This window comes from Psittacula echo, assembly GCF_963264785.1.
Source record: "Psittacula echo genome assembly, chromosome: 9".
Classification (NCBI taxonomy): domain Eukaryota; kingdom Metazoa; phylum Chordata; class Aves; order Psittaciformes; family Psittacidae; genus Psittacula; species Psittacula echo.
This window is the reverse complement of record NC_137745.1, coordinates 8494348-8782705: the sequence shown is the minus strand read 5'-3', so window position 1 is coordinate 8782705 and position 288358 is coordinate 8494348. Positions and strand designations below refer to the sequence as shown.

The following is a 288358-nucleotide window of genomic DNA, read 5'->3' as shown; positions in this document are numbered from 1 at the left end:
CTAAAAACCAGCTAACTTCTCCTTTTCATTTGTCTGGCTTATACTAAAATATATCCAGGAGTGTAAAGTAAGACTTTCTGATGACAAGAAACAAAGATTGAAGAACTATCTTTTCAAGAGTCAAAAGGATCACTGAATCATGTCTCAGTGATGCAATCACAACTAAATACAACAACCAAACTGAAATCCTGTCTAGTCTGACTGGTTTTATTGGCATCTGATCCTGCAGCCAGCTGCTAGAGCACTGGGCTTCCCCACCCCCCCCCCACCCCTTCTGTTCTGTTTAATGATGTTGCAGAATGAGCAACTGGCTTCAGAACTGATTTGACATATGGCACAGTTGGAAGAAATATTTTCTGTGGATTGAGAAGGTTTAGGGCAATGTTATTCCAGAGCTGATGTCCTCATGGTTTCCAGTTTCTGAGCCCTGGAGGGTCTGGCCTGTCTCTGCCCTACTAGTGAGATTTTCATTTGTTCCTTAGCTGGGTGCAGCTGGTTTAACAAACTAAAGTATACTTTAGTATACTGGATATTCTTGTAGGTGGCAGAGCCAAATGTCCTAAGACATTCTTCCCACTGATGTCACCGAGGCCAGACCTGTGGTTAGAAAGGAGATGGCCATCTCTGGTTAGAAAAAATATTATTTGGCAAGGCACCGTTCCATACTAAACTAACAAGTGTTTGTAGTAACAGCAAATGCACTATCCTTGGTTCTTAGATCTACCAGCGCTTCTTTGTACATTGCATGAGTGACACTCCTTGTGAGATGTAATAACAGGTTTTCAAGTTAAAAATTTACTGGTATTTTTAAGTATATAAAGCATAAATTAACACATAAAATGAAAAGCTGAATGATTTTTATCCCTGAGAACAACTGCTCAGAACGTTTCTTTGTTTTGTCAGATTGGAAAGGCGTCAAATTGTTTTATTCATTATTTCTCCCCATAGGATACTTTCCAACTTAGTGCGTGTTTTGCATTGTATAGTTTGGAATCTTTTCAGACTGGAAAGTGCAGACAAAAAATCTCCCAATTTGTTTTGACAGTGTCTTGCGTATTTTACACACTGGCTCAATGCTAATAATGATGGTCTTTAATATGATTCACTTTGTGGAGCTACAATTTATATAAAAACCTGTGCAAGGACTAAACTGTGCAGATAATAAAATCATGTCTAGACACAAGTGTAGCAGGATTCACTCCTGGAGATGCTCAGAATATCTAAGTAAGATCTTTCATGAATAGTTTAAGTAGATATGGTCCTCTGTCGGGATTGGGGCAATAGGCTGGCTAACCTTTTTCAGTCCCTCAATCTTCTGTAATTCTCTAATTCACTGCTTTAAGTTTATTTCCAAATAGGGAAGGATTGTTCTTATGAGAAAAGCCTAGTAACGCTGCAGCTTACTTGATCAGAAAAGCTTGAAGATGAAGAGAAATAGTGCCAGGGGTCTACTGCCAGAGGTTTCCTTCAAGTTTCAGCCAGACCTGGGTTGGGCTTAGCATGGAGAGGGATCAATGGGACACCAAGACTGAGCTGGACTTACTGGCATAGATATCTAACACCAGCTTTACCTCTCAAGGTCAGCCCACACAAAGTGCATGTATACAGTGACACTATAGAGGAATAAGCTATAAAACCATGAAATGTACAGCCAGCTGAGGAGATGTCAGGTTCATTATTGCTTTGACAGACTCATGGGACCAAAGCACAGATGCAGCCTAAATAACAGCTGATAAAATAAGTGCTGACTGCTAACAAGGGCTCCCAAAGTGCAGAACTGCTAGTACTCCAAGGAGACCATTCCTTGGGTAGGAGCTGTTCCTACTTGCTGACTTCCAAGCTAAGAATAAGCTAAACCACTCCTAAATAGTGGATAACCCTGCTAATCCAAAAGCTGTGTGTGCTATCCTCATGAAGCCGTGTGATTTTCACTGGAGCTATGCAGTCCCTAGAATGAATGAGCATACATTACGAAGTGTTGAAAAAGCTGAAGATAACATCCTGTACAACAGCAGTCTTGGCGAGCTGTAACCATCAAAGCTGGGAAATCCCGTGCTCCCGTGGGCAGAAAGTGGATTAGGAAGAGGGAAAATTGCGGCAGGATTTTGTGATCGGTAAGGAAAAAGGAGTGGGTATGCTGAATGCTCACCACCATCTTTTGCACCTGAAGGTAGATGGGAGGAAGCCTGGCCAGATGGCCATGGTGTATGCTGAGAGTTTCCCTGCACATTTTGTTCTTCCTTCCTTCCTTGGAGGAACTGGTTGAGTTTGTAAAATAGAATTCATTATGTTAAGACATGGCTTCACTGTTGTCAGCAGTTCATAGGTATAGGTTTTACCAGCAGTGAAAGTGCTGTGTACCTTGCTAACTAATTTGATGGAATGAGCTTTGCAAAAACAGATTAAGCTATTTTCTGTTCATTCAAGGAAGGGATAATTAGCTGGGAACAGAACAGATTGGGACAAGTCACAAATAGTGCACTATCAGGCACTGCCTTTGATGTGTTACTCCGAGGTCTGCAGTCACAAATTAGGAAGTTCTATTTGCAGTAGTTGGGGCTTCATACACATTGTGCTCAGAGATGCATTTTTCCTTGATTTCCTCTTCAAATACCTTTTCTGGTGCAGAGATTTCCAAGCTACTCTGAGCTCAGAGAAACTGTGGTATCTCCAAAAGGAGTTCATAGAGGAAAAGGCAACTTTCCCAGTCTCCAGGAACACAGGATTTGCCTTCACTGAGTTTGAAGTTAAAAGAGGGCTCTCCTTTGTGCCTTGTGGAGCTGCTTACTCAGAAACAAAATTGATCATTTAATCCTCTGTTTGTTGAGGCTTGTCTCTGTTCCATATATTAAATATCCCTTCTACATGGCTATGAGGGGCTGTGTGGCTAGTGAATGTCTAATGAAAACAGAAAATGTAACTGCACTTAAATACACGTGGTTACCGTACCTGTGAATGGTGGGCTTCACCTGGGAGTCCTGGGAGATCTCTGAACCAGAGAGATGTATTGATCTGCTGGTGTGTTTTAGTCCATCCTCCCTCCAAGTCCTCAATCAGTGGGGTTAGGAAACCCTCCTTTTCTGTCCTTTCCCCTCTCCTACTCTATGTGGGGTAGTCTCTGCTATTTACGGGGTGGCTGAGCTTCAGAGGCTGTGGCTGAAATGAGTTTTGTGTTTGTGCCCAGAAGGGCTGGATGGTGCCCCCCTTCTCTTGCTCAGTAAATACCAGTGTTTGCTCTTCAGATTTGCTGTGGGTGCTGATGAGGAACTGTTTTCAGAAGAAAGGTATGTCTGTAGGTATGTCCTAAGGTAAAGGCCGTGATGACGAATGTAATGAGTCCAATATAGGAGTGGCAAAATAGTAAAATTCATTTTATATTATGAGAGGTAGAAAGGAGAAAAGTGAAGGAGAGACTCTGGGACTGCTTTATCCTATTGCTTTGGAAACTGTGAAGGAAACCCCTTTCCATGCCAGGATGGAGGAACAACTCTGTTAAGTTTGAGTCTGCCAGGTCTGGAAGACAGCTCCTCTGTTATCGCATCTCTTGCAAGTAAATCGGATGTTTTGGTTCCCTGGTGAGGGCCCTGGAGGGAAATGAAGCTGCTGGAAATTTCAAGGAAAACACAGCGAGGCTGTCACAGGGTGGAAGTCCCAACAGCCTTTCTGAGAACACTGAAATAAATGATTCAAAAGAAAATTTCAGAGCAAATCAAAGGCAGGGGACTTCAGGAGAAGATGGAGGACAATTCTGGTAATGCTTTGTCAGTGTAGCGTATGGAAAACGACCCCTGGGACCAGTGTTGGAGAGGCTTGGGTATGAGCTACACCCATCCATAAGGCTCAGCTCAAATGTGGGCATTTCTCGGTCAATGCTGGATGTGTTGTGACAGTGGCAGGTAGGTCAGCCAGGAGGATAAGCATCATGTTTCCTCCAGAAGAATACTCACCCCTGCATAATGTGGGTGCCCCAAGCACAGGTCACACCTTAGTTGTGAAGACTCCCCAAAATGTTCATTTAGTTTGAAATAGAGGATGATTTCTGTGCAAATACCTGGGCTTTTCTAAACGTTAAATCCAGCAATTTCAGCCTTTGGAAGATAAAAATATCCCCTCTAGCAGAGGTGTGATAGTTCTTCATGGAATTTGTCATTTCACGTTATTGATGGAAAACAAAGAGGCAGATTGCATTGAAACCATGGGGAGCTGCTGACGAAAGCGATTTGTGCTGCAGAGAAGTGGGCTGTATCTGAGGGAAATGAGAGAGATGGAGGTTGGCGCAGCGGGTACAAGGTATACAGTAGCTGCAGGTTTTCTCTTGATTAGTTGTACCTGTTTGCTGCTGGAAGGAGCTGTGCGGCAGCTGTTAGTTTGCGTTATCTTCCATGTATGGAGTCCAGCCCTCAATGTCTCAGCTGTCTGCTGGGGAACACAGACAGCTGCCCTCTGTATATGGGGGTGTTCGCATCTACCATACCTCCCCGTGCTATGCCTTGCTTGTTCATGCTCAAGACAGGAATTCTTTGGGTGGCCAAACCGCTGAATGGGGTCTATGGCAGTAGCTTGACTTTGTATCATTTCCCATTCTTTTTGCCTCATTACAATGACAAAAATTGTATTAGAAGCTGAACAGCTCATAAATTGCGAGAGTTATAGCTGTAGGCTGTTCACAAAGAGGGAATTGGGAATAGGTAGGGTTTGAAATTTGCATATGCACCACACCCACTGCTATTTAATTTGCATTTGATTTGCATACATTATGGTTAAATAATACCCATGCAGTACTTTTAAGGGGTAAAGATTGTATCAGCTTGTCTATGATTTATATAATTTTTGCTTTAAGTGTGATTTTATGGAGTAATTTGGAGAGCATGCAGTATGAACTTAAATTTAATTTCACAAAAGTGATCAAATAACACTTATCACCCATAAATATCCAGCTCTCTGAAAATACATGTTGTTTTCATAAAGATGCTAGATTAACAACACTGCAGGCTGAGGTCTGCTGTTTATCAAGTGAAAAATCATGATGCAATACAATTGCAAACTTCCTCACAAGTTGCAATTGTAATTTCATCTGCCATGAACTAAGTGGGTACTCAGGGCAGTCTGCACAGTGGTACGTGACTCCTCCTCCTTTAGGGACTGAGTTTGAATAGTGATTTAAAGTATGTTCCTGCCTTGTTTGCTTTACATTGATGATCTTTCCAGGCTGAATGCAGGAGCACAGTGACGGTGTCTGCCTATCCCAGAATGGCAAATGCCTATAATGTAATTATTAGACAACTGTGGCTAGAATCCCATGTGGGAAGAGAGAGAACAAAGTTATTTCAAGATGCTTTTCATATTGGTTTATTTTTTAATACAAACTTGTCATGAATTCAAATGTAGAATGTAAACCCCCCCAACAGTGTTCACTTTGTGCCTGTCCCCATGGCTCAGAAATTGCAACAGCCTATTTAAACTTTTTTTTCCCCTTTTAGTTTTGTAACTGTTCTTTAGCACAAAAACAATTCTGCAAAAGTATTTCTGCATCTTTATGATGCACAGAGCACTGAAGCAGAGAGGTGCTGTGCTCATGTTGTTGTATTTCCCTTGACAGAGAGGACTTGGAAATTCTACTAAGGCCTACCCAAGAAAAGCTTTCTTCCTCATGAATGTAGGCCTACATGCTTCTCTGCATTTTTAGTCCCTTAAACATCTTGTAGCTCTAATTACATCTTTGGTTATGCATTAAAACCTTTGGAGTACCATGTAATGCTGTCTCCTCCTCCTCTGCACGCACTCAGAAATCCCACACTGTAACCACCCTTTCTCTAATGAAAAGAAGCAAATGCAGCTTTTCCCTAGCAGCCCAGCAATAACTCTCTTCTGAGACAAAGAATATTTCTATATGGCAAAGCAGAGATCTTTCCATGTCTTTTCACTGATAGAGGCCTACAACTGTGCAATGCTCTCAGCTCCTGCTGCCCACAGACATAAGCCTCGGCCCATCACTACCCATAGGCTACCTGCAAGGTTGAAGCTTGCCTTGAATGATCACTCAGCTAACAAATAACAACATGTCACTCTGGAAATCTGAGCTTAAATTGGTTCGAGTCAGTAAGAAATGCTCTTGGTTTCTCTCTAACCTCCCTGCACCAGCAATAACTCAGCTCTGAACGTGCAGCCTGTTATTGCTGTAAGCTTTTGATACATGGATGCGAAACCCTCTCTTAACCTGGCAGAGCCTTTGCCAGTATGATGGACATCAAGAAAGTCTACTCTATTTTGATCAGTGTACTTGGGGGCATATCCGTAATCAGTCATATTTGTCAGTGCCTGAGTGCCTCAGGAACCAGTAGGTGATGTCTCACACCAGTAGGGTTTTGTCTCTAACCCAGACACTTGAACAAACATTGTCTGGAAGGGAGACTGGAGATGTGATGTTGCACAGGTTGCAGACACTGTAATTAGCAAAATGGGCCAAATGTGGGTTTACGTACTTGAGATCCAAAAGAGTTTCTTAGAACTTTATATGGGTTTTGTTGCTTTGCAGCATTCCAAAGGAATTTCTGCCAAAGTCCTGTTAATTTGCCTGCCGGTATACTGCCTTTTGAGAGTCTTTCCGCTTTGCTGCTTTGTTTCTGTGTTCATGTGTTGCATCAAAACTAGTGCACTTGCTGCTTCTTTTTGTCCAAGTTGCTCAGATGGCCTTCAGCTCATCTTTGCAAATTACACATGGGTGTCAGTCTTCTCTTGGCTCTTATTTCCTTTTTATTGAGGGGGAAATAGGTATGTATGTTCATGTAAGCTCTGAACAAAGCCTTTAAGTCTATCTTCTAGTGATCTGGGTTTGCTCTTGAATGGCTTTCTTTAAATTCAAGACCGGAATTATCACAAGTATGGAAAAATGCAAGTGTGGGTTTGCCTCGTGGACTTCTGACCACGATCCCTTAACAAAACCTTAGTGACTTAGGAGCCCAAGAGCACTGTTGATGATCTGAGCCCTTGGAAACAATTATGTGGAACGTGTTATCCTGTGAGAGGACTGAAAGAGGATGGTGGGATTGTTTTTCCCCTCTCATAGCCCTGGTCTGGCAGGTATAAAATGTCACTTGCTGGCTGTGGCATTTTTGAGCTTGCTCAGGTGTTGTTCCAACCTTAAAATCCCCTTCTTTACCTGCAAGTCCTTGGTGTCATCAGCTGCTGTCTAGTGCCCTGATGTGCTTGTGAGCCCACAGCAATGAGGTTCAGTTGCTTTCTGCCTCCATCTGTTTTTTCACATGGCTGAGGCTGCAGCTGTATATGCACAGGAGCGTGTGTGAGGCTTAGAAAGCAATCGGAATGAAAGCCAGTCACTTGGTGTTTGCAAAGCAACAGGAGCATGCCACAAACTTGTACCCTTCCAAAGTCTGAATAAGATAGAGCAAGGCACCAGGTCAAGCAAAAGACATGTGCAGCAGAAGGGAAAGTGGGAAAGAAATCCATAAATATTCAATGAAGGAAGTGGGAAAACACATTCTGATTACAACACTGGCTCTAATGTATGCAAATGTGATAGTTTCCTACCCTACTAAGGAATCATGTATTACATACATTACATGATGTACTACTGTGTAGCAACATAGTTTATGACTCCTATGAGAAGAAAATCATAATTCACAGCCATTAACAAAAATAATAGTGCTTTCACCCAGAGGAGCTTTCCTTAGAAAGCCTGTACAGATTCTATCTAACCTAATTTAAGCAATGTCATGAGTTGGAACAGATCGCTAGCAAGTCTGTCATGCTTGTCATAACATGGCACTTGAATACAAGACATCCTTTCCCAGGAGAAATTCCTGTGAAGGAACTGTATTATTTAATGGAGTTTAAGATTCCGTATAAGTTTTGCAGCTTGTTTATTTGAAAATTGTTCCAGTAAAAAGCAATCGTTAGCCAGGTTTCATTTAAGGAGAAATGAGTTTCCAGGTAGTGATGATAGGCTGCTGTTCCTCAAAGTTATAATTAACTGGGGGGTGCAAAGAGGAAGCTGCTGCACATGAGCACGTATCACATGCCTTGCATCTGGCGTGTGTTTTCTTAGGGACAAGGGTTTCTGGAGCCTGTGAATGGATACCAGCATTTACACAGAGACATTTCTCCATGACAGCCACCTATCTCTGTCACACCTTCCATCATTCCTCCTCCATTTTATGCTAGCAGCTAATTATCTTCCCACTTGTAGTGTGTAACAAGGCAGAAATGCTGATAAGAAAATGAGAATCTATGGTATCACCCCCAAAAATACACTATGTCAAATGGCACCTTGATGAGTATTTTTGTTTAAACCCTTGAATGGTCACAGGCTCAGGCCTGCGACTGCTCCATTTATTTCTGATTTAAAGCAGTAACAATGACTGTTACGAGATGTAGAAGTTCACATTAGTTACCATGGCAGGAGCCCGAGTGCTGCTCCCATTGCCAGGCATTTCCACACACCATTTGTGCACTTATTTCTGGAGAGCCCTGCACGGGTGACAAGGGAGGCAGATTGCGGGTGCTCTGCACGGCACCACACTCGCTTCATTAGGAGCACGTGTGGGCTGTCCTCATTTATTGTGGCTGCTCAGGATCCTTCTGTTTGCAGAAACTTTGGCAGCTTGTCACAGCATGTCAGGATCTGCTCATCTCCCTGGATAGCAGAGTTTGTGCATAATGCAGTAAATAGAGATGGGGAGAATTGTGTTACTTACATTGAGCAGATTTCAGAATACGTGATAGAGGAGTTAAACTAATGCCTTTCTGTCAGCCTCTCGAAGCATTTAATCATCTTTTTTGTGTTTTCCTTCTTCACTCCCCTCATTTTCATTTGTTTATTTGTTTGAGTTCTTCTGGTTTACATCTCTGTTAAAAATTAGTAGATATTTTTCCTTTCAGATCTAATAGGAGATGTTGGGAAATACTTGAAAAAGAACTATAATGGGAGGGACAGTGAGAAAGGTGTTTAAGGAAATGGATGAGTGTGTGTCTGTGGAAAAAGTATCTTCTACTCTCCCTTGTCCCCTGCCTATTTGCAGACTTCTATGACCAGACCACATGGTGGCCTTTGGAATCTCTGGTGGCTAGTGCTGAAGAAGTGTTCAAAGCAAAGCGTGCCCTGCCCTGTGGCAATGAGTAGGGCTGATCAAACCCCACTGAAGTCAATGGAAAGGCTTTCACTAAAGGCAGTGGCCTTTGGCTCAGATGCTAAAAAGCATTATCTTCACTCTCTGGCTGATCCTTTTGATGCCAGTTCTCTCATCAAACTGTATGACAGGAAAGAGAAAAATCCAGTCCCTGCTGGTTAAAATAACAGCTAAACACAGAACTTCGACAGATCTGCTATAGAGAAATCAGATTTTCAGTACACAGCATAAACACAACTGCTCAAAACTCCCCCAATCTTCAAAGCATCCTATGCACCCCAAATTTTCAGCTTTTTTGCGACTTTTTCATGATCAGGATCAGTAGTAAGAGCTGAAGGGGGTTGCCTCACATCTTCCCTTGATAATATGGCAGAGTGCTGGGGAGCACCCCTGTGGGCATGGGGCTTTCTCTTGGGGACCATGGGTGTGTGTGGGCAAGTGCCATGGCTGGGAATAAGGCTCTGGGGACGGAGGCTATAAGATGGGGCAGTGGAGGGAAGTGCTGGGGTATCAATGTGAGTCTTAAGATGAGAGAGTGGGAGACTGAGAACCAGATGAGGGGCAGAGAAGCTGAGTCCATAGCCTGAAAGGAAGAAATATTTAATCAATATTCAAAGAAAACAACCATGAGTAATCAGAGTTGATCCTATTTCTAGTTCTGGCAACTTGATACTGAAGGAAAATGTAGCAGAGAGAATACAAATCCTGACTTTTGTTCCTATTTTTCCTTCCTATTCTTAAGTCTCTGTTCACAGGTTCAGTTGCTGGTAATGAGGAGCCAGCAGTCAGATGGCAGATGCAGGGGCACAAACCCCAGCTACAAATTTTAAGCAGCTTCTAACTTAAACATGAAGGCAGAGCTAAGCAAATCCCTCTTGATTCAATCAAATACCTCCTTCCAGCCAGCAGGAGTAACAGGCTTTGGGTGTTAGATGGCCTTTCTGAGCGGATTAATAACTTGCTTTATATTATCAGCTGAGTTTCATCTAGAAATAAATCCTGTCTGATCTCTGTGAACATGACACAAGACTATTCCAGCAAATGTGGAGGCTGAGGTTTTTGCATTGCAATAAAGTGGTGAGCAGGAATATGAAGGCAGCCTGGGAGACGGGTTGTGGTAAGTGGCTTTGTACTGGAGCAGGGCTTTGGGAACATGGAATGGCTGCGAAGGTGCCCTCTGCTCTGGATCCGGGCTTCAAGAACTCATGATATACCCTAGGGCAAATTGGCGTGTGGCCATAAATTATTGCCCAAACTGAGTGTTGGTACATCCAAGGTGTGTTTACCATGGAAAGAAGTAAATCATCCGCGGTTGTCCCATCATATGTGTCTTATCTTCAATTAAGAGACTTCACATGCTTATAGCCCTGGTTGGTGAAGCCAAAGGGTAGAGGGGAGGTCCTGCACTTGGCTGGTTTGGTTTTTGGCTCTGGGATGGGCAGCACCATGGTGAGAGGAGTGGGAAGCTGGGGTGAGACAGGACTGCAGGAAGAAATGTGGGAGAGGATTTCATCTCAGAGGGAAGCAGCTGCATCCTGCTGCTCTCTCAGGCTCCCGCCACAAGGCTCAATTTCCAGGATTCCTCCCATGGGAAATTCTGCACTGTGTTTTAATTAGCAATAGAAAGACATTTAAAGAAGCTTGAGGGTTCTTACCCCTTACCCATGCTTTACTCATCCACTATATGTACCTTAACCTTTTGTTCTTTGCATTTGAAGTTTCTGTTCTTCCCTCCCCTCCTGTTTTGAAACAAAGAAATCTAGAGCAAAATTGTACATTATTTGGTTAAAGAAATGCACTTGGGTTTTCAGCTCATTTTTATATCAACTTTTCTCTATGCTTGTACAGCAGTGGCACCTGGTTCTAGGTTTTAAGACTTTGGTGATTCATTTAGAGCCTGCAAAGAGGGCAGGCCACGTCCATGCTGACACTATGGCTTTCCATGGGATTTTGAAAGGCAGTTTTGGCCATTGCATCGGCAGCAGGACTTGATGTGCTAAGCCTGTACCAGACCAATAAGAAAAGGTTTTCTTTTCAGGTACTGACAGGACCACGAGGTGAGTGACAGCCCTTAGCCTGCAAAACAGGCTTTCTCTTTATTTTTTATCCCTCATCCCCAAATCAATATGAGAGAAAAATATATAAAAACACTTTCCTTTTTCCTGAATCAAGAAAATATGGATTTTTCTTCACTGAAGCACTTTTCCCAGTCATTGCAGCAAGTTGCTCTCTGATTTGGAAGTGCTTTCACAGACATCAGTTAAGTTAAATGTCAGAGGCTTTTGATCTGATCTGTGCCCTCCAAAGGATACCTGTGTTTATTTTTAACCTCTTGCCTCGTTTCCCTTTGTCTTCTTGCAGCTGCTCTGTCAAGCCCTCCAGCAGAAATGGGTTGAAAACTCTGTCTTTTGGTCTATTACCCAATCTTGCTTGATGGTGTTATTGAGTGTCAGGACTGTTGCTGTCATTACCTCTGAACACACCCATTCAAAGCTATTTGTTATGCTGAAGATGTACTGACCCAGTGTCATCCATCAGCCCCTTGCAGCAGGAGCTGAGAAAAGGCAGGAGAAGGAACGCTGCTCAACAGAAGGTGGAAAATGAGGTGGCTATGGTAATGCGAGACTGTGAGAAGGGAGTCGGAAAGGGAGGAAGATGGGCAAGAAAACAATGGGAATGAAACATAAATGAGTGGCCCAGCTTCAGTGGCACTGGTCACAGTGAGAATAGGGAGTAACCTGTTCAGGTCACTATAGACATCCAACTGGCCTTGGCCAGGGTGTGCTTCTGCACCAAGGAAACAACAGAGTTTGGGGAAAATTAGCAAATCAAGCTCAGTAAGCTTTTCCCATAATTGTGATCCTCAGGTTAGCAAAACCTCAAGCATTCCTCGATTTAGGAATCTGATTAGGATTACACAACAGGATTTACTTTCTTTTTAATTTCCTTTTATTTTTTTTCCTTTTTTTTTTTTTTTTTTATTTCTTTCCAGCTGGAAAAATATTATTTTCTGTCCAAACAGAATGGGTGATTTCCTTGTCAGTCTTTAAATTGGCCTCTTTGGGAATGTTCTCTGAGATGATGTCTATATTACCAAATAGAGTCAACTTTTGCCTTGCCGAAAAGGAGAAGAAAAATGATGGTTAATAAGATAAAACCTCTGCTCAAAAGATATTATGACAAAATCCTACAGCTAGAGAGCTTTCAGACTCTGCCTTTCCATAAGGGTCTCAACTATGTGTTCTTCAGGACTCTCAAACCAGGTTAAACCCCTAGGGAGATTCATATATATGGGTGAGTGTGCATGTGTATATATATGTATATATCTATACATATATAAACCCTCACATGAACCTGTAAAAAAATCTGTAAGGATCTCTCTATTGACTTCAAAGACATTTAAATCCATGTTAGTAATACAACTGTATATTTGTAGTTGATTTGAGGATTTAGGGAAAATCTCTCTGAACAATTTATGAAAGCTTTTTGAAATTACAACATTACTCCAGGTAGTTCTATTAAATTACAAACCCTGCTCTGATTGCAGTCCTAGTCTGCCTGTGCTGCAGTCTTTTTATTTCTGTCTTGGACTGAAAGTCCCAGACATAGCAATGCAGGATTAATAATGGATCACACTGCTCCTGGAGCAAGACTTGTTTACTGCCCAGAGCAGCCAGGGGTTGGGAAGCGACAGGTCATTTTGAGGGGAGGGAGTTAAAAGGTCGTGTAGTGTGGCTGTCACTTCCAGGGGAGACGGAAGGTAACTCAGAGTCTTGAGGACCATTTCTAAGAGTAGGAAAGTGATGAGTCAGTCGTGGTGGAGGGGGAAGAGCCAGGAGGTTCAATAGCGATATATTTTTAATGGCTCAACACGTGGAAAGTATTTGCATTACTTCCTGCTAATGCAGAGGTTTTGGAGCATTCACAGGTAAATTCCCACGAGCAATAGAAGTTAAGCAAAAAGTGAGGATGATTTCTGGGAAAAAACATGTTTACTGCTAGTAACCTGCTTACCCAAAACGACATGTAGAAATGCCAGATGTCCTTTGTTTGAAAGACCTTTGTGACTTTGGTGAAGTCAGACGACAAAAGAATCTCCCATGATCCCAGTTTGTTGTTGTAAATACATCTGAGATTAAGGTTCTGTAAGAAAACAGCCAAATGAACAATAGGTACATTTCCAGTATTTGCAGTTCAATGAGTATCAGTGTAGTGACATTTATGAATAATTTGAAATAGGAAATAGGGCACTGTGTGGGCTTGTACCTTGTATTATTCAGGCCAGTGTGGCTTTTGTCACTGTCATTTCTGGGCTGGGGCAGCTGCAATCTATTCAAGACCTGTGCCTTGTGACTGCGCCTTATTTGAAATGAAATGCAGCTTACGAAGCTGAAACGTCCCGTATGCATCTGACCCTCATCAAACTAGCTGAAATACATGATGAATTTTCAAGCTGGGGAGAAGGTAAGGAAAAAAGGTTCATTAACTCATATTTTGATCTGCTCTAAATTATACTGTACAAGGGAGAAAGAATAAAGGAAATTAGTAGAACTACTCTACTTGATGGTACATGTGGGGAGATCTGTAGATAAAGTGTCTATTTCTGAGATACGAATATTTAATAATCACTTTTCTGAGTACAGGATGGACATTATTAGTGGGTAGGAAAGTGTATGATGGTGCAATGGAAGGAGAGAGAGGTCAAATTGTATAGAGTGCATTTGAACTCCTTGGCTGTATGATAGTGGTTGTAAGAGGCAACGAGGCCCATCCCAGAGAAGAAGCAGCTCAGTCTCACAGACAGCATCTTTGGAGCAGCTGGTGTTGGCCACTGACATAACGTTGAGGATCAGAACCAGAATAGGTAACAGAAGCAAAGACTGACTCCAGTGAAAAACAAGCTTGAGGGAAAAGTGTACATTTGTAGTATCAATAGCTCTAAATTCATGGTATTACACTGGTGCAACACTTTGACATTCAAGGAGCATTGACGTGTGGTGAGGCAGAAACTAGGAATTTGAATGGAATGGTCACAGCAAGTCAGGGTCTTTAAAAAAATGTGTTTCCTTGCTTATTTTGCCCAGGTTCAACTAAAGCTTAGGGATATTTAGCTGTGTAGCAGCATGGTGGAGATAACAGGTAATTGAACAGCATCTGGAAACCTGGAGCCAATCATATCCTGCGGCAAGTCCATGGTACGCAGGGAGTGGCATCTCACGGTCCCGTGGCTGGGCTGGGGCAGATACCTGGTGCTGCAGCAGCAGCATAGAAATGAACCCTCACTGTGTTTGTGTAAGACTGAAGCTCTGTGCATGTTCCTTCTGTAAATCACCGTTTTTTTTTCGTTGGTGAACATATTCATAAGAGCTCTCTGATATTAATGGCTTTGCTTGAGCATCTGTAAAATGAGCTCCACAGAATGAAAACCTTGTAAGTCAACACAGGAAATCATTAGACTCACAGGGCTGCAGAGCACAGTCTGCATCACCATTGCCCTGGTACGCAGTTTGGCAGGAAGAAGGTTTCCTTGTTTGACTTTCTGAGCTTAGTTTTAAATAGATTTGATAAAATAGAGTAGGCTCCTGAGCCTTTTGTAATCTCACCATATTAGATATTGAAGTATTGCTGAATCCTGTTACGTAATTGGAGGCAAAATAAAACAAACCAAGAAAAACCCCAACTCCAAAAGAAAAATACACCCCTTCAGAGATTTCTGCTTATAGTGAGTGGTACAGAGAGACAGGACTGTTTTTTTCTGGGGGAAAGTCTTCTCTCTGAATGACTAATGTATGTGTTAATCACAGCCATATAGGCTACACATTGCCCCCAAATCACTAAATCAGGTTTTGTTTCCTCTGAAGGATTTTTCCATTCTACTGAGCTCTTAATTTTTTTTTCTGTTATCTGATTTATGCCTTTCAACCTGAGCCCTATCAACGTCAGCATTTAGCACTGTATTATTTACTTTGGTTTGCCTGCAATTTGCAAATAATATACTGTACTTTTATATAGTTAATTTGTTCATTCCAGTTTATAATGCATCCATGAACGTTCTGAATTTTGAGCTGAAAATATGATAAGTGGGTTATATTACGCAGTGAAGGAGTTGTTATATGAAAACACTTCCATATCATCAATTATGTACTAGCTTAATACAGAATGATATTAATACATGAATCAATGAAGGAGGTTGTATAATATGATTCTCATGAGAACATGAAGCTGATGTTTATTAAAGATGTAAGTTCCACATTAAGAAGGACTACTTTGTTATATTCATTTATTTGATAAGCAGCTCGGCTGCCCTGAATAGAACAATTTCACTGTATATTCACAAGGAGCTCATGTGTTTCTTGTATTTCTCACAAAGTTTAGAAATTTGATTAGCAACATATATGCCATAAACCCCAAATACTGGTTTATGGTCCACAGTATTGCTTCCTTTGGGCAAAGAGAAACTTGACAGCTTTGGAAATGACTCCTCAGACTGCAACCCCCTTGTGTGCAAGCTGGGCTGCCCCAGAGGTGCAGGTGGGGTAGACTTGGGTGAGATCCAGAGTGGAATCCCACCCCTCGGCTGAAGCTTTTGGTGCTTCTACACAGCATGGTCCAAACAGCCTCAGAGCTGGTTTTGCCAGGTTGTTCTTCAGTTTATATCACTGGATCCCAAACTGTAAATGTTCCACCACGCTCCACCTGCAAAATACGTTTCAGAGCAGGCTGCAGACCCAAGCCGAAAGCTGCTAGAGTTAAAATCAGTAGAGAGGGTGTATCTGAAGGTAAAAGTGTTCCCGAAGGTGTGCGGCATGGGTTGAGTGTTCAGGATCAGCTACAATATTGTGTGTTGAGGTGGATGGATCTCCTTACCTGTCAGCATAAAATAAAAAGGACTGGAATTCAATTGAATAGGAATAGTTCAGCTGGAAAGGACCTACAATGATCATTTGGTCCAACTGCAAGAAATATAAAAACCAGCAAACCTGGAGAGCAGGGAATGAGCTTTGCTCTGACCTCAGTGATCACAGTGTCTCTCCTGTTGGGTGGGTATTACAGAATACTGGATAGTAGTACAGGTCAAAACATTTTTTAAGATTGGAGGAAAATGGGGTCTTAATTTACTTATTTATACAAAGTTAATGCCTCTATTACACTGAGGCATAGGCTTTCCGTTAAAAACATGGGATGGGCAGGCATTGGGGTCTGAGCTTCTCTAAGAATGAACAGTAGTCAAGAGCTAACTCCGCCAGTAGCCCCCATGGTTCCCATTCATTTCAGTTCTACTAATATTTGGAACCAGAATTAACATGCCTTGAGATGAATCGGAGCCATTGTACCACATTTGTTCTCATTAGATACAAATAAAAAGTTGTGTTTTTTTGAGTACTATATTTGATGAGTGTTTATTATTGTTTTTAACAAACATTTAGATGCTTTGGTGATTTTCAGGCTGGAGCAACCACCTTGCTCAGGGTCCATGTCTGCAGTTGACAAACGCCTTTGTTTCCCTTGTCGTTGCAAAGTGCTACAGGCACCTGAATACTGAGAAGAACCATGGATATTTTCAAAAGAAACCCAGCACTGCTGGGGAAGCTCAGAGAAGAAGTTCTGTAAGGGCACAGAGTGAAATGCTGCACAGAGCCACAGCAAGAAAGCAAAACTTTGGAAAGCACAACATTGGAAGAAGTAGAGAGAGCCTCAAGTAAACAGCAAAAATTTTGTAGCAAAGATTCAATTCAAAGGAGTCATTTTCTGAACAGCAGTGGGATAATACGAAGATAATAGAACCTAAAACAGGGTAAGAAAAAGATTTAAGATTTGAATGATGAGAGGGAAAGTGTGTCTGTGTGTGAGAGAAAGAAGAATGGCGATCAATATTCAGAACTGCACCCAGTTTGTTGAGAAAAGTAATGGGGGACTTACAGGAAAACATAAGCAGGATAATAGAAGCATGGAAGAGCTGATCAAAGAGCCCATGGGAATCAAAGGGAATCTCTCCCATGTCAGGCATTTGGTAAGAGGGACCCTGCAGAGAGCTCCCAGGCTTGCAGTCTGGCAGTTTGGTTGCTTGATATGGCACAGAAATTAAATGATAATCCCATTAAAAAAAATATATTCTTGTTCTTCTCAGGAACCTTGGCTGTAGTTGCTGTGGGACAGTTGAAATGGAAGTCACTCTGAAGCTGTTTTACAAAGGTACAAAGTAAGAAATATGGGTGCATAATATGTTGCCATAAATATGAATATATTTATATATAACATAGATATTGCCAGCATCCAGCCCCTAAAATTAAGGACCACTACTTAATGGCTTAACTACTTAAGGCTGGAGTGGACATAACAGCTCAGGAGAATGTGTCCTGCTCCTCCACTGGTGGCCCAGAGAAAATCGGTTGGCAGCTGGGTACATTGGAGTATGTCTAACAACAGCGCTGAGCTGCCCGGCACCATTTCCCACCCGTGCTGAAGCTGGACCAGGGACTGGTCTCAGCAGTGTCACCAGAGCAAAAGTTACCAGAAATACCATCCTCCACGCAGTCCTTGAAGCAGGCATGAAGAGCGGCCAAACTGGTAGGAAATCTCAGTTCTTTGTGCAACTTTATGTCCAATTTCTCATCCCCAGCATGCCACAGTGTGATGGATAAGCATCCAAACCAGAGAAAAACCTGAAACAAGGGAGCACTCTTATCACTAATGAAGATGCATCGTCACTGGGCTTGGTTCAAAGACCATTAAAGTTTCCAAGTGGTTCCAATGGGAACTAGAACAACCCTTTTCCTAAAGAAATAGAGGCATATATTAAACCTTAATTGGGAAGAGTCTCCATAAGGATTTTCCCTCTGAGGAAAAGGAGGGTTTTTTCAGATATAATTGTTTTGGAGGAAGTAATTATTCCATGGATGCTTCCCACAGTGAATTACGGCTCTTTTTATTATTTTTCCCTGAAAATGAAAGAGCTTTAACAGTCTTATCAAGGACTGATGGCATTACCTGGCAAGCAGGGGCCGTTTCAACATATATACGCAGCAGTAAGAAGAATTTTTGTACAGTTTGGCTGAATATTTCTCTATTATTCTTTACCCTGCAGCACAACACAGTTTGCAGCAATTGATTGACTTAGCTGGGCAGTGAGATAAAAACCTACAAATAAGACCGGTTGGAAGCCGTTCTTCTGCTGTGATTAGATGTAAACCAGCCACAGCCAGAGCCATGTTTTGCCTGGGGTCAGATCAACAGAACACAGATTCTGGGGGTTTTACATGTTAATTTTTAGTCAATTTCGGGAGGGCTGGAAATCATTGCCCTGAAAAACCCTTCAAGTGATGGAGTGTGAGTGTCAGTATGAGCATCAGTGGGAGCTACAGAATAATCGCTTTTTCCTCCCTATCAGAATGATGTTGAGGAGAGATGATATGCAGGAGGGAGAGGCTGTCTAAGATAGAAAAGAAAAAGGGACATAAATCTGGGATGGGACAGAAAGAACGAGGTGAAACATAGCAGGGAGGACGATAGATCCCCAGAAAGAGCTATCATCTGCAAATTGCTCAGTGGTCAGGTCCTGCTTGCTGTTTCAAGCAATGTATGTGAAATCCTAAAGATCCCTCCCCACCTTTTGCTGGGCATAGCTGTTGTTGAGAGATTGCAGAATAAGGAATCAGGCAAGGCTGGTCATCCCTTAGCCCTCCCAGAATAATAATCCAGCCCTCCTGGAAGAGTTACTGCAAGACGTGGCAGAGGTAAAAGACATTTGAAACGACAAATAACTTAAAATCATTTTGTAACTAATTTGCAGCAAAGTTTTCTTTCCTCATGTCCCTCTTTTCTGCCCCAACCTCCCTATTCGTCTTATCAAATCTTGCCAGAGATATTTGCATTGAATAGGGAGCTGCGTTGAGGAACTGTGGTTTCAGTGCTGTAATGAAGCAGCTTACCACAATGAATTTTAAAGGTTATTTTGGCTGCCTTAAGAAATGCTGATTTATGACTTGAACACGTCATGGTTTTCTGCAATTAGCAGGACATCATCTAGGAGTTTTAAAGCATCTTAGGCAGAAACAAACAATTGCCTCTTTTCAAGTAGTTTTTCTAATATATTTTCTTTCATTCAACCAGCAAGTTGCTCTCCATTAATAAAATGGCTTCTGCACAAGCCTCATCCTGAGACCTAGGGAAATTCAGTTGTGTTACATGCTGATACAGCATTTGCAAAAATAATGGTGTCAAATGTTATGTTACTATAGGTATGAGTAGCTATCTCTATCACATGGCATTATTAGACACAGTGGCAGACAGTGAGATTGGGCTGAATGTCACACAATTCATTCAGCAAAATACTTTTCATCTCAAGGCATTCAGACCTGCCAGATTTCTTTTAATGAAACCCTGATTTTTTTAAATACAAAAATGCTTACCAAAAATAGAATTTCAATAATGAATCCGATTACATATTCAAGCAGATATCAATTGAAATTGTCATTGTGAACAATATTTTTTCTTGATTTTTTAGCAAGATGTTAAATTTTTAATTAGTTATTTCTGTGAACAAAAAAAAAGGGGGGTTTTCTTTGGAAAATAACTTTGCAAGTTTGAATTGCATGCAAAACCTAAATCATTATAAAGAAAACATGAGATTTTTGTGATCTAAAGGACATAGAATCATAGAATGGTTTGGATTGGGAAAGACCTTAAGATCATCTGGCTCCAATCACCCTGCCATGGGCAGGGACATCTCTCACACTAGACCTCCACAATGTTACATGTCTTTGTACTAACATTCTTTTTTTCTGTGGAAAGAATATTTCTATCTCTATTTTTTTGTTTTTCTTGAAGGGTGAAGAGTTGATGGTTTAGTATAAACTGCTAATTTAATGTTTTGGTGCCTGTTTTATCTTTGGGTATACGTGGTTTACAGAGAACCATATATAGAGACAGAAAACATACATCCAAGACAGGTGATTTTGGGGCTGCATTTGTGGCAAATTAGCCTCCAGCCCAGAAGAATTTGCCGGGTGAGTCATGGGAAATACAATGTGGGTGTTACAGAGATCTCCTCAACAAAATTGAGATAATTTCCCACAAAACACTGCATCTTGTGTGTTGTGAGAGCCATGAGTCCCCTGTGCAACACAGAGAAACATAGCCTGGCTAGGCATGCTAGCCTTTGCAGGAGACATGAAACTTCACCTTCTGTGAACAAGTGAGGATAGGTGTTGCACCAATTTACAGTATTTTGTTTCTGAAAAGAGATTGAAACTTTAGTCTCAAAAATTCAGTTTTTCAAGATGTCTTCCATTCGGGCATGGGAAAGAGGGAAAAAGCTTGTTATGTTCCAAAGGACAGAAATTCTAAATAAAAATAGCTGCCATAAAAAGAGAAAATCAAGGCTACAGCAACCACTTGATACATTTTGAGCAAGCTGCACATCAGCATCATCCAGATTTGAATTAGGTTCTGCTCTTGTTACAGGCAGCTTTTCCTGAATTTCCCATTAAAACACTTCCATTAATGCTTTGTGTTTGTGTTACTAGGAGATGCCACCGGACAAGGAGGAAGACATAGAATGAAAGACTAAGCAATGAGGAGGATGTTTGCCTCAATTGTGACATTTGGAAAACGGTGGGTATGGAGGAAGCAGGTCAGCTGTGCAAGGCTAATATGAGCAGTAAGTCATTTACTTGTGTTCCATCCTGATGTCAATTATTGCAGATATATAAAAAAGAATATGCTTACTGGCCCCTTGAAGTTATGGAATGGAAATACTGCCCATTTTTGCGCTTGATATACATTATCCTTAGCTTTCCTTTCTGGAGTCATGGCCATTTATTGCAGGAATCATTCATAGTTATTACAATAGCATTTTTCCTTGCCACATCCTGATTGGCTAAGGTACATTTTGGTTTACTCTTAATGTACACTGCCTCAGTGAATGACTTCATAAGGTAGGAATAGATGAAAGTCCAGCATTAAACTAGTAACTGCATTCAAAAGCATTTGGTTTATCAGACTCCTGCTGTGTCTGTTATGTGTGATTTTGATGAAGGCAAGTGCAGTAATATAACATGTGGAACATGCAAGCCTTAATGATGGCTCTGGCTCAGTACTCACCATATTTACAGCAGCAAAAAAAAACCCATTTTAAAAGCAAAATACGACCTCAGGAAATACAAGGTTTATATTCCTGCCAATTCCTACTGCAGTTTCCCAGGGAGGTGTTAAACCCATTATCGGTCATCATGGACGAAATCAGCACTTCCACCTTTCAATGCCGTTTGAATGAAGATACGTAGTGAATGACAGGCTTGAAGTAAAAAATAGGTACTTTGCACTTCTGTCCACATGTACATGGAGCCCACTGGGATGAAAGTCTCAGCCTAAGCTCCACATACTATCAATCATGCAGGATTGCTCCATAAAGCTGATTTTCCTTTGCTTCTTTGAAAGCCTCCTGTAATTGAGGCTTCTACTCTTTTCTTCTATAGTCTGTAGTGCATATAGAGCAAGACAAATTATGATGTTGAGAAATTATGACTTTCTAAAATTTCCAACAATTTAGTGATAGAAATAAAGCAAGGAAATGTCAGAATCATTTATGGTTAAATCAGCAGGGTCTGACAGCATTTCTTTTATATATGGATTTTATCATTTCACCATTTTATAATTGCATTGGTTAGAAAACTTGGTGCAGGATACCTCATCATTCTGTTGTTTTCATGGAAGTAGGACATCGTACAGCAGATTGTGGTCTGCTCCCCTCTGCCAGAGAGACTCCACTACTACATCTTATTTCTATACCCTCAGCTGCCTGGGGCATGTGCAGCTTCAAGACAGGTAAGTAAGTGTTGGGACTAAAAAGGTTGGACAGTAGCTAGCACAACAGTCAGGCAGGGATGCGATGCTGTGAAGCTCATGTGTGGGCTTTGCAGCAGACTTCAATGAGCCCAAGCAATGACTGTCAAAGTGCTTTTCTGAGGGAAATCAAAGCCTGGCAGAAGTGTTGGTTGATAACACCACTCTGTTGCTCTTTGAGGTAGGCAAGAAACCTCCTGTTACCACCTGACATATAGATGCAGCGAAGTGCACTTACACTTGTACTTGAAAGACTGCAAGCCAGACTGATAAAAAGAAGTCCTAGCATCAGAGAATTAAGCCCTGAGGCACAAAGGCCAGATCTGTACTTGAAAAAGCTCCTTTGTGTTGCTTTGCTGGCAAACCCTCCTAGAAGGAACGAGGCCTATATAATGCCACACAGAGTAGAGAAAGAGTTTTTATGTAGGGATACCAAGCTTCGTATGTCAGGACTTGTGCGGATAATACTTGGTTCCCGAAAGATATTAGGGTCACTTGCTGTGGAGGTAAGTGGCTTAGCAGAGACTGGCATGAGGAAAATGAACTCCTGCCAGGCTGGGTAGCTGGGCTGAGACCTCATTGCCATTCATGAAGATGCACTGAAGGACCCTCTCAACAGCAACCTGTGGCACAAGGCCATCTGCTCTATGAGGTGTTTGTTCTTACTCCTACACTATTTTTTATATTCTTCCCAGGAATGTGAGTGTTCTGGGTCAAATATTTTCCTGCTTCCTTCTGCTCTTTGTTCTTTTGTGTCTATTCCAAATGGCTGTGCTTCAATCCTTTCCTGCTAGCTAAGATTCAAAACTATCCTGGTGGCTACGAACCAGTGACCTTCTTGGGCATTAAGTCTGCTTAACCACATGGTTGTACCTCCTCTTTCTCCTGGCACAGCTGGAGTGCCAGACAGTCCTTCAGAGCAGCTGCCCCGAAGGGTAGGTTTCCTGAGGAAAAGGAGGTGACTAAGGATATTTCCTTTTGAGTATCTGTGCAAGTTCCTGTCTGCTTTTCAGAACCACAATTCAGCAAAAACAAAGGAGCAACCAAACCGGTTGACAAACCAGTCAGAGTGTGCGGCTGTGCATTTTCTGCAGAGCTCAGAGATTCTGGGTTTGTGCCTGCGGAGTCACCAGATTTTAAAAATGGTAATTTCTGAGACCAATCTAAAAGGCTAATTGTTGCTGTTACTGATCTGCTTTAAAAACCATGATTAAAACCAAAGAGAACAGTCACAATTCCTGCCAGCTGTGGGAAGCTTTACGGCTGCCTTGTCCCAATTACAGGGTTTTTTGTACTGAGCACACTGTATTAGCATAGCTGCAGCTCCCTTCTAAGAACAGTAATCATGAGAAACATTTAATGGCAGGCTTTAGACCATGTTTTTCTTTCTTTTTCTGTATAGTGCTAAAAGTGAGGGATTCTGCTGCCCCTAAACCATTTTTTCCCCCCAGTTTAATAGCAGGTTTGGAGAAAGGGAGTCAAGGTTCAAGTTTATGTAGTCAGTATGTGTATTCCTTTTTCCAAACAGAGGTAGCTGTCCCACCGTTTAGATGGCAGGTTTTGTTTGTGCATCATGCTCTGCTTTTACGGGGGGGCAGAAGGAGCAGAAAGGAGAACTTGCCTAGGAAATGCCCAGAAAAACCCTCCAGCCTTCCACTCTCCTGAGGTCCCGTCCAGGACACTAAGAAGGAGAAAACAACTGTGAGCAAATGTAGTTCGTAACTGTCAGGTTCCAATGTAGCAACACAAGGGTTCAATGGGCGCCCGGCCCCTGGCCCTTGACAGCAACCCACAGTGAACACAAGGCAGACAGCCCCACATGGAGCCCGCCTATAGTTATATTGGTGTGCTCTGCCCACCTGCAGATAGAGGGCACCCCTTTCTAAGAATCATGACTGATAAATTAAGATTTGAGATCCCTGAGTTTGGAGAAAACACAAATGAGGCATGGTAAGGGTAACCTGAACTCATGTCGTTTTGTTAGTTACAATCCTGAGGGTAATTATCTAACGTATGGAGAAAGAGAGAAATGAAGGGGGGAGGGAGGGAAGTTACAAGTAGGAATAGTGACCACAGTGGATTCTGCGGCGTCCCATGGATCTGTTGACAGTCCTCAGCAGTCAGTGATGGGTGCACACACGGGTTCTTCAGTGGCACTCTTTTATAGTTGCAATCTTGCTGGGTCATTCCGGTTGAGCCATCTTATGCTAATCACTGTCTCGGTGACATCACTGTTGCTGGGCATGGCTGGGATCTTCGTGCCCCTGACCCTGCTGCTGCTTGCCGGGTACTTGCAGTGAGCGCCACGCGCATCCCATCAGAATCCACTGCGCGGGAACAGGAGCAGGAGGAGGACGAGGTGGGGGGAAAGGGACATTGGTGGCTGACATTGAGGTGTCCTTAGCCCGCTAATACACAGTCTCTGCGGCCACGACAGCCCTTGTTTGGTCGGCCATTTTGAACAGAATATAAAACTTGAAATGGCAGCAGGTTTTCTGAGACATCACAAAAAACGGCGGAGCTGAGTCCCAGAACAACACCTAGGGTTGATTAGATCACAGCAAGAGAAAGGTTGGACTACACCAGACTGTCTGCTCTCTGTCTGGAGTTTGTCTTCAAAAGCCAGTGACTCAAGAAACTGCCTTCAAAAACCAGCCAACAAATCTCACAGTAGCCCAGGCTCTCCATTAGAAAAATGTTGAATACCTGCACTGTTGTCACGGGCAAAGGAGTCTCCTAGGAACAACATGTTGCCATAACACTGTCTAGTTCAGTTGTATTCTTCCTGGGATTTGATCCAAAGCCCACTGAGGTCAATCAGAACCTCCCACTGAATTTATAATGGCTTAAGCTCAGTTTAGTTGGACCTACTAATCCAATTTCCACAGCCAGTGCTACTGTCTGTGAAGACTCAGTGCTGATACATAAAATCTAGTTTGCTGCCATCGTTATGATTCCTGCTGGTCTCAGCTCCCTCTGAAGCAAATATGTTCACATATCTGCAGTCACAGAAACTTGGACACAAGTCTTGCAAGGTAAGCTAATTTGGGCCTTGTCCATTATGAATGGAAGACCTCCAAGAACAGCCTAGGATATGGGTAAAATCAACCATAAAAATTCAATAAAGCATCACTCTTTTGCTCAGTGCTGCTTTGAGAGATGTCATCTCTATAAAGATACATGAAAATAAGTCATTAGAGATCATTGAACACATCTTCCAAAACAAGGACCATTACTAACCAGTTTTGTTACTGATTTTCTCAGTTCTTTGAATAGAGAGAACTGAAAGGTCTTTAAATAATTGATAGTGTAGTACTTCACAGCTAGTAGGGGTATTGTACCAACCCATGGGCAGATGCAACCTTTTCTCCAAACACTTTACAAGAATAGACATACCTGTGCTGGCAGCCAAGAGTGTATGACGTGTTGATGAGTTTTTCAAATTAATTCCTGGTTTAGACATAGTTTTATCTTCTGATCTGACTATTATTATGCTCAGGAGCCAACCAGCTGGATGCACAGCTCTGTGGCTCAATAGCTAATGTTTTCTCACTTAAAATTCCCTTCCTGCAAGGGTTTAAGGTGTAAGCTTGATCCTTTCATTGTTCATGAAGAGTGAAAACACATGAGGACTCAGGGAGATGGAAAAGAAATTTATTTAGAAACTAACTTATTTAGGCTAATGTTAAAGAAAAAAATGATTCACCTACAATGTCAGGCTAGATGCGAGATGGAGAACACAAGTGTTTATTTCTTGCATTCCAAACCAGCTGTGCAGAGCCACAGCGATGGTGTATCCCATAGCATACTGTAGGGATCCTTGGAAATGAAAAGATCTTTATGACTGGAAATCAATATCATTCACAATAAAGGATATCACTTTCACAGCAAAATGGACATTGAACTGTGTAGTGTCCTTTAAGTTATTGTTGAAGTTACTTGTGTTTCAAGATTTTCTAAGTTTCTTTTATTTTCCAAGAAACTGGAGATGAAACAGCCACTATAAATCCAGTAAATCCGAAAGTGCCAGATGTATAACAGCAAGTAGTTCATCAACTTCTGTTTATCTGGAATTTCTTAAAACTTGTCAGATACAATGATGATCAGTACCAACTTCCTACCAAACAGGTCAATAGAGGCTTCAGTCTCTGATTCAGAAGCCAGATGAGTTATCCATGAAACATCCATTAGGACACAGACCTCAGGTGTGGAATAAGACAATGAACAATTACAGAGACTTTCTGGAGTAAAAGTGATTTAAGCCATGATCACCTGCTTGCTCAGAAATAACTGATAAAATCAGTGGTGTGATTTCTTGTGATGTCCTGCCTGCTTCATGTCAGGAAGATGCAGCCTTTCAATGTCTGATTAAATGTTTTTGACACTGTAGCACTGTGCTAACAGAGAACTGTTTTAGCAAGACTGTTGTGCCATTTGGTTTCAAGATATGAGTGAAATGCTGACCCCTGAATGGTGCTGAGAAGGATGCTATTCATGGCATGGAAAGGAAATTTCTTTCTGGAGGGAATCTGCATGCAATTCTACTTGGCCGCGCAGAAAGTAATAGGTGGTCCTCAAGAGTAGTTGTACTATGAGCTGCTGAGACAGGAAGTTTATAGTAGAGTGGGATAAGATAATACCGTAGTCTGAAATCATATTTGTTTATTGATTCATTTATCATGTTGTTAAAATGTAATAATTAGAATCCATGCATTACAAAAGAAAAGAAAAAAGACAATAATTAAAGCCCATACACAAATGGGAGTTAATTCTCCAAAACCATTTCCTGTGGAGATATTTGAGGGTTTCAGAAAAGTAACACTGTTTCCTTATGAAAACCCCTGTTCTGCAATGGATCTTTGCAAAATAATCTAATTATAGTTAACACTCTTATGTTCTTTGGTGCTTTGAATAGAGCTGGTGATAATATTACGGTTATTCCAAAGCAAATAACTATGTGGTTCAATCTGACATTTCATATGGATAAAATCGCAAACATTTTATTAAAAACAACGGATAAGGGAAATTATTCATTTTCTAGGTAACATAACAAGAGAAGAAAAACCACCATTGTTTTCTCAACAACAGGAGAAACATGCCTTGCCAGACACTGTTCTATAAACACATTTAATGAAAACACTGTGTTCATTGTCTCATGAACTCTAGGTGAAAGCAGGTGAAATCTTTCTCCTTCCTGAAATCTTCTCATATACCTTCCAAAATAAATTAGTATCTGAAGGGTAAGACATTCTGCTCACTTGAAGGCTTATAACCATGCCTGAAAAAGAAAGATTAAACATGAGAAAATGGCATAAAGTCTGAGAATGTGCATTTAAATCTTTGGTTCCATTTCAAAGAGACAGACCTCATTTTTATTTTTATTTTTATTTTGTTTAATACAGCCCTACTGGAAGCCAATGAAGTTGGAAGTACATTCGCTTTGTTTCATTTCTGGTATAATTAGTCACATATTGTTGAATGCTGATGTTAGATGGCACAATACCCACCATTAGCCTCTATATAGAAATGAAAATGTAATCGAAATTTGCTGCTGTCTCTGCTGGTTTTGTTGAATCTGTTTTAACAGCAATCCTGTTGCAAAGTTCTTAGATCGGGGAAGTTAAGTAACCTGATGTAAGTGTAACTCATGTTCACGTTGGCGTGGCTACACAGCCAGTTTTTCTGGTACTTTGAGTTACAAACTAACATCTTTTGGTAGCTATGGTACGAGGTATGTGTGAGGGAGCTGGACTAGGGGTTCTTGAATGCACGGGAAGCTCTCAGCAATCCCCTTTCTCCCCTGCAGGACATCATGGAGGTGTTATTAAGGTAGATGGGAAAGCCTATTGAGAGCATCCTCTGCAGCCCTTGCTGGTCCACACCTGCACAGGCACTATAGCCACAACACAGCGGCCTCATGCATGGTTCATGCACTGTTCATCATGGCTATGCTCCTCCGGGGCCACCTCTGCTGCAATAGCCCCTTTTTCAATTGCAATCCTACCCACCCAGCTATGGCAAAGCAATTCTGTTTGCACCAGAAGGATCTGCAAAGGGGCTTCTTGGAGGTGTTTGCACAGAGCTGAGGCTCCCGCACTGTGAAAGGCATAATAGAGTAAACCCAGACTTTGCTGAAACTGTTTGAGTGGAAGCAAGCCTGTCTGCTATTTGACTAGATGACTGACACTTTATATCTCCCCCTGAGAAAGCAAATATTTTTGCTGTCAAAATGTCTGTAATACAATTCATTCTCACTCTTTCCTTGGTGTAACAGCAAAAGCTTCTATGATTTTAATCAGTGCTGGATTTTGTGCTCCCGCTAGTATTAGAAATCCAAGAACATACAACGCTGTACTCCGGAGACAAGTGGAGCTATTCTTTTTTAAGGTCACAGCAAATGTAATAATGCCAACAGCTCATAGGGCTCTTCATTAGGCTGTGTAACTTTCCAATGCATCAATCACTTAGTGGAGGGTATTTACTTACTTTCTTTAACAGGGAGGCTGGGTTTTTTTTTTATTACTGGTAACCTAGTTTTAATTTTCCTTTACGCTACAGACATGTCTGACCCAGTTGCTGTTGGGAATCTAGTGATGCAAAACACAGAGGCAGTGGTTGGATGAAACTACTCCAAGTAGGTAAGGTCAGACTGGTGCTCAGAGCACTGCGCATCTCCCAGTTCCTTCTCACCATCACAGGGCTCAGGACCAGAGTGAATGATACTTGAATAGCTGGAATTTGAATTTGAATATGTCTTCTCCCCTCTGTGCAGGTCAGCCCTATACTAAGCCTCAGCTGCAATTCCATGACTCTCTGAAACTTTGGAAAGAAGATTTTGGTCTGTTGTAAACGCTGTTATGATATTGAGGTCAGCTAGATACCTGACACTGTAACACAGGAGTAGATAAAGTAACATAAATTGCCACTTACTTGGTCCTATCTTACAACAAAAAAAATCTTGGTACTGAAAATGCCAGGCTGCATCTGCTATGAGCTCTGAAGGACGTAACTGAGGCCTCAGGTTTTGCTCCCCATGGCTGTCTCATGCTTGGTGGACAGAGGTTCAGGCTCTTCCCATGGGCTGGATAAAACTTCTGGGGGAAATCAGCAGAAAGTTGGTTAAACAGGTGAGCAGGAGCCCATTAGCTGTTGGTGAGGATGAGCCCTGGGTTTTGTTGCTCCAGGCTCTGCTTTCTTCTGAGCTGTTCCGTGTTTGATTGCTTCTCTGGCCCCAAAATACCCATTCGTGCAGGAGCTCCTCTCCCCATCTCCTGGCCAAGAGCACAGGATGCTCGCTCAGCCATGCTCCATCTGGGGCTTCCCAGCACAGACTCTCTGCCCACCTTCCAGGTGTATTTGCATGCAGCAGTTTACATTAGACACTTTAGTGTTATTTAATCAGAAATTCAGGCTCAGGGGTTTGTTTTGGGTTTGTTTGCCCTTGTTTTCTTAGTATTAGTAGCTAGCTCCTGGGAGCTTGCTGCAGACAGCCGCACTGACAGCTCTGAGCTTTGGAGTGGTGCTGGTGCTCTTTGAGGCTCCCTGCTCATTCTTTCCTTAATTGAAGGTTGGGGTGAGGATAAGGCTTGGCTTACACCCCTTGTGAGACCTCATAGGCAGAGAGCTGTGCATAATAAGAAGGCAAAAAGAGCAGACCCCTGCCTGAGGTTTGGCTTTTTTTCCCCAACCCTTCCTTGGGAAGCAGGGAAGATGTTAAGGTGCTCTACAAGCAGCAGGAGGGGAGACCTAGCTGCTTCCCAGTGTTTATGTATTTTTTATAGTGCTTCCCAGGGATTATATATTAATACATCAGGCTTCATCAGCTTCAGAAAAACACACACACAGAGCAACAGAGGGGCTGGGAAGAACATCGGGTCTCAACAGCTCCGTGATCTATGGCAGCACACACATGTCCCTGCTTGCACACATGGGACCAGGGAGAAAGAAAAAAGGAAACTAAAACCCTCAGCTGCATGTGGCAGCAGCAAGAACCACCACATCTTGAGGAGGAAAGGAGCATCCCTTCCTACTGCAAATTGTAGTGCCATACACGTGGAGAACAGGTAGGAGCAATGCAAGTGGAAGCAGATGGAGAAAGGCAGTTATTGTGGATTAATGGATAGCTGGCAATTATACGAATACTCTCAAGCAGAGGCAAAGAAAGTGTAATTTGATTTTATTTAGCCTTCACTGGCCAAGTTAAGTTTATTTATAAACTAAGAGTAAGCACACAAATGTTTACACCGTTGGGCCAATTTTAGTCCTTTGTAGGTGTGTTCACACAGAGATTTTAATGCAGTTTCAAGAGCCTATTTCTGCTTTCTAGTGGTGAATGTGGCTGTCTCACAGGAGACTCACCATCTCTAGCTCCTGTCAGCTGCAGCCCCTGTGAGCAACATCCCAGTGTGTAAGCCCCATCCCCAGCCTCTCCACTACCTGAAAGTGAGCACTTGGAAGGCAGATGAGAATTGTTTATTTACTAACCAGAGGAAAAGAGAGCAAACAGCCTGTTAATGTTCAAAAGAAGTTAACTGATGTGCTGGAGGAAATCCCTATCAAAGGTGGAAACACATAGCCCTATTCCTGGCTTAAAAGACCACCTCTTCTCTTTCAGCAGTGCCTTGTGATGCTCACATGTCTGCCCAGTCAAGTTTCTGTGGGGAAGCTCACCCTGCCTGTCTGCCTGTCCTTTCTTGTTATACCACATTAGTGCCAGTTCTCAGCTGTGGCACAACATTATTTAAATCTATGAACACCCAAGCATCAGACCTTGGCTACCGATACTCCCAATGGTTATGGGTGAGCAAAGTAAACTAGCTGGCGGGCAGGTTTTGTTGTATTGAGTGTATCAGAGGTGATGTATATGGGGAGAGAGCAGGGACTTCTTGCAGTAGATAGCTTTTCTTGCTGTGAGACTCTTGGTAGACACTGCTTTCAAGAATGCAGGAGCAACTGACGGAAGGTTTGGCACTCTGATGGTGTATTTTTAAGTTGCTGCTTCTCTATTATGGATTTGTTTTACCCACTCTGGTGCCAGCTCCCCAGTCTTTCAGTTCTACAAATGTGGCTGACAGTCTTTCCACTTTAATAAAGGAAACAGCAGCAATACTCCTTGGATGGAGCTGTAGTGTACCATCCTGATTGTTTTTGTGGCCTGCCTCTGCACTTGCTCCAGCAGACTCCTGTCTTGTACTGAGGGCTGTAGAGCTGGACATAGTACCCCAGAAGAGGTCTCATGAAAATGGAGCAGAGGGGCACCTTCGACCTGCTTTACACTCTCCTTTTGATGTAGCCTAGGATGTGGTTGGCTTTCTGGACTGCAAGTTTGCACTGTCCACTCATGTCCAGCTTTACATGCATCAGTACCCCCAAGTCCTTCTCCTTGGGGGTACTCTCAATTCCTTCATCTCCAAGCTTGTATTGGTACAGCGGTTGCCCCATCCCAGGTGCAGGACCTAGTACTTGACCTTGTTGAGCCTTATGGGCCCACTTCTTGAGGTTGCCCAGGTCCCTCTGGATGGCATCCTACCCCTCAGTGTGTCAACCGCACCATTCAGCTTAATGTCATCTGCAGACTTGTGCAGGCTGATAACAAAAGGAGATGCGTTTTGTGTAGATCCACTCTGCAGAGCTCTGCTTAATACAATAGCATTTGTGGATATGTGGCTGGGATGGGGAGCTCCTCCTGTATGGCGTGTATTGTCTTACAAGTGTGGCAGGCATCCACCCAGCAGCTGGGTAAGCAAAGAGAAGAGCAATTTTCTGAATGCCTTATGCTGAGTGGATGCAGGGCTACAATACAGCACAAGTACTCCATCTACCTGAAGTGCAGACCCACTGCTGTCAATAGATTAGCCTTAATGCCCTTGGAAGTTTTAATTCAGATAAGTAACCATGTTTTTGGCCGTAAATGTGAAGCATCTCTCTGTGGTGGAAATTTTCTTTTCTGGGAGATTATGTCTGTGGATGCCAGAAGGTACTTGGCAATAAGTGCCCTCTGCATTTGGCTCCCTACACAGTCTCAATAATCCACTCACTGCCTGAAGATGGTTTTCAGCTGAAAAATTCAGATCTCCATCTTAAAACACTTTGCTGTCCTGGCACTCTCAATTCCAGAAGTTGTTGTTCTGCTCAGTATTTCTACAATTTGGGAATTTGGTTTGGGACCAACTGTTAAGAAATTAAATAGTTTAGCATTTTTCTCTTTTTTCATTTGGTAATTTTTGCACTAAATGCCCATCAGGGAATATGGAGATAATCAGCTTGAAGAAAACCCTGAGAAGCCTGCCTGCACCTCTCCAAATAGGTCACCCAACAGGCAGCATCCCTGAAAGTTGTATGAGGTGCCTCTGAGATAGCCTACCAGATTATTTATGGTGTTATAATTCAATTGAGAGGTGGCAGGGGATCAATGAGGGTGGCTGTGAGATTCTCATGTGCTAGATATTTTTGGAACCTACAGAGGAAGAAATGAGTATTTAGGATTGAATAATTACAAGGGTTAGGATTTAATAGGGAATTTATACTGCAGTCTGTGGATATTGGTCTAGTTGAGTAACTTCATATGGAGGCATAGTAATGAAAGCAGTCATCAAACAGGTAGCTAAGATGCTGCTTATAAATAATCAGTAAATGATCTATTAGAAAAGAGAGCTGATATGCTTGAACAGTGTTTTATGACCATCCTTAAATTATGGAGATAAGATGCTCTAGAAGGTGGGTCTGCCTTATAGCCAGTGGCCCATAAAGTCAGTAAAGCACAAAAAGGTTATGGGTTAAAGCCAGATGCATTCCTTTCTGCAACAGACTGAGAGCAAATTTTCTTTGAGTCATTTAAAGGAAATGGGAAAAAAATACGTAGCTGAGAGAATAATGTGTGCTTTAATGTAAGGGACTGAAATGCTTGCAAAGCACTTTCCTAGGGAAAGAGCATTAACTCTTGGGTTCAGAACTGTCCTGCTAGAGGTGCAGATGAAACATGACTGAGCTGAAGAAATGAGCAGTATGTTGCTTTGGTTCAGCTACAGCAGCAAAACAGTGAAACACGTGTAATATTAGTCCTCTTACACGCTGGGCAAGTTTCAGACACCTCTTTCAGAAGCTTTCTGACACCTCTTTCAGAAGCTTTACTAGTCCTTCAAACTTTCATCTCAGTGCAAGCCCCCTTAAAGTAATAATGAACATTCCTCATTTGCTTAAACCATGAGGTTTCACTAATCAGCTCTTTCTAACTGGTTTGTGAGACCTCTGCCTGCCTTTACTTATAAGCAGTCAAAAACCTACAGCTCATTAAAAGGCTACTGTCTTATCCTCCCCTCTACCAGTTCTAAGCAAATAGAAGTCATTTCCATCTGTTAATCTATCTGCTTGATGAGAGCGGGATAGCATGGATGGAACTTCTCTGTGTGTGTCTGCGATGGGATTTCTGTATGTGGCTGCAGAGGACACTGTTACTGACCTTATCAGATGCTCTTGAATTGCATCACGACTCATCAAACTCTCACATCACTCACTCAGTCCCACAGAAGAGTGGTTTTAGTCTGAATTACATGCAGAGCATGTAATTCCATGAGCAGAGCCCTCTTCAAAGTGCTGTTTGGGAAGCCCAGTTACATGCTCAGCAGCCAGCGGTGTGCTGCGTCTCTGATAAATCAGCAGTGCCTCCGTTTGCCTTCCCTTCAGAAGATGCTGGCAACATCTGTTTCCTATTTAAATTAAAGGGTATTACTTTGATAAAAGGTCAAACGCAATCCTGGAGGTGGGAGGATGTCTTACTGTCCTGCCAGCCCTTTGCAGTTGTAGTACCTGTTATTTTCTGTGTGAGAAATCCACATTTCTAAGCCTTGCCAGCTGTCAGTGGTGAACAGCAAATTTAATTTATCTCTTGGAAAGCTGTGAGCACATACGCTTTGGAGTGGAAAGTGGTATTTAGTGGTTGAAGTCCTGCACTGAGATGCAGTTAATCTGGGTTCAGTCCCTGCCTTTATCACAGGTGTCCTGCAGTCAGGGTACTATTCAGAACCAGGATGCAACCCCAAGGGTTATATACTGCAGAAGTATTTAGGACACTTCACTTCTGTCCTCATTTAGGTACCATATAGCTTCAAAGCCCAGTGTTTTCTACATCAGGTTGCAGAACAGGGATGGGAGACCACCTGCTCATTCTCCTGTTGGGACACCAGGGAGTTAAGACAGAAAATCAGTGAAGTCAGGAAAAGGGAATAAGCAAGATGAAGTCTGAGTCTTCAGCCTAGGGAGGACCTCACTTCCAGGCTCTTTTCTCAGATCCTGGGGAATTTATGTTTTTCGTGAAAATATACAGGGAAATTTCAATGCTTCCTGTAAAGCCTCCTGAGTTTACAAAGTCAGCATTCTGTGTGATTCTGCCTATTCTCCTGCATTCCTCATTGCATCACAGCTCAGCTTGAGCAAGAAGATGGAGAACAACAGCAGCACCTCAGGAAACCAGCATACGTTTAACCTGTGACAATGGGGCAGCCTTGGGACGTGCTTCGTAGGGGAGACCTAACCATGTCGGAGCTACAGCACAAGGCAGGTGTATCTCTTGTTCCTCAGACTGGGCAGGTAAGTGCCAGAAACTCCTGAGATGTGATGAGTGTTGGGCACCTCTGAAACATTGTGGTGCTAATTGGACAGTAAGGTTCTGTTGGCATGGTCTAGACATATCTCAGAGAGAAGGCCCCAAAATATATGACTTGGGCTCTGAAAATAACCCTTATTTTTAATTAAAGCAGTTATATCATCCAACAGTCATGCCTGGAAACCACAGAGCTGATAGACAGTGACAGAACTGAATGGTAATTTATGAAGAGACCTTGTGAGATAGCAAGGATCCTTAAAATGGAAAGTTGTGCTTCATTAGTGATACAATACAGCAGCTTTATTAGAAACTATCCATGAACTAGCTGTTCTCTGGACAATCAAATCATGCCACTGTCTACTCACACCTCTTTTATCAGGCTGAAATACTTCAGCACATAACTAAATAATATAATAAATATAATGAAAAAATAACCCTGACACGTTCATTTGTCTATCTTGTCACCTGTGATCTATATTTTGGAGGATATCCTGAGATGAATGGCTGAAAGAAGACCCTGATTGTGTTATGAAAAGCACAGGCTGTCCTTTTAAGCAAGATGATAGATTTATCTGAAGGCCAAGTATCCCTCAAGTATCAATTCTTATCTGGTTTTAGGAACAATAAGAGCTGCTTCTGGCTTCTTCATAGTGCCTTTATGATAAAGAAAATATATTCAGATTTAAGGCTATCCAACATCATTATGTATATACAGAGGTGTGTATACACACACTGGCATGTTCCAGTCCCTGATGCACTGCCACAGCATAGGCAGCTATAGGTAGTCTTTACACAGCTGTAGGTTGCCTATGGACAGCCGAAGGCTGCCTGCAGACCAGCACATTAGAGCTGTTCTGCTTTTGAGAGCCTAATGTACTTACTACATGTAGCAGCAGCTCCAAGTCTGCTCTAAACTTGGGCAAAGCAAGCAAATCTCACACTTGGGCAGGCAACACCTGTTTTTGTACAGTTTGGTATTAAAAAAGGCATTGGGCCTAGGTGAGAACTGTGAAGGTGAAAATCTGACTTAGTATTATATTGAACAGAAAGCAAAGAACCCAAATGTATATCTGGACCCAAATCTCCAAAGTTCTACCAGCATATCTGAAGTTCTCTAGTGCTGATAACTTCTGTGTCTAAAGAAGAAACTAGAAGAAGAACAGCAGTTTCCTGGTATAAACAAGAAAATTTTGGTTGTTTAGTACTTACCATGGCAGCGGCATATATCTCTGCCATGCTTCATCTAAACACGCACCAAGAGAAGTCACTCCTGTTCCTCATTTCCTCCCTCTGACTATCTCTGGTCACTATTAATCATTAGGCAATTACATTCTTAAAGATAAATCACCACAAGTTTCTCTTCTGTAAACAGAGAAACAGCTTTTCTTTGTAAAGATTGATTTAGTTGCCCTGCAATTTCCTGTTTAATTAAACAGGATCAGTCTGACAAATGTGGGTTTTTAAGCACTTTGTTTCTAGCTTGATTTCCTTCTTCTAGGAGTATACAAAGGCTGGACTTGTTTTTATGGCATTGAGAGGGTAGCTAGATTAATACCAGTCACTTTGCCCTTGGGTATTGATTAGTATTAATCAGCTACTTCAGATAATTTCATATAAGGGAACTGCCAAAGTGATTCTTAGTCATCCTTTATGGCATTCAACTGGAACAAAATGAATGTCAGACCTCATTTTGAGCCAGAAGATGTGTTTTGTCCAGAGACAGGGCATCTTTGCTCTCTTTTCTCCTCAGCTGCTTTGAGCCCTGCTCAAAGAAATAGAAACTTTATTGGTCCATATCACAGATCTGTGTGTTGAGGAAGTAAAATATATGCTCCAGGGCTGCATCTTCTTCAGAAAGTTAAAGGATCTCCTGAGATGGGGCATGTGCTGAGAAATCTGCATGCACAAACCTGGGGATTATCCTTATATGGATTTGGGGCTTGTAGCTTAAAACTAATATATCCCCAGATACAACAACAAATCAAGGGTCTGAGCTGGGAGCCCTCCATTTGGAGGGAAGAAGGATGAGAAGGACATTGCTATATGGGGTACTGAATCATGAGGATGGGAGATGCAGCTGTTAGCCAGGTCCTTCAACATTCAGGCTAGGGTACCTGGTCAATGAGGATGATTTTTAGAAGAAATTTCTTTGCATATAGGGCAGTGAGGTGCTGACACATGCTCCTGAGGGAGCTGAGGAGATGAATGGCACCAGCAGGTCCAGAAAGAGATCGGCCACAATGACGAGCCACACGAAGGTAACAGGGACAGGAGGAGGAAGAGGCTGGGGCAGTCAGATGAACAATGCAACAGAACTGCTATTACCTGGGGGAACTGCACAGTGGGTGGAGAAGCAGCAGCAGCACTGGGTAGGAAGCTGTGGGAGAGCATGTGCCATTGTGACAGTGCTGTATTCCTGGTGCCCACTGCTGTGCTAAAAAGGAGGTGTGCCCTTCTATGTCAATTATTGTCTTATCTCAAAGCAGTCATCAAGATGAAGTTATATGGCCTGGGAAAATAGTAGACTGTCACATTTTTATTGGCTTTCAGATAAATGTTCCCTGACACCGGAGCCATCTGTAGATTCAGTCCTGCCACTCCTTTTATTCATGCCTCTGTTTAAATGATTTCTTGAAAAGAAGAAATCTGAAGCATCGTTTATTCCCTTTCAACCTCTTCCTTTGCATCCACCTGGGAATATCACAGAACACCCAATAAACAATTAACATTCAACCTTCTTGTATATTTAGCACCATTATGACACCAACAAGACAAAGGTGTAACATTCCTGATGCTTTTTCCTGAAATGGTAACAAGAGCAGGGATTTTTCTGGGAGATATTTTCTTAAATTTTCCTTCTGGGCTTTAAAAATGACACTACTCGTCTATTGTGACCTGAGATAACCCTACCTTGTGTTGAAAGCTGCTTGTCTTTTGTTATTAGCTCTGTTCCAGAGTTTAGAGTTTAAAATGTCCTACTGGTTCATATTAATCCCATTTGACATTTGGGCTGTGGTTGTAAGGTGTGCCAGAATAATTCCTTATGTACAGGTTTACATGGAACAAAGGGTGTTTTAGGCTTTGGCAGAAAACGGTGATGTAGATGTAGGCTGTGCTCTTCCAGATGCTTTTTGCCCCTTTGAAATGCAAAAGCCAAAATGTGCATGAACGTTCTGCAAACTCATGGTCTCATGTGCAATGTGAATAACAGTGATAGGATGGGTATTGGGGCTGACAGACACATCTATAGCATCACTGCCTTCTAGATGCAGCTCTTCTCTGCGGAACATTATAGTCCCACCAGCTTTTAGCGCCTTCCTGCAAGGACCTCAGGTCTACCAACATATGCATATACTCCCTAATCTGTGGAGATAATCTTTGGCAGGGAGGTGGTTATAACCTCCAGGTACGGAAACATCATCTCCTGGCACAGTGGGATATGGAGGATGTCTGACCACAGAGTAACACTGACAAAAATGACTCTTATCTTCCCAGGGGTTCAATCTCTCTGCATGGGAGCAAAGGTGAAGAGGTGACACAGCAGGAGCTATCAGGCTGTGCAGGAATTTAGCAGGCTGTGGCGAGCTGGCCTTCAACACTGTGGCAGCTAGAGCTGAAAGGGAGCGTCACCCGTCTCTTTGAGGCTTTCCTTGCTGCTTACCCTGCTGAAACATCTCCCTCAGGCTAAGTGGTTCATGGCTCTCGGCTCGTTGCTGTTAGAAGACATTTATGTTTCACAGCAGATGGAGTGCTGCACAACTTGTTCCTTTTTTTTTTAACTAAGGTAGATCAGCAGGCAGTGGTTCAGGCTTGGGTTGAGATTTCAGCATTATCCTACATTTCTTTACAGCAATTGAAAGTGAAAAAAAAGAGTTAGGGGAGAAATATTTTCATTCTCACAAGATTTGTTAGGTTTGTAATATATTTGGGACATATATTGTGAAGGCAAAAATACGATATCACAAGTGCCTTTAGAAAACCATTAAAATCCAAAATAATGAGTGAACTCTACAAAGCCTGAAAATGCGCTGACTTTAAGCTAAGCTGCATAGAATCTGACCTTGGCACAAATGATGGTATTTCTCCTCCTCCTTTCTGACCTGTGCCTTTTCAGACGATTTGTAGATTTAATTTACAATGCATTTCCATATACAGAAGAAAAGTGCGACAACTTTATCTGTCCGTGGAGTCCCAGCAGTCTCAGCTTACCAGATGTTCCTTACTCATTTAAACAGTGCATTGAGCTTTGCTTAGTGTGATAATTTTGAACTGCAGAGTATGGGGACACATAATGAAGAGTTAGAGGTAGCGGCTGTAAGGGTAAAATGTTTCAAGGTAAAAAAACCTATTGCCATGTGTCCAGCTGCATTACCATCACTGTGGGTATTAATTGTTGTGCAAATGCCTACAGGTCACTCTGAGCATAAATTATGCTTTAATTTCTTTTCTTAAGGCCAGAAACCTGATCAATAACCTTCATTTGAAAATAGGATCTCACTGCAGGGAAGTCTTTATTTTGACTCAAAGCCTTCTGATTACCAGATCGGTTTTACTGCAGCAGCGAGTGTAACTGGCTCTGTGGTGAGAAGGTTTGTCACCCACTGCATCAACCTATATCAGTGCCGGTGGGAAGCGCTGCCCTGACCATCAGCATTACCTCTGTGCACCAAGCTGCCAGACTTATTGCTGGGTTACAAAATATAGCTTGCAGATGAGGGAGTGTGTGAAGAACAGTTTATGCGGACAAGCCTTCCTATCCCTTTGGGCAGCAACAACTGACCTGGTTCTCCAGGAACTGACTCCTTTTCATAGCATTCTGGCTCTTACTCTATTTCTATACAGCCCTGGCTCCCCACAGCAGTCCAGGCAAGGCCAGGCATCACCCTAGAAGCAGCTTAAATGCAGCACTGTTGCCAGGAGCTTGGTAAGGGACTTTGTTGAGTGCCAGATCTGGAGCAGGGAGTTGTTGTACCTACATGTTGAAAAGCAATCCTTGATAAGGACTCACCCCCTTTCCACATCAGAGAGCCTGAGGGTGGTCACAGCCCCTCAATTTCATCAGTGAGTGGCTGTGCGGTCCTTAGTTGGGGTTAAACCATGACAATGCTCTACCTTGCTTCAAAACAGACCATATGGGCAAGCTTAGAGTCAGGCAATGGATGGAAGGAGAGTTTTCAAAGGTAAGAGCATTGACAATCCCTGCCCAGCTTCTTGAAAAAGTAGAAGCTCAGTAAAAAAAAATGAAATTTCATCTTCACCCAGTTCACAGGCCAAAAAATCACCCTTTTCACCAGCTGAAAGAAAAACCGAGAGATCATGTTTGCTGAAGAAGCTGAAATCTGAGAATCCACCCAGTTATAGGAGTATTTTTCCCTTAAGGAAACATGTGGTATCTTTATTGGCATTCAAGTTTCTTGGAGTTTAAAACACGTTCACCTCTTCTCTGATAACTTGCTGAAATAGTAGAAATATCTCAATCTTACTCAACTCTGCAGTAAATTAGTTTTGCTATATATTTACAGCAAGGTCAATTTTTTCTCCCTGAATTTTGTTGCATATAATTCATTTGAATGGGGTGGCTTCTGTGTCATCTTTAATCTTCTAAATGCATCTTATGTCCAAATTATAAATCCTAGAAAGGAATGACCTATAATGAATTCTTAACCACAGCTTTATGGCAGAACAAATACACTTCTCTAATATGCAAACTGTTAAATGTTTTCTTATCATACTAAAAGTGTGAATTAAATTATAATATGATGAAAAAGCAGCAGTTTGCAGTAATTCCAAATGTGGCAAATCTTCAGTAGTGCATAAAATTATTCAGTGAACTGTGGAAAACATCAGAGCAATTCTAGCCTTAAAGCTTTTCTTCCAACAACCAAAAAGTGCCAAAAACAAGCAAGCATAGCTAAGCATTTCATCTTGGAAGCAGCTTATTGAATTAATAAGACAAGTCAATTAATGTAATGCTCTGTTGCTTCAGGATAAAACATGAAAAGGAAAAATACAGAGCTGTTTACTGTAGTGAGATCAAGCAACCATGAAGTCGGTAAAGCTGAAGTTGCTCAGTTCTCTAAATCCTAAGGAAATTATCAACATGGCCATTGTATATGTTCACTTTATGCGTAAATAATCCATGAGATGCGGAACTTCTGCTGTCCGGACACTGGGTTTAGTATCAATTTACTCCTGTTATGAGTCTATTTTGTGTCTGTACTGCATAAACTTGAAACTGAATAGTCACTATCGTTCATACTGGTGGACGCTGGGTTATGTTTGAAGGGCTCACCTGTGTCCCAGGGCAGGTAAGGGAAGTTCTCACGGAGATGTGCTGGGTATTTCACATGGGTACTGTTCTACACTTAGTCTAAACTGTACCTTGTAAAGCAGTGAAGAAAATCGTGATCTGCAGTTAGAAACTATTTCAGCAGAGCAGCCTGTGGTTAAATCATGGCAAGGTTTTGATAAATTGAATGTTAAGGTTAGTAATCTTTGCTTTCTGGTCAGTTCTTCAGTTTTCATTTATCTTAATGCTAGGCTTATAAGTGTTCAGAAATCCAGATTCTAGGTGTCTGTGAAAAAGTGTCTGAGAAGGATGGAGCCAATTAATGATGAACAACTGGTTTTCCTATCTAATAGACCTTATCTTCTGAGAAATCTTTGGGTTTGATTTGAAAATTAATAATAATCCTGATCAAGAACTTTACCTATTGTGAACTCCCATTTTTCTTCTACCCAAACCACTGCCCTTAATTGTAAGGAACTAATTAGATCAGTTTAAATAGGGCAGCTGTGTGTTAATGAAGAGAACAGAAAGAAACTGGCTGCTGGTAGAGATGAGTGCCTCAATTATTCAGGCATAAGATGACCTTCATGTCTCACAACAGTTTTTTGAGAATAATTCTCTAGAAGGTATTCATGTCAAATTCTGTTGGGAGTGTAAGGGCAGCACTTGAAAGGGAAACTAGAGGCAGCAATACATTGACGAGGTCTACTCACTTAATGCATTGTGGTTGGCTTTTGGGGCTCCTTTGCAAGCATCAAGGTTTTGAATGGTATAGCTACAGGAGGTGCTTCAAGGTGGAATCACTGTAGTCTCCAGGTGTGTGGAGTATATTAAGGGAGGAGTGCATAGACTAGCAATCAATTACAATTATATGCCCAAAAATTTTTCAAGTTTTAGGCTGCTCTTCCTTATTTTGCCCCCAGATCTTGAATATCACTGACTGTAAGAAATCCTGTTATCCTTCTTTTGCAGCTTTATTCTGTGACAGAGAAAGGGATGTATTGTGATCCTGTCAGAAGTACTTTTTGTAGGTTGCTGCTAGATGCACAGCTGAGATGGTATTGTTGAGAAGAGTTTTCTGAAGCAGAGGAAGGACAGAGAGATCATTGTCTTCAGCTGGTAGCACTTCCTAACTGTTTCTGTGCCTGACATCACTGTCTATGAGATACTAGTAGGGTTTTAGGGACCTGATGCCAGATTTGTAAAAACTCTGGTCCACTTTATGTGAGACAGCGTATATGCTCTACAAGTCTAGATAGTAGAGTCTTTCAGAAAAGAAATGGAACTGAAAGAGCACTGGGGAAAAAAGTGCCCAGAAAAGAACCTAACGTGTCTGTGCTTGGATCCCATATTGTGTATTTAACAGCCATTTGGTCTGTTCTTCATTCTCTGTTTCAAGTCTGATCAAATCAATAGCGATAAATTGTCCTCTTGCAGAGGCATAAACTAATGGCAAGCCCCCAATAGTCTGTGTGCTGATTTCTTGGTTCTGGTCAAGGTATAAAAGACTGTAGAAGCAACAAACAGAACAGGTTCAGTGAAGGTGAGGAGCTGACAATTAACTCCTCTGCTGCAAATCAAGTATCAGTAGCATATGCTTTATATACTAGGGCACACCTGAGAGAGACCCTGTGGCCCTGAGCTGTGGATTGCTGTTGTGGGCAGTGAAATATGAGGAGCTGCTGGCATAGCAGCCGTAGTGAGGTTGGGATCTCACCTTCCAAAGTACATAGGAAAAAGGACAAGAAAGATCATCACATAAATCACAGCTGTTTGTGGGGACAGCTCCCTGAATTGGGTTTTGACAGCCTAGCTGCTTTTCTCTGTCTGTGGGGCAGTAGTGGTGAATAGAGATGGATGAAAATAATTAAGTGGTGTGAAAAAGAGGGTATGAGATGAAATGAAAGTGAAATGAAATGGGAAATGAAGAGGAATGGCAGGTGTGAGGAAGAAATTGCATATTCCCCTGAGCAATACTTAGGTTATAGGCAGTTTGCTTTAAGTTTGGGTGGGTCCCTAGCCCTCATTTCTAACAGAATCAAGGACAGCCATCTGAAAAAGCAAGCAAACGAGAGACAATGGGAAGTGGGTTAGTAACTTGATGCTCAGACATATATACTGTTTCTGGTCATACAAATTTGACCATATTGCCTCTTGGTGAGAAGACAAAAATAATCTAACAATCAGTCTTGGATTAAAAAATGTCATACCCAAGCCTGTCATGTGAGAAAGATCTCTGAACATTTCTGAGCTACACTCAGGAATTAAAGGTACTTGCCAAGCAACAGCAAAAGGTTTTATCAAAGATCTCCAAGCATTCCCACAGATGAATATTTGTCAAAAAACAAAGTGATTTTTTTAATTTCCCATTTACTTAGTTACCCTGTGTAGCATTCTCTGCTTTGGCAGCATAGTATCCTGTTAACTTGAGGGCAAGTAATTTGCCCTTCTTGTTGGCTGGTTCAGGCACTTCCTGTTGAGGAGTCCATGCTTTCTCTGTTCAGAGTCAACTTTTACATGAAAATCATTCTATCTGATGGGCATCTCTGAGAAATCATGACCTCCAAAAGAAGGAGTGTTGGCTACATTTGTTTCTCAGTCCATCCCAGTTAAGCACAGCCATTTCTGTGCTTTTATTCCATCTCTCTTCTGATCTGAAAGGCTCAAAGCAACTTATACTTAAGGAGCCATGAAACCAGACTAGGGCAGGACTGTGTCACTGTGTCCCTGTGGGAGCAGATGTTGGAGTAAGTGTAGTGGTGGTCTTAAATGCATTTGTGGTTTGAAAATCCCAGCTGAAGGGAGGTAAGCAAGCTCTGAGCAGTTAGTTCTTGCAGACGATTGTCCACACTTGACTGCAGGCACCCTGATTCTGCTCTCTGTGACTTGATCTAAAAGCTGGGGTCTGCTGTCAGTGAGATTTTACTGATGTGAACTATAGATGAACCACCTGCAACGATGACCTAAAATCCAGGAGTCCTCAGTTCTATTGCTGGCTCTGCTGCAGTTCTTTAGGATAACCTTAGACAGGTCTCAAGTCTTATGAGTCTTCGTTTCCTACCTGCAAAGCAGAAGAGTCAGTTTGTTTTCCTCAGAGTGGCATAGTTTTATAAAGTATAAATATTTGTGAAGTTAAGTGGTTTGACTGTGCGAGCATTTCAGAGAAGAAACCATAAATATGTGTCAGGCCTATGATCTGAATTCAAACCAGTGAACTAGAAAAACTGTTGACAGCCTTAAACCAGCTGCCCTGTACGCACATCTCCTTCTGTCTACCTGAAAGATTATTTGTGGAATGTGTTTCTATTTTTCTCTGACAAAAAATATAGAATACCAAGCAAAGAAGCATGACCCATTTCTTTGTCAGGCAAGCTCTAAACCCTGCTTACTGGGATGCAACTGAGGTATTGATAAAAGAGAAGCTCATTTTACACCACAATATGCATCCTGCCACTGAAGGAAAAACAAAGACTGCCACCTTCAGATGAAATGGATGTGCTTTCCAAGCCAAGGTATGTTTATCTCCACAACTTCTCTATGATCTGTAATTGTATTTAGACCATACAGCAGAATAGAAAAGTGGCAAATGAGGAGAGTTAGGAACATAACTGATAATTTTTTGATTTGAAAATAGAATCCACCACTGAAAGTATCTGCAGACTCTGTTGTCAATCAGTAGGTCTCATAAGAGCATCACTCATCAGTTACTGTATCACCTTCAGAGTCCTTTCTCTGTGTAACCTGCAAAGTTTAAGTACACATCATGCTGTTCATAATTGTTGGCCATAGGAGTGGACTTACTCCATGCATCTTTTTTCCTCAGATACAGCATGTAGCAATGTTAAGTCATACCACACTGAGCTCTTTATTACTGGAGATTTTTCGACAGAAGCACATAATCTAGATTTTCTGAATCAATAGGCAGATGGTAGCTATTTTTTTCTTTTTCAGTATTTTTTCCAACTTGTACATTTCAGATTTACATAACTTGCTTTTTCACACATTTGAAGAAGAAACATTGACAGAAATCTAAATTTATCTTGGATGCATTTACAACTACTTTTTTCCCTGGCATGTCTCTGTCTAGACTTCTGCCAAAAAGCAGGAACTTTAACCTTTCTCTTCTATAGATGTAAATACTTTTAAACATTGTGCAGAGTGGCATGACTGTCACTTTCTCAGGAGGATGTGGACCCTCATTCACTCCACTACTGAAATACATTGCGTTTCCATTGCCCAAGGTAAGCTGCTCTGCCATCTTTGTGCTACACGCTGTGTTACTGTGCATCTCGCCAAAATACATAACCATTGTGACTTCAGACTGGTTGGGTTTTTTTACTATTGTTTTCAATTTGGTTCACTGGAACAATGAAGATTAGCTGCATCCGGCTCTCCATTTGACTTCACGTTTTATTAGTCATTATTTTTGCAAAGGCCTTAATTCCCCTCTAAAACATTTTAATTAAAACAGCAATTTCTCAGTGCCACACTTCATGAGCAGATTTTGCAGCAACTTCAAAGGGACGCAGATGTTTACTGAATTTGGTGTGGTGATATTTGAGGCTGCCTACTGGCAACAAAAAATCCATAAACATCTCTAAGAAACTTTGCTGTGGTAATGACAACATTTCCTTCTTATGTTTTAGCAAGTCTAATATTTCCCAGTTTCAACAGGCATATTTCATAGACACAGGCATAAGCATTGTTATCTACTCACAGATATACCATGTCAGATATGCTGCTATGGGGTAAGTACCTCTCAGTGATGATAACTTGGGCTTTGCAAAGGGCACAAAAGGCCATGGGTTAGTTTGCTGTGTGGGGTTACCAGTAGGCTTGGAATAAGGAAACCAAAGTTAAATTTCTGCTCAATTTTCCATACCTTCCAATATGATTTTGAGTGGCCATTTACCTTTGTGTGCCTCAGTTCCTGCTGTTAAATGGATGATAACATACATATCCTGGCTTTTAACCAACTTATTGCCTGGTGGCAGAGTCTATCTCCCAGTGCACCAAGGGCTTCCTAGGTCTAGAGGGTTTTTTTAAAGTGCTGTTGTAGTAAAATGAAGAATTGCTAAGGATTTATTCTGGAGGAGTTTCTCCTTACTTGTGGTAGGTGAGCCTGGAGCTGGTCTGAGATCTCATTTTGGGATCACATCTATGTGAGGATAGCCAGGCAGGCAGTGGTCCTCTCCTCATTGAGATGATGGGACCAAGGACACATGGCTATGAAAGACCTTATCTAAAACATAGACTAGGGTCCAGGTATCTTCTGTGGTTTAGCCAAGTGGCTGTGGCCAGAAAATACATGTTCTTCTTGCTGTGCCACAGGTGAGGCTGGTCTCAATGTGCTAGGACATATAACATGCTCCTATTTAGTCTTTCTGTGCACAGAAGAAAACCAAGTTTCTTCCCTGACCACTTTTCACTCTCATGTCTTTTTGAAGGGGAAATAATAGAGGTACTTGGAAATAGCATATCCTTTTCCAGTGTGAGCATCAGCCAAGGAGCAGCACGGAAAGCTGGCTTGGAGTATGGCGTGACACATCATGTATCTGCTTTAATATACAGTGTAATTACAGTGACAAATTTCTGCTTCTTGAAGCATAAGGGACTGAAGTGGTCGCCCTGAAGGAGAAAGAAAGTTAGCGTGAGAATTTTGACAAACTCTAGCTTGGGAAATGCAGCACTTCCTCTGCACTGGATTAAAAGTGATCAGCATGGCCAAAGGGGTCCTGTGAGAGGGAAGGTAAGCAGGCTGAAATGGAATTGGAAACATTAAAGAAATTAAACTGTACTGGATAGAACAAGTTTTACAGTTCCTTATTCCTTTTTGATTCAGAAGCATTAGGCATACTGAAAAGTAGATTGTGCAGACTTATGCGTGACAGCAGGGTACTTTTCCACACGAATAAACCCCCTGAAATTAATTGGACTGCTCACAAAAGTGACTGGGAATATGAACTTGGCTTGCACATGTCAGCCCTCAGATGTGATCTTTCTTCAGTGATGCAAGAGCTAGGCTGAATGGTGAACAGGAACAGTTTAGCTGGAAATGTGAATGCAAACCGCTTGCAGTGAGTAGATCAATGTCTCTGTGGATGCATCCTTGCTGAAGAGCATCTCCACTCAGCTGATTCACCTTAGCAAGAAACAGATTAAAATTAATCTGAAAGAAACTATTCCTGAAATTAAGACATGGCTCAGACACAGTTTGCTTACTGCAAACTGTTGTGCATTTGCTGTGCCATGGAATTGCCCATATGCATGCTTTAGCTGGTGGCAGATGCTCTCAATGAGAATTAGCCTGACCTGCAAGAGGGGAAGCTGTGGGATAAAAACACACAAACAGGCATGTGTGTACACATGCCTGAGAGTTCGAGGTGTCCACATTTGCTTAACCTGAAATGCTTGTTCACCAATTGCAAATGGGCTCGTAAAAAAACAAACCATGTGTAAAAGCCCTCTCCCATGTTGGTCTGGAAAGAAATAGCTTTGTTGTTGTTTCAAAGAATTAGTGAGCCAACAACACAAAGCTTTAGAGTTGGTTACTGGTTTTTTACTGTAGTCTCTATGAGCTATACAAAGTCTGAAGACATTGTACGTACAGTACACCTTTAATAAGAAGGGAGCTCACAGTCTACCAAACTCTGCCAAATAAACCTTTAATACATACTGTACTTCACTCAGTAGCTGTCCATCTCTTCTTCATGGAGTATCTAACAGCTCTAAAAATATTTTCTTGAAAGAGGATAGAATTATCATTGTTATATATCAATCAAGTATGGTTAATGAAGCAAAGCCAGCATGCTAGTATTGCACAAGGGGAAAAGCCTCCAGAACACAAAGTGGAACAACAAATGCCCTCAACATTCTGCCAAAGGGAACAGGAAGCTCTGGATGCCACATCGGTAGGATTCGTGTAGCTCTTAGGCATCCTTGTACCGCAGCAGGTTTGCTTTGCCTCTTCACTGCCACATTTCTCTCTGAAACACGTAGGGATCTTCCAGACCATTACAAAAAAGAAGAAAAAAATTTACAGCAGCTGCAGCAAAGTGTGGTACTATTCAATTTCTTGAAGAGTGAGGCTTTTATTTCAAAATATCATATATTAATATATATATATTTCTATATATATACTTTAACTGGTATAAAGTAAATTGTAGATCCAAACTTAGACTGTTGTTTGTACTTCGCAATCTTGGAAACTTTACCAAAGGAACCATTTTCTTCATTTTTATTTTCAGCTGTCAAAAATCAGGGGCATTATTTCCACCGAATACTTGCTTTCACACAGTAAAGCCACTGTTGTTGTCTGGTAAACAGTCAAAGTGCAAAAAAGAAATCCATTTGGCTTGTAAATGCTGAGATGGTTTTAAACTTTCAATACTTTGTCCTCATAAATCAGTAGGGCTTTCACTGTCTCCTTGCAGATGGCGCTCTGTTAGGTCCTTGGGTGGATCTGCAGTAAGAAAGCGCAAAAGCATCAGTATATAAAATATGTTATGAGAGGAAAGACAGACCCAGACTTCATGGTATTTTGTCCTGTTCATGATATAGCTGAGTTTAAATTGCAATATTTGGGGGAGAAGGGTCTTTTCTCTTGGGGCTGCAGGGATTTAAGGATGTGCAAGAGACAGACCCTGAGTGAGCTCCTGCCTGTGCCTTGAGAGATGCTGGATGTGCATTGATCACCTTGGCTGGTGGTGTATGACAGCTTTGGGTGTGGGGCCATGCTCATTCTAGCCTTCCACCCTCCCCTTCTCAGAGTGATGCTAGTAGCTTCTGCTAAGCAAAGACATGTAGATGGATCCACCTTTCATTTGGATCCACACCAACCCTCTTAGCCAAAGAAAAGTAGGATAGGGAATGACTAGCTATACAACAGACCGGAAAGTCTGACTGACTTCATCTACTCACCTTGGGTGAGATAACACAGCCTGCAACAGACCATAAAACCATCGCTGTTTACGACTAACACCACAATTGATCTGAGCAAGCACACTAATGGCTTGAAGAGGAAACACCACCGCCCAGACAGTTTTTAAGGATGCTGAAATAAGAACAACTGACCAGAAGCAAAAATAGCTCTCCCGAGGAGAGGCTTTTGTTTCTTTCCTGCACTGATACACAAGATGAATAGCACAAGGGGTCCAACTCTTTGCTAGATGACTAGATCAGCAATGAAACTCAAATTGACTTGAATACGAGCAGGCTCAGGCATTAAATCAGGGCTAGAAATTATTAGCTAAGCAGTGGGTGATATGTTGAAATGTAGTCTTGTAGCAAGAGATATTTGCTATCATCTTGTGCTCTACTGCGTAGAACTGACATATTTCTTAATTACAGAGACTGTTATCACAAAAATAGAGGGGTTTCTTCAGCATTCTAAATTAAAAAGACCTGGAAATCATTTGACCTATTAACATAGTTGGATAGCTTAAAAAACAGAAAATAAGACTCTGGGTTTATTTATCATTTCCTTTGTTACCCCAGTTTCCATGTTCTGCTCTCCTGGTTTGCAACTGATGAGTGACCCTGATGCATTTACTCTCTCAGGGATGAATATGTCCGTTTCTTGTTTGTACACTGCCTCAGGTGTTGGTGTGGTTGGTGTAGGAGTATGGAATGACAAGGGACCACAGGGTCATGGACACCACAGCTACTATTTGCTGCAGCCTGGGATGAACAATGGCTGCTAAGAAACGTGATGCTCAGGTCCCTCGGGGCACCCTAAAATGGTCTGCATTTCTATGATGGCAAAATGTGTGGTGAAACAAGTGTTACTCTGGGAACTGGAGGTGTGGGTGGGCTGTAATGGAGGGCACAGGCTGTGAAACTGGAGAGATGCTTTGATCTGACCTGCTCTGCCAGTCCCCAGGTGCTCAATGCTTTAATAGTATCAGCAGAAAAACAGCTTGTTGAAGTATTTAGAGGTGTTATTAGTACAGATTACATAAAAAGGGATTTTTTGCAGACACCAATCCAACATCAAGAGCTCGTGAGTAACTCCCTCGGTTAAATGGGAAGTAGCAAAACATGGGATGCATGAAGAGCCATGTTTTCACAGTTTTCAGCAGCTCTGGTTCTTACAGGCATTTAAGTACCCTTGTGGGCACTGTCTCCAAGCATGCAGACTGAGACCATGCTCGCATTTCCCCTGGTACCAGTTGCTGAAATGCAGTGATATTATCTCCAGCCAGGTCCTGGTGCAGCTCCAAGAGCCCCACACTTTGAAGGAAAGCATTGAAACTTATGTTCTTTAAGAAAAAAGGAAAAAAAGAAAAAAGAAGAAACATTGAAACAGCTCCAAAAATTGAATTACAAAATGATTTCTTTCCAGTGTTTGTCACCTGCTATGACCATCAATAGAAAACAATCAATTTACAGAGGCTCTGAGCTTTTTATCTTCGGCTTTAACAACTTCATTAGTGAGGTATGTTAAAAGACTAAACACACAAAGAAGTGTATAAAAAGGCGGATATGCTGGCAAAAAGCCTTTACTGGATCTGTTGTCCATGTTCTTCTGATACTAATCAGTATTCATCACATCTGAGAACCAGCCATGAAGTAACACACTACATTGTAAAATTACATATATTGTGAATATTCATACATTCTCATATATATATGCATACCAAAATGCTTATATGTGATTTACTGTGGGTCTTGGAGAATATACAAATAGGTATTTTAATCCTGAGAGTCATAAACATGAATGTTTTCCCTGTCAGGACAAGAGCAGCTGCCTAATGTCCATGTATTTTGTGTGAGGAAAAGCCTTCATTAAAACAGTTTACAGCCCATGGTGACTTGCTCTAGCTTTTTGGCTAATCACCAGAGATATATCTAGGATGCTGATTAATTTGTCTTGTTTCTTCTGCTTTCTTAACTTCCTTAAGTACATAAATTAGACACACATGGCCCAATCTTGCAATCTGGATTGGGGTCAATACAGATTATAGCGTAATCCGTTTCTCTGATGCCATCTGAAATGACAAAACAAAGAAAAAAAAAATGCCTGTTTCAGGATCTGATTGCTTCTATGATTTTATATTTATGTTGCCAGATTTGACGCAGCAGTTTGGATTCTAGCAAAGTTTCAGGGATTATGAAGTAGATTTTTTGCTTGGAAAACGCAAGAGACGGTTCCTAAGCACATCATGTCACGTTGCCTTTGTCAGTTGAGTTCTGTAATGATATTTTAAAGCAACAAAGCAAAATTCTACTGGAAGCAGCACCATAAGGTACTCCCCTCACAAGCTAATTAAAATAACTCCTGTGGGTAAATGAAGAAATATTTTTTTCAGTTATGAGCACTCTCTCTGTAAGTATTTAATTTAAATGAAATACAATGATGCATACTGAATAGATTGGACCATACATCTGCATATTAATGAAGCTGCTACATTTCTAGCAATTGCTTCTAGATGTAGGCTATCGCCTAAAACTAGTTTATATGATGAGGGTTGGGGGAATTGAGAGCAGGACAATTTCACAGGAAAAAAGCAAGTGCAATTCCTAAATTATATAATTTGCAGACAGACTGCAGCAGTACTGAATTATTGTAATTTACCAAAAGTAGAACACACTTCATGTTGCTTATTGCTTCTTTAATGTCACTTTCTTCCATTTTAATTCTCCAATTCAGTGAGAAAGATGTTGCCTCAGTGAAAAGGACATACAGTAAGATTGTGGGGGGTTTTGGTTTTGTTTTCTGATTGCACTGCAAGGCATGTACTTTAGGGCACAGTCTTGTAGTGATGCTTCACTGTGGACAGATCAGTTGTGAGCATAGAGTGGTTTGCAGCCACAAAGACACTGCAAGGAAGAAACTGAGTCAAGGAATCACAGTGCCCTCCATGCTTTCTCCTTTTCTCTGGGAGATGACAAAGAGGTAACATGCATCCTGTTTTCAGAGGCCACTTACTGTCCTACAAATAAAACCTCCTAAATTAGTATGTATCCTACTAATTAAATGTGGTGGTAAGATCGCCCATGCCAGAAGGCACTGCTCAAGAAACTAGGGCTGCAATACAAATCATTCATCCCAGGTTATATCATACAGTGGGAAAGAAAAGAATTCAGATGGCATGGGGATTAGTTGAGGTAAAATCTACTCTTATAACGAAAGGCCTAGAAGACATGAAAAATTGCTCAAGTTAGGACTGTAAAAAAAGGAAGAAGTCAGGAAATCATGACACTGAGCTTCACATTCATGTGAATCAGTAGCTGGTTATGAATATGTAGAACTTTTTAAAGAGGGAAAAATTTCTTGACTTTTCTTTTTTTTTTTTTAATTTAGCAGTTATTTTCCACATCACTGAAAAACAAAATTTATTAATTCTTAAAACATATTTTTAGTTGACCACTGTGTAATTCTCCTAGAAAAAAAATTAATTGTGGCATGAAAATAATGTAATGTGTGGAATACAGTAGGTATAGATAGCAGTTGTACAAAATGGTTGTGAAATAATTGCACAATGCAAGAAAAAAATCTGGAATCCATTTTTCAAACATACTTTTTTTCCCAGAAGTAATCTCATAGTGGGAGAAGTGTAGCCAGCTCATTCACGCTGTTTTTGCAGCTGTATCTCTGCATTTTCCTACCAATGTACGGTGAAAGTTGGCATCACCGCTTGGCCTGTTTTACCTGAATCTTCAGTATCTCAAAGGTATGTTCTAACAGGTGCATGGGGCTAGAGCTGCTTTGAAGACCTGTAGACAGTGAGTTGAGTGCTCAGCACTTTTTTTCGTTTGATGCTACAAAGCACCTGTACAGCTGCTGTTGCAGATGTGGCCTAGAACAGCCAAGGAATGGATGTAGGATCCAGCAGATCCCTTTGATCTAATATTCTTCCATTTAGCCATCAGAAAGGTACTCAGAAATGTGATCTAGATGTGACAATATCGGTAAGAAAGTGACCTGGCGATTCAGCAGCTCCAACCTGCTGGTTATCAAGCCTGGACCCAGCTGACCAGCCTGAATCCACCTGAACTTCCACTAAATAATAAGTGTTGGATGACTGGGGAGGTATGCAGTGACCTTTAAGACTTTTTCAGCAGACATGATGATGAAAAGATATGGACGAGCAATCATTAGTGACTCTCTTTCCTATTGAGACGTCCTGGGTATAGACAGAAAGGTGACTTACTCTGGTGGTCTTGATTTTATTGCCAGTCGCACACATCCATCCAGAATTATCAGGCAACGTCTTACATTCCTCTCCTTCTAGGCAGGGCTCCATCTCACACCACCATTTCCCAATCACTATGGAAGCTAGAAGAGAAAATACAATGTTCACAACTCTGTTATAATGAAAAATCTAATTAAATAATATCTCAAGGGTCCAACACTGCATTTTAGAAGCAGAGCGTCCCTTCTAAACCCTTCAATTGAAATTTAGTTGCAAGGTTTCCGCATTTAATTACTTGTTTTGCCTCTTTTATTCTCTAAGACAGTGCATTGCTTCCCATAGCTTCCGTATACATGAGATCCCATCTACTCTCATGCTGTGACTGCAAGGAATGCTGTGATGGCAGCAATATTCCTTCAGACCAAAGGACCATCCATCTTAACAGCCCATCTTCATGAGTGTCCAATCTGGCCTTTTTGGACACATACAAGAACAAGGCAAGTTGAAAGAGATTTTCCTTAGAATATTCTCCAGGTCTTCAGGACTTGTGGGTCAGGGTACTCCGGAATAAACAGTGTCTGCTTTGTTTTCAATACCTATAGCTGTCTTTTTGCTGGATTTTTGGAACCCATGTAGACTTTTAGCTTTCAGTGTCCCATGGCAGGGAGTGCCGCAAACAAGCAACAGGAGGTAAGGTAATGATGAAGAGCAGCAGCTCAGTTTGTTGAAACACGATTATGAATTTTATAGAATCCATATTATCTCTAGCAGTAACTTTTAATTTCCAAATATTTAACATTGTAAATGATGACAGTGTTTGGATCTTGTTGTTTGAATTTAGTTCTCACATATGTTTACAACCTTGAGTGTACTTTAATGAAGTTTCTTGCTTGGGAATTGGTATCTGTCTATATCTTTAACTGGATCTTAATGACATTTTTTGTCTGGGGATTTTGATCAACTTTAGCTAACCTTGCAAACTGTAACTAGTTGGTGCATAAGTGGCTCTGTCTGCGGTTTGTTTTCTCTGGCAAGAATTAATTTCATGTTTGCACTCATGAAGCCTAACTATCAAAGCTTCTTGCACAATCACTCAAATAGAGATGCTTTACCCATTCATATCATCCCAGAGTTGCTTTAAGGTCATAAAATATCTTTGAAATAGTAGACTACCTTGTATCACACCAGTCAGCTCTGGAAAATGCCCTGTTGTGCATGCACTGATTTCAGGACATATCGGAGTTTATAATTACATTCTTGATTTATTTTTTACCTGGTTCTTTATGCTCACAAAATCCCAAGTAGACACCTAAAAACATATCTGCAGCTGCTATTAATGACCTTCCTGTTATTTCACAGCTACACAAAGCTATCAGTCCCTTTAATCTCTGACATATGACCAACCCACACTGAAAAATAAATGCATCAAACCCACAGATGCTCCTAGACTAAAAAATGCGTCATCGCTATTCCATTTCAACATGCAAGAGGAGGCTCTGCATGGACCAGAATGCAGGAGACTATAGAAGAGACAGACCCAGCAAGGGACAAAAGAGTGTCTATAACACTTGAACTGCATTCTTGTTCTCAGGCTAGGAGAGGTGGGCAATAGGTGACCATGGCTGCAAAGTTATGTATCATCAGCATTATCTACACAGTTATACCCATCATACTATTTCAACAGACCTGTTGTTGTCCCACCTAAGCAGCTGATGTTGTTGCTCTGATCTTAATTTATTGGGAAATGATCCTCTTTTGGCTTGGCTCTGAGAAGAAAACTATCTTTCACAGGACTGTTCCAATTCAGCGTTTTGTTTTCCAGTGAGGACTATGAAAAAATGAATCACTGACAACACAGTCAACCCTCAAACATTTTGGATTCTTCTGACAGCCTCATGTAACTTCTTAATGCTCTCCTGACTTTCTGATCCATCTTCATTTGCTGCAAACTAACAACAAGCACACATACAGATGCAAGGTATGTGATACTATAAATGTGTATTTCCAAATGGGAGACTTAAGTATACACGCTTACACCCAAGCTAAGACAAATGCCATATTCTTTAGGTAAGAATGTAATAGAAATATTTTAGATTGCTTAAATGATCACAAAGGCATGCCATGTAACCAGAAAGGAAGTTGTTTTTTAAGTAAAGCTGGTAGTAAACTCTGGGAAATGCTTAATATAGAGTGGGAAGTCTTGTAAAGGTCAATTATACATTCATTAATTTTCACTTTCATTTCCTCTAAAGCGCAATTAGGACTTCCTTTGGAAAGGTGAGATATTTGTTCATCAGATAAGCTGAACAAACCTGCCAATTGTTGAGGTGCATGGGTGATCTGAGTGGCATATGGTCAAGATATTTGCTGGGCCATGCTGGAGTGCATCCAAGTATAGCAAATAAAAATATATATAGTGCAAAATAAACCAGAATGAGAAGCAATATTTCTGGCCAGCAAATTAACTCTAATGGGATGCTACTGCAATTCAGGAATCCAAATGAGTATATTTCAAAACAGGCCTTTACTTGGTATATGATTATACAAGCAGACTTGCTGAATAATTGTCTCAGCAGGGATATGGTTTTCACCCAATGAGTTTACTTTAAACACCAGGAGAAACACCTTGTGTTTGAAAGATTCTTTAGTCTTGAAGAAGAGGTGAGTAGGTTGGAGCAAGTGAGCTAAGATTTGAATAGACTATACTAGACTAGTTCAGTTGGAGGAGCCCTATACCAATCATCTAGCTCTCTGTGTTGTATTTGCTATTTCTTCTCACAATTTATACCTATTTTTTATCATGTAATATAACATTTCTCCATATGTACAACACACAACAAAAAACTCTTTACACCTGTGCTTGCAAGGCAGTTTAATGTTGCTATTCACATGTCCTTTTCAGAAGGGTATCATTAATGCTGCTAACAATGGAGAAAGAGATATCTCTCTTTGATATGCATGAAAAGGCATGAGGGCTGAATCTGTGCTCTAGTAATAGATTGTGCAGTGGGCAAACTGAAAAGCTGTATCTGCTAAATACTGGCCTTCACAGCAATCATCAGAGCAGAGCATCTTCAGAATGCATGAGAAGAATCCTGTGATATGGAATCAAAAGCAACAACGTAATTTTTTACTAGTAGCAGTGCTGTATCATTAAATAACCATGGAGAAGGATCCTATGGTGCTTGGTACTAAAACCCACACAACTGAATGCCCCTGCCTAGGGAGTTTACAATGTAAAACAGCAGTGTGAGATGAATACAGACTGAGAGGAGGCATGGGGAAGCAATGCTGTTTGTAGCAATTAAAATGATATAACTACTTATTGATGCTGTTAAATATAGCCCACGTATTTGGATATTGACCTCAAAAAATAATCAAATGCTAAGTCATTGCTGAACCTTAATATCAACTGATTCATGTGACAATGTGCAGGTTTTAGTATATATATATATTATTTTTATATCACAGTGCAGTTACAATCACAAGATGGTATACCCAAGGTCCACCAATGAGTACTCTTATCTGTCCCTACCCAGTATAGCTGGGCTGGAGAAAGGGCTCCTTTTATAAAGGGGGAAATTAAGGCTATTTGCAGCTTAAAGGCTCCTATTTGTCTCTAATATGTAAACTGGCAAAATCCTTTGTAAGTCTGAAGCACTACGAAGCTCATTGCCATGTAGTCCTCAGCACCACACTGTGGCAGGGGCGTCCAGAGCTCAATGGAAATTATTTCCTTTGAGTCTTGTGTTTATATATTCTCTCTTCTATTAAGAGGCTTTTAATCTTTCGGACCAGTTGTCCTTCTTGGGTACTGCTGATCCTTTGAGGTCTACTTGATTTCAAAGCTTTACACCTCCAGCTCTGGTTCAAAGAAGCAAAAAAAAAAGCTTTAGAATGAATCAGTTTGCTGTGTTTGAGATTAGGTACACCTGTATGGGGAGGGGCGGGGGCAGGGAAAGCTTGCCTAGGGAATACAGCGCAGCTTTTCTACGTGTAGGTCATGTTGCTCTGAGATGCAGTGAAGTGGTCGTGTGAGACAGAGAATAGTTAGAGTTAAGACGCTTCCCCTCAGGTGATTTGCATTCAAGATCTTCCAGATCCTGATAAACCTGAGCTTCTCCGTGACCCGAAGTGCTAATTCTGGATGAGAATTACAGACTTCTGTTAGCCACCAGGCTTCACAGACTGTGAGTGCTCACATCATGCTGAATTAGACACCTGTAGCATTCTGGAGTGATTTTGTGTTCTTACTGTCTGGGAAATACAGGGAGCATGGAGTTTATTCATGCAACGCTGCTTTGACTGAGACAGATATCCTTAGACACGGGGGAAGAAAAGGATATGATAGAAAAGAGCCTTGAATACTCCTGCTTCGTTTTGTGGTGTTTTTTTACTCCCCAGTTCCTGCTAGTGTGAATAAGGGATTGCTTATATCTGAGTTCTTTTCAAGAAAATGTTTCATTTATAAGAATATAAAACTCTAAGCATATAACTAATGGATCTGAGGAGAAAAGCAAAGTTCCTCAGAAAATTTTTGTTGTTTTTTTTTCCAGTCCAATTCACGTTGTTGTTTTCTTTTTTAAACTTTGTTTGCAAACTTATAGAAAATTTTTGATCAAAATATCTAGCTTTTCATGTATTTAGTCTGCATGGATTAACAGACAAAAAAGCATTTGGTTGAAATGGCATTTGCTAATCATGTTTACCAGAGAAATAAAATATAGGTAAGAGATCTGAGGATCAGACTGCATGTAAGGAAAGAGTAAGAGAATAGCTTATATTTACTAGTGTTTATACAACTGTGTTTCATTTTAAAATGCATTGTTGCCAAACATAATGCCCAAAGTCTTCGGTGCTTTCAGGGAACTTCCAGCTTAGACTGAATTCACTGGGCTTCAGCCTGGAAAGTTCATAAGAACCTTTCTAGGTTGTGTAAGGATAGTGACTGAGTTTTGGCTCGTTCTTGTCCATCACCTGGAGCACAAAGGTTTGATGCATGAAGAGAGCTTGCTGGAGGCACTTTCCCCTTCAATTTCAGTAACTATTCTATTATGGAACAGTAAAAGTGCACTGAATGCTTTCAAATATCTATACCTAAACTGAGGTCAAATCAACATGGAAGCATTAACCTCACCCTCTTGAATCAAGCAATATTTGGAAAACCACAATCCATTTGATTAAAATTTCCTTACTTGTTGAAACTCCCAGCTTGTTATGTTTCACATTTCTCAGTCTTCACGTTTTTGCATTAAACTGAAGCTCCTCAGCAGTACAAAGTGGTGACTAACTGCCTTCTTACGGGTGATTAAAAGGACACAGGCAGAGGGTGGTCTGGGAGATAATGTGTGCACACAGCCCTGAGACTCGCAGGCACTTGCTTGTGTCATGTTTGCTACTCCAGTGTGTACAAAAGAAAGCAAAGACTTCTTTGCAAGTAGAATTCTCTTTTAACTTTTCTGTATTTGTATTTAGGAAATGGCTTTAACAGTATGACAAGCTACATATAAACTTTGCATAAACACAAAGACTATATTTAACAGTGTAACAATGCAACAATACTCACAGAGTAATATATAACTTTAATTCATGTTTATGGAAGACTCTGAAATCTGAAAATAGAGCAAAGTATCATCGTGCATTTTTCAATAGTTTAGAGGGAACATGCTATGTATTAAAATGTTCCAAGATTGCTTCTGTATTCGCCATTATAAAGCCACACCAGCTGTCCCTTTTTGCCTGTGATAAAGTGTACACATTTTGTTTTCATAGAAATAGAATACAAAGGAATAGAGCTATTAGATTGTGCTTCCTCCTGATCACAGGTATCATGTTACTCCAAGGAATAAGAAGCAGAGTTCTTTTTCAAAACCAGTATGACACTCATGGCAGGATGGGAAACTTGTTTACTGTAAGTATAAAGCGTTCCATTTTAATCTAGTCTCCACCACAGAAGATTGATATAAATAAAATTTAAATAGAGAACACATTTCACAGATGCCAGCAGTGAAAAAGATTTTGTCAGCTTAATGAAAAGATATCAATTTTCTCTACATTATTCAATAAATTGTGAGTAATTTTCTAAATGGATTAGATTAAAGGAAAGTTCAAACTCTCCGTGAAAGACTCTTGCACTGATGGAGACTTTTGGCAATGGCAATAGCACAGAGGTAGGTAAAATCTTTCAGGTCACTTTGTTGGGGTTTTTTATGTTGGTTTTTTTTTTTTTTTTTTTTTTTTCCTATAAAAAAGGTATAAACTGGAATAGCAGAATCTGTGACCCTGTGCTCACCTATTCTTTATAAAACAAAATCTCAGAGAATCGAATGGGACATCTGATTTCTCTTACTTTATTGGGATGTCATGGGGTGCGGAATGAATTACAGGTGTGAGAACACACTTTCTAGGAGGATAAGAAAAACGCAGTGAAAGAAAGTGCTATATGAAGGATATTTCATAAACAGACATAGATACTCTTTACTCTGGGAGTTGTAAAGCAGAAGTCTGGTAAGTTAAGGAATACAAACCTGAAACAAAAGATTTCAGGTTGAATGATGCTGCCTAGGAGAAATACGGGATGTTTCCTACAGAGAGTCCATCAAACTATCTGCTTTAATTCAATCTTAATCAATTTTAGAAGCATCAATCTAATGCTCACAAAGTGTAATACTTTGCTGACTTTGATAACAAACCTCTCATAACTTGAGGAAAACTGACATTTCTCCAGTTTAAAATGCAAGCACAGTGCAATCCGTCTGACAAATTGTCTCATATCTCCTAATTTTTTCAGATACAGTCTTGCTGAGTTAATTTAATACTTTTTAATTGTAGTAAACATTAAAAAGAGATCATTATACTTTTTTTTTTTCTGTTGGTACTCTCTGTTCTTTGCAGTATTCTCCAGGTATTTAACCAATGTTTTATTAATTCACTGGCAGAAAATTCAGAATGAATTGAAGGATTTTCTATATTTTTCCATCCAGAATCCTTGGTTTTTTTTCATTGCAACATATTCAGCAGCTAGAGTAGGTTATTTTTAAGAGTGTAACATCTATTAACAACCCTATGGGCTGCACTCAAATATACCAATAAGATATGAAAGGGCAGATTAGATGCAAAGAATCCATGAGCAATTTCCACTTGAGATCTGCATAAACCAGCAAAAAGAGTGCTAATTCAACAGCATGAGAAGACTCATTAGTGAAAAACCACTTCCATTGCCACTCTCTAACAGTTAGCATACTGTTAGCTAAATTGGAAAAAATGGCATAAGCATGTTGTATACTTCCCCCATAACAATATGATTAATAAGAGATGGTGTTGGCTAATCACCTGAAAATCAGAAACTCCTGAGGCTTGTTTTAAACCCAGCTCTTTTTCTGACTTTCTCTATTACTACCGGTAAATCATCTCCTTGCTATACCACTTTTCCATTTGTAATTTTATTTACTTAAGAGGATGAGTTGTATTTGCCTTGTTTCCTTGTGTGTTTGCCTCTCACCTGTTGAGCTCCAACATTGTACTGCAGCAGTTTGTGACTGACCTTTTTTTCTGCATATGTGTAACTAGTAGAGTGGTGCTTGGGCTGAGCCTGGGTTTCAATAAGAAATAATAACACTATAGTTATATGACATCTGTATTCTGCCAGAAGTTTTTTAAGCATATGCCTGATTTTCACCTGAATAGAGATGGTCTGTTAAAAAGGGGATTTCATATGAAATGTTGTTCAGGCTGGGAGGATTGAAAGCTGAAGCTTTGTCATTTTTCCATGTCCTTCTCTTTGCACCTTTGGAAACAAATGTTGCTTAGACATATGGCTGAGAGGCAGCCATAACTGAAGTAGGACCACAATTTCTCATGGGTGGCACCTTCATAGCGAGTGAACGTGCATCTTCACTTCCATGAGTACATTAAAAATGACAGTACTCAAGTCCTCTGAGTACTTATAAAGTGTGCACAGCTGTTCAGAGGTAAAAAACCCTCATTTTTGTTAGCTAGGTACACAGATAAAAACAGCCAGATTCTAAGAACTGTAGAATTGCATAATTATTTTGGAGTTGGGTAGATCTTGGAGATCTCAGCAGCACTAAGTACAGGCCAGTGAAAAGCAATCCACATTGTTCTTGAGACATACAGTTCAATTTGTGAGATCTTTTAAAAGTCTCAGGTTTTAAGGTAATAAAAAAAATGAAGCCAATGGATTGTAGCCCTCCTTCCCAGAGATGTCAGCAAATCCCAGGTCAGTTGAATTGCGTTTGGTAGCTGGCTCTCAGCCCCTGCTCTCCTTTGCTAATACTGTACTGAAAAGGCGTTGTTGGCTTTTCTAATTATTTCACATTCCACTGAGCTCAGACATGACCAGTGCTTAACATTTTTCCTCTGACAGCTATGGATCATAGTTGATATTATAACTGAACCTTCATTGTATTATCTGTGCGGAAACTTGATTTCTACAATGAAAAGTAGTGCAAGCCTCAATAGTACAGGTTTTTGCAGATATCTGTAGCAGAGAGGAAGGACATGAAATGATAAAATAAATCATGTCTGATAAACTTGTCTTCCCAAAAGCACATAGTGTATTCTGTGACCTTCTAGAGTGCTAGGACATAGCTTTACATTTTTTTCTTGGCAATTCTTGAATTCATGTACAGCAACACACATCTAAAGCAAACGTCAAGATACCCACCTTTATATGTAGTTTTATGTGTATGTAATTATTGTTGTTTAACATAACCTCACTGCAAAGACAGTGGGTCATTGGAGAGCGACCTGCTGACACTGAGTGCTAATGAGACTAATGAAAACATGAAATGCTTACATTCAGGGAGCTGAAAGGAATACAGGTGACAGAGGGTCCCCTCCTAGCCTGTATGGGGAAAATTGATCTTTTGTAGGTTAGGGAGACTCATTGCTGCATATTTATTACTGAAGTTTGGAACTGAATCCATCCCTTGTTGCAGAACAAAACTGAAAGTAGGCTGATAAAATATTTGTGCAGTGTAGCAGTGTTATTTACACCCTATTTGAACTGCTTCTAGATAGTCTAGTGAAAGCTTAATCTTATTGTTATATATTTAATGAAATGCCAAAGAACTGCGGCATAATTATACATTTTTGCAAAGACAATAGGAAGTGGCTTATAAATATTCACACACGTTTCAGACCAGAGTTAAGGACTGGTGTGCCATCAAAGAAGCAAAATGTCTCCATGCAATATTAATTTTTCATTAATAATATATCATTAATTAAGTAAATGGATGAGTTGAAATACAGAGAGAAAAGCCAGGCCTTAAGATAAAGATACAGGAGGTAGAGAAGTGTGCGGGTGGCCTTGCAACGCCATTCCTCTGGTGGCTGCAGGGACCTGAAGTCATATATATATGTCTATGTGTGTATATATATACACACACATATATATGTAAATTGTTGTATGTAAATGTATATACATGTACATATAAATACATATATATACACATATACATGTACATGTATATATGTATATACATATACATTTTACATGTATATGTAAAATATATGTGTGTGTGTGTATAAATATATATAAATTATGACCTGCTGTGGTCTTGATGCTGTTGTGAACATGTTTGCTCACACAACCAAGGATTTCTGGGAAATTACTGTGTTGAACCAAAGATATAACTATTATGCCATAGTCCCTCATGTTGGTGGAAGAAACACCCAAGAGGAGCAATTATTGCCCGCTTTTGCATTATAAACCCATGATCTGTGTTTAGATTCTGATCCAGCAGTTACTGAAGAAACAGGAAAAATAATCCTCATTAGTTTTTGCAGGCTTCAGACCAAATCTGATGCCTCTAAAAGTTGCATTTGCTCAAACGTGAATCCCCTGAGCTGCAGGGGACTGGGTTTAGTGAGGTGGAAAGGAAAAGCTGCAAGATGGGCTCTGAAGGGTGAAAGTCTATGACAAGACTTTGAATGAATGAAGTGCCAGAATCATAGCTTAGCAGCAAAGCACTCTATGAAAGAACACTGAAAATGAATAAATTATAGAACTCTACTGCATTTATAAGGCATAACAAATCATGCATAATATATTGGATAGCCATCAATTATGAAATTAAATTCTATTGTACAGCTTGGGTATAAATAGTGTAGTATTTGTCTCTTGTTGTTTCCAGTCTACAAGGAAGATTCCAGTAAATAAATATATAAAGCAAATTCTTCCACTGAATCTACAGAAATTAATAACACATAATGCAATTATGTGTTATCAGTCAATGAAATACACATTTCACTTTGTACATGGTTTTTTTCAGGAGAAAATGATTGTTGTTTGGTTGGTTTTAAACGCAAGCTATTATATTGTCACTGTTTTCCTCTGTGAAAAATATTAACATCCACCATCACTTGTCTTTGGCCTGTTTAGCAGCGGTAAAGCTAACTTGTCCACAGCTGGTGATTAAAGGACTTGTAATACATTCTTGGTATGTTCTCTTTCCCCTGAAACGTTCTGCTGTGTCCTCCAACCTAAAGAAATCTGCACAAATCTATTACCAATCTATTACACACATGCAGAAGAACAACAGCCTTCATTAGTTGTTTGTTGGCATGTGTCTCGTTGATTTTCAGAGCAATGTGTCTCGAAGCCCTGATGAGCGTAATTCATGGATGATCCAGGATACTCTGGGAAAGGATGGGAATAGCCTTTTGCCATTGTCTGTACCCACCAACAATTTTCAGACCATATCAACTACAGAAATTTGTTTAGGGCAGACTAGTTTGCAGCTGGTGGACTGTTATTTAAACCCCCTCCAACCAACAAGCTTGCACTGCAAACTAAAGGAGGTTTTATTGTCATAGAATCATAGAATAGTTAGGGTTGGAAAAGACCTTGAGATCATCTAGTTCCAACCCCTCTGCCATGGGCAGGGACACCCCACACTAAACCATGTCACCCAAGGCCTCATCCAACCTGGCCTTGAACACCACCAAGGGTGGAGCATCCACCACCTCCGTGGGCAACCCATTCCAGTGCCTCACCACCCTCACAGTAAAGAATTTCTTCCTTATATCCAATCTAAACTTCCCCTGTTTAAGTTTTAACCCATTACCGCTTGTCCTGTCACTACAGTCCCTGATGAATAGTCCCTCCCCAGCATCCCTGTAGGCCCCCTTCAGATACTGGAAGGCTGCTATGAAGTCTCCACGCAGCCTTCTCTTCTCCAGGCTGAACAGCCCTAACTTTCTCAGCCTGTCTCCATACGGGAGGTGCTCCACTCCCCTGATCATCCTCGTGGCCCTCCTCTGGACTTGTTCCAACAGTTCCATGTCCTTTTTATGTTGAGGACACCAGAACTGCACACAATACTCCAAGTGAGGTCTCACGAGAGCAGAGTAGAGGGGCAGGATCACCTTCAACCTGCTGGTCACGCTCCTCTTGATGCAGCCCAGGATACGGTTGCTTTCTGGGCTGCGAGCACACACTGCCGCCAGCTCATGTTCATTTTCTCATCAACCAACACTCCCAAGTCCTTCTCTGCAGGGCTGCTCTGAATCTCTTCTCTGCCCAACCTGTAGCTGTGCCTGGGATTGCTCCAACCCAGGTGTAGGACCTTGCACTTGGCATGGTTAAACTTCATAAGGCTGGCATCAGCCCACCTCACAAGCGTGTCAAGGTCCCTCCGGATGGCATCCCTTCCCTCTGGCGTATCAACCGAACCACACAGCTTGGCGTCATCGGCGAACTTGTTGAAGGTGCACTCAATCCCGCTGTCCATGTCACTGACAAAGATGTTGAACAAGACCGGTCCCAACACCGATCCCTGAGGGATGTTTGTCCTAATGTTGGTGCTATGAAGTCGCACATGGTGTGCCACTTTATGAACAGTTGTACCAATTGGCAGAGTTTGCAAACGTTTTTAGGAGGTAGTTTAGTTAACTTGCATTTATCTGCACTGTGAAAAGACAGTGTGCTCCAAATTCTCTTCTATGAATAGAGTATTTCTGTTGCATAAATAATACACCTATAGAGCACTTAAATCTCCACAGACTAGCTCTCAGAATTTATCTCACAAGGGCACAGTTTAAAATCTGTGTGGAAGAAGCAGTTTTCAAAGGTTAAATGAGCCAACTGCCACTCCACGAGGTAATTACTGATTTATTAAAAGTGTTGTATTCATTCAAATCTCTTTGTTCTGTGCTGTAAGACAAGTCTAATTTTGTTTTAAAGATTAAAGGAACATTTGTTTTTGTAAACAAATCCCTTGCTATTACAAATTACATCATGCATAATCTTGACATGATAGATTTGGAGATATTTCAGTGTAACAATGCCAGTGCAATCGAACAAGAACTGTGAGACTGAACAAAAATTGATGAATCGAGCACACAATACTTTGTATCTCATATCATAGCTTAATTACTGCTTCAATATGCATGGAATAAGAGAAGTAACTCAATTATAAAAGCTTATCAGCAAGACTTAAAAACGTGAAATTCATGAGTGGATATTAAACTGACCTTAACTGACAAGCTTTTCTTTGAAATTATGTTTTCCTTCAGTGCTCAGAATGCTTATTTACTCTGAAACATTTTACAGAGCTGAGAAGTCTGTTAATGGGTACTTGAAATTTCATGGCCATATTGGTATTGGCACAGCTCATGTCTTTTTGCCTCCATTCAATTTAACCCTGAGTTGTATTATTTTAAGAGATGAAAATTCACTGCCATTTACAGCGGTTTCTTCCCCCCTTTTTACCTTGGAGGAGTCCCTGGATTGCGCTTCTAGGTAAGTCTTTGCTACGAATAATTTATACAATGACCTTACTCTGTTGTCCTTAGAGTGAATAATCCTGAATTTATGCAAGGATCATTATTTGCTATGTAATGCAGAGGACGTGCTCTTGAGAAATAACCAGATGGGAAGAGCTGCGAGTCTTAGATTCCAGATACTCCAGGAATCTCGTGCACACTCTGCTCAGATGATTCTTAGCTATGAAGCCGTAAGCTCTATTCTCATCACAACAAATAGGAGTTTAACATTTTATTTTTCACAAACATCTGTCTTTGTTCTACTTGATCTCATTAATGCTCATACAAAATGAATGTAAATGGAGCCTAAGCATGCTCAGCACACGTTCTTCTACAAATCTGAGCATGAATTAGCTTAAAATGCTTTGCAGAGTATGTTCAGCTCTGTCAGTTGCAAAGTGTATGCAAGCAGAAACCCTCTGAAGATGAATAGCTAAACAAAGGTACTGAGAATTGCTAAAGTTACTAGCAAACTGAAGCAGAAGTTGTTTTAGAAGAATTCTGTAATATTCTTATATTAATATATATTAATATAATTATGTTAATTATATATATTATATAATATAATATATAATAATATAATAATAAAAATAATAATAATAAATATATAATATATGTTATATATATGTTAATTATAATTATGTTTTTAAAGCATTTTAAAACAACAAAAGACTGAAAGGGCAACTAAGATGATTAAGGGAGTGGAGCATCTCCCTTATGAGGAAAGGCTGAGGGAGCTGGGTCTCTATAGCTTGGAGAAGAGGAGGCTGAGGTGTGACCTTATTAGTGTATATAAATATATAAAGGGGGAGTGTCAGGAGGATGGAGCCAGGCTCTTCTCGGTGACAACCAATGGTAAGACGAGGGGTATTGGTCTCAAACTGGAAAACAAGAGGTTCCACTTAAACTTGAGAAGAAACTTCTTCTCAGTGAGGGTGACAGAACACTGAACAGGCTGCCCAGGGGGGTTGTGCAGTCTCCTTCTCTGGAGACATTCAAAACCTGCCTGGACACATTCCTGTGTAACCTGATCTAGGTGTTCCTGCTCCGGCAGGGGGATTGGACTAGATGATCTTTTGAGGTCCCTTCCAATCTCTAACATACTGTGATACTGTGAAATAGCTGGGTTTTCTTTCTAAATAGTCACCTCCACAAATACTTGATAGTTAAAAGTAAATCATACAGGGAAGAAAACTAGCTAGTGAATTGCCTAATTCTGGACTTTAAGTTGCAGTCCTCAGGCTAGTAAGATTTCTGTTTTTCTGCTTTAGCAAGGATCACCAATGGAAGAGATGATGGATGAAGAGAAGCAGTTGGGAAAACTGTAAAGGCTGGATTTGTGGAGCTAATCTGAACTGTCATTACTCTTATAGGTGAGTCCATCTTTACTAGTGCTTCTTTTTTATCAGCCATCACAAGTTCACAGTTTGAGGCTTTGCATTTGATCTATTTTGCGTGACCATGAACTGACTTTAACAAGTTCTGAAGAAATTCATGTATCCACAGCAAGAGGCTCCTTGAACACAGGACAGTTAAGAAAGAAGTACATAGTGAAGGGGATCATCACTGGACATCTCTTTCTATTTAATCAGTTTAATTATCCATTACCTAAATTCTGCAGACACACTTCAGTCCTGATTGGTACCTGTCATTTATAGTGTTCAATGTCTTTGACAGGCAGACATGACCATGTGCATTGGGACTCAAAAGATGGAAATGTCTGCAAAGTGAATCTTTACCTTAGCAACCAGCACTGCAAAACTAAGAACTCCAAAGCAGAAACTTCCTCCCATAGGGAAAAGAATTTCCAGGAATGTTTATCCAGATAAGTTTTTGCTATCCTGCTTCTGATATTTTTTATTTAATTTTGGGTTTTGCCTATCTTCACATATAAGAAATTCCCTTGCATTATTGAGCTTGATCTGCCATAGAGCTGTAGGATTGATGTTCTTGCCAGTACCACTTACAGTATCTGACTTCTCACTTAATCAATCGATCTGGGTGAGTGATTCCTTCTTTCACTTGCTCCAGGAGTCTTCTCAGTACCTCTCTCCCCTTCTGCTTATTAATTCAGTTTCCACGACTGTAATCTCAAAGCCAAACTGATGGCTCCTCTCATAAGACACTAATCATGGGTAACTGAATGCCCACGTACTTGGTTGCGTGTCACATTAAGTACTAACCCTCTAAGACAGAAATGTAGTTATTTCACTTTAAACTTTAGGTGCTGATTTTTATTATATCTGCTTCCCAGGTATAATGCTCTGTCCCTTGTGATAACAGGCTTTGTTACAGAAGGTAGTCTTCAGAGTTTTGTAATTTAACTTGAGGTAGAAAATGATAACTTATTATGAGTGCCTTTTGCATAGGCTTCCTCAAATATTTATAAACTCATTTAAATAATTAATACAGGAGTTTTAATAAACTGTTTATATCCACAAAAAGAATGTAATTTGCAGGAAGGACTGTTCAGGTGCTAGGAAACACGGATAGACCACATGAATTAAAAATAATGGCTTGGATCTAAAGTTTACATGACCTTTTTACAAGTTGTCTAAGGTTGCTTTCCTAGGGCGAAAAAGTGCTTCTGTTGAGCTGGTTAAGCTATGCACTGTATAGGCTATTTTAGGAAGGAAAAAAAACACAACCTTCTATAAAGTTAGAAGTGGCCGGAGATGTCAAGGGCTCAAAAGAAGATCCAGGAAACGATAGGGTGGCTGTGTGCTATTCCAGGAAAGTTAAAACAGGTTTTCATACATTTGGACAAGTTTGCATTTATCATTTAGAGCAGGTTATTATTTAATCAAGCATAAGCTACCTAAAACAGCCTGTGACTATCCTAATATGGCTAATAACAATAAAATCCTATTAAGAAAGCAATTACTTCACAGGATCCAGCCAGCTAGGGCTTTCCCAGGATGCCTGGGCAGCAATGATTTCCTTCCTCTGCCTCTGAAGCCAAGCTGAACACATACCTCTCATAGGACACTTGAAGGATGTCAGATTCAGGCTACTGCAGGTCGAAGGGCAGTTGTTCTCTATTTCAGTTTCCTCCCATATATTCCTCTCTATCAGACTGAGGGGTATTTAGCTTGTGCTGAGGTGATGAGCCACCTAACTGAGCTGAGCATGCACCAAGGCATAGTAGGGCTGTACAGGCTGCAGGGCAAAATCTGCCTGCTAGTGCTGGGCAGGCTCGCTCTCATCCTCAGAAACCAGCCTGGACCTCACACTTCACTTTTGCCCTTCATCCATATAGCACTGAAAATGTATTGCTTCTGACTTCCTCTAGTTAATAAGTAATTTCTATGGCTCAAGGCTTGCCTCTCAATATGTGTGTGGCAAAGGTTGCCTTTCACCCCACTATCATTTATCCTCTTCAATGTTAACTAAATCTCCTATGAACCACCTAAGCACAAAAAGATGCAGGCAGCTTTTTCTGAAACAGAAGCTATTGCAGGTCTGTGAGCTCCTGCATGAGTACTGGATCTCCCTTATTCTGAATGCTGTCCCTTTGAGACATCAACTACTTTCACTGCTTTAGGCAGTGTGAACTCAAAGTCATATCATAAAGCCAAACTTTTCCCAAAGAAATAACAGGTGGAAAGGAGACAGATATTTCCCCCTCTTTTTTTTTCCTTACCTCATCTATATAAACACAGCACATTAGAAAGGTGATCAGAGATATTTCAAATACCAAACAAAACCATGCTTTTCATGTAACTTCTTCTGCCATCTTAAAACTCAGGGGTATTATATTCTGCAAACAGCTCCTCTTTGCATAAACCACTAGCAGTCTCCCGCTCCAACCCTGCGGAGAGCTTTAGCAACTAAACCAAGGTGGATAACAGGGAAGGAGAAGAAAGTATGCAAATTTAACTGAGCACACTATAATTACTAATTCATAGCAGAACAGATCACAGTATTTCACGCTTATCCCGTGTAATTCAGTCACAGCAGTATTCATTTTACTATTTATTTTAATAGAATAATTACCTTTATAAAGAAGAAAGAAACTACCTTTAGAGAGTCAGATTCTCAGGTGGGGAAGATATGGTGATTTATGCTAGTCTGATAAATTTTGTAATCTTTCTTTTTATTTCCTTTGAAAAGGAATTGAGTAATTGACTAGTGGCCAGACTGGCAGAGATAATCTATGCTAAATGAGGCAAAATAAAAAGAAATGGTGAAGCAAAGAAATGCAAACACTTGATAGTAAAATTTACACATCTGCATTTGAGTAGTTTATGCATGACTTGCAGATACACACACACACACACACGAGACTAAACAGTCAGTTCTCAGTCCATTCCAATGCTGTCTGGCAGCACAAATTGCTGAATCCATAATGTTATGTGTCCAGATTCAACTCTGCAAAATGGCAAGGAGCTTGGGATTCCAGTAACATCCTTCTTGAGTATTAGCAGAGAGGTTTTAGAAGATGAGCTGTACAAATGACCTACAAAATAAGGAACCGACAGCTATATCATTATCCCAAGAGCACAGAGAGATATGCAAACCACTTAAAAATTTTGCTTTTGGCCACCGGAAACTTCTGATGGAAATACTTCATAATCTGCAGCTGTTAGAGTTCATATATTTTTGAGAATAACCTTAGATCATATACCCCTGCTACTTGCTGCCCTCACAGACATCCTGCCTTTTTTCCAGTTTTCCCTGGCATTTTCCTTTCCTTGTCCTTTTCCTTCATTTTTGTGTCCAGGCTTGCAGGAGTAGATCTGCCTTTTGCTGGTGAGGCAGAGGTAGACCTGACCACCAGTTGCTGCTGAGCAGCTTCTGCTTCTTTTCTTAACCACCTTCAGCTGATGTAATTTAGATACTTAAAGGCGTTACATTATATTGAAATGAATTGCTTTGAGAATTATGACTGAGATTAATTGAATTTATGCCCCATCCAGGAGTATTTGCCCTCTTGTTGTGATTAAGATAATACGTTGCTTGAAACAGAAGTTGAAATGCCTCAAAAAAAAAAAAAAAAAAAGAAAAAGAATTTCAAGATAATTGTTTCCTTTCTCTCTGCCAAGGTTTCATATTCAACTATTTTGTTTCAGGGTTCTGTTTAAATTGAAACTAGTACAGCATTATATGCAAAGAGAAACCAATCTCAGAGGGGGAAAAAAGAAGAACCAAATATAGATTAAAAAGCTGCCTCTCCAAAGATTTTGAAATATGAGAAGCCTGGCTCTGCATGTAAGATTAATGACAGCTAAGCGTGTGCTGAATAGTTCAGCTCAAATCTGGGGGAAGTTTTACCCTAAGTATCTGTTGTTTCAAATGTTGAAACCCTAATATCATCCAGCCATACAGGTGCACATGGCTTCCTTATTCTCCCAGACTGCACAATGAAGTGAAACAACAAAGAGAAACAATGTGTATGCTTATAATCAACCCACGTCACTTCATGACAAAAAGGTAATTTCCCTCTCTGGATTTCTTTTTTCATTATTTTTATACGCTGTAATACATCAGCTTTGTTCGCTTCTTATTAAGAAATGTAGATATGGCACTGGTGACAGAGTCTTGTCTCACACTGCAGCTCATGAATGGAGCTATTCTCGTACTTTAAATTGTAAGTATTTTTTTGAAGAAAAGACAAAATGAATATTCAGTCACTGTGCACTCAGGGGCTCAATTCATGGCCAGGGAGCATTCAAGACTTCAATTTTATATTGGAAGCTCATGGGGAGACTTTCCAGCTCTGCCTCACAGGAAGCACCAGTCCTGGCCAGGGAAATGCAGAATGTCTTCCGCAAAGAAGTGGTTTTAGTGGCAGATGTGCTTCAAGATTTTGTATTTTAACATTACTGAATTATTCAGTGTCAGCATTTGTTCATTAAAAAGCAGAAATAGTCAAACTAGGGCAGCTTTTGACCTCCAAAGGCTTTTGTAGTAACAGGGAGGATCATGCTGCAGCGAAGTTGGTGCATCATCACACCATAGCAAGTTCCTGTGTCTTTTTTAACACCTCCACTGCAAGGATCTCAAAGCAGTTTCCAAGCCCTACCTTGGCACAGTAAAACCCCACCAAGGTGGAACGGAAGGTACCTTCTTGTCCCTGGGTCACTATGGATTGCACAAGCTGCTCTGAAGGACGTGGGCAGAAATGGTAAAAATAGCCATTATCCTTCAGTGGAAACACTGGGTTGTATTTGTATTCTTTGTCTGAGAGAGAAGTTTGTGGCAAATTCCCTTCCACTTTCTGTGGGCACTCAAACAAAAAGGCACTCACGAATTCTTTAGGAATGGCTGTAACATTTTATATAGCTATAAAAATAAGGTTTTTCAAATAAAAAGTCTGACCCGAGAGAGCTCTCAGTGTATACATGTACATTTATTATTACTGTTTGGAAGGAAATTCTTCAAAAGTTAACGAGTTATGTAAACTTATTTAAGTAATTGCATTTGCTATTACTTTCAAATGGAATGACTCTGAGAAAACAAATGGTACAGCTGTTAGTGCTTTTTGTTTTAAATTGTAATTTTTAATTTAGAAAACCACTGAGGGCAAGTAATTTAGGTGTCCATATGCAGAATGAGGACTCACTGGAAGCCCTCAGCCTTTGAAAGTGAGATCCTAAATGCTAGTTTGTGCTATAGTGGAAGAGAGAGAGGGGAGCAGGCTATGCCTGCAACTTCATTAGTGCAGCTATGTGTGAGTTCTGAGTCTCTCTGCAACAGTCTGCAACACCCCCCCAAATCATTACTCAGCATGATTGCAGCATAGCATGCTGCATTACATTTTTGTTCTGCAAGGACAGAGTAACAAACTGGACTATCAGAAAGGGCCACAGATCTATCTTTGTCATTTTAAAGAAAACTAGAATTGTAAGGAGTCAACCATGCCGTATGCAAAAGAGGGTCTAAATGTACTGCAATAAGATTGAAGAGTTGACATTTAAATTGCAAGGCTGAAATTTTTATGCATTTTTACATGCATGCATGTTATGGTTCTGTGGGTAGCTGAAAGATAGGAATGAGGAAGTGAAGAATAACCTTCTGATGATGGTTTGCAAAGGCAAAAGAGAAATTGTTACTTATAGGGATGTTGAGCGTATCTTTATCAAATTCACTTGCTTATCATTCACGACAAAGATCTGGAAATCTGATTTTACTGCAACATGGAAGATGTGTGCATATAAATGGCAGCATTTCACTCTCGCATTTTATATCCAGTGATGCAGCACAAAGAAATTTCCACTTGCAGCATGTTATATAGTTTTCCTGCAGCCATAAGTTGTTACTTCTGCTGGCCAGGAAACTGATAGTAAAGCTTCCTTTCAGCGGCCCTTCAGCTGAAGCAGGCCATCTTATATCTGCCAGCACCAAGGTTTTGAGAAACTCCACCAAGGTGCCACTGAAACACTCCTTAAACTGAAGGACAAGACGGAGTTGAAAACAGTTTATGCATACAGCCAACACATTTGTTTTGAGCACTTATGCAAAGAATATTATCTTTATCTGAAAGTCCCAGAACTATCTTGAAAAGCCTCCAATGAGCTGGGGTTGGGTTTTTTTGTTTGTTTGGTTGATTTTTTCCTTAATTTTGGGGGGAATGGGGGTTTGTTGTTATGTGGTGGGGTTTTTTGGGTCATAAATAGAGTTACCTTCTAGTATAATTTCTTCTACCATATCCAGCATATACTATATTCTAGCATGAACAAAATAAGCCTGCCTTACAGTATGCCTTGTCTGATTATTTCTCAGGAAAGTGAGTTGTAAGCAATGGACGATTTTCTAGGGGTAAAACTAGTGCAAATGCACTTCTGGATTTAGAGATCATGAGAAAACCCTCACAGCTCCAATCCTGATCCTTCCACAAACACAGCAGAGTGCAGACAGAACAGCAACAATTGCAGTCCCCAGCCTAACACCAATGTGAATCTTCACCATAGATGGACTTCTGCCAAGGCTCTAAGCTATAAAACATAAAGTACTCTAAGAAAAGCTCACTGCCCTGATTCAACTAGAAGGTGATGACTGCAAATATACCTTACAATGTGCATGACAAATAAGGATAGAATTGAACATTAAATTCACCAGCATTTCATAATACAAGTCTTCTTCCTAACCAGAAATGCAATCTGTTATCTCAATAATTTTGATTCTGTCTCTTTCTATCTTCTTCGTTTTAATGGTGACTGGATCTGATTGAGAATTAGTTTGCTCCATTTAATCCTAATTCATGTGTGTCTTGGAGTTCCTACCTTGTCTGCCTTTCCTACTGTGCATACCTATAATGCAATAATTTATAGCTCACAAGGTTTTTATGATGACAGCAAGTCAGACAACAAGCTTCAACTGAGCCAAACTATACTCATGATCAACCTTAACATAAATGTTGACTTACTATCCACATCTCACCCCAAAACAGTTGGGGATCCACCACTGCATGGGGATCTCATGTAGAATTTTGGAGTGGACCTGGGATGCTGCATGGTGTGGGTGGCTACTTCCCTTTCAAGGCACTCAGAAAAAGCCAGAGAAGGCTCAAGAGAGGGTTGGCCACAACATCAAAATGTCATCTAAGCTGCTTCTCTTTGCTGCCCTTTCAGGGAACTGTGTCAAATGCTTAAAGCATCTCCTTCAGAGGTTTCTTATGAGGCAACTCAAGGTGAAACTTTACCCTAGTGCACAGCAAATCTTTGGTTGCATAATGAGCAATCTATTTGTACCTCTCTTCTTCAGCTGGACTGAACTGTTTCTGTAGATTTTTTTCATGGCAGTGGTGGCAGAAAAGGACTAACATGTGATTTAGCTTTTTATTTGATCATGAAAGAACAAATACAGATAAGTGTTAGTCTAGAAACAATGCACAAGGGATATCACAGACAGATTAATCTGGCGTCTTGAAGACAGCATAATTAATCTGGATGAAAAGGGGATTCTCCTCAGTGACATAGAGAAAAATCTTCTTTTATCTTTTTCTTGGCAGAAGTGTGAGACACAAGCAGAAGCTCTTCTCCATGGGAAATGGTGAATGCTATTATAATTGCCAAAACTACCCTGGCCAGAATACTCAATTAGTCTCATGTACAATTTCCTTTTTGGCCATAGGTTTCCGTGGGCACCTGGGCTTTCTGATTCAGTTCCCTAATATATCATAGGTACAACACCAACTCTTCTGTCACCTCAAAATATAAGGTGCAGTGGTGCAGTTGGCACAGGTAGAATGATCAGAACAGGAGGATTTCAGCCTCTCCTGCGAGCTGGGACTGCAAAGCCTTGCACAATTCATGCTGGTAACACAGATGAACAAGTCTTCTCTCTATAAAGGTAAAATCCAGGCTAATGATGGTCACAGGATGTCACTATATGTGGAACAGCTTCACTGCTGTCAAACCCTGCCCTCTAGCCTTCCCTTGGAAAATATATTATTGTAAGCACTGTTAATTCCTTGTAACTGTCAAGAGGCTTTATTTTTTCTTCTCCCGTGTGATGAATTCGCTGTTAACCAAAATAATGTGACAAAGAATAACTGTCAAAGAGGTAAATTCATATTCAGCTCTTTTGATGATGGCAGTTTCTGAATTTGCATAGACAGCAAGCAATGTTTTCTTCAAATAAACTGGACCTGAATAAAATCAAGTGTGCTCACAGTAAAATACCTGTAATCCACATTTCTTAATGGAGAGAATTGTGGACAGATGAAGGTCAAGACTTCAGAGCAAGACTCACTGAATGTGTTAACTCAATTTTGAGGTGGGTAACTTGCCACTCCCTGAAGATATTTGGTTTTCAGAGGGAGCATAGGTCAGATGTCTTAGAAAATTAGACTTCTATGAAGGTCTGTCCATTTGGTGCTTCATTATGCACCACTTCATAAAATCTCAAGTAGACTCTTCTCTAACTGCTGTTTCTGCTGTAAAGATGTGCAAAAGGGGCTATAGTCATTTCTCATCAAGAGCTTGAATCAACACTCCTGGAAAACTCCCATTAGCTTGAATGTAAATTGCCTTATGCCAATATAAAGCTATAAATATGGAATAGCACCACTGGCACAGAACTGACACTATTGTGAAATATGAGATATGATTACCTTGGCCTGTTTTACTCTATGTGCTGTTTCAGTAATACAGCTTCCAAGGCCCACCAAAATTTGCAATAATACTCTGATTTACATCAGATGTCTGTCCTCTCTTCCATGGCTTTTTAATGTCCCTGTGATTCCACAGGACACTGATACTGGTTATAAAGCTTTAGCAGAGGCCCACCTGAAATATGGTGTTTTCTTTGCAGCATTTTATTAGCAGAAGACTAGGTAAATAGAAAGGGTGTTCAAAGAGGTGTAAAAATAATAACAGCACTGAGATATTGATTTATAAGGAACTGGTTTTAGATTACAGCAGGATAAGCAATACTTAAATTCAACAGCAAGTAAAGATATTACCATAGAGGGAAACATGAGACACAAGAAGTAACAAACTGAACAGTAGGCTAGAGAACAGAACAAGATGTGTCATCGGCACAGGAAGTACTAGAAGAGACTTCATCAGCTTGACACCAGACCTTGGTGAAGGCAATTGATTAGTATTTTGCAGGAAGGGAAAATAAGAAAGATGAGCAACTTGCCCCAGAAAGCTAGCAGAAGAACCAAGAAGAAAAGTCAAGACCAAGGCTATGGTCTTTACTTGGAAAAGGATATTATATTAAAAGATACTGGCCTGAGAATACCACTCGGAAGACGCTCTGTGTGTGCATTGCTAGAGACAGGAATACAGGCTGGAGAGATTCTGGAGGGAAAGGGATCTTTTGCTGCAACACCAGTGTAAGTTCAATGACCAAAGGGGCAGCTAAACCAGAACAGCTTGCGTCACTAAATTACATTTCTTTCTGGAAGGGATGAAGATTAATCAAGGCAAAACTAAAAGTGAGTCTGATAAAATGCTTAAGTGACCACACTTGAACTGCACATTATTTGCATCAACTAGAGGACGAAACAGTAGTTTTCCATTATGCCGCAGGAAATAGGAGCTTGCTAAATAACTCTTTTAACTTTCCTCTGGCACCTATTGATTATATCCAATAGAAATTAAGAGTAGAAGGCAATTAAGTTCAAAATTTAATGGTGTTCTGCTCCTGTTAATTTACTGCTTGACCTGATCAATATGTTACACTGGATAACAATCTATTCCAGCAAGGCTTGGTTCCTCCAGTGTCCCTCTCACTAAAATTGTGATAATGACACACAACTAAATTTTAAGTAAATAATACATAAAATTAATAAAATACTATCTAAAATAATTAAAAATTGGATTATTCACTGTAGTGGTGAAAACAACAGCTTAGAACTAAATTGACTTTTACAACACAGAGTTTAGACTGTGCCAAAATATTAGATAAGCTACAACCTCAGCCTTAAGGAAGCCTCTGGAAATCAAAATCTCAAGCAAGTTTTAAACATCTCACATACACAGCAGTACAAAAAAACCACCCTTATTTTACATGACAAAATTGAAGCAGGAAACTAAAGATCAATGGTAGTGAAAGAAACAATATTATGCTGTAGTCATTCTTTTCTGTACATAATAGTTAAGGTCTCTAAGTGAATAAATACCATATAGGCTTTATGTATAACAAGCTCTATCAAAACCTAGATGACATTCTGGGTTGATTTGAATTAGGGTGCAGATTGTTTCAGTCCTCTTCCCAAAACCTTGTAAGCACTTTTTAAATAACTAAGCCAATCTCCGAAAGAAAACAGGGATGTTGTGGCATCTGCCACTGCTTTTTGTCCTCAAAGATGGCACATGATGATATGCACAGAGATAGGGTTAGGGGCAGGTAAGCCTTCATCTGCCATCAACCTGCCTCCCAGTGGCTGCCTGTTCCCACAGTGCCATGAAACACTGAGTGGTCTTAAGGACCACAGGGATGCTCCCACAGTCCTGCCTTGCAAACATAACCCTTGAAGAGGACAAACCAAGTGCAAATAGCAACCAAAGTCCAGCATGTGTTAAGCAACAAAGCATTTCTCCTGAGAGGTATCTCCTTCCAGGAGCAGAATCTCCAAGTGGTTCTCCCTCTCCATGTGTGTCTATGTGCACACATGGATGCTTATGTAACTGGCTGAATTTCATCACTTCTTTTGCCAAAATTCAACATGTCAGCATAAAGTGAAAACAAAATATGATGAGGTTTTCTGAAAATATCCTCTCCACTGATGGGCTGTATCCCCACCAGCATTCACTGTGAAGCCAGCACACCATTAATCACTATGAAACATTTTCATTTATTTTGACACCAAAGAGAAATTGGAAGGAAGAGTATTTTTGGATGGGAATGGAAAACAGGCTGCAGCAATATCTCCTTTTACGTTATGGTTTCCCCAGACTGAGAGTAGAACAGGAGCTGTGGGTCTGCTCTCTCTGCATCCCATGCTGTATATTTTTATCGCATCCTTTACAGACACAGTAACAGCAATCTGAATAGTCTACATTTTTAATCTATTCAGTTACTGCATATTCTTTGAGGTTTCTAAGAAACAAAAAACATTCCAAATGTTTGAGGTTATTTACTGTATTCAGCATCACCTAACACAGCAAGTCTGTTCCCATTCTGCAGTGTAACCTCTCTTCACTCCTGTGCTGCCCACAGCCCACGTTTTCTTTTTTCCACTACACAAAGCCTGTGTTCTTGCTCTTGCTGGATGCCTGCCTTGTTTTGCAGCATAAACTAGTAGATTGTGGGGTTTTTTTGTTAGACTTCGGAGTGCAAGTATAGCCCCCCTGGACTCTGCAAAACTCCTGGCAACGACCTCTCAACTACAGTGTTGTTTTCTTGGTGAAAAAACAAGCAAAACCCATACTGTAATAATTCCAGGTACCTGTCCTTTTTAGCTGAAAAAATGTGGTAGGAAGCAGAGGCATCTACATTCTTTAACATATCGCAGTATGCCACAAAGTGAGCAAACACAAAGGCAGACATAACCAAAACTCGTTGTACAAGCAGGACACCACGCTGTCGTAGCTGATTTGTATTCTACAGAAGGCTACATTTAGCAAGCCCTACTATTTCAGGAAAAGCTAGCAGAACAAGCACACCATCCATACCCTGAGCACAGGGATACTGCAGTAATCCTTGCCCATAATTCTGCTCAGAACATGCAGATTCAGCAGAGTCAGGAAGGGCTGTGGCCAGCCCTTTCGCTTCTTCTGAGGTCTGCCAGCACTGCTTATGTATCTGGATAACACATTTCCTCCAGGTCCATGATTATTAGACAGTCATACTTAGAAAGAGAAAGTAAAAAATAAGAACACCAGAATAAAAATGCAGAAAAATGCAGCAAAATACAATTACTACTTCCTAAAATGGCACAGGTATCCACCAAAAAAAACAGAGCTGGCACTCACAGTGGTGGTGAAGCTGCAGTGTAACAGGTCATTAAGATCCAGGTGGTCCTTGCAGGATTCCTACTAATGATGCACTGTTGAAATTGAAAGAGCACATTTATAGCTTTGCATTTTTAGCAGCAGTCAGTAATAGAGACCAGTGTGTTATATTTGCTTCTATGTAAAGCAGAGCCTAGCAAATGCTTCACAGTTAGCAATTTATTTGATTTAGGAATGTATTTTGTGTCCATGAACAATCTGTTAGCTGAGTGTATTGATTACACTTTGGTTATTTTAGGAGTATTTGGTGAAAAAACTTTAAAAGGGGACAGTTTGCTCTCCAACTACTGTGTTAATATTTCAGGCACACACTACTAAGAATTTATTAGTTGGGTTGAAATCATTCAGTCTAAACCACAGCCAATTTATTCCTGTAACACTGCTTCCTCACAGGTCACCATCTGTATGGGCTAGACCTGGAGATTGTTTATAAACATGAATTGCTATTGCTATTTCTACTGGTTTAATAGTAATCCAATAATAAATTATTCTAATCCCTTATTTCTTTTCAAATGCCAGACTATTTTTCTTTGCAAATATAGACAGGAAAGGGAAAAAAACCCTAATTAAAGAAAGTTAAATCAGCAGGGAAGAAGTTCTTTACAGGGCTTAATACATAAAAGCATTCACAGGCAGGTTTTTTCCTATGCCAAATATGTTTATTTTAACAGTTATTCTGTAATACTTTTGGCATTTTTGCCCCAGACTTCTGTATTCCATCATACTTAGAGTTTTTCACACCGCCTCTACTGACCTTTACAGGACTGGCTTCCTCTCCTCTGAAAACCAGGGTGGGGGGAACCCTTCACACTCAGTTCAGGCTGTTCCTCGTGCAAATGGTAGAGCAACCTCACAATTTGCCTTCTGTGCTCAGCCAAAACAGCCTGAAGGTGCAAATTGCCCACAGCTGCTCCCCACCAGCAGCCTCTAAGGACATAGTCCCATCAAACTGAGGCTCTCATGCCTCATCAGAGCTACTGATTTTGGAGAGTGGTACAGAGCAGTAGGAGTCTGCCAACACTAACTTCTAAAGGTTAATACTTACAACTACATTTTGGATGATATTTTCCAAGCTGCCTAGAGGGAATGGATGCCCAGTGCCCATTAATTTTAATAGGAACTGGGCAGGCACAGTCCTTATGAGGCTCTGACTATTTCAGCCTATTACTGTCGGTGACATAAGGTTTGATATTGCAGGAGGCTGATTACCTGCTGGGAGGACTGAAGCTAATGCAGCTCCTATATTTTGGCTTGAAAATTGAATATGCAAAATGCATGAAGAGTGTGGCTATGCTTACCATAAATAATGAGTTTAAATGGAAGTGGTTCACATGGAAAGGGTTTAACCCAAAGCTTGTTACAAATGAGTGTTCCTGATTATTCCTGATTTATACTGATTCAATACAGCATGCACTTCCAGGAGTTTTCACTAAAGGCCTTTGCATAAAGTTTGCTACATTCATAAGCATAAGCCTTTAGCCTGGTTTGTCAATTTGTTCCTTTTATTAGGAAACTGTATCAGTTTTCAAAAGGTTTTCAGTGCCAGCAAACAGTAACTGTAAAACACGATCTGGGTGGTATATGTAATCACATTTGAAAGTTAGGAGTTTCAAAACCTCCCCCATTCATTTTATTTACCAAACCTGACTACACACAATACAACTAGACCATGTCCACTGTAATTACAGATCATTTCTGATCATAGTTCCCATCCTGCCATGTGTTAATGAGCAAACTCAGCTGGGAAATTTGCAAACTCAAAGTGATACCTTATGCTAGAATCCCCACTTGTGGGCACCAGGGGTCGTTTGAAGAATGGAAGCCAGGTAGCAAGGCTATAATATGCTTAATTTGTGTTTGCAAATGCTGGGTTTTTTTGCAATGACCACACAGAATTGTTTCAGAGGAGCAGCAGAAATAGTCCAGCACTGCCATCTCTGACAAACAGAATAGATTAAAAAAATCTAAGTCAATACATATAATGGAGAATTAATTGGTTCCACTGCTAAAACTGATTCATCAGCATGTTATTGCAAATAAAAAGGATATCAATGTGAGCCAGCCAAACAATAAAAAATTACTGTATCAAAGTCAAACTGTAACTAAAGACTTCAAAATGGGATGAAACTTTTCCATGTATCTGCTTGGCAACTTTATCCCCCCTTCTTATATTAATTAAGTCACAACACTGACAAATCATTTTTGTTTTCAAAAATTGCCTTTCAAAAACTATCATACAACTCCCCCAGACTTCACCCTTTATTTGGTAAGAAATGTAATGGCTTGCAAACAATGTGATTTGGTTTTATAAGATTTATTTTTCCAGGTTGAATGAATTCATGCTATGTTAAAGGCAATTCATTGTGGTGGGTTGACTCTGGCTGGATTGCAGGTGCCCACTGAACCTGCTTGATCACTCCACTCCTCAGCAGGAAGGGGGAGAGAAAATATCACCCTTTGCTTTGCTGCCCTACATCTCTCTTGGTAGAGGCTGCCTAATCTAAGCAGCCAAAGTCTTTCTACACATCTTATCCCATAACTTAATTCACCTTCTTTCTTGAAGCTGAGTGGACAGAACTGTACATCCATCCCAGGAAGGGTCCATTCACTGTGCTAGAGAGAAGCATTATGCTTCTCCAGCTCTGCCACAGATTCCTTGCCTGATTCCCTGCCTCACATTCACGAATTCATCACAGTACAAAGACAAGCAAGAGAAATGAACAGCACCAGTGCAACAATGAGGCCCAGCCTTTGCTGCTCAGCTGAATCCCAGAGGAAACACAACCTGTCAAAAACTATATGGATTTTCTTTACTGTTTCATTCCTGTGCTCTGTGGTTCAAAGCAGCGATCACCCTCCTGTCCCCGGATAATGATCTCACAAATGTGAGACAAATGTTCATTACGCGAATGCGCTTTGGTTTCCTTTATTTAACAGGGACTACAGGCTCTTGTTTTTACGTATGTTCATCCAGTTAGCAATTTTCAAGACGAACAAAGGAAATTTCCAAAGGAAATAGAGTTCATTTGGTATTTGCATAACTGTATTACATACAACAGCATTTGATGGCATTCCGTGGAGGGGTCTGAAGAAAAAGGAACGGGCATTTTGTAATAATAAAACCTATACAGAGATATGTCTTCTACTCTCATTTGAGTTAATGGGAGATTTGCCATTGTCCTCAGGACAGTGTCATTTGCTTCTCAGTTTCATTCCTGAGTGATGGTTTGTGCTGATGTTTTCACCTTGCTGTTTGTGAGTCCTGGGCACATTAGGAAGACAAAAAAATATGTACTGACCATGCACTTGCATCTTGAAAACTCTGCTGTATGCTTGCTGCCTAGGAATTGTAATCAAAAGGAAATGATAACACAAGACCACATATTAAAAGCAATCTATCTGCCTGTAGAATAGGTACTAATGACACAGGGCACGGCTCCTTTCCATACCTCTGCCTTTTGCATGATAGTTTCAAAAGAGAAAGGCAGCAATTTCTTACATATTATTGAATTTTGCCAACCTACATCAGCACTTGTGCTTGCTTAACCTTGAACAGTTATTGTAGTAAACTGAATGGTCTACGAAAACAACTCCCAAAGAGGAATAATGCTTTGAGACTGCTTTCTAACACCTACATACAGAGACCTGTTCCAAAACCTGCAGGCTATGTACGTGCTGAACAGCACCCTCCCTCAGCACAAAGTCTAAGATTTGAAATAAATCCCTTGCTTGCAATGTACTTACTTGATTCCTAAAAGTAAGGCAATTCTGTAGTGTTAATGCTTGAAAATCACCCCAAAACAGACTACGGGCTGAGAAACTACTGAGGGGTTTGGGTCCTAGGGCTGCCTGGTTGTATTATGAGGGGAGGAACTGGAAATGTGCCTGTGGTCAATTTTATGGATAATCAATTCTCTGAAATCAATTAAACACTTGTTGACTTTGTCCGCCTCTAGTTGCAGTTGCCAGATTAATTCTTGTGGTTCAACACAGTGGACAATCCCAGTGCTAAATCAGTGACTCTTTTCTTGAACTCACTGCAACAGTAAAATGATTAATGATATGTATTCTTCTTACAAAAATTTGGTTGCTGCCTCTTTAAAGTTTCAGTGTATAATAACTTCAGGTTCTTGTCTCCTAATTTAGAAAGAGCACACAATATAACAGCATTTCTCATTTTTACTTAATCATCCACTTCTTTCTTATTCAAGTCCTAATTCTACAAACCACATTCAAGCTCTGTGAACTAGCTCCATGTTTATAGATAGAAGCTAGCTTTGAAAGAGAAGAAAAAAAGACCTAATGCTCTGCAATAATCTGATCACGTATTTTCTGTACTGTATTAAAGACACCTGTAGACAAGCAGCATTTCACAGCCCTGGTGCACTGAAAACACAGTATCTGATGCAGAAAAGATGTATGACATGATCTTACGCAGAATTACCTGTTTAGTAATATGGTCTTTCTGGCAAAGACAGATTATGATCTGAATTACTGCAAAGATTTGGTATAAGAGGATACAGCACAGATGCTAACTCGACCTTAATGTTTCTCTAAGCTCCTCTTGGCCACCGATGAGCTGAATGCTGGTCCCATATATTCCCTGAAGACTGTGAACAAGGATTAATAGCCAGTTGCCATTCTGTTTGTTCTCCTAAACTCAACTAATCATGCCATCATTTGGCAGAAACTAGCAGGTCTCGCTGGATTTCAAGAGCCAGTTTATACCGGCTGAAAATCCATCTCAGGGTGTCAAACCACTCTCTGAATGTGTTTTGCATGCTGCACTTGGACCACATACGAACGTGCAACAAAGCACAGATAAATCAAGTGGTTTTTTAAATGTATGCTGTAATGGTTTAAACCTGTTACTCCTGAGTTGCCACAATATCCTGCAACAGCTGGTAACATCACTCCATACAGATGTAGTAAACGGTAGCAAAGCTCTTTGGCTTGCTGCCTTGCTGCAGACACAGACCAGACTCCATATCTTGTGGTAGGTGTGGTGGATACGATTACAACAAGTGTCTTACACAAAAGCACCTCCTAGATATCCAGATCTTACTCTGCTGAGCTACTTCTTTGTTACTCCCCAAGCAAAGCTTTTTGGCTCTGACACACAACTACTCACTCCAGCCCTGTGATCTCTTCTTGGACAGGCTTCTTCCATCTAGTTCCTGACATTTGGAGATCTCTCCCTCAGCACTTCTGGATGCTGGCTGGTTGAGTGAGTATCCCTGAAGCTTTTTTTGCCTCTACATCCACCATCTGTGTATTTGCAGATAGGTCGCAGAGGGCTGCTGCCCCTCCTCAGGCCTCCTCTGGGCTCATTGAGGTAGATCAGTGTGTGCAAAAGCTATGAAAACCCCTTCTCTGAGTTGTCCTCCATGCTTGCCAATCCTTACGCTACCTGAACTCATAGGGCTCACCTGCGTGGTCCTGCCTGTGGCTGTTCCCACCCAGCTTGTGCTTCTTTTTCCCTGCAGTGCCTGGCACACCGCTGTGGTCAGCTGCCCTCCGTGCCAGCTCTCTGTGCCCCCAAACCCCCTTACCAGGCTCTTTCCAGTGCTGTGATTAACACTTCAAGATACGTATAAGAGGAGAAAACTCCTACTGTTTTTCCATTTAGCCTGTAGTGAGCTTATTGCAAGTATTTGAGAGAAAGGTTACTTTCCTCTGTACGGAGGTGAAGTAATTATATGTTCCTGTATGTCTTCACACTGCTATGCAGCCATGCCGTTCTCTAATTCCACCATAAGGCTGCGGCTTGTACACCTTGGTTGGCTGCGAGGGCTCTGTTCGCTTTGTGTCAGCACTGAAACCTGTCAGCTGGAGCCTGGAAAAATGACCACCCCTCACGCAGATGGAGACAGTGCCTTGACTGATGGCTTTTTTCCCCTCTTAAGTAGAAAAAGAAAATGTTTTTCTTGTGGAAATTGGGATTTAAGTGAGCTCTCTGTACTTCATCAGGGGTGGATTAGTCAGCTGTTCTATGGGCTTGATATTAAAAAGGGTGGTTGCTTTGCTACGCAGGAAACCGCAATGTCGATTGGAAAAGAAAGAAATGTAAGAGATAGGTAGGGAGACAAATTATAGCTGAGATGAAGATGTACTCACATAAGCCCACAGTCAGACGATCTCATTAGCTGCACCATCTTCACACCAAAAAGACATGATCATCCATCTACTTCCCCCTAATGCCTGGTGGATGTTTGCATGCAGCACAAACAATGCAGCCCTCTCTGAGAGAAGGGAAGCGCCTGGCTCAGCAGCCCTTGCTGCAGACTTTGGCTCAGGTTGGCTTGAATTTGACCCTTGAATATCTCTCCCCTGTGAACCTTAATCACTGGAAACATATATACATACATATCTGAACTGCACTGCATTGATGTACGACCCATGGCAGGATGACTCTGCAGCATGTGCACAGCTATATATATATATGTATACACACACATACATATGCTTGTACACATACTTGTTCAGGGAGAAACATGGACTGTTTGCTCTCCTCAGGTTGCTCCTGGGTTCAGGAGGTGCTACTGTGCTCCAGCACAAAAGCTCACCCACCATCAGCAGGGTCAAGCACACACCTCCCCTCTGCTCCATTCAGCTTCTGCCCTGCAGATTAGAAGGCAAACTGGTAATGAGAGCTGCTGTGCCTTGGTAAATGAACTAATTACTCTGCCTCATCACTGCCAGTTTTGCTTTTGCTCCCCTGAAGCCAGCACCTCTCAGGGTCTGGCTGTAATTTCAGGGTGGCTGCAAGGGCATTTCATGGTTTTGCACAAAAGCAAAGTCTTAAAATACTCCACTATACAGTTGGCTTCTCTCTATATATATCCTCTTTTTAATAGTGCATGTGATATACTGAATTTCTTTTTGAGCTTATCAAATAGGTGTCAGTGGGGAACAGAAACATTTTTCTTCCTCCTTACAAATGAAGTAATCTGAATTCACCAAGTCAAAAAAAATACAAGTCTCCTGCTCCGTTCCATTGGTGCTGCAGAAGGACAGGACTATAGATTTTCCCAGGAGTGTGGAATAATTCACCAAGCCTGCTCGTTATTCATATAGACAGTGCATTAATAGTATGGGACCCTGAGATTTCTTCTTATCTAGGCCGAAACACAGCTAGAGGGATGAAGAGCTGACTCCTTGGATTTCAAAATGTATTTTTCCCTCTTTCTTCAAGAAATAACAATTGATTTGAAGTATTTTCAGAGTGTGAAAAAAAAAAGGCTTTCTAGTGATACCACCTAATGTACACATTAGATAAATAGAAAACTATTGGCTTGTGACTGTGAACCGTTTTCACTTGATGTAAGTGCTGATAGATACAGGATTATATCTAACAAAGCATTTACTAAGGACCTGACCCAAAGTCAATAGGAATCTTTCATTTGACTCTGCAGCACTTGAATTCCGCACTCACTCCAGGGAGAGCCAGGAAGTTTCTGTATTTACCATGCCCATCTCTTAGCCAGTACGAGCTGGGGTAGCACAGGAGGGTGCCTGGGCTGAGCACCAGCTCAGGGTCTCATGGGGGGATATGCTACACGTCTGTACTGCAGGAACAAGGCACTCAAATAATGAATGCTCACTGTACAGCAGACATCCATAATTTAAAAAATAAAAGAAATTAGCTCATGTCAACACCGTGGCTGCACTTAATGTCTGCCCAAGGACTGACATACCTGATATGACGTTTGCGTTTGCAGGTCCTGGGTGAAAGAAAGAAGGCCAAGTGCCAGCAAAGGGAGCATGTGTTGATGAATGTTGTCCTCTCTGCTCCCACTATTGCACATGGAAAAATAAGGATGTGTAGTACCAACCATCCAGTAGCACGAGTGGAGAGTTGTGAGGTGCTGGCACAGAGAGGCATTAGATGTCACAGTGCTCCCAATGGTTAATTAAGACTTGTATTTAATTTCTTAATGCTGCCCTGATGAGGTCTGATGCAAATTCACAGGGTCACATGGTGGCTAGTGATGGATAATCCTCAAACTAATAGAAATCTGAAGTATGTACATGCATGTTAATATTTCATATATTATAGGACAAAAGGGTTGTCAAGCATTGGCACAGGCTGCCCTAGAGGTATTTAAAAGATGTGTAGGTGTGGTACTTAGGGACATGGTTTAGTGGTGTACTTGGTAGTGCGGGGTTAACAGTTGGACTTGATGATCCTGAAAGTCTTTTCCAACCTGAATGATGCTGTGATTCTATGATTTGAAATTTGACGTTATCCAAAGCTGATCTGGGAGAATGGGAAATACTGGATGATGCTGTGATTCTATGATTTGAAATTTGACGTTATCCAAAGCTGATCTGGGAGAATGGGAAATACTGGATTAATTTCATTTTGCTGTTCTGTATCAGTAAGATGAAGTAATGAATAAGATTAACAATAGAAGAAATCTTTGTCCCACTTAATGTAAAAGTGCTACTGGGAATGGGGAAAAATTCTAAAAAAGACAAATATCTATTTAAAAAAGAGAACTATATGAGGGGATTTTGTTTGTTTGTTTAGTGAATTCTCTTATTTTTACATGGAATAACAGAAAATTAACTTAAGAAAAAACAACTAAAGTTTTGGAGCCACCAACTGATTTTCTAAAGGATGTGGGCTTGACACCTGAGAGAACAATTGTCATGCACACACTGACCCTACCAGGAAGATGCAAGAAGCATTGCTGTAAAGAAACAGAGGACACTAGTGGGAACATGTCTCTTAGGTAACCGCAATACCAAAAGAAGAAAGCAGTTATGGAAGGAATAGAACCTCAACCCACAGGATAAATTGTACTAGTCATGCAATAGCTAGCAAGGGGACAAATCCCAGCTATTTGTGCTGACACCGGAGTGCCCTCATAGACCCACAGAGCTTATTGCAGGAGGAGGAAAATTCATGGGCTTCTGAAACGAGGAAGACAAGCTGTTTGTAAGCACAATGGAGAGGGAAGGTGTGAATTCAGAAGTATGGCTGAGAAACCCTTGCAGAAATAGCCTGTATGTCACACAAAACCGCCTGCAGTAACAGGAAAATGAGAGAGAGCAGGTTCATCAAAGCATAAAGCTAGAGGGGTCTGCACACTAGTCTGAGCTGCAAATTCAAGCCCTTTGCTGATCCGGACTGTCTCTGAAGTGTGTGGGCAGGGTATTAGATCAGGAGTTGAAGTGGTACCTTCAGACAGCCAGTGTACATGCTGTGTTCAACAGCATCACTGTGGGGTAGGTAACACTGAGCTGTGCTCAGAGCCCTCTGTGCTCTGGAGGCAGAGGGCTCCCTAGACATGCTTAACACTGCTTTCTCCCCAAAAAAAAGTGGTGGTGGTGGTGGGGGAAAGCTACTGTAGCACAAATCCATTTGGACTTGCTCTGGGGACGTATTTGAACAAATGGAGAAAATAATAACAGCCGTGACAGAAAGCTGAACAGACTGATGCTCATGGTATGTGCTACTGCCAAGTGGCACACAAGACAAATTGTAGGAAGGAAAGGGACCATTCAAAACCATCCTTCAAAAAAAAAAAAAAAAAAACCACAACAAAAGACCTTGAAATAATGAAGGGAATCATGAAAGTAAATGCACAACACAAGAGGCAAAGAAACAGAAACTGGCATCTCTGTTTCATGATAAGATTTGGCTTTTGTTTGCTTTCATTGTTGCTCCTACATAATTCATTGGTGATTGAGGCAGGTTGTAGGACAGTGTCTACTGAATGAGCAGCAAGGAATAATTTATAACTTCTGAGGCTGCCACAGCTTGGCTTCACTATACTTTTGCAAGTTTGTTGGACTTGGCAGGAAGTGATGCTTGGGTATACATGGCAACTTCCCGCACTTCATAGTTTTATAGTACAAACCCACATACTCAGCTCATTCAGGAGGAGGGCTGCATACATTAGTCCTATGTGCTATGGTGTCCTATGGTGTGCTACCCATGATGAGATCTCACAGCAAGAGAACAAAAGGACCATTTATCACTCTTGATACTTATTAAAAAGGTTAAGCTGACTCCTACGTATAATTGTATTCTCTATTAAACAGAAAACAAAGCCAGCTCTCCACACAGTGCCACCCACACAGGCCAGCTGTGTCCTGGAGCAATAGGAGTGGAAGCCAATGCAACCCCTCCTCTGTGACATGAACTCAAACTGTAAAAGCACCAGCCCTGATGAAGTATTTTCCTGATGAAATTAGACTGACAAACACCAAAAGTTTGATTCTGATTCCATTAAGTCTCAGTTTGGCAAATGGTATAAACAGGGAAAGCCTGAGGTTCAGCTTGTTTTATACATATCACTAAGCAGCCATCGTCCATATGTAGAGATGGCTCAAGGTAATAACCACAGATGGGAGTCAAACTGCTAACATGGGATCTCCCACTCATTATAGTTTCTCAAAGATGATCAGCCTGTTCAGGTGGGAGTATACTGGTGTACCTGAACAACCAAGGATTTTTAATTAATGAACCCAAGCAAGATTTCTCAGTGACAGATTATGGCTTGAAATCATATACAGAGTAAAACTCAATGTGAGATTGCTTAATCCCTTCAATATGGTAGGTAAAGGAGGTAAAATGTTGTATATGGCAATTTGAAGTGCCCCTGTGTGCAAAAGAAACAGCAAATCCCAAATCTTTGTGTGAGTTCAAATCCTGGCGCTAATGGGACACCCATGGGAAGTTCTGGGAGTTTGCTTGTTTGCTTTAGCAAGAACAGAACTACTAAATAGGTCAAAGTTTTGACTTAAAACAGGTCAGTATGTCAAAGTCACAAAGCAAAGTCTGGGATAAAACAAAAGCAGAAGAAAATGCCCCTTCTATTAATTTTTATGAACTGCATATTGGGCTTTTGAACCGTTCACCAGGCATCTACAAAAGAAGCTATGGGCCGACTACAACAACTAAACTTGAAAGGAGAAGACATTCCTTTGTAGTTCACATTTGTTGTCTTTGAAGTCACTGTGAATCTTACCAATGACTTCAATGAGACTAGCTTTATATTAGTCATTGTTTTATCCCTATTCCTTTCAAAATTCCACCCAATAACATTTCTTTTCATTGTAATCCTGACAGAGCAATTAGGCTCCAGTCCACACCTGCACCCCAACTTTTTTCTTCACACAGAATACTTTGAGCTCCTCTTCTCTGAACAGAATTATGAGATCTGAATTAACGGTGTCTCTCTGCTCTATCCAGCCTCTGTTTTTCATGACCTGCTGAAGAACATTAAATTCTTCAAGGCTTGTAGAGTTGAGCTTTGGTTAAGACCAGCTGCAGGTTTCACCTACAGCTTTATGAGGGTGCTTAATAGAAAAAGAAAAGCTTATTTTTATCAGGGTAATCAGGCAATATCAGAATGACAATGTGGATTAAAGCACAATCATTTCCAGATGCATGCATAGCATGTTTTTAGTCCCAAGCTCAGAAGACGCACTGCATTCTCAGTGTAACAAGCTATGAAATACCGCATGATTCATAGAAATAAAGCAATTTTGTATATATAAAAATGCTTTTTTTGAAATAATAAAGCATTTTCATTCTATCTGTAATATGTAAACGAGATGCAGACACACCATAAACACTCGCTGAGAAAACATCCCTCCAAGGCACCCCAATCTCTCATCTTTCTAGTGTTGAAATGTGCAAGCTTCAGAGCTTTGTTTACACAATCCCCAAGTCCACAACACCCACCCATAATCCTACCCCACACTGGGCTACAACCAGACCATCCACTGCTCCCTTGCTAGTGCCTTTTCAGCATGTGATTGAGGAAAGGTACCCAGAAGAAACAAATTTCCCAAGGTTTGCTTGTAGAGCTGCTCCCTTTCACTCACTTGTGGGGAAGCTGAATGTCAAGAGACAGCCTTGAAGAGAAAAGCTTGGCTGCTTCCAAAACCTCCAGCTACACCACCATTCCCCTGGAAGGATGAGGAGAGCCCAAGGCAGACCCCACCTCGGCTCTAGCCAGAACAAAACCTGGCTCTTTTGAGCCCTTTTGGGCAGTGAGGTGATATAAACAACAGCACCAGACATTTACTATAAAGGACAGTGAGGAATTTTTGTGAGATCCTCATTTCACACAGCTGCTGCATAGAGGGATTCTGCAACACAGAGCAGCTTGTTTGGGAAGGGTAACTAATGGGATTAGTATCATCTACTTCCAGTCTTCTTTATGCGATTTATATTTTGTTAAGCACTTCGAAGCTGCGGCTCTCTCCCTGACTGCTGCATGGTTTTACTTCACAACAGTGGCAGGGGAGCCCCGAAGAGGAATACACCCTGTGGAGCTAGACCTGATATGAAACCCAGACACAGTAACACAGTGGTTTTCCTTCAGCAAAAAAAAACAATTGTCATGACAAGAAAACAGCACCAGTGATTTCAAAAGACAAAGATTATTTTTTTTCCTAGCTTTCTGTTGTATTTGTTACAGGACAAGATCACAGGATTTATTTATTTATCTTTGTTTTGCCACTGAGTTTTCAAATAGCTGGTTAAATCAAAGTGAATGGCTGTTGTCCTTTGAAATATTTATGAATCAGAACTATTGTGGCACCGGGGGTGGTCCTGTGAAGTGATGCAAGGGGTAATTTTGTCCAGTTACTTATTAAGGTCTTGATCCTGCCACAGATCTGCTATACTTACCTAAGTGCCTGTACTGAATGCTATAGTCTCACTTTTGAGTAAATCTTAACATGACCCATGTGTACAGAACCATGCACTGAAGTAGCAGACAAGGTGGTGTAAATGCATACTTATGTATCAGGACTTTTCCATTACGTTAAACAGAGAGCACAACAAAGTTCCTAAGCATAAGCTATAAACTTAAAGCTATTTACTGGATGGTACACAAACAGAGACATATATACAGGAGGAGCTACTTGCCATCAACACAGGAAGGTCTGTTTCTTGTAGTCCCAGCCACTTTCCCAGGTAGACAGGAGCATTTTACTGTTTGTGATCTTTCCTCAATTCGATTCTTATTACAGCATCTGTGTGCTGCTATAACTTCACACGTTCCTCCTTCTGGCAAAAAAAGAAAGAAATAAAAACAGAAGAAAAAGAAGAAGAGAATATTGACACTCTGGTTAGGAAGAGCAGCAGTGGCTAATCAAAGCACCCAGGCATGCTGCTGTCTGCGCCTCTGCACGGCTTCTATACAGGTGGGATTACAACGTTATTTTTCCCACTATGTTTGCTCCTGCATAAGCCAGGTGCTACTATACTGCAGTTTTAATAGGAAATGTAGATAAATGTCTCTCTACAGTAGCTATAGTTTGCCTGTCTCATATTAGAATCTTCTCTGGCATCAGCAGAATTTTTGGCCCAAAAATGACTGTGTTAAGGTTTGGGCCTGAGCAAACGTAAGCAACATATTGCAGAAAATGTGCAACTGTTGGCTGATATTACGCTTGTAATATTGGAGGCCTCTTCCCCCAAATATTCTATTGTACAAGGACAGGGGCTAAGGAATCCATGTAAAAATGAGATTTTACTCCAAATATTTGATTTTATGCCAGTACTCAGCCCTTAGGGAATAACAATCAGCCTCTCTGAATTACAGAATGGTCCAACAACACTTCCCTTTGCTACCTCACTCACTAAATTGGCAGTTTTAAGGCAGAAAACATTCCCATTGTGTGCAAGATCACCAGGCTTAATTTGCATGTATTTTCTCTTTATGAACATTTGCAATAGCTTGGTTACATGGAGAACACAAAGGAGCGATAGACAGATAGACAGTGGCTTAGGGTTTATGAATACTTGATGTTTGTGGCATATGCTATGCACAGAACAAAGTGTCAAGTGTATTATTTCCATTCACCTTAGCAGTGCAGGGCAAGGAGATAAGAAGCCACATTAGGCTAATGCACTGCCCAAGTAATTTCCCAGTTCCTCAGTTCAGATTGTATTTAGCTCATAATCACCAAGTATTTATAGTGGTAGTCTGTTCCCCACAGATATTTGGCTACTCTATGAAGCTGCAGTATAAATTCGGCAGGATTTGTTTAAACTTAGTGCAAAACGTCATGCATAGCCTACTGAAGAACACGATGTGTAAGAAGGTTTTCTTTATACCACTATGAAATGTTAACTGTACATTGCTTTTACTATAGCATAAAAACCTTTATTCCTGTCTTTGGCTTTCACTCTTTTTGCAACTACTTTGAGAACTCTTGAATACTTCCATAACCCTGTATCCAGGTTGGAGAATAAGCAGTGTGGAGGTGCTGATAAACATCTGGCTGTGAACAAGGGATGTTGAAAAGGTCTGGAAGTCCAGTGGCATCTCCCTGCTCAGAAGCGAGTCCTGTTACCTGGTGATTCTGCAAATGTGACATTTCTTGGTGAAGCACTGGGCTGGATGGACAGGGAGGAATCCCCCTTGACTCTGTGCAGCTAAGGTCATGTGGTGGTGTGCCATTAAGTTGTACCCACACTATTAAGCGGTACAACTACCAATAAACAGGAACACCATAAAGTGTGGAAATGATTTAGAATATTAAACTTTCAAACCACTCACCTTCCAGGGTGAGTCAGTAGATGAAAGCCTGTGAACTTCCATTAGGGTAAATGAGCTTAGGTGGTGTGGTCATGGGGTTAAGCACTGACGAGTTTGCAAGCATGAGACAAGACCAACTCTGCAGCAAATATTTAACTCGTCTGGAGAGAAATGCTGCTTCATGTATTAGTTATTCGGTGCGTTTGGCCTGCTGACACGGGCCTTTTGAAAGCCAATGGGTGACAGAGAAGAGAGATCCCAACAATTCAGAAAGCCATCATCTGACAAACGGTCTTTTAAGTGTCTCTTAGGAGTAAGAGGAATTGTAATAATCAACTCAGCCCTGAATGGTTGTATTTTTCTGTGAAGTAATTCCTCAGAAAAAATCCCTGTTCCCCCATCCAAATCATATTGAAAGCAAGGAAAATGGCCTCACTGGTTTAATTCATCTTACGGTCATGCCCTAAGAGAAGAAAGATTTGTGATTTTATTGATTGTAACCTCAACAATAAAGATAATGTATGCAGTAATAAGCAATTCTAATTTTAGACTACATAGACTGTGGTAAATATCTGTGAATAAGCTATATGCTTAATTTTCTCTATTAATTTGTTGTATGAGTACTAATAACCACATCAGCTAGTCTTGCTTATTCGGTTAACTATGCAAAATAAGGGGTTATGGTGAATGAGCTTTTTAACACCTTTAATTGTTACATGGAAGCTCAAGGTGCTGCAGCAATAAAGAATTTAACCCAAAGTGTGTAGTTGCTTAAGAGTGGAAAAACAATGAAACTATAAAAGCAATGAAAAAAACACTTCTTTTACCACTAGACAGTTAAGTACGTTAATTGGAACTTTCATCTGCATGAGCTATAACTGTAATCCACATAATAATAACACTAAGAAAAAGACCCTTCCCAGTGTTGACACAGAAGAAAAAAAAATACATTCCACATAGAGAAAGTTCTGAATGTTACACACAGAGTTTTCCTGGAAAATGTGATATGTATGATCAGACTTTTCATTAGCCTATGAGTGACTACTGGATAGCATTGCATGGAATGTGTTTTGCTGGTACCTATTGTACCAGCCATGCATATACACGTTAGACTTATTAAAAGCCACATACAAAATGGGAATAGATGGAGGTATCCAGACAAATTCAAATGGAAACGGTGAGACTAGGAAAAACAAAATAATTGAAAAATCATGCTCTTGATTATGCTATCCACAGAAATATAACTATATAAGAAATATACTGGTGGGTGGGGTGGTGTTTCCAATTTAAATTTCTATTTCAGCTGTACAAATGAGGAAACAAGTTAGAGCAGGGAGGGGAACGTGAATCAATCTTCAGTTTCCACTGAATAGAGATTCAACGTGTTTGGATATATATGTGAAGTACCTTTTTATTCCGTGGTTTTCAGTTATTTCCCATAATTTGGTGGGAGGATGGGGGGGGGGGGGGGGGGCACCAGGAAATGCTGCAACACCAACATCTGAGGGCTTCTGCTCCTGAGCCAGTGATTTTTTTCTCAGTGATTCTTCTAGGTTATGGGAAGACCCGGTGAGATGTTACAGTGCTGGGAGCCCTGAAAAACTATGAATTATTGACCTAACAGGCTGTGAGTGCAGCAAAAGTTTGAATCATTGTCACCAAACCCAGAAATATCTTTTTTTGATGTTTATGGTCTATTGAGATAAGGTAGCTTCTGGCTTTGTTTCCACAATAACAGCCTCACCTAACTCATTCAAGTCAAAAAGGGATTTGCCATTAATCTTAAAAGCAGAAGAAAGGGCTCTAAAATCCTCCAAGCAAGTGTCTTCTGAATGTTTTGTTGACAGTTACATTTCATGGAGTGGCTTCTTTAGCCGCTTGGCAAGAAAAACAGCTTATATTTTCCTAATTCCCTGCTGCCCCCAAAAAATCCAAACAAGATTGGAAATGGAATAGGAACTTGCAAATCAGGAAAAGCTTTGCTCTTTCTACAAGGAGCTTCAGAGATGAATGGAAATGCCCCAATATGGCTTATATCCTCTTCACATCAAACATTACCAGGACTTGATAAGAACAGCTGATCCTTCCTGAGCGCTCAGTTCACAGGATACCCTCAGCTTTGCATGAAGCAAATGTGATGCCTGCCAAAGCAAGAGCTGGCTGCTGGGAAGGATGCTGGGCTGTTGAAGATGGAAACTATCTGTGGCATTCCAATTTTGCTCATGTCCTCTAGCCTTCCAGAAGTCTCTGTTCTGCATAGTCTTAAAATATGAAACTGCAGAAATAATACCTCATTCTCGCTGTAAAACGGGAACAACTGTTACTCCTCCAAATGGTTTAATTCTACTTGAAGGAGACTAAACTCCTGAAATCATGTTCGTGTTTGTCTCTGTTACAAAGCCACCTTGAGCTTACATACTGCAGAGTGACGTATTTTATCATTAGTATGAGACTACAGTGGGTGGCTGTGATTTAAAATATCTAATCACCTACAGGGTCTGAGTGTGTGCCAGGCAGAAGCCAAAAAGCCATCTTCTAGTAATCTCTTTTTTTTATATCTCTAGCTGAGAGGTAATAATAAAAGCATATTTTGCACTTCAAAATTATAACTCGCTTCTGTATTCTAGCCAAGCCTGAACTTATCAGTAAACAAACATAAAAAAGGCAAACAACAGTGCTGATTTGTGTTATACATTGTCAAAGTCATTAACTATGACTCAGGTAGCAAAACTTATACGTTCTCTCTTTGACAGTGATGACAATTTAATAGTATTTGACTCTGCTGAGTTACATGGAGCATCCTGCAGCAATGAGAGAGGTTGTTTATCAAAATGATAAACATGTTTTCGTTTCCTCCTTGGCTGCATGTATGTGATCAGAAGTCTAAGGCCATCAAGAATTCACTTACTCTGGCCACCAGACAGACATTAAGCTATTCAGGACCATCTGTGCCTGAAATGAGTTCCACTTAATGGACCTTCCTAGGGCAGGTCAGTTATAATGAATGCATGTGTGCATGAATGCATGAGCGAAGTACTGCTTAGGTGAGACTTCTTGGGTTGTTCGGCAGAGGCACAGACGGCTGATAGATAAGATATGCCTTTCTTTTGGGGGTCATACACCCAGTGATTTTAGAATTCAGATTCTCTGTTAGATTTTGTTTCTATCTCATTGTCAATGCACTATGCAACCTCATCCAGTTGAAGGTTGTTGTAAGAACTTGTTATTATTTCTTGCAAAAAATAGCGAAACCCAAACAACTTCACAAGATTTGTTGGTCAGGTTCTGCCCTCTGTTACACCATAAGCAATGCACCACAGGAACACAAGCAAAGGAAATTGTATGGACCAATTTTATCACCATTTACAGGCAGCTCATTAGGACTATTTCTAGTTTTGATGGCTCTGTTTATTGAGCTTATGGCTCAGTTTTATACATTACTAGAGAGTCAATGTTTCACTGCTGTTATCCTGTTTAGGGTCACATACCCATATGTTATTCTGATAAGTGCGTAAGTATATGCAGCTGTTGCTAGACTTAGGATATCAGAGAAAACTTTAAACAGAATTGAAGTTTTTTAGACTTCAAGCAAATATTTAACAACATGAGAGTAAACATTCTTCACACATGAAAACTTTCCGAAATCCTGCTTACAGAAACAAATGGGTGAAAAAATTTGCATCCTTGCCACCTCATGTCTCTATACAAACATCCTAGAGAAAGAAAAGGCAACCCTGTGACAGCCATTTTTACATTTACTAAGAAGACTTCAGATTTGGGGGCTGCAGTTTGAAGAGTTTGCAGTTTGAATAAGCTTTGGAAACTTCCCAGGTGTAATTAATACATTCATAAGCTTTAATCAAAATGTTTATGCCAGCTAATGTGCCAGAACTCGAGACTACACTGCGCTCAGGGGGAAATACTATACTTCACTTTAAGAAATAATATGCTACTACTATGTGGGCTGAGAGCCCACAGAACTCTTTCCTGGTGGGTGGTGCAACATTCCTGTTCAGTTCAGGCCCCAGTTCCTATACTGTTGATACAACGACACTATTTTGAATAAGACCAACAATGTTATTGTCTTGGTTTGTGTTGGCTCATTACACATGGTCAGAATCTGGAGAAGAACTTTTCAACAAAGCAGATTAGACACACCTGGAAATTAATATCATAGTAGTCCAAAGTTTTGATAGATTTTGGAGTCAGAATTCATAAGCTAAGAGCGGCAACGTGCATTTAGCACAGGCATCTCTGGTTATTCATGATGCTATAAGCTAATTTTCTAAGAGCTGTTTCAACACAAAAGGCCATTTTCTTGAAGTTAAACTTTTCTACAAAAACAGATAACCAAAGAATTTCTAGAGGAAAATAATAATAAGATTTCTGTTCAGCAGAATGTTAATATTTCATTTGAATATTAACTCTCTTTTCTTTTTCATTTGTATTTTATTTTCCATTCAGTATAATAGGGGAAGCAGGGATATGCAAAGCTCTAATTAGCACATGGATTTGTAGTCTTTTACAGTTTCCTACTAATGGTCTCTGCCATCAGCCACAGGAGGCTTTTTATCTGAGAGATTTACAGGTTCTTACGCTTACACCCAGCATAGACTCTGATCCTCGAGAACTGGTTTATTCACAGAAATTAAAAAAAAAAAAATGTATTATTTTCATAAAGGAGAAATGGTCCGGATTCTACTCTTGAATTCACAAAGAAAACCCAGAGCACACCAATGTATGAAATGTGGGTGGATCTAGGGCAGGCTTGTGGATTTCTATATCAAACCAATATACACACTAGAGAATAGGTCTTTCTGCTAAAAAGCCTTGCAAATTGATCTCCTGAGAAATTTGCACAGGACCTTATTCTTATGCATATTTAAAGAAAAAAAGGAAAATCTCTTAAAGATGAATCAAAGAAAATTGGTACCCAGAAAAACAAGGCAGCCTTCTAGCTACTGCCTCTGGCACATTGCATCTCAAATGGCAGTGCAATAACCAGCATTGGCTGAGGTATTCAAGAGGACAACAGGGCAAGAGTGGCTGGAGAGGAATGCTGATGAGGAATTTGCTTCTAGCTGTTACTGAAGCAGAGTTATGGGTAGTTTTAATTATGATTTTGCATGCACATGTACAGTGTACACATACACAAAAATGACACAGTTTATGAGAAAATCCCACCTACTGCGTGTGTATGCAGTCCCTGACAAGATAGCAGTAAAAGCAGACAGGCAGAGCTGCCTGCACATACCAAGAGGCAGTCAAGAATCCAATGTGCTTTTAGTGGGAATCTTCAGTCCTTTAATGAGATTTCTTTTACTTCAAATGAGATCAACTTATAGCAACTTTAAAAAATGGAGGTTTGAAATTAGAAGTTTTGGTGGGATTTACAGCTCTGGAATACCATTGAGAGATATATATGAAGAGGCAGGACTTTAACATTCCATGAAGAGAAGAAAGGTTATTTTGGGGAAATAAGTTCCATATCACAAAGTAATAGGCATTATGACTCTAAATTTCATTGACTTTCAGTGAGAAATGACACTCCTAAAGGTCTATATCACTTGTAAATGGGATTTCTTGGTCTAAATTATGTAGTCCTGGTAAGCCTGAACATAAAATATGGAAGTATCTTTTAAGAAATCTTGCTCTTAGTCACTTGGGTGGTTTGGAAAATTTAATATTTGATATGTCAGAGAGGATAAAAAAAAAAAGAAAAAACAGCTTGGGCAAAATAGATGTAATATGCCTGCATTCAAGCACTGCTCCTCCTATAACTGCAGGCAGCAGTATAAGATGCAGATTAAAAAGACTTGCTATGCTATTCTGATCATTGCTTTACAGTTGCACAATTCTGCCATAGAACAAATTTTCTAGGTATCAAAGCTGTGAAGAAATGAGCATTGCTGCTGCTGAACAGAAACGAACATTTCCAATATTGGCATCTCTAGTTCTTTGCTAGAATGCAGTGAAAATCCGAAGTGGAAGCAGGCCTCAAAATATCCTAAAATTTGAGTGATCTACAGAATATTGTTCTTGGGGCCTCAAAATATTGTTCTAAATGCTGCCAGAAAAAGGCATCCAAAGAATGGATGTTAAGTTAAATGAATCTCACAAAAGAAAGATAGGATAAATCTCTTTTCAGATGGAATAATTAGGCTGATAAGAAATACGATTTAGGCAGAGCTGATGAAGAGAAATGAATATAGAATTGTGCACTAGAATTAGTTACTAAGAAAGGATTTAGAAATTATTCTATGTCAACCATGCAAGTGCTGTTTAGTCCTGTCAGTCTCGCTCTTGGCCAACAGGCTTTTCCCAAACACCTTGATGTTTCTGGATCTCTAAAACTGCGTATGCTTTTCATTAAATGCCTTTATCTTCACCCTACTCTCCAAATTAGGAAACTATATTACTTTTCTCATCAACTGCAAGAGATACCCAAGATTGCTTATTGCACCTATAATAAATACATCCTTTATTGTTTCGTATGATATATGAAAATCTCACACTAAGGATTTCTGTTAAATATTCATAAATTAATCTACTGATTACAAAGATGATGAGCAATATGCAACTTTAGAATGCAGGCTTTAAGTCAAGATAAAATGATGCAAGGATCTTAAACTCTTGTGGAAAAACACAATGATGTTGTTCTATACAATCTGTCTTTTGATATGATTGCTGCAGATAAATTCATCCCCAGATAGTTTTATCCACTAAGGTGATTAGCCTATGGAGAGTCTATGATGTGTTTACTGAGCAGAGTAACATAGTTTATGGTAATGCTCTTGTCATGCTTTATAAATGTGTGAGGTGGTTTTTATGAAGTAGTTAGATAAGGGGTGGTGAAAGTAATGGGATCCATAAAGAATGTACAATGATGAAGAGCTAGGATTGCAGAGACACGATAGACAGACTGATACAGAGAATTATAACCAGTGCAGAAGCTGCGTTAATCTTCCAAAGAATGGCAATAAATAAAATAACAAGGGGGAAAGGGACTGAGGGGATTTGGTCAATGTGTAAAACTGAGATGTTAGGGTAGGATCAAAGTGAAGACCATAGGTTACAGCATATGGAAAGAACATGTCACTGTACAGGTGCTGGATGCCATGAGCAGCAGCAGTAAATTCTATCCTGTGCTGCAGCTAGCAACGTCAAGCAATCATTTCTCTGTCATTTTCCCATGGACAAGTGTGCACATTATCCCACCCCATATATTTCTAGAGTTATTCACACTGTGACCACCAGCAGCTGGTCCTGCATTTGAGCAGAAAATTATAGCTTTGCCAGGAACTGACTGTACAGAATGACAGAGGATGGACCTGAAGGAACTGAAGCAATCAACTGTTTTTGCATGAAAAAGCGTTTTACACTGCATACATTATCTGTAGCAGAAGAACCTGGTAGTTTCCAGCCTAAGGAATTTATAGCATTCATTACTGAACCTTATTTAGCTTCAAGCACAGTCAAACACTTCAGTAAATGTTCTGGACTGGATATGAGAATGGCAATATCTTAATTTTCAGACTACTACACCATGGTTATAAATCAATGAGTTAAAAAATTCTCTCTTAAAATAATCTATTTCGTCCAGACCTAAGAATGATTAAGCTGTTTTCCTACTGGTCAGGATCAAAATATGCCTGAGGAAGAGGCGTGGAAGCAGAGGACGGCATGGGATTCAAATCTTGCTGTTCTCAAAATTTAACTCTTCACTGTGGCCATTTCAATGGGACACTTTAGTGGAGGGTCATTACTTCCTCCTCACCAAAATTTTAAGGCAGAGGACAGTAGCAATACTTTATTTCATATTAAATTGTTTTCTTCTTTTTGTTTTGGTAACATTCATCTCAAAAAAAACCCAAGTCTGATTGGTTTTCTCCCTTTCCAAACTACTTCAAACATTCCCCAAAACTCCTTTCCCTTACACTTTCCCACAGTCATTATCTTGAGCTACCAATTTTGCCATGAGTCCCCATGTTTTGATGTCTTTCTCCTCCCTGTTTGTGTTGATGAGCAGTATTTTACTCCCTGTCACCTGGATTTGCTCTGTCTTTCCGCTCCAGCTCTCAGTATACAATTCTAACTCTGATTTATTCTAGTTCCACCCCCAGTACCCTTTTTGTTACTGAATTGAATGTTTCTCTCTCCTCCCTTGAAGCTCCTGGTGAACAACACAATGCAATACTACCTCCTAATAATTGATCATCTGTCTCCTGTTCAAATTTGTACTGTTTCTTTGAATACATGTACAATTCAGTTCACCCTGTTCCTTTATAACATGAATAAAAATGGCTCTATACTTGAGTGGAAATACATGAAGTCTACTGAGTAAATTATTTCCTACTCTGAAAGCAACATGTGACACATACAGCATTGGCTTGAAATTCATATTAATTTATTTTTTAATAAACAGTAGCAGCATGCAGGGAGCTCTGCGGTTAACAGAACCAAAAAGGCCAGGCAGAAAACGCATTTGTTTTTCTCTCTCCTGTTTACCCTTGGTAATGATCAGTATTCACCCAAACAGTATCTCTGACAATTTGGAATCAGCTTTTTTAATTAAAAGCTGCTTTTTAAACAGATTTTTTATTTATTTTTTTTTTTACTAGAACATCTTCGGTGAAACACATTGACACTTCATTGGCAAGCAGCAAAAAATTTAAATTCAAGATAAAATCTCTATGCCTCAGGGGGTGTATAATTCCTATAACTCACTACTTTTAGCTAATGATTTCCAGTTTCCTTCCAATGTAGTACTACAGCCAAGAAACTTTGTGCCTTACATCCTCATCAAAAAGGGCCAAGTATCTTGGAAACTGAAGTTTTCAAGACAGAAGGCATTAGGAAATTATATGAACTCTGTCTCTTATGATCACATTTTACATAAAAAAATCCAGACAAGCAATAAATAAAACCCTAAAATCTTTCAGTCCAAAATAAACCAAGTGATATATTTCAAGGCAATCATACAAAGAGAAAAAAGATATATGCATGTGTCCTTATGCATGTACTGCAAGTTCCCAAGGAAACACAGCTAGTCTGACATGCTGCAGGTGCTGTGCTAATTGCAGCACTGCATGCTAATGGTTCTCGTACCCTCGATTCTTCTTCGACTTGTCTTGATGCATGTTCAGCCTTGACCATTTTCAAGCTAATTGGAAAAACACCATTTCATTCAACCTCAACTGTTTTGCTTCAGACAACTCAGGTTCGCTGACATCCCATGGGGTTCATGTGCATCCATCTTCTCTGCCTAACCTGTAGCAATCCCAGGCACATCTACAGGTTGGGCAGAGAAGAGATTCAGAGCAGCCCTGCAGAGAAGGACTTGGGGGTGTTGGTTGATGAGAAAATGAACATGAGCTGGCAGCAGTGTGTGCTCGCAGCCCAGAAAGCCAACCGTATCCTGGGCTGCATCAAAAGGAGCCTGACCAGCAGGTTGAAGGTGATCCTGCCCCTCTACTCTGCTCTCGTGAGACCTCACTTGGAGTATTGTGTGCAGTTCTGGTGTCCTCAACATAAAAAGGACATGGAACTGTTGGAACAAGTCCAGAGGAGGCCACGAGGATGATCAGGGGCCTGGAGCACCTCCCCTATGAAGACAGGCTGAGAAAGTTGGGGCTGCTCAGCCTGGAGAAGAGAAGGCTGTGTGGAGACCTCATAGCAGCCTTCCAGTGTCTGAAGGGGGCCTACAAGGATGCTGGGAATGGACTATTCATCAGGGACTGTAGTGACAGGACAAGCGGTAATGGGTTAAAACTTCAACAGGGGAAGTTTAGATTGGATCTAAGGAAGAAATTCTTTACTGTGAGGGTGGTGAGGCACTGGAATAGGTTGCCCAGGGAGGTTTTGAATGCTCCATCCTTGGCGGTGTTCAAGGCCAGGTTGGATGAAGCCTTGGGTGCCATGGTTTAGTGTGGGGTGTCCCTGCCCATAGCAGAGGGGTTGGAACTAGATGATCTCAAGGTCCTTTCCAACCCTAACTATTCTATGATTCTATGATCCAGGGTGTGCAGCTCCAGGTGAACCCCAGCAGAGAAACTATCATAATGCTCTGAACCGTCAGTTCAGCTTCCTGAATTTTCAGTTTTGAAAGTTTTGGATAATGCCAAATATAAACTGGGTTCTCATTACAAATAAAAAAAAAAAAAAAAAAAAAAAGAAGAGAGATGCCTGCAAACTAGAAATAGGGCATCTCTGCCAACTTGTTTTAATAGCGTTGGAAATTAGAAGCAGAAAAGGTCATCTTGCCCAATCCTTTTCCAGTATCAAAATGTTTCCCTCTGCACACTCACGAGCATCTTCTCAATTTATTTTCACATTATTTAAGCAATTGGGCTTCTACTGATGCAACAGAGGATTTTTCGAAGATACCATTCTAGCATTTAATGTGATCTACTATTGGGCTGAATGGCAAAAAAAAGTCCTGTGATTTTTTTGCTCAGTTTTCCTCATTAACCCTAATTGCAATGCTATGACCAACTGAACACAGCTATTCCCTATTCTATATTTACAGATGTCAGAATGTTTTAGGTGGTCATCACATCTCCCATCATCATTATCACCACTTAGACAAGCTGTGCATTTGCTGCTTCTCTTCATCTTTCTTTGTAAGCCTGCCTCCATCACCTTAATTATGTCTACAGCTCTTCTCTGCATCATTGACATAGCTGGTACTGATGTTTTTAAAATTCCACTTTATAGCAATAACATTATTATTAACAGTGATAAAATTCTGCTTTTAAGATGATGAGTGTCATTATCTCCATTTAAGAGAGGAAATCTGCCCAATTTTCCCAACCCAGCATTTACCTCTAGTCTGCTCTTCAGTACTGTTAGCTAAGACACAGACAACCAACACAAGTTCATCAAGTTTCAAGAATATTTGAGCATCACTTTCTTTACACAGGCATTTATCCATCACTGCTTAGGCACATAAGCACTATGGAAATAGACAGGGAATGAAAAACAGTGGATAGATAGAAGCAGAGACAGATGCTATGTATTAGAAAATCTAGCCAACAGTCTGAGAGTGGAAGAGGAATGCCATATCTAATTGAAACAGTGCTTTGTGCTTTGGAGCAGTGTTCTCAACAAGGAAGGAGACTATTACCTTCTACACTTGGAGAAAATGCCATCGCTTTCCTATTTTTTTCCATCTCCACTATAGCAGCTAGCAATTTTCCAGCATTAATACTTGAATAGTTCTTTTCCCCAGATATATTAGTTCACATTTTTCTAGTTCCACTCATAGTATATCCTGGGCCTGCAATTTTTTTCTGATCCTTTTTACTATGAGTTTTTGACTTTAATGATATTTGTCATATCACATAGTTTAATACCACTGGAAAATGGGCAGAGACCCTGTTTTTTATGAGCCACGATCTGGATAGAGCAGTCCCCAAATATTTATTCTAAAACTTGAAAGATTAAAGTGACTTTTTGCTTGACAGAAAACTGAACTGGCACTTGCATTACTTCTATGGCCCAAAAAGGAGAAAGGGGAACAGATTCTTAAGCCCAACCTGCTAAGATATCCAGCACTGCAAAGACGTCAGTATGCCTTTTTTTCCAAAGGTACTCTTCTCCTTACTGCTAGCAAGCTGCACACTAACAAAGAGGAATTTAAACCCTGCAGCCAGGAAACTACTGACTTTCCACTGAACAAACAACAGTGTAATATCAGAAATACCTTTAAGGCAGGCTTGGTTGACAAACAGGTGTTCTTTCTGTAAGACAGTTTTCTTATTGATCTGTGCTAACATCTTGCAGAAGTGAACAATCTCATTGCCATGTCAAAGGCTAACCATCTGTGAACAAGTAATGCAGCCAGAAAATCCATGTTGCTACAATAATAGCTTTAGGACGTGGCTCTTATTTCAATCACTAGAAAAAGAAATCCAGAGAAAACATCTAAAACATTCTTTTTCTGATAAATCAGTGTTTCTAGAAAAATACTTTTGCTTACGCAAATTTCATTTAAATAAATTGCAATAATTTACACACTTTATCAAGCAGGTAAGTTACTGAAATAATTGGAAAGTTCACTTATTCCGTTTCCTGCTTTGATATTGCAATCACCTTTTCACAGTCTCATGCACCATAGCCCTTCTCTTATTCAGAAAGTATAATTATCTGTGGGACAAATCACCTCTTTAAATATCTGAATATGTATGTTAGTACTTTTAGGATCGGACACTTCACATCAATAAACAATATTCAGCCATACTAGAACCAGAATTTTAAAGGCCATTTCAAAGGACTGATATTCAAGCACAGAATCATACTGAGAGGCACACTAGTGACTCAACTGGGCTGGAACAGAAATATAACGGCAGGACTTTCTCAGACCAGGAGAGGGTCTTTTTAGAAATTTTCTAGCTCAGTGAGATAGCACTAGGTCCTGAATAACTGTCATTAGAGGATGCTGAGGCTGCTGGGAACAAGGTTTGAATGAGGGATTTAATAATCTGTCTGCTCCCTTAAAAATACGAACCGCGATCTTCCCTATATCAAGTTGATGAGTTATTATTATTATTGTTGTAATCTGCCTTTGAGAAATTACTGGACATTGATCAGTCTATAACCAAGTGTTACATTTATAGTTTTAACATTGAAAAATCTAAGGTTCTGGCTAGATCTGGAAGGCTTAAACTTTGTCCTCTCACTTACTGGTTATGCTTGGGGAACACCCTCACAGAGTACCACCAGCGTGGCATGCAGAAACTGTGGTTCCCATCTTCCTGATGGTAACCTGCAAGGAGCAAAGATGAGCTCCTGGTTTCTTCTACCCAGGCAAGAATGCTTGAGAAGACACTTCATTGGCACAGTGGAATACCAAGAGGTCCGGCATAACTAGCAACTAGTTAAGCGAAAACTTCAGTACCTTCATAGTTACTGCTAAGATAATGGTGTCAGTGCAGCAGGCATTGGAGCAGAAAGCACATTGGCCTGTAACATTTGAACTCCTGGTCCTGAGCTACAGCACAGCCAGAGTCAGGAAGGGAATCCTTAACCCCAAGACTTTTCAGCTCAGTGCACAGCACAAGAGAAAGCTGGGCTGGGAAGAGGCACAGTGGGATGCAGCTGCCTCAAATGTCTTATTCTCCTTTCCTGCTTTGTTCCTTCATGTTGTCATTGCAGCAAGCAAAAGCCTATCATCCCCTGCCAAAGTAGGCAAGTTACCTGTGAGGTCTATTAAATTGGTGCATAAATATTCCACTGCTTGCTGCTTTCCAAACAGATCAGATCTCCTGAGCATTTGTGGTCTTCACCCCACTATCACTATTTTGTTGAGTTGTTTCAGCTGAAAATTTGCATGATCTTGAAGCATTGATTCCAATCCTTTTTAAACTAGGTTGGATAAAGAAAGTATTGTAGAGACAGATAATAGAAAAAACTACTGCAGAACGCTACAATAAAAAATACAGCACTGTTAATAATTCAACAAGCTCATCGTTCTCTCTTCTTGGTCTCTTTCAACCCAAGACCTCAAAAACAACCAATCGGCACTTCTTGACGCATATTTGCATACTTGTTTACTTTTCAAAGTAATTAGCTCTTAAAGTATTACCAGGAAGCTGAACAAATGTACCATACAGCTCCAAAAACAATACAAGAGAAACTGTTTGCATCTGAATGAATTTACTTCGCTGGTACCACGGATGTATCAGCTGAGTGAACACTTAATGTTGAACATTAATTATACAAACAAAAGAAATGGCACAAAGCTGTTGTCTCTGTTAGTTTTCTTCCAAGATCAATCCTTGTTTATGTTAGAGGTTTTGTGTCCTAAATGAATTACTGTGACGGCTTCAAAAGGGGTGATATTTAAGATGATTGAAAATATGCCCCGATCAATGCCCTAGACAAACAAACTCTTAGCTGTTGATGCTCACTCACTGACCCTCACTCGCTAAGAAATTCTTTTTATCATGCTGTGAATTTCATCAGATGGTCATCAGCATGATGGACTGATGATAGCTTTGCTCCCTTCTGGCCAGTTATCTAACATATGGCTTTCCAGTCAACTGCTTTTGGTTTTATGATTTTTTTTCTGATCCTTGAGAGAGAGGGCATCAGAACATTGTGACAAAGAAAAGAGTAAAACTGCACCGAAACTTCTTGAAGAAATACAGGTTTGAAGTGAATGTTTAAGCTAAACTCCTCAGATACTTTTGGCTGTTGATTAAAAAAAATAAAAGAAAAAAAGAAGGGGGAGAGGGAGAGGAAAATAAAGTCATTTTGGCAAAAGATGATGGCAATCAAGATGATGCAAATGTCAATAGCAAGAGATGAAATAAAATATTCTGTTTCAGCCAAAGTCCCTTGGGTAAGAATGAAAGAAAAGAAAACTTAAGAAAACTCCATGCACTTCACAACTAGCAGACACCATCTCATAGAATAGAATCATAGAATAGTTACGATTGGAAAGGACCTTAAGATCATCTAGTTCCAACCCCTCTGACATAGGCAGGGACACCTCACACTAAACCATGTCACCCAAGGCCTCATCCAACCTGGCCTTTGAGCACTCACAACCTCCCTGGGAAACCCATTCCAGTGCCTCACCACCCTCTCAGTAAGGAATTTCTTCCTTATATCCAATCTAAACTTCCCCTGTTTAAGTTTTAACCCATTACCCCTTGTCCTGTCACTACAGTCCCTGATGGACTACCTCACCCCCCCACCCAGCAGTGTGCCAGCCCTTCCGAGTAACTCTCAGTTACCTCCTGGGCATGACATGCTGTGGTATGGAATACCTCTTTAGCTAGTTTGGGTCAAGTCTCCTGTCCCTGCTTCCTCCCGGCTTCCCCTCTTCCCTGGCAGAGCATGAGACTCACAAAGTCCTTGGTCAGACCAAACATCAGTGTTATCAGCTTTGTTCCCAGGCCGAAAGTCAAAAACATAGCCCTGCACCAGCTAGTAAGAAGGAGAAAAAATGACTGCTATTGCTAAACCAGGACACCAAGTTCACTACTAAATGGCCCTTAAATGTGTAAAAACACGGAACATGAGTAGTGACAAACTAGATCGGAACAATTGTCTATCATTTGTTCTGTACTCATTCTGAGAGATGAAACACAAAAGGCTTCAAATGAACACTGAAGAAGCCCCTAAATGAGACAATTACAATATAGCTTGCTTACATACGTTCTGGGGAATAAGAGCTCGTACCACTTTGGAAGCATTTTTAATCTTAGGCAAATTGATTTTCATGATGTTCAAATCATCCAGAAAAATATCCACATTATTCTATGTCCCTTGTACTACTAAGTCAATTTTTGCCTATATAAAGTTATTTCCTTGTCTCTCAAACCTATTACGTGGCTCCTCTTTGAGTTTTCACTGGTGCTTTGGATTTGATCACAGAAGGGGGGGGTGTGGGGTGTGGGGTGGGAATCCATAGTGACGTTCAAGAACCTAGTATTCAATCCAGTGTTCCCCATCCCATTTTTACCTTTGTATGCTGGAGCAAACATTTCAGAAGGCACCAGTCTGGCCACACCTACTTCACTTTGACACTGTTTTTACCAATAACCAATGTTTCCATAATAAATCATCCTCTACAGTTTTAACAGATAGGTGAATTTTCCATCACCACTACAAGAGCAGGAGGGAGCCCCAAGTGACTCCCCCCTGGGACTACTCTAGCTCTGCTTTCTAATAATGCTTGGCCTCTTTCTCTATTTTCCTCCTACTCTCTTGGGCTTGAACTCCTGTTATGCTATTGTGCAGTCTCTGCTATCCCCTAGAAACAGCTCACCATGCGATCCCCTGAGTGCTCTTGTCTCTCCACAGTTTGCATCTTGACAACACCTTCCCTACTTCTTCACTTGCATGATTCTTCACAGATCCATTATTCATTTTTCAGAGCACAATGCTGTTACCAAATCACACACTGGATCATGTTAACTATAGTGCAGAGTGAGCAGATGTGCTGCTCAGGAGATGAATCAGGTCTTTGAATAGAGTAGTTAAGATTTAATTAGAGTCCAGTACTGTGAGGGACATCCACAAGGACTACCTGTAACCCAGAGATGATTCTTTAAAGTGGAACTTTCAATGCCCCTCTCCCTCCATTGTATATAAAGGAAGGCTAAAATCAGCCTTTATGATTTTCCTTCAGTGTACACATTCTTTGTTTTATTTTTTCTGCTTTTATTAACATTGGAAATCCATTCATCTAGTTTTCTTAGTCCCTGTGAAACTCTGTTGTGTTCTTCTTCACCCAAGATTATCAATTGTGTCAGTCTTTCTAAGTCAGTCTTTCCATGTGCTTCATGAGAAACTATTTTTTTTGCCTTACTTTTCCAAACTTGCCAAATTGTTGCCCAAACGTTTGGTAAATCTAATTTCAGGTAAACATATCTCTTAGTGCTAATTGATTAACATTAAAAGTCAGATACAACTGTAACAAATATTTCTGTGCGCATCTGGAAATACTTGAAAGTAGTATTAGCACATTAAATGCATTACTGAAGATAATTCCATTATTAGCACACACAAACCCCCTACATGTACACACACTGTCACATGAGCATTATTTAACTTCATTTGTCTTGGCTACCCAAATATAAGGAGACTTTAAGTCTAGTCTATACGCAGTATGAAAGAATTTCATAATAAAGCAGGGACCACAAACTGCATACACTTTTTAGCAGTGGTTGTACATGTCAGCCTGTAAAAATTCTGGATGCACAGGGCTGGCAATTGTGCACATCAGCATCCACTCTGGTCTGCAAGCAGCAGTGCTGAGCATGCCTGTTTGTGGTCTCTGTGTGCAGATATAAAGGGTTTTCCATGTTTTACTCATAGGGCCTATTGCAGAAAATCTGTGTTCATTAAGAAAGAGCAGTACATTTTTCTATATTTTTTTCAGAGCATTAAAATATGTTCTGCAATATATTTTTAGCTCAGTTCATTAAATACATGCACAAACATGCCCACATATCTATAATTCCACCAGGCTACTCTTCTAGTTTTGCTAAGCAATATTAAACACTGTGCACTGCATATTTTGTGTTTTACTATTCCTGCCATGAGCTTCGCAAACTTAATTGCCAGAGTGACAATATTTCAGAGTTGTGAATTGAGGACATTGTTGGAAGTCAATGTATTACATCTGCAGTGGTGGAAGGCAGACACTTGCTATCAGGGGGTTTGTGTGGAAGCGTTAGAAAGTCAATTCTGCTGAATACCATCCATGCCTACAAGGTACTGTATGTCATTAAGGGATATGTCAAGCTTTTTCTACCACACTGCTAGATTCTTGAAGCCAATTGTCAAAGAGCAATTGGAGAAAAGGCAAACTGCTATCACCCTTGTATATGGTTTTCAAAATATACTTTAGACCATGGGTAAGAGATGTCAATTCCCTTTCCTAAATACGATAACATATTAATGCCTTATGCTTAAGCCTTTTCACAAACTACCTCCTGTCCACTTTGATTTTTCCTTTGATTGCAGCAAATCAAATTACATCAGTTTAACAGAATAGCAACACTGATAAAAGTCTGTAACACTCAACTCAGCTCCAACTTCTCAGTCTCAAACTAGGTGTTGCATATGGAATGAAGGGGTATTTCTTCGTTCCTATGCCTACTATTATCAAATTAATTATTGGGTGTCTAAACATAATTCACAGGTAAAACAGAATGGGAAAGCTGTCTCTTGGATAACACAGTAGAATCAATAGCTATAATTAATGAATCGGATGGTAATAACATACAGAAGAAGTGGAAGAGAAAAAGAAAAAAAGCTGAAGGTATGATTCAGTAGCATTAGGAATTTGAAGAAAACAAACATTTCTATCTCTGGCTCAGCTCTCACTCACTTTGAATTTCCTCAGCTATTTTGAGCATATGTAGCAAAATCCACCGAAGTACCTTTCTAAGATGCTTCTCAGGAATTAATGTAGCTGAAAAGAAATCTAACTCATCAAGACAGCTCACAGTCCCTGTATGCCACACAAAATCTCAAGGCAAAATCCTGGTCCCAGTGAAGAAATTGGAAAATGTGGACAAGACTTCACTCTATCTGCTTAATTATTTAAACTGAAAACTGCCTTACTTATGGAACGAGGACTGCACAAAATTCATCTGCATTCAATGCAAGAGGGTAAAGTCGAATTTGAAAGTTCGTTTTTGTGGAATTGTTCCTTTCTCCCCTGTTCTGAGCTGTAAATGACTCAATTACTAGAACATCATCAAAAAGTCTTTAAACTTTATCCATCACACTGCCAGGAATCCAGGTCTTTCTTTAGTTAATTTTGCCATACAGAAATATCTTCCCATATGTGTTAACCTCCAAGATTGGGTGAGTTTCTTGTTCTAATTTTCTAGCAAAATAGTTCAAGGAAGAGAAAGGATGAAATAAAACATTCAAAGAGCATGCAACACCAGATCATCGTGTCTGGCTGCTGAGGCTGGATGGATCCAGCAAAAAAAACCCTACTCTAATAAGGCAGTGTTGCATGGCTTTCCTAAGAAGATTCATAGGCATCAGGTATAAAATGTTGAAATCACTTGATCCTGCATGATGTATTTACACATTTGGACAAAATTATACAATCATAATTCCAAAAGCTTTTTGAGTGAATAACCGTGAAACCTTCTCATTAAATCCCTAACATCTAACATATTGTTATTTCTACTGAAAATTAGCTACTGAATTACTGGAGAGCTCCATCACATCTCTAAAGGCTACAAGCCAGGATCATTGCTAGGGAAGAGCATTTTTAGTAGTGTGTGCCCCATAATAACTGAACACTAACTGCTTTATGAACAACTGTATCACCTCTTCCCAGTGATCTACTGTGGCCATCATAGTGCCAAGAAACTCCCTGCTATATGCTTAAATTTATTGTATTTTCTTAAAGGAGTGGTTGGTTGGCTGGCTGGAGAGAGTTTTCTACCTGGATGAGTCAATAAAGTAACAGTGCATCGATTCATTTGAGAAAGGTTATAGCCACAGCAAGACTGACTGGAAGCTGCTTGGCAGATAGTTTTATTTTGGAGAGAAAACAGAGTTTCAGAAAGGACTTGACTTTGGATTCCTGCACCTAGCTTGTACGGTCAAGATTTTCTCTTTTACTACAACAGTTGGTTAAATGTTGGCAAAATATTAAATTAAAAAAAAAAAGAGTTGGCAAAATGTTAAAAAAGTTAATATTTTTTCAGTTGGTTTCACTGCTTTCTAGCTCAAGCAAATGACTTTCAAAGCTCATTTAGAACATGACCAAAAAATAGTCTTTATTATAATGAAGTAATAGTTATATATTAACTTAGACATACAAGAACCTTGATTACAGTTTCTATAAGGCTCACCCTGTTTATTATTTTGAGTCCAGTTAAAAAGCCCTGTCTCATTAAGGTGACTGATGCACTGTATTGCCTGGAAGGTTCCCTGTAAACTGCAAATCTCCCTGCAGGACCTTCTGCTGCCTGGGGCTGGGACCCTCTTTAGCTCTCAGTGTTTCTCAGCATGGGCAAGCTACTTCGCTGCTGAGAGGGTCCACCGATTCTCTAGCCCCATAAACTCCCTTCTGAGTAGCTTCTGAAATGGTCCAGGGAAGCATGAAGATGTTTAACGGCAACATGCAAACAATTAATACAATCCTATCCCCAGGAACTTAATGAGATTATTCTGTAATTTCGTTAATGAGATATTTGAGCTTCATCAACACCGTTTGCATGTTGTCAGTCACTGGAGAGCCTATTCACAAAATAAAATCAGAATGAGCCTTTTTGTATGTGTTGGAGTTTTACTCTGTTTTGTGGGTTTTTTTGCAGGTGAAGTACAACATTTAGTCATCATTCTTCCCATCACAGGTGGCAATCCCATTTTCTTAGTGACTATGCCTCTTATTATCTATCTGCTGCTTTCTTGCTGTTCCTCTAGTTCTTTTTAATCTTTGCACTATCCTACAATTGTTCCTGACAACAGAGCCTTTGTCCCTTAAAAAGCCAGATAATGCAGAAAGTAGCTGCTAAAAATGCAAAATAAAATACTTAACTACCTAACCATTTGAGAAATACCAGCTCTGCTGAAGCTGAGGAAACTCATTTCAAGTCACCAAACAGCAATTATTATTATGACTTTCATGCAACAGTAGGCTGTATTATGTTTGTTCAAAAGACCAGGCAATAGAAGGTAACAAAAGGGTCATCAGTTAATGCTAAATGATAGTATCTATTTTCACATATAAAATCAGAGACTGAGTGCAACTTCACTCCTACAATCTTCTTTAAAACAAAGCAAATAAAGGAGAATGAGAGAAATTTTATGCATTGACTTTGAAGCAGGGCATATGCTCTACTTAACTGGAGATCATAATGCCATTTAAGGATGTATTTGCACATGCTCAGAGTGGATATCTCTAAAATCTGTGTGCATATGTATAAACACAAACTCATTTTTAAACATATATATGCATAAAGGTTCAGCTAGCTTAGAATTTAAAATTCAATTGTATTTTTCTCAGGAGTCCCTGACTATCTTGAAAGATATATGCAGTTAGCAGATAGCTTGAGATACATTCACACAGCTGCTCTGCTTTTACCTGCTGTTATTATCAGGAAACAAGAAGAAACTGAGTGATGTCTTCTACTTTTAACCTAAAAACACTGCAGGCACTAGTGTGTGCTTTAAACCATCTCTGCCTGAATAGCTTTCTTAATGTCATCTGGCATATTCTGACATTTGCTACCTATTTGCAAGTTAGGTAAAAAATTGAATATACAGATCATTTTCTAAAACAAAGTATCACATTTTGGTGATAATCCTGACCCTATGAATGCTAATTTCACATACATCCAGACAGAAATGGTCTATTATGTTAATTAACTATATCAGAGTTAAAACCTCATTGGATTATTTTTCCGTTCTCTACTGTTTGAAAATACCAAAATCAGAATCCTGAAATGGATCCACAACTAATGTGGATCATCATAGCTATTATTGCTTGCTATATTTACTTGATATAGCTTCAATAATTTTCAATCTGATCCATGAAGCTAACATTGCCATAAACTAGATGCAGTATCTCCTGCAAAATTATTCCCTTTTCTAACACAATTTGGTGTTTCTGTTCTTTATTGGTGTCTTTAAGGTCTTTGTTTTAGCATGTCAATATATATAGAAAACTCATTTTGCTTATTTGGCTGTCATGTATTATCTACATGACATTATCAACACTGTCAAGCATCTGCTGCCTGGCAGTCACATTCAGTGCATTAGATCATGCAAAGCTTTTAACTGCAAGCGGATCATTGAGCTTATGTGTAAACACTTGTATTGTAAACATGCAAATAAGGAAGCTTTCTTTCTGTATTATAACAGAGAAGGGGTCATACTTTTTTCTGTGCAACTGTTTAAAATCTAGCATGAATTCTTCTCGTTTTCCTGGTTTGGACTGCTATGGAAAATTCTGACTGAGCACACATTAATGGCTTTGGCACAGGTTGCAACTTCTCTTTTCTCAGTCTGTTGCACAGTCCTGAGTCATGATTGCTTATTCTTGGACTTCAATTCCCACGTTCCTTTGTTTAATCAAAACCCAACTGTATCACATCTACAGATTAGTTGTGAGAGTTATATGGAGCAAATAATGTTTTTCAAAGATATTTTGGATACAGAAAACAACAAATGATAGTGATGTAAAGATTCTATCTACTTCAACGTTTCAGTCTAATCTTTGATCTTGCAGCTCCATGTATACACCATTATACAATTATCACCCATGTACTCCTGAATTCTCATGTATTTATTCTAGCTCTCACTTTTTCAGTCAGACAAATACTTATTTGCACATGTTCCTTCTGTAGATGCAGCAACCACTTTGTGCAACTGTGGTAAGCAATCTTCGGTACCATTTCATTTTATGTTTATGAATGATCAATAGTAGAGAAACTATATCCATCTCCTGCCTGCATGTCTGTGGCTAATGCACAGGCACACACACCTCATAGCCTTACAGACCTCATCACATACAATTACAAAGCATATTCCCTAGTATTACAATAAATATACAAAGCAATCCATATTCATGTTGTTATGATATCAGGCAGGATAAGACAAAACACTGCAGCTCCACTAAGGTGATGAAGTCAAAGAGACTTCTACTCAGTAAGAACTGAATAAATTACATTAGAAATTTGATATCATTAAGAGGTCCTTTCTGTAAGTTACAAGTAAGTTGCATTGTATTACCCACTGTTTTCAATTGCAGAATATTTTAGATTGTTATATTACACTGCATGCTGTTTAGAAGCTCTTATTCAGCAGCTATTACTGGTTTCGGATGGAAGCAATTGGACTGAGACCATGTGAAAATCTTTGAGGGGTTATTAAGGAGATAAAGAATACAAGGGGTTATTGGAAAAAATGAATCTGATGTCTTTGCTTATCCCACAGGCAAATGCTTATTTTTATTCCTGTTTCCAGAGGCAGAGCTCCAAAAATGTAGGAACTACTAGGAGTAAGCTATTACTTATCATAGTCTTTGCATATATTAGAATAGCAAAATCAGAGTGGTGCCAAAGAATGTCCTTACACATCCATGTGGAGAGGTAGACAGATGCATATACATAAGGCATACTACTACTTAAACTCTTCAGTTAGCTGGAAAAATCATCCTTCAACCCTAAACTGCCCCTGAAATTTGGGTATGTGGGATTTCAGATGAATATTTTATACTACATCTTCAAGGCCTTTCACTACAAGAAGTAAAATAATTGTTATTAAATTCTCAGGAGATTACAAGGCATCTCCAGAACACAGTGCAGAGGAGAGATTGGGCCTTTGTGGTGCACAACTTAGCACTGGGGAAGTAGATTTTGCTTTTTGAAGGATATTTGCCTCCAGCATAATACCAATAATGGAAATAATATCAGATCATATAAAGCTGAAGCTTTTATTCTCTATAGAACTAAGGAATGATGAGAGAAGTACTCTGGGAATTTTACCCTTTAGATTAAATATTTGAGTCTGAGACAATCAGTTTCAGTTCCAAAATTACCTTGCTATCTCAAGCATAGGAAGAATGAAAGACACTTTCTGTATTACAATTAAGACATGGAAAATACTATTTTCAACAAGATTTTATGCTTAAAGCAAGAAAAGATTTCTTTTTTTTTCTAATAGTGCTTAGCCTTGATGTCAGCTTTTCCAGCACCAGCTAAACTTCAGTCTGTGTGTTCAAGGAATGATCTGGTCCCCCCTTGCCCACTTCAAAAGAGAACCTCACCATTACACTGAGAAGCCACTCGGGAGACCTGGTCCTGCCTGCACTTGATCGCTATTCACAGCACGCTGCCAGCCTTTGTGAGGCAGCTTCAGTCCATCAGCACAAACATTGCTCCTTTAAACTGACAACTCTCCTGTCTGCAGTGGCAACCATCCCTATTTCCAGGATAAGCCACTGCAGCAAACACATAGCAAGGGGGCAGTTACAACCTTTGGGGCACATTGCAGGGACAAACACATCTCTCCAACATACGTTTAGTGCTATAGCGTAACATGATGTAATAATATCCTTGAGAAGTGTATGGTACCTGTTTATTTATGGACAAAAGAGCTTACAAACTTTTCCTGTACTGAAATTTTCCTGACTTAATGAAAATGAGAGTTTTATCAGAAGTTTCTACAGACATAACTATGTTCAGAGCCAACATTTTCCCTTTTCTTCTCCTCTAAGTTTCTCCATGCACAACCAGTAAATTTGGCAATGGAGATGACACGCTGTATTTTTCCAAGTTATCTATCATCCCTTCTGCATTAGAACTAAATAAAGCTCCTGAATTTGCTTTTCTGCAGCAGCACGCATGCACTGTACTGGTCATACAACAGTCACATCTGAGTTTCTGCTTTGTTTGCTTACAGAAGCAGCTCCTTAAACTTAACACCAATCAAAACCCAGGCTGGCACCTGACAACTCACAACCATCTCTCTATATGGGGTGGGCTTGGAAGGACCCAAAGGGTCCAAAGATTTCCTCACCCTCTTGTAAAGCATCAGGTTGGCCACTGGCATCCTGAGCAGCTCTGGCAGCCAGCAGGCACAAAGAGGATGTGTCCCTCCATGTCACCTGGGGAACCACCGTGCGGCCTCCAGAAGTGTTTAGGAGCTCTCAGGTCAGCGGATTAGCACCTTTGATAAGAGACATTTTATTCTATTGTGTTTGAAGCTCAACATAATTACAGAGTAAAATCTTTCTCTTTGAGTTTTCCCACAGTGTTTCAGGCTGGTGGGCAGATGAACTGCAGATGTCCTAAACGGTTCACCAAAGGTTTGCTCCCAGAAAACTATACAAATAAACACAAGCCACATACAGTTTCTTTCTTTGTTCCAGCAGTGTTACTTCTGTAAGTCAGAATTTTCTCCACCTTGTAAATTTGATCTGTAAAGCTTTTATGAAGTTTCTGAAGAGTTTCCATTGACTAAAATAAATGGATTACAGATGCAGAGATGATCATGACAGAGGGATTACAAATGTTTGCAGAACTAATACTATTTATTCTCAGGGACACTTTACAAAGTAGACAAAGTAGCATGAGACTACTGTGTGTGTGCATGTGTATTCAGAGGAGTACATGAGATATATTTTCTTCTCTATAAAGAACGTATTAGATGCTAGTTGTAAAGAAGTGACATGATCTCTGTATATGTAAATATTTTTTATATATATAAAAAGACTGGCATTTTGAGCGAAAGTGGACTAGGACAGAGGGGATTTGCCAGGTTGAAAGGGCAGAACACAGTTAATTTCTCCAGTTCATTGACTTCTACCTCAGTAAACATGCTTATTCAACAGAGTTTATGAGGCTCAGCACTGAAACAGCTGGGTGAAATCCTGTGACCTATGTTACACAAGAGAATAGAATATATAATTCTAGTGACACTTTTTGACCTTAAAAATCCTTGAATCAATGGAATAACTCGGTAAAAAAGGGAAAAGTTTCACACATCTTTGAAAGGCTGAGTCCATGAACCTTGAAAAGATTAAGCCCAAGTATTCCCTATTTTAATTTATTTTCTTTTTTCCATTGTTCAGATGTTAGACATCCATATATATAAAAGATAAAGTTTATAATTTGATTTAGTTATATCTCCATGTAATTCACTGGAGTCAATATATAATACAAGAAAAAAACTTTAAAATACCATTAACTCTGCTCATTAAAATGATAAAGCATTAAAATGATAATGCTTATTATGAAAAAGGGAAAGGTGTATGACATTTTTGGCAATAATTGAGAAAAGATTTCCACAGTCACATCTGAGTTACACATACGAAATGTTGGTGTTGGCACATATTAGTGCTGAAGAGTGACTGTTTCATAGCTCAGTTCCAAGTACGATGGACTGAGATTCTCTTGGCCAGAAACAGGTCAACAAAAATATTCCAGTGGCTTTCAGAGCTACAAAGGGATGATATGGGCTTGTGAGATGGCAGGCACACTACACATGCAGCTACCCAAGCTGCTTTCTGCAGGGTTACAAGGTAAAATCCATGACTATGAAGAAACTATAGAAAAATAAAAAAGAACTTAATTTGTATGAATTATTATTCTACAGAAGAACCATTTGCCTCACACCAGATGTATGGGTGGGCTTGGTGATGAAAGAGAAAAGGTTGCAAATAGAAAGAGTAGAGAAATACAGCAATAAAATATGTATCACCAGGGGATGACTCTTTCTTTTTTATGCTGAGGCTCAAGGTGTGGAGCTTTCTGCAAAGGCTGTGCAATGGGAAAAAAATTCCAAATTCCGAGAAAGAGAACCTTAAATCCAGTGGGACCTGAAGAGAGACTAATACAGCTTGACAGAAAACGTCTAAGTGATTAGAGGACTAACCAAAAGCTCTTTAGAGGCATCATGATCTTTGTTAAGAAGGCCAAAGACTTGCACTTCTTTTCTACTACTAGTTGATTGGAACTATGTAAATATAGTAAAATGCAACCTTGATTTATATATGGACCTCAAGTCCTGATAAATAAACAAATGGAACCAATCTTAGTACAGCTAGTGGAAATAAATTAAGCTTTCTGACTTTAAGGTTAGCTTTATTTACCTAACAGAAAGCAAGCTGCAGGTAACAATTTCACTACTACTAGATTTCAGCATATGGTTAAATGAGTTTTCAGAACTGGTTACAGTCTAAATTGTATTTTTGGCAACTAGCCGCATATCAAGCTGCAAAATCTGATCCAGATCTGCATTTTGAGGTGCTTTGAGAGAGTTTTAAGAGATCTCTGATTTGGTGTTCTGCCATTTTTCTAGAATCAGCTAATTACCAAGAACTATACTGCTGTCAGTGCTGGTGAGCAACGTATACACACAGATTCAAAAATTTTGTATGAAGAGTAACACAGTTCTAGAACAGGACAAGTACTGATGGACTGAAGGTGAAACAGGCCCCCAGAATATTTCAGCATTTTCCACATCCCCCTGAGTTTGCTTTCCATACACATTTGTTACTCAGGGATTTACTCGCACAATTTTGAGCTCTTGGTACCTTAAAAAACTGTGCCCTATTATCCTATGTTTTCTTAACTCTTTTCCAGGTGCTGTATGACAGAGGCAACTGTTCAATACAACATGAAGTCTGTTTTTCTGGACCACCTTCCTCCTATTTACTCCCACATATGCGCTGCTGAAGATGCAGTTAAAAGAAAAGGGAGACAGGAGTAACAGTGCTTTGATTTTCCTAATATTTATCTATATTTCTAAATCGGATGAAAAGCAGGAAAATTATTAAGGATTTCTTTTTGTTTTGCAAATATTTTCCTTCTAGTTTTAGGACCAGTTTTTTCTCAAAGACATGCCACAGGCAAAAAAACCCAAACCAAACAAAACAGAAAGTTGAATGCTTTTCCTGAGTACAAACTGTGCAGGTAACTTACAGAAGATTACAAGTTAATAAAAAAATTGAGGTTAGTAATGCTGTTGAAATTCATAGGTATCTAAATTAGCCTCTGTGGGGGCAATTCTTGCTTATGCAGAATTAAACTAGTTCTATGACAGTGGGAAGTGCTGCATTTAGCAAGCAAATGGAGTACATATGCATAATATATGAAGACAGTAGAAATTCCCCATCTCATTTTGCATGTGAACAGTTTGACCAAAATCTTCAGTACAAGTATAAAAAGAAAGAAAGAAAAAAGGAAGTCACAAGCAATGCCTGTTAGCTCTGATCCCACCTACCAGATAAAGGGAGATGCTACGGGCAGATATAAAATAGCAGGTCCTTGACAAGCCCAAGGAAGCCAGTAGCTCTCCACGCACAAGACCTTTGCAGCTATGCTAAAGAGATCCACTTTCTCTGTGAAAAGCTGTCAAGTTTTGGAAGCAAAGATCAAACAGCCAAAAAGACAAGCTTCAGGAAATCATGTCAACCATGTTAGCAGCCCTTGATTTATCTAAATGGGGAAAGCTCTGTAAAATTAAGATATACTGTATGTTAACACATAATGGCATTTGGGTCTGATATATGTTTGATGGGTGTTTGTCTGGGTAACGATAATTGTAGCTTAATGTTGAGCCAATTATTCATGAAGACACCAGGGGACTCACATTAACAACTAGTTAGGTTCCAAGTTTTCAAGTGAAAGAGAATGATGAATTTCAGCTGTTTGTCTACAAATATTTAGCAATTATACAGATATGAAGACATTCAATAACACTCAGTAGCCATGGCAACCTGTTTTCGCTTTATTTGAAATTGAAATTCAAAGAGCTATTTGACTGGAGTAAAGTATGCCATTTTTTATGCTTTACTGATTTAGGAACAAGATTTTAAACTTTTGTCCTATGTTGTGAATATCTCATTATGAGAACGTACTGTTGCCTGCTTTTCTATTTTCAATTCTCTATTTATACAAGTCATTGACGTTTTTACTCACTATCTCAGTTTTACTTCAGATCCAATGGAAATGTACTAATGACCTGGGCCCTTCCACTTGTCAGCCCTTAGCTTTTCTCCACATACCGACACTTATTTTCTCTTCTTTTTCATCATCCACATACAATGAATTACATTAAACTTTAAGCCGTAAAGAACATAGCAACTGATAAATCTGTACTGCTCAGTTGAAATTCTGTTCTTGTTTTCAGCTATAACAAAATGCAGCTAATTTCAAGCTGCTTTATACTGCTTTTTATTTCAAAGTCACAGAGACAATGTGAGACACAGCTTCTTGATGCAGATAACACCTCCTTGCATTAGGGCTGTTGGCAGCCAAGGCAGTAAATGGGTACCACATCAGCCAGATCAGAAAGCTACCTGGCACCAGCTACCATGAACTTACATGCCAACCCACTAAAGAAACTGGTTTAATTCTACAGGTTGACACACCAAATGCTGGTAAAAACCTGCACTGACCCACAATAGAGGTGCTTGATTTTAAACTTTCAAGTACCCCATGCCTAAATGGGAATAGGAACCCAGCCTCTGAGGACAAAGGAATACATACACCTGAATCTGTCAGCTGTCAGCAGTCATTAACAATCGAATATTGTAACAACTGGGTCTTGTGAAAAAATACAGGGTGCTTTAAATTCAGCTGGAACAAACACTGCTTCAGAATTATTCTGAACCCTAAGAATCCTTGATCAGTATTGTATTGGTATTTCCAGGCTTGAAACAATTCACCTTAGATAAACCTGTTCATACTTACGTTGCTTTATTTCTACAAAGCAAACAACTGTCTAGATAAAAGCTGAGTGTTTTCTTCTGTCTTGCTCTCAAGCATCAGTGGAGGGCTGCAGCTGCTGAAGAGGGGCTGCTGTGGACTGATAAAGGAGGTGGAACAGAGGACATGCATTCACAGTCTGTCTCTTGTGCGTTTCCTACCTGGTTTTGGGCTAGGAACGATTTTTTACTTCTGTGTCAGATCTATAGGGCTTTCAGGATGGTTGTGCCTTTCTTTTTAGGAGAGGTGCACCTTTCCTGGGGGATCATCCAGGTACCTCCCAGAATGTGCCTGGTTTCCCATCTTTCTCCTTTGCTCTGCCCACCACACACCATTACTGTCTTGAATGCTCTGCAGTTTCAGTGTGGGATATTTGAACAAAACTAAAAGCACAGTGTATAAGAGCAGTCAAAGTAAAATAAACAGTTACCTTTAGTACCCTTATGTTCCCTGAAACCACCAAGCTTCAAAGGTGGATATAGGCCAACAGTGACTTTTCTGCATACAAGAAAAATTGAAACAGCTATGCAAGCAGTAGCTGCATAAACTTGCAAGGCAATAAGCCAGACAGTTTTGCTAAGATCATTTCCAGGCAATGGTCCGTTCCCAGTGGAGATTTTTATTGATCAGTAGTTATTTTTGCTTGCAATCAGCCATACACTTTGAAAAACCCCACATCTCTTTAACGGAACATCACCTTAAAGTGTATCAAAACTAGAGGACCTTTTGATTACAGTGTACATCCACTCATTAAATTTATTTCCTCTATCTGCCTTTTGTTTGCTTTTTAGTATTCTCTTTCTCCACTGCTTAGAATCAATAACAGCTCTGCCACTGTCAAACACAGCAGCATGAAGATGCAGGAGCTGCTGCAGATTAGAAAGGATCAGTCCCACACCATCCTGCTGAAGTTGGTGCAGAACGAGAGCTCTGCCAGTGGATACTACTGTGGATGAGGGTTAGAGAATTGGGCTTTCTGCTGACTCTGTCTTCTGACATGCTTGGAGCAAGCTGAAAGTCTGCATACTGTTAGCAAAGGTGGAGTTTATGTTTTAGGAAAAGCCACACACTTGGGGGTTGGAACTAGATGATCTTAAGGTCCTTTCGAACCCTAACTATTCTATGATTCTAATGACATTTGCATCCATTCCTTTTTGGCTGTTGTGTTCAATTATAAGGGTGATACTCTCTATGTGAAACAAATATGCATTTGTCTTTAACCACCATTAAATGTAGATCTTTATGAATGCAGGTTACTATAGTTACACTAGCATTGTGGGTAATTCTTTCATTATAACTGCTGCATGTTTGTGTATAAACAGCTGAGCTGCATTTTTCTACTTTAATCTAAGAAGCCACAGGAAATGCTTTGATTTAAAATTTGCTGATCAAGCCTGCAACATTAAAAATGTGAGATCAGGGTGAAAGTGAAATCAGCACAATTCACTGCATTATTATTTTAAAACTTAAGGAAAAAGGTACTTCAGAAAGCTCAAAAAATGTTACAATGAGTGGGTCCACAGTCCATTATGATTAAATATGTGCTTAACCATTCCACAGATACAGATTTTAATGCCAAATGATATGCTTGTGTTAAGCAGACCATAAATATAAAGGTTTGCTGCATGTTAGTGCTTCTGTGATACATCCAGATCTATTAAAAAGGAAATCTTCCTGATCAAATCCAACTGTTCAGGGTTTTGGGTGAGGGCTGTGATTTGGTTTGTTTAGGACTGTTTTATGGTGTGACTGATCACCTTAATAAAATGCTTCCTATTTTAATACACATTAAAAAGTAAATAGAAGACTAGTATTTTAATATTAATTTCAAAGAGAAATGGAGGACCCAACATAATTCTTCAACTACCTCTTTTGGTAAGAGTCCCTAATTCACCATGAATTTTACTACCAGAAGTCACCCTGACTTCTTAATGAAGTAATCTCAGCTTTTGATAAGAAAAGTCCAAAAGAACACTCTTCACTTCTTGTAAATGTCTTAGGAACATCTCTGCTTTATCTTTATGATCTTCAGCCATAACCACAAAGCAGAGGTCGAATAGCTTTGAGCTTCCAGGAAACACTGCTCAGAAGATGAGAAAGACAACTTGGTAAAGAAGAAGACAGACAGCAGTGTCGCCCATGGCTGGTGTCTCATGCAGGAAGGCACACAAGGGAAGAGCAAGAAGGAAGAGAGAAAACCACAGCAGGGAAAGGGGATAGCTCCAGGATTACCTAGAGGAAAAGGGAGGGATTACTGAGGTCCTTCTGGTGCTGTTCTCTCAAGGACTCCTAACAAATCAGAATGAAGCAACAACAAAAATACTAGTCATTTGCTATGGTCACTTTTCCCAGCACATTTTCAGACAACAGAGAAAGACAATAAACAGTTTCTTACAAAGGCAGACCAAGACCAGTCTATCACCAGCAAATCCATCTCAAAATAACATGAACCTGATTTCATAGTCTTTCCCCTTCAAGATTCAGCATGAAGTGCAGCAGAGGGCATAAAAGTTGAAAACAGCTTTCGCCAGGGAACAAGCTGAGCGTTTCAGGAAACAGACAGCCCACTGCAGATGTGGTTTACAAAGTCCCTGTATTATAGAATCATAGAATCATTCAGGCTGGAAAAGACCTGCAAGATCTTCGAGTCCAACCATTAACCTAACACTGCCAAGTCCACCACTAAACCATGTCCCTGCGTAATACATCTACACATCTTTTAAACACCCCCAGAAATGGTGACTGCACCACTTCCCTTGTCAATTCTTGACAACCCTTGCAGTGAAGAAATTCTTCTTAATATCCAATCTAAACCTCTCATGGTGCAACTTGAGGCCATTTCCTCTTGCTCTATCTCTTGTTACTTGGGAGAAGAGATCGACTCTCACCTCACTACAGCCTCTTTGAAGGTAGTTGTGGAGAGTGATAAGGTCTCTCCTGAGCCTCCTTTTCTCCAGGCTTAACCTCAGTTCCCTCAGCTGTTCCTCGTAAGACTTGTGCTCTAGACCCTTCACCAGCTCCTTTGTTGGTAGAGAAGTTTAGAGGGTTTCACCTCTATCTTCCAGCAATAGCTGTTCCTACTAATTCTGTTCCTTGCATCTTACACATGGTAATTCACATCTCAAACTCTCCTTTAATTTTCTTTAAATTTTATCTCAGTGCTGCCTTTTGCATTTAATGCCTCTGACTTCATTCATGCCACGTAGGATTGCTTATTTAAAGTAACACATTTTTAATACGTGCATTAGTGCTGGTTTAGTCTCTACTTGGTCAGATTAGTGTACCTCTCATTTAATTACAACTTGAAAGGTTAGAAAGTTTTATCATGCACACATATTCTCTGGGAATTATCTGACTCTAAAATATAATTAATCATCCTCTGTCATGCTTTTATTATACCCACTGCTCTCTGGAGTCATTCCTTTTTTTCTTCTTCATTCATATTCCTCTGACCTTCCTCTTCACTCTGTTACCACAGACCTCAGGTGAATTTTAGCCGGCTACTCAGAAATGAGTGGATATTGTTAAACTCATTTGTCAACCACATTATCAACTCACAAACACAAGATCTCTGCATATGCTTAGCATTTTCCATATATAGCGGTCCAAGTATTAACATGGATGGCATCTGTCAATGTTGACTAAAATTAAATTTTGGAACTACTGTAAATAATAAAGCAGTCATATAAAGATTATTTCTCTGGAGCATAAACTACCAGTAAACATGATTTGCATATTGTGCTTACAGCTGTTTCAACATGAACTGTTTGCTGTGGTTCATTAAAATGATTTGATTTGTCAGATTCCAGGACAGTTGCAAGTCTACCTATACTGGCCTGGATGAATGTAGTGACAATTCAGGTTTTCAGAACTATGCATGTATGTACTGGATTAGTGAGCTGAATTGAATAATAAAGCTTAAAAAGAGATTGTTAATCACGTTTCTGACAAGAGAAATGACAGAAGGAGTACCTCTGAGAGACGTTCCTAAGAAACAAAGAGTACAAATAGCAAAGCAATGTCCCTTGTGAGAAGAAAACCTCCTTCATAGACCTACATCTCACTTCTGTTCAACACATTGCAATCTTTTCTATTGACTTAGTGGAAGTTAAACTGCGACTTGGGCATGAAATTTGAATGGTATTTCCATATAATATTCTCAGTCCAGATAATAACATTCATACATCTAGGAAACGTTTTACTCTAACTTACAGTAAATCCACACAATTTATTTTTTTTCACAGGAACATTTTTGGTACCTATTTCATTCCCCTCATAACATCACAAGAGTCTAGATTTTCCCTCCTCTCTTTTCCTCCCTATACACATAATCAGGGCAGAGCAACAAAGAGCAGGCAGAAATTTGATTTCAGCTATTGAGGTATCTCTTCCCAAACAGAAATGGTAAGAATTCACAAAAAAAAATTAATTAATGATTAGGGCTGTATTTAAGAGTTCAGCTATGCCAGAAAAGAGCAACAGATAAAGCATCATTGACATAATTTAGAGTTTGGGGCTAATTCATCTTTATGTCAGACCCTCTGGGTGTGAGCCTGAGTGGGGCTGGCTGTGAGCTTGATGCTGGACCCCAGGTGACTTTATCTTCCCTGCCCACATCCCCCAGCACACTGAGTCCCAGATCACACAGGAAATTGAAAAGGCAAATATTGTGAGTAACAACGGCAAGAGCAGCTGCCCTCTTTTCAGTTTTCTAGCCTTGCTTTCCACCACTTTGCTACCCTGTCTTGCTTTCAGCCATTGTAAGAAGAGAACCTTAAGTGGGGTCCTACATGTGCGCTGTTTTCCCCCCATTTACAGAGCACACAAGTTACATATTGCAGAACAGAATACAGGCATTACCTGGCTTCTCACTCTATTGTAGACAAAGCAATAGAAGCAACAACCACTTGAACAGCTGCGTCCTAGGCAAAAATGTTCTATTTTTGCCTTCTTTCCCTGCGCAATTCCTTGCCCTTCACAGTCCTGAAGTGTTTTTCAACATTATTGAAAGCAATATAAGGGTACCAGTGTGAGAGATGAGGATACCATAGTGTGGCACTAAATTTATAGCATTTGGACATCACTGAAAGTGTCAGTGCAGCTTTTAGAGGTGTAATTTCCATCCAGGAGTCAACTTAGCTGGATAAGAAATTACTCTAATTGCAGGGGTTCTGCAGCAATTCTGATTAACTAGTTCTAAACTGTGAGCTTTGGAGGTTTAGCAAACCTCATTTGACTCCTAAGTCTCCAAAGGCAATGTATGTGTTTCCACTGCTCACAGAACGTTACAGGAATCCAAATCTTACACTTGCCATAATAAAAACACACATGGAATAACTGTTCATTGACTTCATGTCCAAGCAAAGTGCTCAGCAAAGTATTTGCAGCAACAGGCTTTCTCAGAAAGAGCACAGGCACAAAGTATTTCAGCAGAAGAAATTCTCTTGCTGGTCACAGACAGGTTTGCTTCCAGGAAATCCTGTCCACTCTCAAAAACTCTGATAAGGAAATGTAATGCTTCAAGGACACTGGAACAGGGAGAAGGAGGGAGAAAAATAGCTTCTTCAGTTTCGCACAATTCCAAGATTGAGAAGGAAATCGATTTAGGTCCAAAAGTAAATGCTTTTTCAACAACAAAACCTCTGCATTTAGCATAGGCACAACCTGAAATGCTTCATTTAACCTAAAATAAAGTATTTTATTATGGTTTTGGTTTATTTAACTCCTGAACAAAGAGTTGCTTCCTTTTTTTAGCATGCAGAGCCTTTTTCCTTTTTTAAAAAAACTAAAAAATGCTGATTTGGAGCAAAAAGCGAAGAAGTTGGATCATTAAAGCACTGAAAGGAAACACTTTGGCATTTCCCGTGAAATGGCTTTGAGCTCTCTCCTGTTCCTATATTTTTTATCAGGAGCTATTTATAAGATTTGACCCAAATTCTTTTCTCCCCAGCTAGCTCCTATTTTTCAACTAATTTATTAGTTGTCCAGTAGTGCCCAGCATCTAAAGGTAGCATCAGCTTAGTTATCAAAGAATGCAGTGAAAAACCCTCTTAACACCTTAGAAAGGGAGAGCAAAAGGAAGAGAAGCCTTACCTTACTGCACTTCTACTTGTCAAAAGATTTCCTCAGAAGGAAATCAAAATGCATCTTCTCTTATTTGACAACATATTCCTTACCACATGTTTGCCTGCAGGCATGGGACAGTTCTTATGCTTCGTGCATATGCTGAAGCCCAAGTATTTGTTACGAACTCCCATTAGCACTCCTGCTCTGCCATCCTCCAGGACCTGATGCTGGGATTTGAAGCTGTGTGTTCTGCTTTGCAACATGTGCAAATAATTCCCATGGATTTCTATGCATTTAAACTGCAACTTGTCCACTGGGTGAGGACTTGGATGTGGATTTCTAAGGTTAATGACACAAGGGTTTGGAATATGAGAGCCACTGAGTTTTCTCCTAGCAGTTACATTAAGTAAACCAGATGTATATGGATTTTGCTCAGGAGCTGTGATACGAGCTGCAGAGTAGCTACTGAGGTATGCTTGGTCTGTTTTTTTTTTTACTATTTCCTACCCCTACCATTTTTCCATACTCATATTCTGGTTTTCAATTTGAAGCAATTTATTGGAGCCAAATTCTTGCCCAGATGCTGACACCAAACAGCACTCCAGAAGTCGCCACCGCAAAGACTACTTGCGGGTAATAGCTAAACTGGCAGAAGCAGGTTCTTTTATTTTAGCAAGTAGAAAGTTTTTGATATAGTTTAAATTATATAACCACATTTTCTTCCAGAAGGAGAAAGACAGACCTTATTGAAGTCAAAAATCAAAACTCCCATTTACTTAAAAGGACCAAAAAGTTAAAACTCTGAAACTTTTGTAGCTTATAATGGAGAATCATAGGCAAGCCAGCTATCCCATTCATTTGCCGGATCTGTCTGAAGAGTTTGGTCTGAAAAGTCTTTTTTAACCTCTAATTTTCTCGAGAAGACTTAAGAAATGAAATTATCTGCAAAGAAGAAAAGCAAATGGATGACCTTTTTAATTCTGGGCTAAAAAGTGGTCTTAGCTTTAGGTGCAAGTCATTTCTAATAAATTACAAACCATTGTAATTTGTACTAACTCAGTCCTTACCTTTTCATTAGCAAAGACTGACGTCTGCCCACAAATTACTAATGATGGCTTTGTGGTGGCTGCGGCACACCCAAACCCACCAAACATCACATTGATATTGGTTTTAGACTCACACAACATAGCTATTACCTTGTATTGCAGCAGCAGATTGGGTTAAATAATGTAAGCTGTCTCCAGAACAAAGAGGTTTTGGAAGCATTTGTTAATATACTGAAATCACCAATGTTATATGAAATAACAAAAAAAAAAAAAATCAGCAATTGCAAATTCACCAAGAGACATTTACACTGTCAGTCGATTGCAGTGAGCAGGTAGAGTAAGGAACTGTATACTAAACTAATGCAAGACCATGCATAGAACCTCGAAAGAGCATTAAATGCTGCAAATGAATATCAACAATTATGAGGTATCTAAAACTCTATCACAAATCAGCCTGGTGAGAGCACACAAACAGGTTTACGATGACCTCAGCACTATCACACACACTCTTATCTGTTAAATTGCTTTGTGGTAACCTCACCTCATGTCCTTGACCACACTTTCAGAAGTATTTGTCTCTTGCTTTCCAGAGATCTGACAGTCCTTCTTTAGGGCTTCTGAATATGAGAAGTTTGGGATTTTAAAGATTTGTTAACTATTCTTTGCTTTTTAATTTGTAGATTCAGTCCACTCCTCCTCCTTAGTACTGATACACAGCTAAAGAGCTAAACCAACTGTGGAATATGGCATTCATTTATCACATGAACTAAAGCTACAGCTTTAGTTAGCTAACAGGTAGTCTGAAAATGAAAGAACTACCTATGGCAGTTCATGAAATGGGACAGTTAAGAAGGGTGCTGTAAGGAACATCTGTAAGACATGCTTGGAAATCCCTGGAGAAAATGCATTATCCAAATGCATAATATAGAATCATAGAATAGTTAGGGTTGGAAAGGACCTTAAGATCATCTAGTTCCAATCCCCCTGCTATGGGCAGGGACACCTCACACTAAACCATGTCACCCAAGGCCTCATCCAATCTGGCCTTGAACACCGCCAAGGATGGAGCATTCAAAACCTCCCTGGGCAACCCATTCCAGTGCCTCACTACCCTCACAGTAAAGAATTTCTTCCTTAGATCCAATCTAAACTTCCCCTGTTTAAGTTTGAACCCGTTACCCCTTGTCCTGTCACTACAGTCCCTCCCCAGCATCCTTGTAGGCCCCCTTCAGATACTGGAAGGCTGCTATGAGGTCTCCATGCAGCCTTCTCTTCTCCAGGCTGAACAGCCCCAACTTTCTCAGCCTGTCTTCATAGGGGAGGTGCTCCACTCCCCTGATCATGCTTGTGGCCCTCCTCTGGACTTGTTCCAACAGTTCCATGTCCTTTTTATGTTGAGGACACCAGAACTGCACACAATACTCCAAGTGAGGTCTCACAAGAGCAGAGTAGAGGGGCAGGATCACCTCTTCGACCTGCTGGTCACACTCCTCTTGATGCAGCCCAGGATACAGTTGGCTTTCTGGGCTGTGAGCGCACACTGAAGCTGGCTCATGTTCATTTTCTCATCAACCAACACTCCCAAGTCCTTCTCTGCAGGGCTGCTCTGAATCTCTTCTCTGCCCAACCTGTAGATGTGCCTGGGATTGCTCCGACCCAGGTGTAGGACCTTGCATTTGGCATGGTTAAACTTCATAAGGTTGGCATCAGCCCACCTCACAAGCGTGTCAAGGTCCCTCTGGATGGCATCCCTTCCCTCCGGCATATCAACCGAACCACACAGCTTGGTTTCATTGGCAAATGACACCAAATATGGCTATGGTCAGTCTTTCTCAGTCCATCTTTTCTATTGTGCGTCTCTCTCCTGGTCTCTCTATGGTTTTCTGGGATGGAAATAATTGACTGTGATGTTTGTCTCCATTTAGGGTTTTTTTTTTCCCCTTATTCCCTTTGCATGTTCTACCCCATCCTGCCTTTTCTATTTATACAGCAAACTTTTTGAAGCAGAGACTTTCTCCTGTTCTGTCCATATTGTGCCTCAAAACATGGTGTCCCACCAGTGCTTGGTCTGTTGGCAGAACAATAATAGACTTGGTAATTATTATTGGTCCATGCTATTAAAGTTGCATCAGTGACATGAATGTGCAAAACCATCAAGCTGCTGGGAAGAATATCTATAAGTATCTTAGCAGATGTCGTGTGTGTGAGCAGCTGAAGGAAGGAGCTAAACAGGTACAAATAGGTTTACAAAATGAGGAAAATGCTCAGGAAGGATGGAATTAGTTGGAACAGCACAAAATGGAGGTAGCGTGGTGCTAGATACTTACTTCACCTATCCTTGTTTTACATTAGGGGTCATACTCCATTACCTTTTGCTCCAAGCTCCAAGTCAAATTTGATTAGGGACTAATCTCATTCCACATAATGAGAATACTATTTAGGATGCATGCTTTAAATGTGGCTTTTAGTCCACAGTTTGTTAGGTTAATGAATTTAACAATTGAGATGATTTGTATGTTCCATGGGTGATTTGGCATGGAAGACATTTGTAAAATGTGCAAAACTGGCTGAAAATGGCATTTGAAGCAAAACAAGCAAATAATTATGGCTGATGCTCAACTTGAATTTGCCCTTCACTGATACATAGGCAGTTAATGTTTCTCAGATGTTTTAAAAAGTACAGTTAGAAAGCATGAAATTAGGAAGAATTTTTTTGACAAATAAAATTCATGAAGAATATTTGAATTTTCTTAGCTGATCTAGCAAAATACTTTGATGCTATACCTCCTACACTTACAGAGTGCCTCCAAAAGAGTATGGAACATCCCATGCTTGGAATATGCAGCATAAAACATCTGAGATCAACACTCTTGTCTAGCTAGCCATCAGCAGATGTGGGTCAGATGTGGGACTTAACTCCCACTCACCAAATGCCCTGCTCCCAGCCATTTCTCTGGGGAGGTGTCATCAAGGACCCTCTCTGAACAGAGGCACCCATAGCCTTTCCATCAAAACATGGGCTTCTATCTGTCCTTTAGCTTTTAAAATGCAGTTGATGGTGTTGGAGCTTTCCTATTTTTTTGCACAGTTTTGTAGCTGAAGTATTGAACCAGCAAAGCAGCGCACAGATACCCTCATCATCCACGTCTGCTGAGCACCCTGGTCATTAAGTGACAGGCAGAACAACCTGATGCTGCTGGGTAGTGGAAAGAACAACAAAGCTGGTAACTACCTCTTGAAAGATAAAAGCCTTGGATCCCAGACCCTGATTCCAAATGTACTGGCACATTTTATCTGGTCACTTGAGGCATGCTGTTAAAACCAAAGCATTTAAGCATCCCCAGAAGTGAGTAGCTTGATAGGCTTTCAGAGTTACAATTTCAGACACAGGCACCTGAATTTTGCCCTAGCCTTAAAGCGATGTTCAAATCCTGTATTGGATTTGTCTTGCTCATTCCTACTCCAGGACCCGAGAGCCGATTCCTTGTCAGAAGCACTGATGCAGAGTAGTGGGAGGGCAAAGAAACTCCAATAGCACTATAAATCAATACTGACTTTTCTTATATTACAGGTTTGGTGCAGCACAAAGCTCTGCAATCAGATGCTGCACACACTGCTCTTTTTGGAAACGTGGAGACATGGCACTGGGAGATTTCAAGCCAAGCCAACTATTCTAGGGGAAAGAAAGTTGTATTTCACACGGCACCATGAGGCTCTTTCGGAAGCAGCAGCAACAAGGTACCTGAACAATGTCCTTACAAAACAAAGGAAAGGAAAAGAAAAACAAAACACACACAAAAAAAACAAAACCAAAAAACATCAACCATGGTCAGACTGCATCTCAGGGCTCATTCTGCTGTGTTTCCTTAGAGCTCTACTCCAAATATCATCTTGCTGCCAGCATGTCACCAATTCCCCTGCTCCTCACAGTAGCTTCAGGGAACATGCAGTTCACTTTCCCTCCGATCACTGAGTCAAAACCAAAATCTACAGGGAGAAGTGGTGGTGCCTCCAGACAAAAAGGATGACAAGTTCAAAAGAACTTGGAGGAGGAGGAAATTCCTGGTGAAAAGATCCCAGTCGATGCCTGGAAGGAGCTGCAAAAGGTGATGAGACACTCCTCTCTACTCTTCGCTCTTAAACACTCATGACACAGCATATGCCACCCATGGCAACCTTCTTTCATTGAAACCTATTTCTCCTACAGTAGTTTAAATATCATTTAAAATTACACAAGATGTCAAGTCAGCCCTCTGCGAGTTTTTGTGCTGCTATGAGTACAAGTCAGCCCTACTCTGCAAGGCCCCTGGTTAGCCCTTCTACGTGCACCATGCACTTGTTGGGTCCATGTAGAAATGCAGACATATGACTCCAAAAGGCTTTAATTTCTGCCACACAAACCGCACAAAAGCTCAGAATGATACTGTTGTGAACCACTGTTGTGTCATCCTATTTAAGGCAAAGTATTCACTTATCTCTCCTGCTGAAGCAATATCTCTCTGTTAAGTGCTCAGGGTGTATCACAGGATTTGCCTTAGGGCAGAGACCATAGCGACTACATTTTCTAGGTAATGAGCATCTGAGAAAAGCTTGTACAAGGAAGAGAAAAAGAAGAAGCAGCAGTGCTTTTCTTTAAATATCAGTCATTTGATCAGTCTTATTCCAGCTTGATGCTAACATTAAGGTTCATGCTGTAACTTACTGAGCTACAAGCAGCAGACATGATCTGGGGTGGATAATTCCCCTCCCACTGACAATCCAGGATCTATGACTTCTGAACAACGAGCTCAAGCACATGACAACCTGATAGATATTTTATAAAGGTATATTTATTATGGGGTGTTTCCTGACACAGATTTACTCAGCTGATTTTTGCCAGCTAAGGATCTTGCTTTGCTAGGATGCCAGCAGGCCAGGCTGGAGGAACATAATGAGAAACAAACAGTTGGTGTAAGTTCTGCCGTTGTCTTCAAGTGCCTCAATTGAGCTTAATGGTGATCGTTTACAGCTCACAGTGCAATACCAGTCAGGAAGTGGGAGAGCACGTTAGCAGATGATAGGAAGAGAAAGGATTATGCATTTCCCTCTCCCAGAGTACATTACAGAAACTAAACCATTAATTCTCCAAATTTCTTTCTTTTAAGATACCTCCTTATGTTGATCTGGTGATACTAGAGAGCTATCTAGTCCAACGTTTACAGAAATAAGCTGGCAGGACTGTACTAACATTAGCACTTAGGAGAATTTATCTGGTTGAGTTAGCTTTGGACACATGTGCATTCTGTTGAAAAAGCACACGAGGGGATCCTCAACAAGAAATAATCATTGCAATGAGCATAAAGCTGAAAGCAAGCCTTGTTGATTGCTGGATGCTGACCAATGCATTAGCAATTCCAACAATTATGTCCTTTGTGTGAATATTTAAATGTATCTATTGCTCGTATCTTCTTCACGGTTTGCTTAACACTGACCTTCTGATTTCAGTTACTCATAACCAGAAGTAATTTGCCAAAGGTAACAACGGTAACAAGCAACAACTGTACTTAGGTTTAGCTGCCATATTGCCACAATAATATACGGTATTAGCACTTGATGGCAGGGAAGATTTCAAGTCTCAGCACAGTGAGATAAATGTTACTAAATGTTAGACTACTGTGAAAGATTCAACAAAATATAATTACCATGATTATAGGCCATAAAAGGTAACATTACAAAAGAGCTCACTTAATACAAAGGAGAAAAGAAACAAAAAATAGATTTCTGCCTAGAGATCCCTTTTACACAATTACAGCACATTTCAGCAGTTGATACAAAAAGCTAGGCTGTTGTATCCAGAAAAGCAGAGAGAATTGGGTTTTTCATTAAAGCAGTGGTATCTCCTCACTCCCTTTCTTCCATCTGATTCTACTGGTTTTGTTCCAACAAGAGCTATTTTGATGGACCATGACCAATTTGTCACCCTGCAAAGGCATTAAGACAACATATCTTTCACATCAGGAGATTCACATGACCCACAGTGGCATACAGAAGGAAAATGACTTTTCAAAGTTCCAAAGAAAACACAGTAGTAGCGAGAAAACCACAAGAATATGAACTTTCTGCCGCAGACTGTATAGAAATATTTCCTCTTTTGGGATATGCAAACATGACTTTCATTAAACATTCTGTAACAAGTCCAGTGGACTGGTCCCATGCATACGTCCTGGTTTCAGCTGGGATAGAGTTAATTTTCTGCCTAGTAGCTGATGCAGTGCTGTGTTTTGGCTTTAGAATTACAATAACATGGATAATACACTGATGTTTTAGCTGTTGGTAAGTAGTATTTACCTTAAATGAATGACTTTTCAGTGTCCCATGCTCTGCCAGTGAGGAGGGACATAAGAAACCTGAAGGGAGCGGACAGAGGAAACATGACCAAAACTAGCCAAACGGACATTGCATAGCATATAACATCATGCGCAGTATAGAAACTTAGAGGGGTTTACTGGGAGCCACCAATTGCTGTCTGGGGACAGGCTGGTTGTCAGTCAGCAGGTTGTGAGCAATTTTATTGTGCATCACTTGTCTTGCGGTTTATCCTTCTATTTCCTCTTACTATATTCTTCTCAGAAAATGTGTATGTGAGTCTGTTACTTGAGTGAGCACCCACTCTTCATCTTCACAGTGTCACCTACGTCAGGTCTGTATTTTAGCTTTTGACTCACTCATGAATGAATTTAGGGGACTTTATGCTGTTTGGCATGAGTGAATATTTACCAAAATCTCAAATGATTGCCAGCCATTCTTCTCCTGTTATATCGTGCTTATAATTTCTATCTCTTTCCAGTGGAAAAAATGAGCATACAAAAGTACTGCTTGCTAGCAGTGCAGCTTGTTAAAAATATTTTAATGACGGATGTTACACACAGCCACAATTCTTATTTTTTTTTGGTCTCATCAGTTGCTCCTGTTACCAATTACATTTTTCCCCACTGCTGCAGTCCCAAGTTACAGTCAGCTCAGACTCTGAGCTGAATTAAGAGCATGGCCCAGAAATACAATGATTGCCAAAATAATTTAAAGTTTTAACTAATGATTCTTTCGGATAACCTATACACAGACCACCATATTGTGTTCTGGGTAACCTGCTCTTTTTCCACTCTGGGAGGCTTTCCTCAGCTAGACAGATAACATTCTGCCTTGCCATTTTGAGAAACTGAAGCATAAGAGTTCTTTTTGAAAAACATTTTGAGTCCTTTTTTGTCCTTCAGAGAACTCAAATCTCTTATGTGTACTGTAAGAGCATAGATCTGTTGTGCCATTCACTGGATGCAAAGGGTTTGAATTCGGCTGTGATGCATTAAAAGAATATATGCAAAGGATACGGCACGATTGAAAGAAGAAGATCCATATAAACAATTGAGTTTGTTTTCTTTATCATGAAAGGCAGAGGAAAAGGATGGAGTGGAACGCTAAGGTACACACAGCACATGTGAGTTCATTTGAACCTCTGCCCTTGCTGGAGCCTTGATGGGAGTGAGGCACACAGCGATGCTCTCGGAAGCACTTGCCTGCATCTTTAGCTACCTAAATAACGTACCTACACTATAATCTTACCATCTTAGTCATCATCATCAAAACATAACATTGTATTTATATGCACTAAAGGCAACATTTCTATTAAATTCATGCCAGGTATTGAACAAAAGAGAAAAGCAGAAATGAAACCAGCATTTACTATCTTTGCCTATAGTACTTTCTCCAAGGGGTATTTACACAGCATGAGGAATGTCCCCAAAAACAGCCTCATTAGTGGTCTCCCACTCCTCTGGCTGCAATTTAAGGAAAGACTTCAATCATGACACGATCACAAAGTGATGAAGATCACAAAGGCAGAAGTTGTTCAGAAACTCACAGCACATTCATTAATAGCCCTGCGAGAGATGTGCATTCCTCCAGCAGCTTTTCAGGCAGACACATGTATTGATCTCTGCAAGCTGCTTCCTTCAGAGAGACTGCACAGCAGTCCTGGTCACATCTTCCAAATGTCCTCATCTGTTCTGGAAATAACTAAACTCCTAAGAGCAGGACATCCTGTTTTTACCCTCCTTCACCTCCAGACCCCTCCAGAATTCATTTTCTGTATCTTTGCTGAAAAGCTAGCTACAGCAGTTTCCCTGACACCTTCCCACACTTCTTTCCACACTGGCAAGCCACCAGAACCTCTTTTTTTCCCTAAATTATAGCCACCAACAGGAAAAGCAGAAAGAAGGCAACAGGTACTGGTCAGCAGCCCAGTTTCAGTGGGGTTTGGGGTAGCTGAGCACAGTAGTGCCATCACCCACTCAATGTGGGGAGCAAGCTCCTTGTAGACTAGAAATGGGGTCTTCTACTGCAGGCAGGACCTCTGCTTCCATTCATTCTGGTTCCTTTCCCTCTGATACACCTGCCCACATTGTGGTTTTTTTAACCTTTGTTTTAAGCTTAATTATTTATAATTTCACAACTTAGCCATAAGCAGTGGGATATGGCACAGTGGGAATCTTTTACACGTACAAAAGTATTTGAATTTCAACTTTGCTTAGGATCACTTTACATGATTTGCTGATCATTAACGTGCCTAACGATCCAATTGGAGGTGAAAGTTTCCTGGTGAAAGTGATAAAAAAGACCCCCAAAACAATGCAAGAAGTCTTTATAGTCATTCCAATCGTTTTCCAAGTTCAGCTCATAGGTGACAAATTAATGCTTAAGCATATTGGAGGAGTATGTGGCCTTTATTTAAACAGCAATATAGCTATCAATTAAAGGACAAATTAGTTATACCTTTTGACTTGCACGCAAAGAAGAGAATTGCTACAGTATTAAAGAGCCTTTAACTAGTGGGTAGTCTGGTAATTAGGGAACTGTCAGAGCTTGTTATGTTATCTTGCAGCAGTTGGTGTTCAAAATACTTCTTGCCACTCATGATCTGAGTGGGATGTTGTTAATATGCAGCTACAGTCTACAAGAGTTCAAAGGGTAGAATTTAATTACGATACCGTAAATTCTTAATTTTCAATTACTATGACACCAGGGAACTGCCCTTGAGAAAGGGCAGATAAAAAGACATTTTGGCATTTACAACTGTATGAATAAATAGGAAGGCAAAGAAAAATAGTTATTTCCAGGACTGTTACATTTGCAAGTTCAGTGGTTGCTTTTTTAATTATTTTTTGCTGTACTAGACTGTGAAACAGTTTTCCCCTGTCAACAGTTACAGTGCATCACTTGCAGATATTGGCCCACTCCAGGCAGCAGTTTCAAGGCCATCAAGAATAATACTTTGATCTGCAGTGTATTGTAAGCCCAGGAACAGCTGATGGTCAAGAGTACAGAAGGATAGAGAAAATAACAGCCTATTTTAGTAAAAAGCCTTATTTGGAAACAAATGCCCATCTACCCTGCAAATATGCTTTATCACTGAATTCACAAGACCAACTAGGCCATTGATATACAAATGTTTGGGAGAAAGCCTTTCTCTGCCTTTCAGTTTTATCACCAGTCACCACTGACCTCATCACCAAACTCAGCACTATAGAAATGATCCAGCTTCACCACCAGCCAAATTCTACCTGGAGGCTGTGGACCACATTGGAAAGGATGGATTGAAGTATCCACTTTCCTTGCTAATGCTCCGCTACTAACTGCAGTAGAATATACCCAACCCCAGCACACAAGAAGACTTTTGTATGAAAGACCTTATGTTCTTTATAAGGAATTATCCTGAAGTCAATGTTAATAAGGAAAGCATAAAAACAGAGGAAGAAAGATTGCTTTAAAAGGCAAGTAACTTTTGCCCTGTAGACAGTACTTCTGTCCCATTTAGGAGAGAAGACACTGAACACTGGCCCCATGTAGCACCTCTCACAGGAGAGCATCATCCTTGTGCTACCCTTAACAGCACAGCCTGTTACATGTCACCTGCAAGCACAAGTGCATTTTGTCAACCTGGTTTTCTCTGCCATCTTCAGAAGTGCTATCATGAACATTCACTCCAGGGCAGCACAGCTCAATACAGAAACTTCCATATGAAACCCTTCCTCGTGCCTGTGGTGAAGTGAAAAGCAATTTTGCCTTCATCCACATGCAGAACCACATGTGACAAAGGGCTTGCTCACCTCCTTTGCCTGGAGCAGCAAGGTTTTCAGCTTCTCTTGTCTTAGGAATTATCAGAGACAGTTCTGAAACAACCCTTAGCAAACGGACAACAAATCCCCCACATAAAAGGGAAACAGGAAACACTCTATGACCCTGGGACATTTGTTTTATCACTGAGGAGCACCATGTGCCTTGCATTTTAGACTAACAGTCAAGTTACTGCAGCTTAACAAGTTACACCAGGCTAGCAGAGGTGCACTAACCATGAAGGTGCACGCTCTTTGCCTGTGGTGAGTGCAAGGTGATGAAGCTTCTCGGGGAAATGGCTTTTAGAAGAAGCTGTGGTACCCTGTGCTCACCACAAAGACTGCAGACAATTGCAGGGGTTCAGTTGATCAGGTATTTTGTTACTACACCTTAGTAATTTACAGGGGAGCCTTCAGCAGGTGCATTAGCCACTGGGCATCTGTTTCAATGGAGAAACTGCACATCATCTGTGGCTTGACCTTCCAGATCTGCTTCAGGTCTGCACTCCTGATATTCACGCAGTTCTGAGTACCAGAGCTACTAGTTTCACAGCTCCCAGTAAAACTGAGTGAGATCAAACTCATGGAAAACTCCATGTTCCTCTCTGAAACGGCAGTGATTTTATTTTATGATGGTCTTTATGCCAAGTTTCACAAACAACCACTATCTGGGGGATGGCAGCAAAAATTGTATTTGTGGGTGTTTCCTACCAAACCTACTATATAAAAATGAATACTTCAAGACCAGATATCTAAAGAAATCTTTTATTAGAGCTGAATAAATAGCTATAATTGAATCCTGTGAAACAGACTGTCATTGGTGGGGGAAGGGATAAATAGCCGTAATTGAAAGTTTACGTAGTGTGAGACTCCGCAGTGCAAAACTGTGCTATTAAAGTATTTTTTCTGATGTATTTTTAAAACATTTATAATTTATATAAAACCACCAGGTGGCACCTTTAAAGTTATTTAGCATGAAAGTCCAATAAAAAGCTCCTTAGGTTTTAACAGCGTGATACAATAGCTCTCACAGTATGAATAGTTAGCCAACTCATATTCAGTAGCATAGGGAACAAAAGCATAATACTTAGTGCTCTCTGTCAAATCAAGAAAAAGTCATTTCACCACTTACAGTGATTTACATGCATGGCAGGTCAGGCCAAAATGCGGTGCCTTATCCAGGAAGGGAAAGAGCACAAAAGGTCAGAAACGCCATCACAAGCACTAAATATAAAGCAGTTTCATTAGGTTTTCACTGGTTCAAGATGTTGAATGATATCTGAACTGAAGCATGTCCTTCAAGTAGCACACATGCAGCATTGTCCTAATCAGCTCAGTTCAAGCAGCAGAGACCATGTCAGCTTGTTTATAAGGCAATCAGCATGTGAGACACCAACATGAAGAAGTAGGAAAACAACCTGTTTTCAAGCTGTAGGTACACAGGAATAATTCATTTGGGTCTTTAATTTCCAGTTCTGAGCTCTGACTTGTCCCTTGCTTTGTTTTTCAGCAGAATGAAAACTAAAGCTAAGGCAGAACCTCTAGCCTGAGGTCCCACCGTATAATCTCTCACTACAAGTCAGTGGGAGTCTATAGATGCAGCCATGGGCAGATTTTGTCTCTGTGCCTGTGATTAGCTATTTGAGGAGGTATAAAGAACAGAGAAAAAGAAACAAAACTTATTTTATATGGGACAGTTGCTTTTCCATGCTCTGGGCCACTGAGTACCGCAGCTCTAACTTTGACTTGGACCAGCTTTGAAAAGGCAAAGAGTAAAAAGAAATCATGATTGCATCAACATCCATGGTGCGGGCAAATCTACTTTTCATTTCTTGTTCTATTATCAGTCAAGACTGGTAGCAACAGCACCATCAAAATGGAAGCCATTTTCCCCCTACTACAGCTTCTAACACTTGCATGTGGTGCAAGACCTGCATCTCACAGCACTAAGGAAGGTGACGTAGCGTAACATTTTGCCGTGACAAACCTGCAGACCTGCTGAAAACTATATTGGCACGTGGGTAAGAACAGCATTATACCAAGGGGAGCAGTGTATAGGCTGTAGGAACCAAGGCCTTGGCAGTGCTATAATGTACAAACCTCTTTTAAAACCAGCCTGTCAGCTAGTGGCATCACAACATTATTCTGATCAGAACTTGATGATCTTAAGGTCCTTTCCAACCCTAACTATTCCATGATTCTATGATTTGTCCAGTGCACAGAAACCAATTGTACTGGATAGGGTGAAAGGATAGCATTTTTTTCTAAACTCTGATAGTCCATTTTATTCTTGACTGACTTCCACAAATATTATTTAGAAGTGCTTCAAGGTGTTATTTTAATAACCTCAAGTGTTCATAGCTTATTTAGGAGACCCCCCAATAATCCAGACAAGCATCATGCATAAGATGAGGAGAAACATAACAGTAGATAAACAACTGAGGCACTACCATCAATTCATTCAGCTCAGTTAATGGTCAGGGCTTGAGAGAGCACAACGGTAGCTTCATCTTGATAGGGCATTAACTACTACTATTAATACTCAGGACAGCAATCTGGACAAGAGGGTTCACAGGTACATGTGAACTACTTCTAGTAAGCTAGTATCAAACAAAAGGGAGTTTACTAAGAGTGGATTTCTAATGTTTGTGCACTTGTGCTAACTCAGTCACTACAAAAAAGACAAGTAATGACTTTGTAAGTGAATGAGTTCAAAGAGCAAATAGTGGTTTTTAATTTTCAATCCAAATATTGCACCCCTAGTTCACTTTAGAGGTAGTGCCAGAGGAGCTGAGTGCAGTATGCTGTAAATACACCAAGATGGAAATATTTCTCTGTAATAGAATAGCTCATCACCTAGGCCAACTTCTCCACGTAGCCTCAGGAATACTGTAAGGGCTGTAAATCAGTGAAGAATAGCATCCTTTGAGTCTAAATCTCCTCAGCCATTCAGAAGTCATGTTAACGTGTTGCTACAGCTTTAATGTACAAAGTGATTGTCAGTCAGAGCTGTTACAATCAATGGTATTGAAAGAGAGCACTGTGGTTAGCTACCATATCAATCATGTTAAAGAGTGATAAACAATTACAACTATCAGCCTGGTACCATTGCACAGGACACTAAGTGAAAGATTCACACATCTTTAAGGTTGCATTTTTTACAGTTGCTTATATCTACTTATATTGAGTTATACAAAATCTGTTTTTTCTACTCTCCCTAGGCAGTAAAAGCACCCGGATCAGGAGGATAAATGCCCTTTAAACCAGTAAGGTGAAGTTTCTGCTGGAGAAGTGACTTGCCAAATTGCAAACTTTTTCTCTTTCAGTAACTTTCATCAACTTTGAGCTGGATGCAAAGCTTTTTCTTTAACCAATAGCACCATAGGCTTGAGACTCCTGGGTAGCTTATGCCTGGGGAAAGCCTGGTGGCTTCCATGGATGCGCTTTATATGCAACACTGTCAGAACAGAGCACACGTTTCAAAGTTTTTCTAAGTGAAATAAATCCGGTTTCATGTACCTATAGGAAACAGAGGCATAAAAGCCATGGGTCTCATTTTCTTATAGACACGTTTTCCATGCTAATTTACATCCTTGAGCACTTTGGAACTTCTACATCTTAGCAAAAGGCAGATGAAATCCACTTCAGTTTAGAGATAGAAAAATCAATGTTGATTTGTGCCACTATAGGCTACATACTGACAGAAGAGAAGAGAGAGAGAAGAGAAATTTTCTTCTGCTGTTTCCTTTAAGCTGCTCCCGATTTCTGCATTTCACATTATAAATGATAGCTCTGCAAATTTGGCTTCCCAACCCTGATATAACAGTCCGCCAGTCTCTTAACTGGTTAACAGGACTGCTGTACAGGACCCACTCTTTCTGATTCCCTGTGTTGATGTTCACCTGCATACCCTGGATGTATCTTTCAGACATTGCGGTTATGAAATACATTTTGCATTACCTTTGAGCCAGAACAGCCAAATTGTCAGCTACGGAAGCAAACCAAGCAAAAAGACTGTCAGAAGCACTTAAGGTCCTTTAAGCTGACAGAGGGGAGATTTAGATCAGATATTGGGAAAAAATTCTTCCCTGTGAGGGTGCTGAGGCCCTGGCACAGGGTGCCCAGAGAAGCTGTGGCTGCCCCATCCCTGGTGGTGTTCACGGCCAGGTTGGACACAGGGGCTTGGAGCAACCTGGTCTAGTGGAAGGTGTCCCTGCCCGTGGCAGGGGGTTGCAATTGGATGAGCTTTAAGGTCCCTTCCAACCTAAATTATTCTGTGATGAAAATGGTTGCCATTGCTCCTGGAAACAGTTCTTCCACTATCAACAACCATTTATGAGTGTGCTCAGATACTGTCCTTGGTTTAGTTTCATCCACAAGGCTATGCTGTAAACACTTGAAATTCACAGGATCTCTTCCCTTTTTGAGCTAAGCACACATGTCAGCTGGGACCCTGACTCTTTTAATACCTAGCTTCCTGAATTAAGTCGACTCCCAGCACACCCTGAATTTGCCTTCTTACCAAATCTCCCTTCGGATCAAGAGTAAAACAAAACTCTGGCTTTCAGTGGTTGCCTGTTACTTTAGCAGTCTTGGTAAGGTCTCCTGTGCAAAAGCATCTCTGTAGGCACTTTACTGAGAAGTTTTAAAGCAGGTACTTTTCCATCAGTAATTCTTTACATATGATCCATTGGAGCTGCTGCTGCCAGGGTAGGGCTGAGGAGGGACACTGTGGCTTTTCAAAATGTAAGAGCCCCTTCTTCCATAGCACTAATGGCACTGCTAACTGAATAGAGAAATAGGTATTAGGCTCTTAGGCTCCTGCATTTAAAGGTAGGCATGTAGCATGCGTATTTGTCCATCAGGGGGTAAGCACTGTGCAGGAGCCTTGTGCACAAATCTTATTAAATAACCTGTGGGATGCATGCCAAAAGCCCATGCACCTCTTTAAATAAACTAGCATGAACATTTATTTACCATTTTCATTTTCTCCGTCAATCAGCTTGGGGTAGGGGGGTGAAGAGGTAAATTGCTGGTCTCCACAATGCCTCAGTACAGGAACACTGAACTACTAGACTGTTGTCTCCAGCACCTTTCTACCCAGGATTTGATAAGATTTGCTAGCTAATCTATTTACACAGTGTTAAGGGTCTATCTGCATACGAATTAAATGCAAAGGTTGACAAAAGGGGGAAAATAAAAAGTCCAAAATCCCTCTATACTACAGTGTAGAAACCAACAAACAAAAGAAAGCATTAACCCAAACAAACATAACTCTTGAAATATTTTGGAGGGCAGACTGATTTTCATAAACTCATTAAAACAATTCTCAATTAGTCATAAACCAGAAGGTTGAAGATTTGTATTCTAAAGAAAGTGAGAGAGTCTCGATCCTCACAGCTGATTGACGTTGTGATTCACAAAGCTTTATAAATAAAAACCCCATGCCACCCTCCCTCAACCCATTTTTAAAACACTGCTTTCCAAAGCAATCAGGAATAACTCCTGGAAGAGCCAAATCAAACTATATCTTGTCCTTGAGCATATTAGCTGAGAAACAATTTTCACAAGCAACACTGTAAGGCATACACTGATCTGGTGACAGCGTCTGAATCTTTTGATAGAGTTGAACTTTGGCTTTTCTTTTTTTCATAATGCCAACAAGCCTGTCTCTGCGAAAGCCCTCAGAGTCACAATTTGGGTTTTTTTTGACAGAGAAATAAATCTATGAATAATTATTTTGAAACTTCATTTTGCTGTTCACATCTCATGCAAGTTGGTGGGTCTGCTCCCAATTTTTTTTTCCTGCAATGCAGTAAGCTAGCATGTGATTTTAAAGTGAGAGATAAAAGTAAATAGGCTTATTAGGGGTTTCAAGGTGCTGGATTTTACTTTTTTTTTTAGGGAAAAAAAGAATTTTTTTTTTTTATGTTTTCTTATGTTAGGACAGCTGCCAAAGTGGGCCTACAAGAATGCTGGAAAGGGAATCTTCATCAGGGATTGTAGTGATAAGACAAGGGGTAATGGGTTCAAACTTAAACAGGGCAAGTTCAGGTTAGATATAAGGAAGAAGTTCTTTACTGTGAGGGTGATGAAGCACTGAAACAGGTTGCACAAAGAAGTGGTAAATGCCCCATCCCTGGCAGTGTTCAAGACCATGCTGGACAGAGCATTAGGTGACATAGTCTAGTGTGAGATGTCCCTGCCCATGGCAGGGGAGTTGAAACTAGATGATCTTAAGGTCCTTTCCAAACCTAACTATTCTATGATTCTATGATTTTCCTCGTGCTTCAGTGTGTGCACATGGACTGATTCAAAACTGCATGCAGAAATGGAGAAACGGAGGATGTATTGTCTAATAAAAGCTTACGTCAACTTACAAGATAGCAAAAGATGGATACTTGGGAAAAGAAAACAAAAATCATTTAAGGGTTGAACAAGGAAACTTCATGTGTTCTAGCCACCTGTAAGAGCAAAGTCTGCTGTGAGCACCCCACTCAACACTTCCATGGAATTTATATTCTGCAAACAAGAACTTCTCCATAGCTCGATGGCAGCTTCTACCAGCTGGGATTTTAGTATCTAATGAAACCTATCAAGTTCTTAGAAACAAAATTCACTAGTGAGAAATCAATTTGATGCCAGCAAGAAAGACAAGATAAAGTGACTCTTGAACATGTAGATAGTTCCCAAAGAATAGAAAACTCCAGTGCTCAACCCCTCCATCAAAGCCTGCTGGAGACAATTAGACTTTACTTTGGCTGAGGTCTCTAACTTAGCATGCAGTAAAGGCTCAAAGAAAATGGTGGAGTTGCCTGAAAAACTGCTTTTCCTCCCATTCTCCATCATGTCGGTAGCTAAGTGCCAAATCAAAGAGATCTATGCTAAGAAACTAAAAATTCAGCCCAAAAGAAGACATTTCCTCCATCTTGCACCTCTCAGGCAGATTCCACAGGACTTTACCAGTGAAATCCAGAAGGATATATCTGGAATCCATGCAGCATCGAGCAGTTTAAGTAAAAAAACCATCTACAGCACAATTTGTCTTAAATATATCTCACATCTGTCAAATGTGCACTACAATCAATACTTTTATGAGTGCAGACACAAGTTGCTAAAGAAACATAGCAGCTATCTTTTAAAGTGATATCAGCCAGATATAATGGGATATCGGAATTAACGTTAGCTCAGTCAAGCATGACAGCCTGGTGTAATGACTAAGTGTCAGCTCCTTTGAAAGTTTACATCTCTTTTAATTACAACGATTACCCAACTGACTGGTTTTCTGCTCATATGCCGCCTGAAGGCTACGAACAAGCAACAAACTGTAAGAGATACATGCATCAGCAAAGTTTTCCACTGAATTGTAAGGATCAGATGTTGATCTTTATCAAACTGCTGTCCCCTGCTAAGAAGCACATGGTAGAAAACCCTATCACTGCTTGGGATGGGGAGATATATCCTATTTTATTTCTCTTACTCAATAAAATGACTTTTCTAGGCAGCAGTTATTGTGGAAACTTGGTAGATCAAGGAGTTTTCCGCCTGCAAGGCCTCTTCTGCATCCCACCAAGTTCAGGGTAGTTGAAACCCTGCTTGTTTTATCTCTAATTAAGGCTTCCCTCTTTTGTCTCCAGGCTAATACAGCTCTTGAAACCAAATCTTGTGGGTTACATATTACGCACAAGAACTATTTTTTCCCCTATGTACATGGACAGGCTGGTGACACAAACCTAACTTTTAATGAGCTCTGTTTCCAGTTAAAACACCTTTCACTTTGTCACCTCAAACCTCCTAAAAGCAGAAATTCTGCGCGAGGGAGCACCAGGTAAGCATGCGCCTACACAAAACGCACTTAATTTGTCAATCCTACACCAGACCTGTGTAAGACAAATGGTGACTGCTGGGACTCACCAAGTGCTGTTTCCAGGGGTGACTACAGGAAGCCTCATGCTGAATTAGACCTTACCTCAGACCGAGAGATTACAGTAGGATTCAGCCAGGGAGATTGTCTCTTCACCACCTCTCCGGTCCATAAATGTACTTTTGCTTTCCTAGCTTCCACCCCCTACTTCTGTGGATTGAGTCCCCAGTGTATTCCCCCCTTAATACGTTTTTGAATTGCAAGTATTGCAAGAGCTATGAGAAGACATTTTCATAATGAGGGCAATTATCATTGCATTTTAATATACTGCAATACAAAGCCATGGTTCAGTAGCTTTACTTTAGAGCAAATGTTAAAATAGGAGGGCTTTAGATCTATCATGAAATACATCTGTAACTAACCTTCGGTGCTGCATGCCAGGATATTCTCATACTAAACACTAATAAGGTGTGCTCTGGCCTGCCTGCCAGAAATGGATGATGCTTTACTATAGCTACAGTCTACAGCTACAAAAATAAAGGAAATAGCTATCAAGTCACTTTAGCCTCTTTTTATGTAGCGTGCCATCCAATAACTTTAATTGTGACAGGACACTGCCTCCTAGAGATTGATACATTAAAGAAAATCAACAGCAAACAACAGGGGAACTCAGAGACAAAAAAATATCAGCCATAGATATGACCAACTATGAGAACCTTAATAGTGTTATAAATTCCATTACTTTCAATATATGTGACATAGTATACACAAATAGAAAGTAGCAGTAAAACACATACAGGTTCATTATTTTCCTTGGCACACACTACTTGTGCAGTTTTGTGAGAAGGGAAGGAAAGGGGACGAGGATGTTTGAGGGTTGATGAAGGAGTGCTCACCCATCTTCTTTCAATAACAAAACTCCCCATTCTGGATGTGTACAAGTGTCTCACAGAAGAGGTGAAGTCACTGATAGCAACTCTCAGGGACTACTGGCAGCTGTTTCAAGGCCTCTGAGTTTAACCAAGCCCTGAAAAACCTTCCTCCAGCCTGCCAAGGCCCGGAAAAGGCAGTGAGCCTTGTTAGCAAATTGACCAGGCAGAATAGGTAAACTTCAGTGAAGAGGACTTACAAGGCAATTCTGGCTGGTCAATAACAGGAAAGAGATTGGCAGCCTTGGCTCGAGAGGCAGGAACCAAGGTAGCTGGGGTAATTACCAAGGTTGTGTGAGTACATGATGCTCATTGGGTCTCAGTTACAAGCAGACAGGCAAGCAAGACATGACACAGCAGGAGACTTGGATGGTAACGCTGTAAATCAGAGACTGCAAATAAACCTAATCCTGAGCAGAGCTCTCCCCTGCGTCTCCTGGCCCTGTGTGAAGTGTGTTGCATCTGTTGTGATGGCTTGACCCCTCCAGCAATACTGCTATCAGTTAGTGGAAACATCAGACATGTCACTGTGCCTCCTACCCAGGTCTGTGCTTTTGCTGAGAAGCAGCTTTTATGCATAAATAAATAAATGAGAGGGATCTGGGATGGAAAACTCCATGTGTGAGATGAAACTTTAAAGCAAAGCCTGTGAAAAAACCTAAACTAGAAGCAGTTAATCCACTGCTATCAGAGTTGGCAGGGGCAGCTAATGGAACAAAGGAGAGAAAAGACCACAACGCACAAATTGTGAGGCTTAGGGTCAGGTAGAGGAGAATGGGTAAGAAATCTCCCTTATTTCCACTTTCACCTATTGTGATTTCCCCTGCAAAATAAAGGTGCTTTCCAAATGAAAAAGCCATCAGTGCAAGCTGAATTTTATGTTGGCTACCAAAATGACTCTCTTATTAACCCTTCCTCCAAGAACCACTATCAGGTTCTTCCAGCACAATGCAACATCTCCCCTGAACCAGAAAACTGCACAGTGGTTTAGCAGCATTTTCTGAGGCACGAGCCTGACAGTGGCCATCATTTCCTGCAGCAGCCCCAGTCTCACCCCAATCAATTACTGTCCTAAGAAAGCCTTCCCATTTCTCTATCAAGGTAGCTAGAGCTGACTGCAGAGAAGATGGGTAAAACAAACTTGTAAAGAAAGGGGCTATGAAACTTAGGGAAGTTAAATATTATTCATGTATTAGAGAGTTAACAAAGTAGCATTTCTTGCTGCTAAATGCTTTAGCAATACACTAATCTCACCATCCACTCATCTTCCCAGAGACACTGAGATTACCGCATGGACCATGTAAAGAAAAATGTTGCTTTTCCATTGTGATTCTACCTATAAATTCTAGCCCTACCTTATCAAAATAACTTGCCCAACCTTCACAGTGTTCTGAAGGTGACAACATTTTTAGCCATAACACCATTCTTCAAAAGAGAACGCAGCTACAGGAGCTTTCTAACAGCTTTTACAAAGCAATAACTCTGCAACTTGAGAAAGAAAGAAAAAAAAAAGCTGGTTTTATCATGATCTTTTTCACTGACATTTGTATTTTAGTCCTGGGTATCATCCTATGGATATTAATGGTAGAGAACTGGGCACTATGGCACTGAAAGCATCTTCTCCCGGTGATTTATTTTACTGTAAATACCTTTCATTTATTTCACTGAAGAATTAAAAAGAAGAAAAGAAAGAGAAAACTAACATTTTGCTGAGTGCCTTTTTCCCAGGCTCAGGTGCAAGGTGTCTCTGGCAATGATAATCTGTCAGTATTCAGAGAGAATAAACTCAATCAGAACCCTAGATGTTTCTGCTGGGGAATTGTACCAAGAGACACTTGGGAGTCCCATCCAAAAGAAGCCTTCTGGAGATCAGAAAGAGATGTTTGTTTGGAAGTCTCACTGCTGCCAAAGCTGTATTTTGCACAGACTGTGCAGGAACACTCTCCAGCAGACCCACCACCACTGACAAAGGTACCTGGTAGCCTCCCTGCACCTTCCACAAGTGCTCCTGATATGATTTTATTTTGTTAAACTAGATCAAAGTTTTGAATCTCCCCACAAGGCATAAAAACACAAACACATTCACAATGAAAGCACTCACCAGCTATCTCAGGCATGGTAGTTATCAAGCTCAAGGAGTGATTTTTCCTTACAGGTGTAAAACTTTCTTCTTAAGTAGCTTGGGAGCATAATTTACAAAAAAACCTGACTCAATTCCCTTTAACTCCAAGTTTGTCCTTGACTCTTCCAGCGGGAAGATTTTCTTCTAGCAATTTTACAATTTCAAATCACTAGCCCTGCCTTCAGAGCTGCTCAAGTACAGCCCCTCTTTTCACAAGAATCCTTCACAGGTGAGTTGAAATATCTTAAGTATCAGCAAATGAGCTTTAAAAGGCATCCTACCAGGTACTTGATTTCACTTAAGCAAGGCCAACAGATTCCTTTTTTTAAGTTCATATGATATTTGCAGATATCTACTTTACTTAGAATATCAATTCATCCTCCCCCAGTCCCAAGACTGGGTTTGGTCTCCCCAACACTGCAGCTCAAACACTTCTTTGGCAAAAATAGTTACAGCTGAACTTATGCTTTTGACAGAAATCTACCAAGAATACCAACACATCAAAGATCTCCATCTGAATTCAGTGAAGTTATCACCTTCTTTTTCTCTCTGCATTTTATTAAAGAATTCCTTTAGAAACATATCCTAAGGAAACTTCTGTAGTACTGTGACTAAATTTTCAAACCATTTGGAATTACTTCATTGTGAGCATGGAAGTCTGGGGAGATTTCTTCCCACTCATCCTAATCACTAACAGAGCATCATCTGGACAGAATACGGCCCCGGTTGGGAAACACTCAGCTCTCACAACGTGTATACTGGGTAGAAATCTCCATTTTGTCAGTTCCCAGCTAACTGAGAGTCTCTGAGGCCACAGAACAACTGGGGGCAACTTGGAGCCACCCCTTCAGATGCTGTAATTGAAATCAAGGCTGCAGCAGATGGGGTTTGCGAGTTTGAGACCTGTAACTGGCTCCCTGGTACCCCTTCTCTGTGCTGAGATCTTGAATCTTGGCCAATATACACTGTATTTAGAAGGGTGCTTGAAGTAGCTTAATTAGGAAGATGCATAACAAAAGCTGCTGTCGTACAAAAAAAATAATTTACTAGAATAAAGTCTAGAAACAATTCAATTGGTTTCTACATTTCCATGTCCAATGCATTCTGTAGAGCTAAGGAGCAGCCTTACAGCTTCTTAAGAAAGAATAACAATGGAAATTATTTAAAAAGATCCTGAGACACCAAAAATCCAGCAATTAAAAGTGCCTAATACGATATTCATGCTTTCATGTATCAGATGCTCCCAAACTGTTCTTGCCGCATGCTTGCATTCATTATGATGTGTAAAATTGTGAGTGATAGTCATGGTCTTAAGTTAAATTATCCCACATCAAAAATCAGTCTCTGCTTTTCTACCTCAATCTTGTCATGCTGCTTGGCTCCAAAGTTGTCCACTTCGCTTAATATAATCCTTATCGTTAGTGCTTCTCCCCCTTCACTCTCCCTCCACTTAAAAAATGCATTGTACTGCAAAATGTTGCAGTAAAGGATTTTAGGAAGAAAGGGAAAGCCTCGCTGCAGTAATCTCTCCTCATATCCTAGCACCAATTTAGAAACTCACGGTATCCAAAATCTCCCAAGCAGCATTTTCCTCCCATATGGTTTCAAATATTCCCCCTCCTCAAAGGCGACCCTTCTGAGATGCCACATCCCTGGCATAAGCACAACACTACTAAACCCAGCCGCTCTGACTTGACTGATTAGTGGGGAGTTGAGGGAAGAGCGCAGGCAGCCAGCCCTGTGAGTGGGGCTGATTGCACAGTGTGATACGATGCCAAAGTCTGTGTTCAGGAGTGACCCAGGACCTTTCTCATTTCAGTTGATGGAAACGGAAAGCACCAGGATTCCCTGTTCCCCATCAGACACACTGGGAATGCCAAGTGGCAAAAAGAGAGCTCATCTAGGCTAATTACTGGAAGAATACGACAGGTAAATGAGTCACAGCAATGGAAATCTCAGCAAAAGATGGTTGTCCTTTCACCACATTAAAACCTGGTATTTCTCTTGGGAAAAATCAAACCCATTTCCCTTTAATTAATAAAAAGTATGTCAGAAACACCAGCACAGGCTTACAGAAATGTGACTAAGTTTTAGTTACGTGGCTTTGTTTTTGAACACTATTCAGACATTCTGAATAATCTTAAATAAATGAAACGCTTTGTGCTTGATTTTTGTGTGAATTGTTTAAAGATGAGAGAGGCTTTTAAAGCAGCTTTCAGGTTCATTCTAGTCCTATGATACCTCTTTAAAGTTCAGAGCAATGGCTATGCATTCAGGTGCTGTACTACTGAGAAAAGTACCTCAGCTGAAAATCTAAATGTTAACATATAGACATGTGGATGTTATCTGGAAATGAAAATCAAGCAAAAATTTTCAACACATACAATAAATATTAGAGGAGGATATTACTGAAAAATAATTTGAGTGTTAAATAATATTATCACAGTGGAGAAAAATTAGTTCTCACTACTAAGAAAGAGTAGATGGAATTTCAAGGTGGCCTGAGATCCTTGCCATTGAATTCAGTGACAGACTTCAGGAGGAACAAACTCAGAACAACTAATTGATTACTTTGAAAAATAGTGGGTTTCCTGCCTTAAGAATTAAACTACAGAAACCTCTGAGGGATCACTTTTCTGTGGAAATCCTTGAGAGTGCCACTGCAGGATTGTGCTTTTCCCTGTACACATAAGGAATCCACGTTACTAAAAACAGAGACATTTTCTGTGCCAAAATGAAGTCAAATAAGATTTAGCAATGTGCAAATGTCTGCTCTCAGACGAAAGATAGACTGTGCAGTTTTAGAGACCATTTCAAAATTGCGGCCCTTTGTAGAGAATGCATAGTTCAAACACTTTGCTCAGGCACCCAAATCACTCAGAGCTTCCCATAAGGTGGAAAGAAATGGGCACCTTCTGAAGGTGGCTCTGCTTATAAAAGATCAGCTTCAGGCTCCTAACTCAGGGCACTCAAATGAGGTGCCTAAAGTTTTGCACTGAAGTTTCTCATCCATAGGATATTTTCATGTGCTAACAGGGTGTGCTGACCCCTATTAAAAAAACACAAGAGATTTCATCAAGGATGGGTAGTGCTCAAACAAGTATTTTTATACACTTATATCTGTAGAAAAAGAATGAGCTAAGAACTTAATAGGCATTGTATAATTATATAGATCAGATCAAGAGACTCTGTTGTCAACCAGGTTGACTAATTGTTCCTCTGTATATGACAGATTTCTACTCGGATGAAAAAAGTAAGGTTCAATAGAACTGTATTAAGCCAGTAAACCCTGTCCTGTGTGAAGGTTTGCAATGTACTGAACACACCATGTCAAGAGTATTTCAGGTCTCACTTCATGTCACACCAAGTCATTATTTTTTTTTATTGATGCATTACATTCCTGGGGATGTGATGGCAGAAGTTCCAGGGAGGTCTCTAAGGTGCAGGTCTGGGTAAAACAGAGCATCGTGTCATGAGATATTTATCAAGTGATAATGTGAACGACCAAAGAGATGAGGTGGGGACAAAGGCTTCTCCAGCTGGGAAGTAATCGAACAGTTGGAGCCTAGGAACAGATAGCTCAGTGGCAGCTGGCTGTCCCTGACTCCCTAAAAAATTAATCACCGAATATGAATGCATAAAAAGACAACACCTCAGTCTGTTTCCCACTGAAGTTGGTGGCAAAATCCCCATGTCTTATTCTTGTCCACTTTTCAATCTGTGGCGTGGGGGCCGGATATGCTCACAGCAGTCCTATTGTGATAGAAAAAGTGTGCTGGCACCAGTGAGCTTGTTGAGCAGTGCCTGTGGGGAAAAGCCTCAGGACCTGTGTCTCACTGCTGCATATGACCCCCTTATTCCTCTGCACCATGCAGAATGAGACCTTGGTGTTCGAGCCTTTGCAATGTCAAACTTCCAGGTTTGGGCAGTTCGTCTGGTGCAAACAGGCATGAGCATGAACATCTCACCTCAAGGAGTTTGCTACTATCTCTTCCAGATACAAAACCTGATTTATATTATATACACCGAAGATGATGGAGTTGTGACTGCACAAAGAACCTTACCATCAGCCTTTCCTGGTTTTCAACAGATATATCTTCAGCCCTACAACTCTGTTAATGCTTGTGCAAAATTACTCATCTGAGCTGCTATTGCTTTCAGTGCCCATTTTTAAAACCAAGAATTTCTTATGAACAATACAAGAACATTCCATGATTTCAGAATGAGTACATGAACAAGCACCAGGAGCAGCCTTTGCAAATATGCCTTGGTTTAAAAACAGTCATTCTATGAATACTTCTGTTGATAAAAGCATACTGTAGAAATTTTCAGAGAAAATTAACACAAGTGGAATACAGAATAGCCGAAGGAAATTAATTCACAAGTGTGAAGGCATGAATATTCCTGAGACACTGAGCAACTGAACCAGCCCTAGTTATAGTAGCACTGTCCGCATTTTCAACATCAGCATTATGCTTGGAAGAAAAATTCTTCTACCTCCAGCAGAACAGCAGATGCATAAAGGCTGATAATGAAGCCCAGTTAGATATCTTTCTACTCTGGAAAAAATATGTCTTGCAATTGCGGCATAAATACTGATCCTCGTGAAACTGTGGCAAATTCCCACTCTAAGACACACGTTCACATCACAAAGCTGAGACAAGTACCTTTACAGTGTAAATAGGACAATACTTCTTATTTTAAGGACATTTAGCAACAGGTAGCTTTATATTTACAGCCTGCCAGCAGCTGATATAACCCATGTGCTGGCAGTGTGGCCTTCACATTTACTGTGCCAGCTTTCTGGTTTTAAAGAAAGATAGTTTTAAATAAAGACAGACCTGAAAACAGCATGGGCATCCAGAGAAAAGAGCTCTGGGGAAAAGCAGAATGAGATGATATAGTTGATATGGCTATGTTGGAGGTTTTGCCACCTCTTGCCCTGATCTTTCCATAGCCCCACTACTGCCCTTCGTCCCAAACCCATTACATCCAAAAGCCTACAATCAGGAGCAAGAAGGTTCTATGGATATGCAGCCACATCGGAAACGAAGCTGCCCAATAGTAGCAACATGCTATTTGGAGGCATAATTTATGTGGCTACTTTTTCTCAAGGAAAAGTATTAAGAAGTGAATGTTATTTTTCATGCTAATAGGAGTGAAATAGGTTGAATTAAGTAAGTTTGAAAATAGCCACTATATTTGATTATCAGATAAAAATCTGATTTCACTAGGGACAATTTTTTCTTATACATGTAGCAGTAATACTCAGCACTTAGTGATGCCAGGGATGCTTTGCCACTCACTCAATAGGCCAGGGTTTCCCTCTGTGTATACAGCAGACCATAAACATTTCACAAATGATTGCAATCAAATCCAAATAAATATATTTAATAGACCAATCTTCTCAAGATTGATTCTGAAGAAGCTCTATAAAATGATACGTGCTTGCACATATAAAATAAAGTAAAAGAAGTTCTTTTTTTCCTTCGTGTTTCAAATTACTGAATTCTCCAGACTGGTTCCTTTGATTTTAATCTAAGAGGCTGAATTTTCAGATTGCCTGAAGATAAATGAATATTTGTCATCTATCCCACTAACATTTTTCTAATATATTGCTTCTCTTTTCAGCAAAGCTCCTAAGATTTGCGTATAGTTTTTATCTCCTGTTGTAAAGCCAAATTGGTTTTGAATGACAAATAATTCATTACAGAATTCATTTTTTAGACCTTTCCATGCCCAAACCATCTTTTCAGTGGTTTCAGGGCATTGTTTTATCCAAAGTATCAAATCCATTCTTCTATTTATTCCACCATGCAGTTCTGTTTTGTGCTCTGGCAAGATTCCAGCTGAATTAATTTGACATTCACTGATCAATCAAACTGTCTCATTACTACCTTCTGCCTGCTTGTCATCATGGTCCACTGTTGACAAGAGTAAAAAGTGAACATCTGCAAAGTCACCTTCAGAAAATCTTTTACTTAACTGTAGTAGACCTTCTGCTAAGCCCTGAGGTTATCTGCACTTTTCCTGTATGTCTCTCCCTTTCTTTTTACATGTGTAGTGAATTATTTTACATAGGCTCATGCAGTTCACAGATGGAGTCACTCCAGCAGAGTTATTTAAACAGTGGCCTTAGAAATTACACTGAGTGTCAGCATAAGGAAAACTGGTTTATTTCAAAAACCACAAGAATGACAGGCCAAGTAGATCATTCCAAGAAAAGTATTCAGGAAGGCAGACTGAGGAAAATGGGAAAAAAAATCTCAGTATGGTATTATTTATATTCATTACACAAGCATTCACAATCCCTTTTTATATGGTAAATTATTCTAATTAATTACTATTTATGAGTGCCAACTAATATGGTGAAATTTGCCAAATTGACAGCAGCATCCCTCACCAGATCAGGTCCTATGCCAGAGGATTTCCACGTCCTGTTTACATTTATCGGAATTGACACCAGTACTAATTGTTATGAAATATTTACAGAATTAAAACCTACATGCCCTGTATGGAAGTTAGAGCATTGAGAAGGTGATATCTGCTCTTTTGGAAATTTTCTGAGTTGGTTTAATTTTTCCGTAGGAAGACACAACTTTTAGACATTCTACAATATTTTTTCATTGAGGTATTCTGATTCACATTCTCCATGAATGATTAGTGCATTAATGGAAATGGAACTGAAGACGAATATAGCACAGTTTTGATTATCTTTAGTTACACACACTCATGGATTCTGGCTTAGGATCATCTTCACATTTACTGCCACCTAGGATCACATGACACTGATCTTTATACACCATAAGGCTTCCAAGGCAGCACAGTTACACCAGAATAAGAATCTGATTCAGATTCAGACTGGTTTTGTTTGAAAAACTTACAATGTTCCTCAGGCTTACTGCAAGATTTGGGCTCTCTGCGGTGGAAAAGCAAGTATGCTCTGATAGATAGGACTCTTCTATTTCAACATCTTGCCTCTTACATTGACTAGTTAATCTTATTTTTCTCCCATTTCTTAGAATTTCATACTAAAGAACATCTAGCATAGTTCAAGCAGTAATCTGTACATGGCATGCAATGTCTTTTCCACTAATAGAACTTTTATCTGTGTTAGGTATACATGTTGATTGGAGTTTTGGGTGTATACATAGCAGGAAACATCTCAGTGTTGCAGATGTGCAGATTATTAATCAATAATGACATGATCAGAAGCATAACATGGAAACTCCATCACTGTCACAAACTTGCTAAGGATAGTTTTGAGAGAGAGAAGCTGTACAAGGTACAGGGTGGCTGTTTCAACAAGTCATAAGACACCTTGGGACCAATTTACTAGGTACTTGGAAACCAAAGGGTATCATTATCTTTAAGAGGAAAGCTCACTTTGCAATAAAAGACAAGCTATCAAGGTGGAGATGGGAGAGTTAAAGGAGTTATTAAAAGGACAGAAGTAGTTTGGCAGCAAGCCTTTTTTGTGTACTTCCTGAATGCAAGGGGGAATTAAAGCATTGACACTCCAGTCCCAGAGGAGAAGGTGCTGACTTACAAAGAATTTGTAGAAACAGATGGTTAGGTCTACACAAGGTGTATCTGAAGCAGAATTAATAATCTATAAAACCAGCAGAGATAAAGCTGAAAACCAGGAAACATCAGGACAAAACAAAGGTAATTTTGTTAAGATTTATAACACTGATAAGCACATTCTTAATTAAGTTCTGAATAAATGTATTTGGGTCTCTAATTACATGCAGGTAGGAAAAATATTTCCCTAACAGTCAGGCTAATACCACGTGCAACACGTATTTCGTGTGCTCCTGGATCTAAAAAAAGGGTTAAAATTAGGTATTTTTGGTAAAAAATGTATTTTGTCTTGCTTGAAAGGAGCTATTTTATATGTTTAGTTTTCCACCCGATCACACAATCAAATGCAACCTGCCCTCCCGGCCCCTATGCCTGCAGATTTATAATAATTTCATAGGACCTGTGCCAAAAAAAGCTGCTGAATTCATCACACTGCAGTGCATCCATAGGATACATCTATCAAAACCAGTATTAATGTCACAACCTAAGCAAGGGCCACCCATTAAGTCCTTTCCATCACACTCACTCCCACACCATACCGTAAACCACCACTGTCTAACTACTCTCTGCCACTGCCAGATAACAAGGGCACTTCTGGGAAACAGAATTAATGTAGCGAGGAAGAAAAACAAATCTCTGGACCCCAGTTTTAGTAACACTCAATGACATCTTTAATCACAGTTTATGGTTCATGCAAATTTGGAGACTTGCAGCTTTTCTGCACACAGATTCCTCTTGGCCAACTGATCAGGTTGTTGCTAGAATAAAAACAACTTGTGAGGATGTTAGTCTCACAGGACATGGGAATAAACTTATGAATGACTAGCTAAAAATCAAAGAAAATGGAGTCATGGGGTACTTAAAATAGGCTTGCACATTAAGGAAAAAAAGCCTTGAGCATCTTAAGAAAGTATTGCATTATTTTCATTGTACCATCCTGAAAATATGCTGCAGCTTTGAGAAGTAGTGACTCTGATTTGATTTTGAAACTAATATTAGTTTGGATGGGCTTGGTTGTTATAGCTCCTCATTTGGAGCAGTGGTACAGCCATGATACAGGCATGACAGAGGAAGGAGAGATGGAGATACTACTTTGAAATATGATCCAGGACATTGCTTTACAATTCCATAGAAAAGTATAAAAGATTTCCAGTGTTGATAGCCTGAAGAGACATTGCATCTCCAAATAAGAAGGCGTAGTGTTTATGTAGCTCTTGAGGAATTACTGATTTATTCCAAGGAAGCTTTAATCAATAGTGCTGTTAAATAGCCCCATGGTGCACTTCCATGCAACATTACAATTTGCAGTCCCCACTTCCAGTTTTTGTTGTGTATTCTCAGAGCTGCTGTGTCTCCTGTTAGGTGTTGCTGTCTGGTCTGCCAAAGGTGTTACAAAGGTCTGTTTGCTTTCAGCAAAGAGAAGTCTCTCCAGCCCTGGATTATAGGTTACAAGGCTCTGGCTCTCAGTCCTGCACCCTGAGCACTAAGCTGAAATTCATTAGTTCAAGCAGAAGAGCAAGCATACAATCATGTTTCCACTGGGTGCCAAGAGAGATATTTGTTGACATCAAGGGAATGCTTGAAATTTGTTTCCTACACTTAGAGGTATAATAAATGGATAATCCTTTTATTTTCCTTCTTATTTACAGTACAGAGTTGCAAGACAGATGGTAAAAACCTATATAGTATAAAGAAAAGGGTAGCTTTAATTGGCATCTCTGTTAAATGGATTAGTATTTGATAAAGATTTGTATTTTCCCCTGCTAAAGGGAGGAAATTAGATCTTTGATGAAAGTTTAAGATCGTGACTGAAGAAAATATATATTTCATCCTTGAGATGGATGGTTTATTTACAGCTGGCTGCGTAGCATTAGTTTATCAATTACCTCTCAAAATGTGATTTACCTATCTGGAGAAAAAAGCATTGTTTTTGTTGTCTGTAATGATCAGTTCTCACAGTTCTTGTTACTCCCAGCTGCAATAAAATAGTTTTAGTGACAGAAGTTTCAATGTGTTCTGCAAAAGTTTTACTGCTGTCAGCACAGAGTCAGCACACATCTCTCCATCCTTCATTTTGTGTCATACTTCTTTTAGACTGCACTTGTATTCATAATGGTAAGAGAAGAAATATTGTGGGGTTGCTTTTTTTTTTCCCAATAGATTCATCTGTGTTTCTTTAGAAATGTATATATTTATATTTAAAGGAAACAAGTAAGAAACTGCCAAGACCATTGAATTTCTCTTTCTGAAATTGAAGACAATCTGTCATTCAAGGCTCAGATAGGAAAAATCTACCAAACTCCCCTTAGACATTCAATAGGATGCAAAACAGGTCCCAGACTGTTTGTGGCACTGAAATCTCTTAAAGATTCTGAAATCTCTCAGCAGCAACTGATTGTGCAGAAATCTCACACATTTCCTGAAATCTTTCCATCATGTGATCCTGTGAAATCTGATCCTGATTTAACATATTTCCATTTGCTCACCAAAGCACTAAACTCCACATGCTTCAGTTTTAACACCATCACTAAGCAATCACTTATTGAAGGACACATTTTCTCACCTACCTATGAAAAATAACAAGATATTTTAGGGAATTTCTTCCATTCCCCTTGATAGGTGACAACCCCATTCCCACGAAGGCAAAGGCTGACTCTTACCCTTTCTGCTTGTTGACAGCAGGTTGCACTTTTATTTCATTTGCCTGTGGAGCTACATGGAAACAGCTGGGATGTGACTATTCTGAATGAGCTCAAGAATATTAGGATTCAACATATAATGCCACAAGAGCAACTCTTACCATCTCCCTTATTTTCTCCTTCTTTTTGCTGCATACTTTTCAAGTGTTGGTAAATAAAGTCGTTGATACGGCAAAGGTTGTAAATATGTGATTAACATTAAAACGGCCTGTCAGCAGTCTCAAAGTGGATTTCATCATAGGACTACTGAGGTGCTTAATGTTCAGTATGAATTAATTGCTCTGCCAGTTAGGTCTGTTTGCTATGTTGTGCCTATATTACCACTGTAAGTTAAATTACTACAGTCTATAAACCACTTTGTAGTCCATTTCTTTTGGATGAAATGAGCTATGCAGAATAAATTGCAGTTTCTGAAACACAAACACCCACCTGAAATTATTATGGGAAAAAAACCCCAGAAAAATAGTTGTAGATGTATTTCTGTTCCACTTTGGTATCACAAAATTCAATGTATTCTGTTTGAATCAGATAAATCTGTCTTGCTAATTTTCAAGTTTCAAAATCACCAATTACATGCAAAATGTCAAAATAACAGGAAAGCACAGCATCAGGGATATCATTTGTCTATCAATAAGCTGTATCTATTCATAACTAAATCTAAAATACAGTTCGGTTATTTTATGTCAGAAATAAAGGCAAGAAATCTTTTAAATAAGCATATTCCTACTCTATGGGAAACCTGCTTCAGACTAATTTTAGAACATGTTAGCTGTACATTAGAAGAAAGAGAGCAAATACGTGTATGCTAATATGGTCTTCAGTACCACATTTCAAGGGACATAAAAGCATGTCAAACTTTTCCATCTTTTTTGGCTGGCCTACAAGGAAATAGCATTAGCAAGTGGCATAAAATCATTCCATTTTGAGCAATAACCTGACCCTTTGTTTTCAATTGTGTCAGAACTGAGAGCTCAAAGGCACAATGGGAAAAGATGGCACCCTAGAGACACACAGATCACACATTTTTTCTATCAATCAAATAGTCTTTGTGCTCAGGTGGACTGAACTCAAGAACATGGCTTGAATTAGAATTGCTCTCATAACTTCATCTTCAGCATTTGATATATCAACTACACTTCCATGCAAGAATTAAGAATTTTTCTCTGATGTGGTGAATGTGATACCTTGTTCTTTGGATCATCCAAAATGCTTTATAATTAAGCAGAAAAATTTGACTCTGACCTCACAGACTGGTCATTGGTGTGCTCTAAGGTATTCTAAGGTGGCACTGATCACCATATACATCCCATAATGTATTGTAACCTTGCTAAGAAATAAATGCTGGTGGAGTTGTACATGTGTATTATGATCCTGGGCAGTCCAAGATAACATGCCAGTTAGTAACACCAATATTGTTCTTTAAAGAAATAAAGGCTAAGGTACTTAATGGTTATGTGTACTCTATTTGGCATCTGAAAATACTTTAAGGCTACTGTTTGATTGTTGTCCTACTGTAATCAATTAAACTTACATCAGTTCAATGAGAAAATTCAGAAATAGTTTTACTTTGCAATTTGGGGAAAATCATATTAAAATTATTTGCTCTCTATAATCTAGGACAACAAAGGGAATTGGCTGAAAATATAATTTTAGTGCAATCCACAATTAGCTTGTTCAATGGCCAAAGCAACGCTTCAAATGTGGCTGCAGATGGGGTGAGAAATGAAGGGTTATGGGCAAGAAGAAGAAGATATTTATGGCTGATATTTGAAAATAGATGGAGAGTTATTGCACTAGGGATACACACATAGGTTTTTCCAGATGGCTGGGACTGCAAGGAGGAGGAAATTCAAACACCAGTAGCTGTGGGTTTGTATGGGAATTAAAATAAATTTTCTGGTAAAATAAAGGGATAAGCTCACAACAGAGGTGTGTAGGTCTTAATTTGGGGAAGGTTTCATCAACACCTACTTGATATTCAGTCTTTTGGGCTGTAATGTTTGATCCATTTGCCTGAGCATTGAATTGTATAGAGATTAAATGAGATGATATTTGTGCAGTGACATGCTCAGTGATGGGTAGGTGGGAATTTGTCATTAATCTCTCCTTTTGATTATGTATAATTAAGAATATATATATGTGTAATATTTAGATATATACATACATAAAAATCTTTGCACCTGGTCCGTGGGAGCATTGCAAACTTGTAAATATCATTTAGTGATATTTAACAAACCAGCCAGGGTTTGACAAAAATAAACATTACCAGTGTGAAAGAAAGTAAGCATTTTCATTAAACAACATCTTATGAAATCAGTTAAATATAACTTCCTTAAACCAGCAGAAACTCCAGTACCTTGGCAGAAAAATGCTGGTGTTTTCTTGGCACAGTATAGAGGTTACATCTCATGCAAGGAAGAAAACTTCGGTTCTCCATTTAAGAACTGTTAAGTGATTTAGCATGAATTGATTTTTTTAATATATATATAGCTTATATGCAAAAAAATATATGTTTGTCATTATATAAATATATATTCAAAAGCATCAAAATACACTTATACACATTTAATATGTGCACAGATATATGTACATCTATGGATAAACTTGACTTTCAAGCCTGTTCCCTAGCTACCACAGAAAAGGAATCCTGCTACATTTTCAAAGCTGGGATTCTCATCATAGGCTTTTTCCCTTGGAGTCTTGTAAAAAGTCAGGAAAGCAGTTTCAAAGCACTGGGACTGGGTTTTCACTCTTTAGCTGGGAAAAACCTGCATTGCTCTGTATTCACTACAATACAGAAAGTCTCAGTTTGGTCAATGTAGTTAAAGCCTTAAAAACCTAGCTTTATGATACACCAAGTCACACAAGCTGAAATTCAGGGATCTCTAAAGTTGAAGACTACATGAGTACAGACCTGTAGTCTGTACTCATATCTGTATGTATATACATATCAGTCTGTACTGATATCACCAGTGTTGTTGTTACTGCCTTAGTGCTGCTGATTTAGCTAGTGACAAAAAACCCTGTATAGAACAAAAATGCTGTAGTATTAATTCTGAGCATCCTGATACTATTAACTGAATCATGCAAGTATATTATAAATGCTGAGTCAAGGCAAGCCTCCTCAGCAAACTTTCCAGGAGTATGAAGTAAAACTGAGACAAAAGCCAGCCAACATAATCAAGACTAACAGTAAGAAGGTGAAGTGCTCAAACTAAGAAGCCAGCCTCTGTTGGCATGCATCTTGCAAGCATCCTGCTCAGATTCAAATGGCAATAACCAGCCACATGAAGTTATCAGTTCTCTATTCTCTGTACTATTTCCACTACCAGTCTAGAGATTTAGGAAATTAGATCACATTCCCTGATTAGAAAACTCCCATTCCATGCAGAAACTGGGCTGGAAAGGCAGGTTAAGCTTTCCTTAAGCTGTTTTTTTCTTTAGAAGTGCTACATTATTGTCATTATGGGAATGAAATTCACTTAGGTTGTGTGAATGGTCTCGGGGTTTTTTTTCATAAAACATATATAACAAAGAAGTAAATCTCAGCAGTGATTGACTGACAGCTGTCAAGTAACACACAGGGCAATTCAGCTACCAGGAATTGCTGCTGTTTATCTGGGCACCATAAAAACCTATTTCAAAGGCTGAAATTTGTGAAAGGCTCTCCAGAAGCAAGAGCCAAGCAAACAATTATTTTTGCCATTCCACTTGCTTTCCCCTAGTTTCCACATCCAACTTAAAGTTCGGAAGGCAGTGCTGTTCTGATCTGAAATTTATGTTAGGAAAACCTAATACAGTATTGGCTGATTTTCTTTAGCCAAACCTTCCTGCTAAGCAGTCATTGGCAGTGTTTAACACACAAACACTAACTATGTTATACAACGTTCTCATGACTCTTTCTTGAAGTATTTAATAAGTTTGGACACAGCTGTATAAATATGTGGCAAGAATCAGCATTTCCCTAGCAAATCCCTTCACAGTAGTGAATAATTTGCCATAAATAAAGCATCACATTTTTCCTTTTTGTGAATTATCCAGAAACAGATTACCATTTAAGCAAGTATATTTGTGGTACACAGTTATTTTACATATAATTCCTGTGAATAATTAGTATTCTTTAGTTTATTTGTAAGTGATCAGCAACAAGTATACAATATGAGAATTTGGAGTAGGGTATGGTTAGCACTCACTCAGCAGGGGCTAGATGATCTTCATGTCAGGGTTACATGAATTATTCTTGTTCTTTTCTGCAAATGAAACACTTTTTCTTTTCCCAGAATCCTAACATAGTCCAACACACTTTGACATTTTCACAAATGCACTCTCTCTTTCTGGGGACCAGAAAGGGTTACAGCATTTGGTCACAGTCCTCACCTGCAACCCTGAGCAAGTCCATCAGGAAATCACTTGCATATTTAGGTTCCTAAATACATTTAAAGACTTGAGCCTTAGGGCAAGCCTATATTATAGATGATATAAAACACATTGATCTCCAAGCTGTGGCAAATCAGCAGAATTAACTCAGCTCTCAATGTCTGCTGACACAGCCATGGTGCTCCTGGGACTGATCCAGCTGACCATGCTGGACCTGGGAATGCAGAAAGGTACCTTACTCCCCGCCTGTGTCCAAAAGGCAGAGAGGGGGTAGGATTTCCTCCTGCACAAGGCAGCTAGCAGGCTGAACCACATCAGTGGGGTGCTCAGGCTCCAGTCTATCAGAAATCAAAGCATCACAAATTCCACTACTTTCTGTTATTTATTAAATCACTGTTATTATAGTTTCTGTTATCAGTTTGTCTAAAAAATTCATAAAGATGTACATGTATAAACCAAAGCAATATTTCATTACAAAAGAGATTATTTATGCAAAAAACACCTCAAAACTTTAAAACATTCATGTAAATTTAATCTTTTCTTAGATGGATCAGGATCAAAACTAACCAAAACAAACACTACCATGGTCAGTACAGGAATGCTGATTTACTCCAGTTCAGCATCTTTCTAACAATTTGGAGCCATCAAACATGACACTCCCACACTCTCTATTTGTCAAAAGCTCTGATCCAGAAAACTTTTTGAGGACAGAAAGCATAGAGAGGACTCCCGGCCATGCTGGGGATCTGCCAAAACAAGTAGTAGTGTCATACAGCTGGGACGATGATGCTTAAAAGATTTAGCATTTGTTAATTGCATTTCAGACTTTAAAGAAATGAATAGTGTAAACTTGTTTTAATTCTAATGATGTCATATGAAGTTGGCACCATAGTCTCAGACATAAAATTTTAAATAAACTAGAATAAAAACATGGCATTACTTATTTCTTCACCCTCACAATAACAAGCTCGGTTGTCACTTCAGTCTTTTTACAAGACCTGTCTTTTCTGCTGCATCATAAGAGAGCAGCTAACAAAATAAACATCTTAAAAGATCTTTTTTGCATTTCCTATTTAACAAAAGCTTCCACTGCAATTAAGCCACAGGAAATCATCCAAACTCTCTCGATTCTCTGTTCTTGAGAAAGACGCCAAGGTCAATAGGTGCCAAAAGATACATTTACAAAATGCCAACAGAGGTTGTGCTCCTAGGGAATTGGATGCCTGGCTTAATTACTGGTCTTGAAAACTGCTATCTCTATCTTAAAATTCTTTTATAACCTTGAAAATTTGGCCTTAAACTACTCCTGAAAATGAGATTTAGGGACATAATGTACTGTTGGCATTTTATCTGGGATCTCAATACTAAAGAATGGGCACCTATTACTGAATAATTAAGGAAAAACCATGAATTATTCAGAAAATAATTTCCCTTCCCAAAGGAAGCTGTTATATCCCAAATCTGAGCCTGCAGACAAACAAGCTTATGTCCTGCTGAGATACAGGCACCCCAAGCTGTATGACAGGAATTGCTGCGACTGCTCCACCTCCCTCTTGGCACCCATCTAAATGTTTGCAGAGGCTGCTGCTCCCAGGAGGGCAGCTGAGGGACTTGTTGTAAGCAAGAGAGGGAATCTGAGTCCTGTTAAGCCCCCTCCTGAACTGTCTCTGGATGGACCTTTCTCTTCTCACAATCTGGAGAGCCTAGACGGATTTATAGTCCTTTACCTGGGGGTCAGTCCACCCTGTAAGGACCCAGCCTCTTCTAGACATTCTACCATGAACCCCTGAGTGAGATAATATCTGACACTCATTCCAACTGCAGTTCTTCTGCCTTGATGTGTGTTTAGTTTCTAAAAAATCAATTCAGCTGATCTGCAGATAAGCCTGGGCATGGAAATTCACATCCTCAAGGTGACAGGAGCCACGCGGACTCCTGTATGATGGGTGATGTCTAAAGTTGTACATCACTGCTGCTCACATCACCCTCACCTGAGCCACACCAGGTATTGTTTTAACAGCAATAGAAAGCACATTCTCCACTCCCCTCCTCTGGCAAAGGCAAACAAAGTCCTAGAGCAAGCCTCAAAATAGAACCCTTTTCCTCTCCTCACCTACAGGCTTGACGACTTGTGCCGATATCTAATTAATTAATTAAGGTTAGTTGAGGTCAGGGCCTGGAATCTGAGCAATTACACTGTTTGCTCCCCTGCTAAAACAAACCACGTGCGTAAGGCGAGCTGCCAACTTTGGTATCTGTGCCATTTGACTCAAGAAAGGAGCTGCTACGAGCCTATGCCTGACAGGTGTGCTGCTGAGAGCTGGCTCTGGCTGCGGGACTGCACCGCAGGCTCAGGGATGGCATGGAAGAGGAAGAAACCCAGCTAACTTTCGTTTAAAGGTGACTTTTCCTGTCCTTATTGTGAACTTGAGTATCTGGTATTTTAATTTTAAAGCCCAGCTCTTGAAATCAAATGATTAGATACAATATCTCACCTTTGGCAGGAGAGCCTTTGTGGGTTCAAAAATGTGCTTGAAAATGAAAGATGATTAAAGCCAGAAGGGTCAAAGCCAAGAAGAGAAATAAAAGTTACCTGACATAGACTTCTTTTAAAGATCACACACATTTAATCCTATTGCATGATATTTGACTTACGTAATTTAAGTGGAGCAGAAGCAGAATATGTAGTTCACAGAAGGACAAAGGGGACCTGGGCTTGGTGAGGCAAGGGAAGCAGGGACTGTGCACGAGGGACTCTGTGATGGAAGTGCCTGCAGAAGCACGCTGCGGCCCATGCCCCCCAGACATTAATCACTGCCATGCCTGTTATAAATATATAAACAGACATAAATATATAAACAGACAGATCATTCGTGCTGTAAACAGCATAGAGCTACCAGCTGCGAGGATTGTACTCATCAGTTTAAAAATTAATAGTATTTTATTGTGAGCATTTTTTTTTCCCCAAAAAACCTCTTTGTACTCTTTAGGAAAATGTGGATGAGCTGGAGAGCATCCTAAATACTGCTATAAAAAGTAGATGAGCACGCAGCTCATGGACATCATATGGTCACAGCTTGACAAAGCCCTCAGTACTTGGATCTGGATAGACCATACGTACTATTGCTTGTATTTTCTGTCATTCCCAGGAATCTCTGTATTGTGCACTTGTTAATGAATCCAAACACATTGTTAGGTGATCCAGAAAGTTTTTAGAAATCAAAAAGGAAAATATCTCCGAAAGGTCTGTCCATCCCAACCTCTAAAAGCAGTGTAGAATTGCTAAGGGTAATTCTGTAAGTGGCTAGAAAGGTCATACTCACAGGGTTTCATTCCTATTATTGCATTTTTAGGCTTTTTCAGATATAACAGATTAGAGGTAATTTAAATAATTATAGTTTATATGAAATTAAAATAGCCATTAAATAAAGTCATATGTGCAGTTCCCTTTGTATTCAAACCCACCCAAGTTTTTACCCCCTGTGTACTGCATAATTAGTATGAGTGGAATTAAACGTAGGGTAAAGCTTGAAAGCTTTTTAGCCTATAGTGCCTCCTGGGTCTAGCCATAGCAGGAACTCACGTCCCTAATTCCTTCTTTACTCATCTTCTATACACAATAAGAGGGGCCTTGACACAAGGAAACACTTGAGAGGTTCTTTGATTTACTTTGGCACATGCTTGTAATCCTGAGTGAATAGCTGAGCAGAGCTAGATTTAAGAATATATTTAAGTATGGGACCAGAATGAATAAGAATGCAGCTGTAGCAAAACGTGGTGAAAACATGGTTAAACCTGAACAGCAGACACGTTAGCAAAAGAGTAATCCACAACATTCAAGTTGTCATATATACGGATGGTTTTCCTCAGCCAGAAGTTTGCTTTCTTCTGACACATAAAAAATTAAAACCCCTTGCTAAAGAATCCTCTGGTTTACAAGACAAGCTCTTCTGGAGAAGAATATAAATGTGTTGGCTGCTTCATTGACAGTCTACGCTTCAGATTTATTTTTTTAAGATATAATGTCTGAAGCCGTATTTCCCTAGTGATAAAAATCCTGTAAGTAATCCTGACAGAATCCTAAAGGGATAAAAAGCAATGAAGAGGATTTCTAATAGTAAGTTATAAATCCTTTCTGAGAATATCTTGGTTTAAAATAATTCAGGGGAAAAAAAGAAAGAATCTTAGGAATGAGGTAGTTGTGCTTAAAAAGTCCTTTGGCAAGATCAAGGACACTTAGGAGGGCTGCCACTTCCTAAGTCAAGGAGATGACGCTAAGCAGCTTTTGCTAGTCACTAGGCCACTAGTGAGACACCAGGTACCTGAAGCCAGGGTAAGAAAAGGAGCGATCATTTGCTCAGTGCTGTCCATAATTCTATCTTCCAGAAAGTATACTGAGTTCTCTCCATTAGCTCTATAAGAAGATAAGTCAAGATTGTGAGAAAAAGTGATGTGTGCAGCTGCAGTACATAGGGTCTTCAGAGTGGACAGTAATGGTGAAATGGAAGCAAACAGCAGAGTGCAGTGTATTTGGCTGATTTCTCCTGTAACACGGGCAATGCTTCCTTAAGCCAGTTTTTCTTGTACCGCGGATGACTTCTAATGACTGCCTTACACAATGCCTCGAGACCTGATTTCCAGGGTTTTATTTTCCACACAGCTATTTGTGCTACATAAGTATCTGATTTATAATTTTAATGATTGTTCTAAAATACTTATGATTTTTATCTGTAATTTGAAGGTGAATGAATTCACATCTTCAAACCCAAAGGTAGCATGCATGGAGTGAAACTCACACTTGTGGAATACAAGAGTTTCTGCTGAAAACCAGAAAATATGCATGCTGAACCCTCCCCTAAAATAAGTTCAGTAAGCCTCAAACACTGCAGATATATACTTCATTCTACAAGCTAAATGGAACAGCATATCTAATATTGTTCCTGTTCTAGATCTATAGTAGACCTGAATTTGGTGTGGAAACTGCTCATTGAATGAAATGGGAGTGGGAGGGAATTAATTGGAGTCTTTGCACCTTGTGTCACCAAAGGCAGAACATGAGCCATGTTTAACGATTCATTACATTCAATTATTAATTTATCAAAGAGGCTTCATTCTTTATTCACCTAGGTTTTAACAGGGATGGAATCAATCGGATTCCACAGGAATCAATAAACCCACTACATTTAAATAAATAATTATACACCTTCTGGAGATTTTTAAGCCTGTTTATAGCTTTCTAGAGCAGAAGTGCAACACTCGTTAAATTCTGCAGGCTGCAGAGTAATGATTACTGATCTTTATCAGTGGTGATGGTACTGCTTTTTACATGGTGAGTAATTAGAAAAGAGAGCCCGCTGCTGAAACACACACTTGACAAGACGCTGGTTGAGGAGGGAAAGCCTCTCAGGGACTGGCTTAGAAAAACAGTCTTGATGAATTGGAGAAACGGACTGAAATCAAGAAAATGAAAGGCAAGTGCAAAGTACTATGGTGTGGAAGGCAAATCAGGGGTGCCAACACAAGCTGCCTCAGGAGGTACAGTGCAAGGCAAACTGGAAAGACTGGAAGTTTTAGTGGGCATCTGTGTGAGGGCAGGACCTGTGCAGGCATCACTGACCAGCATGTGCAGAGCAGCATGGGCTGCACCATGCAGCAAGGACTGAAAGATGCTCACCTGGGCATCCTGCATGACAGGGCAGCCCCTGCCCTCCTCCTCATGCTGCCTTCTGCTCTAGTTTAAATGCATAAGTTTTCCTTGTGTGCTGATAGCCCCAGCCCCAGTTGGATTTAGCCTGAAATATTCTATTCAGCAGATTTGATTTCAACCACTCAACAAGGGGTTTTGGGATAGCTCCAACCACTGTGTGTGAATAACTTAATCCCTGAGAAAAACTGCCTAACCCTAAATCTTATCTTAACCTGGAACACTCACTGCACAAGCCGTAGAGCCCTTTCAAGGTATAAAGCTGCAGGCAAGACACATTAGAGGCAGTGGTACAGTACTAGACCAATTGGATGGGAAAACAGTGGGTAAGAGGAGACCTCTGAGTGACCAAGCTATGGGGTTCAGCCTGAGAGATCTTCAACCAAACGTACAAATGACTACTGCAGGCCACCTGGCCAGTATCTAACCAGCATGATCAGTCTCTCCTCTGCATCATCACAGATGGAGAAAGATATGTGAAGAAGGGATTCTCATCTAAAATTAAAGTTCCATTTATCCTCTTTATAACTGCAGCAACTCTTTATCGGGACATAATAATACAGTGGGATTCTTCAAAGGGCTCTGACACACCTTTGCTAATTCATGATGAGAATGTAATGATATGAGAAATTAATACTGTTTCTCTGCTGTGTCACATAAAACTTGTTCCATATTCATGTAATAGCTTATTACTGATATGATAAAATAATATGGACACTGAAAAGCCATTCGTTTGAGAAGCGCTGCCAACATTTAGCCTTACAATAACCATACTGACTACTAAAACACAGAGCAATACTTATAAAAATCCTGTATAGGGCACTGCCATCAGTTGCTGAATAGACTGCATATTAGACAAAAATAATGTCTGCCCAAATAAAATTGCTTTGTGAGGAAGTGGAAAGGCTTTATAACTGTTCATGAATAACACGTAATGCAGAAAAGTAATTAATCAAGCAAGTCACCTACTTAAGAAGTGATTCAGGATTCATGTATCTCAGAATACGTCTTAAGCAGGTAAAATCATTTATGTGTGTCCACCTCATCTAGGGAAGCTTGTCCTGCAGATGCTCTATCCAGGAGCAGTCCCTCTGCCCAGCAGGAAATAACTTCAAAGGACTGTGAAGAACAGCTCATGAGGCACCAATGTTACCTCAATTGGCTTTGGATTAGGCTAGGCTTTGGATCTTGACTATGTATAATTTACACACAGCCTTTCTCTGAACCTTTAGTTGACTATTATCTACAGATAAAATTAAGGAGTCACTAATACATGGGATAATTTCAGAGTCATTGATCTGAACATACATCAGAGAGAAAAGAAGTGGCAAGATTAGAGTCAATTTGGTTCTGGAAATCAAAACCTGATTCATTGACAACAGTCTCCATGTTTCTGAAAGAGCTATCAAAGTGCTGCTACAAGGCTACTGAGATCATACAACACAGTGGGAACAGATACATATTTATAACACAGACAATTATTTACAACCCCGCCAGACCCAATACACTCATCCAACTATCATATGCAATCAAAAAAAGAAATTGCTCCAACCTGCACCTGAAATCTGACCTTAAATCATATAGCTTATTAGTCAGAATTTCACTAGAGTATCTGTCTGTGAAGCATAGCTTCCTGCAGCACATGGAAATATTGTGCAGGCAGCAAGAAAATCAGGCGTTTGCATTGGAAGATGTGGGGGACTTGTGGTTGTTAGTTAATAAAGACTCAGGGGAATATCATTCATAAATACACAGCCTATTTCAGAGCATCACAAAAATGAAGAGTCTGAGACATTTTAGCAAACCTCCAAACTATCCTTTAAATTCTCAAGTTATGGAACAAATTGCTCCACACCGAGTCACTACCAGGAGGAAACTACCTTTAATGCTGGGACAAAGTGTATTGCAGAAATTCCTCGCATCTGCAAAGTACCTTACTTAAATGATAATTATCTTCCATAAAGTGCTTTTACTCTTAGTCACTATTTACTTTATCTATTCTGAGTCATATTAAGTTTAGCGTCTCAGCTGCAGAGAATTTCATTATACCATTTGTTAAAGCATCTTTAATAGGCCAATTTCAGCATCCGTCTACTGTATCTTACTAAACGGATTTTACTTGCTAAATGACACAGTTTAGATGAAACAGACTTCAACAACAAATGCGGTTGCTCTACTACAGATGTCACACTAACAGTGAGAAGACTTTCTCTGTGATCACTGTGCCTATCAGAGGAGTGAGTCTGCAATCAGTGAGCTCAATTTTGAATCCTTAACCTGCGGGTTAATGCTAAACCCAGGACACAGTGGTAAAGCTTCAACAAAATTACCTCGAACTAAAACTGAAATTTGCATTAAAACACAGTTTGGTGTTTTAATTTCAGGAATTTCTCCTGAATAAAGCACATTTCTTCAGTGTTTTAATTTGTAAACTCTAATCTACACACATAGATTAAAAGGGCAAATAAATACCCCAAGGACTTTATTGACTATTCACTTTCAGCCATGGTATTTGTATGGGAGTGATACTTTCAAATGAAACAGATTTATCTTGTATTGAAATAAAACAAAGAGTACAGCAAGTCTCAACAGTGCTGCTACCTGCTCTAATTCTCAATAGGTCTCTCCATCTACTATACTGTAATCAAACCATCTGTATTTTCAAAATTACATATTTTAAGCTTCCTTGTAAAGTCCAGTTCATAGTAGAACATTTTTAGTCATGCATATCTGTAGCTAAGCAATGCAATAGTATAGGTAAAAGGCCAAGCTTCACCCATGCTTTTTGATTAATAGTATTTCTTCAAACTTGTGTCCTGGTTTAGCCTGGACCAGACAGCTCTGATATGGGAAGGCTCCAGCCCTGCATGAACTGATCTTCAAATTACACTGTGTTGATTTTGTAGTGGTTTTGGTTCCTACATCCATCTTCCTTTTCCTTTCTAAATACCTGATACTTTCACACAACTAAATCCATTAATTCAGGGCCCCTTCAGTCTCTATTAGGCGAAAGGAAGAGAAATATCACTTCAGCTGACATCAACTCAAGTGATGTTATCAGTTACATTAATGCCTAAAAAGGGTATCTCCACTGAGAGCTTCCAACAAGCAAACATGCCTTGAATTCAACAGAAACTCTTAGGCACTAAGTACAGATAATTTGGGCAACTTGGTTATTTACAGTTTAATTCCCTAATTTGGCAGTACCCATCCCCTTCTATACAAACAAATACCTCTTCACCTACAGGAGTCTTTGTACAGGACCAAAGCAGGAAAGATGCTGGTGCACAAGCTGCTGGCTGCTGTCTCCTTACTTCTTTGAATTTGTGTGACTTTTAGAAATCCCAGGCAGAGTCCTGTGTCCTGACCATCACTACACATCACAGGAGTTTCCAACAATAAATATGTAAATACAGAGATGAGTTTGGGATTAAAAATCCATATATTTTTTCCTGAAAATTGGAGAAAAGCCTACAAAGCAATCTGTGTTTGCATGCTCTACCACTTTCTTGAATGACATGTTTGCTCAAGGTGAAAAACCTCAACAGCAGAAGACAACATTTGCAGATGAACTCAAGAAAGATGCACTACTGCTATAGCTCTTTGTGGCTAGCGTCTGAGAAGATCTGGTAAGCAAAGGTCAAGATTAAACACCCATAGTGTCCTTTGCACATGTATCTATGCTCATCATATTAAGGAAGCAAGAAGTCCCCAAAGGAATCTTTAAACAAGGCTGAGGTGCAATAATGAAAGAAGCAGCTGGAGGGGCAGAGACACCATGAAACCCTGCAGCAGAGAAGTCCATTAGTCCATTTCCAATGGGAATTCTGCAGGTTTGCAGCTAGTGCAAAAGGAAAGGTGGCTCCTTGCTGATAATCACCTGCCCTGGATTAATCACTGGAAAGCCAGCTCACGTGAATGCCACACAGGGTTACAGCACCTTGAGTTTTATCCGACTTTGTATGACTGTCTCGCAGGGTGAGGTCAACAGTAGCTAACAATGGCAGTCCTGGATGGAAACAGCCAAAGCAGCTGGAGATCTGGAAAGCAGATCCCTGCAATTAACTTCCCAGTGGACTTTGATTTTGTAGTGTTTTTTTCATTGTTGTTGTGGGTTTTTTCCTTATTAATGAATTCCCTCAGGTAGTTAAAAGGAACATGAACTGTGTGTGCCCAGTTTTAAGGAGTCAGGAGAAGCTTCCCTTTCTTTTTTTTCCCCCTAATGTTTCAGTGCATCACAACATACTTTAGTTGTTGACCAGGACTAACAGTTGCTTTTCATGAAGCACACTGATTTACTGACTTTGAATGCTGAACTAAATTATTAGTCCTAGCTCTATCTTTGTACTGTTTTCTTCTGTATGCATTTTCTCTTTAATTAAAGTTGTTGGAGGTCACTGCACATTGTTGAACTCTCTGAAAAGAAAACAGTCCTCCTTTGTTTTGGTGCAGTTTAGATCTATGACTTCATTCTTATTTGCAGTGAATTAATGTTTTCTTAAATGACAGAACTATGAGATGGGAGTTAAGCTGCAAATGAGTGCAGTTTTTGTCAGGTATCCTTGCAAAAATAACGTACCCTCTTTATCATTCAACCCAGCCAAGCGCTTAAGCACATGCTTGTCTTTAATAGCAGCACTGAAATCAATGAAACAACTTACATGGCAGCAAGACACTGATCAGGGGTTTACTCCAAAGGATGCTTTATGTCTTATGATTAAAAATAATTCCTACTTGGGGGGTGGGAAAGCCTTTGTTCAAGCCTGCTGTTTACTGGTTTCTCCCATGAATGTCCTCTTGATTAGAGCAGCATAAGCACCACAATCTCCATATGAAGTATTTGGAAGATACATATTTTCTAGATATCCAAGCAGTGCTTTTCTTTTAAATTGGATGTGAATGCCAAGGCAACTTTATGCTCCTTTTATACTCAAATGCTCTGCTGCCACATGTCTATAATATTCTCTGGCAGGACTCACAAGTGCCAGCAGTATAAGGCACACCTGCTGTGGCCATCTCGGTGTTTTCTTTTCAGCTTTTGTTGTGGTCGGAACGCATTTTTCCTTCAATGAATTTCATCTTACTGAACTGTTCTGCTGGATTTTTACCTGCATCCAGCTCTTTTGCCAACAACATAATCTCAGGAACATTTATTGTTCTCTTTATTTAACTCCTGACTCTATCGCATGCACTCCTTCCATTGTTATGCCCGTTTTTCACGTAATAAGCTACAAAAAAATAATGCAGCTAGGTTTTTGATGTAGATACAAGGAAAAAGGGCTCTGATTACAAAGACTGTGATCATGACTGCCCGTTTTCCACAACAATGTCTATTGTCTCCATTATCACAAGCAGGAGGGAAGAAAGTGCTGGGGCTCAGCCCTTCCCTGATGCACTTGGTTTAAGTGAAGCAGGAGGTTGAGCTCAGCCTGTGCAGGACATCAGCAGAGCTCCTCAGGGCTGAACTGCATGACAGGTGACTCTGAAGTGACTGATTTTAACTATGTTTTTATAATCCCAACTAGTTTTCCAGAATATTGTTATGACAAATTTCTTACTGAATTTCCCAGGAAAGTTTTTAAGCCACCTCCAGGCTGCAGAACTGAAGAATAGCTCATATTTAGAAAATGACAATAATAAAATCCACATGTGAGGACTGACTCCATAATAAGACTTTTTCATGTTTTTCTGCTACTGAGACAATCTGCCAAAACTCTTCAGATAATCGAAAAGAGGTTTGCTGTCTGTGGAGAGAAGATGCAAATCCTGATTCTATTCTTTGGTGGTGCTGAAAGCAGGAGCCCAGCTTGCATTTGGTATGAATTCAGTTACTCTTTCATGACATTGTATATGCAATTCAAAAGAACTCATCAGCTTGATCTAATCTAAGCTGCTCTACAGAAAACTCAAATAAGCTTGAATTCTTGGATTAGTCAATGTTTGCAGCTACTTGAATTACATTTCATATATACATAAAGTGAGCATATGAATCTCAGCAGTTAAGTACTCTGCTGTCAATTTCCATTTTTTTCCTTAAGAAAAGAGTAAAATATATTTAAACTCATCACTCTGAGAAGTAGTATCTGGCTGTGATCAGATACCATCAACTGAAAGAAAAGAAATAGCCATATTTGCATCCATAATCTTTTTATCTTGACACTGAAGGCTAACTGTCGTATCAGTAAATGCAGAATGAAATACAGTATATGTGCCTGAAGGTACCATATTTGCAAAACTGCTTAACAGCAGCTACTACGTGCTGTTTTAACAAAGATATACTCTTGCTGTCTGATAGCACATTTCTGTAGGAGATAATTTTGAGTAGTCTCTGTCAAATAAAGTCAGATTTAATGCAGCCACAATGCTAGTAATAAAGGGAAAGCATTGACATTTTCTTCTTTATAATTAGATGTTGCTACTGATATCCAGAAGGAAGACATTGTTGGCCTGAATTGTGATTGTTGCTGGAATGCTCATTGCATTTCCTGAAATCTGTAGTGTCCCTCTGGATATGAAGCACACGCACATGAGTGTTGTACTTCTGATTGAACTGTCATAAATCTATCAGAATGTGATAGAACTCCACCAGATGAACCCTACCTGAACATATAGCAAATATATCCCTTGCTGCCACTGGTTATTTGTATTATATTTCACATTTTAGGGACAATGGTAACATCATATATAGGAAAGTGTGTTTTAACAGCCTAAAAATTAATAGGCGTTGAGATTTGCTTTCATACACCTCATATGCCTGGGGATTTTTGGAGCTTGTTTTTGTTTTCCCCATGTAATCATTCATCTGAATCAAGTTATCAGCTGATGCAATGAAAAATAGACACATCATTACATGAGTGCTGTGACAGCCTAATCAGTACCAGGGTCCAACTGTGTTATAGGCTGTAAGAACATAGCAAAAGAAAGGCTGGCTATCCAGCAATGCTCATTGCTGGATTTAATTCAGAACAGACCTCAGAAGAAGAAAAGCAACACAGTTTTCATGTAGTGAAATCTGAAATGCAGAAATCTGCATTGCTACCATCCCTAAGCATCTGACTATATCAAATACTGTGAATACCAAAGAGGTCTGCCCTCGCTGCAGCCCAAGCTCCCAGGGGATATGGGCCCCTCCAAAGAGGTGATGACTACTTGGTCACTGCTGTGTCCAAAAAGCCTCCCCAATGGTCACTGATAGATGCACGATTCTGTTCTTGAGTGAAACCACTGGAGCCTTTCCTAAGGTAGATACATCCTGCAGGTTGGTTTCTTGAACCAATTTGTAGTGTTACATTCAGAGTACACATGTCCTATGTAAATAAAGCGATCAAGAGGGATGGTAACAAAAGCAGATGAAAACAGAGAATATAAAATGCAGCTTTAAATATTATAAATCCTGCAACAACCAGGCAGCCTCATTTTATCCCAAAAGCTAGAGAGATGGAACTGATTAGTTCTTGCTGAGGAGAGGATATTGATGTCTAATACCCTTTTGAGGCAGTTGAGCTCAGTTATTGGATTCAAAGCAGGATACCTGACAGTACAGACAACAGCGTATAACTAGGTTTCCTTTCATAACAACTGAAAGTCCACGAGAAAATTACCAGTTTCACCTTAGAAATCAAAATGCTCTTTTGCTAACTGAAAATCATTTATTTATGGAACAATTTTAAATTAGCTGCCATTTGCAATACAAGGAAAAATCAGCCTCAAGCCAAACTACAGTTATCTCTCTCTGCAGTGATGTTTTGGCCTTACCATTTGTCATCTTTTGGTTTGAGTTTGTTTTGGTTTTGCAAATGACAACACATACTGTTAACTAATATTTAACCCTAACAGATAAGATGATAATGTTAAGATGGTTGGGTTTTCCTCTACCAAAAAAAAAAAAAAATCTCTAAAGGTGAAAAGAACAAATTATGAAAAATGAACGGCCCCAAAAATGGACAAGTGAAAAGTGAATAATTTACACACAGAAAGGTGCCTTTCTGGGGCAAGGTCCATAAAGACAAAAATAAATGTTTATTTTTTAAAGTGCTGAAGCATTCATTTAGTCTTTTCAAAACAAAATGTTTTGATGTTTTGTTTCTGATCAAAGTCTGGTTTGGTCATTCTAAAAATTGACAGAATAGTAAAAAAAATATATATAAAAGCTGAAAATCCTTAGAAATTCAAACAATTTTTATTCAACAAAATGTATCAGGTAACCTAAGTTCACACTGGATTTGTTTTTACTAAGAAAAAATAGTTTGCTCCAGAATGGGTAAAATAATATAAACCAAAAAAAGAGCCAAAACCCAAACAAAACACCAAACCAAACTAGTGAACCGACCTATCCACTACTTGCACAGCTCTGCACAGAGCTGTTTGCAAGCTTCCTACTACAATTCCTATTCCTAGAGTACGGTTTCTAGCTACCAGACACTGTACCTGGCTCCTAAAGAAGAAGACAAAGTGATTCTATAAAAGCAAATGCTAAACAACTGGCAAAAGGCACCTGGCATTAAACTTTGGGAAGGAAACAAATATAAACACTGGTAGGTAAAATGTAGCAAATGCAGGTTGCTGTTTCACTGTGTTTTGATCCTGAACTGCCCTGCTAAGGTCAGCAGCAGCTTACATGCATTTTTGCTAAAAGCCAGTGCATAAGCACACTGTCTGACATATGAAACAGTAGTGCAATCATTTTCTGCTGGTGGCCTCCAATCCTCCAAAGGAAAACTGGAAATAACATAGCCTAATTACAACTCTGAATAAAACACTTTTATTACTGAACGAACTACTTTAATTCTTTGTTTGCTCTCAAATGATACGTGGAAATTAATACATGGCAAATTAACACCATAAATTTGGGAGTGAAGCTTTTTTTTTTCCAGCTTGCCTTTCCCTACTAGCAGTGAAGGAATACAATTTCTCTTCTAGCATCACAGGCAATGAAGACCACAGATTACAGCAACAATAGAAGTTACATAGCACCAGGCTTGACTTACAGCACAATTCAATCAATCAGAAGTCTTCATACTTGCAAATATGTTTTAAATACTTCTCAGAACAGAAATTTGACAGCATTGGTATGCACCAAGCTTCATCCCTCACTGGAGACAATGCAAAGAACCACAACAAGTCATGAAATGTTACAGTGCATGATAATGCATGGCTTCTAGTTCATTACATCTCTACATTATGACATTGCTCTGCAGTACCAGGGCATAATTAAGCACTCGAGGTGCTATATTACCAGATAATGAAGACCAATTAAGATTCATTAACCTCTGACCTCCCTCGCATATTTGATGGACAGTGAGCATCTCCGGGGAAAAAGTTAAAAGGTGAATTTGAATTAGCTCAGTTCAATGGATGACATTTTGAGGAGTTAAAGACACCTTAGATGATAATTTACATCTGATGCATCAAGGCATGTTGACATATTGATTGATAAATAGCAATATTATACGAGATGGTCATTCTGGCTGAATGACTAGAGTGATTTATGCTGAAATATTTGCTTTTTATATGTGTACCATTACTTTATGCTAACAATAAAGTGCTGTAAATGTTACATTAGTAATAAAATATCCGCTAGATATGTGCTTTATTTGTGGATAAGTAAATACCACACAAAAATGGTATGGAAATAATATACCTAGACTAGGCACAGTGACAACCTGCAACTATCTTAAGGTAAAATTTATGTTGAAATCCACATATGAAAGTCTTTACAAACCAAGATTCATGTTGGGAGGTACATTTTACCACTGTGCTTAGGGAGAAAGGTGTCCAAAACCAAAACAAAAACCAAACCAAAACAACATCATAGGAAAGCAGGACAGAGGACTATGTGGAAGGGACAGCATTGAACTGATGTATGCCAGTGCTTTAGACTTTTGATTTTCCTTTGACATTAATAAAACCATCTCTCTATGTTACATGCACCTACACATGCTGAATTACTCCAATGCAATATGAGACACAAGTAGTATAGCAATTACAGAAATATTAGATAAATCCCAAGTATAATGATGCATTTATAGAAAACTCCAGAAGAGAGGTAATTTTTCTTTTTGATTAAATCTTTTTCTCCATGAGTTACTTTTTTTCCTTTTTTCTCCCAGCAATGAACATTTTATCATCTCCCAATGATCAGCTCAGTGGTTGATCTTCCTTAAGGAAAGGCCATTCTGAAAGAGCGTCCAGGCTGGGAGTCCCCCACACTATGGAACCACAAGCCAAATGCTCCAAGCAGGCTTTCCTGGAAGACCAATTCTCCTGTTTATTGATCATTACCCTATGCATGTCTTGCATATACACAGGTGCTCCTGGGAAACATCACTACTAATGTGTATGTACAACAAAGATGCTCTGTGTACACGCAGTAGCACTTTCATACACGAGTGACTTTCCAGACATGAAAAGTAAATCCAATTATTTGATGAAGTCCAGGACTTGCTTTATGATAGCAAGTGAGTTACTGATAACTACACAATGCATACACCTTATTGGCAACATTGCAATGGTTAGTTTGATTTACTGCATACCTGCAGTACCACTGACCTTGGAACATGGCAGCAAGACACACAGGATATAAAGACTACTATGGAGGTATAAGAACATTTAGCATACAAGCCAACATTTACTAAGGAAAATTTATAGGACTGGAAAGGAAAAGCAGCAGAGAAGACTTAAGACTTGGTACCTTGAAGTTTGACATACAATACATACGGCAGATGAAGTAGATAACAGAATTTGGAAATCCATAGTATCAGCAGCTCTGAGTTAGCAGCAAGGTGCTGTGACTTCTTGCAAGAACTCGTGTTGAGCAACTTTACCTCACACACATTAGCTGGCTCATGCATAGCTCAATGCTAATAAGTTTTCCTACCTAGGTAAAGAATCAGGATTCATGGAAGAAAGAAAAGCAGCAGAAGAGTGAAACTGGTGAAATGGTAGTACGCAATATTGCTTTCTTGTTCTCAGCAAAGAGTGGTGATGTGAATTTGTGGAGGGAGGAGGATCACACACCACTTAGCAAACAACAGTTACCCCACATAAACATAGGCACACACACATTTATCTCTGGCACACACAAACAAGCTTGCTGGCACATACAATGTACTCTACAAACCCAATTTATTTTCACTTCATTATTTTTGAATACATAGGGACAGTTCTGGGAATGCAGGATGTTACTATGCCAAATTCTGCAGAAATACAAGTTCTTTTGGTACTTACAGGAGCCTTTATACCATTTCAATTCTAATGTTTTACTGCCAAGACCCATTTGGCTTTGCTCAGAAAGTTGAAGCTTCTGTAGGCAAAGCCCCAGAATCACTTCTTTATTTTTTCACTCCACTGAGCAGCCACATAAATCCCAGATGTTGTCTATTCTGCATGAAGTAAATATTGAAATTGTGCTAGGAGATAGTCAAGTAGAGCTGACAGAGATGTGAGCCTGGGATCCAAACTGTACTAAACTTAAAACAGGTCCATCAGCAACTGCCCACTCTGACAGTGCTGCAGATCCACCGTCTGCAATCAGTATAGAGTGCCATATATCTTCCTAATTACCTTTCTTTCCAGTGACAAGTATGAGTAAGTTAAAGCTAAGGTCAAATGAAAGTACTAAACGCCTTCAATACATCAGGAAAGTTACCCTCATTCAAAATATGAAGCTCAATATCTGGCAAGTTTGAGTGATGCAGAGCATTTTGAGTAGGAGGTCTGCCAAAATAATGACTTGCAAATTACCAGATGCAAAGTTCTTTGAGGTTTGTTGAAAGCTGGAGAAGATGGTCTGCTCCACTGAAGCATCATCTGTGGGTACAGCTATCAAGATATCAGACTCAGCCATGATGTAAGAGGCATTTGATGCCATTACTATATGTAATAAGTCCTTTTTTAAGGGAAACAGAGGTGTAGTAGCTTGGGTTTGTGTAAAAGCTTGCATGCTACTAACAATTGGCTAGCGCACCCTTGATGGAGGTGTGCCTGGAGCGTCCCTTCTAGCTAAGCCCAGCAAAGAGGATCGTTAATGGCTAGGTCACCATATACTTGATCTCCTGCAAACACAGCATGAAGGGCAATGTCCCACCTTGAGGCAGCTGCCAGGACAGACAGACCTGTAGGTGTTCCCCACCTTCATCTGCTCATCCACACCACTGCCTCACCTCGGTGTCAAGGGACATCCCCCATTCCTGAAGAAAGCTGTGAAAGGCAGTTGTGGAGCAGACCTCAAACCTTTGGTTGTGATTTACAATGGAGCACAAAGGAGTTAAAGACGTGCTGATGACCTGGAGTTAGGTGCCTAACACCCTTCCTTTTTTTCTTTTTTTTGAACGTTTTAGAAACTATCCTCAGGGAAAGAAGAGGAGGACAAAAGAAATGAAAACAAACAAACAAACCCAGAAAAAAAAAAAAAAAAAACACAAAAAAGTCCCCATCTTAATTCCCTGTCTGAGCATCTCAAGCAGACTACAGAATCACTTCAACTTGGAGCAAATGGGGTGGATGTAGAAAATACAACTTTTACCACGTACAGCAAGCATGAACAGGCACAGAGGTGTCTGAATGAAGGTTCAGATCCGAACTTTGTGCCAGGCAGTGTGAGTAGTCAGTAATTATTTATAGCTACAGGCCAGTGCCTTCTGAGCATAGAAGAACTAAGCAAGCTACCTTTCACCATGAAAGAGACTCTGGGAATATTCCAGGAGGTTATGGGAAGAATATCTGTGAGGGGTCAAGGCTCAGGGCAGGATTCTGTCCGGTACAGTATGAATTACATTATTTCATTCTGCAAAGCTAGAATGTTCTATTTTGTCTGTCACAGAGGTTGTCAGTCAGTTCTTCAAGTAGAGCCTGTATCTAAGTGCATTTGTGTTATTATACAAAGGAGAGATGCTTTTTCCTTCCCCCCAGTGAACCCCCTAGACTTACTGAATACATAACACGGATCCCAAACTCTCACAAATGCAAGGAAACTTATTCAAAAGCAAGGTAAAAACAGCCCAAAACCCAGAAAACCATTACAAATACTAGAGGCACATTCCCATGCTCATTCCCATGAGTGCTTGGGTTGGGGTCTTCCCTGCATGCTCCCCCTTTCCTCTCCTCATCCTTCTCATGCTCTGTTGCCCCTTCAAGGGCTTTTCAAAGCAGTTTCAGATTTTTATCTCCCCATGGCGTGCAGGCTAAACTCGTTGTCCTGAAAACCCCACATCAGTCTGAACTGACATCTTGACTGATGTATTTGTTGCTCCAATTTGTATTAGTAGTATCTTTCTCCATACAGCTTCTGTCAGAGATCAAGGACAGAAGTCATTCCCTTTCTAAGACTATTCCCCTTCCCTGAGAAAACCCCAACAGGTCTAGTCTTGAAAATGCCAAGTATTTTATTTGCTCAATAACCAAACACAAATCTTCCCCTGGGACTGTATATGCTGCTTAGTGTCAACTAAGAAACTCCGCCTGCTCTGAGTGCCCCTTTCTCCAAAACGTGGAGTATTCACTGCGATATTCTTGACTACACAGAAGATTGTTTTGCTTCCCCACTGTGTGAGGTTCAGCATTCAAATTTGATATCTGTGTCTGAGGGCTGTACACCTGGCATGGCACTCAGGCTGCCTCAGCCTCCAGCAGGTCACTTAACATGGTCCAGGAGGATGTACAGCCTTGGCGCATCCGCACATGGCTGCCTTATGGAATTGCCCCTCTCCCACATGTGCATCCACAAAGATGCAACTCTGTAGAGGAGATCAGATCAAGATGTTTTTTAGACAAGAGTTGTATTTCCATTACATTTCCAGCTTAGACCTGTTTCTAAATGCTTTCTAGGAAAGTGCTGGTAACACATTTGTGTGGTATTCTGCATTGAGAATAAGCTAGTTATAACACACAGCTGGGACTGCCAGGAAAGCCAGGCTCCAATCCTCAGTGCTACACTGCGACGTACTGTGGACACTTGTCACAGTGCTCAGCATGCTGAGAGACACATGTGAATGAACAAATGCAGTGAGTTAGAAAGCAGCTCTGCCTCTGGGCTTCTTGAGGACCTGGTTTCCCTGTCCCACATGCACTGCTCTGCCTAACTGTAAGTAGGACCTCTCCACGTCTTTGCAGCCCCATCAGCACACTCCAGTGCAGATGGTGAGGAGGAAGCCACATTCCAACACACACGCACAGGTTTTTGTCAATGAATTATCCTTTTCCCCAGATGCAAAGAGGGCCAAAAGTACCCTGTTGTGTAACAGGGTAATATAAATGTTGGTTTTGGACTTCAGTGCTTCAGTACTTGTTTTCCAATTATATAAGGCTCAATTGTTCATATGAGAATTCCTTGTTGACTAATTGGCAAAAACGTATACACAGCTAAGTAGCACACTGTGTCCTACTTTGATGAAATGTACTACCATTCCATCCTAATTAGAAATACTCATTTGCTCTTTTAATTGCATACCTTTGCATATTTACAGCAATTAATACATTGTAAAAATGGAACATACTAAGTCGGTCTAATATTTGCAATTCTGCTAGTTAAGTCTGTTAAGGCATCATTTCCACATTAGGCTTTAATTATGTGAGGAATGCAAAACACCTGATGCCACATTGGAACCCAGAATCATTTTCTTTGGACTCCTCTACCTGGTAACCAACCAAAGCAGTGTTTTTCCCATAAAAATTGGCTAAAGACCTACTTCCCAAGGAATTAATGGTATAATTGCATGCATTTTTCTAACTGGGTATTATGCCCTTGAAATACCGATACAATCTTAATTACAGAAGTATGAACAATACCATTATTGTGAACTGCTTTCTATTTTATGCAATTATGCAAGTAATAAACCACATACAGTAAAAATAACACCTTTTAGCAGCACTCAAGTCTTTTCTATATTTTTAGCAAGTTTGGGAGCTGCTTATTTTTGCTTCCTGAAAATATCCTGCTACAATAAATATTCTAAAACAAAAATAAATGGTTTATTTCTGAAACTTGCTTATGAAGCCGGCTGAATTCTTTGCTGATTCTGATCTTAACTGCTCTTTTTGTTTCATTGAGACTACACCATCTTACATCAGCTGGGATCTGGCTCACCTTATAATGTTACAGGAAAGGATCATGTTTGGTCTGGAAATTCAGGAGGGTCCTTTGTCCCTTAGGAATTTATTGACCACCAAATTGAGGTAATTCAGATATTTTAAAGAGTTCAGAGTACACACACATGAAGATATAGATGTAAAACATACACTCTATTTTAAGCTGTGATTTGTGTAGCTAACCAGATAGGAGCAGGGAGGTTTTATATTCAGCAAGCTCAACAGAAGAAAAAAATGCATATTTTTATACCTTCATACACACTGACTGCTTTACAAAATCTTATTAAATCCACTCGTGACACTCTCATGAGATGGAAACCTCGAGATTACTCACAGTTCTCATTTCAGGAAACAAAAAGGCAGCTGACATCCCTGCCTGAAATGTCTGGCTTTACACCTTACTCTGGATTAGAGATTTATCCAGTGGCATTTTACGTGGCTGCACCAGCGCCAGTAGAGCTCATCTGCCTGAGCTGGGTTGAAATCCCTTTCCTTGCTACAGCATTTATTGTTTCCGGACTTGGAAGAATGGTCCTTAATGGAACAGGTCCAGCTCACAGGATTTCTGGATGCTGTTCATATCTTTAGGAAAATAAAGAACATGGCAGAAAAGAACAAATGTGGTACTACCAGGAGCAAGTTCCTGAAACAGTGTTCTACATGGACTCTCCAAACTGTGGATAATTGATGCTCCAACGCAGAGGCAGGGAAAAGGGAACCTGTAGAGGTTAGCCTGTTCATAGTCCTTCTAAGCACTTAGTAGTTCTAAGCATTTCCAGCAATGGCACAATCAGTGTATGAAGTTAAATCCGATTGGTGGCTGGTCACAAGTGGTGTTCCCCAGGGACAACCCTTTCAACGTTTCATAACACGTGTGTTTCTGGCTTTTAGGTCAATGGCATCAGAGATTGCATCTAAGTCCATTTTCTACTTATTTCACTGAAGAAAGACAAGTCCGAGTTTCCTGTGTCTTAAACCAAAATAACTGCCATTCTCTAAAAGCTATTTTTCACCTCCTCCCCTTATTTCATATAGCCATAAACAGTTTAGCCACAGTGACATCTTTAGTGCTTTGGTACACAGCAGTATCTGATCAGCAAACTCTTCAGCTGTTGTATTTTGCAGATAACATTTAAAATATCAGGCCTAGATGGGGCAGAAGCAAATCTCATGCCATTCCCTTTACCTGGAGAGTGTGAACCCCTGCTTTTCTTTTCAGATGGCTTCATGGCACATATGTTAGTATGCAGTTATATTTGCATGCAGGCATTCATTCAGTCAAAACTAAGCCTGACATTCGTAAAAACACATACAGCTGGTGAATGAAAGAGCTGTCTTATTCTTCATAAGTAGAAATTCCAGATTTTAATCTCACAAGATGAAAAACACTGTTGGGTTTTAGGTGTTTTTTTTGTTGTTGTTGTTGTTGTTGGTTGGGGTTTTTTTATTCCTTCACTCTAGGGAGAGTTTTTAAAAAGGGGATTTAAAATTTCAAACTAAACAAGCAAATTCTGTTTGCATTGCAACTTCTTTCCTTAATAATTTCAGATGTTTTCAGAGAAAAAAGGGGAGGAGAAAGCTACATTAAGATGAAAGGGAAATTTACCTCAATGGTGAGCTTTCAAAAGCTGAAAGTACAAAGGAAACCTGATCAAAAACTTGTTACCAGAAACTAGAATGACTTTTGTGTGTCTGGGGAGAGAGAGCAATGCAATACTCATAAGCCAAGAAATTTCAAGTACAATAGAAAATGGTGCTGGATGTCCACTGGGAGATGGAATGATTTCTGCTGAGCTCATGGGAAATTACTGTATCGATACGTGAACGATGGGTCACATCTTTTGTTGGAATCACACAGACATTTACTGAGTTACATTGAGATATGGCTATGGATTAGTTTGTAAATAAACATCAGCAAATTAAATTACAAACTTGCTGCTAGAGACCTGATCTTAAACCAGAGAAAAAACCCACCAAAGCGCCTATGCAGGTAATTGCATTTTTTTGATGTGAAACAGTTTGGAAGTGTAAGAATCATAGAATCATAGAATAGTTAGGGTTGGAAAGGACCTTAAGATTATCTAGTTCCAACCCCCCTGCTATGGGCAGAGACACCTCACACTAAACCATGCCACTCAAGGCCTCATCCAACCTGGCCTTGAACACCGCCAAGGATGGAGCATTCACAACCTCCCTGGGCAACCCATTCCAGTGCCTCACCACCCTCACAGTAAAGAATTTCTTCCTTAGATCCAATCTAAACTTCCCCTGTTGAAGGTTGAACCCGTTACTCCTTGTTCTGTCACTACAGTCCCTGATGAATAGTCCATCCCCAGCAGAGGCCCATTCCCATCCCCAGCAGTAAGGCCCATTCAAAAGCAAAATGTAATTGAAAATGATGCTCTACAGGAAAGCATATATTAAGCATTTCATTTTCTTGCTGTCTCATAAATTACTAAATGTTTTTTTAAAAAATTAGTGGTTTTATTCTCCAATAGTGCCACAAAATGGATTTATGCTTTCAAATCCCAGCAGTTTTTTAGTGAGGCCATTAAGATCAGAAGCACAAAGCCAGAAGGGCAGGGTCAGGACAGATCTTAGAGGCTACTAAGGGACAGATCAGCACAAGCTTGAAAGTTTTATGTGGTTCGCAGAAACCAAGTTGGCTCCTGAGAGTCCACAATCCCAGCCATGCACATGCAGTAGGCAAATGGCTCCTTAGATAACATATACCTGCACAGAACTGGAGAGGTTGTGTGGGTGATACAGAAGGAAAGCCGGCAGGATAGGGTAAATTTGTTAATTCAAATAAATCTTCCCCCTACCACAGCAGAGTGTTTAATTTTCTTCTCCGATCCTCTGCAAAGCTCACAGAGGCACCAGATGAACCTGGTGAGCAATTTTGTAGGCAGCTGCTGTCTGCAGAGCCAAAATGCCAGGGCCTGAAGGTAACAGAGGTGTACAAATGATGGTGGTAGGTCTCCTGCAGATGGGAGATTTCTCCTTTCATGGGAGATGCAAGAACTCAGTCACCATGAAGATAGTTAAGAAAACATAGTTAGAAAATTCCCCTTTTTAAGGTTATGTAATAACAATGCATAACAATACAATTATGGACACAATTTTGCAACTTTGGTGGAAATAGCTCTTTCATAATGTGTGATTTCCTATTGATAAAGCAGTCCTAGCATAACTGGAAAATCCTTTTACAGATTGAACAACAAGGCTATGATTGACTGACTGCACAGAAACAAGTTATAATGGGATTTGGCACCTCTGAGCTGGGAGGACACAGGGAGGCCAGCAATTGTTTGCATTTCTGGAGGGGTTATCCAACTTCAGAAGTGTTCAGCGCCGTGTTTCAATCAACAGCAGGAAAGTACAGCTATCTCCACTTTGAAGAAGTTTAATCTATGGCTACAATCCAAAAAGACCCAGTGTCCTCTGAATTCAAAGGCAGCCAATCTTCATAGACTTGAGAAGAGATTATCTGGAGATTATGTTGGTAATTAACTGAGGAAATGGAAAGTTGGTCTAAACCCTGTGGATCTGTCTCAAAGTGACATTGCACTTTTCCTTCCGTAAAGGATGTGCGTTGGAGGCTTTGGACACACTTTAAAGAAGAACATGATGCAACATGGGTAAAGCAAGCAGAGGAGTCTGGATATAGGTGTCTGTCTTAGCTAATTATCTTTGCACTGGACAAGTGAATGCTTGACAACAGATAATTTCTTTTGAGAAATTAAAATTAAAACTATCAATTACCCAACAATACCCAACAACCATCGGATCACTTTTAATATGAGTTATGTCATTAGTAGCATTTATTCTAACTAGTCTTTATTATACCACTAGCTTACTGAAATTACTCTCAATTAGACAAAGACTGTAAGCACCAGTTTTTACACCCAGTAAAGCCCCTGTCACATCCCAGATGAGCTGAAGGACCCCTCTGCTGCCACCCTGTTTAATAGATAGACTTCATTTTATATTACTCCAGACAGCTTCTCCAGACAAATGCTTCAATCTTACATCATATTTTTTCCCCTTATCTGCATGGCTTCACAGTTCTCCTAAATCTTCAATTAGTTAGTAACTATTTTTCTTTCTCATCTAATCACAGCATAGAACATAACAAAAGAGCGCTGCACAGTTACAGACATGCAACAGCCCTGCTATTTAGCATTTCGATGGTGCCGAAGTACCAGATAGGTGGAGGGGAGGTAGATGTGAGCAGCAACAGCTGGCTGGACAGAATGCCCCCTCTCATTTCTTTTACTGCAGTCCTTGCCAAAAACATTATGCCATTTCAGGCAGACAGAGGAAACATGACTGCTTTCCACAGGTCTGCTCCAATCAGTGCATCTCACTCTACGGACATTTCTCAGGCTTCAAGTCATCACTGTTTTGCAGAGCAAAGAACAGCTTGAGACAGCTACAACAGGGCAACAGAATCCCATGCACCAGGCAAATCTGTTTCAGACTGAGTGGGTAAAACAGACATGAACATTGACATCCCACAATTCATGTCCACATAACCCCAAACAACTACCAAATCCCCAGTTCCCATCTCCATGAGCTTAGCCTTTTAACCCAGGGTATTCATGGATGTTTGGGAAGTTTTGGAATCAGTGCTCAATTTTCAGGATGATTCCACTCTTTCCCACATGAGTTATTGTTATTTGCATTAGCAAAAGCACTGTATGCTAAATTTCCCACAGGCCTCTTTTCAAATTAGCCATCTGCAGCCATGTGAAGCTTTACATGCACACAAAGTATATGAAAGGATACCCAAAGTACTATCAAATCACACAGGTACTTATCCATCTCTTAACATATTGCATGCACACATTGGTTATTCCAGGTGAAAGCAGTGTGATTATGAACAGTGAAATAACATCCAAGCAACCCACATGCACAATCACACATTCCCAGACATCGTTCTACTGTTGTCAGAATCAAGGTGATGAGAGCCACATAAGAAGAGAAAGCTCCTAACTTGAAGCAACCTTCATTCTTTAACAAAAGGTGGTGATTTTCCATTATTTGCTCCTTAACAACAAAACATTTAAAGTCTTTACTGCCTACTGCAGAGTGTTAATTTTTAATGGGAGAAGCTACACGCTGCTTGATTTCTTTAGTGCATGAAGCAGCCAACCAATCGTACATCACCTATAACTCCAGAACAGCAGTTTCAGCAAGGAGTCTTTACAGCTCAGAGCATCCTTGAGGGCTTAAGATGTCAAGCAGTTTAAATGCCAATGAAATCAAGAAGACACCAGACTCAGATGTTTTAGGTAGAAAAGACAGGAAAATGGAGACTTCTGCTGAGAACAAAAAACTTTGCACTGAGAAATAAGGACCCTTTAAGGATAACTGTAAAACACTCACCTTGAAATGGTGAAATGGGAAGAGGAATAAGAAGCATTAATGACAAACATACAGCAAATTTTATGATGAAAAATAAGTGAAAAATAGTCTGGAGTGTGTGTGAAACAGTCCATCTCTCCCTCTGCTATAAGGCAGAATTAACTGTCCCTGAAATGTTACTGACACATGCCTAGCCCTGCCTGTCCAGTTTGATGTCTCATGATGGAGACCCTACAATGACCTTTAAGTAATGTATTCCAAGATTTAACAATCAGAAAGCTGTTTCCTCTAGTTTTCCAGACCACTCAAACTCAGTGCAACTGTGATCACTGTCAACTGTATGAAACTCCCAGGTATTCACATAACACAAGACTTCCTACCCCTCAAAGTTAAAGCTCACTTGCTAAAATTGTTTCGTTCACACTGCTTTTAGGACTGCCTGTGCTTGGGCATCCTCCCTATCAATACTCCCTATCAATCCCTTCTCTCATGGGCATGAGCCCTTCTAAGAGGGAGCAAACAACTTCAGTCCCTGCAACAAGTACACTATAGAAGTATCTGCACCTCAGCAGCTGAGGGCAACAACCCTCAAAATGCACCAGATCACATTCAAAAGATCAAGATAACAGCGGATAATCCAAGTTATATGCATTGCTGCAAAGGCTCTTTTTTCTAATTTATGTTTTTAAGCAGTAATTTTAGCACGTTCTTTTTCAACTTCCCAGTGTGCTGTGCAGCAGGATTAAAAGTTAATATCCATTTAAGCCATTGCCAGAATAGGGATATTTTTGCTCTTGTGTCTTTAAAAATACCTTCTGGAATGAAACCATGGATGCCAAGTTTCAAGGTTGAGTGAATTTTTATAGCAAAATTATAAATCCCTGAAAATGGAGAATAAAATGGAGAGTGTTTAATAAGCCTTAACTGAAACACTGCTATCAGATGCCCCTTTAATAATTTTGACAGAAGTGTATTTTCCCTAAGATTATCCTGTCAGTGAGCACAGCATTCTGAACTGGCATCATTCTGCTGGTCAGTATTTAAAAGTAGAGTATTTGAAATACACTGAAGAGCGCATAAGACCTAGCAATAGCACAGTGGCTATCCTGCAGACAGAAATATGATAAAACACAAGCAGGGCTACCAAATTTTCCACTAGATCACTTCCACACCATTGCGGTTGCTGCAAATCTAGTACTGCAATGGTGTTAATTGGGTGTTGGATGCTCTAGACAAGCATGCATGGACTGGGCTCCCAAAGCCTCAGTGTTCCAGCACAGTCTTGACGAGCACTGCTGATGGTGCCTCCACCAAGTGAGTGTCTCCCTAGTCCTACCATGGAGACCTCGGGGTCTAATCAAGTTGATGGTATAATGAGAAAAGAGGGTACAAACACTGGTATTAAGCAGATAAGCTTTGAGTATCACCCTGGGAGGAAAAGAGGAGTTTATCCTTGTGTGCAGTTTAATCTCCTTTAAATGACACTCTTGCCTAGAGAAAATGGTTAGTGCCAGCTAGGATGTGCCAATTCAAAATCATGAAAAATGTGTTTTGCGATGTCACACGCTGACTTCAGCAGTGTTTATGGTTGACTTCAGATCACCTTCTCTCCAGAATTTACAGTGATAAAAGTTCATTTTATAATGACATCACCATGCTGGTGCACTCGTGAGCATTCCTGCGCTTCAAAGGTAAGCAGCAACAAAATGTGTCTTGATGATTAGAAGCAATGAAAAAGGACAGCAGCGAGGGAACCAGTAAAGGTCTATAGCGCAAGTCAGCCCCTGAGGGAAGCCATAATTTGATAGTTAAACAACGGCATTTGTTCCTAAACTGGCACGTGACTTTGCTGCTGTTCCACCTATACTTATTTCAAACAGTGGTCATTCTTCAAGATGTTTGGGAATACTATCAGATGCTACCCAAGAAGCAACAAACAGAGGCATGAGTCTGCTACCCCTATAATGTACTGAGAAACCTTCCCTGCAGAAGGATCGTTATTTTTTTTTCTTTATTTTTTATTTTGGTATTTCTGCTCATTTTTTATACACTAGGTCAAACTACACTTTGTTCCACTGCTTGGTTTTAGCTGAGCATGTGAAGTATACCCATTTATAACATTTACTTGCACTAGTTTTCCTGTATTGCCTCTGTGTTCAAGCTATCTTTAAATCAGTGCTTCCCAATACTATGGAAAGACTATGCTTATTTGATAAAAAACCTCTACATTTTTTTGTCTGTCCTCATTTTTAGCTTCGGGCCATGAACAAGTGAAAGCATATACTGACAGCAGTGCAATAGGCAAGATAGAACAACTCCAGCCAAGGCTCCTTAATGGAAATGGCAACTGCTATTGATTTCCTAAACACAGAGGTTGTGCCCTTCACCTCTATGACAAATCAGTTAGTAAAGACTCAGGACTCAAGGGAAACCCCTCACTATGTAAACATGAAATTGTGGTTTACTATTAACACAATATACTCTATAACTTCAACAGTGAAGTCTGGGAAAACACAGGAGGAGTCTGCAGGTGGAAAACAAAGACATTCACAGTGAAAAAAAATAAATCACTGATATAAATAGAACTGAATTCAAGAGGCAAAAGAAACAGCAGGTACATAAGAATACCAAGAAAATGTGGTTGATGTGGTTGGTCTTTGAATTATCATTACCCTATAGTCAAAATTAAAGCAAACAAAACAAATCAAAAAGAAACCCAAAAAGATTACTTCTTGGTTATAAGCCATACAGTGATAAAGAAAAATAACTGTTATTCATCTTCTAACAACAGCAAATTACGTTTCAATAATTAAAATTAGTGTAAGAGCACAGTTTGACAAGGACAAACGCCCTTACCATTAATGGCTGTCAGGATAGAAGAGGCAAATAATATTTTTAAAAAAATAAAATGAGGTTAAGAAGATTCTTGCTAATTTGTAGTATATTTTCTGGTTTAGATATGAGGAATATCCCATTTTACTTGTCCTGAAGCATAATTCTTTCATAACCAATGTTTTTACACGCATTACCAAGTATGTGGGACACAGACATCATAGGAGGTATTTGCAGCCCCCCTTCTCTCACTATTAACAGTAAAAGCAGCATAAATAAAACCACTCACTGGCCTGTTTGTACCAGCAGAGAGATCAGACAGACAGTTTAGATGAATAACACTGAGAATAGAATAACTTATTTCGTCCTTGAAACAAAAGCAACTTCCTTACACCCTTGAAGTTAATAACGCTTTATTTTGTCCCCAGCTGTTAAGTTTATAGAAATTAAAAGTCATGACTATTTGTCTTTTGCCAGCATGAATTTAAAAGTGCCTTTAAAAAAATCTCATTATCATTGTGGGTTTTTTTTCAAGCAGATTCAATACAAAACAGATTACATCCTGCCTGCACTAGTAAAGTGCACATAAATTTTTCACAAACCAATTTATCTTAAAAATTTGTCTTTCCTCATTTTGATTCTGGACACAGTGCACAGCAGAAAGGCACTTCAAGTATTTTTTAAATAACACAGTTCTAGCAATGATGCTGCATTAGTGTTTCTGGAGTCTTCCTCTTTTATAACATTATTTCCAGACCATCAGAAGGGACCTTTATGAAGTTGAATGATCTCATATGAAACAACTGCATTACCATGAAATCTTAGTCTAATGTTCAACATGAATTTTAAGACTAGAACTACAGATTTCATTCACAGTTAACAGAAGAGGGTCAAAATAATTTCCTTGGATAAGAACAGCTGGAAACATCTGACAAATCATCTGCAAGGGGGTTGCACAGATCCCCTGCACAATCATTTGAGAAGCCAGCAGTCCTGACACAACGTAGCTGTGGGAACACCACCAGATCCCCTTACCGACACCAGCTATAACCAACAGTACTGTGACTCCATCAACAATCAGATCATCTCACAGGTGCAAGCCATTCTTTCTGAGACACCAGGAGATTGGGACAACCATAATTCTCACCAAGAGTCTTTAAGTGATGAAAGAGACTTGCCCAGCTCTGGGGGCAAGTGTTCCTATGGAGAACAGCCCTTTCTTGCACAGACATTGCTCAACAATGTGTGGCGATGGTCAGGAAACACTGTTTGAACAAAGAGTTCCAGTGAAAAACTATGCTATACTTGGAGCTGACAGAGATGTTCATAGTCAGTTTTGTTTGAATGGCTGTAATAGTTAAGGTACTGCTTTTATTCAACTAGATATCTCCTAAAAAGTCAAGGCAACAACACTTGTGGAGCAGGAAAACTTTCACTGCCACTTTTCATGCAGCATTTCTCTCCCTCTGGCAGTGATGACAGCCTTTTCACAAGTACCACAGCCACTTTACAAAGAGAACAAGACATGAATATCTGTCATGACATAAGTGCATGAAAGAACAGAATAGAAGGTACCTTATACAAGTCTGAGTCACTTACTGTTAAGACATATCAAAATCATGAATCTTAGCTTAGTTCTTTGAGTACACTTTCATTTTAGCTAATAAAGTGTTCACTAGTAATATATTCAAGTAACAGTACTGTGGTCCTCTTTGAGCAAGCCAGGCACTGTCTAGGAACACTTCAAGAATAACTGGGCCCAGTAAGAGAGAAAGAAGAAATTTCTCAGATATTTGGGTGGATTCTGAATGTGTTCATGCATGTTTGCCATTCTTGGAACACAAGTGGTCAGAAACAAGAATATATCATTATCTTTGCTAAGAATATTAGAAATGGATTGTGTTAAGAAACAACCCTCATCAAAGAGCAACGTGCAAAGGAAACACTTCTTCACCCCCAGCAGGCTCCCACTGCAGTACTACAACCATTTCTGCTTGTGCTTGAACATTTGCTGCTATGCCAGGAAAAGGAATTTGGAAGCCTGGGTATAGCAGAATAACCCATGACACATTCAGAACAAAGCCATTGACTAGACTTTTCTGTTTTGGCCAGGGTGTCAGCTGACCACAAAGTAGAGAGTCCTTTTCGTTCCCTCCAGCAGACAGGCAGTGACAGTAACATTATGGTCCTTCAGGAGAGCCTTCAGCGATACAATACAGAAAACTTCCAATTTTCTTTACCCCATTAATTTGCATTAAACTGACATTTTTCATGATGGGCATTTGGAGATTTGGGAAGAAAGCTATTTTCCTTTGGAAAGTCCTTTGCCAGAAAATTCCTACTACCTCACCTATTTCAGATTCCTTCTTTGTCTTTGGTAGTGCTTTTGAAATGCAGACTTGAGAAGATATTTATGACATCTCTGCAGGTGCACAGTCTTTACTATGATTACATTCCTATGCATTATAATAGATTCTTCAGAAAGCAAACAGTTGGAAAGAGTGGATGTAAAATTTTAACTTCAGGATGTTAAACATTTCTTTATCACTGAAGGGCTGATGGGGCACTGGTTAGAAGGAGCCAAAAGGCAAAGAAGTTCCTTATGCCTTCTTCTTAAACTGGATTCAATTATCCCCCTCAAGCAATGTTTTGGTGAGCATCAACTCTTCTGCATTGTTGCACACTAAACCATGATCAAACATCCCACGATGAGCCCTAAGAGGCCACCTGACTCAGAGATGCATCTCTGAATCACAATCACCTACTCCCTGTGGGAGGGAAAGGGTAGTGATTTACCACTGGCCTATAACAGGACTAAATTATTGCCTCCCCGCACACAGGTGCTGGCTCAGCTATTTTGACCCAGTGAGTGGGAGAGCTGAGCCAAGGTGTTACCAAACCCTTGGAGCTACTCACCATCTCCTCATCTACTCACTGGGAGTGAAGGTTTAAGCAGGCTGCAGAATGGAGGATGGTTTATATACCCTCTTCCAACCTTCTCAAGACAGATGAAGCCACAAACCAATTAAACTACAAACTACCCACGCTTATCTTCAAATTAAAGCTGTGTTTAACACACAGCCATTGTGTGCTTCATACTGCAGGTTCTGCTCAGACAGCCATTCAGAAATCACCAGTGGACAGCAGGAAGCTGAAAGTTAGCAAAAGGTGTATCTTGTAGCACCTTGAAATTGCCAATATTGTTAAAAAGGAGAAAATTATCCAATTTTTGTACCCTTTGGCCTTCTATTGATGCCAGAAATAATCACAGTTCTCATTCAAGACAAACTGAGTTTAGAACAACTATCCTTGATACGTACTGTAAGAAACCAAATACAGAAATACATGTGTTGTGTACCAAGCAATTCTGTGGTCTTGATAAGCCTACATCACTGAAGTGTTTGAGTGGAGTTCAGCAATAGAAGACCTGATATGTAAGAGCATTCAATGTAGCAAGAACCAATTATACAAACAAGTATTAAGGTTATAAACTAGCTTATTAGTTCAGTGTGCTTAGAAATTAACAGCAAAAAGCAAATGACAATTCTATGTAGCAACAGCAATCATGAGCATAAACAGAAGTGTTTTAAATGGTAGTAAACTCCAGAAACAGGTATCATTTCTGAGCCAAGCAAACTCAATTTCCACTTGACACAAAAGAATCAATTAGATACAACACTTACTGGTCAACTGAGAGTTGGATACACTTCTCTTTTAACACTTCAGACTGTATACAAATCAATGATCAAAGTGAATTCAAATCATATAAATTTGTGAGTTTGTCATAAAGCCATTAATTTCTGAAGTTTGTTGCTGTGCCTACAACTTCCTTATAAAAAGGAGAGATAGATGCTTTCACAACTAGGGTCCACTGCTTGACAGAGGGGAAAGAAGAGAAAAATCAATCAGTTTGCAAACTCAATACTAACTGAGCCATTCCCCAACATTGCATGATTTGCAGCAAGAGAAGGAACCGTTTAATGACTGAGATATTTTCCTTCTAATCTAGGTATCTATGTACTTGGAAGAGCATCTCATTTAAAGAAAACTTTAAGTGATGTGTATAGGCAGAGATAAGGGCTAGATCTTGTTCCTTCATACAGTGAATAAGATGCCAATAGTGCAAAGAATGTCTCCAAAGGCCAGTGAAAGCCAAGCTTTGGAGGAGATTTCATCTAAGGAAGAAAATGACCCTAACTGGAACTGGCTTTTAAGTGCAAAGGCCTAGTAGATAAACCAACCTGTGGGATTTGGGCACATCATTATCCTCACAAATCCTGTTATTATGCAGAAGAGGGACTTCAAAATGACTCAACGGACACATTAATTTAATGGAACTATACTTAATCTATTCTATACTTCCTTGGAAAGAACAGTTTGAATACAGTGATTTCAAAATGTAGCCTACTCCTAACGTTTTTCTGCATTTCAGTTGTACTTTAATATCTCATTTCAATACTGTCAGTAGAACAGTACCATAAAATAGCCAAGTTGCCATATTAACTAAGATTTCCAAACAATATTTCCCCCAGTGAATAATACCATCCCTAATGTAATGTACACTAAATTCCTGTCCAGCTTTCCTCATCTCCCAGTCCTCTCCCCAACGATGGCAGTTCCATTTTCTTTATTTTCTCCTTCAGTTGTCTGCAATGTTCTTAATGAGCATAACAAAGAAACAGAAGGAACATGCAGTTAACTTTTTCATCTGTTTTCAGAACTCTAGCATAAGAACATCATGAGTACTTTGATTGTTGCCGTGCAAATGTTCCTGCCGTTGGATATTCCAACACTTGCACAGATGTCAGGATAGACATAATCAGATTATTCATTCCAGCAACTCCTGTGTTTTTTGAAAGTTATTTACAACATTAATCCTTAATTACTTCTAATTGAAGGCATCTGTCCTGATATCTGTCTCTCCCTTCTGAGGAGCCTATGTCCCCTTATGCAAGTCTTGTTATTCAGATTCAAGTTCATCTTCTTGTTTGACAATATCCTAGCAGAAAACTGCATCTATAAGCACCTCCAGAAATGAAGATGTGATATTTGGTAGCACTTAATATCCTAGCTAGGCTGAAGGATATTTAGCTTGCTCTTAAAATAACCATCACTATGAAGTTAAATGGTGCCAAGCCACAAAGTACATCATCTGAGTGGTTGGATTAGTTTGTTTTGTGACAAATATTGCAACTGCAAAACCCTCTATCACAGAATGTCATGATAAGGACAGAAAATATGTCTTAGCATAACATCAGTGTGCTCACTCTGATTACAAAAACTTCTGAAATACTGAATTAACACACCTTCTCCCCAACCTGCAACACAAATTTTACACATACTTGAAAATGTCAAGGTGTATAAAAAGGATTCACTCTATTTTTGTCCCAGCAGCTATATTACAGAGCAGACGACCAACCTGATGCAAGGCACAAAGTATGTTCTAATAGCTAGAGCTGGGAAAACTTTCCCAACAAAAAATATTTCACTGAAAACAGAATATACAAATCAATGTTATTTGTAGGAAAGATCCTCAGCCACTCAATGTGTTTTTCAAGGATAAAAGGCTTTTTCTCGAGAAATACAATGCGTTTGATTCAGGGATGGGAACTACAACATTTGTAACCTGTGGTCTACAAGTCTACATCTTTCTCAGCTATTAATTATATTCTGTTTAGCTACTATGCTATTTAACTTTTGTGGTGTGGCTTATTTCACGTGTTTAATGCTGTGATGGACTGGGGACAATCCTTTGAGATAGGGTAGTGGGAAAAAGGAAAACTGAAACTCTGTTCAAGGAGAAAGTAATGACAGAAAGAAAGTACCTGACTTGTACTTTGTCAGATACAAGAAGTGGCTCAAACAGAAAGTAGGAATAGGCAGAGACCAACGATGAGAGGTTAGCAGAGTATGTCTCATGTGCTGATAGAGAGGTCTGCATTTCCCCTAAGCATCTTGCAGATAATGGGCTCATCACTCTTCTCCGTGAGCTCCCATACAGCCAGTAGCCAAGGAGCAATGCTCCCAGGGATGCAGACAGTAACTGAAGCTGTCTGTATTGCCTTCTTTTCCATCTTTATGCTGTGCAACAAAGTTATGACAAATCCCCATGGAGCCAGTTTACCCCAGACCTGCTGATAGCATAGGCTTCTACCACAACATTTTTTCCCCCATAATAGGCAAAATGAGACACGCTGAAAGAAGGGGAAAAAAAGTAATCAGGGGTATGACCTGTATCCTCTGATTCTCAGTGCTTTACTCATACATTATAGAAAATGCACTGAAACAAACACTGGTTACATGGCTCATATAACCACTTGGTTTCTTATTTAGTCTAAATGATAGGAATATCTAGAATCAGAAGAGAAGAAACAGGCTGTGCATATTAAACACATATTTGTGCAAAATATAATGTTTATTTTAAAAGTGTGCTTCCAGGATATTAGACTTGAAGATGAAAGGTAACAGTACTGTATTTTGGCAGAGCTGAACAACATCCATCACCACTCAAGCATGGAAATACAGAGTAAGGGCTACAGCAACTCACATCCCTGGAATCAGTTACCTAACGATTCATCTTTGCCACAATAACTTGCAAAAATCAATTCTACAGCTTTCCTCCAGTCTTGGGCATTGCATGGAAAAAGCAATTATTTAAATTAATTATTTGGCAAGTCCTTTCAGGAAGTTAAAATACAGCACCTAGCTACACTGCCTATTTCACAATCATTTAATTTTTTAATATCAGCATCTCAGATACACAGATGTGATTAAAAACAAACAGTTGTAAGATGTCAATATAAATAGCAGACAATGAAATATAGCTTTTCAGTTCATTAGTATCTGTATCTTAGGTGACTGCAGGTGCACCTTAATGAATTACATGACTAGTAAAATACAATTAAATGCAGCTGCATATGTTTACAAAACTGCAGAACCAAATTACAGGTATCAGTAGCACCCATAATTCATCCATAATTGACAATTTTCTTATTACCAGAATAAGAAATCAAGTCATGCAGATGATTATTGTATTTGCCTTTGAGCACTAGAGACCTAGGTTCATTTCCTATGCAGCACCACAAATGAAACAAATTACATGCTTTCAGGTTGAGACAGACCTGAAAGCAAAAGCACCCCTGAATGACAGCCAAAACCCCAAATAATTCAGGTTCTATTTAACTGTCAATAAAAGTTCATGAATGGATGATAGTTGTCATAACTTAAACATATCGTTAATAAAGTATTCTTCTTTACAGAAGAATCATTGTGTCTGCTGTAGAACAGGGTTCTGACCTGAGTTACACAGTGAGTGGATTTTCTGGCTTCAAGGACATGACAAGGACATAGTAGCAGAGTTTGTTCCAAAGATCTTGTTTTTCTTCTGTCTCCCCTCTTACATGCAGCACAGTGATCATCTTTTTTTTTTTTTTTTTTTTGGCAGGACCTTTTCTATTACTTATGTCTACATTTAACTTGAATTTCACCCACAGACCTTGTTAGAACCTCACACAGCATGCATTATTCAGACCTTGACTGGAGAATCTCCCAAGAGGTGTGCTTTACCTACCCTGCTGCGAGCAGGAGTTTAGATTAGATGATGCCTAGAGGCATCTAGGCTGGGTGATGACTTCCAATTGACAACAGCCTGTGGTTCAACTCCCGGTTTCTCTGTTTGCAATACCCCCTATAGCAATATATTACCAAGGCTATATGTTGTCCAGTCAACAACACACTGAATATAAGGGTCAGGGACAGCTAGATTCCAGTATCAATCACTTTAGCTGTATGAAGGGTTACTGGGGAGAAAATATCTTTGTGTGCCAGCTGGCGGACGAATGTTCAGTATGGAATGGTGTTCAGTTTTGTAGACAAACTCAGGCAGAGCTCCCACAACCCACCATCCTGCACACCTCTAATGGCCAGATGATCAAACACAGACACCACAAAATCTCTGCTAAAGCAGGATTTTGGATGACAGCGTCAAGAAAGTGCTCAGGAGCTCAAGGTCTTTGTACAAGGATTCCCCAAAACCATGGACCTGGAAGCCTGACTTGACTTTGTTACATAGCTGTGTTTCTAGAGCTCCTAGGTACTGCAAAGACACCACAAAGCTCCCTTACTTCACATGGGGGACAGCCAGGCAGAGAGCTGATGAGCAACAAGTTCTGAAGATTGCAAAAGTCCCCTCCTATAAACAAGAAAACCTGTTAAGTGAAGAAATCTGCTGTGTCTCAGCTTAGCTTAATCCTACCATGTGTATACATATGACAAACCCTCCTGACAAATGCCAATAAAGAAAAAAACCCAGTTAAAGGGACATCAATAATCCTGAAGCAAAACCAATCACAGATTTTCTTTTTTAATAGCACACATCCATTCCAGGCAGTACTTCTGCTATGTAAAAAAAAAAAAAAATAAAAAAATTGCATGCAGCAGCCTGTTGCTGGTTTCATTTTGCTTTAAAATGCATGAGAGCCAAGTCATATTTTTAAAAGTAAAGAATATTTTCTGGAAATCAAAAAGGCAAGAAATAATTTCAAATGTTTTTCAGTGGCACACTGGTTGAGCTCATCATTTTATAACACTAAGCGGTTTTATTCAAGTCCTTCAAAGTTTTTCAGCATCAAGTCCCAAAAGATTCTGGTGAGAAGCAGGTGCCTAAAATAGACTAGAGGTTAGTGACAAGATCCAAGGCTTCCAGATCTGTCTGCTTCCAGTGTTATTCAGAGATGGGTTTCAGGGTTTTGGGTCAAAGGCATGGTTATTTCCTACTCCTCTGCACTGGCAGAGGCTCATGGAGGAGCAATGTATGCTTGCGTAGCTTCACAGACAGGAGAGCCTTCCCCTTAGGTGTAGTGTAGCAAACCCACTGTCTGCCTGCCCTCCTAATGACACATGCCTGGGTCTAGGTCTGCAGGGGTCTAACTGGCAAACCAGCCGAGGAAATCAGAGCACAACTCACAATCTGCATGCCCTCTGTGTCACCATACCTAAAAGACAAGCTCAGAAACACCTTCTTATGCCCTAACCCTGCAGCAGTGTTTTGGGAGTTTCTGAAGAAGGGAGAAGAAAACTTGATAGGAGATTTTGCTCAGAGGCGGTACAGCAACTGCAGATGTCATACATGCAGTAACCACTGCAATCAATACAGCTATTCTGGCTGCATTACTCTAAGTCTTTGTAAAGCTGGGGTCCAAATGCTCAGAGGGATAAAAAAAGGGAGGAAGGATAAATGAAAGAATAAAAAGGAGACAAATTAAGAAAAGGGGTAGGAACACCTGAGATGGCAATAAGCTACCGCATATAAGCTATGTCTTCAAACTAGGGACTTAACTGACCATGGATTTATCCTTCAGGAAATACTTGACTGCACAAAAAAGGGCTGTTCATTTTATGACTCTTTCAGTATTTATCTTACCAACTGGAAAATTTGAGCTGGCTGCACTGTGTGCAGGAAGAGTACCCAGAAAACCGCTGCTATGATTCCCCTCTGTGAAATTAATGTGGCAATGCAGCAAGCCCAAATTTCCAAAGACAAAGATAAAAAACAATTTCCTCACATCATCTGTTTCAAAGTCTCTTTGCTGGATTTAAAGTATAAGTTATCTGTAGGATTTTATTTTAAAAGAACGGAAGGACAGTTTTGCAAATTTATACTGACAAGTAGGTGTTTGTTATCACTTACATTTTGTAGAATGCCATCGTTTTATTTTTGGTTGTTTTATGGGTTCTATTACTGAAAGAAGCCATGGCCAGTTCTCTTACAGAACCAAATGGATCATCTCTTCTGTCTTGTAGGTGGGGAACTTGAGATCATGAAATGCGAACTCCCATAAAGATGCTCAACTCCTTTAGCTCTGTTGTTACTTGTTAGAATTTGAGATGAGGAATGAGCGGATAACACTGTGAGCTGAGGAACCTGTAATTCTCAGCACAAGGTATGTGGAGAGTTTTCATGCTGTTAAGCCCTGTTGTGCTCATTTGGTTTCTGAGTATGGCCCACTGCTTCTGAACGTAGATCAGGGATATTTGCAATGTTCTTGGCAGCAAAAATTGTTCCTCAGTCTAAAACCACATTTCTTTTATGCTTATGGAGACATGAAAAGAATATCTTTCCAGTCTAATATATCTCAAAATACCTTCAACTGGACAGTCGCAGATATGAAGACTGAAGGTTTCCATTCTAGGTTCAGAAAAGCTTTCCACAACGTTTTTGCCAAAAGACCTGTTTATATCACATCTCACCACATAGAAAAGTAGCATGGCACCTTACTCTATCAACATCCCTTATTGCATACTCATAGCTGGAAAAGTATGTCCCTGGTGTAGCCAGCTTTCCCTGAATGATGTAATGGTCCTAGTAGCGCCCAAACAGTGCTCATGGTCAGCATGGTCACTTGCTAACAACAATGTTCATCAAAGCTTGTCATCCTCGGAGAAACCTCAGAACACCAACTAAAAACATTTTGAAGATTAGAAGGCAAAATTACAACTGGGCAGGAAGAAGCCTACTGCAACCCAAAATGTCATCATCTCTAAGATAATATAACCTAGAGGAAACGTCATGCTTTCTGCAGCATCATTCCTCTAGAGGAGATACAGGCCAAACAAGAGCCTGGTATGTACCACATGCACAAACTTTCTCTGAGGTCAAATTTAATGTTCCCTTGACCTCCACAAATTGGTTAGGTTAGCTAGTGACTTAGAGTGAGCTAGAAGAGTCCAGAGCTATCCCATGTGGGGACACAGAGGAAGGAGCTTCAGTGTAAACATTGCCTCAGAAGATCCACACCAGCATTTCAAGACTTGGTGAGGACATGATTGAAAGCTATTGTGAGCCTCTATCCACACAATTCTCCCACTCCTCTGCCCCCTGAAGAAAGACAGAATTGTAATACATCCCAGCCTTAGCAGGAGCTACTTATATCCTGTAGTAGGAGGCTTTACCAGCTTCGCTGAGATTCTAAGTGATATAACACAAATCTGTCACCACAGATGGTCTAGCTGATAGCATCTGTGGCTGAAGTGCCGAGAAAGGAAGCCATACTTCTTACCACTGTGTATAAAAAGAAAACTCTCCTGCAGTAATATTTCACCACTGACAGCATAGCATCTTGGTTAAAAAAAGAAACACTCATGTATCCTAATATTCTGCCTTCCTAAATAATAAAATCAATCTCTGTGTTAGCAGGCTGTCTAGTCAATATTTCCCCTATAAAGCTAGTTTATATTCTATTTCTATGTTCAGGATAATGTTTAATGGGAGGATAATTAACACATTACAGAGTCCTGATTTTCTATATGTTACAAAGATTCCTCTGTCTTCATTAAACTAAAAAAGAGGCAGCTTGCAGGACTATTTTTCAACTCTGACTTCACAGCACACACTATTCCTTATAAAAGTAGAATTCACCTCATGGATTTGTCCTCCATATCTATAATCACCGTATGATTTAGCCCACATCCACGACTACATTGCCTTGCCTGCTAATACATTTCTCTGAGATTCATTTCAGTGTACCAACATAATGGTAATACCTTCCTCAGCATGCTGAAATGGTCATTTTTAGGAAAGAAGCAATTCCCTAAAGTTATCGAAATATTGTTTTTTCAATTGCACTAAATGTAGAATGCCTCTTCACCAATTAATTTTATCCAAGCCACAGGAGTGCCCAGGGCATTGCTCTTGGTCAGTAAAAGCTCTTCTGGAAATACAAATGTCTCAGTGTAAAAGTCCATTATCTCACATCCCTTCAAAGACATAAGCAAAGGCTCTTCCCTTCAGAAAAGACTACACAAGTGTAAATTCAGCACGACCTGAAAGTCCAGCCCAGCAAGGAAAATTTCTTTACTAGATATTATATATATACTTACATCTCAAAAGCATGAGTGTGAAAGGCAAATGTCCTGACTCCATTTGCATGCTAACAGACACTTGAAAATTAAGTTAATTTTAGCTGCCTAATAAATGACAATGTCACTTATGTGCTACCTAAATCTGAGCATAGGACAAAAACATAACAAAACATATGTAGGCAGCAGACTTCGCAGTTACATTGTGATGGAGATTAAACAAACATACCTTGAGAAAAACATTCAGCTGTAATCTGCTCATATACCTTCCATAGCCAGAAATGTAATCTGACAGGAGCATGTGTTAGGTTTACCATATGTAACAGGCATTTTTAAGTTTAGAGGGTATTAACACATACAAAACCCTTCTTCCTCTTTTTAAAGTCTTAAACTTGTAAGATGGACTCCTGATAAATTAGTTTTCCCATCTAGTCTGGTGCCACAGTGTCACTAACTTGTAATAAGAGCTGGGATGCTCGGACCTAAGGGAAGACCTAATACCTGGTTCACTAGATGTTAATTGTGACAAGAAGATGACATGGCAAAAGTATTTTTAGCCTCCTTGTTTATATCTCCTGCTAACTGAGCAACTGACAGGGATCCACTTGCCATATTATCTTAAATAATACCACCTTTCAAGTAGCTGTACATTTCAAATATGAACAGCTTTAAGGGTAAAAAAAGTGAAGCTAGCCTACAGAAACCTATAGAGCAGGTGATGTATATTATTATCTGAGAGCAAGGTAGGAATGACAACCGTTCCTCCTTTGGCCTCCAACCATGAAAATTATGCCCTGTTCTTCTCCCTCGTGTCCTGGCTCTTAATCTGACACACAGTAATTTCTCCATCATTTGGATAGCCACATCCTGGTGTCAGCTGAGATCAGGAAGTGTAGTTCTTGTAATACAGAACACGCAAGATCTAGTTTGGGTGGAAAAGGTTTTGACTAGAATGATTTATGTCGGGAAAGTTGCCAAAAGGTCTCTGAAGATATTCTTTCGTAAGCAATAATGACACAAAATGACTGAGAAGAATGCTAAAGTTACAAAGTGAAGTCTGTAGAAAGCAGGATCCAATCTGCTGTCAAGTCTAGTCCTACAACATTAATCCTGTGCACAAGTTGTACATAGCTCCATGTCCCCTGCTCCTCAGGACCCTGCCCAAATCAGTATGTAGTTCAGCCAGAGATGCAGACTGTGCAGCATTTATTCTTCCCTTCAGCATTCAATGTGCTGTCCCTATGCTTCCCTCTCTGCTCAAAATCCAAATCCAGCAATAAAAGAAACAATAAACTTGCTGAATTCCCCACCAAAGAATACTTCATTCACTATCCTGCTTATGCAAGCAAAGAGATGGGTATCCTGAGGAAAATACAAGCACTGAAGGAGCCCAGCCTCAGGGAGAGAAGCAAGCTCAGGAGACTCATGGAGAAGATGTCACTTTGTCTAAAATCTGCATGGGATGGATGAACGGGATAAATAGATGTTTTAAGACCTAACTGTAATAAAAACCAGCAACATCACTCATTTTATTGCTGCAGCAGAAAGGTTTTTCTCATTGCCACGTGGGGAAACTGATTCTGGATGAAATGCATTGCCCATGGAAATTCTGTGCTCTCAGCAAGGGCATTCCATGGACACAGCAAGGATCCCACCTACTGTCCCAGCTTTCTCTGGTGGTCCACAAGATATCAGTAAGCACTTCACTTCTGTCTGTGGAAATACATTAAGATGCAAAATGTAGAGATTAGGTTTGTGTTTTGTTTTGGTTGTTTGGGGTTTTTAAATTAGTAATAGTTTAGTAATGAGGTACACTTCAGAGAGCCCTCTATCATTTTTTGTTTGTTGGCCAAACAACTGGTACAACCAGTGATGAATGGTACCAAACCACATCAGTTTTTACCCATTAAATAGACATACGAACCCACTAATGCGAGAGTACTTGAAGAATTTAGATACTTCTCAATTAAACAGAATGGTGCAAATTTCTATGATAAATATAAACTTTCTCCCCGTAGAGTGCTATCTATAGTTTTCAGCTGGAAGTCAGTGCTATTTGTTTTTCAAAGATAGCTCTTTGGAATTAATTACTCTGGTATCAGACTAAGAGACAAAACAGGTAGTGCAGAACTGAGGGTAACAAGAAATTGTGTCTCACAGCTTTTTAGAGTCAAATTATTCTCCCAGCCTGACTGACAGTGTACCATTTAATCACTATTACAGCCCAGACATGTTATATTTATTTCATTTTCCCATTACTGGGTTAATTTTTTAATGCCAACAAAAGACAAACAAATTGGTGCTGTGGCAGTTCAAGCCAAATACATGCAATGAAAACTTAATAGATGCATCCTGTTTAAGATTCAGTTAGAGTTTCTTCCATCTGACGGCACTGTATCAAACATGACAGCTGCTCTTCAGTGCCTGATGTCCAGCCCACCTGAGGTACGGCTGCTACATCTAGTGAGTTTGTGTGTTGTTTTGGTGATAGTGAGAACTGCCAGACAGTTAAGATCTCCACTGTAACATTAATTATTAAGCTGTTTCCCAAGATGTCAGAGCTAAGGTGGCATTTGCAAAATGGCTGTCAACACTTTGACTGAAAATACTAGTTTAGATTTATTAACTCTCACTCTATGCTGATTGCCAGAAAACAGCAAAAGGCAATGCTTTATAGTGTACCAGGAAACTTGTGGATGCTGCCTGATGAGCCCTATTTTTGACAGGGAGCTGCAAAGAAAAAGAAGAAAACTGAGCTGAGCAGCACCTGCTGACATGCATGAGTGTTGTGGCTCAGGGTACAGTGATAAATCAGGTTAAATGAGAAAGCTGGTTTATCATTTTTCTCATCCTCCAGCAAATCCTTCCCACCTTCTGCCACAGTTTGTTGCCATCTTAGTTCTGTAAATAAAACACTTTATTGGGTCATAATATAGACCGGATCTCTAAAAGCAATGTGCATTGCAGGGAAGATGAGAGTAGCATATAACCAGAGGGGTGAGCAGCTACTGAAGGAAAAACTCAGGGGCAGTGTCAGTCACCCTGGATTTGCTAAAAACCAGGTAAAAATATACAGGATTTTATGATCTTCATCACAAGAAAGCAGTGATTTTCAAAATTGAACATAACCTGCGAAACCCTTGAGAGGCAGCCTTAAAAATGACAAAATAGCTCTCACATGGGATGTCATCCTGCTGAAACCAATTAGATAACATCTCTCATATGCCATATTACACAGGCTTTCAGGTGAAGCAAAAGTAACATGGCCTTATATATCAGTTTCAAAAAGCCATGTGTGAAAACCTGCCAGCAAAACTATCAGCCAGCTGTGTTTCAATAATCGTGTCACTGGGACATGTAAACTTGTCTGCCAGTTTCCATATTCATGTGTTCAGCAGAAAAGAGGGCCCCATTTTACCTTGTTAGCCTTTAAAATGCAGCACAGCATAAGGAACTGAATACAAAATCCAGTGTCCAGCGTGCAACAATAACCTCACATTTTGATTCCCACATTCATGAAATGAATGAAGGAAACCGATCTTCCAAAAGACTGTATTATTTCAGTTGATAGTGACATCCAACAATAGAAAACTACAAAGAGAAAATAATCTCTTACAAAATCCTTGCTCTTGGAGCTTCGTTAGAAAGCAGAATTGCAATACAAAAATGAAAATAGAAAATTAAGTCTAGGGTAATTGGATGCTTTTCCTATCGCGTTGCTGACAAGTCTCTGGCAAAAGATTAGAGAAGTCCAATTTTCTTTTTAGTAGAACTGCTTGTGGATACATTCCCAATGGTCCATGAGATGAGCCCATCATGAAAGAGAATATCCAGCCACAGAATATTTTGATCCCTTCACCTTTTTAAGTAAGAGGGTGCAAAACAAAGCAATCGGCTAACAGGCAATGACCTTCAAGCTGCGCCTTGTGACATGAATGCAGTTCTGAGGACAGGAAAAGGAGAGCAATTAATTGCCAGATTGAAAGCAGACTATGGCTGATAAAAAAAGAGGCAAGAAGAAAGTTCGTGTTAAGAAACTGTCAGGGTGAATATGGGATGATTGATCAAGTCAGCATCATTGTGTCTCAGAGGCTCAGGAAGGGGACATGGAAAGACAAGAGAGTGTGTATTTTTAACTGTATATGCTTTTTTTCCCCTTTACCCCCTGCTAGGACAGAGAAAGCAGAGGGATGTGAGTGGAAGAAAGGACATCTTTGGCCAAATCCTGCGTGTTTCTGCTTGTCCCTGTTTCTTTTCCTGTCTCTCTTTTTAGGGTGGGGAAAAAAAATTAAAGCATACATCCTAATAAGTTCTTTTTTAAAAAAATAGGTGAAGATACAAGACTTATTTGAAGCAGTTGCTATGGAGAAGCTGTTCAACTGGAGAATAATTACTAGGGCAAAATCACACACAATATGGGGATTGATCCTTCAGCTTTTACCCATGCAAAACTCCCACTGAAGTCAACTTGTTATCACACATTTTTAGCAAGTTGGGAAAAGAAAAAGAACTCGTATTTCACTCCTACTAAAAGGAAAAATAAAAGGTTATTTGTGGAACACAGCAGAGAGGATAGACTTTTATAGCAAAACCTTTTTTACCAAAGACTGCGAACCACCTTGTAGCACAGGTGGGATGTTTTCACTCTTAGGATCAAAGAAGCTAATTAATGAGCGGTAGTTTTTAAATGCCTAGTATGCTCTTTCCCATGCTATCAGAAATATTGCAGAATGTGTACTTAACACAAAATGAGGTCACTCATTTTTATTTAATCAAAATTAATAATTGCAAATCCAAAGAGAAACATTTTTTGGCGCGTTCCAGCTGGCAAGTGATGCTGACTTGCAGAAAAAAGCAATATTTCTTTGTCTCAGACACACCTAACTCCAAAATTAGAGTTTTGCCTCTTCACGAAGTAATGGTTACACAAAAATCCTAATGCTTTTAATCACACCTTGCACAGAAGTTCCAGCAAATTATTTCCCCCCTTACCTGCATTGCCTCCTCTACTCTAACTTACTGAGCCTCAAAGCAAAGCCTGAGTCTGGGCAATACTCACTGAGCATGCTGCTTTTACATTTCTCAGGATTTGCATTCCTTGGTTGTTGAATAATACACCATGACATCATGTATATATATACCCTTTCCAGAATCTGTGGTACCGAAAGAGACATGTCACTGCTACATTGCTCCTTTCCATTATTCAGCAGAATAGTGGGATAACAGCTATCACGGAGGTGGATGAAGCACAGCCCGTGGACAAAATAATCCCACTGGGTCATGCAAGACAGCTTTCCTAATTTTACTGCGTTGCTGGGACATAAATCCACATAGCTGTGGGTATGGCACATAATGGGATGCCCCTTTGTGGACAACTTGTTGGGGCTTGGCACAGCCTGAGCTCCAGCCCTCCAGTAATGGTGAATGTACCTGCCAAAGTTTACTCTCTTTTACCCAAAGCAAGTCACAGTAGAACCATCATAAACAAGAAGTAACCCTCATCCTCCACACCATGGGGTATTTACACTGGTACAATTAGAATTGCATAGTAACATTGGTGTAATTACACCAGTAAATTTCCCCATGTGGAAAAAGCCCTAAAGCCCCTTGACTCCAGTCACTGCCAAATACCCACAAACTCTCAATGGCCTGTTCCCAAAGCAGCAATTGCCATTTATGAAACACCTCTGGAAAATAATGACAATGCTTAGAGAGATTATGATCTTAAAACTGTTCAAATGGATCTTTCTGCTGTGTTTTATTAAACAGACTACACAAGCATTGGATTGTGGTATACACCCTGTGAACATAAAATGCCCGATGGACCCATTTCTCTTCTCCAATATCCATTTCAGAAGAACAATAAAGTCATTACTAACTGGGACCAGGCTTAAATGACCCATAGTCTTCATCCTGCAATATAATCCTAAAAGGAGTGTGGCACATATGGGTTTCCCAGCAGTGATATGAAATCCAGCATTGCCAGCTATAGGGCTGTTAGAAAGTCAGGCCTGGCCCAGCAGCCGCATCACTCGGGACTTTCAGCATCCTTCCTGTGATGTATATGGCAGATATTTTCCAACAGTCTTAAGCAATTTAACATTACAGTATTGCATTGAGGAAACCTTAAATAAACAGACAAAACACACAACCCAGAAATAAGAACAAGATGATTTTTTCTTGAATTACCCCAATTAAAGCACCAGTTATTACCTCGTACAGCAGTAAAGGGAAAGCACAATTATAAAATTTAATTAATTAAGCTGAAGGCAATGATACTTATTTTAAAACCCTCAGTGCAGTTAGACCAGCTCAGTGAAGCAATAAATACTTAGTGCTGAAGGAGGCATCAAGCCCATTCATCGAACTCAGCCAGTGAGTCTGGCCGGGCTAATCCATCCCTCTGCAAACGAGCAAATGTTCTATACGTGTCTTCTATATTCTCCTCACAGAGCTATAGACAAAACAACTGTTGCCCTCTATGTCAAACTGAGTGAGAAATAACCATCATTGGCTTGACCTAGACAGGGCAAAGCTGAGAGTGGGAGTACCAGTGTATATTTTATCATTACAAATTAAGACATTGCATTTCATTGACAGCAATAAAAATCAGGTAAATTGTAGAGTGTTAAAGGTTTGGCTGCTGTCAGAGATGAGCCCTCAGCAGTACCCAGAAAGACAGTAAGACACTATTGGAGCTGCAGTGGGCCACTGAGGTTAAAGAAAATCAGCAGTAGGATGGTATCTAAACTGAAAACTAATGGATAATAAGAGAGAAAAAAAATTAACTACAGTCTTTATGAGCTACACTTACAATTAAGGGAAGCAAACCACAGTGAGGAAGAACCAACAGAATTATTCTCTACAACTTTTATACAATGCTGTAATGTCTGCATAGACACAGAGGAAGCCATCCCAGCTCAAGCACACACATTGAGATGGATAAGATAGGGCAGGAGAGGTGCTAAGGAGGGCAGCTCTGTTAATATCCATGAGGCAGCTGCTCTGCCAATTCCACGCTCTTCCTAAAAGAAGGAAATCGTGAGGAAACCAACCAGAAACTTCATCATGATATTTACAAATTCCAGCCACTAAGAGGGGGAAGGTCCGGACGGTGCAAACTCCGTTTAGAATCAGAAGAGAAAAAGTGTGGTAAGACCAAGCAGAAGATCAGGTTCGAAGGAAAAGTGCCTCTTAACTGAAAACAAACCTGGGGAAGAAGCTGCAGATAGGGGAGGAGCTCTGAACTGAAGCACTGTCCTTAGAGCATGTGCTCTCACATTTGGTTACGCAGAGACACCAAGGATCAGCCAGCAAAACACTTTGGGTGGCTTCTTCAGCAATAAAAAAGGTTCTTTTCCATGCTGCTTCCACCATGGTAGAGTGTAAGGGCAGTTTTGATGTAAACTGAACTAAGCTGCTATGAACAGAAATCACTGCACATTCATTTTGTCTAAGTTTGTGTAAAGTGCTATAAACCTATTTGTCAGCCACCACCCTGGAAAGAAACTGGAGTGCCAGGAAAAAGGAGGAGAGGAGGAGGGTGGGGAAAGGAGAATGGTTATCACTGGGACAGCAAACGTCAGGGAAGAAGGAGAGTCAGGGCAGGTGAAACACGACTGCTTGCCTTAGAGGACAGAAGGGGATGGAAACAAGGGAAAGAAACAGCATCAAGGAAAAAAACCAATAGTAAGAGAACTCAAAGAGGCAGAGGAAGGATGTGAAGAAGAGCAAAGAGGGAAGGACCAAGCCTGGAACAGCACTCTGTGTCATACTGAGAAGTGACAGGGGAAGTTTAGGTTAGACAAAAGGAAGAAGGGTGTGACGGTGGTGAGGCACTGGAACGGGTTGCCCAAGGAAGTTCTGAATGCTTCATCCCTGGTGGTGTTCAAGGCCAGGTTAGACGGAGCCTTGGGTGACATGGTTTAGTGTGAGGTGTAGGGGGTTGGAACTGGATGATCTTAAGGTCCTTTCCAGCTCAAACCATTTTATGATTCGATGGAGGTATTCATTAGGGGAGAAAAGGCAATTTGAACCACGTGGCAGTTTTGTACGGCAGGTGATCAGCAACAGCAGGGATGGCTTCCGCAGATGCAGAGGCTAGGTGAAGCTCTCAGAGGAGCTCTATAAGAGTTCTCCTCTACATGTCTGGGGTAAAACAGCCCGATACAGGAAATAGGCAGGAAGCAGCAGCCTACAGCTTACTTTTTGGAACTGGCAGTAGTAAATACTCTCACTGGCATAACAAAGCCAAAGACACGACATCATAATGCTAGCAAGATGGCATTAAGGAAAGCACTTTTTTACTTAAAACAGTTATTCAATAAATAAGCGCAATGAAAATAAAAGGCATACACACATTTAGTGTTGTGGAAATAAGACTATTGAGAAATACTCATGGAAATGAGCCGATAAGTTACACACAATTAAAGATTTCCTGCATTCTCCCATAATGTTCTGCTAAGTCTGTGAAGCTGACAGACAAACTTAAAATAATGCTGATGAATCCCCAGCAGCCCAAATAGCACATTTCTCAGAGCTGATATCCAGCTAATAGGGAGAAAAACAATTAAATAAAAAAATAAAAGCAACTCGTTCCTCAAATTACTCATTTCTCACTTAAAAGGAGTATCTTCCCTCTGCCTCCACTGCCATTTAATAGCTTCTTCATGCCAACATCACTTCGGGTCACTAGAGGATAACAGGTCCTGGCTCTTTTCAAGATCAGTTCTTGCCTACTACCCCATGCAGAGAGCTTGGTGTCGCCTTTTGCTCTACAAAGCTGACTCTTCCTCCAACCTGAGCTTTTGATTTCTCCCCAAGGACTATTTTTGACTCCTTTTATCAAAGATCTCTTCTATCAAAGAGCACTTGTTGATGTCTCTGCATATCAGCTATTCCATTAGGTTCAGAGCCATCTCAGCTTAATTTTCAGATGGCCACTTGTGTGGGAAAGCCAACGCACCCAAGACTTGGCAGTGGGATAATGTCCCACTTCAGCGTTATCTGTGCTGAAAACATCACTGCTGTACTTGCTGTGTCTATTGCACAGAGCAGCATTTGGGTTTGTGTTTATGCCTCCCCAAGGAACTGTAATGCTCAGAGATAATTAACCTATGGACCTTTTGACATTTTTTGCAGCAGAGATACGTTTTGATGTCCATATAAGCCCTACGAGCATAATAGGTGAGAGATGGCCCATTCTTGTAGCTGATGAACATATGAAAGTAACTTTCCATGACTGCTTCCACGTAACAGCTCTTTTCACTTACAGTGAAGAGTTGAGTCTCCCACATTAGCATTTAATGTCTTTACTTCAGATACTGTTTGGAAACATGTCAAAGCCCCACAGTTATTGGATAAAGGAATATTACATCCTAAGCACAGTGGTCTTTTTCTTTGAAAATCTGGAAATAAAGGGAGCTGGCTACAAAGAATCCTATATGAATGCCTGTTCCTGAAGGATAAAAAAAAAACAATGGGAACAGACACTTAAGTATTCCCATTTAGATGAGATTTCCATCATTACTAGAGATATCTTACATTCCAATTATAGTGCAGAAGAGGTTGTAAAATGCTGATTTTACTGTTCTGCCAGATAACACAATAGGAAAAATAACAACTCAAATGTCAATCTTTGCTCCTTCTCTTTTTATTTCAGGACAATGAATTGCTAAGAACTGGCACAAGCAAGCAATTTAGTGCTTAATAAGTATGTGAAAGAATTAGGATCCTAATGACTACAACAGAACTACTCAACAGCCTCTAAAAAAATCAATGAAAGCATGGGGGAAAAAAACAGAAACTGAATAATGTGCTTCAAAGTTGTTCTCCCCTCTTTCCTTTTAAATTGGGTATAAGAGCTGGCTTTGCTAGTTATTTGCATACCCATGCTTTTGAAAATCAAACTGGGCCATGCCCGTGGCTTTCTGCCAAGCATGGAATTCTGGGTGTTAGATTTTCTTAGTAGCTGATATAACAACTTGTGTACCAAGTTTTGGGGGTTTTGTTATTGTTGTTGTTTTTTTGAGTTGGACTTTTTAGCTTTTCCTCACCTTCCTGTTTAGGTATCGGGCTGGCATAATGGGGGCTACTTGCAGGGGTTGCAGTAGTGGGAGCTATAGCCAAGGATATATAGCAACTCTGCAGTCAGGTATCAATCCCTATTTCTCAGATCACATTGGGATCTGCCAATTCCAGCAGACAGTACCTTTTTTCAAAGGGTTTATCAAACAGTCAAACATTAATGAAGTTAGAGACATAATCCTGAACAGTCTTTCAAAACACTGTATTTTAGCCCAAAGCATTGTGAATAGATTAGGCATATACATAGTCATTTTAATACATATTCTCATGTCAATCTAGGGCTGGAAAAATGCACAAATACTACTATCACGGATATATTCTATCCTTTTCTTTTCCATCATGGAACTCACATGCATGTGAATTAATTTCAGAAATATTCAGAAATATTTTGCCCTAAATTTATCAAAATGTTACTGAATCAAGATATTAAAGAGAATTTTTGACATTTCACTACATACAGCAAGGTCCAGCTTCAGCTACTGGATCCATGAAAAAAAATGCCCAAGGCCACTTGGAATGACAGGCTATACATGCAAACCCATCCTGTTAATGTGACATGATTGAACTAATGGAAGAAACAAAACCACATGACATTCTTTTTAGTCAGGAAAAGAAAGCCAGATTAATTATATAATAATGATTACATGAAATGCAAATGAAACTAGAGGAAGGTTTCCCACAGCCCTGTTACCCTGCAGGGCTCTGATTTCTGTTCCAGGGGAATTTTGAGGAGTAGGACCAGAGTGACAATTATCTCCTGGACCCCAAATGCCTGAGGAGACAAGGTTTGCAGCACCAGGCACAGGAATGAAGCATGTTATATACTGGGAAGCATTTTATATGGCTCTAAGAACAAACCTATGAGAAACCCCAAACTGATGTGACTGGAGGAGCGTCAGAGAGTGGTCTCAGACGTGGATTCTGGTCCCCACCTCATACAGTGGCGGTTTTGAAACAGCCTGGGATTTATTCAAGGCAGAGATGTGATAATTTTTGTCAGGAAGGAGAGGGTGATAATAAGAAGGCTCCAAAAGGCAAGCAGTTGCCTGGCTTTTGTGTACCTACACATACCTCCCAAATTTGAGTGGAAAGCAGTGTGAGAGTTTCAGGTCCCTGGCATCTTAATGAGAATGTGCCTACTGCATTTCCAAAAGAGAAAGAAAGACAGAAAAACGAAACAAACTTTCTGAGAACCAAAGGCCACCATACAGTAGTGAAGTATCAAGAAGACCAAAGTCATACGTTCCAAAGACCCAAGCAGTTCAGTAAGTGCTGCTTAAATTAAATATACAACCAGACTCACAGCTATCAAAAGCTGCTTATTAAATTAAATAAACAAAAGCTGATTAATAAGACACTTGGTGTTAAATGGTTAGCCTCCTGCTTGCTCTGCAATGTTCATTCTACAACAATAAATGAAAAATCATCATGCCTAAGCATGTCTAAATCTGGGCTAAATTAAGGATTCTTAATATATTCCAGCAGTGAGGCAGACTGAACAAAGAATTACTGACATGAAAGAATGATACAGCATATACTAATGGAAAATGTGAAGCCCTGTCGCAATTAATATGAGGTCTATTCGACTCTCAGTGAGGAAATAATGAAATCTGTTAGAAGTTCTCCTTTGTGACCAAGATGAAATAAGATTCAAGGGTCCTACTGCCTTGAGAAGAGTTTTGCAGTGGCTGTAAGACTGAAGAAACCCAAGGCTACAAGTGTCTACACACTCAAAGGCTGCTCAGGGTCCCTCTTAGTGGCAGAGATGAAGACGCTAGACCAAGCCTGGTCCTACCTTGTCAGGCCTGCATGTGGCTCAAGGGTCCTGGACATAAAGATCTGATCAGAGAAATCCTACCCAGGACAGAAAGCTGCAACAATCCCTTTAGCTTACATTGTAAGTAAATTGGGTTAGTCTTCTGCTCCCTACAGCAATATACCCAGAAAGGTTCAAAGTCCTTGGATAGCCCAATTCCAAGTCAACCTCCTACATTAGGGTATGAAGCTGTGGCACCCAGTGCCCACCAAACTGATTAGACTAGAAATGAAACACCTGTATCAGCATAGTACTGTAACTAGCCTCCCTAGTAACCAGGATAAACAACAGAGTGTTTATGTGACATGGCCGTGATGCTTTGGAGAGCCTATCCAATAGGCACTAGCACGCACAGCACTGCTCTCCTGACACAATCGAGCTCCACTATTGCTACAGCACACACCAGTGCATGGTGTGTTTGGATGGGAACCCATGTTTCAGGACTTAATTGTGTGGAAAAGAAATGCTGAATGGAGAATTCAGCTCATGCACAGGATGCTGAGAGTTCCTAGTTTGAAACAGGAATTACAGACCCTTCAACATCCGTTTTCCAAAAACATTCACTTAAGTTAAACAAACTCAGAGAAATGTGCATATTGCATAAACCATCCAAACACCTGGGCACACTGCAGCTCACATTTTCCTTCCCAAGGAGCCGGCGAGAAGAAAAACACATACCATGCTGCATAATACACACTGAAAGGTGCTCAGGCGCAGACATGGATATGTGGCTACAAGAACCTGTAGAGAATACCAAAAATCGTATAGATGCAGTCAACTCTGAGATCAGGGTTTGCTTGTTGAATAGTCAAATGAAGTTTCCAGGACCTTTAGCTCTAAAATAATTGTTTTAGGGCTTGCATTCACAGGAAAATTACTGAGAAGCAAATTAAAATGTAGCTTTCCCTAGCTGCTCCACACCAATTCTGTGAGGACATCCAGGGCACAGAAAGCATAGGGCAGAATATTAAACTTGCTTATGCCATAAAAACAAAGATAGCAAATCAGCTGGTATGAGAATTCTCAGATACAACAGCAGCAATGGGTAGAGAAAGCACTGGGATTTTGCAAAACAAAACACTTCTGTTAATGTTAAATAATGAAGTTGTGGTAGATAAATAATGAAGTTATTAGAATGAAAGATTATTTAAACAGCCAGGTAGTTGTTTGTTGATTATTTCTGAATAAAGGAAAAAGGAACAAGTCAAAAGGCAAGTGTTATTTTTTTTCCTTTCAAAATGTGCATCACAGCTGCATGCTAAAAATTCGGGTCCAAAAAAGTGAAAAGAATTGAGAGCCAGTCAGCTCTTCACATGCATTCTTCACATGCACCAAACAAATGAAACTCAAGGGAGATTAAATCTTTCCTTAGGATAAACATGGAAAAATACTTCTGTCCCGAGATGGATGCCAATAGCAGCATAAACAAGGCTGAGCACTCTATCAGATGCAACACATAGTCTATATACTGTATACATTATGCTTCAGCTGTTACTCCAGTAATCAGGAAATATGTCCACTTGCTTACAACTGCATGCCCTGAAGTACGCTATGCCTTATATAAATAGCTTTTTCTTTTTTTCCATAATTATAACACCAAAAAGAGGTATCCTTCCATCACTAAAAGTAGTTCACATCCAATTAAAAATTACTCCTCCAAGGAACTTTCAAATCAGGGCTTGGGCTTGATTAGATATCCTGGGCACTATATCAAGAGGCTGAAGAACAACTCGTTCTCATTCTGCGTGAGTCACATCCTCTCAGCATCCATGCACTCAGGCATTCCTCTAAAGAGGAAAAAAATTCTATGCTAATTTCTCTGCATATGATTCTCCTCTGGGGTTTGGGGGTTTTTTGCTCTAAGATTAAGCTTTTAGAGTTATAATGGATATTGCATCATCAGACTAGCTTTAGTATGTAAAAGAAAGACTAATTATCTGCTGTTCAGTGGTGGTAGCAAAAATATAAAAATCAAAGCTGTTTTCTTTATCTTATTTTTCCTTTGAATCGCCATGGCTCAGGGAAAGCACAGATTTTACATCCTTGGGCTATGAAGAAATGTAGGGTGAAATTGGCCCCCAAGCAGACTACAGGCAATAGGTTTGCGCACAACTTTCCCAGGATTGATAGACTACTGGAAGTTTAATTTTCATCTCCTAGAAGCAGACAGGGGATGCAGAAACAACACAACCCAGCTTTCCCTGACAGGGAGACCAGTCCAGCCTATCCCACCCTGCTTTCCTTGGAAACACCTGTGAAATGCAGAGCAGTGGTGGCTGACACTGGAAAAGTTTGCAAATGCCACTTGCTCTGGGAGAGGAAGTGAAGCAGAGACTGTGCCCTGGGCACAACTCTCCAGTGTCTGGGAAGCAAACATGGACAATACAAGAAAGCATCTCTGCATCTTCAAAGCCTGGTTCTAATTGAGCCCCCTTAAGGTCTGAACTGGAGGAGATCTTGCAACTCAAGAAGCTTTCTTATACAGTCTGGAAAGGGAAAGGATTTAATTTTTAAGGGTTTGTGCCAATTGATTAAAGGCTAGTGCCCATTATTTTCTCATTATTTTTCATATTTCCCTGAGTTCCAAAGAAATTTCAACACTCTGCCAGCGTCCTAGGGGTTTTATTTAGAGTGCTAAGGAATCACACTGGGCAGGCTGTGGGAGTTCAGCACTGTAGAGGAAACTTATCATCTCAATGCCAATGTTTTCCAAACTAAAGCCAAAGGGAGAGCACTTAACTGTGCATCCACCAAGTATCACAGCTTCCCTGAACTGCAGTTTTTATCCTGTAGTTAAGTTAATCAGTAACAAAATCGATTCAGACATCTCTATTTCTGTTGTAACTAGGTACATCATCCTGGCTGGACTTGGGGAATGCATCTCCATTCAGCACCATGTCCAGCCAAACAGAATCCACCTCTTCAAACTATTCTCTGTACTTCCTAAATATCCATTATTTACGGCCATTAAATGGCACATTATATGTGCCATACAGCTTATATGCTACACAAACTGGGATCTACTTTTAAGAAATAGCTAGATGAAGAAATAACAGGGACCCATCACACCAAAATAAATAAATTAACACCTTAGAAGATTTGGCATTTTTCCCTATGTTTGATATGCTGGATAAAGAAATAGATGTGGGAAGGACAAAGTGAACAATGCAAGAAGTCAATCTTTCTGAGATAAGGAACACAAACATGCATTGTTTTCAGAGGCGTCTCTAAATTTAGTTTGGGTTTGTTTTGTACATCGATTTTGTAATTGCCCTGCAATTCCCCATCCTAAGGTAGACAGCAAAAGTTACTTTTTGAGAGAGATTTAAATGAATTAACAGAGTTGCTGGGGAAACAGAGGTACCATGCTGCTCGACAGCAAGCACTTGCAACAGCTTGCTCAAAAAGCAAGCAAAGACAGGTTAACGCAGATCAGCAGCTTTCCTGTGCCATAAAACAAAGAGCACAGACAAACCTCCTCAGAGCTGAACTAAACTACCCCCACAAAAAATGACTACAGCCTCCCAGGGGAACAAGACATAACAGCACCAAACATCTTAAGTGCCTATTTGTGTATAAGGATGACATACCAGTGCTGTGTAAATCCTGCTCACCTGCTTGCTTCTCATTTACCGGGTGATTTACCATAGCAAACTGCAGTGTGACTACCTGATCTCTCTGCAATGATGGGCATTTAATACCCCTATGCCGGGCCTGGGCCACCTTTATCATTCACATACAGCACACAGGCTAGTTCAAGTGCATCCCACATCCTCCCTGAAGCACTCATTTGCCTCCTTCCACCATGGGAATGCTTTATGCATTGCAAACTAATTATTCTGCTGCGTGTGCGCCTCTCCCTAGCCCTCTAAAAGAGCCAGAAAGGCAAAGAAAGGATAAACAAACTAATTTCAAAGCTCTAACAAATGAAAGTTACTGTTGTTTCAGGCTTCCATCTCACCAGTGGTTTCCAGGCAGGAACAGACTGAGAAACCTCCCAGATTCAAACTCCACAAATGTAGTTTCTGAGCTGAAAGGCATACCAAGTGCTTGGCTTCTCTTATAGCACCAGCACTGAATTGATTTCCCTTCCTAATATCCCTGTAATCCTGTCCACCCCAGGCATGCTTGTTTGGAGTAATTGGACTGAGTGAAGCATTTCTGCCTCATTCCTGACAGCTGTAAAAGGAAAGAACATGTCTGACTTTGAGCTGCATAAACTTATTTTATCACTTTGTGACCATCTGCAGCAGAGGTGATCCTGAACACATCCCTGGAGTAAAACTGCTGAAGATTGTGTGACTTTTCCATTGCAATTTTACCAAAAGCTATTTTCATTGAAACAAATCCTTCAGAAGCTTGTAACCCCAGATGCTGACTGATCCAGAGTTTTAAACTAAGTATTCTGAGACTCTACAAGCAGCAGATTTTACTGCTTTTTAGGTAAGATTGTTTAAGAAGCTGTATTTTTAATGTACATACGTCTAGTCAGAAGACATTTGTGTGGTGTCAGCTTTGTGTAGGGAGAAAAGGTAGATGTTAACTTATGCTGCCAGTTATGAGCAAAAAGAATTTAGCTCAACTCAGCATTTGACTGGCTAGCAGCAGGTTAAGATGCCAGCTTTTGGTACAGTCTTCTAGCAAGAAAAGATCGCAGAAGAGGCAGGCTTCCCAAGCAGTGACTTCAAACATTGATTTCAGAAGCTGACATATTTCTAAACAGCACTGGCAGGAGGAGGATTTTTTAATGCAAACACACATCATTTGTATTATTCTCAGAGAACCAAGTGATTAATTGCAAAGGAGAGAAATTCATCCAGCTTTAGTGTGTCTGGCTCTAATGGACAGCCTTGTTCTCCTGGCCGCCTTTTCACACCCAGGGCAGAGCACAGCTTTCACCCCAGCAGCACAGTGACGCAGGTCAGCAACAAAAATGCATAACCAGGAGCAGAAGGGGCAGCACTGGAACTTATGCTACATCTTCCCCATGTCGGTTAGACTAAAGCCAGAAAACACACAGTTACCAGGATTGCATCTTTCCTGGGTACCGTGACGTAATTTCAGCAACACAGGTAGTGTTTCTTCTCACTGGTGTTTTTGTCCATTCCTAAGGAAAGACACTCCTGGGAAAGGAAGTGCGTGTGGCTTATGTGTGCTCTGTTTATATCAAGTATCAGGGAAGAAAAAGAAAGAACAGGTCTTTCTTTGGGAGCAGAGCAGTGGCATCACTGAGAAAGGATACGGAAGCTGGCCTACAATCCCTTTAGAATGTCTCCATATTCAAAGAATGTTTAAGTTGCACTGTCATGCACACAGGATCTGCAATTTGGAAAGAATTCTCCCCTGTCACAAATCTCTGCCTGTCCTCTCTACAGGCCACGTGCTTCCACAAAAGTACTTGCCCTCAACAGCTCTTTAAAGAGTGGGACTGTGGGTGACAAACCCCATGGGTGAGGGAATGGAGCAGAGCAGCTAAAGGTGGGCTTGCAGAGCAGGAACCTTTTAGTGAAATGATACATAAAAATAATGAAACCAACATCTTCTGAATTATATTGTGAAGGCACAGATGGTACCATCCCTGAGTTACAACAGGGAAGTACTTGAAGGTATTCATGCCATAGGTTTCTTTTCAGGACACCGAGTTTTTCTTTTGTTTCTCCTTTTCAGTATCAATACTCGGCCTTCCTTGAAGCCCTGCTTCTTTCTTTGACTAGATAGCAGGGATATTCCAGGTGTAATATACTTTATAACAATTTAATTTAATTTCAGTTTTTATGCCCCTGCCTCTAGGGTACTATGTCTTCTTTCCACTTTTCTGTGTGTTGGTTTGATTCGTTTTGCTCTTCTTTCTGCTCTTATTTTTTTAGCCCTTTCTCAGCCACATTTTATCTCCTTTTACCTGTCTTGCCATACCCTATGCCCACTTAAGGACATACCCATCTGGGCAGCGTGGATGGACCTGAGCTCTTCTACTGGGACCCAGCTTTCACCTGGAAGCCATATAGCCAGAGATACTAGCAGCTACTTAAATGTATGAATTATTAAACCAAAGGCAATTTAGTCTTAACACTGAACTGGCATATATCTTTGCAAGTAGACATATGGACAGAATATATGCAGTGTTTCTTGCTCACAAATTATGAGAGCGCCTCAAAACAGTTCAGGCATTTACCTTTAGAGCATCCAGCAACAGAGAGCTGGAGTCAGTCCCACTGACATAGCAGAAATCAAGAGGAGATGCTGTGAGTGATGCTATGCTCATGTTGTTGAGAAATTCAGGGAGAGGACTAAACCAGAGTCAAAATAGATGAGATCTGTATATCCACAACTTAACACTGGGCTGATGTGATCTCTCCATTGGACAGAATACGTAACAGGAAACAGCCAAAATCTGAATCTGATCAGTGCTCAGCAACACATGTGCAAATTGAATCTATCCAACCTGAATAAAGTTTACACAGTAGCACAGCAAATGCACTTACTAGCACATTTTAATTGTTGCTACTAATGATGTCACTCATCACATTTTCAACATGCAGAATAACCCAATACCTTGAAATGAATGTAAAGTGAAACAAATCCAAAAGAGTAATGTACTTTATATTCAACACACTAGTGCCAATTACATTGAGTCCATCTGATGTTTGTTCAGAATTTTCCAAAGTGTTTAGTTTTGACAAGAGACATTTCAAAGCAAAGCTGTGTTTTATTAAGCTGTACTCTTTAAGCACAGGAATCACTGAGACTTAAAAGAAACAATTTCCACTACAAGTGCTTGACTGTAAATTGCATTTAACTCTGAATCCAAAGTGAGAAGAAACTAGGTAAGGATATATCACTTACTAGCTTTAAAGTAACTTTTTCCACCTTACATTATTTCTGTTTAAACGTGACTGAAATAACACTGCTGTTACTAAATTCACATCCTACACTCCACAACCTGTGAATGAATGCCTTCAATTAGCAGATACCTTCATTTACTCAACAATCTTCAAAGGTCTTGTGAATAGCAGCTCACTTCTACTGTAATAATACTTGGCCAGATTTCTATACAAGTTTGCACAACAGATTGCTATTCTCAACTGGAACTTCTGGTCCTAGTTATTTAATAACAACAATACCTGCCGCATATAGATACAATGCTCAATTAAAAATTTAGTATTTTCTCTAACAGAGTTATCTGAGGTACCATTTGCTTGTGCATATGCCTGAATTAGCAAATGACTGTGGTGAGAGTACAGCATCTGCAAACAAGTTCTGAAAAGTTAATGGTGACCGCTGTATCTGTGCAATATTATGTTGTGGTATAAATATTTAATTGGCACTCATTGGGCATGTCTCCACTGTAGATAGTAAACTCCCAAGTAACTTCTGAAGATCATCTTAAAAAGAGATGGCTGCGAACTCCTGAGAGTACCTTAATCCATACTACCAAGAGCAGTACACTTGAACATGAAAATAACTACAGTGCTTGAAGTTAGCTGTGGTCATTTTCTTTTTTGCTTCAACTAAATACCTGGTCTAATTTAGTACCGGGGCAGTGTAACAACCATCTTAGAGACTCTTTGGGAATGACTTCTCATTCTGGGAAAGAGAGAACCTGTTTCCATCTGCTAATCCAGCAGGGCCACTGGATGCTGCCATCAGCCCTCTGATAGATCAAAGAGTGAACCCAGAAGCAACCTATCTCGCACCTCTCAGATGGATTCAACCTGCTGTTCCACACAGAGAGATACCAGAGGCCTTTTCCAGGGCAGTTTGACTTAAATATGGCAGTTCAGGTGAAAAAGGCTGAGACTATACAGCATTATTCCACAACAAACAAGTTTGGGAACAATCTGTAGAGTAGGTGACCAAAGACATGCATTGTAATATCATGCATTAATTGGCTTTGAAAACTATGCAGGAATATTACTTTGCATACACAACTAATACCCACGAAAATATTTCTGCATCAGATAAAGGGGTAGATCTATTAAATTTACGTATACCTAATTTTGGTTTCTATCTGTACCCAGGTATGTTATCAACATACTTATTATAATTGAACCCAATATTAGAATCACCAAGTAATAAAAATGAAAATAAATCTTAAAAAAAATTCTTCCAAGAGCTCTAGCAATTTTTGCAGTTTCATTCTAACAACTTTGAAGTCAGACAACTGTGGTTCTATATTTAACAGGCACAAAGGGGGTAGTTGTTAGATTTCTAGCACGTAAAATTACAAAGGCACTAAATGACCACAATTTGAAAGCATGTAAAACCTTTCATGAGATTTTTAATTCCAGACAGTGCATCTTAAAAGCTGATATTATTAACCATTTATCATTATTAAAAGCCTCTTCATCCCTGAGTGAGCAAGTGGCACTGACAGTTGCACGTATCCATCAAACGCCAACAAGCCTGTCGATCTTGCAAGGCGCCAAAGAAAAACACGACCTTTGTGTTGGCAGGAAATAATTCACAGTATTAAAAATAAATAAATAAATAAATAAATAAAAACTGGCAAAGCAAACATAAATTTAACTCAAATCAGTGCCACAAAAGCAGATTACTTCAGGTAAGGCTTGGACAGGTTTAGAAAAGAGCCACAACCCAAGGGCCAGTTTTGCAACAGCAAAACACTTGCTAATAAGGAGACATGTTCAGGGAGACTTTTGGTAGCGTCTTTCTGCATCTTTAGGTACCCACACATATTTCTGTAGCTGTGGCCCTGTTTCCAATGTCCACAGAAGACCAAGAAGTTAAGCAGGTGCTGTAAGACAGCTGCAGGGCTGAGATGATAATCTCAGCGACATGGGGTTTAGCCTCTAAAAAGGTTTTAGCCTCTCTAGGTCTTTGCCCCTAAAATTAATCCTAATATACTTATGTCACCTTTAGTGCCAGTCCTACGAAGTGCTGAACACAACATGCGAGATGCTCAGCATTTTCAGCCCCCAGGGCAGAATGAAGGTGATCACCCCTTCATAAAGAATATCTTGCATCTTGCAGAGTGTGGCTCTTCATCAGTTAAGTGATAACCAAATTGTGACTCAGCTAAAAGCCAGCAGGATGGTCCTTTCAACCTGCTCTTCTGTGGAGTATCTAAGAATATATATTACACAAGCCAAGATGCATTTTTAGTGTTCTCACAAAATATGTTGCCAGACATTCATACCTCTCCTGATACAGCAAATCCAGACAAAAGCACAATCCCTCTGGAAATGGGCAGAATTAGGAATTTCTTTCAGCCTTAAAGTATTGGATTCTTTGAACAAAATATGGTTGTTTTCAGAGGTTTGTTTTGCATCTTGCAATTCAGACTTTGTGCAATTCTGATTCAAGCCTTGTACCATAACAGGTATCCAACAGTAACTAAGCAGCACCAGTTGCACAACACGTAAATATTTCATATGGTTCTTAAAGCCACATGTACCAAACTAGAAAACATGTGCAAACATCAGAGAATCTCATCTTTAAGATAGTAAATGCAGCCTTGGATTTAGAGAGTATCTTGCCAAGGAGACCCTTCTCAGACTGCAGGTAAAGTTCATAACAACCCTACAAGTGTGATAGTGTTCAGTCACATTAACCTTTGTCTTTCTGATCAGAGCGTAAAGATGTTGCTTCCGTGTAATTTAAAATAAGAAGCTCTCAAAGGCAGCAAAGGTGTCTGCTCTGCCACCATGCCTCCATTATATACTCTTCTCATTTTGGGGGTGATAAGAGCTTTTAGATTAACTGCTTCTTTTCATTTTTTTTAAATTGATTTGAGAGATTAAAATAATTGGGGAGCATCACTCACACACTCGAAGATTCCTGCAGACCTGAAAGTTGCCACTGTCACCATCAGTTCTCTGAAGTGCAACCTAATAGCATCACCTCAGTCATTCTTACAGTTCCAAAGGACAAAATTAAGGTCAAGGGTTCAAAAACACCTAATGAGAGAGGTGGAAATTGGGCTGAAAGATCAATATAAACTGAGGTGAAAAGACTAGCTTGGTTACAAATCACATCCAGTATTTGCTTATGAATAGGTTTAATACATTATGCATACATTTACCATGACAGTATTACACCCTAAACATTCATTGGACTATGTGTCAAAATGTTGCTGTCCTTGAACAGGCAGGGGTCACCAGTATTGAGGCCATATTACTGAAATCGCAGCTGCGCTGGGCAGGGCACGTCTCTAGGATGAAGGCTCACTGCCTCCCTAAGACTGTGTTTTATGGTGAACTCACCACTGGTTACCGCAAGAGAAGTGCCCCAAAGAAGAGATATAAGGACTCCTTGAAACAATACCTCAGCCTTGGCCATATTGACTATCACCAGTGGTCCACCTTGGCCTCTAATCGGGAGACTTGGAAACACACCATACATAACGCCGTTGTCTCCTTTGAGAATCCACGCAGAACTAGTCTCGAGGAGAAAAGACAACGCAGAAAGAATCACGCTCCGCCTATACCACCCAAGGAGACCTTTCACTGTGCTTTTTGCACCGGATTTGCCTACCCTATATTGGCCTTTTGAGTCATCAGCATGCTTGTAGTAAGCATGGGTAAAGCACTTCCCCAAATCTTTGTTCACGAAGTCAAGCCATGATGATGATTACACCCTAAAAAGCTGCATACCTCGCAGAAAGCTTGGACATAGGATACCAAAAGGAATGAAAGCTAAGCAGAAGATTAATGTTTTACACTCAATAATCTGAGATTAAGTGACTCTAGAAACAAGCTAAGCACATTGCAAACTAATCTCAACAGTATTTGTGCGTATCACTGAAATTTCACTCACTTCTAAAGTAACAACCTGCCTTCTGGTGATGACTAGAGCTGAGTCTGTATGGTCCCTAGCAAGGCAGAAGATTTGGAAAATCAGGATAGGATTCTTTCCTACTGTCCTGGGTTCAGCAGTAGCAGTCATTTTTCTCCTTCTTAGTAGCTGGTGCAGTGCTGTGGTTTTGACTTTCAGCCTGGGAACAGCGCTGATAACACCGATGTTTTTAGTTGCTGCTCAGTAATGTTTAGTCTGACCAAGGACTTTCTGGGTCTCATGCTCTGCCAGGGAGGAGAGGAAGCTGGGAGGAAGCAGAGACAGGACACCTGACCCAAACTAGCCAAAGAGGTATTCCATACCACAGCACGTCATGCCCAGGATGTAAAACCAGTGGCAGCTACCCGGAAGGGTTAGATCACTGCTCGGGTTGGGCTGGGTATCGGTCAGCGGGTGATAAGCAGTTGTATTCTCTTCCCTTGTTATTTCCCTTATCATTATTACTATTGGTGGCAGCAGCAGTGGTTTGTGTTATACCTTAGTTACTGGACTGTTCTTATCTCAAACCGTGGGAGTTACATTCTTTCGATTCTCCTTTCCATCCCCTGGGGAGCTGAGACAGGGGGAGCGAGTAGGCAAGCTGCGTGGCTGACTGGGCTTAAACCATGACACCTCCACATTACCATTACAATGGTACTTTCACAGGACTTGAGAAAACAGCCAAAGCACTCCTCTCTCTCACCTCAAATTCATATGCCCCTCTCCCTTCCCAGAATATACAGAAAAGCCAGGAAAATAAGGAAAGACTGAGGACTTCCGACTACATATTAGCAAAGGAATTGCTCTGTGGGTCAGCATTTCCTCTACCTCAGCAGCAATTAAATATTGTTTGGGGGAGCATGGGAGCCTCCTCTGCTTTGTGGCATCCCATACCCTTGTCTTTCCCCAGCACCTACAGCCCTGGACTGGGGACAAATGTCCTTTTAAAACCAGTTTCTTGCTAAGTCACAGCTCCCCATTGGTTCTCCTGACATTGTGATTGGCAAGGCATGTCCATGTCCCCCTCAATATTCTTCTCTTTAAAGTGAGGGGCTCCAGCCCAGCCCCTCCATTTGGTGCTGTCTGGAAGCACACTGCTTATCACAATAGATTTGTCATCTTCAACAGATTATTGTCAATCTCAAAAATATGCACATTAATAATTCATCTAATCTATTCAGGTTGACATCTACCACCCACTTCTCTAGTATATTAAGATTCGATTGTGTCTTGGATTTCAGATCATCATGAAAGGGCTTCAGGAAAGAATAGCTCTTCCTTCCCTCTCTCCCACAATAGAGGCTGATTGAGAAAGAGCTAGCAAGAATAAGAAGTGTGTTTAGCACCAATCTAATAGTTTTTAGTAAGGACCTGAGTGCTGTGAAGGGCCTTTTCTCCCTTGTGCTATAGTTTGTTTGTAGGTTCCTAGATCCAAGTGCTGATCTTTGTCAAAAAAAAGATTTTTTTTTTTTACTACAAACTCTCTTAATTTCAAGGCAAACTTCAACAAAGATATTGTGGAATATGATGTATTCTAATTTAATTTTTTTTTAATGAAATCTAGGGTTTAAGTGGAGTATTACAATAATCCAATGTATTTTACAATTTACATGGTGGTTCTTATTCCCACAGTTTCCAATACGATGGCAGTATCATCCTGCACTATTTTACTATTGACATGCCTTATTATATGATTTTTTTGTACAAGTGTCAAGCTTACCGTAAATAGCATCTCAAAGCAGACACTTTGCTCTAGATAAAGAGTACTGTGATTTGATCAATGCAAGGCTATAAAATAATATGAAAGAAAATACAACATGAAAGAGGAGTTGAAATATTGAACCACTACTCATTAAAAAGTGCTGCCAAATTAATAAATAGGGAAAAAAAAGTAAAATAGAACGGGAAATCAAAAAATGGTAAATAGAAAAATGGGAACACAAAAGCACTTTAAAAATTAAACCCCCACATTTTAACTGGCCCAAGTCCTGTTATACCTTCTAGGACAGGTCTTAAAGCACAGCCAGCTTCTCAGTACTAACAGACCAACCAGTTTAATCCTTGCCTCCTCTTGCCTGTTCACAACAGTTCGTACAACTGATCATAGCTACCCAAGACAAAAGGCAAAGTAACAATGCAGTATATTCCAAAGGTACTGGTGTTTCTGAAAAGACTCATGCAGCAGTGAAAGAAATTTGCCCATCCCATCTTCTGCTATAACAACATATCACTGGCAAGCATTGCTGAGAGGATCGCGGGAGGTCATCAGACTGGAACTTTTTACAAATGCTGCAAATGGAACAACACTAAACATGCTGTAACAGCAGAAAAAAACCCAAGTGAGCAAGAACAGTTCACTTGGTGAGGAGGTAAAATGAGCCATTTTTCTGGTGCTTGCAGTGCGACCTGGGCTTTGCTGGCAGGAATGAAAGAGATCCTGAACTGGAAAATAAAACTGAATGCTCACTTTGGTTTTCTCCCCTGTAGCTACATACTGTGGAAAATGGAGGAAAACTGCAAGGAGAAAGAATAAATTGTAAAAGCTGTTACCTGCTCTGTAGGAAATGTAATATCAATAATTATTGAACTAGTGATAAACAGAAGTCATCCCAATGATGAAAAGAATTAGGTGAAGCTTTGCATGTTGCGTACATTTTGTCAAATGTGAGTACTCAGTCTGATGATACTAAGGGAATAAGAGCCAGGATAAATGTGCTTCCTGCCCATGTGCCTTGGATCCATGCTGCTGCTATGGAGTAGAAGGCAGAAGTGTGCTCTCTAGAAGACACAGATGATGCCTGCCCCTTCTCCTCTGGCAAGAAGCAAGAAAACAGAGGTAAAGTAAATGCTCCATCCCTGGCAGCGTTCAAGGCCAGGCTGGGCAGAGTCTTGGGCAACATGGTCTAGTGTGAGGTGTTCCTGCCCATGGCAGGGGATTGGAGCTGGATGATCTTAAGGACCTTTCCAACCCAAACCATTCTATGAAAGTCATCCAGCAGGCACTGGTAGAGTGTTTGGCAATGAAATACATCCAGAAGAAAAGCAATGGGGCTAACTACATGCTCATAGGGTACAGGTGCTGTCTGGGACAATTTACTTCCACATCTCCTAGACTAACCAGTGTTTTCGGTTTAAAATAATTTTCAAATCTTTTGCTCACCTATGAACACCACAGCATTTAAGAACATTAAAATGACTGCTGCCGGAGAACCAGTAATACCACCTCTTGAGATTTCTGCAACACTAAAATACAAAGAAAAGCTTAGACACCAAACCAAAACCAACCAAAAAACCACAAACAAACCCCAAAAATACCAAACAAAAAACCCAAACACTTTTGAGAAGAAATTAGTCCTGCCGTGCAAGAAGCACGACATGAACCAGACTCCGCTGTTATGATGACCTTCTGGTTAGAAGGTTACCTAAGGCATTTAGTATATTCACTGAAATACAAAGGTGCATTTCGGAATTCCTATTTACAGCCCACAATACTACAGCATTGTTCTTTCTTCCACGTGGTCCTCAATTGCATTGTAAATTATGGTCATTCCTTCTCCTGGCTACCAAAATTAATTATCTGATAAATAGAGTTAATACACACGGTTGCTCTGCAACAATCTGCTTGATGGATTTGTGTTTGGGGCACCACAGACAGCCCTGCCAAGACACAGACGCTGTAAACATTTTGATTATATGACTGGATGACTCACAGCGAAGCAATCCCTTTGCAGTCATTATGAGCAGAAAGGCTCTCCAGCACTCGTGCTGGGTCTATGGATGGGCAACCTCCCATCTCCAAACCAGCACCAAACTGACTGTTCAGCTCTAAATGTAAATACCAGCTCCAGTGGCCAAAATATTGCCTTCCAACACCAATAAAGCTGAACACATCTGCAAAATGTATATGTGCATCAGTGCACAGCCACTTCTCTTTGGTAGTAGCCTGGCACGCAGGCAGCTGCTTCCAAGAACTCCAGATGCTTTGGATGAAAGAAGACAAAGAAGAGCCAGTTCAACAAACTGAAAAGGGGTGATTTTTAACCACTAAATTAGTATGTTAGGAAAAGCAACATCAATCAATAAGAGAGGCAGGAGCCCAAAATAAAGTGTCTGAACTATCATGAGTTTCTTCAGCATCTCAAATTATGCCAACTAATTAATGCTGAAAACAGCCTCTGGTGGGCTCTTCGCATTTCAAAAAGGAAATGAGAAGCAACAAAGGTAAAATAAATAATAGAGTTCAGTGCTAAAGACAGACCAAATTCAAGCTGTAAGGCCTTCATGTGCAGCAAGAAAAGGCTACCCCTTGATGAATTCATTGCTAACTCAACAAAGAAGACCCTTTCCTCTACTTCACTTTAACCTTTGCTGTGACTTGTGATGCTCTGTGTAAGCTGGAGTGGAGAAAACAGAACCATCTTGTGATTGCCAGTTCACATAGCCAGGCCCAAAAAGACAAAAGCTTGTTCCTTTCACAACGGCCAGGGAACTGATCTGTTCCCCATCTCAGACACATCCCAACCCAAATCTTTACCTATTTAAAGTGATTGCTCCCACTCTGCTCTTTCCCTGAGCAATTACCCTACCCATTACAACCTGAAGTCATTCTTTGGGAAGCTGACAATGCAAATGCACCCTCAAAGCAGCAAACCCAAGCAGAAGAGTAAGTAAAAATGCCATCCAAGCACTAAGCACGCCGCACACTCTAAAATCCAGGCACATAGCAGCATTGCCTGATGACGACTGACACTTGACAGCTGGACAGATACCTTATCTGTGAGGAGGAAATGAACAGTGCCCTCAATAGCTTGAGGTGTCTCTTTCAGTAGATGACAGTGACAATTTTGCAGTTTGTTATGGCAAATCTAGCAGCACTTAACTGCATTTAGACTGCCAAATTGCAAGAGCAGTTCCTTCCTTACTGCACTGACCAGCTTAGAGAACACAGTTAAATGACTTGCTCTTTATTTGTGAATGACTTTCGCTTCAAACAACTGGAAAGAAGTAAAGCCTTTTCTGAAGCAGGGCTGTGATTTTACCTGCAGATCTAGTGGAACTAGAACAAAATTCAGAGACAAGAAATAAAATAGTTCCAAGATATTCAACTCCCAAAATTCTGGAATAAAAAACCTGAGTAATCTGTATGGATCAGAGGCTGTTTAATTCAAAGTAACTACAGAAACTAAGAGTTAATTATTCACAAGTTACAGTCACCCTCCAGAAGTTCAAAATAAAGAAGCTAAGGGATACAAGTGAAACCACTTTATATTTGGAGGATGTAAGACCACTGGGGACATAAAATTGCTCTACTACAAAACAATCAGGAGCCTGACTGACATTTTGCTGCCAGAAATCTAACTGATATTACCCAGATTCATAGGTAATATGCAATATCTCCTGCATATCAAACTTCTGACCTTTGGTCATAGATCAAAATCACTAAAGATATTTTCTTTTGAATTCAAAGGACACTGCTTTATAAAAGTTAGCCACTGGCTTGCAGTGTCACACCATTTCATGAATCAGGCTGCGTCAGTTACATGATGCAATGAAAGCCTAGGCAAATGCTGATTTATCCAAAATGTAGAATTGCAGTAGGGAATATTATAGGCCTTTGGAACATCATCAGCATCAACATGGTCCTGCATCCAGGGCAGCCTGGACCTCAGGAGGATGGCCCATCGCAGCTGCATCCCGCCTTAGGTGCTGCCCCTTCTTCGGAAACACTAAAACACCATTTAAATATGCAAATCATGAAGGTTCAGAGACTGTTGCAAATGCAAGATCCCACAGAGACCTTGAGATTTCAAGGAAACAGAAATTCAACAGTATTGTCCTGGAGAAACAGTAGCAGATTTGTAGTTTTAGAATAGATGCAAAGATTCGCCAAACTCATGAGTCAGTTATTTATGGAAGAAAATATACAATACAGTACTATATTTTGAATTAAAAGTTTTACAATAGAAATCTTCTATTATTTCCTATGAAGTTACTGGGGGGAAATTACACACATCAGGGTTTTGGAAGCACTGAAAGGCCACCTTCAGATGAAGTGACTGACATGAAATTTTGTGTTACTACTTTTCTCCTCAAGCTGAATGGTACAGGACAAATGTCATGATGCCACCTGCGTAATGTAGACACACATAACATGTCACACTGAATCAAAAGCCTTAAAGGAAGCCTTTTGTCAGGATGAGATGTGTTTGAGTATCTCTGATATAGAACAGAAGAATGTAAACAAGCGTGAACTGCTAGATTTCTGAAGGGTTTTTCATTTAGCTCTCTTAGCATTGTAGACATCAATGCCAGAACATAAAAAATAACTAGAACAAAGGAAAATGGTAAAACAAGAGACCTTCAAAGAGATTATATGCTTCAGACTCAGTTGTAAAATATATCACTGTTGGCAGATCAATATTACCAATTTCAATGTGAACTCTCATCTCCGGACAAAGGAAACTCTTCTAACACCCTTACAAGAAATTCAGATATGACTCTGCTAACACTTAGATCATTATAACATTAAAGCAATAATGGTTAATTACACATTGGGTTACATCCAGTACTCACCAAGGACTCTCCCAAGAAGGGAATGGGAGAATGACTTATTTGATCATTAATATGCTAGGTAACACCACCATTCAGATGCAAACCTAGTCACTCCCCTTTTGTCCAAAACACCCATATTCTTGCACTGTGTTTTCATTTGGTAGGAAATGAAACAGACTCCCCAGGCTGGTCACACTATTCCTCGTTATTACAGTCCTGAGAAATTCACTCTTAACTTGAAGATGTTTAGGCATATTGGACTGTTGAGATTCATAACCTCAGAACTGGTAGTACATAGAACCAAATTTCTTTACTGCTCTGAATTGAATTAAAAATGTTACAGGTGATTTATAATAAGTATTTAAGTTTCTATAAAATGATGGACACAAAGCTCAAACCTTAGACACTGACCTTCTATACTGAACTCTCTGACAATTTATGAAACAGGTTTTACAGATACACATTGCTGCATCGTGCCTGTGTCTGAGAATAGTGCCAAGCAGCCATGTGCGACGGAATTGAGTTATGAGCTCTTTCCAAGAAAAGCACACGCAATTAGAGTACAAAAGTAAATACAAAATGTCGGAGTTCAACTGGTGCTCCACAAATACCAGGCCTTTGTCCCTGGACAACATACCTGCTGCATCCCCCTCCTTTTTGGAAGCTCACAAGGAAATACCATATGTCAAGCAGGATTTATTACAAACTCTCTATATATGATTAAGTTCCTTCTTGGCTTCAGGCAACGCAAAATTAATTTGACTTTAAAACAAAGTAAATGTTAGTCTAATATGTGCATGTTTTCTGCTCTTTCCTTGGAGAGCAGATCCTCTATTTTGCAAGCAGTTGAGATTCCTTCTGAAACCAACAGGCATTTTGATTAATCACTAAGGATTTATTGCTTAGTGAACAAATGATGATATATTATCTAAAAAAAAAATGGAGCAAATGGTGTCTGTAGAGATGTTTCTGATGACCAAACAATGAAGGCGAGACATTTCTGCAAAAGGATACCTATTGCTTTAAGTGGTATTATTTACATAGCCATACAAGCAGAGGAAAATCTATTTTCATCTGATTCTTTTCAATTTGTCTTTTGTTGGGTTTATTTGTTGGGTTTTTTAAATAATAATCAGACTTCCTGTTTCAGCCCAAGGAGACACAGCTGTATTCAAATTTTGGGTAAGCAGTGCTCAGAAATACAAAAGCTTGAAAAAACATGGCAAGAATGGCCAGTACTTAATCACTTTGAACTCAAGGAATGAGCTCATTGGATTTTTGTGCTGCATTGATGAAGTAACCCTAATTACAACCTTGATTTAAAACATCCGTTTCTTGGTTCCATGAGTTAGCAGTTAATTATTATTTAAGTGGTAATTATGCTTAGCCTATACACATTTACTGAAGTCTTTAGGCTCTCTTCCTTTTCCTGTGGATCTAAAGAAAAGAGCTTCGCTGAAGAGTAAGCTCTGTTTTAGCCATACTTTGCCATCAATTTAATACAAGCAACTCTAAAGTGGGAGCTCAGACCTGCAAAGACCCATCTCCCCAGGAGCAGCAAGAACAAGGATCTGCATCCCACAGAGGATGCTGGAAGCTTGGCCCCACTGCAGCATCAATAAACATGAGGATGTTTTGCAGCATTAAAAAGGGGGAAAGATGAAATGCAGAGCAAATGAGGCTACAGCAGTTAAGGACCCAAGGTGGTATCTCTGCACTCCAATGTGCTGTGCTCTGTGCTGATATTGGGCTGCTTGGAGCTTACCTGGAGATCAGCTCATAGCGCTGCATTGCACAGAATGGATATTACCCTTTGGTACTATCACATTGCAAACAAAAGAACAGAACAGCACATGGTTTTTGTACGTGTTTCAACCTGCTTGAAGCTGACTGAAGTCCAGTGGGGTAACACAGAAGAATCCAAGTATCCCAAACCCTCGTTAGCCCAGTTAATCATGTCAGGACATGTATTCATTTGTCTGAAATACTTGAAGCCATCTTTATTGCATTAACTTTTCTAATAACAAATAATTTTAGTAACAAAATTTATCTAACAGTCTTAACAGAATGCTTTTCAGGTATAAAACTATAAGGGGACGGGATGTTCTCTACAGCATTAATGGTCTTTCTCAGACAAGTTGTGCTTCAATGAAATATTAATTTTTGATCATTTGTCATGTGTTAATTAGCAGAATAAGCTGTAGGAAGTCGAGATTACCATGAAAATGTTAATTAGGTCATAATTTATGTTAAGCATTTCTAAGTATAGGAGCACCAGAATCTCATGTAGCAGCAGCTGAACTTTAGGGAAAATTTGCATTTGCAACTGTTATTTTTCTATTTAAATTTGAGAGTTACTAGGCTTTAATAAATACCAAAGAATCTGTATTTAATTGCCTAAAGTCTCTTCTCCCCTTTCTACCCAGAGTCAAACCTCAGCTAAAAGTTTGTCTCTGGCCAAGTATAATGAGAAGTTGGGAGCAGATGGTGAGGTCGCTTTCCAATGCAACAATTCACAGGTGCCATAGGAGACCTGGGGAAGAGATAATGGCTTTAATTTTTATCAGAGCCAAAATACACAGCCCTGCAAGGGCAGGGATGCTGGCTCATCAGTGTGGTGTTAGAGCTCACCCCTCATACAGTTGACAGCAGCAGCAGCTCTCCTAGAGTCACCTTTTAAAATAAGTGATGGACTATGGAACTTTCCCGGTGAGAGGGAGAAGGTAGGTGAGGAACAGGTGAATCGTTCTCAGTATTTATCCCGTTGTTGCCCTCAGGAATGCAGACACGGGGCAGGGGGAGAAGAGAGAATACTGGTTTCCCAGCCTGTGCCACAAGAGCACCCTTCAACCTCAAGCTCCTCATCAGAAGAACATCACTTTCTATTGTTGACAGACACAACCCCTGGCAGTGTTTTTCATCAGCTGATAAAGAAGCAGAACCTGCATTTTGCACACATGGCAATACAGGCTTGTTGTTGCTTACTAGCCCATTACCTGAAAATATCCATATAGAGCAGGCAGCTTGAGGCAGTGGAGAAGCTGGCCCTGCTTCGGTATTTCATGTGGGACAACTACTGAAATAAACAGCTGCAATGACACACTGTAGTGGGATGAGGATAAATTTATTTTGCTATCTCCACACTCCCACAACTTTTTACACCTCCCCACACAAATCTGCCCAAGCTGCTTCCACTTTGTTGGTATTAGCAAAGGAAGAAAAGTAGGATTGAATATCTAGAGGGAATACCGGCATTAACTCCCCCTGCTTCAGTCTGCAGGCCAACATTAATTGTTATTTTCATTTGTTGAACTGTATTTCAACTGATTTATTTTTGTTCAGTTTGTTGAGGTTTTTTTAATGCGGGAAAATCATTACATTGTAAGAAAGTTAACATGACAGATGCAATTCCACTTGAAGTCATAACAGCAGCTGTACCTTCTCCAAGATGTGTCTAAAGTAAATAAGCTCAGGTTGGGAAAAACTGATAGTACAGCCACAGTGTCAGATAATGTGGGAGTCAGAAAAATAATATCTTATAAATAAATTACTACAGAAGGAATATAGTTAAGTCATACTAAAAAGGGGTCAAACTTAGGGTCTCCAACTTAAAAAGGCAAAGTCTGAAAAACAGGAGAGAAACAGGCCAAAGGGAATCAAGAGCACTAAACAGATTTAAACAATTTATTACCAGCAGGAAAAAATAAAAGGGAGGGACACAAGAAAGAATTAAAAATAACAAATAATATGGAAAGAGACCAAGCAGTTATTTACCATTCTTCATAATGTAAAATTCATGAAAAGCTTAAAAGACATCACATATCAAATTGATTTAAATGAGTGATTTTTAGAGTGATATAATTGCTATATGGTATATTTACTAGTATTTTACGCCAGTAAATACATGTATTTTCAGGCATAGTAATTAGTTACAGGTGACTACACAAGCTTGAGCTACGCTACAAAGAGGTGTAAAAACCTAGAGAGGGGAAAGCAGGACCCCATATCCCAGTGCTGCAAAGGAAATAGTTTGTTCTGTGGCCTCTGAATCCAGCACCAGGTCACTGATCCACATAACATCAGACAGCCAGGTCTGAAATCCAGAACCTGCCTGCTCTACACCATGCCTAAGTCCCCTCATCTGTTTAGTAAGTAGTCCTCAGTAAATAAGGGATAATTTGTGAGCATGCTGTACGTATAAACTAGCAACAATAGTGAGCACCCGTTTAGCTTCCCCTTTTCAGAGTTGTGTTTAGTAAGTATCACTGATGGTATTACACATACTGTTGACTGAAGCAATCTAAACCCCTCAACCATGAGGGAATTCCCTGCTCCACATTTACTTCCTTAAAAACAGAACACAGTTATTAACAATTATTTCAGTGGAGATGAGCACAATATCTTGTCCTCTTTTTGGAATATCACATTTAAATCACTACGTATTCTATCAGAGTGTTCTCGCAACCCCTCAAGCCAAAATAGATTTCTTTCACACTGCCTATGCATTTTTTTAGGGCAGAGATGCAATCGATATGAAGAGTCTGAGGAGCCCACGAGAAACAAGAATAGTTTCTGTGGACTTGATGTTGCCATGCATCCATTAGCTCAACTCAGTAATTAGGAAATTAAAACTGTCTGACTGCTCTCCTTTATTGAAGGTCACCTTTGAGGCCCTACCATTGGGTTTAGATGCTGATCAAGTGTTTGCTGACTGCTACAAACACCAGCAGAACTCCTGTTCTAAGTCTCTTACTTACTATAAACAAATGCATGCAGTTCTCTATAGGGCACATTTTCAAGCGTACCTAAGCCTCAGGTTTATCACCACTGTTTGTAAGGCAACAGCCTGGCTATGCACATATACTTCACTTTAATAGTATGCTCCTTCTTTCAGAACAGCACAGTTTGGTTCAGATTAATAAACCAGGGGCACTCCATATTGTGCTTACTCACATGCATAAGTGATTCAATCAATATTAAATTTTAGCTACACCTTTCAATATTTGTTGTGGATGACTGTTAGATTATTGAAGAAAGAAACAGCACAAATGTGTGTAATTAAGATCATCTTTAAAATATTGAATTTTGGTCTTATAAGCAACTAAACTGATATTAGAGCTTAAAGCTAGTCCACAGTGAACACCTGAGCACAGAAGGTAGATTTGCAATCAATACATTAGTGGTGCTGGAGCAGCAGAGAGAATAGCCCAGCTAGGGAAGCAAGGTACCAAATGAACACAGCAATGAGTTTGAACTAATGCATCCTGATACAGCTATATTGGCTTTGGAGCTAGTACAGACTCCTGCTAGGACACATCTGTTTTCCTTTGCATTTTGTGGATATGCCTGAAATCTTCTTTTTATGAGGCAAGGAATATTCAAAAGGACTAAGACTCACTAAAATGAAAGCCTTATGCACCTTAATCTTTTAAACTAGATGCCTGAAAACACATGGCTGAAAATCAAGAGTAAAACAAACCTGCATTTGGGTACCTAAACCAGTATGTCCCAGGAGGTGCCTTTGTAGACCAAATATGGTCACCCAAAGTTGGGACTAATTTCTGTTAATCTATCTTCAAAGATCTGTACCTTCTAGCTAATTAAAGGTTTTCTTTCTGCATTTATAGGGAAGCTATTATATATTATCAGTCTAATTGCCACATCTAATCTAGGATCCCAACAGCAGCTATCACTGAAGTGGCTCGGTATTTTGAAAAGAGAACATCAAGTGCTGTGTGAATGAGCAATGTGCAAACCTACACAATGGGAGGTACACACAAAAGCCTGCAGAGGGTAATAAATAAGAATAATCTGCACTGGGAATAGACCAAAAAGGCTATTAAGAAAAAAAATCAAAACAAGTAGTTTACAACTGATGCAATAGCAAAGGGGATGCCAGGACAAAGGGAAGACAAGGTACAGGCTAAAGACAGTCTTTGCCTTATTTCATATAAACACTAGCACAGTATAACTTGCTAACAACAGACAAATGAAGGTGGAAATACTCAGGTCACAAGACAAGAGCCTTAAGACTTCCAGCTGCACATATAAACTTGAACAATTGCATCTTAGATAGCTCGTGCAGCATCATTCAGAGGTGGCCAGGATAACGCAAGCTGAGAAGCTGAAGATGACACTTGTGTTACAGACAGGATGGAATTATTTACACTGGACAATACTGAAAACAGATTTGACACAATGATGAGCCCTGCTTTAGCCATGGTAAGAGTTTTATTTAGCTATATTGCTTCAGACTTGTAAGCCAGATGTCATGGACATCAGGGAGACAGGCACAGTCTGTCTAGTGCAGGCATGACTAGGATTTGCACTACAGACATCAAGTTAAGAGGTGAATAGGTAGCTTATATTGTTAAAATGAGAGTTATAACCAAAAAGTGTTATCTACTGATGTTTTCATTAAACATTAAAATCTCTAATCTGTTTATTGAATCCCAGCATATTGTTGATTTGCAATTAGAATAACACATTGCAAAGTGGTTCCGTAGCTTTGGCCTCTTCTTATTTAAGATTGCTTCATCTTTCTTCCCTTTTGACTACCTGAACACTTGTCACCCACAGATCTAGATATGTACCACTCACTGTTGTGAACGTGAACAAGAACTATCATGACAAATTTTCTACTTCGGTGGAAGAGATTCATTTTGCTCTGGTTAAGATCAAGTGTCTTGATTGACCATTTACTCCTTTCTATTCTGGATCACTTAGCATCTCTGAAATCCCCAACACAAGCCATCAATGATTCTTATTTCATAAAAGGGTCTAAAGGTACTTTTATATAACACTAAAACACAGTTATCTACTGCTCCAAGTCTTTTGAGCAATGCTTGTAAAATGCCACTGAATCAGTGTGATCTTACTTGGTGCCTGGGATCTGTGGATGGAGTAACACTGATGGAAACTCAGCTGAGAGCTGACTGCCTGTTTTGGAAAGATTTCCTCCTTCTCTACGAGTAACAACTTCTTCCATCACCTTTTCCTTGCCAGAGTCTGAGTTCCAATGTTTACACCACCTTATCATTCAAGCAGCTTTCAGAAACACTGCCACCCTTGTGGTTTCATTTGTTCTCCCGCACACTTCCCTGCAGCTGACTGAATCTGCCTTGTTCTGTGCAGCCACGCTATGAGAGCCTGCACTCATCGGGCATCACTGCCAGATGCAAAGAGCACTCCTAGCATATCCACTTCAATGTCTGGAGTGCATTGTGTTTTCATACTGACAGTAAAAGCTCTGAGCACTACGATCTCCAAGAAACATTCAGGGAGGATAAAATTGCACAAAGGATGGTCAAACCCACTCATGTTGGTGTGAAAATCTCAAGAAAATTAATGGTTAAGATACTTCACTTCAGTAATTTCAAGTGAACTGAAATATCCAACTAATTGTATTTTTTATTGTAATTTCCCATAATGATTTTCAGGTACACATTTTTCCTCAAATGGAAGTCTAACAAGAACAAACAGTCACAAGCAAATCTGAACTGATTTAAAACAAGATGTAGTTTCATTAGCAGGTGATTTACTACAGCAGAATGTGTTAGATCCAGCAGTAAAAGCAAATTAATTGAACCAAAAGTACTTTAGGAAGAAGCAATCTGAGTTATCAGGTGTTAGTAATCAAAAGATTATCACAGTGATATTCATGACCTCTACCCATAAATAACCATCAAAACTTTTCCCTCTTCAGAAAATGAATTCATGGGAGTCTCAGAAATTGTAATTAGTATTAATTTAGCTGATTGTACACTTGGATAAGATGTACATTAAATGGTTTCAGACTTTAGGGGAAAACAGACAGCTACATACACCAATTAGCAGATCTTTTTAAAACCTGGAGATAAGTAATTAATTAGAGGAACCCAGGCAATAAAGGGATTCCAGCTAAAGAAGTTGGGGGCTCTGCAGACAGGAGCCAAGCAGTCATTTGACAGAGGGTATGGGACAGAGGGAGAGGAGCAGACTCTCTTCTGCCACACTCTGCTTGCAGCTCTGCAAGGAGCACAGATCAGCTCAGCTTAACTGATTTACGCACGTTGATTTTGGCTAACTGGGACATCTTTTTGAGTGAATTTGTTGTAACCTGACAGCACATTTTCTGCATAGCAGAAAGTTTCGGAGCAGGAGAGCCACTTGGCACTAAGGAAAGCTGCTCAGGAACAAGGCAGTTCTTGGTCAAAGGCACAGACAGACCAGAACAGCCTTGCCAGGGGACTTTCCTGGGCCATGAGTAGCAAGCAAGGACTCTCAACATCCATAAATCAGCCCAGGACATGACTGTACTTCCTGTGCTCAGCTTTACTGCACCACCACCATCCAGTCTAAAGGCCCTGCAACAGTTACTGGATCTTTATTTCATTCTCCATGAAAACCTCTGAAAGACTTGCTTAATCTTGCTTTGAACTAGATATTTTTAATGAACTGTTTACCAGCCAAATGTAATTGTGAAACATAACTCCTGCCACTTGAAAAATCACTCAGAACTGCTACATAAATGAGAAATAACTGCAAGCCAAATGTTGCAAAGAGGGAGCAAGTGGAAAAGTTCTTTTTAAAAGAGCTCCTGATGTCAGTGAGTTTGTAATTCCGCCTTCCTTAAAATATGTCATTGTCCATGATGAAATTGCTTAGCATTTACCAGTCAAAACCAGTTTTGCTTTCTGTACAAATGGCCTAAGACCTGTTTGGGCTGTAATCATGAACTGGTGTCATAATGAGTCAAAAAGGTAATGCATGTTACAGTTGAAACAAAAGCAAATCTAAGGGATTGCAGGGTTTTAATATTTCAATAAGGTTGAAGCAGGAGTGTTGAATTATTTAAGCTCTGGAATAAGATATAAGCACTAAAGCAATACTGCATCCATACTCATGTATCTTTTCATGCGTAGAGGTGATATCTATGTGATAAATTGCAAGAGTGTGAGGTAAATTAATTTACTATGCACTTTGATCACAATACCCTCTCCTGGCCTACTAATCCATTTCCCAGCAGACTTACTTTGGCATCCCAAATCACAGAACACTTTCATTGCTGCCATTAACAACAATGTTTCATAGTCCACTTCTTTTTCTCCTTATGCATGGGGAAGTTTATCTCCTTGAAAAAAATGATAAATATAAATGAAATTACAGAAAAGCATACTGATGAAACCTTTACATCCTTCACTCCTCCATATTATATACTATAGAAGAGATCTAAAGAGAAAACATCTTCAAACACTGACAGGTGGGTGAAATGCTGTGATGTCTGCATGTTTCTGGCAACAGGGGAAAAATTAATAAAGAACAGATGATTTAATATTGCCAATAAAGAAATTATATCTATATATAATTCTTGAAAAAGCACCAATAGTGAAACTTAATCTACAAATGTGCTCACAATTTGACATTTTAAGGCTATAGAGAATTATGTGATAAAAATGCTAATTAATATATCTATCACTGCCAGAAAATGTGATTCTGTGCCTGGGACTGCTCCTACACCTGGGTCGGAGCAATTCCAAGCACAGCTACAGGTTGGGCAGAGAGGAGATTCAGAGCAGCCCTGCAGAGAAGAACTTGGGGGTGTTGGTCGATGAGAAAATGAACATGAGCCGGCTTCAGTGTGCGCTCACAGCCCAGAAAGCAACCGTATCCTGGGCTGCATCAAGAGGAGCGTGACCAGCAGGTGGAAGGAGGTGATCCTGCCCCTCTACTCTGCTCCCGTGAGACCTCACTTGGAGCATTGTGTGCAGTTCTGGTGTCCTCAACATAAAAAGGACACGGAACTGTTGGAACAAGTCCAGAGGAGGCCACGAGGATGATCAGGGGAGTGGAGCACCTCCCGTATGGAGACAGGCTGAGAAAGTTGGGGCTGTTCAGCCTGGAGAAGAGAAGGCTGTGTGGAGACCTCATAGCATATTTGAAGGGGGGCTATAGGGATGCTGGGGAGGGACTCTTCATTAGGGACTGTAGTGATAGGACAAGGGGTGACAGGTTCAAACTTAAACATGGTTTATTGTGGGGTGTCCCTGCCCATAGCAGGGGGGTTGGAACTAGATGATCTTAAGATCCTCTCCAACCCTATTTTGTGATTCTATGAAACCAAAATGTTTGGCAAGTTTATTGTAAAGAAAACCTGTTATTACCTCAAATCCTCACTCACTGCTAACTACCAGATCTTTATACCCCATCTCAGAAGGCAGCTGCAGCACAGGGCAGCCAGACAGCCAGAAGAGCAGTGAGGCATCAGACCCTTCTTCCAGGAAGGTCATGAGCATCCTCCCAGTGCCAGGCTCTGAGTGTAACATAGCAGTGCTGCCAGGCTGGAGGCTCATGGAGGGGAGGACATTTACAGGGTAGATTTATATTAGGTAATAGGAAAAAATTCTTCCCTGTGAGGGTGCTGAGGCGCTGGCACAGGGTGCCCAGAGAAGCTGTGGCTGCCCCATCCCTGGCAGTGTTCAAGGCCAGGTTGGATGAGGCTTGGAGCAACCTGGTCCAGTGGAAGGTGTTCCTGTCTGTGGCAGGAGGTTGGAACTGGATGAGCTTTAAGGTCCCTTCCAACACAAACCATTCTATGATTCTATGACATTTACCCCTCTGCCCACCAGGCTGACAAACGTCTGTAAATCCAAATGATGATTTATCACAAATGTGAACAAACTATAAGCTCTTGGGTGCTATTTACTACATGATCACCAAGTGGATTCATTTTATGGATTTGAAGCTTCTGAATCTTACCACACATCCACTAGCATACATAAGTGCCCAAAATCCCTACGAAAGAAATCTATCTGAAAGTCGGGAATGCAAAGTGGGAAATGAGTTGGCTTACAGTAAAGGTATGGATGCGTATACATACAAGCACTACCTTTCACCAATTTACCATGTCTTCGTGTACAGCATGAGTTACACTTACCCAAACATTAAACATTGACAAAAAGAATCATTGTTAAAGTTAAAAAAAATATTACATTGGGGTTATCTTCTTTTTGGGGGATAGGCAGATAATGACAAAACAGGGAATTTGATAAATATTTCCAGTCCATGGAGTGGTATTTCTGAAAATCTTCACTGACAGGAAAGAAAAGCAAATCTCAGGTGTATATAAACTAAAAAGAGCAACACAAGCCCTGTGCCTGCAACAGCACCTTTTCTTCTCACAGGTCAGCTAGAGCTTTGCCTTGCAGTAGCAGGAGACACGTACGTTGTCCAATCCATCAGGACCACAGCTCCCCAGTAACCAGTCCAAGCCCAACAGTGCTGAGGACAGGCAAAGCTACGCTGGCCTTGGGGTGCACAGACAAACACTGAACACTAGGTGCATGCGGAGCTGCCTGCATTGCAGTGACATTGCTGCTGCTGCTGCCCTGCCCAGGGCAGCTATTGACACATCTTGCTTCCGCAGGTGCAAACAGATGTCTTTACTGCTATTAAGGAAGCTGTAGAGATGTTCTGTGGGGAAAAGCAGCCTGAAGAAGGCAGCAACATTAATTTCCCCTGGGCGTTGCAATGTAGGGATTTTCCACTGCTCTTTAGAGTTCTACTCCCATTACTACTTTGGCCCGTGACAAGCCACGGTCCTGGGGGAAGCATCTCGTCCCAGACTGGCATTTGCACAATGAGGAAAGATGCTCTCCACAATAGCAAAGCTCAAAACATTTCAGTCTTCATTAAGACCCAATGGAAATACAGCCAAACCCAAAACCCTTGTGACTATTTGGACAACTGACTGCAAGAACTGGCAACCTGATGGGAAACATCACTTATCCATGAAAGTGACTAAGACTTTGCTGCTTTGAACATCCACACTATGGACTACTTTAAGATGAATAAGGGAAGAGCAAAGAACAATGTTCTGTGAAGAAAGTGAGCACAGAATCCAGCTCTGTACACTAAAAATGGGTTTCTGCACTACAAGATGAGGTGAGGTAGAGGCTTGTATGCAAATATGCCTACACCACTGAGAACAAAAAGGTTAGACATGCCCGGCCATATACATATCCAACACTATCATTTTGGGAGATGATAAATTGCCACCTTCCTCAAGGAATAATGGAAGGAAATACATAAAATAATAGCAGCCATAAATAAGAAGACTTGGCAGCAGAGCTAAATTAAGCCTTCTTTTCTTACAGCATCTTTCCAAAACTTCCCACTTCAGAAGAGGGAGGTGTTTCAAACAAAAGAAAGTGTCCAAAGCTGGGTGAATTATTTACTGAGAAAGTTATATTACAGATGTCAAAGTATTCAGAGCACCAGAGAAAGATGAAAAATCTTCATCCTTTTCCCGTTACAAGAGGTGCATTTTTGTTCTTTTGAAATTTAGATGACACTGTAAAAGAAATGAGAAAAGAGATAGGCAGAGAGTGATATAATCCATCATAAAACCTCATGGATTTATGTTAAAAAAACAACAAACAACACCTTTGCCTCATGGTAAAGTGCCCTGAAAATATTAAGCAGCTTTTTATGGAACGGGACCATTATCTTCTCCAGATACAATTCACAGGATGTTTCTCAAAACTACATCACAAGTACTTGTTCATTCACAGTATCCAGTAGCTGCCTCCATAATTTATGGGCACCATCCTATGTAAATCATTGCAGAAAATGACAGATCTCAGAGGCCATTTGTTGTTTAATCTCAGTTAGTTATGATTCAAAAAGAACGATGTGAAAATATGAGGAAAGTCATCCATAATGGTAAAAAAAAAGATTCTTAGACATTCTTAGCTGTTTTCTAAGAAACATAAATAATCAGTTCTTTGTCAGCTATGAAATGAATCTACATTTTCTATTCCACACGAAGGGCTGTCAAAACCTATTCTAAATGTTTTACACCCCATTCTATTTCTGCTGGCAGAAAGTTGGGGCTCTGCAAGATTTGACAGCTACAGATCATATTCTGAGCTAGGTAATAACACGAAAAGATCACACAGAATTAGGCTGGTACTTTCACAAAATCACAAGGCTTTGGAAAGAAGTTTGGGCTGATGAAAAGCAACCCTTGGTGCGGTGGGGAGGCCACCGAAGCCACTCAATCACTCACCTGAGCACCTCCTCCCCTTCTCCCTCACTGACCTTGGGGTCTCCAGGACTATCTCTCATAGTCTCATTCATCTCTCCATGGGCAGTTGCTCTTGTTCAGTAACTTCTTCCCCTTCCTAATTCCAGTATCCCAGAGGCCTGACCACTGTTGCTGATGTGCTCGGCCCTGGCCAGAAGTGAGTCTACCTTGGAGCTGACTGACATTGGCTCTGTTGGGCATGGGGGAATTTCTAACAGCTTCTCACAGAAACCACCCCTGTAGCCCCTTCACTATCAAAACCTTGCAATGCAAACCCAATTCACTTGCTCTGCTGCTGCCAGGTCGTGCCGTCAGCTCCCTGTGTGCTGAACACCTGTCTCACTGGTTGAATCAGGCTTTCTCCTGAGGAAAGGGAAAATTCAGACAAACTCAAAAGCCCAGTCAAGGCCTTCATCTGCACAGCAGCTCCCAGGGAAAAGCCCAGGGCATCATACCCCTGATCATACTGTTGATGAAATTTCAACTTCTCTTTTGCTCTCTTTTACTGAAATTTGGATCCTGCTAAAACTGGTGTGTTCCTACCAGAAGATTAATTTTTTTGACAAGTCTATATATTTCACTAAAAGAGTCACGCAATCTCCAACTCATTTACCACAATTAGTCTTACTTAAATCCAATATGGCCACTAGAAAAAATCCTCCACAATCCCACCACCCTCCCAAGAACTTGTTATGAAAAAGACACAAGTAGATACAAGTTTAAACTCCTGCTGATTCAATGATTAATATTACAGCACATGGAGCTTCAATGCTGATAAATGATCACATTTTCTCTGGAAGAGAACAGCGGTGCTTTGCAAAGCAGAGCAGAGTTCACATTAAAATGACAAAGGCAGATGTTATCACTTAAAGAAACATGTTTCTAATGCTAAGTCTCAAAAAAAAAAAAAAAAATAGAAGGATCTCTCGAAACAGGGATATTCCAGCCTATTTCTTCAAGGACAGCAAAATAACTGCTACGGATGTGTCTTAAAGGAGAAGGAGTATTGGTTTCTGACATGGATAACTGTCACCTTGACAAGTGAAATTGGCTCATTAAATTAGCAAAGATCTTGAGATGACTCAGAAGTCAGCAAGAGACCTCAACAGCACAGCAGACAAATATCAAAGCTTTGCCTTCCCTCCTCCTGGGCTTCTGCTTCTTTCTGAATGAACAGAGGCCACGGGGTGCAGCTTTGGCCTCCTCCAAAATGCAGAGAGAAAGAAGCCACAGTTCAAGCCTTACGTTTAAATGCATCAGAAGAATGGCAGAAAATATACGCCACCTGCACCGCACAGAGTTAGCAGGCAGTATTCCATCTTTTTCTGCCAAAATGAAAGCAAAACCAAAGCATGCCCTTCCCAGAGGTTAAGCTTTGCAGCAAATTGTTTTTAAAACACTCATCCTTTGTTTGTTAAAATCTCCCTCTCACATTCATTTAATTCCCAATGACTGGCATCTGCCATCACCTCCCGACAACCCCTCTGTGCACTCAGTTTTGGTGGCAGTGAGCTTAGCACTGCCTCTTCCATCCCTTCACTTTTTGGCAGATCATTCCACCTTACCAAAACCACCGCATTAGACGTGGAGACCAAGCAATGGGCTGACTTTTTCTCCCTTTTTAAGGCACACAAGAAAAAAATCCTGATGTCCCATCTCTGCTCTCCCAACTACCTAACTTTTTCTCAAAAATGGAAAACTCAAGAGGTACTGAAGTTACTCTCCCTGTGTCCAAGATCTACTTCTGGGAGAAAGATGAAGGCTCAACCCCTACAGCAGAACATAGCTTGTGATTAGAGATACTCTGATTTAAATCTATTTAAGAATAGAAGCAGTAGCTTCTCTAGCCTTTTTTTTTTTTTTAATCTGGACTTTTCCTCACTTTTCTCTCAGTGTTTAGAAACGCCACAAATGGTTTCAATTTTTGGTTTCTTTCCAATTTCTAAGCTACTTTCAAAATGTAAAAGCTGCACCAAACCAGCACTTGGTATCTTGCTCTGGCTGTCAAATGAGAAAAATTCAATTATTTACACTGCTATAAGTCACACAACAAAAGAATGCTTTGCAAAACGTGGAGTGTTACCCTGTATTCCTTCAGCCAAAAAAAATAAATGAAAAACTGTCACAATAGAAAATAAAGTTTGCTACAATTCCTTAAGCACTTAAAAGAGGTTAAAATGAACATTTTTTACGATCAATACAGATAGAAGCAAGACCTGGGTCTTCTAGGTTCCAGCAAGTGAGAGCAAAACTTTTGCAGGTGGTTCAAAACTCCATAGCAGCAGCCAGAAAAGGGCTGTTAGTGGGGAAGTACATGCAGAACCCTAACAGCATCATAGCCCTAACTCGTGCTCCCCATACCTTTGATTGGACCAAACAAGACACTGTTCTCAGGCGATTTTCCACCTAGGATCCCACAGAGCACAGTCCGTGTGGGACTCGTCTTCGAGGTGTTTCCCCAGAGCAATCTGTCTTTAGAAGCAATAAAGAAATTAATGTGGGGTTTTTTCCCAATTGTAGCAAATAGTCTGATCTTTTTTCCCTATTAAAAAAACTGATTTATCTTGCTGTAAGTTTTCGGGCTGCTGTAGCTGGCCTGCAAGTGTACGGAGATAACAGTGTGCAGTTAACAAGATTTGCAAGTCAGACTTTACAAAAAATACGCTTTTCAAGTTTAGCAGAGTCATCACATTGCCTGCGAAAGATTGGAAGCACCACATAACTCTGGTGGGAAGTGTAGCCTTCAAGTGAGAAACACACTGAAAACTGAAGCCTTTTTTGTCCAAAGAGAAGCCCAACCTTCTCATCTCTTAAAGGAGGCAATTAAGTAAAAAGTGGGAAGCTCCACACTGGAAGCAAATGCCTCACTGCCTGCCTGTGCTGAGCCTGTGGTTCAGCTGAGAGCATGGACACAGGGGAAAAATTCACTACAGCGGTACAACTTGTTCGTCAATTGAGTAACAGTAAGTGAACGTGAAGGCTCTTTACACCTCACAGCTGGGGCAGTCTGATAGATTATAGCTTAACCACCATGAAAGTTTAAGCCGGCGTGAAGTTGGCTTACAGCAAAGCACTTGATTCCATGACAAGAACGAGCTCAGAGCCTTTGTGATCCATCACCCAGCTCACAGCAGCGCTTGACTTGCCACAACAAGCCTTGCCAAAGAACAGAGCACTAAGGATTGGGATGCCTGCTTCAGGTACCAGCTGGGAGGATGGTGTCTGGCAGCCACCAACCTCACTTTAAGAGGCTACATGAGGAATGGAATAACAAAACCTCACTTCTTTGCATCTCAGCTGCCCTAAATATGACTATAATGGTGATCTCAGAATCCTCAGATGATCTATTCCATTGCTGGATGCTATGTACAGACTGCACAGGGGTTGCACATAAAGAGAAAGAAAAAGAACCCAAGGCAGGTGTTGGTTGGGTGTCCTGTAAAATGACATTCTCTTTACAGAAAACACTGATGTTCTCAGATCTGTACATGCTATCAGAATATGAAATAATCCCTCCTGACAAAGACAATTTTTAGTTTTGTTCTATTTTTGCTTCATTTCTATGTGAAACCTGGACATTAAAGCACTTTAAAAGGAGGCAGGACACAGCTTACAGTAGGACCTCTGTAATTCAGACAATGCACATGTATTATTCAGAGGAAATTATTTTGCGATAGTTATATTTAAAAGCAGGTTTACATTCTAAACTCTGTGTGAATTTCTCCTAACAAACTTTGATTCACAGATTCTGTTGGGACTAAAGAATAATCTCTTCTCACCTGTTAAACAGCACAGTCCCTCAAATGTAGGGAGCAGCATACTAAAGACATATAACCCTCATCAGAAGAACTTCACTATAAATGTGATAGTTCTCTGTATTTCGTTTCCTTCCCTAGACACTATAGATTACAATATTTCCTTTGATAGAGTAAAAACAAAAATAAGAGCACAAGCAGAGAATTCAGCTTACATAAGAACAGGATTTAAGGGGAACTTGCAGAGCCTGAACCTCAAAGGAGTATGGCTTGTACCAAAGAACTGCTTGATACCACACTGCTCATAGAAGGTACATCATCACAAAACAGCGTGCAGCGACAGGCAGCTCAAAGCCAATTCAAATATAATCTAAAAAGTCAAGGAATTTTTTACTGCATAAACCCCCTAATGGCTCACAAGAAAAGCAGGAATCCCTTCCCTTTAATTGGCACCTATCACCAGCATTTGTTCATTTTCAGAATCAGTCCTGCCCAGTCAAAAGTTTACTTTCCAGAGCCTGCATCATCCAGTCTGATCAACATGCTGGAGTCTCTGGTAACATCATGACCTAAACAAGGTGTCTTGACAACACTACACCATGAGAACAGAGAGAAACTTCGGAGGTATAAGGGACTAAGGTCTCGTTCCAGTACAAGTACACAAAAATCAAAAGCATAAGGAAGGCTAAAGGGGAGAAACAAAATCAAGAAACTACTATGATAGTATATTGCCTTACATAGTCTGCTGCAGAGACAAAGACAAAGTACTTATGAAAGTTTTCCCATTGGAAAACTCTGACTTCACTCATATGGGTGAAAAATGTTATAAATTATATTTTCCCCAGGATTTGAAAGAAAACACTTAAAATACAGTGTGAATATCGGAAAATAGAAAATGTGTTTTAGCATTTCAAATCTTTTTAAATAGCTCCATTTCAATTCTTTTCAAATAGCAATGCTTTGAACTATTTTATAAAAATAACAGTGGTGTTCTAATTGGGATGAAATCAAGTATCATTTTGTTGCTCAAACATCAAATCAAGGTGCATTGACTTTAAAAAGAGGTTCAGAGAGTCTCTTCTAAAAGCAAGAGCTATAAGACCTTACATAAAGAAACATTTAAAAGAAAATACAGTGATTTAAAGGGAGAGAGAAAAAAAAAAACCACAACCTATCAGAGATAGACTAAACAATGGGGCAAAAAGATTGAAACAGGGTAAAAACCTACCTAAACCAGCAGGTAATCTGGCTACATTGTGGACCTTGCCCTAAATTACAGCCTCTGTATCTGGCACCCTCCTAAATGTGGTTTGGGAGGGATGGAAAATACAACATGCAGATATACACAGGATGTTCACTGCCCACAGCCTGTTCCCAGCCAGGACATCTCAAAATTCCCTTTCCATAACAGTGTCTCAACTCTCCCTCACACCTTTGATTGGGGAACTTGGCAGAGTCCACACTCATCTTTTAAGACTCAAAGAATCCAACCAGGCTCATAAAGAAATGGGAGTAACAATCATAAGTGCAAGATAAAATACCTAATAGCTACTGTAAATTCATTCAATTCAGCATGTTATCAATCGTATGAGATCAGCATTAAACAGTTACCCAATTCTGTCCTCATGGCAAAAAGGAAGTGCAAAACATTTCCAACCAGAACACTGAGGAAGATACATCCCACCTTTGCATGGTTCACTTAAGTATCCTGCCTGGAAGCATTTCTGATTCTCAGTGTACTGTGACAAACTTGAATATACACACTGGAGTATCATTAATGGTCTTCTGTGCTTTCGCCTAGCTGAGTCCCATCCCTCTCCTCTGCTGTCAATGCAGATGGGTTTTTAGAGGTAGAGGGAATGTCCTAACACAGTGTAGTCCTGGGAGAGCTACAGACACATCCCTACATAGTAAGGTTCACTGGGCATTACTCTGTCTTTAGAATGTCAAGAGGGGACAGAAAAGCATTGCCTTGCTCTTAGGCATTGAATAACCTCATTCAGAGACTATCACTGGTATTTTGGCTTTGTTAATTTTCTTTTCCAAAGTTAGCATTCAGAAACCCACCAGCTTTCGTCTATTGCTGTTATCAAGGTATTTGCATGCACTAATCCATGACAAATGGTTTCATTTGATGTACATCTGATTTCCTTGCCTGCCAACCAGAAAGAGATAATAGAAATACCAAGAGAAACTAAATTAGAACTAAAGGAGTCATCTATTCATTGGACAAACTCAAAACAAGTTTAAGATCAACACCTACCAGGCAGTTGACCTGAAGCAAGCACTGAGGCTTCAGCCATGGAAAGACAGTTTCTAATTGCCTGGGCTGGGGCAAAGCTGTGTTTTAAAGCCTCACAAAACTATTACTACAGAAATAATTGTACCTCAGATGTGAGAATCAGTTTTGACACAATCATTCTCTGTCAGATCCTGCTCTGGCACACTGAAATCAATCACAAGCTCAAAAACCTCCTAGTGCCTTCAACTCATGCCTTGAGTCTGTTTTAACACACAACAGTGACTTCTGGCTGACTGACCACCCAGATTTGAAAGCATCCAATGCAAGTAACCAGGAAGAACTTGAGTTAATGATATTCACAGCAAACAGTGTTAGTGTAGCCCTGACAGCTTATGATTCAAACAATTATTTAATCATTTCCTTTTGTCTAGATAAGAAACTGCCTATTTAAAACAGCAGATACTTGAGGGAAAAAAAAGGCAGCTTCTGGAAACAGTAGACCCCCTTAATGCTGCAAACCAAAACAAGAGCTAGTACCAGCTTGAAGGACACACAAGACTTTTCTTATTGCATTGGTATTGGATTTGAAGTCTGTGAGGTCTTGATTTGTTTCAGGAAAGTGACAGCCAAAGGCATATCTCAGTAAACGCTTCCAGACAGGATTTACTCATTTATCAGGATGGCGACTTGTTTTGGGTAGCTGCTGGGATAACAGGAACATTACGCAGATAATTTCTACACACCCCTCTCCAGTGTGGAATATGAAGGCAGCAACAAGGAAGGCAAAAAGATACCAAACTATTTTTGAGTCACAGTCTCAACTTAGGAAACTGGTTTCTCAAATAAACCCCACATTAAGACCTCAGAATTTTCCACTCAGTTCCAATTTCAGCATAAAAGCACGAAATAGGCTGGTGTTCAAATGCTTCTGACTGTAAAATCAGTTGATTTTGAAACACATGCTAGAAAATGCAGAAATTACAATAGCATAGAAATAAACTATATATTTTAATAGAAAATATTTTAGTGTATTTTACCATACCCTCCTTATCCAAAGCACCTTCAGCCAAGTCTGAAATGAAGCTAAGTTCTTCTCTGAAACACATTTAAAAATGTGTCATTCTGAGCACTGCCTCACTGTTAGTTTCCATGTTACTTGATCTCAGTTCTGCTTGGGGTTAGGTTTTATTTAAATTCAGAAGCTGAAAGTTACTTTTTCATAGTTCAGTCACAACTGGTGATAATAATTCAGGTAGGGAAAGAGTTGCTAAACACACCAGGTTCCCTTCATTTATTCATGCTCCTTTAAAAAAATATATAAATCAATGAAAGCAATATTTCCAAATAAACTCTCCTTGCCTGCTCCCAACCTCTTAATTAAACACAATTAACTCTCGTTTGTTTTGGCAACCAATTAATGTCATGATCAAATATAAATAGACTCTGCAAGAAAAGATTATAATTAATAAGTCCTCAACAATACAGTGGAATTACACTGAAGCTTTGCTTGCCAGAAATATTTAATGGCAGGTTTTGAGTACATTAATGAGGACACTAAAAGAAAAAGATAGTAAAGTTTTATCAGTGAGTGCAGTTAAGATCCCGAGGCTCTTGCTTGTGCTCAGCCCAATCTATATAGAGCTTGTTGACTGCTGACATTATTTACAACATAGGAAATCACAATTTCAGGCTCCCACTTTCCAATAAATCAATATTTATAGGAGTTTTCCACTCAAGTTATCTGCCAATATAGTTTTCACCTGCACAGAAGTTACCTACAGAAGTTATCAAGATGTTCTTGTATTAAATACAGAAGTTAAGAAGCTCATTGTTTAGTGGGTTCACAATCAAGGCTCACAACTCAGATTTGTCATCTACAGAAACCAGAATTAATCCCATGGGAGTTCAGGATCATGATTAAGAACAGATTAAATGCATATTTTGATCTCAACCAGCAGCTCTCCTAAAAATCAAGAAACAAGGATCACCATTTAAGAGGCTTTTACTTGTCCATTAATTTAGTGAGAGGTAAGATGCATGATATACAAATAAAACTTCACAGCTCATGAAAGAAATACTTATGCACAACTTTACAAAGCATCCAGCACAAGTGACTACTGGTGGGAGCTGCTAGCATAGAGTAGACTATTCCCAGATTGCTTGTAGCTCAAAGGCACAGAAATAAGAGCACCCTTGTAGAAGGAAATTCAGCCACCTCAGATAACACATTGTCCATGCACTGCACTTCACTTGGTAGTTTTCAAGGAATCACTTTCACATCAGCAAAAGAACTAATAAGATCCTCTATTCGTGCCATCAATTCAGTTCCAAGAAAAGTTGTTCTGTCAAAGTAAAAATAAAGATTACAATGGAACATTATGACACAACTATCGGTTATCACGATAGCAACAGTGATCCTACACCTGCTGTCACTGAAGTGACCTTTCAAGAAGGGCAGGAATGGCTTCTTCACCCCTTAAGGGGAAAACTGTTGCTCTGAAAGCAATACAGAAGGCAAGAGGGATGTCCGGTAATAATCTTCTAAATAGAGCATAGAAATATGAGTCACAGATACATATATGGGGCTTTGTAACTTCATTCAGCTTAATTTACACCCCCAATTCCCCATTGTGCATCACTGACTGAGTGCCATAAATTTAAGAGTCCAACTGTGCTGCAGTCCTCATGGTCCCTGCCAAGAGCACAATGAAAAGAATACTCTATGAAAAAAAATAAGTTTAACTGGAGAGAACTGCTCTGTACAGAGCATCTGAATATAGCAAAAATACTGAATCCCATCAGGAAAATAAATCTTGCTCACAGCAAAGGTTGATTTCACAGCAGAGTGGAAAAGAAAACATTGAAAAGGAAATGCAAAGATTATAGGCGGGATAGGATAAAACAATATGAAACTTAATGGGAGAAAACACGTCTATCTTATGAGGAAATGCACTTGGATATTGCCTTTTTAAATATAAATGAGCCTTGGACTAAAGTAAGCTAATCGTTAAAGGCAGGTTTCTGATGTTATCAGCAGAAATACTTCAGCTGAGAGCGATGTAGTTTGCCTTTGGGGTTTATATTTGTAGGTGCCAAACTTTCCTTGGGACTTAACCACCATAGTATGAATTCTCACAGTCGTTAATACCATGACAGCAAGCTACAAATAGTGCAGTGCACTCAAAGGTTCCTTCATGACTCACTTGGGGCCCCAGGGCTGCACTTGGAGAGAGAGGCTCAGCATACCAGTGTGGGAGGAGAAGGTGCCTGCTGGGGCTGTCACAGCAAGAGGCACTTTTTGGTCCCTCTTTGCCCAGAGCAGCTTCTGCCATGCAGAGGGATGTGCTTTACACTTGCCTCAGTGGCTGCCTGCAGAAAGGCCTGAGGGAGAGCTGAAATGGCATGGGATGGAGAAGGAGCATGGTGAGGAGAAGGAACCAGACCAAAGCACAGACACTGCCAGTGCAGACAGCACATCCTTTCTCTCAAAACACTGCTGTTAGCACCTTGCCATTGCTCTTCCACACTAGGTGTGTAGTGAGGGCAATCACAGGGAACACAGCCATGCTTCCCGCAGCTCCCATGGAGCCATGCTGGGCACAGCAGTCTGCTCCCTGCCCCACTGCACACCTTGGCTATGCTGTTCTTCACAGTCCATCGCGCTGCAACACCTGCTCCCCCTCAGGTTACTTCATCTCCCTGGATCAGAAGTAACAAGGCATCACATTCAGCAGCGTGACCGGTGACAGCTTTCCTCCACCTGCAACCGAGCTGTGAGAAGAGAGGTGCTCCCTTGCCTTTGACCCTCTATTGAGCACTGGTTGCTCCTATGTCTAGCCTTTTCCCTTTACCTGAGAGGCAGAAGCCAGTAACAGTAACATCTTACAGACCCCAGGAGGAAAACACCAAACATCAAACCCACCAAAACCCAAAACCATAGATATCTCTCTGGCTGCAAACACTATACCCATGTTGTTTCTCCTTCTGGAGGTTTGATGTTTCAGAATAAATAGAATAAAAATAAGGGTGCAATACTTGTAACAAACTATATACTGTATATATATATACACACACACTGCAAACAAGGGCCTCACATAAGCGCAGTAGGCAGTTCATCACTATCAGGCTGGTAGTAATCCTACCTCACCCTTAAATGTTGATTTCATTATATCAGTTCTCTGCCTAAACAAATTCATATAAATGTTTGTCCACATATATCCAAATATATTTTGAATGTGATCAGGAATACATTAGGTACCTCCAACCTGGATTTCTTATAAGTTGGCAGTTTCCCATTTTCAAGAACAGACTGTGAAGGCCAGAGGTATAGAACAGAAAGGTCTCACAAGAGAGGTGATTTCCAGTGGGCGACTGGGATAGTTCAGTGTGATTAGGTTTTTCTGATCTTGAACAAACCAGGATACATATTGTACTTCCTGTGCATTTACTGGTGTAAATGAAATCTGAACCAGGTCATACAGCTTGTCAATGTGTTCATTTTAATTAACACAGGAAGAAACATCACTAGCCAGCTTTCATCTGTATGATGTGATCTGATGGATACTGGCTAAGTTGTTGCATGGCAGTTTGGACATTGTGTATTGAAGGCAACAGTTTGCCTTCACACCGTACAATTAATGGAATACTTGCTAACCATGGAAACCGTACACATTTATATATTAACTACCTAATCCTACACTTGCTTCTATAAATACCAAGAGCAAGAATACTGTTGAATTCATCTACCAAATCTCAACTGTTCTACAAAGTAAAGACATATTTTATTTACACTTTCCTGAGGAATTAGTTTCAAGACCAGCATTCTTCCCAGGCTGTTTTGAACTGAGTAGCCATATATATTGAGCATGTGAAAACAGCAGACCTTTTGAAGTGTGAAAACATGCAGCTTCCCCCAAGGCTATAAAAATCAGTGGGAAGGCCAAGAACGAAGACATTTTTTGCTCACAGCCACAGACTTGAGTTTCTGCAAAATGCTGTCTACTGAGAAACATACTCAGAGCATCTTCAGGTTGATGTTGCTTGTTAGTTTTTGCAGAATTGCTTTGAGACTGATTTTCCTCCTTATATGAAGTACAGAGAATCACTTCTTGAGATTATTTTTAATGGGTACATCATTAACTACTGTCACAACAAAAGGTACTTCATTTTTAGCAGACATATGATTCCAGCCTTGATTCAGTCCATGATTTCTCTTCCTTGGAATAAGCCTATTTTTAATTAACATATCTGCAAATGTCAGTATTGCTCCAGTAGGTACATGTTTCTGCTTGTGTCTGCCTCACATCTTTACACTCTATGCAAAACTAACCTTGCATCCTTAACATGTACCTAATTATTTGGGACAAACTTACAGATGAATCCTGTATTTTTAAGCAGCACGTGGCCCGTGTTGTCCAGTGTGATTCAATACTAGCTGACAGTCCTCACCAGAGGCAAAACATCTCTCATTGTGGAACAACACCAGAAAATTCACTAAATATTGTATGATTGAAAGGCTGGTGGGTTTTTTTTTGTTAAACTTGAATTCTTTACTTTGTTAATATCTTGTTATCTTAACCAAATGTCAGCGTCTACTTCCTACCTCTGGGCAGGGTCAAACCTGTCAATCAGATGACCAATGGACTATCACAGGCACTCAGTTAACTCTACAAATCACAGCCTGTCCACTCTAACCCTCAGGCCAGTTCAACAGTTCTACAACTGTGTGTATCTTCCTGCCTAAAACAGCCAATGTGAATTTCTTTTCATTACCACTGTTTCTTATTAGACCACAGAGAAATGACATGCTTGAAAAAAGATGGAGATTTGTTTCCACATAGTTTTTCTTGCGAATTTTTTCACACATCCTTTGCCCAGCATAATTTTCATTAAAATGAAATACAGTCGTAAAAACCTGCAGGGGGTAAAAACCAAGGGGAATTATACTGCAATGGTGTTTGGCTATCTCATTCCAAAAGTCTCCTCCAGATCCCAGAGGAGAGGCCTGAAGATCTACCCTGTCCACCTTACCTATCAGAGACAAAAGGAACAGACACCAATACTTAAGGGCGCTTAACAGCAGCATTCAAACTTTTCATTGTTAATGACAAGAAAGAATGAACAGGTACAAGTAATACAGCATCACCCATCTTACATTCAAGCAATATTTACTATACCTTTACTATCTGTGCCCGCCTGCCAACATTTCACAGAAAATAAAGCTACACTCAATTACAAATACTGACACATAAAGACATTTATCACATTTGTTTTCAGGTTCATACCTTGCACTAAGTAATCTAACTGAATAAGGAAGTATTATTATTATTATTTTTCAGTTATAAAACGGACAAATTATATTACACTGAAAGGAAGCTTTAAGCTTTGTGATTGTACAGTGTGTAGGAATCCGTTTCAACCCATTCAGACACTTGCTTAAGTAAGTTTCAGGAAAAAACAACAAGTTCAGAAATCTCCGATGACAAACTAACCACTTTACATATTGCCCTTGGTGTCCAGGGTTTCAAAACTGGATTAACCATAGCAGTACAGATGGGTATATGCACTGCGCTAATCTACTGAGTTCAGTTCAAGTTTATTACGCTAAATACACTCCATGAGGATTTTATCTTTTACCTGCACTTTCCTGTGCTCAGTGAGACTCTATTTGTAAAGCATGAGAAGCACAAGACAAGGTGGAACCTGCCTTTTTAATTATCTTGTACCAAAGTAGCCCCATGATGGAGCTGAACAGCTCAAATACTCTTATTTTAGAGCACCTCATTATCTATGGAAGATCACACACTGAAAGAAAAGGTATGCTGAGCATGCTATTGATTACAGTTATACTTGCCATGATTCAATAAGTTGAAATTTCATATACCAAACATTAAATTACTGAAATTATGCACTGGCTCATCTGCATCCATTTTTTTTTATTCACTTTTATTTGGCTGAACATTTTAATCTTACTTACACAGTGACTAACTAAAAGTAAATGACGCATTCCTAATATTATAAATATGAAAAATAGGGTGTGCTCAGGGACTGCAGTTGAATACATTAAAATCACTCAGTTTGCTACTTAACATATTTCCATCCCTTTTTATGTACAACCTTTCACACTCAGTTGGCAGACTGCAAATTCATGGCCTTATAAAATAAACCCACTCTCTTGACTTTCTGTTGTGACAGCAGAAATTGTCCAAAATATCTGTTTCCCTAAAGGATGCTCACTAGCTGGTACTTTCCAGGTGCAGCACAAGCTGAATCTGAGGTGAACATCGTGTCAAATTCCACTCACCTGTCAATGTAGTGGGTTATTTCTTGAGAGACTGAAATTGGCTGCCTGGGATCAGAACACCATCAATCTTATTCACATAGGGTGTGGAGAAGCTGCCTGAGAAAGACTTGCAGGAGGGAAAGCTTGGCTGCTTCTAAGTAGGTGATGAGGCAGCTGTAAAACCTTCACTCTATCTGTATCACATCTCTGAGTGAAAGATTTTTGTCATTTTTCACATTTCCCCAACACTTGGTATGCATCCAGTGTCTTGCTGTTCTTGCTTCATAAAAAAGGTGATTTTTCAAGCTTAGGCAAATGTGCAGAGCTCTGAATCTGCCCAGCTCTCCTTTTTTCTCAGAATGTCAGTTGTTTCAACTGCTTGTACAAAGCAAGATTACATTTTCCTTTTACCTATCCGTTTAGCTGGGCTGGGTTTTCCTATTTCCTTCACTGGGGGACAGACTCAAATAACCACAGCATTACTTCCAATTGGATTCTAATAAATATTCCACTCATTTCTCTGCAAGTCCCAAATAAGAACCTCACCATTCGAACTTTAAATGCTTTCAAACTTCCAGTGCCAGCTAGTAAAGATAACACCATTAGTTAAGGTGATGCTTTAATACAGCCACCAAGTGCTGGTCTATCAAAGATTTAGTTCTATTGCTCTATATTACATATTTTATTACAAGAAAGCAAGATAATGCCAATACCTATGACTTTTGGACAATGAAAGTACTTGGCAAAAATTTGAGTCATTAAGAGTTCTAAAGACTTGCAGTTCAAGACTGTCCATCTTTGAAGGTACATTAGATCTAAAACCATTAAAGTGTTAGCTGCCACTTTGTTTAATGATTCATCACTGCGAGTTAACATTTTCCATATTTCATTTCTAAAGCTCCTAAAACTTCTCCCCTGTTTGGATCCAAATTTGTTAACATTCTTGGCCCATCTGATTTTAACCAGATGATAATAATGTGCTAGAATATGCTGACTCCTCAATTTTTAACACAGCAAGATATTCTTCAAAAGCATAATTATCAGTTGAAAAAGTTATACAATCCATCTGTATTAATAAAAACACAATAAAACTCCTAATGTGCAGTCTCTGTGGATCACAACAGTCAAAGTGAGCTGCAATCTCCACTGTTAACCTGTGGGATTTATTCTGACTTTACAAGTGTTTACTCCATTGGAAGACAGTCCCAAACTCTTCTCTGGGCTACACTTCTGCAAGCCCATTAATTTTTATAGGTAAGCTTGAGAACCTTAGAGTAACTGTGCCTCTTGTTTATGGCAAGGTAAATGCCTGACCTCCAGTAAACCCTAGTGACTATGAGCGAGATTTGGTGCCAGTATTTTAAGTAACAAATCCGTGTCCAGCTTGGGTCAGGTAACGGCAAAGTTATCCAACCTGTGCTGTCACAATGTCTTTCCGACTTACAAAATCATTCCAGACCTGCACAAAATAGGGAGAAGCAAAGACAAAAGAAAGGCAGAGAAAGAGACAGAGAAACTTAATGGTTATCCAAAATGGGATTCCTGAGTTTGGAAATTATTAGAAGGTGATGTTAAAGGATGAATATTCCAACATCATACTGGCAAAGCACAACACATGTTAGACAACCAAAAAGAGATGCTGTGCAATACGAAGGCAAGCAACTCATAGAAGTTAAAAGATAAAAAGGATTTTATGATTATTCAATCATTTATCAAGACAGACATGAGCATGGGCAGAGAGGCTGCAATCTTATGGCATCCCACAGCTGATCTCAGTCCTACCTGGTCTGTGCAGGTGATGCTGCTGGAAAGTGTGATGGAGGGACCCCTGACAGAGCAGCATTGCACAGGCACTTATCCACAAATACAGGACCCAGGACATTGCAGAGACCACTGCCATTCTCTAAACAAAATATTAGACAGACATTATTACCCAATGCCTTACAGCACACAGAATAGTCAGCTTCCATTACAACAGTATTTTTTACTTGTTTTTCTTTTTCAGTCCTTTTGCCTAAATGTCTTTTGTGTCTTAGTTATTATTCCCCCCTGCAGGATACACTTGTCATACAACTAAGGTCATGTCCAAAAAGGATGGCTGAGGTAACAAGATGTCAACACAGGAGCCTGGATAACTTTAATAATTCAAAGGTAAAAAACCAAAACTGTAATGATCTGAGGACTAAAAAACAATGCAAACAGAAGGCTGGAAAACGTTCCCACACTGCTCCATAGCTGAACTTATAAGGGAGTTAAACAATACAAATACAAATAAAATCACAGGAAGCTGAAAAAAGATGATGCCCAGCCAGTATCAAAACTATTTGAAACGTATACAGCATCCTCAGATGGCTGAGATGCATTTCAAAAACACTCCAAGAATGGAAGGCAAATACTGACCCAGAAGGTAACAGTTTGGTTTTTACTTTTAAAAACATTAATTTTTAATCATGACATCTGCTAAACAAAGTAACTGTTTCTCAGAATTATGTTCTTCTCCCCAGATGAAATCAGCTTCCTTTTGTTTGACCTGTGCATGTAAAGGGACTGAATTTCACATGTATCGTATAGAAAATTTGATCTTTTCACAAAGCACATTGTGTCAAAATTTTAACAGTATTCCTATAGCAAAAGGAAAGAGCAATTTCTTTTTCTCCTGGCGCTGGCATGCTTTGACATCCAGCATAGACAACTGTGGGTTTCATACCTGTATTCATTATTGTACTAACTGTCTAAATTTCCCTTTTACTTTTTAACTTCAACAGCTCTTTCCTCAATGCCTGCAAGGATTCGGAGTTTTGCAAGGCTCAGCTACGCTACACATCGTCCAGTTCCCTTAACAACATGTTCTGCTGCATTTCATATTGCCAAATTAATCAAACTTCAGGCACTCTCCTTATTCAGCCAATGACAGGATGCCGGTTTCTATCTAGTAATCCAATCAGCTGAACATCATTTTCACAGAGCAAGAAAGACTTTGAAAGATTAAATCTCTCACAGAGAAAAATCATGTCTTTACACAAAAATTGAAACAATAAGTCTGTATGTGCTATATGGGGGGGGTGGGGGTTCTGCATTCAGGAGATTAACAATACTAAATAGTGAAATACAATGGTAATAAACTATATGCATATAAAATAGTCTTTTGCCTCGATTTTAAAGCAGCACATAGTCTTTGGGAAGCTTTTTTAGTCTAATTGCTTGAAGAGAACCACATAAACTGACAAGAATAATTAATAGAAAATATCAAAACATTATTCTCTCAGCATGAGGCTCCTCCTTTCTCTGTACTGAGTGTTTGAAACACTGCTTAACGTATAATTAATTTCATTTCCAACAGTTTACTTTGCAGTATACAGTGTAGTTTTCCTCCTCTTCTTTTAGACCTATTTATCTTGCAAAATAGATTCAATCCCCTCAGATCAGGGAGCTCCCAATAGGCTTCCCATGTCTTCAGGAATTAATGCCTTCTTGTCCTATTTGGTGCTCCCATGCTTTTTATACAGAAAGCCGACTCTCACATAGGGACGTTTCAGCTATTCAGCTTATTCAGGCTGAACTTTAAAGCACAGCAAAACAAAGCCAAACTTCTGCAGTCTCCTAAATGCTCCTGTGTCTTTCTTCCAGCATCATATTCTCAGCCACATGGACAGCAGACTTACTCAGCCCACTCAGGCTTTATTATTAGCACCCTGTCTTTTCTTTGTTATTTTAAATAAAAATCTCTCAAACTACATATTTCAAGATACCTTTGCTCAAAACCCAGCATTTCTTACAAGCATTTCTTTACGCACTTCCTTGTCAGAGAACTGCTATCACATACACTTTTACACACAGATCATCTTATCACTAGTAAAGAAACATAGCAGTGAGTATTCCTCCACTTATTATCTGATGAGTTCCAGATCTGCCTTCTGAATCTTAAATCCTAAAGAAGCTCCTTACCTGAGTAATCCAACCAAGAGCAGAGCACTCTGTTAGTGTTCATCGGAATGACCTAACACTTTTTTAAATCCATCTGTATCACAATAAGGGGTTTTAATAGCTTCCCAATGATCTTCTTTATCAGGATTAAAAAAGAAAAAAAAAAAAAAAAGAAAAGGATTTTTTTTCGTTACAAATCCTGTTTCCAGAGTAAAGGAGACATCTGAGCTCTCAGACTCTGCCGTCAGAAAAGTGGCCGAGGTTTGAGGGGTGGAAACCTTCTCATTTTCACCTTTAAATCATCTCTTAGCATCACCTTCTGCTCGAAGAGACCTTTGAAGTGATCTTGAGATAATTTGCAGCTTCCAGGATACTTAAGGACGAGGAGCAGTTTATGTTTAAGGACAGAGCAGCCTCACTCCAGCGCGGGCAGTGCAGAGTAAGGCAGCGGTATGTACACGGCTATACGATGCTGTAAGTACCGGAGCCTATTTCAATACATGCCTGCTCGGGAAAGTATCACATGCCTTAAAGCGACACAGCCCCTCAGCGGAAGCCCCAGCCTGGCACTCCGCTAATCGCCAGGGCTTAGCAGCCGGAGCTGCATTTGAACACCGGCACTCCGGCTTTGCACACAAGAGCCGCTGGTTTCGTCTGCGAGGACCAGGTATGAATGGGCAGAGGAGGGTGGCAGAGCGCTGGTGGGAAGGCGAAGGACTAAACACCCAATGAGCTGCCTGCGAGATGCGTGATTTCTGCCGGCAGAGGCTTTATTCCCCGGGCGTTGTTCTTGCACTTACTCGCAAGAGGCAAATGATACTGAACGGGGAGGGGTGGTGCCGGGAAAGTGCAACAAAACACGGGAGAGGCAGGGGAAGGCAGGAGATTCCTACATGCTCCCATGGGCTTTCCAATACCTTGCCACAACTCTCTAATCTTTCCTTCCAACTCCATTTCTGACGCATCTCGGCAGACAATGGGGAGAAGATCACCTCCTAAGTGCTAAAGCTCAGATTATTTATTACAGTTATTTATTATCCGCATTTTAAGTGGCTCTTTACAGGAAGGGAATAGTTTCCTCTCCCTCCTGTACCATATGTAATTATTTTTTTCGAGAGCCAGTGTATAGACTTAATACATACTATCCACTTGCACTACAGCTCCCAGCTCTGCCTATAAAAGAAGGCAGGCTTAGAGACAAAACAGAAACTTCCATTTTAAGAGCCCAGGGCAGATGCTGTAACACAATGTGGGAGACTTTTTTCCTCCACTGATAACCTGTGGTAGAAGGATGTACTATGTTCCTTGCTTATGAGCTCTAGACTCCAAACCATAATAATAATAGCAATAATACCCTTACTTTCAAGTACCTCCTTCTCAGCACGTAAGGACACATATCTCAGTGGAGTCTTTTAAGAGGTGCAATGGGTTTACCTGTCAGATCATACACTCCTTTGGAGCTGCTGCATTTTATTGGGCAATACATACTAAGAGATTGGCCCTGCAGACCAACATTACACTGCTCTCTGCCAGTGCCCCTGAGCAGCTCTTTATTAAAGCCTTAAAGCAGTAAAGCAATTGGGAGGAGAGTGTGACAAAGTGACATCGGAGAGCACTGATGAGTGGCCCCTCCACAGGCCACCACTGTAGCATGGATCCCACCAGGTCCCCTAGTAGTGCTGGGATGAAGAGTGTGGCTCACGGCAAGCCCCATGGTGACCAGATATGCTTTCAAGAGGACAATTTTTTTTCTAGGTGCTTTGTATGAAAGCACACAGCACAAGCATGGTTTGGGATATGTTCCATTTAATAAAGGTTTTCTTGTTTTACTCAAGAATTCCCTACACACTCGAAGAAGGTGAAGAACGGGGCGGTTGCTGTTGCTTTCTGCCCTTCGAAAGGTCTAGTAGCATCCAAGGAAGCTGATGAGAGGCAACCAATGTACACCAAGTACCATGAAGTACTGCGTGCAAGTAACCTCTTTGGGAAGCTTTCTGCAGCATCTCAGAGGGGCAGGTGATGGGAATTTAATTTACAATAACACCTGTTTAACAAGGTATGTTCCCTTTATAACTCATGGGGAAACTATGAAGGAAAAGGTATGGAGTGGGAAGGTGTGAGGAAAGAGGGGCCTCAAGGAGCAAATAAATCTTCTAGGGAACTGAAAGCCTTCTGGACAGCAGGAGGAATCAGACAAATCGTGAGCACACACCTTGGCGAAGTAGGCAGAGACAGATTTATGCAAGATACAGATTTATGTAAGGTACAGCAGAGCTGTCACTCTGCCAAGCACTGCTAACTCCCAGCTCCATGAGGCTAATGCCACTGTAACCCCTGACAGATGCTGCTATTGCTCAGGACAAGCTCTGCACAAACACGGGACATGTTGCTTCTGCAGGGTAAGGGGGAGATCAGAGGAACAGAAGAGAATATTAAAGAGACTGTGCTTGCTACCTCTTCCCTGTCCGGCCTCCCAGCACCAGACAGGAACAGAGGAGTCCTTGGCAAATCTTGCAGAAGCATCCTCACACCTGCTTTGATGTCTTTGCTGCCAATTTTAAGTTTCAGTGGACCAATGAAACATGAAACAGCTCCTCTTATCCTGCTTTGAGCTGGGCACAGTGTCATCTTCACCTGATGCTTTGGGGCTTTACTTTAGCCTCCTCACTTCAGGAGTCGCTGGCTTTGACAGGAAGGGAATGATGCTTTACATGTACCCATAGGTTCGTGTGTTGAATGCAGGCCTACTAACACTGACACATTAGAAAAAGAAAAAAGGAATGAAAAATAAGGCAGTAGTGAACAGTCTGCAGACTTCAAAATCCTTTCTCATGGAAAGAGAAGGCTGAAAGTAGTTTGTCTCTAGGAAGAAGGGAGATTGGACCAAAGGTTGGGTCAAGCATCCTATGCAATGGCAGCTCCTGCCAGCACTGGAACAGGATGGGTCCAGGCTGTGCAGAAGAGCAAAACAGACTTTGGGTTATGTGGTATATGCCTGGCTGCTGGGAAGTGAATTGTCAAAAGGAGGTCCTTTCACCTCCACTCTGGTGACTTGGTGGCAGCCGGAAGGACAGAGACTAGGACCCAAGCTCTCCCAGTCAGAGAGCCTATCCACAGCTCCAATTGAAAGACTCCATGGGGCTGCTGGCAGGATTGCCAAAAGCAGACCATTACATCAGCATGATACTTTCAAGGTGAAGGTAGTTTGTAAGAGGTCAGCAGGCATCAAGCTGTCTTTGAGAAAGACTGCCTCACACAAGACAACTGTATTCACAAGGAGAACAACGTTTTTCTCCTGGTTCCACCATTCATCTAGAGATGCCAACTGAATGACAAAAATAGGCAAATAAAAATAAATGCTCCTTACTGCCTGAACCTCTATTTATCGCAATTCTCTGTGCACACAGAAGAGGAGAGCATATGCAACTCAGGCAGACTCATGCAGACAGCAGATTGGTACTTGCACCCAAATAAGGGCCTCTGGCCTCTACTTTCTGCATGCTGCCTTCTCTGCCTCTCTCCTCCACCCCCATAGGCGCCCCTTCTCCATGTAGAGATTTAACAAGATAAATCCCAGGCACTGTTTTGCAGGGTCTAGAGAAGGCTTATCACCTTTGAAATGCAAAGCTCATTAGCTCTAGTGCTCCCGAGACAATGAAGCTTTGCTTTTCACAGACTGTGTTCTCCATCCCTTCCAGCTGCTTCCACCCACCCTACAAAGCTCTTTCCCATAGAGCCAAACTCAGATTGGCTGCTGCCTGGGCAACAGGCAGTGCACATTGCAGCTCCACAGTACCTACATGTTCCTACCCCAGATGAGCCAAGTGCAGCCTAAGAGCAAGTTTTACCTTACCTACACTGAATGCCAAGTTATGGACCCTCTTTTGTCTTATGCCCACAAGATTTGTGGAAGCTTTTTTAAAGTATGAGAACAGAAGCTTTGCTTGGCCCTATAGCCTGCCCACAGCTTGTCTTCCATTGAAAACCAGCCCACATGGAAAGCCAGCAGCTGAGCATGTGAAGATTGATTGATCTGCCTACATGTTGCCTGAACAGCAACCACAAAGCCCAGAGTAAAACAAGCCAAGCAGCAACCTTTATCCAGAGCCCTAAGCCTCCCTATGTGTTTCCAGCTCTTGGTTTCTTTCCCTAGTGGTACAGGGAGCACAAGCATTAAAGCATGATTCTCCTGGTACAAGAAAGAGCACAAGGATCTATGGGTTTCCTAGAAATCAGCTTTGCCCAGACAAACACTTACATGCCATATTAAATGCATGGAAGTGCATCAATGTTTGACATTTTACATGTACATCCCCAGTCCTCAGCCAGATGCTCACAGTGGTGATCCACTTTCTTACTAACATTTGATACACACCCAGGAAAAATCTCCCTGCCCTGAGACTCGCCTCAGTGCCCAACACTTTTCTTCATCTCTTGAAGGAGGCCTGGTCCAATCACAGTGACTGAACTGAACCCATTACCTTTCTTTCTTATGTTTTCTCTAACAGCATTAAATCCTGTAGCCTGTATTGTCAGGCTTTCTTCTCCTTTAGCTTTCCCAGTGGCAAAACAAGATGCACTGATTTGTCTAGAGGCAACCACGCTGACCATGAAAAGCTCAGCTAGAAGGCTGCATCATTTTTTCATGAAGGAAACACTTCAAAGAAATACTTGGTGATTTGTCTGCCTGTGACCACAGTCTCTGCCGGCCAAACACAAAGACTGCACACACCAAAAGCCTGAAGAAGCAGAGCTGAACAACATGTGCAGGGAAATTATTTCCCATGGGAGCCCAGGGACTGGCTTATACAGATTTTTGGCCCACTTCAAAATACAGGATCCTGGGAAATTTGATCTGTTTCCAGCATAGTGCAGCTATGGAGGTATTGGAGGACCAGCCAAGGATACAGCAACATCAGGGAACAGCACAAGGCATTCAGTGGAGAAGCTCTGCTTGCTAAATCTGATGGCTCCTTCCCACCTTGTTATCCGATGCCACATCATCATAATACCTCTCTTCCTGTTACCACACCAGCCTTACTTGGCAGGTTTTGTCAGCCATCCACCACCCCAGAATGTACAGGGAAGATCCAACCAGCAAAATGATGGCATAGCCACAGCCATTAGAAAAGCGAACAAGAATAAAACAAGCCACAACAGCGCTATAAGTAACTCATATACGGAAAACCAGTGAAACCTTCTCCTTGCTTTTGTCAATAGGCAGACTTGTTATTTAAATATAACAAATGTTATTTATATGTATATATATACATATATATATTATTTATATGTATAACTAAATGTTATTTAAATATAACAAGTCTGCGTATTGACAAAAGCAGGGAGAAGTGAGAACAGAGCACAAAAGGAAAGGTTTTCACAGGTCTTTTTCCCAGCCTACCTTAAAGATGGTGCTATTGTTCGTTAAAGGGATGTCTGATCTCCACAATTACTATGCTTGGGAGGCAATGATTCTGCTTCTTGCTGTTTTTCTATGCCTGAGAGGAAGGAAAAGAGAGAGGGGGGAAGAACACATCTATATTTGTCAGGCAAGTTTATATCAAAAAGTTTGTCCCAGTTATTTTTAAAGTATGTAGGACAACGCACAGAAAAAATCTCAACCCTTATCTGTAACTTCCCATTAGCCAACAAGATCAGTACTTGCTAAGGATTAACCAAATTATCTGTGCAGTACATTTTTACCATGCAACAAAGCTTCAATAGCACTCGATATATTCAAAATATAAACATAAAACATAACCTTCACATCTTGGAGACAAGTTGTTTGTTTAGTTTCAATTCAGAGACACCAAAAAGCAAAGCAATCAAACTTTAAAGAACCATGGTGTTCTTGTCAAGTAGTGATATTGTTAGCCTGTATCAGATATACATTAGCTGGAGAGATCATACCGATCTGAAAATCCAGAATCTGTGCATTGATACTTAACTTCTATTTAGCACAAACTCAAGACCCTTCAGCCCAGGCATTCTCATGTTAGCCTAGTTGCACCCATTACTTTAAATACTACTGAAATACTCCTAGTTTCAGAACAGGCTATTACTACTGTCAGTTTGCAGTTGCCTTTCCAAACAAGCTAAAACCACATTACACACCAAGACCCGCCTACAGGAGACAAATCATGAGCCAAAGCTACATGAACTGAAAATTGGTACTTCTATAGTCAGACAGGACACTGGGTATTTAATTTAGCAGTTGCAGTACATCAGTCCTCAAGCATAGGTTCAGCATTTACTTCCTCTGCTGAAAAGTCAATTTTGACACAAAAGTACAAGCTTTTTCAACAGTCACAACACAAATAAAACAAATCCAACAGAAGCAAAATAATTGAAACACTTTGGGAAGCAAATTCACTATGGTGAGTTCAGACATGGTTGCTGGGCTGTTTTCACTCCCTCTAGGCTTGCTATGTTCTTATCTTTTAGTTAAACTTAACAAACAATAGAGCTCTATCATCCACAGGTAATAAAAAAAGGCTTCAACAGCAACTAAAGTAAACCCCTTCTGTCCAAGTTGGCATATTTCAGACATCATCATAGAAACAGAGCTATCTAAAGAAACAAATTCCTCCCTATAGCACTGCAGCAAGTCACCCCCATCTTGATATCGCATCTCCTTCCCAGCTCCACTGTGGCAGACTCTTCCCCAACCCAGCCAACTTCCCACCTCCTCCTTGCATACAGAAAATAGTAGGAAAAGTATGCAGAAACCATAGCAAAAACGTTACCACAAAGAGCAAAGCTCAAAAACACATCAGGCCTTTCCTGGCTACCCCCAATCCCTCACATCACCATGAAAAGAAAGAACCTCCCCAGCACACCATGAACACAACCAGGTACCCACTTCTCCAACACCAAAAACCTAGTTCCAAACCACCTACCTTAAACAATAACGTGAGCTCACAGTCAGGTTTAGCTCCTGTTTCTGCCTTCCCCTAACTCAGAAACATCTTTCTATATTTTTCAGCTGCATTTTCCACTTCCAGGACAAACAATCCCATAACCCAACCCCACACATGCCACCACCTTCACCAGGTTGAGAACTTTTATAAACTCAAGCCACCTGAGTCTTTTAAGGGCTCACAACCTATCACAGCTCAAAAAGACTATCAGGTGCAAAGCGTGTCTTGGTTAGAGTAAATCCCAGTGACAAGGCACAATCAGGCTGATTTGGGAAACCTGCCAGGATGCTTGTGCTGTGTGCTAGAGAAGCATGGAGCTCAGCTCTGAGCTTAATGCCCTTCTTGGCTGTGAAATGTCTGGGTGCTCCAGTACACATCAAATACACATCCTGGCACAACACACCACCCTGTACTCAGAAACATCTTATTTTAGAATGAAAGCTTTGGCTGGTACCTCTGCAAAAAGCAAATGCAAGGAGCCAATTCAGCTCTGCAGTGCTGCACTTCTGGTCTTTATAACTCCAGGTGCCACCCTGAAAATAATACTTTGAAGTCTACTAACTCTGCATTGGCCTCAGCTGCAGAGGAAATCTCAGCTGTTATATTACACCACGGGATTGACCAAAAAGCTTATTTGCAAACCTGTGTATTTACTTCCACTTTATCAGAAAGAAAGCCAGTGGGGGAAAAAAGCATTAACAAGTCTAGAGGTTTCTTTGCTACTTACCCCCTGCAGTGTGAACTCCTATATTGGAATCATTATATGGTCTTAAATTATATTTAAGTATATTACTTCTAAAATGCCCTGGTTTCTGCAGGGGCACAGAGTGACCTAAACACACCCGTTTTAGCATGCTTGGAGATCCTCAGGTTAGAGGTGCTACATAGGGGACATTTGGTTATGGATGGAACACAAATATTGTGCACTAGATCCTAGAGTTTGTAGGAATCTTTGAAAAGATAAAGCAGGCAGACAGAGACAATTTGTGACTTTAGCTATGCTCATAAAAACAGAACCAAAACCACCAACCCCCCAAAATTAGAAAGCAACACAAAAGGCACTTTTGGCATAAAGAAGAGATTGTGGAAAGTTCTCCCACTGAAACACACAAAAGAAGTGAGAATTGTCATGACTATGTGATACACAACAGCCAACACTGCCCTGATGCCATCACTTTAAGAAACACAACAGCTTAAGATTTAATCCCTTGTCACAGCTATGGGCTTTGCTGTTTAAGAATAACACTTCAGGCACTCTCTTCCACACCACATCTACCTGTTTGCAGGGCTGGGCTTCAGCCAGAGACCCCTGTGCTGTACTAGTGCTGGAAATGGTTTGTTTCTGAGCAAGGAATTAGTGCATGAAATGAGCATGGAGAAAAAAAAACCATATACTGCTCTGCCTTTGCTTCAGAACAGGTTGGCTGATTGACAGCAAACCCTATACAATAATTCCTTCCAGGCAGATGGCAAGATCATGATTTGCTCTTCAGTTGCAATTTTCTACTGCCTCTCACAAGCAACCTAGCTGCATGATCTACCAATAATAAGGGTCTGGTCTGTTTTATATGTGTTTATATGCTCATATCAAAACATATGGATTAATATTGTGACTAGCTCTTGTATTCCATTTTGTAAAAATTTGCCTTGAACTTGCCTCCAACATCTCCAAGCTAATCGTATGTAGATAATAGCTCCAGAAATCCACACACAAAAGCAACTTGTAAATTCCTACATCACCCCTGACAGACAATATTCTTTTGAATGCTCGCGTAGGTGTTGAAAATCTTGCCATACATCCTGAGCTCTCTCAGCACATATTGTTTTTAGGCTGCCATCTGCTAATGCACAGTTCCACCCTAAGAGAGATGCAGGATCCAGTCTCCAGTCTGTTCTGTTGTCAGGTTTACTCTTTTATTTCTTCCAATTCCCAAGGCTCGGATTCTGTCATTCTTAACCCTGACTATAGTTAAGAAGTTCAAGAGACCCATTCACACCACTGCTAATTTTCAGTGATAAAGAACATCAATTGAACGCACATCCAGGCGTTTGCTTTAATGAGCCAGAGCAATGCTTGATGCAGTGCTGTCCCCGGAAGCAGATTCATTTGTTTGTGTGTCACCTGCTATGCACCTAGAGAGGTGCTGGGCCCATCAGGAACTTCTGAAGCACTCATTTCCCATGCATGTATACTAAAAGCAAGTGTATTAAGTTGGTGGCAGGGGGAAAAGACAACTCCCAGATAAATAACGTGGGTAACATCTTGTACAAAGCAAGCCATGCACATCACAGTGCAGAATGCCGGGATCTAATTATCATAGTAAATAAGGAATGATGAACATTATACTTGACTGATTCTGTTCTTCACTGAAACTGTCAGCAGTACGCTTTTTCTTACTGCTGATTTTGCTTCACTAGCAAGCACATTAGCAAAATTTATAAGATGATATTTAATTCTATTTATTTTTGGTTAGAAACCAAATTTATAAGGGATAATTTAGGTGAAGTTTGCTGTGCGGGATCCATCCGTGAAATATATTGGAAGGTACAAATTTCATTCTAGGAAACTGAGGAATATGTTATCACATGCCAACTGAAATGTATCTGCTTTGATCCTTTTTTTACATTCCTCTTCTCCCACACATCCCTTTTACCACCCCACCTTCTTCTCAAGTTCTCAAAGATTTTGTTGTCATTTGTTTCTGAATAAAATACTAGAATCTTTTGGCATTGTAGGCTCTGTACATCAAATTGTTGTTCATGTCACACCCTGACTTCTGTGCACCAAGCAGAGAAGTCAGAATAAGAGCATACACAATGGCACAGAAATCCTTTCCATGTTGCTTGCCAAGCATGAAAGTGCATAAAGGAGGACCAAGAAAAGAAAACACGGATTGGAAAATGAAAATATAATGGGATGTATGCTTAAAGGAGGCACAAACTATTAGTTTTGCTTTTTTTTCCAGCTTATACAGCAATCCTCTCGTTCCCTAAATAGTACAAAAATGGTTTGATAGACTTAAGTTGTATGTTTTCCTGGATTTCAGTAACCAAGGTAAGCCAGGAAAATCTTTTCCATTGAAAAAATGAATTCTTTTTACATTTAAGGAACAGTAGTAGTTTTTGTTTCTTCTCTCTCTGCTCCAGCTAAATGTTGCAACTGCCTTTTTACCAGCTTTTAGTTGCTAGAGATATAAACACTCTCTTCAAAGTATGACAGATGAATTCTCTTGCAATGAAATATAATATCTTTCAGAGAGCCTAAAAGCAACTAATAGATTTTCAGGAAAATGCTGAAAATTGGCTTAATGTTTCATAAATACAGATATCTATGCAATCTGGAATAAAATTCTACCACAAGCAGGCGGCTAGGCCCTACTTACGATCTCAAATCCTTCTGTTGACAGTTTGCATGGGTCTTTAATGGACATGGGGTCATTTGCTGGCCTTCTCAATCTTACCTGATACAGTCATCATAGCTTAATTTTAAATATGAATCGTTTTCCAGGCAGTGTAATATCCACTTGGCTCCTCCTTCCTTTTCCCCACAGGCAGTTGAAAAATGTTAAACTGTTCTCTTCACAATTAAATTCATGAAACACTTAAATTCTATGGCAGCCAGACACCAAGGAACAGGAAAACCATTTCATCTCATAATGTTTTAGAGCCCCTAGGCAAATGTAAACAGTGTATGCTGTGATAGAGGAAGGATTTATTGCTGCTGCTGAACAGAGAATCTGCTGATTTATTTCTAATTCCAGTATGTTTTTGAGGGTAATTTATTTATTTCATAATTTTGGTGGAATTATGATTTAGGAAGTTTGAACACTCCAGACCCATTTGTGTGAAATGCATTTTGAACAAAAAGATACAGAACCAAATCAATCTGTATTGAACTAACACTGGCCTGTAATACTGAATCATTATTGCATTCAGTCTCCTGCCAGAGCATAAAAAGGTGTTTGAGCTCTCTCACATATCACAGCTTCTGGAGTCCAAGTAGCATTTAATAGGCTACCACTGGAGGTGCTGCTAAAGCAAGTTTAAGCTGAGGCAGAAAAGTGTCTAAGCCACTTTTATATTCTTGCAAATATTTTACTCAAGATTAGTTTCATTGATTTTGCTGAGAAAAACAGCACTAATCTCTGCACGGAATTGCTGTTTCAACCTTTTATTTATATATGACTCAGAATGACAAAGGTTACCATTTTGAGTCTATACATCTCTGTTAGTATATCAAATTCATAGAAGCATTAGTAAAAGTATGACTTTGTGTCATGCCACTTAATTTCATAGGAAGCACTTAGCTCTACTGGAGTGCACTCCTCCACTTCAGCTGTACTCTGCAGCCTTGGGAACTGTCTGGAAAACTAAAGGAGATTAAACTCAGCTTCACAGTAGAAGTCGAGCCACAGGTCTTCAACACCAGTTAGCAGTGTATGTGTCAGCCATCCACGCAACAGACATCTGCCTCTGTGGATATCCAAGCTCCAGCAGTGCTCTGTCATCATGTGTTCTCCTTTTTGGCCTGTACAACCTTCTACTGCGATCTAAGGGTTAATAATTTGAGCAGAAGCCATCTCTTTTATTTGTGCATCTATAAGTTCCAACATCAGCAGAAGGCTGAGCTGTGGCTACAGCTCGTGGCCATGCGGCTGCACAGCTAAAGAAAATGATATGGTCAGAATCTAATCATCACCATATTGACAATTCCTCATTTATGTCTCCACTAAAAGGTGCCTGCATATTAACCAAGTAAGTCAAAATTATTTTTGTTCTTTTCTTACCCTCTGTGCTGCTTTAGTAAAGCCAATAGCAAACAGCACTTGTTTAAACAAATGCATCATTTCTGAAAGTCTCTTCAAAGATGCCACAGAAAGCGCTCCAGTATACCAGTCAAGCTGACATCCCCCTGAGACTGCTTCAGTTCTTTGCTCTGGCTAACCTGAAGCAAGAACTTGAACCATATCTCAGATAACTGCTGTAGAGAATCAATTTTCAATTTCCTACTGAACTTCAGATATGTATTTAAATAGTACTTCTGGCATCTGGAAAGAAACCAACAATGAAATCAAATGGTCAAACTATTCACCCGATAAGGGAAAAATCCACAATGAATCAAGTGAACAGGAGACTTGGACACAGGCTTGAAGGGTGAATTTTCACAGCACCAGTGTATAAAATCAGTGCCACTATCTTACTGTCTTTTTGACAAAAAATACCTAGTCACTCAATGGTAATTTTGTCTAAACTGGAATATTTCTGTGAGACGCATATTTTGTTTTAAAGGGAAAAAAATAGATGAAGTTCATAATGAGGTTGAAAGTTTTGACAGTGACTTAATAAGAAATAATGTTCAGCCAAAGAAGGAGAACCTCTGCTCTTACAAGACAGACACTGAAGAAATGCTGATCTTCCTGAAGACAAGGAAGTTTTCTCATTGTTCAAGGCCAGACTTTTATCTTAATGACTTTATACCTCAGTGTATGTTGCTATTAGGCCACGAGTCTCTCAGCTCACCAGTCTGCAGGTTTGCCTGCTTGCCTTTAGTTTTCTCAATCTGCAATGTCCTTAATAATAGACAAATAAGTAAATACAACTGAAGAAAATGTATGCTTGCGTGTGAAAAGCGATACAGCACTTTTGGCTGTGGTGTTATTTGAACAAAACTTCAACAAATAGACCACTCTTTCCCAGGAACATTCAAATGTTATCAACTGAGAAACAATGCTTCCTGGCTCAGCCTCTGGACAGACAGCAAATGCATCTTATTGCATTCAGAAGGCCAAATGTTAACTATGCTTATGGAAAATCACGTTTGTGAGGATGTATTAAACTGGAATACACAAGCTAGGAAGGATGATGCCATGAAAATCACAGTCCTGCCGTTTTGTAAGGTGTTACTGCTTTAAAGGAATCAGAACAATAAATGTCTCCCTCCCCTTTACCAACTGTTGTAAGGCTGTTTCTGAGAGCAGCTGATGGGAAGAATGAACAAACACTTTTCTCTACAATGCTTTGAATGTAGAAACTTGTAAAATACTTCTCTGAAGTCAGAGTGATTGCAAACCGAAGGGGGAAAGCCACGCAAACATATTAAACCTGCATCTCTGGGAGGTTTTATTCCCAGCTAACCTGCTCGTGCCGTTTTTCCAGACAGCTGACATGCTGGGATCCTTCTCCAATTTGCAACGAGCCATCAGCGTCTTGCAACCAGAAAACAAAGAGAAATGACAACAGGATATCAAATATAAGCTCATCCCAATGCCACTGTTCAGGAGGGAAGCAGCAAACAAAATAATAGGCAGACTGGTGACAACTTCCAAACTCAGAGGTGTGAGAGTTGAATTGGAAAAATTAATTTGATTCCAATTTTATCCTCACTCTGTGAAAATGCGTGAGGAACTATAGGCAAAAATGCCAATAGCAGTAATAGTCATTGTAATAATAAATATGACAGGAACTGCCTGGAAAAATATTAATTTGCAAAGTTAGAGCTGTTCAGAACTCCTACCCGAGGGACCTTTGGAGGCTGCTTCTTGCAGAATGACAGAACATCCTTTTTAGTGGGATTTAGACACATCCTCCTGTGTGGTATCCCCACAAGGCAGCATAGCAAGGCTCCATACTCCTGTGAATCTGAGGGCAAAGACCAGCTGCATCCAAGGAAAAACACTAGGCCATAATGCCTTCCCCTCCATCTCTATGCACCCTGTCTGTTGCTTTCCCTGGATTTACAGGTCATGTGGTGCCAGTGCAAATGCAAGGAAAAGAGTGATTCTGCATGGCCAAAAGTGAGATAACAGGGAGGAAGCCCACCAGTGTTTCAGCTCAGCATCACTCATTACAACATCCCTACATTTTCAAATATGTTCTGCATTTTTTTTTTAACAGAAGGGTTTGGAAAGCTCAACCCTAATTCTACTCTCATGGAAACCTATAGTAAAGTTCCTATTGCTTTAGAAGAGCTAGATCTGTACCAGTGTACTGCAAAATCTGACCCTGCTGCTGTAATGCCTCCACCTGCCTTGAAAACAGTCATACATGGAAGCTGAAAATGTCCATCTTTAGTAAGGGGTGATAGCATTGACATAGGTGAAGCTCCTTTTACAGCCATCAAATGAATGGCGATGTGGGCAGACTCTTCATTTGGAGAACAATGTAGTCTGTGTGTAGTAGCATGAGCTACTAAGGGGGCTTTATGCACTCCAGCCACCTCACCCTGTAAATGGGTGGCAAAACGTGGCCCAGCAGAGATCTTTCCGTGTATTAGTCCCACAGATATCAGTGGCACGTGGGGGACTGATGTCATTAAGGAAAGAAATCTAGTTCAAAGTCATTTGGCTCTAAGGATAATTTAACCATCCTGGAATTGCTGAGTGATTATGTATATTTGAAAGAGTGAAAAGCAAATGCCCAGAGGCCTCTTGTTTACAATGCTGCAATTTCAAGAAGTTGCTGTGTGGTAGAATGGGTTGCTGATAACACAGGAGATAATCCAGTACGATAGTGCTATCAGCACCTGAGGAGTAATAACTGATCTGCTTCATATTTACCAAATGTACCAAGCACTCCATACTGTGTTTACCTAATGATTAAAAGAAGCAATAAATGGAATGACTTTCTTTTAATCAGTATGTCAGCTTAAGCAGCATAATGAAATTAGTCATGGGTGAGTATAGGCTTCTGAGCCAAAAGGGGCATTTCATTGCAACTTACTTCTGAAAACCATAACATCGCGGTTTCCATGGCAGGCCATTGTGTGATGCTGGGTTCCTTATTCAAACACCATATATCCAAAATTAAAACAAATGCCCCATTTCTGTTTCATTGTACCTACTCTCCTAGCTTACAAGTTCACCAAAGTCTCAACCAAGGATTCTTTTTCTTTAAGATGCATTTATTCATCATTTATTCACGTCTACCTACTTACACATGGATGATATCTGACAGTTTATCCCAGTTACCATTAATAACCATTAATGATGCTGTTGTTACAATCAAGCTGCATCAACTCACAGCCTCCCTTGCTTTCATCTGATTTTTCATTTAATTATGAAACTCAGAATGCTCTTCTTCCAAGCAAGCTTGCTTATTTAAAAGGGTAGGGATCTGTGCACTTGATTGCTTTTAGAAATCTGGTAGATGACACTATTTAGCTACTTTTACTGAGATGTGGAATACATAATGTGTTTCTTAATCCTCAAATATAAGTTATTGTCGCTCCCATGGAAGCTATGGCATGTGAAAGTGTTAGATGCAAACAAATCCAAATTGAAAGAAGTCATGTTTTCCCAGTGCTGAGAAGGTTTAACAAATTCATGTAGACACTAAGGAGTATTACTAGGCTTATGTAGGGTCATGGAAAATTAGACTGGCTTTTAAAGCCATTATTACAGATTTTCTCGTTGTTAGATGCTAAACTCTCTACAATTAATATAGTTCATTTTTGTTTTCATCAGTTGGACAATGTTTGAGGTTCAATGGCATGGCTGTCTTCATATTTTTTGTTTCTTAGGTAACCATGTATTTTCCCAAACTGTAAGGGTTTGGCAGGATTTAATTTCTAACTTTAACTTCCTGGCTTCTTCCAGAAATTTGCTTTGTATCTATTTCTGAGAAGAAAATCGTCATGCAACACAGAGTGCTTATGTACCTCATTTTCCAATCAGTACTTGATGGAATGGTGTATGTCACCAGTGCTGTAAAAACATCTATAACAAGAAAAGTATCAATTTCTTAAAGATGCGGTGCTGAGCTCTGGCCTGATTGAGTACCACTGGAGTCAGCAGTTATCAGAGGATAAACAGGAGCACAATTGGAAGTCTGTATGTAGAGTTAGCATACATAATAGATGTCTTTCATTCATAAAGGACATTATCCTGCATTTCAACACAATACAACGAATATGCCAATATCCACAACTTGCTCGAAGGTGAGGAGCTGGGCTCTAGAGGACGTTTCACCCAGTGCAGCTTCTTGACATTAGAGGGCTCCAGAATCCACGGAGAAATGACAAAAATGAGTCTCATTTTGAGGTCAGTAGAGATAACACTGAAAAGAGCATTATAGACTCACAGTATCACAGTATCACAGTATGTTAGAGATTGGAAGGGACCTCAAAAGATCATCTAGTCCAATCCCCCTGCCAGAGCAGGAACACCTAGATAAGGTCACACAGGAATGTGTCCAGGCGGGTTTTGAATGTCTCCAGAGAAGGAGACTCCACAACCCCCCTGGGCAGCCTGTTCCAGTGTTCCGTCACCCTCACTGAGAAGAAGTTTCTTCTCAAGTTTAAGTGGAACCTCTTGTGTTCCAGTTTATACCCATTACCCCTTGTCCTAACATTGTTTGCCACTGAGAAGAGCCTGGCTCCATCCTCGTGACACTCCCCCTTTATATATTTATATACACTAATAAGGTCCCCCCGCAGTCTCCTCTTCTCCAAACTATAGAGACCCAGCTCCCTGTAGCTGTGCTTTGATGGTACAGTAAATTCAGCTTCTGAAGCTTCTGAAGTCAAAAGCACCACAGCTGAAAATGTGAAGAGCTGGTTTGCTGTAAAATCACTCTACTAGTCCATATTGGTTCAGAAAGTTTGAGTGGGGCTTGATTTTCCCAAGAGTAGACCACATCTCATGGATCCCTCTCTCTTGTACGATGATGGATCTGATATTATACAGTTGTCAGCTATCTTCTCAGGACTCTGAAAAACCCGGCATACGCTGTCTATCAGGGAGAGCCTGTTAATGAAACACAAATGCAGGGAGTGTCCGTGCATGATAGAGATTAAATCTATATCTAAACGTGGCTATAGCAATTGCAGAGACACAGCTGCATGCCATGTTTGCCTTTCTTCCATCACTGTCAGAGGTCTAGAAGGAGCCATCAACAGAACAACATGACACCAGGCAAGGAAGCATGTAGTCAGAAAGCCTGTTCAGAGGGGAAAGTCAGAGAAGCTTCTGATACAACAAAGAAGAAAACCAGGTTGGACAATGGACTCACAAGCCACTTCTTGATCCCCCACTGGATAAAGACAGGGTAGAGTGTGTTTTCCAGTATCCCACCTTACATCCATAAAGATTCTTGCACTTAGGCTAGAACCTGGATTAAATATTTCTGGGTTCTTTTGGCATAACTGGTAAAATAGCATGCCTTTTCTGTTTCCTATTGCTATCAGCAATATGAGAAGGAATGTGCACGTTAATGGCTTAGTGGCTATAGCACATACCTCTAGCCTGAGGCTGCACAGGTACACCTAGAATAGTATAGTACCACTCACATGACACTAAGTATGGTAGGGTATAACAAGTAGTAGTCACTCGTCCTTATCTTGCAGAAATCATCATAGTTTCATTCTATTATCTTGTCCTGTCATGCTGAGGGAGACACTTCTGCAACCATCACTGAATGCCACACAGCAGATGTGCCTTCAAGAACCCTCTGTCTTTGCACAGAGCTGAGCATAGCTATAAAGAATCACTTGCAGAAAATTTGTATCATGAATGTGATAGCTTATCCTTGACATAGACTATGTAATAAGGTAATAATTGTGGAATAAGAACAAATATTTGAATGCCATTGTCCCATCTTTATAGCTTAATCTATTACCAAAAAAGACTTTTTAAATATTTTAAATGCCCAGAATTCAGAAAGAGCTTTTACATATAATGTCATAGCCTTTAGAAAGGGCTACTTGTCTTCATTGCACTTCAAAGAGCCTAATCCTAAAGATACCTTCCTAAGGAATAAATATGCTCATGAGTTGAACTAACCCTATTCTATGTAGGCTAAAAGAGCTTTTCCAGGCAGTGCTTGTACAATTCCAAGCCTGAAAAAGTGAACTAGCTCTTTATTGAGGCAGCCATTTATAGAGGTGTTTCATTTAAGCCATGTGCCCATACACACTCTGCCCCATCAGCCCTTCTTTCTTGTACCAGCTATATTCTGCATAAGTGACTACTGCAGGGGCAAGCTGGTTGATTGACTTCCCAGAGGCTACAAAAGAAATCAATATCATGGAGAGAATTAAAACTCTCAGTTTTTGCTATGCTCAGGGAAGGTTTTCTATAATTAATGATTGATATAGGGATGTAGCTTTCCTGACAAATACTGGAAGAGGTTGGGTCATTTTGGTAGGAAGGGCGAGATTGTTACAAAAACCATCATTTCCTAAAAGGCAATCAAGAACAGCTGGCTAAAGAAAATTTCATTCTGTGAATTTTTGGCCTTCTCCTCATACATGGACCATGTTTTTCTCAAATGCTGCAGGCACAATTCAGTCACTTTCTGGAATTTTTCCAGAAATTAACACATACTTTAGTCAATTTCTGGAAAGCATCAGTACAAATAATCATTTTACTAGTCAGCAACAAAGACAGTAGAAAGGAGGAGAAAAAGTAATGTTCAGAGTACGGCCACCAGCAAAGTGTGGAAAATCTCAGTATCTTTTTCCAAGTTACGGAGCTGGACACTCCAAGTTCAGCACATGCAAATTGTGTATACCCAAGATAGGAAGAAAATTCCCACTGCGAAAGGCAGTGTCTGCTTTAGAAGCAAATGTGTGAAATTTACACCAGCTGAAGAGCCGGTACTTCTTGTTGAATTTATTGAGCTTGAACCAAATACCACCGTAACCAATGTGGAAAAAGGAAAGGGAAAAAAAAGAAGAAACCCCTTCACTTCAGCACCTTACAGACCAGACTTGCTGTGTGTGGACCCCTTTGGGACATGGGTATCAGCAGCTTTCAAATCATGACCCTCTGATTAATACAAGGATATCAACTCATTCTTGGTTTGCTGAAAAGTCCCATAAGTAATATAAGTGGCATATATTTGGTCACAAAACTGCTATGAAAAGCTTAGAGATTTATATACCTGAAACGAAGTACTCTCCAGAAAATTCTGGGGTGAGAGGGAGTAAATTTTCTCTTTCACATCCGTGTCTGCAGTGTGTTGTGCCTGCTACCCAAATCACAGATCAATAATATTTTGGCAAGATGATTCCTCATTGTGCTTCATTTTGAAATAAATTCCTGTAACACGGAGAGGCAGCTGCAGGGGCAGAAATAAAACCTCAGTATTTCCTTATGACAGTTGAAATTTCTGCCGAATTTCTAATTTTGTGTCTGCATCTGATGGGTCACTGATTTAAATAAATTAAAGACATAAATCACATAAAAAATGGAAGTGAGAGACTATTTTTTCACTTTATATTTATGAAGTGCATTTATTTCACAGCAGTTTAGGGCCTCAGCTGTTGTTATATTTAGATAGTTTCTTCCTTGGGACCTCTCTATGCCTGGTTCCTAGAATCATAAGCTACCCATTTCAGTAGAATAGGGGATCTGTGTTAGCTAGGATACAGCTGACTTTCCTGCCCATATTCCACCATACAGCAATATGCTCCCCAACACCTCCACCTGACAAGAAATGCCCTTTCTCTGATGACCCAAATATCCCAGAGGCTGCAGACTCCCATTGATTTACTTTTAGCAGCCAGTCTTACCATGGGCTTTACCCGAGCACAACTGGAACTGAAACCAAAATGGTGCAGCAGTAAGAGGTGCTATGTCAAAACACTGGGAAAAATCTGAGATAAATACAGTTATTGGTAAGGTTTACAGGGACCATCTGTGGCTGGAAAACTGAGTTTTCCCAATGCTCTTCAAAAAGCCACCTGAGGTTCCCGCGCTAGTGTTGAGTGCTGACTCTTTGCACAGCTCTGAGCTCGCAGCAGCTTTCCAGATCCTCTGCAGAGCCATGGCCCATTTGCACAAGCCCCAACAGCCAACTGAAGAGCACCAGACTGGGTGGAAAACGCACAGAATTAAGTATTCTAAAGATGCAGATGTGATTACCATCCTCCCTAGCTTGCAATGCAGCCTTGCGAAGAAAGCAAACTGTCAATGACACATCTGCTCACACTTCTCCATTTATTAAATTTGAAACAAAATTTTGACAGCAATAAAGCAGAAGGAGCAGTTGTGTGTTTGTATTAAAACATCATTTGGATAAGCAATAACCAGTGATTGGTGTAAAGGAACATCTGTGATATTATCCTGTTATTTTTGTTTGAGTCATGTCATGCCTGAGAAAGGCAAAGAAAGAAATAAAAACCAGGAATGAAATTATCACATGTGATGGTTAAAATTTAGCTTTGTTAAAGGCACACTCCTTTTCATTTTCCAGTGCAATTCTCATTGAATTAAGATAAAGACATCTGTCTTGTCTATAGAATCAAATGCACATTCTGGTATTTTGGTTTGACTATGAATCATGCTCCTAAAACATTTTTGGTGATTAGTTTTTAATCCCAAATAGATAAATTCCTGCTCACACAATAATGTTAACATTAAGAGCCAAGCCTCTCTGAGCCTTTAATCTGAATCTCCCTTGTTAGTACCAATGGGGTTTGTCTATGAGAAAAATAATTAACTATAGCTGAAAACAAGGCTGAGATGAAAAGGACAATAGGAAGGAAAGATACCATTTTTTAAAGATAAAGCATGTTAGCCTTTTGTTAGGTAATAACAAAGCCACTTTGGTTATTAGTATCCACTACAGAAAGACTGAGGAAATTTATTGTAGCCACAGAAAAAGCACTTCCACTGGTGTATAAAAGCAAATACTTTCTTCGTGTGTGCCAGGGGGTGAGAGGGGGAAAAGCTTAAAAGCATTTGTAGGACTTTCAGCTCATCGTAGTTTATGTCAGGCAAAAAAGTGATAAAAGATGTTTATTTTATTAATAATTTATATAGAAGCAGTATTTATAGCCTGCTCACTGCGTGGCAAATTGAAGGTCCACAGTAATAACTCATTAGAAACACTAAGCATTAGAATTGCATAAATGTATAGAAAACTAGTCACAGCTATATGTAAATCATTAAAGCTCTTTGAAGGACTATATGTGCATTTATATAGGTATCTCTTCCTCCTGGAAGAAACATCCATTTCCCTCATATCTCTCTAGGGCACACTGCCCACTCCATTGTTCCTGTCACCAAAGGGTATTCACAACCTGCAGCAATGGTCCCCAGGGACCAGTGGGAAGCTGACGAGTGTGCGTGCGATCTGAACTGTGCTCATGCTTGACCCCCCACAGTTCACTGTCTAGATATTACTTCAAAAGTTTCTTTTAAAAAATCCATTCTTTATGATTAATATGAGAAAGCATCTATTTACCACCCTTAGCTGAGGTTAATGAGAGGTTAGAGTTGAGTCTATACTTTTGATCTTAGTCCAGTAGTTAAAAAAAAAAAACCTTTGGGTTTTTTTAATGAAAACTTAACTGATTGATAGCAATATTTCTCAGCAGGAATTTCTATGGTGAATGAAAGAAAAAGGTTCTCAGTTACAGGTGCAATCTTCCTCTTAGCATACCTAATTTCTGCATCCCAATGGCAGTTTATGAATGATGCGTCTGTTCCACATTATAAACATTTTGTCAAACATTTTGGCAGAGCTTTTTCACTGCTTTCCCTGGTTATTTTTGAGATATTAAATCATTATTACAGGGGCTGCAAATCAGGGCCAGTATCTAGTTCCATCTCCAACTTCCACTGGAAAATTTTCTCACCACTTACTTTATGTCTCCAGCAAAATTTCTTAGCTGACAGTGATTTATAAAGATAATGTTTCCTACATTATAAAATTCTGAAAAGATCAGATATTGAGGGTGATGTCAAAGTTACCTAAAGTGTAAGGTGAAACAATTAATTTAAGGCCTAATGCTGTAATGCTCACATGGATCAAATTTCTACTACTGCTTACAATAAAAAGTTCCTTGATTTTATGCATAGGTGATTATTATTAAAAGACTGCCTTTGAAAAACTTTCTCTGTACACATTAGATCAATAACCTGTCCAAGAAGCAAGCAGCTGTGGAAATGAGTTATAGAGGGAACTATGAAGATAAATTATATGGAATAATTAAATAAAAAAGCACTGTGTGTGATTGACAGGAAGAAGACATTTTGTGAATATCTGGTCGATGTTTTAATGCATTTTTTTCATTCTTAAAAGATACTGAAAAATTCAAATTAGGCCTTTCCATTACTGCGTTTTTGATACCATTCTTAATTAAATCTAGTCTCAAGGTAAGGACTTGTTTATGATTCTATACTGTACACAGGACTGCTTAGAGAAGGCCAGAAAAAACATCAGCAAAGATGTGAGAAAGACATCGGTACATTGCAGTCTCCTGGTGCAAAGGAAGCAGAAAATAAGTGCCAAGAACTTATAAAGGATTGTAGCAGATGGCACAGGCTAGAGAAGAAGAGTAGATCAAGAGGCAGAGAGAAGGCAGGAGCCAAATTCTCTGACTGACCACATCACCCAGCAGCTTCCAGCGTGGGGAGCCAGACCTGACCCTGATGTCTGAATCCGGCCACCTCAATAAATCCAACATGTCAACTCTTCAAGTTATTGATTTGATGGAAAATGGAACAAATACCCTAACTATTCTATGATTCTATGGTTTGAAGGAATACATACTTTCAAATGTCAAATTATTCAGTAATTAGAAATACCAATCTTTTACAATACATGCCTTTAGAAAAGGCTTCGGAATGTTAAAAAAATGCTTCTAGAAGCATAGGTTGGTAAGGCTGTAACTGTATTATTTTGCTACTTAATGGCCTAGAACTCCAGACACAGTGCATGTCTCAGTTTACTTTCCTGAGACAGAAATTGATAATGTAAGTTAACGTGGTATAAGCTTTTAATTCATTAACGGGAAGCCGAAAGTGATGAAATCACACGGTCTGAATTTCATAGGCACAACAGTCATAGTTGTTTAGTATGCCT

General features: G+C 40.1%; 1 protein-coding gene across 1 annotated transcript; it reads right to left on the bottom strand.

The window, feature by feature from the left end:
* Window positions 1-52239: 52239 nt before the first annotated feature.
* On the bottom strand, window positions 52240-263604 carry TAFA1 (TAFA chemokine like family member 1; the record flags this gene model as incomplete). Its single annotated transcript, XM_080625539.1, has 4 exons — window positions 52240-52263; window positions 53035-53159; window positions 92110-92250; window positions 263487-263604. 4 exons carry the CDS (start codon window positions 263602-263604, stop codon window positions 52240-52242), a joined length of 408 nt encoding a protein of 135 aa, XP_080481665.1.
* Between the last annotated feature and the right edge of the window lie 24754 nt (window positions 263605-288358).